This window comes from Marmota flaviventris, chromosome 1 (assembly GCF_047511675.1).
Source record: "Marmota flaviventris isolate mMarFla1 chromosome 1, mMarFla1.hap1, whole genome shotgun sequence".
NCBI lineage: Eukaryota > Metazoa > Chordata > Mammalia > Rodentia > Sciuridae > Marmota > Marmota flaviventris.
In genome coordinates, this window is record NC_092498.1 from 144,393,112 (window position 1) to 144,666,593 (window position 273,482).

A 273,482-nucleotide genomic window follows, 5' to 3' on the forward strand; every position below is an offset into this window, starting at 1 on the left:
CAGCCCCTAGAGGTGGGCAGTGCTGCGACCTGAGCAGATTCTGCTCTAAGAGCTGAAAGATCAGACCAGGGCTTCTGGAAATAGAACCCTCTTCTGCAACCAGGGATTCAGCACAGGGTGACCCACCCCTATCCAGGCTCAGGGAGACCGGGGGCAGCTGCTGCTCTCTGCTAGCCGTCCCTATCTTGCGACCTACCTGGCCTGCCATTGCGCAGTGGCTAAGGCCTGGCTGTGCATTGGAGAAGAGGGAGGGAGGACTTGTCAGAAAGAGTCAGAAAGAGCTACGGGGCGCAGGCTGAGCGTGGACCCAGCTGGGCTGGGGAGGCACACCGATCTGGGTCCTTGAATTTTTTGTGAGGTCTCCATGGAGTGTGAACTCAGGTGCCTAGTCTGGAGCAGAAGGGGCTCCCGGGTAGAGAATGCGATCGCCGTAGAGGGTATGAGTGGGGGTGTGAGACTTCTCCCCACACCCCCAAATCTGTACGGGGTGCACAATGAGAAAAGTCACTCGCAGCATTATCCAGATGCTGGACTCAGAAAGCAGCCCCGGCAGAGAGGAGCTGAGGGAGACAAAAAGAGAAGGAGAAAATAGAGGGAAAGGGGAGGGAGAAAGCGGCAAGGGAGACAGAACAGGCGCCGGGCCTGAGAGCGAGCCAGAGCCTGGAACAGAGAGGTGAGCGCTGGAGCCTCGCTCGCTCGGTGAGACAAAGACGGAGAAGGCAGCAGGCGGCCGCCGCACTTCCCAGGAGCTGGGGCCTCTCCCGTCTTCTCTGGGTTCTTTTTTTTTTTTTTTTTTTTTTTCCATCTATGCCCTGCCAGAGCTCAAGGACCATTCATGCCCCAGGCGGGCAGAGCCAGGTGCTACCAGAAACTGCAGTTTCCTTTGAGGCTCTCAGAGCCTCTCTCAGCTGGGCCTAGGAGGCCAAGTGAGAGCAACTCTTCCTGAGCCAGAAGCCTCACTACTGTTCTATGTGCCTGTCCCCAGCCAGACAGAGGGTCAGGGGACAGTACTGGCAAGCAGAAGCAGCCCATTTGGACTCCTCTTCCAGAGGCCCAGCTGGTGGGTCAATGACTCACCAGAGACCAGCACCCAAGGATTCTCTGTCACCAGTGAGACCTTCTCCTCTAGAGACTGTGGGGGGACAACGCTTGACCTGACTAGGAACTAGGGAGAGAGTAAGCATCTTTGTGCTCCAACACAAAAATCTCACTCCTCCCAATCCCTGAAAGGTAAACACTACTAGGAGCACACACAAATACAAACACCCTCCCCGACCTAGAGGAGTCACATAAACAAAAATTTGCTGTCTGAACACACAGGCAGGCACTTGCAGTGACGGCACCCAGATCTACAAAATTCTGCACTCCAAATGCCCAAGCCAGACCTCAGTCACACACAGGGAGGGTCTCAAACCTGCAGAGTCTCATCTACACACACACACACACACACACACACACACACACACAGATTTTTTAGAGTTTACTTTCACATCAGTGTTAACACGCACACATAGAAATAATCTTCCACAAACACACTGACATATACAAACATCCTCACATTCATGCTGCCTCACGTAAGCACACACACACAAACACCAAAACGCACACACTCACACACAAATATTAGGAGGACCATACGCAGTTATAAACATGCATTTTTGCACACACACAGAAAAACACATACCAAAATGCACTCCCAAAATGAACAGACTATAAACAGATGAAAATATTGCAATCTCCAAACAGCAAATATACACTAACAAGCTCAGGGAGTCCACCCAAACAAACATTCGATGCCAAGTCTTGGCACAACAGTCTTCTGGGCCCAAGCCCTACCCATCAGCCCTCTTGTGAACACGGCCCTCCCACCAACCCACTCTGAGCAGCCCAGGAGCAGAACAAATATCTGAGAGACACAGTCCCATCCTCCCCAGCTTGGAGGCTCCTGAGGGTGGCCAGGATGGCCTTCAAGAGGGGGGAAAAAAAAGCCCTGGTCTCTTCTCATCCCTCTCAAGCCCACACACTCCCCCCTCCAAGACCTTCGGGGACACATATACGCACACAAACAAACATATTGCCCACAAACTCAGAGTCTTGTGGAGCTAGGAAAGCCTGGGGCTGCTCCTCCCGGGCCCTGTGAAGGGCCCAACTTCACACACAGCCGCCGGCTGGTGGGATGAGTGAGAACAGTGCCCAAGTAATCCCCAGCCTCTCTGCTCCGGTGGGGCCACCCACTCACCTTGGCGCCTGGACCTACTGATCTGGAATCTGGAAGGTGTGGCCGGGAAAGGAGATATGTGGTGAGGGTCACCTCTGAGTCTCTGAGTCGCCTGAGTGGAGACCCATCCAGGGTGGACCTCACCGCCCCCCTCTACAACTCTCTGAGCTGAGTGACCGCTGCGCTCAGGCCTGAAACTCTGGCGTAGGGGATCAGGCGACACACACACACATACACCGCCCCAACTTGGGTCTGGGCAGAGGCCTGGGCCCTGTGGCCAGGCTGGGAAAGCTACCCAAGCCGCGTGGCCTCCACTCTTTCCATGAGAAAGGCCCGGCTGGGCCCCAGCTTAGTGTATGACAAAAGAATCTAGAGTCCAGAGAACCGCGTTGTCGCAGCTCCAGGGCTCAGACCCCGGGGGCACCGGAGTGCAGAAGTCCAATGGGGGTGGGGCTGGGCAGGGGAAGGGGAGGCGGACTAGAGCGCGCTCCCGGCCTCTGGCAACTTCTGCAAGTTCCAGGGATGGCAAAACGGGAAGGGAGGCCCCTCCCTGACTAGGCCTTGAAACCCCGGTCCCCAAATATTGGCGAGGAGAGAGGAAGAAAAAGTCCGTGTTCGTGTCGCGCGCCCCGCACCCCTCCCCCAGCCCCAAACTGGAAGGTAAATACTTACTTAGCCTCCGAACCAGGTAGAAGCTAATACTCAACAATACGGATGCCTTGTTTTTTTTGCTCTGTCCGGACCGCAACGCTGTAGCCAATTTAGATATGCTATAAATTTAAGAGGTTGCCATGGCCACGGCGCGCCCATTGGCCGCTGGGCCCCCTACGTGCCGCGCCACGTCACCAAATCTGAATAAGGATGCGCGAATTAGGCGGCGGCCAGACAAAGATGAGGATCGGGACCGCTTGAAAGTGGGGGAAAGTGCCGGCGCCTTCGCCACCGGGGAAAGCCGCCCGGCAGTGCCGAGGCTAGCAGCCACCGGAGACACCTGGGGGAGCCCGGAACAGGCGCCGGGGCGCGCGCAACTGGGACATGAGGTTGTGAACGCCGCCCCCCACCAACCCACTCTGGGCAGCCCAGAGCCAGGCCAGAGATCGTCCAAGGACTTGACTGGCTGAGTCTAGGTCCGGACCGGACTCGCCGGGCGGCGGCGGCGGCGACAAGAGGCGGAGAACAGCCGCGGGGCCCGGAGGCCCAAGGGCCAGCGGCCCCTAGGGACGGCGAGGCGGCCGGAGCCGCCAGGGCGCGGGGCTATGATGGTGCACTGTGCCGGTTGCGAGCGGCCCATCCTCGACCGCTTTCTGCTGAACGTGCTGGACCGCGCGTGGCACATCAAATGTGTTCAGTGCTGCGAGTGCAAAACCAACCTCTCGGAGAAGTGCTTCTCGCGCGAGGGCAAGCTCTACTGCAAAAATGACTTCTTCAGGTAAGAGCCCGCCCTGCCCGCGCTCCACCAGGGCGCAGGGGAAGGGGGACCAGGTTGCCCATCCCAGCCTCCCGGGCTCACGAGCGTAGCGAGGAGCAAAGGCCCTCTGCTCACTGTCCTCGGTCCCGGAAAGGGCCGAGCCCAGGCGGAGGAAGAAGGACGCGGCCAGCTGCCCGGCCTGCCCTGCCCCTCCAGGGGGGTCGGTGCAGAGGGCAGGGGAGGAAGCCCCTGAGAAACTTGCTCTCCATCCGTCCCTTCCCCTGCCCAACGCTGCAAGCCCAGGACACACGCGTCAAACCCCATTCGAGGGAGAACGGTTCTCCCCAGAGTTAGGGGCCTCTGGAGGCTTCTCCCTTCAGCAGAATGCACAAGACAGGGTGCCCTCCTGGACACAGAGAAACTTCCCGGCTCCACGGGAAGGTCGGGAAGGTCGGCCCTGGCTACGGGCAGAAGGAATTTGTCCTTCCATTCCCCCAACCCCTTAAACATTGCCTCCCATGTTGAACAGCACCAACGAAATGGAGGATGGGAGCCGGGATCTTGGAAGTCTAGCCCGGGCTGTGGCACCTACCTCCCGATCTGTTTGGGGCCCACAGACCAGGACGGCTCACTTCTCTGGGCCTCAGTTTCCCCAGTTGGGAAAGCTGAGGGGCAGCCTAGAATCCTGCAGGGCTGGGTTTTGGGCAGCTTAGCCTGCCTGCTTCTATTGGGCACCAGAGCCAGCTTTGTGAGTGCAAATTCCAGGCGCTGAGGGAAGGGGGGGGGGGTGTGATTAGCACCACAGAGAAAGGCAGCCTGCCGGCCCCAGCACCCGGCACCAGGGAATTTGAATAGGAGAAAATGTCAGCCGCGCCTTTACACGTGTAAACTCCCCGGCCCCGAGGCCCGCGCTGCTAATGTGGCGGTGCTTGCAAAGCGCCTAATGATTTTTGATAAGGTGCATATGGCCAATTACGCTGCCGGATAAGGCCAAAAGTGACTTATGGCTTCTAATGCCCTCACTACATCAATGTCACCCAAATTCACCCTGTTTAGAGACATGGGTGTGAGTGGATGTGGGGTCCCCAGAGTCCTGAGCCCTCCCCCCACACACACCCTGCACCTCACCCCTCCCATTGAGAGCTTACACTACCCGTCCTGGGGGAGGCCTCTTTCTCCCAGAGTGCAAAGCCAGGGAGAAAAGGAATTAGCTCTGGAAGTAGGGAAAGAGGGAATCCAGGTCCTGGCCTGCAGCATTCTGGATGGCTTTCTGGTCACATTCTCCTGCTCCCTGCCAGGGCCAGAGGTGGGGGTGGGGCTGAAACTCAGTCCCTACTCCGCTTAGGCCCTGCTGTCCACAGCTCCCGGCTAGATCCGGCTGATTCCATGGTTCAAAAAGGAAAGGCTCCCAGTTTGTGCTGGGAATTAGCAGAAGGTTCCCTCCTTCTTGCTCAAGTCCAGCCCTGGAAAGGGGCTCCCCACCCCCACTGCTAGGGCCAGCTGGCCAGGCAGATTGGCCCTACCTGGGCCTCAGAAGACTAGAAAGGATCCAGGAGGCAAAGCAAAGATGTGATCTCAACCCAGCCTGCCAGGCTTTGAACCCCGCCAGACCTCGAGAGCATGGACTCCCGGGGCAACCCAAACAGATCCGGCTGGGATGTGGGGGACAAGAAGGCATCTTGGGATGCTCTGAGCTGTGACTTGGTTTCAGGCTGCACCCACTGCTCCTTGCTTCACAGCCCAGTAGAGTCTGAATCAACCCCCTAGAGACAGGACAGTCCCCATCCCCAAAACAGCCCAGACCATTTGTCCCACTTCTCCTGCTCTAGACAGGGAGGACGGAATTAGGGTTCTGTTGCACAGATGTGGAAATAGAGGCCTTTGGAAAGCCGTGGCAATGGGAAGGAATCAGGGGGACTGGACACTAGGCCCACCTGAATGTGACGGACACCTTGTGTCCCACAGGCGTTTCGGCACAAAGTGTGCAGGATGCGCACAGGGCATCTCCCCCAGCGACCTGGTGCGCAAAGCCCGGAGCAAAGTCTTCCACCTCAACTGCTTCACCTGCATGGTGTGCAACAAGCAGCTGTCCACGGGTGAAGAGCTCTACGTCATCGACGAGAACAAGTTTGTGTGCAAAGATGACTACCTGAGCTCCTCCAGCCTCAAGGAGGGCAGCCTCAACTCGGGTATGGAGGCCTCTGCCTTTCCCTGGCCGGTGGCCCTAGCACACTCCCGGGTCTGGCGCACTCTGCCTCCCCCGGTTCCTGGGTCTGTACTGGGCTCAGAGCTCATCATCCTAACTCACCCGCTGAGCCGTTCTAGGGTCGGGAGAGGGTTATTAAAGACCGGGGAAGACAGGATATTCGGAGCCTGTCCTGCAGGGAAGCTGGGTGCACCCTCCTCCAATTCAGGAGCCTTTTCCAAGTTCTCCTCCCTCAAATTTGAAACTGCACAATTCACTCTCTGTCATTTGGGATCCTGGCAATTTCTAGATGCATTGGGAGGACATTCTCTGGGATTTGGAGGAAGGGCGGAAAGGAAAGGAGGTGGAAGGGGGGCTGCACACTGCTCTGTCCCCTCTCCAAGAAGGTGGGTTTTCTAGAGAGCGTGCCCTCTGTACCCGGACCCCAGCTGAGATGGGCTGAGATTGAGAAGGGCGGTTTCAAAGGCCCAGCCCCGCCTGGAGAGAGTGGGCGGGCGCCGGGTCCCGGGGGGAGGGGCTGTCGCAGGTTCGGGAAGGAACCCCGGGCCGGCCGGCGGTAGCCTGGTCCGGATGGAACCGGCCGCTGACCACCGCTGTCCCCCTTCCCATCCGTCCGCCCGCAGTGTCATCCTGTACGGACCGCAGTTTGTCCCCGGACCTCCAGGACCCCCTGCAGGACGACCCCAAGGAGACGGACAACTCGACCTCGTCGGACAAAGAGACGGCCAACAACGAGAATGAGGAGCAGAACTCGGGCACCAAGCGGCGCGGCCCGCGCACCACCATCAAAGCCAAACAGCTGGAGACGCTCAAGGCCGCCTTCGCCGCCACGCCCAAGCCCACACGCCACATCCGCGAGCAGCTGGCTCAGGAGACTGGCCTCAACATGCGTGTCATCCAGGTGCGGCCGGGGTCGGGTCACTCCTCTCCATCGGTACTGGGGCGCGGGGCCGGGAGTCTCTTCGAAAGAAGCCTCCACCCAGCCTCCTCGTCTAAGAAACGTGCAGGGTTCTGATCTAGGGACAGACAGTGCACCCGAGGTCGGGGACAGCTGGGCACCGCGCGAGGTGGGGAACTTGGAGCCAAAAGAGTCAGTCCCGCCCCGCTGTCCTCCTGAAGATGTCACAGTGGACCTGGCCACTTTGCCTCTCTGAATTCCGCTCCCCACCCTGTTCAGCGAAGGTTTTAAGCCTCTTTGGGGTCCAGGACCCCCCTCCTTCCCTCCCACCCTCCTATCTTCCCAGCGAAGAAAAGCTATGCCCGGCCCCAACCGATGCGCTGGCAGACAGACAAACGGCCAGAGCCCGGCTGGCTCCGGAGCCGAGGCGAGAGCTTGCCGGGCGGGAGGCCTTTATAAAGCCGTCAGGCCGCGGGCGAGCGGAGGACCGGGAAGCCCAAGTCTTTATGAGTCGCCCCACGGGTCCGCGAAATCCTTCACCCTTGGCTGGTTCGCCGAGGCCCTTCTCCACCCCTACCGGCCTAATCCGACCGGGCCCCCGCCTCAAGGGAGTCGTGGCGCGCAAAAGGCGCTGGGCTCCAGCAGGGGCAGCCCGGGCAAGGGGAGGAGCGAGGGCACCCCTGACCCCGAGCTCACAGCCCCAAATTCCTTCCTAGGTGTGGTTTCAGAACCGACGGTCCAAAGAACGCCGGATGAAACAGCTGAGCGCGCTGGGCGCCCGGAGACACGCCTTCTTCCGGAGTCCACGGCGCATGCGTCCGCTGGGGGGCCGCTTGGACGAGTCCGAGATGTTGGGGTCCACCCCGTACACCTACTATGGAGGTAAGGGGCGCGCGGGGAAGTACGGCTCCACCCCCAGCCGCACTGTTGGGCACCTGGGTACACCCCTGGCTCCCTCTCATTGACACACGATCAAGGACACCCCTGGACAGACAGACAGCAACTCGGGCACCCTTATCCACAGATACCTCCTGGACAAAAGCAGGCACAGTGATATACAGATAACCACACGGGAGAGCATGACACTTGTCCTCACCTACCACCCCAGGACACGTGGGCCCGCGCGCTTGCTTTCATTCAGAGACTGCCGGGATGTGGTAGTAGAGGGAGGGTTACACAGAACCCCCGCACAACAGGTACACTCAACTCCCCACACACTGTCACCGAGACACACCCAGAAAGAGACCCAGAGACCCCCACCTTCCCTGGGCCTCAGTATAATGCGGTCAGTGGCAAATCCACAAGAACCTGCGCCCCGGGAACATACAGCCCTCCGGCTGCCCTTGCCCAGGTGCCTGGTGTACTTGGCAGAAGCTGGAACCCTGCTTGAGATAGTGCTCAGAGTCCCTCCGGCCTCCTCCTCCCTGGGCCGCGTCCTCCCGGCTTGCAGTGCAGTAGTTCCTGTTTTGCTGCGGGAGGGGCCCGTGGCCCGTGAGTCTGGCCCTGTTAGCCCACAAGCCAGCAGTTGCTCTGGGCCCTCGTTCCAGTCCCAGACAGGCAGGGATTCATCTGGATTGGGGGCCGCTTGATGTCCACTTTCCCATCTTTAGGTCTGGAGAGATTGAGACCCCAATTGCCGAGGGAAAAATTCCAAAATTCAGCATTACCAGTCTCAGCCTGGGGTGGGCGCCCCACTTGGTCTCGCCCTTTCTTCTCCTCCCCTCCTCCTCTCCCCCACCTCCTTCCCCTCACAAGGGCTTGCTGACCCATCCCAACTGCCCACTCCCACCTCATCTCCCGCACACTGAGTCCTTTGCTCAGGGGACTAGCAGCGCTGTTGGGGGGTGGGGGGTAGAGAAAACTCCTTCTTCTCCTTATTCATGAGCCTCAGCTCGCGGAGCTAGGGGAGCGCCTAATCTGAGAGCCTGCACACCTCTGCAGGACTCCGCTGCGGGCCTGCTCTGGGATAGTAACCCAGTTTGAGAAAGGCAACTGCCCTTTAAAAACTAGATCCAGGGACAAAGCAGGGAAGGGAGGGAAGGCAGGAGCCAGGCCTCCAGGAGGGAGGTAAGAGAACCCGGTGACCGGCCTCCGGGGCACGTATTAGGGAGCCCCCGCTGCCCAGCCCTGGACAGTCCAGATTGTGGGTGTGTTCTCCGGGGTCTCCACTCACCCACTCGTTGCACCTGCACAAAACCTCGGGCGGGAGCGGGGAGGTGCGGGGGGCGGTACTGACCCGGAATTTTTCCCCGCCTGAGTAATTAACCAAAGTTTACCGGAGAACCGGGGCGCCCCGCACCAATCCCGCCGCCTCCTCTCCCTGCGCGCCTGCTGGGGGTGGGGGGCAGGACACCGGGGCCCCTCTTATCCCGGAATGAAGCGGGGGACCGGACTCCCCAGCCCCCAGCGAGGCAGCCCCGCCTAATCCGCGCTGGGAGATCCCGGCGGTGGCGGCCGGCAGCGGGCGAGAAAGGGGCCGGGCGGCGGGGCCGGCGGCTCCCCGTGGGAGCGCGGACAAAGCCCCAGCTGCGGCTTTTGTGCCCTTTTCAGACGGCGTTTGTTCCAATTACCTCCGGCCCGGCCGCCATATGGGCGGAGGCGGCGCGCACCGCGCGGGGGCCGCGGCCTTCGCTGGTTTGCCGGCTCGCCGCGGGCCGCGGTCGTCCCCATCTCCGTCCGTTTAGGGCCCAAATTCGCTTTTCTGAACCTTTTCCTTCACTTTCCGGGGAGAATGGAATTTGTAGTTAAAAAAAAAAAAAAAAGTAACCGGCGAGGGTTTTAGCCATAGCCTAAGCTGTCTCCAGGGCGCGCCTCCAGACACCACCCCCCATTTTGGACAGATTTCAGGGTTTGGAGAAGAAAGGGGGCGGAGGGCGGTGGTGAGGGGGGAGGGCGTCTGAAACTTGGCCTGTGACCGAGACTCCAGGACTGAGTAGGAGGAGTGGGTTTGCAGAAGAGACCCTGGCTTATGGAGTAGCTGGTTTTCCCACCGTACAAAGCGGGTTGTTGACACTAGAGCAGGCTACAAAGTGCTCCTTTCAAAAGGGTGCCATACCCTAATACTTGAGGGGCCCAAGTGGGGAGGGAAGCATGCTGTCCCCAAAGACCTGGAGGAGAGGCTGTGGAAGGAGGCCCAAGGGTTGATGCAGAAACAATTTGTTGTTGGAGGATGACCTGTGGCCTGGAGTCCTGGAACCCCTGGATGTGTCAGGGAAATACGCATCTGTCAGTTTTTTTCTTGCGAGAGAGCAGGTAGATCTCATTAGCTTCTGCAAAGGATTAAACCTTCACCAATGATTCAGAACCTGGTGCCCTGGCCTGTGCACCCAGAATGAAACTGGAGAACCAAGCCACCACCCCAGGTGCCTTCCAATGTTCTCCTTATTTGCCGAGTGGCCAGGGCTCAGTTTCTCTGTTCCAGGCTAGCAAAGCGGTTCAAACAGAGCCTACATTCTCCCGCCTCCACCAGGAGGGTTGCGGGGGCTGTGGTTGGCAAGGCAAAAGACCCGACCAGGTCGGTGGGGCTCAGGGGCGGAAGAGAAGGGGCTCGGGTGGCCTGCCCACTCTGTGTCCAGGTTAGCTCTGGGAGCTCAACTGGACAGCCCCTCTGTGGCCCCGCTGCCCGAGTTTCGCTCATTTATTACCACCCGGCTCCTTCCCCTGCCTCAGCGTCTCCAGCGGTTTCTTGGGCTCATCTCGCTGGCCCACTGTCTCACGATCTCTGGGCGCATCTGCCTCTTCATCTTGCGTCTTGCTCCTAAGCCTTTCGCCGGCCACCCTCGGTTTTCTGTCCTATCTCTAGCCAGGACTCTTACTCGACCTCCGATCCCTATCCGGCCCTTGCTTTTCTGTCCCGATCCTCGGCATCTCTGGGTCTCCAAGTCTGGTGACTCCCCGCTGCTGTGCCTCTTGCGCTTTCCACTAGCCTCGGCCTTCCCCCATGCCTCTGCCCGTGCCCCTCCCGGACTCTAAGACTCTGGAGTCCTTCGCTGTCTCTGCGTCTCTAACCACTGCTGTCCCCCTCCGCCTCTGGGACTTGAAGATTTGCCTCATTCCGGGTCTGTCTCCTGGGTCGCTCTGCCTCTCTTGCCGCTGTCCCTCGCAATCTCGAGTATTTCTCATTATCTTTCTCCCCAGCCTTACCCGAGGGTCTGCTGCGTCCTCCCCAATCTCCAGGGGCCCGAACCTCATTCTCCCTCAGTCTCTGCAGACCGCCTTGGGTCTCTGACCTCGAGTTATTGTCGCGCTGTCCCCCACTAACGCCCCCTCTCGCGTCTGTAAGGTCTTTTGCGCCGGTGACCACGTCGATGCGTCCCAGGCAGGCTTTGGTCTCAGGGGGCCTCCTCCCGGGATCCCGCGGGCCCCTCCGGGACGTGGCGGTGTCTCATTGCTGCCTCTCCCCTCCCGCTTCCCTCCCGCAGACTACCAAGGCGACTACTACGCGCCGGGAAGCAACTATGACTTCTTCGCGCACGGCCCGCCGTCGCAGGCGCAGTCCCCGGCCGACTCGAGCTTCCTGGCTGCCTCGGGGCCCGGATCGACGCCGCTGGGCGCGCTGGAGCCGCCGCTCGCCGGCCCGCACGCCGCCGACAACCCCAGGTTCACCGACATGATCTCGCACCCGGACACGCCGAGCCCCGAGCCGGGGCTGCCGGGCGCGCTGCACCCCATGCCCGGCGAGGTGTTCAGCGGCGGGCCCAGCCCGCCCTTCCCCATGAGCGGCACCAGCGGCTACAGCGGACCCCTGTCGCACCCCAACCCCGAGCTCAACGAGGCCGCCGTGTGGTAAGGCCGCGGCCGGGCCGCCCCTGCGCACGGCCCCCAGGGGCGCAGCCCGGACGCAGCCTCCGAAACCAAAACGCCCGACGCGGACGCGGCCCGGATCTCCCTCAGGGGTTCTCTCTCGGGTCCGCACCCAACTGGAAGCTGCTCCTCGGCTGGGCGCCGAGGGGGGCCGACCCCCATCTGCACCCCGGGGGCTCTCCAGCTTCAGCCAGCCGCCCGCCAGCGCTCTCCGGGCAGCCGTGAGCAATTTCTTGGGACCAAAGTCAATATTCCGGAGGGTCAAGAGATTCCAAGCACGCTCTGGATCGCGGCCCCCACCCTCCCACCAGCTCTTTGGACGGAGAGGGGGTGAGGCCAGGGGCGGAGACGGTGGGTTTTTTTCCCCCTCCCTCTCTCTCTGCAATCCGAGTGGCATTTTGTAATCTCATTTCTCGCTCTGCTTTCTCCATCTTTAAATTTTTTTTTTTGATAAGAAAAAGGAGAGATTGAAAGGGAGAGAAAGAGAGAGAGAGAGATGAGGAAAGCGTCAGGCAGAGAGAGAAGATGGAGAGGGCGAGCGAGAGAGGCACACACTCCATCAGGGGGACCCGGGGAGACAGAGCCACCTGCAGGCTGGCGCCCCCTGGTGGCCAATACGAAGGCTCAAGGTCAGCTCTTCCAGGATGTGGGGCTGTGGGGATGTGGCCAGAGGGGCCAGCTCTCTGCCCTTCCTTCCTTTGACATTAATTTTGAGCCTGGGGGTCCAGGTTGGACTCGAACACCGCCCACTTCTGCCCCTGGGCGAGGCACCAAGTTGCTGGGCTCTGGCCCGCAGACCACCCTCCCTGCCCCAGGGCCTGGAGTTGGGCCGTCAGGATGTACAATATTATACTTTTTTGGAAGTCGAACGCTTCTAGTTTCCTTATTTTGTATAAAGAAGAAACAAATAAAGTATGTTTTTGTGTTTACTGTTTATTTATTGTACTCTAGTTCTCTGGGGGCTGGACATTTTTATATTTTTAAGAGGGAGGGTGGGCAGAGTGGGGAGGGGAGGCAGAAAGAGGTTTACCTAAAAAAACAAAAAAAACAAAAACAAAAAAAAAATCAACGTTTTTTAAGAAAGATTAATAAAAAAAATTTCTTTTTTTCCCTCCGCGCTGTGTGGCTTTCTTTTGTCTCTGATTTCTCCTTCCTTTGGTTGTGCTTACCTTGACGGAGTGAATGAGACCATTGTTCTCTCCTGCCTGGAACAGACTCAGTGGGTACAAAGGCCTCTCCTCATCAAAGGGGCAGTTGTGGGGTGCCCACTGGGTTGGTGAAAGCGGTGGCCAGTTTTTGATGGTTGCTACAGCCAGGCCAGGTCTCCCCATCCTGAAGTAAGGCCCAGCGTGACCACAAGCCGGCTCAAGCACACAGTGGGCCTGTGTGTGCATCCGCAGAAGACCTGATGTGTGAATGCATGTGTGATGGGTGTTTTTCCGACACGTGAACAGGACTCCAGCTTCACTCCTGTGCATGTTCCCTTACTTTGGCCAAAACCAAAACAAAACAGAAAGATGGAGGAGGGAAGAAAAGGGAGCCGGCCCCAGGAGCCCGCGCTTTATCTGCAAGGCTGCCTTAGTACCCAAGGGCCCCCTGGGGAACAGTGCTGGGGCGCTCCCCAGTCCCGGGTACATTTTATGTCCTTGGGGAAAGCAGGGCAGAAAGAGGGCTGTGGGAGATTTAGGGGGCCCGAGGCCACTACCCCCAAACAAGCCCCTCCAACCCTCTTTGCTCACTTTCCTGACTTGCGAAAGTGGGGTTTGGAGGGACAGCTGCTTACACCCCCTTTCCACTCAGGCACTAGAGGGTTAGGAAAATAGGTGAACTAGATAAAAATAGGTGCCTAGCGTCCCTCGTCACCCTCACTTGGGGTGCTGCTTGCTCACTGCGGAAATTGTTGAAATTTCAGACGCACAAAAAGAAGAAAATGGCGTCGTCCAGCGTGTGGAGCCCTGTGGTCCTGGGGTGGGTGCGTTTCCTCCCTGGCTTTTTAATTTTTTCCCCCTCATTTTGAAACTAGAAATGGTGCCCTGAGGGCGCCCTGGGGTCACTTGCTCTGGCTCATCCAGCAACATCTTCCAGGTTCATGAACTGATCATAATCAGAGTTATATCATCCCCTGTGATTGCTTAAAATCCCTTGAATGGGTGAGCTGCGTGTGCGTGTGTGTTGTGTGTGTGCACGCGCGTGTGCGTGTGTGTTTAGATAATTCTGTAGTGGAGACGCTTGGGTTAGCTTCCGGTGCCCACCACTTCCTCCCTGTTGGAATGAGTACTGCGGTGGCTGGCTGTTTGGACTTGTATCAGGGAAGGTATTATTTGTCCCACCAGGATGCTCGAAGAGGTCAAGGGACTTGCCCACGGTCACACAGCTGGGGAGTAACAGAGCAGAGATTCAATCCCAGCACTGGGGTGGGCTTCTCTTCCTCGGCGGTGCCCCAGGGAAATGGACTCTAGAGGCCAGAGGAAAATTTGCAAGGTGGACCCCGACCCTGCTGGGTTCCTGGTGACTCCTGCGCACGTATGGATTTTGCAGAGGGGCTGTGTCACCAGAGACAGGGAAAGCTGGGAAAAAGAGGACCTGCCCCCACCCCTGCTCCTCCAGGAACAGGCTGTGACAGAGTGACAGAGGCAGGGAGGGGGGGAGGGAGGGGGAGGGGGAGGAAGATGGAGGAGGGCTAGGCAGAGAGGGGGAGAGGGAGAGGGAGGGAGGGAGGATGCCTGCTCCAGGAGGAACACCCCTCAGGGGTGCCACCGCTACTGCCCAGGCCCCACGGTGTCCTGTCACCCAGCCACCTGCCTGAAGGAGATACCTGTGCCCAGAGGCGTCAGCGAGCTCATCAATGTGGCAGCAGACTCCGCTACCCCCTTTAGGTGCCCACACACACACACACACACACACCAGAGACACGTGTGGGCACGCGCAAGCTCATGCGCCCATGCAAACATGTGTGTACAATAGAAACCACCTGCAGACGGCATTACCGGGCACATGGACACCGCCCCCCCCAAGCCTCTGCATATGCAGACACACGTGGATACAGGCAAGTGCGTGGCAGGCACCCACAGTGACATATGTGTGCTCAGAACAGTGTGTGAACACACACCCGCCGGCCTGTATACACGTGTGCACACCCCTCCCCCACAACCCCCATGGACACAAAAACCCCATGCCCCCATCCCTACCCAGGTGGGCCCACGTCACACAGCACATTCCTGCCATTCAGGTGCCTGTGACTTTAGTGTGCGGGGAGCAGAATCAGGAGATCCCTAGATAACCTGGGGGTCCCCATCAAGGTCTCTGGGGAGGGCTCTAGAATCCAGATTCAGCACCCACCGCCGTCTTCTTAGTATGACGGGAGGGGGTGTTTGATAAAATGGCGTATACGCCAAGGCCCACCCCACCAAGGCGGCTTTGCCTAGATGGAGCTTCCCCCGACCAGCCCTACAGGATTCTGCTTGCCTGGACCCCTTGACGAGAGTTCCCCTTAAACCTCATGACCCTCTTCTGAATGAGTGTTGTTATCCCCACTTCACAGAAGAAGAGCCTGAGGTCCAAGGGGTAAAGTGAGCTGTGGATGGGGCCGGACCGGGTTTTGAATCAAGGCTTTTCTGCTTTGAGAATCTGTGCTGCCCCTGGGTGCGGGACAGAGCCCTGCACAGATGTCTAATGACACAAACCGGCGGATGGGAAGATGGCTGGGCGAGTGAGTGAATGAATGAGCGAATGAGGGAAGGCGGTGACCAGGGAGGGGGGTCTTCTAGAGAGGACCCGGCCAATGCTGGTTCTTCCTCTAGCACCTCCACTGGGTTTGTTAAAAAGCCCCCTCCACGTTTGAACAGCAGCTGGCTCGAAGGGCAAAGGGCGTAGGCAGATTGCCAAGGTCAGAGACCCGAGGACCTGGCCTCTCCAGGCTGCCCTTGTTCTCCCCCTGCCCCGGATGTCCTTGTCCCTCTCCTTCTCTATTAATGTATCCGTTCATCTTCTATCTCCCCATCGCCTGGATCTATTATCATTTAAAAATAAAAGGCTTCCAAGAAGGTGGGGAAAAAAACCACTGTAAGGTGTGGAGGTGGGACGTCCCCCCAGCTCTGGAAAAAGGGGCTGTCACCTGTCCCCACCACCCCTAATTCAGGCCAACACCAGTTCAACCCCACCTCTCCCAACCCCCTCACTGCCGTCCCTGTCCCTCTTCTGCTGCCCCCAAATAAATGCCCCGCGGAGCACGAGGGCCGGCCCCCCGTGCTCAGGACTAATATTTAAAATGCAGAATGGCTGCGGAGGGCCCTGCTCCCAAGTCCTGTAGTGCAGTAAAAAGATATAAACAGAATAAATTACCTCTCCCGCTCAGATCCCGAGAATGCCCATCTCCTGACTGGAATTTTAAGTCCTGCCTCCCTGGTCGCGCGGCACGCGGCTGATTTATGGAAACCCCAGCGCTTCTCTGCATATTTCTCTGTTCAGCCGAGTGACCAAGTTTACCCTTCCTCTGCCATTAGCGTTATTAACACCTGGGCAACCGATCATTGCAAATGCGCCATTTCGATGATGAACAGAGACCTCTCCAGCCGCTCCTCCAGGGCCACGCCACCCCTGGGCTCTGCCTGCTGGTTTCGATGCCAGGGCTCAGGACCATCCCCACCTGCCCGCAACCACCTCCCGTCACCTGCTGATGGGTTCCCGGGGACTCTAGGAGGACACCCCTCACCCTAGCAGGTGGCGTGGCTTTCTGGCAAATTACAGAAGCCACGACACAGCCCCTGTATGTGGTTTCTAACTCTTCAGAGAATGTTCTAGAAGGGGACAATCAGTGTCCCCTCCTCATTAATCAAAGAAAGAAGCAGAGGCTCAGAGAGGGCAAGAGAGCCGCCTAAAGCCCCACAGAGAGCTCACAGTGGACGTGGGAGCAGAATTCAAATCTGCTAGCCCCTTGCAACCCAAAGTTCCATCTCAGGAATGCCAACAGCAGCAGCAGTACCTGGAAGTGGTGGCCCCCAGGTATCTGTGGACACATTGATTTCCTGAAGCATCGGCTTAGACATCACCTCCAGACCCTCAGTGGTCCATTTTCACTGGGGCCGAATCTGAGGGTAAAAATTCTCTTTGCTTAGAAAGAACTGAGGGAGACCCTAATGCTGGTCAAACTGACCAAGTGAAGATGAAGTAGCTGGCCCTCCTGGACACCTCTGTCCATGTGTCCTCATCTCAACCCACACTGTACCTGTGACACGTTATCAGGCTGCTCACAGCCTGAGCCCAGGGGCTGTGTGACCTGAGGTTGGTACTCAACCTCTCTGAGCCTCTGCTTTGCCACCTATAAAAAGGATATAACAATATCTAACCTCAAGCCTCATGGTTAGGAGGAAAGACGGCCACATATATCAAAATCCCAACAGTCCCTGGTATGAGGAAAGTCACTGAGTTAATAACATGAATGAAAAAATAATAACATAGTTACACTAATTTCCATGGATTGATGCTGCCGTTCTTCTTGGCAATTCTATTTTCGTCTTTGAAGAAGTGCTTGGAGCTTTTTTTTTAAAAAACAAAGAATAACGTCACAGATTCCACAGACAAAAAAACTACCATCTTCCAGAACCTTCTTCAAGAGTCTCTCTGCTGTCTGGTGGGAAACGGGGGGTAGCACAGCGAAGGTCAAGATCTGGGGGGGGACTATTTTAATAATCTGTTTGAAAAGGAATGTGCCACTAACAGACGACCAGAGGAACAGGATGTGGCACATAGGACGGCATGGAGGGACCCCCAAGTTGTGCTAAGTGGCAGAAGCCAGTCACCAGGAAGCCACACACGGGAGGATTCTGTTCATAGGGAATGTCCAGGATGGTGGAGTCCCAGGCGCAGAGAGCTGACCAGCGGTTGCCAGGGGCGGGGGACCGGGTGGCAGTTCAGTAGGTGCCGGTGTCCTTGTGCAGAACCGAGAATGTTCTAGAACTGGAAGAGGAAGAAGTGGCTGCACAGAACTCTGAACGTGCTGAATGTTCCTGACTTGTGGTGAGGTTTGTGACCATTCAAAACACCAGGGAGGGCGGGATGCCCTGATATTATCTCCAGGGACCTGAAGACCCCCCCCTCCTCACGGTGGGGACCACCTTCCAGGCTGGCAAGGTCGTCAGGCTACAGCGGGCAGCAGCAGGTCCAGCTGGAGCAGGTGTGGGCCTCCCACGCGGTTTGGGGTCCTTGACATCAGAACGGGTGTCCTCGGTGCAGGGCAGGCAACCCTGGGGCCGGGAGTTGCAGAGACGCCAGGTGCACCCTCCCCAGAGCCCATCTGGGTGTTAGGCAGCCGCACCTGTTTCCCAGCCACTGTGGAGCTGGAGACAATGTAGCGATGTTGTCCCCTTATCCTCGGGTGTCTCCACTGTTGCCTGGTTCTAGGAGGTGACCCTGTTTGTCCACTTACACTGCTAATGAGGTCTTCTTTCCAACAGCCTCGGAGGCTTCTAGAAAACTATGAACCAGAGAACGAGAGTGAAGGTGACCCATCCATATGGCAAAACCCAGGATGGCGGATGGGTTAGGGGAGGATGTTTCAGGAACGTCTACTCAGAAAGAACTGTCCCCTAACTGGCCCATTCCAGGTGACCAGAGACCTCTCCGTGGTAACCACACAGCCTCATGGGTTTTCAGTTTGAGACTGGCTTTGCCATGGTATTACTGTGTGACCGCGACTGGGTCCCTCACCCTCTCTGGGCCACAGACTTCTCATGTGGAAAATGGGGGGTGGGAGGGGGGGTGGACTGGAAACCCTGGAGCCCTCTACCTGGCTTCCTGAACCTTCTGTTCATTTGATTGTTCATTCAGCTCTTCAGCAAATATTTGTGGAAGGTCTCCCATGAACTGGCTGCTCCTCTGGGTTCAGTCACAGATGTGAACAGATCTGGTCCTGGTTCTCCCAGGGCTGAGATTCCGCTCAGAGAGACGACAGTCACCAAGGGAGAAAATCAACAAAAACTGCAAATAGAGATAGGAAGAGAGGGGGTGGGGTGGAGAGTAACCGGGAGCCAGGAGGGGTGCTCGGCCCAACCAGCCTACAGGAAGGCAAGTGGGTAATGGCCCTGGGTACAGAACTGAAGCGAGCACACCCCAAACTCAGAAATCCAGATAAATAGCATTTAAAACTAATACCTCAAGGCATCAAAATGAATGTAAAATAACCCATTGCAAACAAAAGGGCCACCTTTTTAAGTTATTTATTTTTAATTGATACATAATAGTTGTGTCTATTCATGGGAACTGATGTGATGGTTTATAGCTATATTGCAAACAAGATTACATCAAACTAATTTTTCTTTTCTTTGCACTGGGGATTAAACCTGGGGATACTTTACCCCTGAGCCACATCCCCAGCCCTTTTTATTTTTCATTTCGAGACAGGGGTCTCTCTAAGTTGCTGAGGCTGGCCTCCAATGCCATCCTCCTGCCTCAGCCTCCCAAGTTACTAGGATTACAAGTGTGCCCCCATCTTACTAGACTCTAAAAGCCACGTTTTAGATACACAGGCTCTGATAGACCTGGGATAGGGGTGAGGGGACAGGTTAGCCATGCAAGTGCCTGGTGAGCTCCTGTCTTTACCTAAAGTTTTCTATTTCATTCATCATGAATCGTTTACATCCATTTTAGTTTTTAAAGCGTTTCCTTTTTATAGTGGAGGTTTGGGGCACCTCTTCCTTTCTGCTCCAGGACAGGGGTTGCTCTCGCCTCATCCTAGACCCTGCCTTGCCCTGAGCAGCAGGCTGCAGGAGAAGGGTCCTGCCTAGGAGGTGACCTGGGGGTCCAGGGTTGAGAGAGGTGCCACAGACTCTGCTGAGATCTAGGGAAGGAGCAGGCAGGACCCAGGGTGCAGCCCAGACCCCGGGTCAGGGGAATGAACAGACTCGGTGGGCTTTAGGAAGAGAACAGGGCTGGCACGGCTGGGCGTCTGGAAGGAGAGAGGGAGACGGAGACCTCCAAGGTCAGCAAGGGCAGGATGAAGGTCAGGGGAAGCTCTTTATCCTCCGTTTAAGTGGGGGAAGAGGTCCGTGGATCTGCCTCTTACTGGTTGTCTGGCCGCTGGGTAGCAAACAGACGGGGCTGCATCAAGACACAGTGGCCTCCTGTCATCCAGGAAAGAGACGTGCCTGGCTGGTGTCCTTTGTCCCAAGGAGGATGCTTTTATTCCTCATTTTGCAGAAGAAGAAACTAAGGTTCAGAGAGGTTAATTCACTTACCCAGGGTTCTATCCAGTAAGGAGAGGTGGGACTTGAACCTGGGTCTTTCAACACCCAGCCAAGCCCATCTTCTGCCCACCGCACCATCTCAGAAGAAGGGGCCAACATGTCATCTCGGGCGAGCCTCAGTTTCCCCATCTGTAACATGGGAAAGGGCCGAAGAGGCCAAGAAATGCACCAGGCGCAGGCTCAGCACCCGACCACTTCAACCTCCAAGGAAGAGAAAAGGACCCTGCCCAGCGGCCTCCCTCCCTGCCGGGTCCCCTCTGAAAGGAGAAACTTTGGTATTTGTTCTTGAAACATTTATTTTATTCTTCAGATCTTTTTGGTAGGGGAAGGATTGGGGAAGGTAATCAGTTTTCGGACTTAAGATAAAAAATCGCAGGAAAGGGTCGACTTGACTCTTGATAATTAATGGGGCGGCTTGTAATAGGATTCTCCTGCCTGTGGCGCTCCCAGGAAACACCTTTTTACATAAGATATTGCCCACGCCGGAGTGGCAGCGGGGTGATTTATGGGGTTTCTTGCTCCAGAAAACCTCTCCTGGGGTTGCCCTGCTGGTGGAATTTATCAGGGAGTTTGGAAGCGGAGCGAGAAACCTGCCCGTGACATTTTTGGTGGAGTTTAAAAAGCACAAACACTGGAACAGGGAGAGGCCGATGGGACACAGGGTGGGGAGAGGGTCCACCTAGACCCTCAGAGTCTAGATGGGAATTCCCAGCGTGATTTGCAAAGGCGGGTGAGAGGAGGGGCCTGGAGACGGAGGGCACAGGACAAGATGCCAATGCAGGCACAGCCAGCACCCTCGGCAGCTGGGGATTCTCTGCACCCTCCTGGTGAGGGGGCTATGATTCAGAGAAGGGACACCAAGCATGTCCACTGCAGAGGTCAGGCTTGCACGGGACAGGAGATAGAGACCAAGGCTGGGGACAGGACCCAGGGAGGCAGCCACAATGGGGCCACATATGAGACTCTCCCTCATGCCCAGAGGAAAAAACAAAGTTTTCTTTCTGTCTACCCCCCACCTCCGTATACCCTTTACCTCTCTGTCCACCTTTTCTTTGTTTACTGAATTTTTTATTTTCTTGTGGTGGTGGTGGGGATCAAGCCCAGGGTTTCACACATGCTAAGCAAGTGCCACACCCTGAGGTACACCACCAGGCCCCTGTCCATCTTCTCCTACTCTCCCCTGCAGCCACACTGGCCTGCTCACACAACTCTACCTCAGGGCCTTTGCACATCCTGCTCCCTCTGCTCTTCCCCTGCCTCCCCCACAGGGCTTGCTCCTTCATTGCCTTCAGACCTTGACTCAGATTGCACCTTTTCAAAGAGGGCTTCTTTGACCTCCCACCACCACCAGCTCAACTAACTGTGATAGACAAAAGACTTAGGAACCAAATTAACCAAATACTCTGTCAAGACTGGATCCTGCCTCCACAAACCAACAAGACTTTTCTTTTAGACCATCTGGGGGAAATGGAAGAGAGACCCCGTGTTAGACAGTGTCAAGGAATGGCTGGTGATGGGAGGACGCAGTATTGTGCTTACATTTAAATTTAAGTTTTTTTCTTTATCTGTTAAAAACTCATCTTGGCCTACTGTATAAGCAGAACTGCGTGATACTTAGGATGACTTTAACACAAGAAAACTGTCCCCACCTCGTCCCTGTCATTCTCTCCCTCCTCACCCTGCCTCGTCTTTCCTTGAAGCAGCTCTCAGTAGGTGACAGGTTACATTTCTAACTGGGGGCCTGTCCTTGTCCATATCTCTGCACTGGAACGTAAGCTCCATGAGGGTGGGGCTTTGGCTGCATCCCTGGACTTAGAAACCCCTGGTAAAGGACCCTCAGGCAGGGGTCAATGTTGCTTGGAGGCCCCGGGCACTTTTCCCCAGCATAGATGGCCGCCACCCTTCCAGTCCCCACACACGAACCAGGAACACAATGTAGAGAAACCAGGTGTGTGGGTCTGGGATGGATTCCCCAAAACTCCCAGCGTGGGACACGAGGTGCCCAGCCTGACCCTAGAGCTGCAGGACACTGAGGTCCCCAATGAGTCCTCATGAGAACAAAGCACCCTGCCAGGGCAGTGGGGAGAGCCTGCGTCCCTGCCCTCGATGTCCCAGCATGGACAGCTGTGCCTCTCTGGACCTCACCACCCCCATCCCTCTCTGCAGACAGCCCTGCCGGCCTCCAGGAGGCTTAGAGAGAAGACGTTAAGAAGGGTGCTGCCTCCCAGCCCCTCCAACGAGGGAACTGCCTCCCTGAAGGGCTTGTGCTCCAGCGGTGGAGGGGGCTCCAGGCTCCCCCAGACCTGCCCACCCCTTGCATTAGTCGCTTCCAAGAGACCCTTGCCCACCATGACTTTAAAATCCTGCAATCTTTACCATCCCTGGCCTCCGCCGGCCAGCAACATCCCAGGGAGCTTTGCCTCGCTCTACAGTAAAAGCAGCGGGAATTCCCAGGTCCCTTGGAGCAGGAAGAAAAGTGGATTCAAAGCGAGGGTTGCCCTCATTTTGTTGAAAGCGAAGCCCAGATAAGACTCGAGCCAGGCCGGCAGCCCAAAGCGGGTCAAGTCAACTGGAGACACGTGGCCACCGCGCACCCTACTCCCCAAGCCCAGGCGACACGGAGAGCAGGATTTACTGACTTGCCAAATCGGAGGGTCCAGGGATGCTCCGCTTCCCCGCCAAAACCCCGGGAGCCATTCTGATTGGACAACTCGGAGGCTGGGTCCACCCTGGAGCCAATCGCTGTGGTCCGGGGAGATGCAATGCTCGGATTGGCTCAGGCGGGAGTCACGTGCTCCTCCCCTGGATTCCGGGAAGTGGCAGGAGCTTTCCCGCTCCCACAGGCACAACCCTCGACCCGCTTCACTGAGGACCTAGAGGCGGGAGCTCTGGCTGGTGACGGGATTATAAATGTCAAGTGCAAAATTGCAACGCACCAAGCAGGCTCCTGATGGACAGGGGCGTACGAGTGCGCTCAGGTGCGTGCAAACACGCGTGCAGGGTCACAGGTGTGCACACAACAGAAGACTTGGGACCCAGGAAGTGCCACCATCAGAATGCTCGTGTCCCCCCTAAATTTATGTCGAAACCCTGACCCCACAGCAATGGTATTAAGAGCGGGTGATTAGGTCATGGGGACAGAACTCTAATGGGGGGATTCCTGCCTGAAGAAAGAGGCGCCCAGGGACCACGCTTGCCCCTCTGCCGTGTGAGGTTGCAGTGCGAAGACGTTTGAGGCGTCATCACCTTGACCTTGAACTTTGCGGCCTCCAGAACTGTGATCAATACATTTCTATTATTTTATAAACCCCCACCAGTCACGCTGCCAGGTCTGCAGGATTTCATCCTAGTGGCTGGAGGGGACTCAGACACAAAGCCACCCTGAGCCGCCCCTTCCCCTTAGGACGGTCAGGCCATTATCCACAAGGCAGCAGCATTGGCCGGACCCTGGACGGGGCTCTTGCCCAGGCTGGGGAGGGACGGGCGGCAGCAGCTGAGCCTGCACCACCCAGTTCTGGGGTCAGAACACTACCTTTGCCTGCGTCTCCCTGTCACCTGGCTTGAAGGCAGGACTGAAGGACCAGATGGAGATGAGGCCCTTGGAGTCCGAGGTGTTGGGACCAACCAGGTGGAGGACAGAGGGGCCTCCACTGCAAGGCGCTGCAGTGGGCGTGGGAGGCTGGGTGTATCTCACATGTGCACACCTGGTGACCTGGTCTGCAGTGTTCCCGGTGCAGCCCTGGACAAACACAGAGACACCCTGTCCCAGTTACCTCCTTGGAGGCCCTAGAAGGCAGAGGCAGAGAGATAAGAGTCTCCACCTGCACGGCCAGCCTTGCTGCAGCCAATCGTAATGCCTCCTGTCCCTTCTCTGAGCCCTGGCCCTTCCTCCCTTCCTCCACATGCCTTGGGTGTCAACCAGGAGGGGCCACACTGGCCCACTGATGTGTGTTATCTGGACGGGGTCAACAGCGCCTTCGGCTTCTTATCTGCAGCTCCAGAGACCAGGAGAGGGGCAAGCAGCAGCTGAGGCCTGTCCCAGGGGGACAGCCACAGACATGAGGCAGGCGGGGCCCCCTGGGAGACAGAGCACCTGGGACACAGTGGCAGCAAAGGAAAGGAGGTGGCAGAGCAGTAGGGATTACATACTCTTCACATATCAGGGTTGCCATACAGCTGTGTGACCCAGGCTAAGTGGCTCAACTGCTCTGTGCCTCAGTTTCCTCATTTACAAAATAGGGATAATGATACTACCCCACCACGAGGATCATTATGAGATAAGAGGAAAGGAGTCCACATGTGAATAAATCCTAATTCCTCCCCACCCGGGTTGTGGGAGGAGGGAGGCTTAGGGGACAGGAACAGTAGGCATTTATTGAAAGACTGCCTGTAGCCAACCGTAGTGACAGCCCTCCACAGCCTGCTTTACGGAAAGCACACTGAGGCACTCAGGGGCCACCTTTGTGTCGCCGTGCAGGTCAGCAGGAGCAGAGTCGGTGCAGGTCCAGCTGCATCCAGCTCCAGAGCTCATAAGGTCTTCTCTGTCCTGGGGAATCCACAAAGTGAATTTTGACCCAGGAAATAGGGCCTGGTTCTGGGGTCTCTGGGGGGCGGCATCCCTGGCAACCACAGGTTAAAGAGAGAATGAGACAGGGAGCCCCACCGGTCACCGCAGGCTCAGACCCTGCTCCTGAGCAAGGAGGGGCTTCCTGGTGGAGGAAGTATCCTGGCATAAAGAGGGAGGTCAGCAGCGGTGAGAGGGCCTCCTACATCACTGAGGGGAAGCCTGAGGCCCAGAGAGGGAGGGCACTTGTCCAAGGTCACACAGCCCACAGGAGGCAGGAGAGGGGGCTGCGGGAGGGGTGGGAGGCGGGCTCTCGGTAGGTCTGGTGGTCCAGACCTCTGAGTTGTCTCCTAGCAGGGCTGCGAGGGCTTAGAAAAGGCTCCTTGGTGCCAAGACCCTGTGGCCCATCTCTGGGGCCTAGGCACTCCCAGCCAGTGAGGGGCCCACAGAGGGAGGGCCCAGGAGAACCCCAAGGGTGCCGGCCTCCTGCCCTGGGCCAGCTGGCCCCGAAGGAGACCCTTTGCTGCCCCCTTGTGGCCACAAGGAAGTGGACTTTCCATCCTGCTTCCTAAGAGGCACCTTGAGGGGCCCTGGGCTCCTGCTCCCCGGGGGTCACCTGTGTCCAGACCACCTGGGTTCCTACCCCTTCCCAAAAACCCCGCCTCCACCACCTCCCGCACGGTGAGCCCCCAGCCACATGGAGTGACGTTGGACATTGCAGAGTTTGAACCTGGCTGGGTCCCGTCCCTGCTGTGTCCTTGGGTGACCTCTGTCCACTTCCCTGCTCCATTTTCCCATCTGTAAAGCAGGGGCAGGAATCATGGCTTCTACTTCATAGCACCTCAGAGGAGATGAAGGAAGACGGTGGGTAGAAAGTTCTAGAAGAGTCCCTGGCACGTGATTCACTCAATAGACACTGTCCTCTCCCTCAGATCTGATGAGTGACAATGTCCCTGTCCTTCCTGACCCGGGCCCCCTGAGCCGGCCCTGTAGGTGAGAGGAGCCCTCATAGGACCTGGGCTGGCTGGCTTCCTGTAGCATAGCTGGGTGTGGGCAGTCACCTGTCACAGGACAGGATTAGGATTGTCACCGTGCCTCCTTGAGCTAGCGGAAGGAGAAAGACGGGATCCACGGGAGACGGCAAACTTGGCCCAGAGGGCTTTATTGGCCGTGGCTGCCAGGAGCCCCAGGAGCAGTTCTGGAGGGCTTTCTGGAGGAGGAGGAGGAGGAGCAGGGCATCTTGAATGTCCAGGCAGCCCCCATAGTCATCCCCTAGAGCAGAGGCCCTGAGCCAGCCACACGTGTCCACAGCCTTTGCGGGCGGGTCTTGGGGACCCTCAGCTTTGGCCCAGCTTGGCTTTCAGAGCCTGCAGCTCTCCACTGTTGATGCCGTTGCCCCCACAAACGATGACCACGACAGAGGCCAGGGGGCCCAGGCGGCCCTCAGCCTGCAGCCTCCCCAGGAGGCCCGAGTAGATGAAAGCCAGGGCTGCACCGCAGGCGGGTTCCACCAGCAAGCGCTCGTCATCTGCGGGGCGGGAGCAGAGGGAGCCGGGCTCAGCTGGCCCCCGGCTCCATGGGCCACCCGGCCACCTCCTCACAATCTGTCACTGGCCTGACCCTCTCTCAGGAGTCACCCCACCATTTCTCTCTCCAGCCATCCACTTCTCCATTCATCACTAGCCTGTCTGTCCATCCGTCACGGTGGCCATCCATCAACGTATTCATCCATCCGTCTCCTTTCCATCATTCGGTTGTCTGTCTGTCCATCCATCAACATGTCTATTCATCATTGTGCCCGTCCATCCGTCCATCCATCCATCCGTCCGACTCCACATCACGCATCAGTCTCGCCCATGGCTGCCCCGCCCACTCTCCATCCCTGCCCCGCCCACTCTCCATCCCTGCCCCGCCCACTCTCCATCCCTGCCCCGCCCACTCTCCATGCCCCCCTCCCTCCCATCCCTTCAGCCAGCAGATCCCCGCGGGGCCCACTGCTGGAGCCTGTGCTGGAAGGACCCCAGGGGACACCACCCAGCCCCGCCCTCGTGAAGCTGGCCGTCTGGTGGCGACAGATGGGAACCAGCCGGGATGCACCGAGGGGCTGGTGCACTGTGGCGGAGACCTGGGGGCTTCCTAGAGGAGGTGCCACGGTGACTCAGTCACTAGCCCTCTGTCCTGGGAAACGGATAGCGGGCAGGGCCAGGGATGGATGCAGAGGCAGGGACGCCCTCCTCCACCCGCCCCACCTGCTCCAGGGCCCCAAGCACAACTGCCCACGCCCTGCCTGGGTCGGGCGCTGAGAGCACCTCAGCCAGTGCACTGGGGACTTGCTGGGTCCTGGGCCAGCGGGGCCGTGCCACTCACCCAGGAACCGCTGCACAGCGCTCACGGCCTCCGCATCGTCCACCACCTCAGACAGGACCCTGCACTCCCGCGTGCACTCCAGGGCCCGCGCCGCCACCGTCTTGGCGCCCAAGCTCTTGGCCACGCTGCAGGAGGCAGGCAGGTCAGGGAGGGCAGGGAGCTGGGGGAGCTGGTCCCCACGGGCCCACACCCTGCGAAGACTATGCCCCCTGTCCAGAGCCCCCCGGGGCACCAGACTCCTGGACCCTGAGAATGACCAGTGTGGCAGCAGTCACCCTGACCCTTCCACCCGGGGACGCCTGGGCACAAGAAGTTCACTGTCTGTAACTGTGGGGCACACAGACAGGAGGCAAAGCCCCAGGGAGCACGTCCCCCTTTGGGGGCAGGACCGCCGGCCACTTGGTTGTCCAGGGCAGCTTGGTGTCTTCATTTCCTAACTGCCTTGCATCTGGCTCAACCTGCTCTTCAATGGAGCTGACCAAGGAGGACTTCTCTATTAGTGGGTGAGGCTTGGGGGACCCCACCCTTCCTCTGCTGCTCAGCGCTTCCCAATCAGACCCTCAGTACCGTGCCTGGGGGACAAGGAGACCCCTTTCGGGCCTTGTCCACCCTGCTGGCTGGGGCAGGAGGTGCTGGGCACAGCAGCCCGGCCCCCTCCAGCGCCCTGCAGGGGCTCACCTGGTGATGTCCGGCAGCGTGACCAGCTTGCCTGCCTCCACGGCGGCGTTGAAGCTGTGCGCCCCTCGGGTCTCCATGGCGATGATGGGCACGTGCTGCCAGCCCACCTCCACCAGGCCAGCCACCACCCCTGCCAGGAGTCCCCCGCCGCCCACTGCCAGGACCACGGCACCTGGCGGGGTCCCCAGGGTGGCCTTCAGCTCCCGCACCAGGCTGGCGTTGCCTTCCCTGGAGAGAGGAGGGGGGGGGACACCACAGGTTCCTGGATAGGGGTGGGCTGGGCTCCCTGCCCCCACATATGCACAAATCCCTCTCCGTCCCCTTCCCACAGCCAGCAGGCAGGAGAGTCCCTGTGGGGGCCCATCGTCCCCTGCATTCCTTCCTTCAGTCACCCCCACCACCACCTCCCAGGCACTTTCCTGGACATGACCCCAATGAGTCCCCCAACAATTTTGGTAAGAGGCAAAATGTTAGTGCACATGGTTGAGGGGACGGGCCTGTCAGTTGGACTCAGCTGACTGAAGTTGTGGGGCTAGTACTGGCTGTGTGATCTTGGGCAAGTTGCCTAACCCCTCTGTGCCTCCGTGGTCTGGCCTGTGAAATGGTTTTAACAACAGTGCACCCAAGGGCTTTGGGGAGGAGACACAGGAGGGCACAGGGAAGGCCCTTAGCCTGGGGTGGGCCCCAAAGCCCTTGCTCCGTCTGTCAGGGGGACTTAGCGTCACCATTTCCGTCTTACAGATCTGGATCCTGGGGCGCAGGGAGGTGGGTTGCTATGTAGTCACAGGGTCTCCGAGCAGCAGAGGCAGGGCCTGGACCCCCTCTGTCCACTGTGGAAGCGTCCTTCCCCCCGGGCCTTGCTTTCCCTTCTGTCCAGGGCAGGACCTGACTTGGTGAGGGTCTCCCGTGCTGGGCCTCCTCTTACCATATCAGAGGGTGGTCAAACGGGGGGACGTTCACCCAGCCGTCCCTCTTGGCCAACTCCTGTGCCCTCAGATTGGCATCATCCCAGATCTGAGGAGAAGCAGAGGGGACCCTCAGAAGCCCCAGGCGCCGGCTCCGCAGAGACCAGAGCAGGTGCCGAGGCTCCCAGATGCCCAGATCCAGGGCCTCACCTCTGTCCCCTTTCTCCGCAGGGAGGACTCATATTTCTCCTTCAAGACCCAACTGAGGGGACCCTTCTGGGGGGGCTTTCCGGGTCCCCCTCCCCAAGTCTGAGGCGCACCCTGCTGGGCTGCGGCCCGTGTCCAGGACCCCACTGCTCCTGCGTCACAGGTGCGTGCCTGTGGCCGAGCCCACCAGGCCTCTTGACGCTGGTATCCACTGGGACTTGCTCTGGTCAGTGGCCAGTGGCAGGACGCACAGCGTGGGCTCTGAGCAAAGGTCTGAAGGGACGTCACGTGTTCCATCTGAGACCCTCTGGCCATGGCCGTGAGGAGAGGGTGCTGCCTCTGCCGGACGACCTGCCTCTGCCCCGTGGTGCAGCAGGGGACGCCGCCTCCGCGAGCCCAGGGAGGGCAGTGGAGCCTCTGCCCAGCGTGGGCTTGGGCTTGGGCCACACGGCCCCTTCCAGCAGCAGCTGCTGCCTCCCCTGGGGCCTGGGCTTCATGGCACCACCAACCTGGCTGTCTCCCGCTGGACACCTGCATCTCCCAACACACGCCAGTGCCCGAGCAGAGCCCACAGGGTCCTGCCCGCACCCAGGACCCCTGATACGGCAGGCCCAGGCAGGCACAGGCACAGGGGACATAGGATGGCCGGGAGGGGCGGGTACAGGATGGGCGGGTGGATGAGTGGGCGGGTGGGTGATGGATTGATGGATGGGTGGATGAGTCCATGAGTAGGTGGGAGGCCCCAGAGGGAGAGAGGGAGGTGAGAAGCTACTTAGTGGAAGGATGGCTGGATTGATGGGGTCACGCAGAGGAGGTGTTTGGGGACAAGGAGAGGCGAGTGGGGTCCTGGCCCTCAGTGCACAATACCCCCCTCTCTCCCTCCTCAGCTCAGCCGTCCTGAGAGACGACCTAGGAGGTGACTCCCCCAGGGGCAGGAGGGGTGGGGACGTCCCCGTGGCTGCTGTCCTTCCTGGGTCCTCACCTTTCCAGCCAGCTGCACCTCGGCCCCCTGTCCCCGCAGCCTCGTCACCACCTGCAGGGAAGTGGTCTCGGGGAGCACGATGGTGGCCGGGATGCCAAGCTTCCGAGCAGAGTAAGCGGCAGCGATGCCCGCGTTGCCCCCTGGGGTCAGAGAAGGGGTGACATGTGCAGAGCGGCCTGGGCCTGTTGACACCCCCAGCTCTCCCTCCACCCCCTTGGGAGTCACACTTATGCCCCCCACTGACTCGTCCCCTGGCTGCAGAGGTGGACACCTGATCTAAACTGAGCCAATCGGAGAACTTGACCTCTCGACCCACGACTGGCTTAGGGATGAGTAGTGACCCAGGCTGGGCCACAAAGAGGAATTCTAAGGCTGCGGAGAAGTTTTTCTCTTCATTCGAGTCAGGAGATAGCCGGACAGCAGGTCCCTCCGGCAGACATCTTGCTGTCGTGAGGCCTGGGTAAGATGGAGGTAGAGGAGAGAAAGAAATAGGAAAGGAAGGACCGCAGAAGAGACGGCCTGGATCCAGCTGAGCCTGAAAGCCACACAGCCTGAGGATTTTCAGTTCTTGGAACCTGCAGCTTAAACTTCGTTCTACCACCCTGAGTCCCCGATTCTGAGAAGAAGCCCAGGAGAGGACATAAGAGATGGCTGCCTGAGATTTGACCCTGATAAGGAGGCCAAGCCCTGGACATCTACAGCCACCCCAGACAGGTTCTCCTCCCCAGCCCTGCCTGGAGGACCCCCACAAAGCAGAAAGGGGTGGGGTCACCTGAGGAACACACCAGGTGTTTGCACCCGCTCTTGGCCATCTGGGGAGAGAAGGAATGGCGTCAGGGGCTAGCCCAGGCAGGCGGCCTTGAGGCCAGTGCAGGGCAGCTGGACGCGCCCCCTCCGCCCACACACCCTCACCTGCTGGCAGAAGTGCCCGATGCCCCGGATCTTGAAGGAGCCGGCCGGCTGCATGTTGTCACACTTGAGGAGGACCTTCACGCCCGCCTCCCGGGACAGCGCCCAGCTCTCCAGCAGAGGAGTGGTCGTGTGGAAGTGGCCAGTTGGGGCGCCCTCCATCCCAGCCACCAGGGGGACGGCCCTGCAGGGGCACACGGTCCTCAGGGCTCCAGGCAAGAGGCGGGGAGGCTGAGGCCCTGGGCCTGGGCACCCTGAGCCCCGCCGGCTGCAGAGCTGGGAGACCCCAGGCAAGCGCCTGCCCCTCTCTGGGCCTCAGCCTCCCCTCTGCCCAGGAGGCCTGATCGGGCAGGATGTGACCCCTCATGACAAATGAGTTCATCCAAGTTCCCTTGGGACACTGAGCACCTACAACTCGTCGGGCAGAGGTCAGACCTCACTGTCCAGGTGGGCAGTCGGAATCACAGGAGTCCACACAGGAAGGAGCGACCCCTGGGGGTCCAGTCGCATCCAGAACTGGGTTGCGATCCCTTGTGGCCATCACATGGCCTCAGTGAGCGAGGACACAAGGCCTGCACCCTCATCCCTGTCCCTCCTGCTTCCTGGATTCTTATTTTCTCCATTATTGTTATGACCATTATTCCCCCGATTATCACATCCGTAAACATGTCAGCATGTGTCCCTAAAAGCACTTTTTAAAAAAGTACATGGTTTCACCACTGTATACATTTGTCCAAACTTATTGAACTCCATACTTAGAGTGAGATGATTTGATTTTATGTAAATTATGTCCAATGGTGCTACTTTTAAAAAGCAAGATGGTGTAGCTCACGCCTGCTATCCCACCTACTTGGGAGGCTGAGGCAGGAGGATGGAAAGTTTGAGGCCAGCCTTGGCAACTTAGGGAGACCCTGTCTCAAAATAAAACAAAAAGGGCTGGGGGTGTGGCTCAGGGATAGAGCGTCCCTGGGTTCAATCCCCAGGGCGGCAAAAATTTTAAGAATTAAAAAGAAACAAAGGAAATTCTAAGCATCTCATTATATGTGACCGCTGCTTGGCTTCATGGCTGGTCGAGGGATTTAAAGGTTTAATTTCTAAATTTTTCTTTGTCACCTGCTCTGGCGGGGCTGGGGTGAAGCGGGAGTGGGGGGGGTGGCTGAGACTGGATCAGCCTCCTCCCCAGGGGCCGGACTCCACCTAGAGGGCGAGGCCTTGAACTCTGTTCTGACCCATAGGTCGTCACAGGGGGGCTTCGGGAGGGATGACAGAGGGGACCACGGGGAGAGCATTTCTGCAGAGGGACAAGGTCCGGAGCAGGTGGGCGGATGGGCAGGGAAGGAACAGGCCCCAGGCGCACCCTGCTCCACGGTGGCCACCAGGGGGCGCGCCACACCCTACACAGCCCGACTTGGGGTCCGCGTTTAGTCTCCAAAGGCCGCAGAGCAGAGAGGACCAGGTTTCCTGGCACTTCATCTGACCCTGTGCCCTTGGCACCTCCTTACCCTCCCCACCCCCGCCCCACAAGGCAGGGCGAAGTCCGAGCCTCTCCACATCCTCACCCCAATTCTGGAGCCCAAAAGCCTGGGGTTTAGGATCAAAGTTAGAAACCAGCTCTGAGTTCCTTGGCTGTGTGACCCAGGCAAGTGTCTTGAGCTCTCTGTGCCTGTTTCCCCTTCCGTCAAATGGAGATAAATACAGTCCCCAATTCTCAGCCTGTGGTGTGCGTGAATAAGGATAACAGCTACCAGTGGTCAGGTGGCAGACAGTGGCCGGGTTCTCTGGGGTATTAGCACACTGGGGCCTTTTAACAATGCCAGCACACTCACCCTTACTCTATCCTGTCTCTAAAGCACCCACAAGGTGCAGGCCTTGACCCAGGAACTGGGGACAGCACAGTGAAGCAGGCAGGCGTCCACTTCAGAGCTGACTGAGCGTCTGATGAGGAGAACAGCATGCAACAAATAACAGCACAGACAAACAAAATGATCAGAAATGGTGGAAACTGCCGCGTGCGGAAACACAGGTAGGTAGTTGTGAATAAAGATCAAGGGGACCTGTTTTGGGTGTGCAGGCCAGGAAAGACCTGCAGGAGGTGGGACGTGACACTAAGACCTGGAAAGCGAGAGCCAACTGGCCATACCACAGGCGAGAGGAGCTGTGTGTCCCAGGGCGGTGGCAGGATTGAGCCAGGCCGTGTGCTGACGGCGCAGACTTTGGCCCGACAGCCGCGAGGACTTGCTGGGAGCCGGGCACTCTGCCAGGCACCCTATGTCTCCTCTTATCTGACGCTCAGACAGCACCGAGGCCATTTACTAGCCCATGAGGCCCAAAGGGGTCACCTCCAAGGTCACACAGCTGTGAAGGTCATCCAGCTAGGAAGTGTGGGCTGCGTCCGCTGCTTGTCCCCTGCTTGTTAGCGTGGCCACGATGAAGGGTGTGGGCATCTGATACATAACTGCCACCTTCTTCAGGCGTCAAGTGCCCCCAGCTCGGTCCCCACGCGTCTCCAGCCCCCTTCGTTATAGCAACCATCCCCCCAGAGACAGCAGGCATCAGTTAAAGGCCGGCAGCCTTATCAAGGCCAGGTTGGTCCCTTAGGGCTAGGCGGACTGAGGCCTTGGCCCAGGGACATGCAGTGCTTGCCAGAGTGGCAGCCACCAGGACTCAGGTGGCAGCCTGGGCCTGCTCCCCGTGGGACAGGCAGTGGGGACTCGGGGCTGGGGCCCAGAACCCAGCCATGCAGGGCCTGGCTGTCCCTTCTCACGGGCCTCATGGTCTCCCGTGAGCTGGGGTAAGGGGCCCTCGCTTTCCATGCCTTGACCCTGAGCGCTACCTGGGTGGCCCTCCACAGTGGAATCCCTGCGGAGCCTGGGGCCGGTCCCTGGCGGGGTGCCCAGCCCTGCCCTCTGGCCAGCAGGACCTTCTGCAGACCCAGGGTCCCCTGCAGGGCACCCTGAGCGGACGCACGTCCCCAGGGAGGGCTCAGACCTTGCTGCTCCCTCTGCCCGTCCACCCAGCTGACCTTGGCCCCCGACCAGGAACCCCCAACTCACACGCTACCCCGGGGCCCCAGCAACACTGCTGCTCCCGGCTCCTCACCTACCTGAGCTGTCCCCAAGCTGGGCCCTGGCTGCTGCCAGCCAGCCCCTGCCAGCCTCTGCCAGCCTCCCTGGCCCTGGCCCCGCCTCCTGTGTTAAAGGGGCAGCTCCCACCCAAGGCTGCCTGGGACGGAGGCAGAAAGCAGGGGAGGTTGAGGCTCACAGCCGCCCCAGCCTCCCCGTGTGCATTTCCCCTGTCCGATGGAGGAGCAAAGGGAGGCTCAGAGAGGGACACTCACTTGGCCGTGGATGCCCAGCTAGCGAGGGGCAGAGATGCTAGACCCCCTCCCGTGAGAGACTTCTCCCAATCTCCCTCCGAGCCCTGGGCTCATCCCAGGCCAAACCCCTTCCCTTGAAACGTGAAAGCAGGGACAAGGAGGTAACCGTCATCTGTCACATGAGAGGGGCTCGGAGACTTCACACCCAACTCTGGGGCCCAGTTACTGCTCAAATGAGCGGCTGACCACTGATCCATTCACTCAATAAATATTTATTGGACACCTACTATGTGCCAATCCCTGGGACCTTTAGCCTCAAACAAGATAAGGTGTCCCCTGTCGTCACAGCACCTTTGGGTGCCACAAAAGAGGAATTGTCATCTCTGCTAGGGATGGGGACAGCTGGGAAGTGAGTGGAGCTGCGGAGCCCAGAGCAGGGGACCTGCCTGGAGGAGAAGGCAGGGGCTGAGCAGCAAGTGGCCTGGGGACAATGGACGGGGCAGGAGCCACAGGGATGTCTGAGCCAGTGACAGGGCACCTCAACCTTGCCCAGGGGCACTGGGGAGTCACGGAGGGCGTTAGGCCTGTAGGTGACTGGGTCTGATTGACGTCTCCATTGCCACCTCCCTGGTGAACCCGAGCCACGCACACACGCCTGGGCCTCAGTTTCCCTGTTTGTAAAGTCAAGATCCCAGGAGGACCCAGTGTTGTGTGTCCCCCCTGGACCATGTGTGACCTCCCGGGGTTGAGGATCAGCTCCTGGACACGTGGCGTCAAGTGGCGCTGTCTAGAGGTAGCCGCCCGCCATGAGGACTCTGGCGAGTTTCTCCCCAGCCTCACACTGAGCACGCCCCACCCTTGCCAGGTGCCCTGTCCTTGCCAGGTGGTCGAACCAGGGAGAGAGAGGGACACCTGATACGTGACAGTCACACCCCAGGAGGTCAGAGGGCAGAGGTTTACCAGAGGGCAGCAGGGGCGAGGGATCTGGGAGGGCCTCCGAGGAGGTCGGCTCCAGCACATGGCTAGGGCTTAGATAGGAAGCACAGCTACACTTATTTCATGCCTACTGTATACCAGCCCTTTTATACTGACTAGCAGAAATAGCTTTTAAATAGTTGGAGATTTTTAAATAGTTGGGGGTTTACTTCTGTGTGCATTAGGAGACATATACACTGTGTGTGTGTGTGTGTGTATGTGTGTGTGTGTGTAATATCAAACCCATAATTTTGTGGATATTAATGCTTAGGGAGAAGTGAGGTGTTAAAATGTTTAAATGCAATCTCTTTAAAGTATTAAGCGTAGAAGAATATCCAGTGTGGCGGTGTGCCGAGGCGTTAGATCGAAGACCCCAGAGCCAGGCCATGGTACAAGCATAGCTCTGCTGTTTCCTGGCTGTGTGACCTCAGGCAAGTCACCTGACCTCTCTGTGCCTTGATTTCCCAGCTGTAAGATGGGGATAGAAATAATCCTTTCCTATGAGAGCTGATGGGAGGGTCAATGAGCAAATGTCTGTGAAGCCTTAAGAGAAGTGGCCGGTGCTCGGGGTTGGGTGTTCTTGCTGCTCTTTGCTGTCATTATGACCCCTAGGAAAGAGGTGACGTGACAATATGGCACAGATTGCAAAGGGGGGGAATGCCCGAGGTCTGGGAGTGTGGCATCCTTCTGTCACAGAACACTTATGACTACCTGGGGAAGTGGGGACCCCAGGGAACCCTGCATGGAGGAAACAGGCTCAGAGACCCAGGCACTTTCCCAAGGTCACACAGCAGCAGAGCCAGGGCTCAGACCCAGGGGCCGGGGCCAAGCTCTGGCTGCAGTGAGGAAAGGCTGGTGGGGTGGGCAGGGCCACTGGCCATGTTCGCCACCAGTCCCGTCCCTGACACCTCGGCCTGCCACCCAGCCACCCTGGCCTGTCCCCTGGCTACTTATTAAGCTTCATTTCGCCATCCTCTCCCGCAGCTGGCGTTCCCGGGGGGGTCACTGCGTGGAGAGAGGACGGAGTCTGGACATCGCGATCGTCACCACCAGGGTCGCACTTTTCGCGGGTACCCTGCCTCACGCACCTTCTGAGTTTCACCAAATGACGAAGGAGCAGGCTGTGGGGCGGGGGGCAGGTGACAGCAAGTGACCCACCTCTCGGCCCCCGTGCATCATGGTGCCCTCCAAGGGCGGCGTCTCCAGCCCTGTTAGAGGAGGCGGTCGCCCCAGCCAGGGGACTCGGCTGGCTGCACTCACAGGCCATGGCTGAGTGGCCCTGTCCTCTGTAGGACAGCCACCCTGACCCAGCCCGTCCTGACCGCTCCCCACGCTGACCCGACATCCAAGGGCCCCTGTTGGCCCTGCCCGGGTTAGAACAGTTTGAGACCCTGGTGAGGAGGTCTATCTTTCTCTCTCTCTCTCTCTCTCTCTCTCTCTCTCTCTCTCTCTCTCTCTCCCTCTCTCTCTCTATCTCCCTCCCTCCCTCCCTCCCTCTAATAAAAGTGAAGCAAAGGGGCAGAGGGTGGCGAGTGAATCTGAGGGTGGTTATTAGGTCATGGAGTTCTGAGCAGTTGCAAGGGGACGTGAAGCTGTGGCGTGGGGTTGCAGGAAGCCGTCGTCCAGATCTAGTTAGATCTCAGTCTGTGCCTCCAAGGAGACGGTGGTGATGTGTAATGGCGGGGGGGGGGGGGGAGAAGGGAAAAGAAGTAGGGGCAGCCGGGACGGTGGCCCGCGCCTGTCAACCCAGCAGTTCTGGAGGCTGAGGCAGGAGGATCCTGAGTTCAAAGCCAGCCTCAGCAGCAGCGAGACCCTAAACAACAACTCAGTGAGACCCTGACTCTAAATAGAATACAAAATAGGGCTGGAGTGTGGCTCAGGGGTCGAGTGCCCCTGAGTTCAGTCCCTGGTGCCCCCAAAGGAAAAAAGAGAGAGAGGAAGAGGCAGCTTGTGGCCGCCGTTTCAGATTCTGGGAGAAGCACAAGGAGCTAAGGCGGAGGCCAAGCCCCGCGGGACACCTTGAGTTTGCCTCCCGCCTGCTGCGGAATGGTTGCCCCCGGGTACCAGGAGCACAGCTGGGACTGACCCTGGGCCACCTGGGGTGGGAGCAGACCACCATGGACCCAGCAGCACCCCCACTGCTGCCCTGGTCCCCTGAACACCCCTGACACCCTAAAAGAAGGGAATCCCCCCATGACACAGATGAAGTATCAGCTTGAAATGACACGAAGCCAGGTCAGGGAGGCCCAGGGAGGTGTGGGATGGCGCAGGTGGTCCGTCCGCGTGGCTGAGACTGGACTCTGCTGAGAAGTCTTGGGCTTTCTTTTTCCTTTTTTGGGGGGGTACCAGGGACTGAACTCAGGGGCACTCACCCACTGAGCCCCACCCCCAGCCCTATTTTGCATTTTATTTAGAGACAGGATCTCACTGAGTTGCTTAGGGCCTCACAGTTGCTGAGGCTGGCTTGGAACTCAGGATCCTCCTGCCTCAGCCTCCTAAGCTGCTGGGATGACAGGATGACAGGCAGGAGCCACCAGCCACCGCACCTAGGGTTGTCAATGAGCTTTGGACAAAAGCCCAGAGAGGGCAGCTGACTGGCTGCCCCTCCCACGTGTCCACCATGCATGACAAGAACCCCAGCGGGAGGCTCCGCCTGGCTGCAGGTGCCTGACCTTGGCCGTGGTGGCAGTTTTAGACACAAGGTCCCACCGAGAAGCTGTTTGTCACATTTGGAGATGACGCAAAGCTGAAAGGCCACAGGCAGCACCATCTAATAGGACAAAAAAGGTCCCATTAGGACCCAGTTCGAAAGCTGGACTGTGGCCACAGGTGCACGGCGTCCAAAACAGGGAGACCAGGCTGGGTCGGATCCATTTCACAAAGAAAAAAAAATGTCATTTAACTTCTCCAGGGGGTTTGGGGGAGTTGCAGTTAGATAAGGAACAACAGCTTTTTAGACAGAAGGCCTTCTTCCCACAGGGCCCTAAGCAACGGAGCGAGATCCTGCCTCGAAGTTCAAAATGTCAAAGGGCGGGGGAGGCGGCCCAGTGGTCCAGCGCCCCTGGTTCAGTCCCCAGAGTAAGAAAGAGAGGGAGGCCAGGGGAGGAGCCGGCGGGAGGTGGGAAAGCCGGTCCGTGGAGGCCGCGTGGGGATTGGAAGTGCTCAGGCTTAGGGCTGGGCCTGTCCTCTAAAAGAGGGGTGGGGAGTCCCTCTTGGAGCAGGTTCCCCGGGCTCACAGGGGTCAGGTGGGGTCGTTCGGAAGCCCTCCAGGGCCCAGGCTGCACAGCCCGGGACCTCTCGGCATCCCCCTTTGTCCTTCTTGAACTTCTCGGATGTTTTCCTTTGTTTCATTTGACAGTGAACCGAGCCAAGTTTCCTGGGCACCTACTGTGTGCCAAGCCTGTCCTGGGTGCAGGGAATTCAGCACAGGAGGGATTCACAGGCCAGCGGGTGTGGGGGCGGCAAGTTGTGCAGACAAGGGTAGGCGGGGTGGTTTTAGATAGGGGCCAGGGAGTCCCCTCTGTGAAGGTGACAGGCAAGTCGACACTCGGGTGTGGAGGGGAGCCAGGTGGACCTGTGGGAAGAAGATCCGAGGTCCAGGCCCAAGATCCCAGGGCTTGGGCAGGCGCGAGCGGTAGAGGTTGGCTGGATTCTGGGTGCCGGGAGCTCAGGCTGCAGTGGATACCCGTACCGTGAGGGACGGAGGCAGCGAGTGGTTGGAGGCCCGAGAAGGGAGCAGAGGCTGAGGGGAGCAGGCAGGAGGCGGCACAGCCCGTTCTGGGCTGCTGTGGCCCCACTGGGGAGAGACCGGGCCACCTGGCTGCAGAGCGCCCCAGAGCTCCAGCCCAGGCACAGCAGGGAGCAGGCAGGAAGGACAGCTGAGCACCAAGGGGGACCCCAAAGTCCGGGACAGTGGGGAGGGCAAGGAAAAGGGTGGAGACGGGCACAGCTGCTGGCCTCAGGGCCCTGGCTCAGGCCCAGCCTCTAACCTTGCAATGCCTAGCCGCGTCTTTGTCCCCATCTCAAGGGTGGGAAAGGAAGCCAGGGCCGTGAGGTGACCACCCCGAAGTCACACAGCTGGGTGGCAGTGCCAGCCCAGGGGAATGGACTCAGGACTCTGAGACCTGAGCTAATCAAAGACACCAGAGCTACCTGCCAACCAGGGAGGCCAGGGGACAGCGCCCACCCCCAGCTGTGAAAACACCCGTCACATCCCCACCTAGCTCCCAAGGACACTCTGACCTGACTGTCCTCAGGGACAGGGGACACTTCCCAGAAAGGTGTGATGTAACAGCAGCCGACGTGGGGACGTGGCACGTGGGGACGTGGGAGACGCTTGCCCAAGGTTCCCCGGCCAGCTCCTGCCTCCCCCGGGGCAGAGCAAGTCCTCGGTTTGTCCATCTTAACAGGGAGAGGCCGGCCTCGAGGAGACCCAGGTGGGAAAAGAGGGCTTCTGTGCTCTGTCCGTCACCCAGAGCCAGGGACACAAGTGTCCTTTGAACACCAGAAACTAAAAATGGCCATTGCTTTTTTTTGGGTGCCGGGGATTGAACTCAGGGGTGCTCCACCACTGAGCCACGTCCCCAGCCCTATTTTGTGTTTTATTTAGAGACAGGATCTCACTGAGCTGCTTAGGGCCTCACTAAGTTGCCCAGGCTGGCTTTGAACTTGTGATCCTCCTGGCGCAGCCTCCCAAGGTGCTGCGATCAGAGGTGTGCACCACCGTGCCCAGCTGACCATTGCTTCCTGAGTACACAGTCTGCACCAGGCACTATCCTGACGGTTTTACATCAATTAAGTTATTAAAGCTTTATAACAAATCTGATCATAGATATGGAGGCACAGAGAAGTGCTTGCATATTACACAGGTCACACAGCAAGTTGATTTGAACTTGGAAAATGTTTGCACGGATAAATAAAATGTGGTGATGTCCTTATGATGAAATATTATGTGTTCTAAAAGGAAAGGGTACGGCGTCATGCTGCCACATGGAGGAACCTGGGAGACACTATTAAGTGACAGAAGCCAGGCACAGGGGAAGGAGAATGATCCAAGAGCAGGCAGCACCTTGGAGACAGGTGGATTGACGGTTACCAGGGCGCAGGGGAGAGAGGAGGAGCAACGTCTGCTGCGGGCACAGGGTTTCTTCAGGTTTTAAAGTCACGACCCTGTGCGTGAGTGAATTGTCCGGCATGTGAATTGTTTTCCCAGTCGAGTTGTTCTTTCCAGACATGAAGGGCCGGCCAGGCGCCAGGACTGGCCGGGCGCCTTCTCTCTGTCCCCTTGGGTTCTTATTCGTCTGTTCCAACGATGACACGACACGTCTTGGTTGAAATAAGTGGGTCAGACACGCAGATCTCAGGACAGAGTTGTCCCCTAGTCCCTGCCGCCTGCAGCCCCAGCTCCCTTCCCAGCATCCGTGAGACAGAGATGAAGGAGGGAAGGTGACAAAGGGGACGTCTCCCTTCAGTCCTGTCACCTGGGCCACGGGATTACCTCATATGGAGATGCCCTTTAAACCTAAATCTGGGGCTTCCGAATGTGACCAGCCTGGCCATGTGCCCTCTGTCCCCTACCCCCACTGGCCTTGAGTCCACAAAGGACTCAGAGTCCCCGAATTCATACTCCCAAGCTGCCACTTGCCACCTGCTGGCCTTTGGCAGGCGTCCCAGCCTCTGAGCCGGTCTCCTCGCCTTCCATGTGGGGCCCAAGACGCCCACCCCCTGCTCCCCTGGGGTGGGCGACCCCACATGGCACACTCATGGTGTGGGATCGGCCCAGCTCTGGCTGCGTGGGTGCCGGCTGTATACAATCAGACACACGAGAGCGGCTGTCTGCAGGGTGCCCACAGCACTCCAGCTCTGCCACCTCGTGTCCCCAGCCCACACCCCTGTGGACATCCTGCTAGGGAGGGGGCTTGGAAATGTTGTGCAAAATCAGGGAGGGCCAGAAAAACGGGACAGCCTGTCCCACAGAGGGGCATGGCCGTTCGAGCTGAGTGTGCCCTGGTCGCCCTCTGGCTCATCGACATTCTACTCCCGGCCGGCCGACAAGAGAGCTTTGTTGAGAGGCCCAGGGAAAGAACCAGCCAGACTGTGTGTGTGAGTTTGCGCGCGCCTGTGGACAGACGGACCTCTGCTCACAGCCAGGGGCAGACCCAAGGACTGGTTTAGGGCAGGGAGTTTTCAAATGCAACATGCTCCAGTTGCTTGATGGTGGTGGTGATGGTGGAGGTGTTGATTATGATGTTGGTGATGGTGATGGTGAAGGTGGTGGTGGTGTTGGTAATGATGGTGATGGTGGTGGTGGTGATGATGGTGATGGTTGTGGTGATGATGATAGTGATGGTGGTGTTGGTAGTGATGGTGGTGGTGGTGGTGGCAATAATGATGGTGGTGAGGTTGATGGTGATGGTAGTGGTGGTGATGGTGGTGGTGGTGGTGGTGATGGTTGTTTATAGCGGTAGTGGTGGTGGTGGTGGTGGTGGTGATAGTGATATTGGTGTTGGTGTTGATGGTGGTGATGATGATGGTGGTGGTGATGGTGGTGATGATGATGATGGTGATGGTGGTGGTGATGGTGGTGATGATGATGGTGGTGGTGGTGGTGGTGGTGATGATGATGGTGGTGGTGATGATGGTGATGATAGTGATGTTGGTGGTTGTGTTGATGGTGGTGGTAGTGACGGTTGTGATGTTGGTGATGGTGGTGGTGATGTTGGTGATAGTGATGATAGTGGTGGTGGTGATGATGATAGTGATATTAGTGTTGGTGGTGATGGTGGTGATGATGATGATGGTGATGGTGGTGATGATGATGGTGGTGGTGGTGATGGTGGTGGTGGTGTTAGTGATGTTGGTGATGGTGGTGGTAATGATGATGATGGTGGTGGTGATGATGGTGATGATAGTGATGTTGGTGGTTGTGTTGATGGTTGTGGTGGTGGTGATGGTGGTGGTGACTAACTTACTGTACACTCATTCAGTTCCTGGCCCCTTATGTAATACCTTCTCCCATCTTCTGAGACCAAGAGGGAGGTGCCATTGTCACCCACTGTACAAGTGAGCACACCATCGTGGCAGGGGGCGAAAGCGGCTTGCCCAGGGCTACACAGCTGTGCACAACAGGCCAGGCTGGAACTCCGGCCCCTGAGTCTTGGCCACCTGCTCCTGTGTGCCAAAAGACTCTTGAAGGGGGACCGGGGACAGCAATGAAGACCTGTGCTTGGATCACAAGTTTGGGGGTCAGGCTGCCTGGGTCCCCTTGCCAACTCCTGCCTCTTCCGAGCTCTGTGACTGGGGCAAGTGACCACCTCTGAAACCCCCGTCTCCTGGCTGTGAGGTGGTGGTAATAACAGTCCCCACCTCCTCTGTGGCTGGACACTTATTATTGTGGCTATTGTTTCTCTGTCACCTACCGTAGGCCAAGCACACACCAGGGACTTTAAATTTATTTAATGGTCCCTGGGAAAAGGTGTTGTCCTGTTTGCAAGTGAAGACACCGGTGGGGGGAAGGCAGGAGGACCCTGTAGACGGGAGCATAGCAGCTCCCCACCTCCGGGAACCCCAGCTTCTGAGGGGGGCGGGGTGGGGGCGGGGCCGGTCCTGCGAGCCCATTGGCTGCCCGAGGCATAAAGCAGGAGCCAGGGAGGATTCAGGCCAGTCCAGCTGCCTCCCTGGGTCCCTGAGACCATCAACACCATCTCCCTCTCACTCCCTCCCTCTGTCCAGACGTCCAGCTCATTACTATGCCTGGTAAGTGACCCTATCCTCAGTCATACCCCAGGACCAGCCAGGGTTTGCCAGTGGACAAGGGGTGACAGGGCCAGTGATGTGCTGTGGAGCCAGCGGCTGGGTGCACGGCCCGCTCTGAGCCTCAGTGTTCCAACCTGTCAGTTGGGGGTGATAGTAGGAGCTTGCTGCAGATGGAATGAGAGAGCACTTAATAATAACAGGTGACATTTACTGAGCACCTGCCACGGCCCAGTGAGAGGGCGAGGGTGGGGGTGGGGGTGACAACCCAAGGCGGGTGCACAGAGGCAGGGGTGGCTTTCCTGTGCCAGGCCCCCCACCTGGCTCCACATCTGTGGGAAGAATTGTGACCTGCAGGACAGGGTCCTCCAGATGCCCCCGGGGTCCCTGGGGTGGGCTCCTGCATGGCAGCCAGGGCATGGTGAGCTGTGCAGGCCTCCTCTGCCCGTGGGTCAGAACCAGCGTCCACTGTCGGGGTCAGGCCCTGCTCTCTGATTGCATTCAGGAGATGTAAGCGGGGAGGCCTCAGGGGCCCATCAGCCCAGACAGCTTGGGGCTCCCACATGTGAGGGCACTAAGGCTGGTGCCACGGCCAGGACCCCCCACGGGGATGTCTGAGCCAGTCTTGGGGAGGGGGCTTCCTGAGCCAGGAGCGCCCAGGCGAGGGACGGGAAATTGGGGCACGGGCTAGCCGCCCCCGGTGCCAGGCTTCTTGGGGGTGCGGGGACCCCAGATAGGCCCCTGAGCCGGCCACCTGTGATCTCCTCTGCCCCAGCCCAGGTTGGGGGGCATGAGTCTCCCTGTGGCTTTCAGTAAGAGAGAGGGACGGATGGAAAGGCCACGGGGGTGTGCGTGGGCTGGATTCTTGGCCATCTCCACTGTAACCACCCGGAGCCGGCACAGGAGGGGTGGCCTGAGCCACACCAGGGTCCTGGGGAGACCCTGAGCTCGGGAAGCCTGCCCCAGACCTACCCTGCCTCCCTGCTGTGACCTAGGACATGCTGGTGTGGCCGCTGTGTCACCAACTACCCAGAAACGGCTGCAGCTGGCAGCGGTGCTGTGGGCTCAACAGGGCTCAAGGGGGCGGTGCGTACCTGGGGTCTCTCAGGGCGCAGGGGGATGACGGCTGAGCCAGAGTCACTGCAAAGCTCCCCTACCCCACGTCTCACAGTGGACACCACCGCCAGCTGGGACCTCCCAGCCCTGGGTGGACCCCCAGGGGCCTCTACCCAGGGAGGGAGCCCACAGGGGTCCAGCCAGCTGTTCTGACCTCGGCTTGGGACAGTGATGACAGCAGCCACCCTGCAGACTCCAGAGGTGGCTGTGTCCCTCCCTTCCCAGCTCCACATTGGACATTTGGAATTGTCCCTGGCAAGAGTAGGGACATCACAGAGGTGGCCCGCGTCACCATCAGGGCTTTCAGTCCCTTGATTGCTAAACATTTGCTGACACGCCACAGCTTGGACATCACATAGTGTCCCTGCCCCCAAGTCACAGGAGCCCAGGGCTCGGGAGGAAGCTTGGCCTGCCTGTAAAGGTGTGGCTTCATGAGAGGTGTGTCCAGGTGGGAAGGACTGTGGTGGCCGTCTTGGAAAACCTGACCTGAGCCTGGCCACCTCCCAGGATTGGGAAAAGCCCCAAATGACATCACGGTGCCCGGCTCGTGCTGACCATTGGAGAGTGATGACTAAGGACAACAGTGGAGCTGGGCTGGGCTCGGTGGCCGGCGGTCGCCCCGCATGCCGAGGCCCTGGCTCCATCCCCAGCACGACAGAAATGTCTGTATTTGTGGCAGGACCCAGCCAGCACAGAGGCGCAGGGGCTGAGCGGCCTCCCGAGAATCCCCCTGCCCAGCAGTTTCTTGGTAGTGTCCTGAGGTCCCGCGGGGGAGGCAGCTGGACTGTGCCTGTGGGGACCTGGGCACTCTCGCCTGTACTATACCGCCCACTTTGTCCTTCTTCCCGGGGAATGAGGGGCGGGGCCACCGGCCTCAGGGTGCCCACAGCCAGCATGGTGCCCACTCTCCTGACCCTCCGGGCTTCCGATCTTTGTCCCAGCGATGGCGTCTGGAGAGCCCCTGCACGTGAAGACACCCATCCGGGACAGCATGGCCCTGTCCAAAGTGGCCGGCACCAGCGTCTATCTCAAGATGGACAGTGCCCAACCCTCTGGCTCCTTCAAGATCCGGGGCATCGGGCACCTCTGCAAGACGGTACAGGATGGGTCAGGTGCCATCGGGGCAGGTGGCAGCCCCCTTCCTGGACAGGGCAGGCCAGGGCTGGGTGGACCAAGAGGAGATGCAGGCTATGGGGCGGCTCCCCACACGCACTGCACGTCCATGTTAGGACGTCCCCCAACTAACGGGTGACTGTGCACGAGGGTCCCTATGGAGCCATCCCTGAGCCAGGCTCTGGAAGGAAGATGCAGAGAGACTAGAGCAGAACAAACCCCGGAGGAGGGGGAGGGGGAGGGGAGAGGAGCAGGAGGGAGAGGAGGGGAGGAGGAGGAGGAGGAGAGAGAGAAGGGGAAGGAGGAGGGAGAGAAGGGAAGAAAGAGGGAGAGGAGGGGAGGAGGAGGGAGAGGAGGAGGAGGAGGGAGAGGAGGAGGAGGAGGGAGAGGAGGAGGGAGAGGAAGGGAGCAGGAGGAGGGAGAGGAGGAGGAGGAGGAGGAGGGAGAGAGGGGAAAGGAGGAGGGAGAGGAGGGGGAAGAGGAGGGAGAGGAGATATTCCAGGGGGAGGGAGAAGCCCAGGCGAAAACGAGGAGGCGGGCCAAGCCTGCTGGGGCACACCTGTCATCCCTGAAACTTGGGAGGTTGAGGCAGGAGGATTGAAAGTTTGAGGCCAGCCTCAGCAATTTAGTGAGACCCTTGCTCAAAATTAAAAGGGCTGGGATGGTAGATCCAGGGCAGAGCTCCCCTGGATTCAATCCCCAGTACATAAAAAAGAAAGACCCGGAGGTGGACCTGACCCTTCCCCTCTTCTCCCCACAGTGGGCTGAGCAAGGCTGTGAGCATTTTGTGTGCTCCTCTGGTAAGTGACCAGCCTCCCCCTCCAGTCCTCCGCTGTGTGTGCTGAGGCCAGGTGCTTCGCCTCTCTGGGCCCTGGGTATCCCAGCTATGATGGGTGGAAAACCTTTGCACTAGCCGGGTTTGGAATTCCAGGAGGAGACCAGAGGGGTGTGGGGAGGCCTGAGCTGTAGGTGGAGGTCCAGTAGTCCTGGCCCTCGGGCACTAACCTCCAGCCCACCCCTCCTGGCAGCGGGCAATGCAGGCATGGCGGCCGCGTATGCGGCCAGGAAGCTGGGCATCCCGGCCACCATCGTCGTGCCCAGCACCACACCGGCTCTCACTGTGGAGCGGCTCAAGGGGGAAGGCGCCATGGTGGAGGTGGTGGGCGAGGTGAGTGCCCACCCTCAGGCTGTTGGGGCACAGGCGGCCGACCAGGCCCATCGCCTTGACTGTCCCCACCCCCAACCTCGCAGACGCTGGGCGAGGCCTTCGAGATGGCCAAGGCACTGGCCAAGAACAACCCCGGCTGGGTCTACGTCCCCCCCTTCGATGACCCCCTCATCTGGTGAGTGCAGTTTGGGGTCACTTGGCACACGGGCGGCCACTCCCGGGTACCACTGGGCTGCGATGCTCGTCACCACGCGAGATGCCGGTTCTCGTGGCTGCGCCCGTGACCTGTCCACGGGAGAGCACAGTGGGAGGAAGCACAGGGAAAGGGGTCCTCCAGTCAGGTGGCCCTCGGGGACTCGGGAGCTGTGTGGAGCTGCCCCGCAGCCCTGGCCACTGGCCTCTCAGCCCTGCCCATTGCCATGTTCGTAGCTGGCACTGGTGGCCAGAGCAAGGCCCCAAGTAGACACAGAGCCTGGCGGCTGGCATCAGGGTGGCACCTAGAGCAGGGGACCAGCTGCCCAGCCCCAGGGCACGTGCTGACCCGCCTGCCAGGGTGCCTCGGGCCCTGCCGGGTGCCTGCAGGAAGCCCAGCGCTGACCTGTCACCGGTGCCATTCCCCAGGGAAGGCCACACCTCCCTCATCAGAGAGCTGAAGGAAAGCCTGGGCACCAAGCCGGGCGCCATCGCGCTGTCCGTGGGCGGCGGGGGCCTGCTGTGCGGAGTGGTCCAGGGGCTGCAGGAGGTGGGCTGGGGGGACGTGCCCGTCATCGCCATGGAGACCATCGGTGCCCACAGCTTCCATGCTGCCACCACCGCGGGCAAGCTGGTCTCCCTGCCCAGGATCACCAGGTGAGAGCCCGAACGTGCCCCCTGGGGGAGCCTCCCTCAGGGTGGCCGGGAGCTGGCTCCTGGGGCCACCCACTGCACAGCGAGGAGCCCGAGGCTTTGGTCACTCGCCCGGGGTCACAGACAGTGAGTGGCTTAAACAACATGGAACTTGATTTCTCTCTCTATGAAAGTCTAGAGGTGGCAAATCCAGAAGCCATTCCAGAAAGTCAGGGACCAGTGTTCCTTGGGCATCTCGCTCTACTGTCTGTGGCATGTGGCCTTATGGTCCAAAATGGTGGCTTGCATGCCAACTATCACGTCCACGCTCCATCAGGCAGGAAGAAGGAAGCAGGGAGAGAAGGTTAGGCGCTCACCTTTAAAGACACAAAGTGCAGCTGTTCCTTGATTTATAACTGCTCCAGGGTGACATCCTGATAAACCGTCATTTGTTGAAAATATTTCAAGTCAAAAGTGAGTCGCATACATCCAACCTGACACCCCACTTAGCAGCACAGTGCCGTAGAGTGGGTGGCCCCTTGCCATCAGCTGACCAGAGCTGTGTGCCACTGCCCGGCACCACAAGAAAGGATGGCGCCTCAAATCCAGGCTCTGGGGAGAGGTCCAAACCAAGATTTCAAGGACAGTTCCCACCGAGTGCGTCACTTCCCCGGTCACACCCCATGGCAAGTCGGGGACATGTGCTTCCGATGACCTGTCACGAGCCAGAACTTAGTCAGGTGGCCGCGCCTGGCTGCAGAGGACGGGGAGATGTCCTTGTGTCAGGCATCCACGGGGCAGCTAGAAGAGAGGGCAGCGCAGGCTTAGCGCGCACGGGGGAGCCTGAGCCCCGGAGGGACCTTTGGGTTTCCCAGCCGGCCTCCCTGGAGGCTGCGGGGCTGGTCTCTGCCGCAGCCAGGTTGGCGCAGAAGCCACTGCTGAGCGCCTACTGTAAACACAGGCTGCCTTAGGGCCACGGGGGCGCCCTCGAGATGCTCCTGGGAGATGAGCTGGGGATAGGACCAGTGGCCACCCAGGGAGGCTGGGAGAGTGTCCACACAGCCTCCAGCAAGGTCCCAGAGTCACATGGACCCTGCTCAGAGCCCCAGCGCTGCCAGTCCCTGGGCATGTGGACCTTGGGCAGGCGGCGGCAGGTTCTGCCTCAACTTCCCGTCTGTTAAGTCAAACCAACAAATAACAGCAGAATTCCATGACGCTGGGGAAGTGCTTGGCCTGATGCTGCAGTGGGCAGGGCCACCTGAGGTCAGGGTCCGAGCAGCCCTGGAAGACGTCCTAGAGGAGGCATCCTTCATCCTGAGCCTTGAAGGACAGGGCAGGAGGGGGCGGCAGGGGCGCGCGAGGATCAGTGAGGACTGACCGGGTGGACCAGAGCGGGGGTCCCGTGCCGTGGGGGTGGCAGGGTGCTTTTGCTCGAGTGTCCAACACAGATGTACACTACTGACCCCGATCCAAATCATCTGTAGGCAGCAGACCCCGCCGTCTGGGGTCCCTGCCACCTGCTGTGGCTCCGCTCACAGCCACCCTGTCTCCCCCGCCCGTCCCTGCCTCCCTCCTGTCTGCTGACCCCGGCTCCGGCCAGCGTTGCCAAGGCTCTGGGTGTGAACACGGTGAGCGCGCAGGCCCTGAAGCTGTTTCGGGAGCACCCCATCTTCTCTGAAGTGGTCTCGGACCAGGAGGCTGTGGCCGCCATCGAGAAGTTTGTGGGTATGTGCCACTGTCCTCAGCGCACCATGGGGTCCCGTTCACCCCAGTCCCCTGCATTCCTGCCTCCCATCCTCACCTAGAATGCCCCACTCGTGGAAGGTGACCACTTGTGACACCCTCGCCCAGACCATGCCTCAGACCCTCTTTAACAGGGGCTTTGGCGATGGTGATCACTAGTCAATGTCAACCTAGGGCAAAACCCAGGCTCCTGTTGAGGGTGACAGTGGAGGCGCGGCCCAGAACCTTCCGGGGCTCAGAGCCGACTGGCTCGCTGCCCCCAAGTCCCCTCAGCGGCCTGCCGCTCCCCTGGGCCCACCATCCCTCACTGTCCCTGGCAGATGACGAGAAGATCCTGGTGGAACCGGCCTGTGGGGCGGCCCTGGCCGCCGTCTACAGCCACGTGGTCAAGAAACTGCAGGGGGAGGGGAAGCTGCGCGCCCCGCTGCCCAACCTGGTGGTCATCGTCTGTGGGGGCAGCAACATCAGCCTGGCCCAGCTGTGGTCCCTCAAGGAACAGCTGGGCATGAAGAATGGCCTACCAAAGTGAGGGCACCCGCCGTGCCCCTGGCGGGGCCACCCTGGGGCCGGAGTCCCCAAGTCCCACGTGCAGTGCCCTGGGCCTGGCCGTGAGCCTGGACCTGCATCACTGGCTGCTGGGCCAAGGACCAGGTGGGCAGCAGCAGGTGCAGCCATGGACTGAACCTCGCATCTGTGTGGCTGCTCTGCAGTTGTCCCTGGCTACACCTGCTAGGATGACTGCCTACAAGTGACACCAGGACCCCGGGGGGGAGGAGCTGAGTGCCACTGGGGGCCTGGACTGCAGGCCTATCTCCTTGGCTGCCTGGGGAGGCGACGGGGCTAGTCCAGCCCGAGGCCCTCCGCCACCCTCCCGGAGGCCAGCTACTCCTTTTTCTAACGAGCACTTTTTCACTGGAAAAGACAACTATGTATTTATGACACAGCAACTGTGAGGCTTTCTGTCCCCTGCGGTCTCGCCCCTGCCTCTGCGCCCTGCTGGGTTGTCCCCAGGTGAGGGACCTGGTGAGGGAGCCCGGCTGACCACGGGCCACCTGTGCTGGGGGCAGAACCAGCCTGGAGCAGGGCGCAGAGGCCGGCCTCACCCTGAGTCCAGTCCTCCCCGGGAGTCAGAGCCTCTGGGAGCCCAGTGGTGTGGCCCCACACCCGGGGGTGTCATCTGACACTGGACACAGGTTTCGGGGACAGGGAAGACCTGGGCAGACTTGAAACCAGTGTGTAGACCCTCCAGAAACATGGACCCTGCTCCCCACAAAGGCACACATGGAACAGGAGAGCGTCCCTGGGCTGAGCCCCCTCCATGACCCCGACCCCCTCAGCCAGGGCGGGGCCACAGGGTTGGCTTTTGTGACCCCACATTGTACCCGGGCGCAGGAACACACACCTATGACCCCAGCGACTGGGGAGGCTGAGGCGAGAGGACCCCAAGTTCAAGGCCAGCTACTTAAAGGGCTGGGGAAGCAGCCGGGGGTAGAACACCCAGCACTGGGCAGGAGACCCACGATGTGGACGGCCACACACAGGCACCGGGAGGCCAGTGAGAAGGCGGATCAGCCTTACTGCGCTTTATTCTCCCCGAGCGGCTGTCTCCATCCCGGGGGCGAGCTTCGCGGAGCGGGGAGCCTTGTGGACCTTCTCCTTTAAGGTGCCGGGGCCTCCCACGGTGCTGAGGGTCAGCAGAGGTTGGTAATGTGAAGTGCGAGGCCCCGTGCAGGGACCCTGGTCACAGTCCGGGGGAGTGTCACTGCCTGCTTTACAGACGAGGTGGCCGGGGCTCAGAGGGGAGTCTACAGCCAGCATAGTGGGCCCAGGGGTGAAACTCTGGGGCTGCACGCTATCCCTGTCCGTCCCCGGGCGGGGAGCACAGGAGTCTTGTCACAGGCGGGCCACACGAGGTCAGATGGGAGAGCTGTCCACACTGGTCTGTGCCCCACAGCAGGGCTCAGGAAGGACCCGCACACAGCAGGTGCTTCTAAGGCCCCTGGGACAGCTGGACACGTGGACAGATGGCTAGAGGTGCAAGGTGGAGGCCTTCAGGGGGGACAGGGCATGGGACAGAAGGAGTCCCCAAGGTGGCACGGATGGACAGAGAAGGAAGCAGATGCAGAGAAACAGAGGGGGACAAAGGTGGCACCACCCACTGTGGAGGTGACAACAAGTCCTTTCTGATGGCTGCACAGGAGGGAGGGACAGAGGGATGGCCGTGAGGAAGGACGAGGGCAGGTGGGCTGGCACGTGAGTGACTGGACAGACAGATGGAGGATGAGCAGGCTGCACGGTGGACGCTGCAGGGCCCAGGCCAGGGAGGGAGGTGCTGCCTGCGACCCAAGCGGCACAGCAGCCACAGCCTCTCTAGTTTAATGGCGGCACAGCCTGCAGTCCACCTCCCCTGGCCCTGGAGGGGTGGACACCAGGCAGGAACATGGGGCCACACTCCCACCTGTCCGGGGACAGAGGGCACTCGAGACCCTCCAACCGCCAGTGGCCAGAAACTTTGGTTTTGTTTCAAGTTTCTGTCTTTGAGGAAGCTGTCCAGGGAGCAGGCGAGAGGTGGGGGGCAGGGGCAGCGACACCAGCCAGAGATGTGCCTAGACCCCAGGGCTGCCCCTCACCAGCCCCAGGCCGCTCAGGAGGCAGGAGGCTGGAGGCTGGGCTGGAACAGGCTTCCCAGCCCAGTAGAAGTCCAGGGCCCCAGCCCAGGACTCTCCCTCAGCTTCAGGTGGACAGAGCACGAGGACAGTCCCCGAGGTGGCAGAAACAGAAGCGGGAGGAAGGGAGGGAGATGGCACAGGGGCTGCCACCCACTTTGTGGGGACCCTGAGTCTTTCTAAGTCCCTCGGGTCTGTGCCCAGCCCTCGGAAGAGACCCCAGGACAGGAGTGACCCAGACAGCCCCAGCCCAGCTTGGGGGCAGCGGGGCAGAGTGGCAGGGATGTGGCAGGTCGGGGGCAGCGGGTGCCTATGGGCCAGCAGGGCAGGGGCAGCAGGCGACGGGCTCAGCCCCAGGAGACCTTCAGGGGTGGGAACTTCCAGAGGTCGGGGTGGCCCATGTGCAGCTTGTCACTGAAGGGCGAGGTGCTCCACTGGAAGGGCGGCACCTGGTCCCACGTGGGCCCGCTGGCCGCCAGCAGGCCCAGCGCCTTCACCAGGGACATGTTGGTCACCTGGGGGCAGAGCACGTGGCTGAGCCTGGGCGCTGGGCAGCCCCAGCCCCAGCCCCAGCCCAACCCTAACCTTGAGCCTAAATGGGCCGTCACCTCGACCGCAGCCAAGCCTGACCCCACCCACAGCTGCCCCCCGGCCTCCGCCCCTCCCCAGGCCCGTCCAGCCCCAGGGCCGCACACCTTCACGTCGATGCCCCCGTGCAAGCGCTGGTGCAGGGCCTGGAACGGGTAGGAGCCGTTGGCGGGGTTGAGGTCGGAGCGGGCAGAGATGGCGTTCTCCCCGTTGGGCCGGGGGCTGCAGGCCTCACACAGCGAGAGGGGGTCGTGCAGGAAGTTGTTGTACCTGGGGGATAGGTTGCCGCGAGGCATGGTCTTAAGCCCGCTCCTGCCACTGCCGGCCCCTGGGCTCCCGGTGCCTCGCGCACACCCAGGTCTCCGCGCAGGCCCCCCCCCTCCCCCCCGCCGGAGTCAGGCCTGCCTGGTCTCGTCCCTGGGACTCAGGTGCCTGAGCCACCTGTCTGCATCAGTCCGGGCCCTCTGAGGGCTTGGCAGCCCCAGGGACAGGGTGCCCTGAGGCGGGCGGTCGGGAGGTCTGCCTGCACCTCCCAGTGCCATGCCTGTCCCAGCACAGGTCACGGCCCAGGGCCCAGGCATCTGCAGGCAGCCACAGGCCCAGGTCGGGGCCACCAACTGCTGCTGGCAAGCACTGTGACCACTGGCGCAGCCGGGCTGTCCCGAGGTGTGACCCCGGGAGGCTCCCCTGACCTGCCCCTGGCCCACCTCATCAGCCGGATCATGGAGTCCATGTCCCTCACCAGGGACTGGTTCCGCTGGAAGATCTGGGCGCGGGGGTTCTTGTCGTAGGAAAACCAGTTCCCGTACTGGGCCACCAGCGCCTGCAGCCCGCTGGCATTGAACACTGTCTCGAAGGCCCTGCGGGACAAAGAGAGTCACCATGACTCCAGTGACCGCGCGAGGCAGGGTCACGGGCCAGGAGGAGGCAGGCGGTCACTCCAGAGCAGTCACGACGACCCAGGAGCCGGGACCCAGAGGGGACGGCTCTGCTCTGGGTGGCTGGCAGGGTGGCCGGGCTGGGGTGCCACAGTCATGGCTGGGACCCTGGCCCCACCACCCAGCTCTGCAGCCTGCGAGGGCGGGCGCCGTCCCGGAGCCTTGGGTTCTGCACCCCTGAAACCAGAGATGATGGCCCCCAGGCCCAGGGTCACCAGGACCAAACGAAGCAGTGAGTGCTGGGAGTGGCAGCTGCCACCCAGCTTGGGCACACCCCTGGGTTGGGCCACCCCGCGCCACCCTTTGGTGGGTGCCACACAGGGAGCCGGGCGCTGCTCACACGCTGCTGACCAGGTCACTTAACTACACCATGAAGCCCTCAGGACCTGCCTGGTTCCTGCTGTGGCGCTAACACCACTAGGGAGGGCCTGGCCCTGGCGCCTGGGGAGCGGACAAGCGGAGGAGAACGGGCGGGGCACCTACGGGATGTTGTAGCTGGCCCAGTAGGTCATGTCGTAGAGTTCCGAGGTCTTGTCGGCCACCACCACCAGGCCCCTGGGCAGGACAGAGCGGAGGTCGTCAGGAGGGGTCCCAGAGCAGGCCTGGCTCAGGGCCCCGGTCCCCCTCCTGCCGGGGCCAACCTGGCTGCACCAGCCGCCCCTCCCGTCTCGGGGACCCCAGCCTTCCCACCAGGCTTGCCACCAGGGCCTCCACCCAGGCGGGGCCTCCACCCAGAGGTACTCACGGGAGCTGCTCCAGGACTGTGAGCACCCTGCCCCCTGGGCTGGTCTGTCCGGGGACAAAGGCCTTGTAGTCCACGATCATCCACTGGTTGTTGTACCTGGAAGGCCCAGCAGGGGACTGAGCGGCCTGGGACACCGACCCAGCCCCTGCCCAGCCCCCCGGGGCCACTGGCCCTCACCCTGGCACTGCAGTGAGGCAGGTACCCACAGGCGCTCAGGCCCCTGCTGCTGGCCTGCTGGGAACGGCCCTCAGCTACCCGTCAGGACAAAGGCCAGTTCCTCTGCCGCGTCTGCACTCCCGGCCACCCACGTGCCCCCTTTCCAGAGCCCTTCCTGCCCTGCCCCCAGGGCCCCTCCCTGAGCCAGGAGCCCGTGGGGGCCGTGTCCTGCCCTTCCTAAGCCTCGGCCTCCCCGGCCTCCCGGTGCAGAACAGGAGAGGCCTCTGGCATCTGCCAGCCCCTAGGTCCCTGGGGTCTGTGGCGGGAGGGCTGTGTCCAGGGTGGGGCCACGGCCCAGAGCCACTCACGTGCCACTGTTGAACCTCTTGAAGACGTCTGTCCAGATGGCTCCGTCCAGGGCCAGGCGGTTGGCCACCAGGTTGCGGATCCACTCCAGCACGCAGCCCTCGGGCTGCACATACTTCCACAGGGCTGCGTTCCTGTTGCCGATGGTGGTCTCCAGCGCCACCTGGGGGGCACAGGGGCCGCCTCAGGGGCAGGGCTGCAGGGACCCTGGCCCTGGGCAATAGCAGTCCCTGGTCTACTGATGCGCAGGACGGGGCCTGAGCCTGGGCAGGGCCTGGGCAGTCCCACAGCTCTGCCCCAGCCAGATCCCAGCCCTGCCGCATGCCCCCGCTCCTCACTGCTTCTCCCTACCTGCGCTGGGGAGTCAGGCTGAGGAGCCGGCCCAGCCCGGGAAGCCCAAAGTGCTGCTCCTGCGGACCCCTCACCAAGTGCTCAGCTCTCCCTGAGACAGTGCCCCATTCCCAGGCCAGCCTCAGGGAAGGCTGATGGCCTGAGGCCATGAACCTGGACCCAGGCCCAGAGCCCGGGGGCCGTGCAACAGAGAATCCTCGGCCTGTCCCAGCCCGTCCTGGAGCCAAGGGCAGACGCCCACCCGGCCTCCAGCTGCCTCCTGCCCCTCTCCAGGGACCCTGCTCCGTCCTCTGTTTGTTCTGTAAACAATGCCTTCTTCTTGGTGGTTAAAAATAAAACTCATGTCACTATGAAATCCCAGAGACTCAGGAGGCCGAGGTGGGAGGACCCCACGCTTGAGGTCAGCCTCAGCAAATCTGGAACCATCTCAGGAAATAAATAAGTAAAAAGGGCTGGGGATGTGGCTCAGGTGGAGCACCCCAGGTGCCACTGCCAGGACCAGGACAAAGAAACAGACCACCGCCCTCCAGGCCCTTCCCACACTCAGAGCAGGCCTGGAGGAGGCCAGGAGTCCCCGCCTGCCCTCCCAGGACTGGCACCTGGGCCCCGAGGGTGCCTCAGAAAGCTCTCTCCTGGCCGGTTGCCCTGGCAATCCAGGCACGAGCCTTGGCGAGAGGTGCCAGGGACAGATTTCTAAACAGGGCTGGGCGCCAGCCAGGGAGACAGCACAAACAGCTCACCAACAACAACAGCTATTCAGAAACCCGCCGGGCTGCGGGGGCTTCGCCCACAGAGAGCAAGACGAGGGACAAGGACAGTGGGGGTGAACCTCCGCCGGAAAAGCAAACCAGGTCGCCAAGGTCAAGGGCATCTCCAGGGTCCCCAGGACCAGAGGCTCCCAAGGACCTGGGCCCCAGGACCAGTGGCTCATGAGGACTGAGCCCCCACACAGTCCAGCCCAGTGAAGGCTTTGGGGACCCACATTTAACAAGCCTTGATGAGGGGCCAGCCAGCAGCACGGGAGGAGGAGCCAGGGCCTAGGGTGTAGGTAGGGCTGCAGCCACCCCACCCTCCATCTCCGCTCTCACTGGGGCCCAGCCACAGGGTGCAGCTCAGTCACCGGTCACCACATCCAAGCGAACACCTCCTGTCCCAGCTCAGCAGTGAGACACAGTGAGACACATCCCCAGGGAGGGGACACAGGTGACTGGTGGGACTCACCAGCTGGCTGCCCAGGATGTAGAAGTCGTCACAGGAGAAGATGGTGCCGGGGTAGGATGAGAAGACCATCTGATTCCCAGGAACCAGGAGGGCGTCCTCTGGGGAGAGAGCGGCCGGCGCTGGTCAGGCAGGCCCTGCAGGGACGTGGGTCTCAAGGGGAGCAAGCCGCTCCCACCCAGTCACTTCTGTCCTTTAGCAAATGAGGAGACTGATATAGAATGCACACGTGGGCTAGGCAGGAGCTCACGGTGGAGGCTCGCCTAGCGCAGGAGGCCTGGGCTCCACCCCAACACCATAAGAAACTAGTAAGAGCAAGCAGGAAAAGCCACCACTGACAAACATGTTTATCCCTTTCTCTCTGTGTGCACTTTGTTTACTGGCATCTCGCTTTTTAATTATAAGAGGGTGGCCATTAAGAGGGCCAGACCCAGAAAGGAGATGCTGAGTTTCCCTGGGACAAGTCACTCAGCCTCTCTGAGCCTCAGTTTCCTTCTCTGCAAAATGGGAATACCCCCCCACTGCAGCCCCACCCAGGGGGCCGTAAGGGTTCAAGTCACAAGCTCAGGGTCCCCATAAGTCAACTGTTAGAAGCAGTAAAGGGGTCGACAGGTGGCAACGACCCAGTATCCACCAGCTGGTGGGTGGGGGAGCCACGGGCCACCCACACCATGGAGTACTACTCAGCTACAAAGAGGACCAGAGCACCAACACCCGCCACAATGTGGAGACCATAACACTGTGGGAAAGAAGCCAGCCCCAGGAAGGTCACACATGGCGACCGGCTGCCTGGTGGGCACAGGGTCTCCTGCCAGAGGCAAGGAAAATGTTTTGGAACCAGATAGAAAGGACAGTGCACTTGAAGATGGTTGGGTTTACATTATGATTTTTGCCTCAATAAAAAAATTTCAATAAAAAATAAAACTACAACAAGAAGTTTTAAATAAACTGGTTAAGGGCTTAAATAAAGTTCTAGAACACACAAACTAACCTACTAAGAAAGGAGTCAGAACAGTGGCCGCCTGGGGAGGGCAGCGAGGGACAATCTTGGGGACCTGGGGAGCGTCCTGGGCAGTGGAGGGGTCCTGTATGGCTGCAGGAGGCCGCATGGCCACAGGCGTCTGTACAAACCCAGCCACGCTCCCACTCCCGGTGCACAGCTACAGTGTGCATCAATGAAGTCAGGCCAGAAGCCCAGCCTGGGGGTCACTATCTCCAGTCAGAAGGCAAGCTTGGTGAGAACAGTGACCCCCCTGGGGCCATGCCGTGGCAGAGACGCCCTTGCGGCTGGCGGTGGAGCTGGTCTGCTGAGTCTGACCCCGTAAACCACATTTTAGGCCCCGCTGCTCGGACCAGGGCTTGCCCACCCCCGCTTCTCGGCTCTGCCCCGCTGGTCCACTCCTGGCGGGCCCAGCTACAGGAGGAGGCGCACAGGCTGTGGGTGGCTCACGGGACTACCGGTGGCAGTGTCGGGTCAGCAGACACTTCAGGGCAGTGAAACAGGTCTGTACAATGGCCCAGGGGTAGGCACGTATCCCCAGGCACGTGTCAAGCCCATAAAACTGCCCAATGCCCCGATGAGAACCAATGTATGGATCCCTATCCATTGCTGCGACAAACAGCACAGGTGTGCGGCCAATCGTGAGGTTGGGGGGATGCGGAGCTCCCTAGGGTGTCCATTCCCGATGCACCCCAGCCTCAGGCTTCTCTTAAACACGCGTCTATTAATTTTAGAACAGATACATACACAAAACACACCCCCACGAGTCCAGCCCTATCCAAACCACACTGTGACCCACCGCAGCCTTGGCCCAGGCGGGGGACAGGAGCCCCAGCCCTCACCTGGGACCGCTGAGCTCACCTCTTGCTCACAGAATAAAGTGAAGCACAACAGAAAATCAAAGCACCTTGTTTTCAAATCTAGGAAAGCAAAATAAAACATAACCACGTGTTCTCAGAAGTGAGGGGTACTGAAGCGAGGTGTTCTATGGAGTTTTCTGACATTCTATGACTTTAAAGAAATTATTTAAAATGGGGCTAGCAGGGCACAGTGGTGCCCGCCTGTCATCCCAGATCTCAGGAGGCTGAGGCAAGAGGATCACAAGTTTAAGGCCAGCCTCAGCACCTTAGCCAGACTCTGTCTCAAATAAAAAATAAAAAGGCTGTGGGCGCAGCTCAGTGGGGAACCCCTGCTTAGTATGAACAGGGCCCTGGCTCAACCTCCAGCACCGAAAAATCAAATAAAAAAAACCCCAAGATGCGCTCTTGGAACTGCACTGGTGACCCTGTGTGTATGGCAGGGGCTGCCTAAGCCCCCTTCCCGCGCCCCGCCCCTCCCGCGCCCCGCCCCTCCCGCGCCCCGCCCCTCCCGCGCCCCGCCCCTCCCGCGCCCCGCCCCTCCCGCGCCCCGCCCCTCCCGCGCCCCGCCCCTCCCGCGCCCACCTACCCTGGGGGCCCTCCCGGAACTGGAACGTGTACTTCTTGATGATGCGTAGCATGTGCTGGTAGGAGTTCCAGGTGTTGTGGGCCACCAGGAGGTCACGCTGGCCGGGCAGCAGCTTGATGAGGGCGGAGCAGGACCCTGAGCCAAGGACGGCCCTGGTCCTGGTCTTGTTCAGGGCGGGCTCTAGATCTTCCAGGTCCCCAGAGATCTGCAACAGGCTGAGGAGGGATGGGGCGGGAGGTGAGCAGCCTGCTGCGCCCGTCACTGGCCAGCCAAGGCTCTGGAGGTCAGCTGGCCAGTCGGAGGCTGTGAAACGAGAAAGGCCGAGCTGGCGATGGACCTGCCATCTGTGAGGCGTGCCCTTCCCCACCCTGCGCACCTGGGGGCACTTACAGGAACCCCAGGGGCTTGATGGTGAACTTCCCAGTTGGGAAGGACACGCGGCCTTCATAGCTGTCTTCCAGGCCCTTCAGCTGCAGCAGGGTCAGCCGCACCTGGGGGGCGAGGATGGGTGCCGGGAGGTGAGGCCCGCACCCCTGCAGTGGGGCCAGTCTGGGCTGCAGCCAGAGCAGGAGAGGCCAGCCCTGCCCCTCCCTGCCAGGCCCTCTCCTGCCTTCCATGAACTGTTGACGTCCACACCTGGTGCACCCCACATCACCCCTGCTTAAAAGCCCAACTCAAAAGCCACCTCTTGCAGGAAGCCTCCCAGCCCCCATCCCACGGCCACTGTCCCTGCTCCAAGCTTAGAGTTGCTGCCTCGGGAAACCTGGCCCCCGCGGCCAAGGCTCCTCCCTGCGGCAGCTCTGCCTCGGCACCCTGTGACCACAAGCACCCTGTGACCATGGGCCTCACGGGGCCTGGCATGTGTGAGCACTCCCCAGGCCCTCAGCAAGCACAGGCAAGATGGATGGACGGTGGACAGACAGACGAATGAGGGGAGGATGGATGGATGGACGAGGGCTGGATGGCTGGAGGAGGGAGCAGATGGGTGATGGACAGGTGGACAGATGAGAGGTGAGCGGATGGGTGACAGATGCACAGAGAGGTGGTGAAGTGGTGGGAAGGTGAACAGATGGATGGACAGACTGACAGAGGGTCGGGAGCGATGGGCTGGGGTGGGTGGGTGGGCACAGGAGCCATCCTAGCAGTCCAGCAGGTGGGTGGACACTGAGAAGCTGAGAGAAGGACATGGTGCAAACGAGGCCCACAGTCTGTGGCAACAGTCCTGACGGCCACGTTACAGAGGGCTGCCCCCTGGCGGCTTTATAGGGAAGCCACCGTGTACTGACTGCACTGAGGATGTAGTCAGCAGCCAGCAGGGCGGGTGCCCCCTGGCCTTGCCCTCTCCATGAGCTGCCTGCCCAGCAGCTCCCGGGAAGGAGAAGGTCCCTGTGCCCAGCCTGCCTGGGTGCTCAGCCTCCCCGCCTGCCTCCTCCTGCTGCTGTCACCGTCCCCAACACTATCACCCTGTCCAGAGCCTCCCCGTGTGAAGGAGAACAGGGTGCTGGCCATGAACCAGGTCTTTTCTTCTTTGACGGGAGAAAAGCAGGCTGGGCTGGACAGGGGGCCAGGACAGACAGCAGGCGCGCCATCAAGGGAACGACGGAAGGACAGGCAGGTAGAGTGGGACAGATGGGGGGACGGGGGCCAGGTAGGGGGTACTCAAAGGCTGGGCAGGCAGCTGGGCTGGCCCCGGAACGCAGAGCCCGGCAGGCCCACCTGGTGCCAGTACCCGGAGTCCTGGTCCCACTGCATCTCCCGCTGCATCCACTCGAGGTTGGCCTCCAGGAAGTGCTTGAGCTTCTCGCAGTAGCCGACCTCGTACTCGAAGGGGCCGCAGTAGTTGACCACGGTGTTCATCCAGTGCATGTAGATGAGCTGCGGGGAGCGGGCGCTGAGGGGCCGCAGGCTCCAGCCTAGGGGCCCGTCCTCCCATGGCCTGCCCTCCGGGCCCTTCCTCCAGGGGCTTCGGCGGGCAGAGCCTAGAGCACCTGGGGACCCAGCCATCTGCCTCCTGTTCTGAGCAGCTCCTCTCTGTCCCCAGCACCGAGGCCACAGCAAGGGACAATGCAGCCCCCTCTTGGCGGATGCTGTGGCGAGCCTCAGGAAGGCCTGGGCTCCCCTGTTGGTGGGGACCCTGAACCTGGCGCTGCCTGTCACCCCAGCTGATGCAGCACTGAGCCCTGGACAGTGAACGACCTGCCGGCATACTACAGGAGCTCCGCGAGCCAGCCAAGACCAGTCCAGCCAGCCACAGTGACCAGTCCATCCCGCCAACCCCATGGCCGAGGTCTGCCAGCCTTGTGGCTCTTGGGTGGCTGGGTGCCCACAGCCATGCTCACAAGCCCGCTCCAACCTCAGGGCTCCGTGGCCGCCATCTCTGCTGCTGTGGTCTGGAAGCTGGAGGTCCCCAAGGCTTGACCCCCAGGGGCTGCTGGGGGTAGAGCCTGCAGGAGGCGGGGCCTAGCGAGAGGCTTAGGTTACTGGGGGCATGTCCTTAAAGGGGACCCCGCGGCCAGGGCTTTCCTCTTCCTTGTCCGCATCCAGCTCCCAGGTGGGCAACCTGTGCCCACTGCACCTGCCACAGCTCCCAGGCCCCTTCCATGGCCCTCAGACCCCTGCTGGGCCAGACACACTGGGCCTGCCCAGTGGTGGTCGGATGTTCTGGCCCCGTGAGCCAGCACATAAACCTTTCTCACCTCTTGCCCACCTAGGTGCGCTCCACCTCGGAGCCCCCCCCTCAGTCCCCCGCCACCTGTTAGCTTCATAGTTACCAACTTTAGTATGATTTATTTACTTACTTATTCATTTATTTATGATACCGAGGATGGAACCCAGGGGTACCATGAGCGACGTCGCCAGTCCTTTTTATTTTTTAAAAAAAATATTTTATTTTTATAAATATTTTAGGTGGACACGTGTCTTTATTTTACTTTATGTGGTACTGAGGGTTGAACCCAGGGCCTCACACTCTACCTCTGAGCCCCAGCCCCTATTATCATTATTTTTGAGAGAGGGCCTAAGCTGCTGAGGCTGGCCCAGAACTCGCAACCCTCCTGCCTCAGCCTCCCAAGGCTCGGGAACAACCTGGCCCAGGTGTTCTGCTGCAGTGATGTGCAGCCCGCACGCCTACCTCCCGGCGGAGGCACAGGCAGCCCAGGTAGGGAGGAGGCGCAGGGCTGGTGGCCCAGGGACCTGGCCTGTCGCCGTCCCACTGGAACACACCCTGACCCATGTCCTGCTCACCCTGCACGGCCTGGCCAGCACCCCGCCCCTCCCTGTGTCCTTCTGAGCTGTCCTGTGCACGGCAAGCCAACCAACTGTAGGTTTCTAAACAGTGAGTGTCATGGTGTGGGCAGTGTCTCCACAAAGCAAGGGGGACGGAGCATGGCAGCGGGCACTCGGAGCCGCGGGCTGAGCTCGGGTGGCATGGGCCGCTCCTGAGCGTCGGTCGGGTGTTCACTGTCTGATCGGGCTGTGGAAACTGGCGCTATGTCACGTATTTCTCTGTAGGCGTCAAGGAATACATGGTGACTCAGCCCCAGGTGACACTGGCTGGGCAGGGCCAGGGCAGCTGGGACCCAGGCCCAGCGTGGCCTTACCTCCTCGGACACGGAGGCCTCCACCACACCGGCCGCGTAGGCCTGCAGGCTGTCATTGTAGCTGCCACTTGTGCCCAGCTCCAGGAAGGCCCACCTGGGGAGGGAAGGTGGGGACACTGGTTGGTGGCAGGGACCCTGCAAAGCTGCCCGCAGCCAGATGCGGCCATGTCCAGCTCTGATTCTAACAGGACGGACAAACAGCTCCTGGCCAACAACAGCCCATCAACTTCCCCGGTGCCTGGCAAGGGTCTCGCCCCGTGGCACTTGTACATGACAACCCCACAGTCCTCAAGACGGGCCACGTGGCCCAGCCACAGGGAGGAAAGTAAAACACAGTTGCACGGGGCTGCGGCAGACACCCTGCAGCAGACACCCTGCGGCCTGGAGCCAGGGATCCCTGGACCTGGGCTCCATCACGCCGCATGGCTTGCTCTAGCAAATGGGACATGCTCGGCAGTGACAGGGTTAGCCTTCAGGAGGATCCCGTGTTTCCACCTGCCCTTTGCTGCCTCTGTCCCTGCCACTGTGGCACATGCCCCAGCCAGCCAGCTCGTTCCAGAAATATGAAACACAAGCAGACTGCACCTATAGCATGAAGCGGTGGCCCCAGCCGCCCTCAGACCTGTGGGGGTCAGGGGCTGTTGGCCTAAGCCCTGGGCCTGGGGGCTAGTTTGTTACACAGACTGGTGCCCAGCGCTAGCTGGTACACAGGGTACCAAAGGCGGAGGCAGGATGGGTCCAGGCAGGCTGGGTCCTGCTCCTCTGTCCCACTCCAGGTCACCTGAGGGCTTCGGGAGGAAGCAGGTTCCAGCTAGGAAGACGGGGACAGGGCCCGAGCCCCAGGCACCACCCATGGTAGGTCACTCCCTCGCTGTGGTGAACACTCCTGCAGGCCCACGACCCGGGGTTTCCTTTCCCTCTGTTTTGTTGTACTGGGGACTGAACCCAAGAACCTGAGCAGCTAGGCCAGCGCCCCACCCCCGAGCCACACCTCCAGCCCCCATTACCTCATCTAAAATGAATCCTAGCATAGCCATGTCACCTCTGTAACTAGGGGAACCTCTCTTTCTCTATTTACTTATTTATTGCAGTACTGGGGACTGAGGCATTCTGCCACCAAGCTACAGCCTCAGCCCTTTCTTAAAATTCAGAGACAGCTCAGTCAATTACCCAAGCAGGCCTTGAACTTGGGATCCTCCTGCCTCAGCCTCCCAAGTCCCTGGGATCATAGGTCTGGCCGCGGTGCTGGGCTAGGGGTGCACAGGGTTAAAGGTCCTAAAGAAACTTGAGGAGCCCACAAGACAAGGAGAGCAGAGGACTGGGAGCAGCCGGAGCAGGCGCAGCCCAGACCCGCGAGGCCCTGGGCTCCACCCAAGCACCACAGAACAGAGCGCGAGGGTTCACACAGGACTGTCTCGGGGGAAGTTGACTGAAAGGCCACCAGACAGCTCCAGGACAGAAATGGATAGGAAAACACTCAAAATACCCACGCCCCACACCTTCAGGCAAAGATGAGTGACATTCAGTCCTGGCTCCAAGAAGCTCATGGTGGGGACATGAGAACAGTTAAAATCCCCACAGGAGAACTATCACAATCAGGAAAGAAAGACAATGCTGTCCGGGTGCCCTGAGGAGGGGCACTGCCACGTGGAAAGTTTTTAAAAAAAAAAAAAAAAAGCCTAAGCTCTGAATGTTCCAGAGCAAAAAAAAAGAGCCGAAGTCTCTTGCCTGAGGTCACACAGCAAGTAAGTAGCAGAGTAGAGACAGATTCTAGAGCTGTGCTCCGAGCCTCTACCTCGGCCGGGCAACCGAATCCTGGAAGGGGGCATTGTTTGTCAGCTGGTTGGTTTGGGAAGGGGTTTGGCTGGGCTGCTCAGGCTGGCCTCCATCTCTTGGGCTCATGTGATTCTCCTGCCTCAGCCTCCTGAGTTTCTGGGATGAAGGGCCCACACCACAGGCTCAGCTCAGAGGGGACACCGTTCTCACCAGAGGAAGCCAAGAGCCATGACCCTCAAGGCTGGTGGCTCACATACAATGATGGATAATGACCGAGAGACTCGAGGGACAGGAATGAAGGTTTTACCTTTCAAGGAGGGTGAAAGACAAGATCTTGGGCTCCTGTCCCCAGCTCCTCTGGGTCCCCAGCAGCCCTCCCCCAGCCTCTGGGACAAAGATCCACCTCCCTAAGCCCTGGTTTCCTCCTCCATGAAATGGTCAGTGACTCCCACTTCAGAGGACGGTGTGGCACATGACAGGAAGGGACACTTGCTCACTCAGTGTGTCTCATGGAGAGTGTGTGAGGGCCGGGGAGGCGAGGGCTGGGTGAGCGAGGAAGATCAGGTGCCCAGTGGCAGACCTGCCTCATGAGCCGGGAGGCTGCAGGCGAGGGGCGTCAGAGCGAGTCACAGAAAACCCCAAAGCCACTCGAGGCGAGCACCGTGGGCAACCTGGGGCCAGGGACGGCCTCCGCTGACCATGGCCAGAAGCTGCCGCTTCGAGGCAGACTCGGGGCCATAGCACCGCCACCCTGGAGGCGGAAGGGCCCAGGAATTCCGCCTGTGACCGGGTCCTCGCACAGCCCTGCCAGTGGGGACCAGGGAGGGTGGGCCCTGCACACAGTGCTTCTGCCCAAGCTGAGGAGAGCCAGCCGCCGACAAGTCCCTCACCAGGGCCTGGCCCAGCCCAGCCCAGCCGTCCACCACGCGGCTGGTTTCCAGGACCCTGCAGCCACTGCCACGTGAGGAGGGAGGACAGTGTCAGATAACATTAGAGAGAGGGAGGGACCAGGGCCACAGGACACGTGTCCACACCCCTGTGCGCAAACGCGGGCGCGGGTGTGTCGGGGTCGGCGTCTGCAGTGAAGATTCTGGAAGAGGTTCTTCTAGAGAGGACGGAGGCCCCCGTTTCCCGTGCCCTGTGCCACCCTTCAAAACCGCGAGTATTTTTACTCCCAGGGAAAAAAGTTCAACCAGGGCGAGGAAGGTGGCTGGGGCAGAGCACCCGCCCAGCACATGCAGGGTCCCGGATCTGCCCCGGACTGCAAAAAAACAGAAAAAATATCTAAAAAAAAATATGTACTTTCATAATAATCCCAAAAACATTTAAAAAGAAGGGCAGCATGGGTTCCTTCAAGCTGGGCAGGAGGATGAGACCCCGTCTCCTGGGTCCCATGGGCCACAGCAGGGCATCTGTCACCGCCCTTCGAGGGAGCGACGCTCTCACTTCCTCCTGCCTCTGCTGCAAGGTGACCACTGGTTCCAACTGCGTGGGAGCCACATGTCCTGACTGAGCCTCAGAAAACCAAATTGGTGGCATTTGTGCAGCAACCCTTGTCCTTCCAGAAAACCACGGTGGGAAAGGTGCCCATCTGTGGCTGAGGAGCCCCTGGGCTGGCTGGGGCCCCACGCCCACTCCAGCCCCTTCTCCCAGGACCCCACAAGGCCAGCACTGCCTCACCCCCGAGACAAAGCCACAGACATGGTCGCCACGGACAGTGCCCCCACGGGGACTTGAAATGGACCCTGACGCTGACTCTGAGTCTCTGCTTCCTGCCACCCTGCTCGGCCTTTCCAGCCTCAGCTTCCCCATCTGTGACATGGGACAATGGCGACGGCCTCTGGAATTCCTGGTGGCGCTGGGCCCGTTGACAACTTTCAGAAAGATGACCCGGCCACTGGCCAGGAGAACGTCTGAACGCTCCAGTAACTGCACGAACTTCCAAAAACCACCCTCCTTCCAGAGAGCGCATCCTTCCTGCTCGCTTTCTTCTCAAACTGCTGATCTTCTTGGATAAACAGAGGCAGAAGCCAACACGGATCATGTCTGCCTGGTGGTTAGTGTCCTTTGATGACCGGATTCACACGTTGACAGCCCTGATGGCATTCCTTAACCGTTTCTCCTTCTGGAAGATCTACGGGCCATACTGACTCTATCTCAGGAGCAGCTGATGTCTCTAAAACAACTCCAGGCTCCAACCAAGGCACCCTCTAGACGCTCGGTCGGAAACATCAGCGCTCAACACTCTTCGCCCTGGGGGATCCAGTGAGGGGAGGGACATATCAGGCTGGCCGGGCAGAGTGCTGGCCAGGCACAGCGGTGCGTACCTGCAATCCCAGCCACTCCGGAGGCTGAGGCAGGAGGATCACACAGTCCAGAGCAGTTCCAGGGCAACGGTCTCAAGATGAAATAAGAAGGGCTGGGGAGGCACTCAGTGGCCGAGAGCCCCTGTGTTCAATCCCCAGTACACAGAAGAAAAGCCATGGGACGAGCAGGGGTCCCAAAGGCCTCCCATGGCCACCTGATGTGCTCCAGCACGCGGGATGCCTCTGGTGGAGTCATCGCTCCCTCATTACTCGCGATGGCACAGGCTGGCCTATCATGACTTTCCAAAGACACGGCTTGTCCACACTCCTGGCTGGCTTTTCTCGCTGGCTGGGGTCGTGGAATGTTGGCTGGTTTGTTAGTTTCTTAGCACGTTCAGCTCAAGGTGATTTACTCCAAGCAGCCTTGAGGATAAGGCACTGGCTGGGGGGGAACAGATCAGGGAGGAAGGACAGCGAAGGCGGAGGGTGCCACTGTCCAGACCCACACCAGAGCCAGCTGCGGCAGACTGCCACCAGCGCAGCATCTCCGACCTCCAAGCATCGAATCTTAAATGGTTCTAGGCTGCGTGATGGGCACAGGTGCAAAGTCAGGCACAAATACAACCGAAAAGGAGGGGGATTTACCCTGAAACCCCAGGATCCTGGGAGACGAAATCCCCAGAAAGGGAGGTTCATGCCTGGCCGGGGGACATCTCTCTCCAAAACAGTGAAATCAGAGATTCTGCGGGCTGGGAGCAGGACGCCCCAGAGGTGTTTCTTTCATCCTGCCTCTGAGTCTCCAGAGGCTGTCTCTGAGGACCTCAGTTTCATGCCTGTACGATGTCCCCTACACTGCAGTCCCCACTGCTGGCGAACTCGTGATGGAAGGGGCCCCCTGAGGCCGAAGCCTCCTGCTGGGCCGTCCTTCCATGTCTCCTTCCTGGCTGGTATCCAGGCAGAGGTCTGGCATGCCCTCTTGGCTCTACCAAGCAGGCCAATAATGTGTGAGTCATCAGAGAATGGGTCACCAGATCCCAGAGTCACAGTGGCCCCCGTGGCTAGTCACAGAGCTCTAGTTCCCTCCATAGACGTCAACTCCATCTGTGTCTCCTCTCCCGGGAGCCCTGCCAGCTCAGCCCCAGCAACTCCTGTGTCTGCAGAACCTTCCAAGGGCCACCAGCACAGAGTGTCCTCAGCATCCTGTCTCCCCAACACCTGAAGGGACTGCGGATGCCAGGACACTGGGCGGGTGGGAGAGGGCCATGCCTGCTGTAGGGGACAGCATTGTCTGAGCCCTGGGCTGTGGCCAGGCAGGACATACAAAGGGTTCCCTGCGACTCCCCAGAGAACCTGGATCCAGGACCTGGGCCAGCTGACAAGGCTCTGAGGTCCCCATTCCCACCAACTCTTCCAGCATCGTCTGTCCCACTTAGAGAGGGGCCTGCTCACCTCTCTACTGCCCCTAAGGCCAGGCACCAGAAGGAGGGAATACAAACAAGCCCCTGTGCAGGCCTGAGAGGGGTATCACACAACTCCCCAACCAGGGATGGCTTCAGAATCTGGGCCACAGATGGTGACATGGGAGCCCAGACAGGCAGAGGAGCCAGGGGAGAGACCTCAGAGTGACAGCCTGCATCCCAGCAACCAGGAGAACCGTCATGACTTCAAGCACAGCCCTTGGCTCCAGAGTATCTGGCCAAGGACCTCCCGGGACCAGGACACAGCAGGGGGAGGGGCAGAGCCCTAGTGGAGGTCCTATCTGCATCTATGTCACCGGAGGAAACTTCTGCTTTCCCAGTGGCATGGAACCAGGCTCCACCCCGCTGTCCTGGTTCTGGAAGGGAGGCAGGGGGCCGGCACCCATGGAGCAAGCCACAGGTAAGCAAGTGTGAGCTAGACAGACCCCTGGAAGCTGTTGCCAAGTTCAAGCCTGGGGACACGGTGCTGGCCTCTGTGGTGGGAACTGAAGTCTGGAGAAGAGAGCTAATCCCTGTGACTCCAGTGGGGACAGGTGTTACTGTATTACCCACCAGCCATGACTTGCTCCAGATGCAGACACTGTGGCCTCTGGGGGACAAAAGTATTGTCACCTCTGGCTGGAGGCAAGTGACTGGCCCCGTGAGGTGAGGGGTGTTGCACCAGCCCCTCCCAACCGGGGAGCTGGTCCGGAGGGCGATGCTGCAGCCTTAGAGGGAAGAAGTGACTCCCAGGAAGACAGCGGCGCTGTCCCCGCAGGCGGACGGCCCCAGGGACAGGCAGGCCTGGCGCCCGGGGCTGGCCCTGCGCGGGGGCGGGCCAACCCTTACCCGGTCTCGTGGATGGCGTCGGTGAGGTTGGCCCAGGCCACGGCCTCGGGGTGGCGACCGTCCACCAGGCGCAGCTGGCCCGACGCGGCGTCCAGAAGCACCGAGCGGCTGCGGGAGGCGGGTGGTGCCGGTCTGTGGCGCTTCCAGCGGTCCCCCGGGGCCGGGATCGCGCCCGCCAGGCCGCTCAGGAACAGCCCGACCAGCAAAGCCAGCACCAGGGCCAGCGCCAGGGCCCGCGTCAGCGCCCGGGCCAGGCGGCCGCCGGGGGACCCGTACATCGGGGCCACCATGACCGCGCGGAGCCCCGCGCCGCAGCCTGGATCACGTGACTGCGCTCCGCGGGGCGGGGCCTGGCCCTCGGTTTCCGGGGAGGGCGGATCCTAGGGGTTAGGGGCGGGGCCTGGGTTAGGGGCGGGGCCTGGGACAGGGGCTGGGGCTTGGGGTTAGGGGCGGGGCCTTGTTGGGGCGAGGCCTGTGGTAAGGGGGCGGAGCAACCCTCAGCCCCCGCCCTCCCTACGCCTCCTTCCCTGTGAAAATGCGGCGTTGCACACTTCCGCCTCAGCGCTTTACTTTGCAAATTTTCAAACCTCAAGAAAAGTTGCAAGGATAAGAAATAGTCTTATACCCGCCACCACTTGCTGGTATCTGGTCACATCGGATTAACCTCTCTATATAGTTTCCCTGAACTATTTGAGACTTCATTGAAGACACAGTGACCTATCAACCCTGCAGGCTGCAACATGCTTTTCCTAATAGCAAAGACATTGTCTTACATAATGACAATACCATTACAGTCGGTCCTCCAGGGAGTCAACCCAAGGATGGAAGATATGAAAAAAAAAAGGGGGGGGGGGGTGGCGCACTCCTGTCATCCCAGCCACTCAGGAGGCTGAGGCAGAAGGATTGCAAGTTCGAGGCCAGCCTCAACAACTTAAAAAAAACCCTGCCTCAAAATTAAAAATAAAAAGGGCTAGGGGTGCAGCTCAGTGGTAAGAGAGCCCCTGGGTTCAATCCCCAGTACCCCCCCTCCAAAAAAAATTGTACTACAGATTACACATGTATAGAATTTTTTCTCTTGCTATTATTCTCCAAACAATACAATATAGCTATTTATATAGAATTTATATTGTATTAGGTACTATAAATTATATAGAGATAATTTAATATATGAGAAGATATATATTATATGTTAAAAAACAAATAGATTATAAACAAATTTGGGGCCATTTTGTATAAGGGATTTGAGCATTTACAGATTTCTGTATGGAAGAAGGGTGTCCTGGAACCAATCTACCTCTGATACTGAGGTACAACTGTAAACACTCAGGAAAATTACCATGTATTTAACACTATTATCTAATGTGGGATCTTTACTCCAATTTATCCATCTGTCCCCAAAATGCCATTTTTTCCCCTTTTTAAATCCAGGATCACACAATGCACAAGAATAAATCCTAATTGATCAGAATCTCAATGTAGAAAATGAAACCATACAGTTAGTTACTCTACAATTTATGTCTGGAAAAAGCTAACTATAAGCCAGGTGCCATGGCACATGTCTGTAATCCCAGTGACTCTGGAAGTTTGGGTAGGAGGATCACAAGTTTGAGGCCAGCCTCAGCAACTTAGTGAGATCCTGTCTCAAAAATAATAACGGTGTGTGGGGGGTGGGATGGAGGCTGTGGTAAGAGTACCCCTGGGGTCAATATCCAGTACCACATTCAAAAAAAAGCGCTAACTGTGACTCCAAAACCAAATGCAATAAAAGATTGATGCATTTGATTACATAATATTTTTAACTTTTGCATATTAAAAAAAAAAAACTTCATAAGCAAAGTTGAAAGAGAACTGGGAAAAAAAGGAAGACATTTTAGAGCATGTATCATGAAAAAGGGCTTGCATCCCTAATATACGAAGAAATCTGAATTTTCATGGGGAAAACTGGGACTCCAGCAGACAAAGTGATTTGTTGAAGTCACACAACGGGAAACCGAACAGCGATTCGAACTCAGTTCGCAAGCAGCGTGGAAGCTGCCCGTTGTGGCCACCAGGGGGCGCACTCTACTGAGTTCCCGACACTCTTAGTCACTCAACATAAGTGCGCCGCCTCCCTCAGAAAGGTCCTATGTAGCAGCTGAACCCTGCAGACCGCCCCACTCCAAAGCTCATTCCCTGAGAGTACTGAGCCAAGACGATGTCATCATTGTGTGCTCAGTTTTCTCATCTCTAAAGAGGGGCCCAAAACAGGACCTAACTCACAGGACACAGGGAGAATTAAGAGCTTGCACAGTGACGCCCAGTGAATGTTCCTCATCAGTGGTGGTGCCTTTAAGAACACTGTATTTGTCTAAGGTCATTGCGCCCAAAATGTGGATGACATTTCTCCTTGGTGTGTTCACACGCCACTGTAGACTAAAGTCACCATCTGGGAGGAAGGGCTTTGGCATTTTTCAATTTCCAGATGGTGTGCGGCAGTGGTCAGGCGCAGCGAGCTAAGAATTCCTGCAGGCTTAGGGCTTTTTGAGGGGGTTTGGTCCGGGTTTGGGCTTGTTCTGTTCTGTTTTGCAGGACTGGGGCTGGAACCCAGGAGCGCGCTGCCACGGGGCTGTATCCTTGACCCTTTGGAATTTTTACTTTGAGACTAGGTCCTGCCAAATTGCTGTCACTGACTTCAAACTTTCGATCCTTCTGCCTCAACCCCACCCCCACCCCCACCCCAGTAGCTGGGATCACAGAAAAAGCCCCAGGAGTGAAGCAGCCCAGGACAAAGGGCACTTAAGGTGAACATCGGCCAATGGTCAAGTCACTTTCTAGAAGGATTATTCTAACCCAGATGCCTCCTAGCAATGCCAGTAAAGAAACTCTCACAACTGGTGCAGTCTGCTGGAAAGGTCCGGAGCATCCGCCCTGGGGAGGTGTAAGTAGGTGTCCGGTGACTATTCGCCAGGAGCTGCCAGGATTGGTGCAAACTTGCCTCGGTTGAAGGTGAGGCTCAGGAACCCTTAAGGAGCCTTCAGCGTCTCTGGGACAGAGGCTAAAACTGAAAGTTCTGACTGTAGCCCCGTGCAGAGGCCCACACGTGTAATCCGAGCCACTCGGGAGGCTGAGGCAGGAGGATCACAAGTTGGAGGCCATCCTGGGCAACTTAGCAAGACCCAGTCTCAAAATAAAATCTACAAAGGGTTAAGGATACAACCCAGTGGTAGAGAACTTGCCTAGCATGTGCGAGACCCTGGGTTCAATTCCCAGAACTACGAAAATAAAAAGTCTTATTTTCTTTCCTCTTTAAGTTCCCCTTCCTGCTTCTGCTTCTGCCATCCCCAGGTTCCTACGTGATTTCTGGGGCAGGCGCCCACACCCTGGGCCTCTGAAGCAAGCATGCTGAGCGTGGAGAGGCCCTGGCCTTACCTCTGAGGGAAGGAGGACGCCCGGCCTGGAGAGTGAGTGGAGACTCAAGTGCCATCTCTCAGACTGGAGTGCAATCCCATGTAGGCCACTTCCCAAAGCGTGCCCTGTGGACAGGCGGCTGCATCTCCCTGAGGTCAGTTTCCCTTCTCAGTAAAATGAGGTCATTGTTGCCTCCCCCTGAAGGATTGCGATGGCATGGGTGTGCACAGAATAAATGCTACTCTGCAAACAGTGTATTTTGATTGATGTGGCCTTTGTTCAGAGGACAAGGACAGGCTCGGTCCAGAAGTGATGTTGTAGGAAGCAGTCCACCCAATGGGATTCGAGGGTCCCTTCCCCACCTGCCAGCAAATACAGCTCCCCTCTGTGGCTCTTCTCCTTGCCTAAGCATTCACTATTGGTGACTTCCTTGGACTGAGGCAGGTGACAATCTCTGTTTTCCAAATGTGGTCACACCTCGTCTCACATTCTCTTCCTACCATGTGACTTTGTCCGACCTTGCACGGAGAGGTAGGGTCCATTTCCTCTCCTTGAATCTGGGTGGGCATGACTGTAGTGCAAGTGACATGATGGGAGCATGTCACTTCCACAACTGAGTCATAAAATCCATCAGAGCTTCTTTGTTGTTCTCTGAAACCTTTGTGCCGTCCCCTGTCGGCCAGTCTGCGCCCCCCACCCCATCAGGCCACCAGGGACTAAGAGTCCCAGAAATCAAATCAGCTCCCACAGAGGGATCCTGCGGAAAAGCACGGGACTAAATGAAGGAGGACACATCCCCAGGCAGCCCCCGGCCATCTGCCCCAGCCCCAGCCACGGTGACCACACACACAGGAGGCATCTGAGCCAGAACCACTAAGCTGAGCCCTTCGCAAGTTCAGGAGCCTCAGGGACACAGATAACAAAATGTTGTCATGTCAGGTCCCTGTCTCTGGGGGTGGTATGTTACGCAGCCCGAGGTGACTTATACAAGCATAGAACCCTTGTCTCCAAGGAAAGGAAATCAGCATTGTCCTCGGGGACGCCAGTCAGTCCGATTCTTTAATTCTCAGTGGTACATTAATGAGAACGAGAACAAGCTTCCATTTATTGGACTCTTTCACCCACCAGGCACTGCGGTGTGGGCTTTGCTCTGCGTATAGAATTTCAAAGAGCCCTCCCCACAGCCCAGTGAGCGAGGGCCCCAAAGTCCTGCTTTGTTCTCCGCTTCCAGATGAGGAAACCCAGGCTCAGAGAGAGGACATGACTTGTTCCCAGTCAAGTGGCTGGCAAACGGCAAAGCTGGGGTCTGAAGCTGGGTCCGAGTGACTTCTCAGGCGGCTCCTACCAGGTACCACTGGCCCTTCCCTGCCTGGAAAAGAGGCCCTGACTGTCCACCGTGCGCGGTGAACCAGGGGCTATCTTTCAGGCCTCGTCTGTCTCCTTGCCATGTCCCCAGGTTCCTCTCCTCCCTGGACCTCTCCAGGGATCTCTCAAGAGACACTCATGCTCCCCCTTGCAGGCCCCCAATCCAGTCCAATCCTGGGAGACAGAGAGGTTGTGACCTGCCTAACCAGTTGACCTACCATGGTGACATTGAGGCCTTCCCCTGGCTGGGCGCCTGAATCCCAGGGTCAGAGCCCCTTAGGGGAGGAGGACTTTGGCTTCAAACTCAGCAATTCTGGAGCTACTTCCCCAGGCAGCAGGTGGCAGAGGGGGAGGGGGCCAGCTGACCCCAGAACAAGTTCAGCACTTGATACAGGCATCCATGTGCTTGCTGGCTGCCCAGACATGGGGACAGGTTGGGCCTGGGCCCCGCTATGAGGATGGGGCACACAGGCACCTAATGGCCACACTGTAGTAATAATGAGATAAGAGTGACAACAGTGTCTTCCATTGAGGGAAGACCCCAGGGGGTAGGCACCACTGTCCTCCCCATTTTACAGGGAAGGAAACTGAGCTCAGAGAGTCTGAGTAGTTCTGGAAGGTCACACGGAAGCCTAATGCTCTGTGATTCCAAACTCATGCTTGGGACCTCGTCACCCGCCGGGATGGGAATTAGAGGCGGGCGGGCACTAGAGGTAGGGAGCCCCACGGAGAGTGCGGATGGAGAAGAAAGCACAGGCCAGGGGGAAGCCTTGAAAAAGGGATGCTAGCAAGGGAAATAGGAGCTTGGTCAGGAACCTCACCTCGAGGCAGATGTTTTTGAGTTGGGCCTGAGTAAGATGGGCTGGGCCAGGTGTGGTGGCTGAACACACCCTTGGAATTCCAGTGACTCAGAAAGTGGAGGCTGGAGGATGGGAAGGTAGGAGGCCGGCTTCAGCAGCTTAGTGAGCCCTGTCTCAAAAGTAAATAATAATAACAATAATGGAAAAGTTTGTCAGGGGGAGGAGGATGGGGGTGGCATGGGGCAGCGGCTTGGAGGAGCCCAGATGTGTGGCTGTGTGTAAGGTCTGGGAGTGTTCAGGGAATGGCTAGCCTCTGGCCCAGGGTACAAAGGGGTGGGGGTTAAGAGGTCAGAGAGATGGGATGACAGCAGGAGCGGCCCTGCCCCCAACTGCCTCAGGTCCGGTGCCAGCCCCTGCAGAGCATAAACGGGATGCCAGCAGAGGGAAACAGGAGCTTCATCAGGAACCTCAAATCGGGGGCGGATGTTTGCAGATAGGTGTGGCCTTCCCCACTCGGGATCGTCCCTAGTTCTTCCCATCGCCTTTCATTACCAGGATCCCGCCCTGGGAAGGGAGTCTCCCCGTTCACCCTCTAACTGCTCCCTCTCTGGCCTCCTGCTGCCTCCTGCTTCTGCTTTCGTGGTGAAAGCAGAACCAAAGGCTGGGGACAGAAGGGAAAGTGGACAGCAGGATTTCAAACTCGCTCTTGCCCCGCCCCACCTCCCGCAGTCTGTACCTTTAAGGGCGTGGGCGGGGCAAGATGGAAGGGCGGGGCGAGCCGGAGGGGCGGGGCGAACTGGGGGCGGGGCGAGCTGCCCGGCTGACTCCGGGCGGGGCGCCCTGGCCAGCCGCGCGGGGCGGAAGGTCGGGCGCGCCCCCGAGGGACCGGGAGGCCGCGAGGCCCGACGCGGGGAGGCGCGGAGTGTGCAGATCCCAGGCCCGGCCCGAGGTAAGCGGCGCCGCCCGCCCGCTGCCAGCGGACCCGGCACCCCAACTTCGACTCCTCAGCGCCCGCCCCGAGTGGAACTGGGCAGCAGAGTCCCGAGGGCTCGCGCCCAAAAAGCGCAGCCCCCTCTCGTGTCCCCGTCCCTTCGCACCAGCACTGGACCCGGGGACCCGCCACGGGAGGGGCCCCATCAGTGCTGATTTGGGAAGTGAAAGGAAGTCGGCGGCCAGTAGAGACCTGCTGGTCCTCGTGCGCTGGGACACCAGGGGCATTGACCGCACGCTCCGCGGGCCAGCATGTGTGTCCATTTTACAGATGAGCCATTGGAGGCTCCGAGAGAAGTGACCTCCCCGAGGCTGCACGGACAGTCCGCGGCAGACACCCAACTGCCAGGCGGGTGTTTTTCCGTCCAGGTCGCTGCCAGGTGGAGAGGCTCCAACTCGCTTTGGAGTCCAGGAGGACAGCGCATCTGGTCAGCAGGTGAGGGAGCTCCGTGCCACAGGCGACCCCTGCGCCCTCAGGTCCCCTTCTCTTCCTCTGGGCCTCCTTCTCCTCCTCCACCTCCTCCTCTTCCTCCTCCTCCCTCCACACTGAGCCACCAAGACATTGAGAAACATCTGTTCAAAGAATCACCAAGAAAAAGAGAAAAAGAAAAGATCGACATCGACCTTGTTTTTCCTGATGGCAAAAATAAACAGACTCACCCTGGCCATGTGGACCAAGTTCTCCCAGTTGAATTGCTTTGAAGGAAAAATGAAGCCCTTATCCACAGTTGTTAAGGGACAGGCAGATGCCAGCACCCAGCCCCCTGCCACTGCCAGGAGGCCGGTGGCTTTGAGCAATTGACTTCCCTCTGGGCCTCATTTCCTCACCAGAGGAGCAGATGACTTTGTGGCCGACCACCTTGCCTTGTGACCTTGGGTGGGCTGCAGAATTCCTCTGAGTCCCAACCTCTTAAAGCAGCAAGGGTGATGGCAACTGGATGAGGGAGAGGTGGCCCAGAGTGGGGACAGGACTGACTTCACCTCATCATGTCTCAGTTTGCTCTTTTGTGAAATGGGAATGAGAACAGGGTTTTGACTGAGTGCGGTATTCTGGTAAAGGGCTTAGCACTCTTGTTTTTGGTCCTGGGGATTGAAATCAGGGACACTTTATCCCTGAGCTGCATCCCAGCTCTTTTTCTTTTAATTTTAATGTTAATATTTTTTTTAGTTGTAGTTGGACACAGCACCTTTATTTTATTTATTTATTTTGGTGTGGTGCTGAAGATCGAACCCAGGGCCTCACACATGCGAAGCAAGCGCTCTGCCGCTGAGCCACGACCCCAGCCCCTTCTTTTTCATTTTAAGACAGGGTCTCACTAAGTATTTATTGATTTATAATAATATTTATTATTGCTGGGTAAGGCTCTGTCTGCAATCCTCCTGCCTCGGCCTCCCCAGTCGCTGGAGTAGTAGTTGTGTGCCACGCACCCTGTGCTCTTGGCTCTTTATAAAACAGAATGACAGATTGCTTAGCAGGCTGTGGGACCGATGGATGGCCTCTCAGACTGGCAGCCACAGGCCAAGGACATCCAAGAAGATGTTTGCCTTGATTCTGAGGAATTTCTGGGTCCCCACCACTGTTACCTACCCCCGAGGCCCCGGAGGCATGTGTCCCTGGAACACCCTTCCAGCCCTGGTGTTCCCATCTCAGCCCTGATATTCCGGGGCCAGGTGTCTGTGTGTCGGGTGATGGGGGCAGTTTTGGTGGAGGCTCCCTGGGGGCTGAGGAAGGCCACAGTGTGACCTGCACGCCACATGGCCAGGGCCCTGACTCTGCTCACCGAGCTCCATCTGCACTGTGGTTGGGTAGGGGGAGGAGGGAGGGCAGCACCTTAGCTGGTCTGAAGCCCCTCTTGCTGTGTCCTGGGATCTTCCGTAACACTGTCCCCTCTCTCACTCCGCCCCCTAGGCTGCTGGAGCACCTGCCATTGGAGCTGACTTCCTACAGACAGGGAAGTGGAGCGAGGCTCAGGTGCTGTGGGGTCAATGGCCAGCAGATGGCTGGGTCTCCCGGGGCGCTGAGACGGCTCTGTGTGCTCCTGATGGCGGAGACAGTGTCTGGGGCCTGGGGCCCATCAACAGGGACCCACATCAGCCCCCCATTTCCAGCCCTGGCTGTGAACCAGACCCCCATGGCAGATGTGAGTATCCAGGCAGGAAGCTGGGGTCGGGCAGGGGTGCGTTCATTCCATTAACAAACATTTATTATTGCTGGGCGCGGTGGCACATGCCTGTAACCCCAGCAGTGGGGGAGGCTGAGGCAGGAGGATCACAAGCTCAAAGCCAGCCTCAGCAAAGGCTGGGGAGATGTGTATAAATGAGCATCCACTATGTGCTGGGCACTGAATGGAGTCCTGGATATAACAAAGAAGAAAGACAGACATCCTGGCCTCCCTGTGCTGATGGTCTCCTAGGCAGGGACAGACAGGAGTAAGCTGGTGGCTTTCCGATGGTAACGTGCTGTTTTCAGCAAAGAGTAGATAAAGTGGTGCGGGGAGGGGTGTGAGGTTTCCAGCGACTTCAGGTTGGGTCACAGAATGTTTCTGTGAGGAAGTGACCTTTGAGCTGAGCCCTGAATGGAGAGGGAACATTTGGAGGGAGAGCGCTGGGGCAAGAGGACCAGCAGGTGCAAAGGCCCTGAGGTGGGAGTGAGCTTGGTGTGTTCCTGGAGCAGCTTGGAGGCCAGGATGGGCTCAGGGTGAGTCAGGGAAGACCGTCAAGAGGACCAGGAGGGAGTAGCGGCCAGTTATGAAAGGCCCTGTGGGTGGAGGCTGGGGGTGACTACTTTAAGGCAGTTGGTAGCCCCTGGAGGGTTTTAAACAGGGGGAGGTCAGAATCCAGTTTATTTGTTCAAGGGACCTCTGGTTGCTGTGGATAGAACGGGTTGAGAGGGGAGACGTTGGTGGGAGAGAGAGATGCGGGGGCGCTCTGGTCATCCAGGGGCACAGGGCAGGTGTGAGGGACAGGGACCAAGTGGAGGGACAGAAAGCAGGGCATCCTGCTGGGTCAGGTGGGCACAGTGGTGAGAGAGGTGGCGAGTAGTTCCAGGCTTCCGGCCGGATCAACCGAGGGCCTGGGGGTCCGTGGACTCAGACAGGGAGCCCCCGGAGGAGCCATAAGGGTCCTGGGGTTGGAGGCAAGAGAGCCCCTCCAGCGCCTACTGGGCCCAGCGATGCCTCCAGGGGCCCCATGTCGCCCCAGCCTGAGGTCGCCCCAGCCTGAGGTCGCCCCAGCCTGAGGTCTGCGGGAGGAGGGGCCACAGCAGATCCCAAGTAGGAATGAAGGCGGGGGCTGCTCACAGGGTCACAGGGTCTCCTCCACAGGGGTCAGGCGTCTCCTCCAGCAGGGGTCACTGTCGGCGCCCACACTTGGAGCCAGGGGACAGTTATGCCCCGTTCACAGACGGAGAGGTGGCTTGTGGTTGTGAAATCGCTGCCTCTTGGGGCAGGGAAACAGTGATCCCTGTGCAGACGTGGGCTGTCCCAGGGTCCCATGGAGCCACAGGAGGGGTTGGGGCCCAGGAAGGAGGGAGTGACCCACGGTTTACAGGAGCCCCACTGGCGGCCATGGGGGCTGGGCGGTGGGGACAGAGGCGGGGAGCAGGGACACCCTGGCACAGGAGCACTGGTGAGGTGTGGCAGTGGCCCTGGGACCGAGCCTGACTGGGGACTTGGGGGAGCAATAGGAACAGGATGTCCAGAGCCACCCGGGGCCTTAGTGCAGGCTGGCTGAGTGTGGCCTCAGCACCTGGGGACAGGTCTGTTGTGGGCCACCAGGGTCTCTGGGGAAGGGAGCACAGCTGCAATGAGGGTGTCGGTGGCCAGATGCTGGACACTTGGGCTGACCCTGGAGGTCCGAGGGGCCAGGACAGAAGATCAGTCTCCCCCTGGAGAAAGGGGGCGCAGCTGATGTCACTGAGTACCAACTGTGGGCCAGGAGAGTCTCTGGACATGGGTTTCAGGGGCCAGGAACATGACCTGGGGCAAACCCAGACCGCTGCTGGCTTTTGAACAAAAGAGAGCTCTCTCCATGACGCGGGGAATTACGTGATGTGCATACGAGGGTCCTAATTACATTTTCTTTGAGGGGGTACCCGGGATGGAACCCAGGGGCGCTCCACCACTGAGCCCCATCCCCAGCCCTGTTTGGTATTTTATTTAGAGACAGGGTCTCACTGAGTGGCTTAGGGCCTCACTTTTTGCTGAGGCTGGCTTTGAACTGGCGATCCTCCTGCCTCAGCCTCCCGAGCTGCTGGGATCACAGGTGTGCACCACCGCGCCTGGACTTAATTACGTTTCTGTTGGAACGCGGCCACACACGTCATTCACGTGAGCCCACGACTCTGTGCCAGCCCCCCTGTCCTGACTGCATTTGCCGGAGGAGGTGCCTTGACAGCTGGGGACATTCGGGAAAGACCCCTTATGAAATCCCAGGTGCTAACGAACTAAACAGAAAAGTCTTGAAGTGTCCCCTCAACCACCCGGTTGCTTAATTCTTTGGCTCTTGGTGGAGCCAGGGTAGATTCTGGCCACCTGTGTCCCCACATTAGATCTTCAAGCAAAGGCAGAAGAGCATGTAAGGAAACATATGTGGCCCCTGTATAGAAACCAAAGCCCAGAGACGTCGAGGGGCTTCCCGAAGGTTACACAGCAAGCTGGGTATCACCCAGGCCTCCCCGTCTGTCCTGCTGACCCTGTCGTCCACATGGCCCTGTTCGTTCAGGGTTGGGAGCTGAGGGCCCTGGGGACAAATCACACCTGTGGACTTCTCTGCTGGGTGGCTTCTGCTCTTTTCTTTTTGGCAGGATTTTGTTTTACAACTTGAAGGTCTTGGGCCTGGCATGTGCCGTTCACTGGCCAGAACTCCAAGCAGTCTTCTGGTTTTAGATCACGGGCCCGGTCCCTGCCTTGTCCACCCTCACCCCTAGACGTGGTATCCCGTGGGGTCTCCTGAGGCAGAGACTCAGGAGGTCAGAGGAGGCTGGGAAGTCACCAGCCTGACCCAGAGCGCCACCAACTGAACACAGAGAGAGCTGGGTACGGTAGCGTGGACCCATTATCCCAGAGACTCAGGAGGCTGAGGCAGGAGGATCCCAAGTTGGAGGTCAGCCTTGGTGATTTAGCAAAACCCTATCTCAAAATAAAAAAATAAAATAAAATAAAAAGGGCTGGGAATGTAGCTCAGGGTAAAGCCGCCCTGGGTTCATCCCCAGGACCAGGAGGGGAAGAGAAAGGTACAAATCCAAAGCGTGGGGCTGAGGGTGAGGCTCACCGTGGGGGACCCGCTCAGCCTGAGGCCCCAGGTTCAAGTCGCAGCACATCCCCCACCAAAGACTCAGATGATAATGTTGCCCCTGATATTTACTGAGCACCTACTGGGTGCTGGTCTGGCCATGATTGGGTCACCTCTATTTTCCTTATCAGGGGGTTATTGTCCCCATGATTCAGAGGAGGGAACCGAGGTTCATTTCTTTGCTCAAGGAAGGACTGAATCCTGTCTAGAAGGACTCAAGTCAGAATTCCACCCCTGGGCCCGTCCTGAGGGGCTCAGTGTTCGCAGCTCAGGGCAGGGCGATCACTGCTGCTGGTGGGGACGTGGCTCAATGGAACAGGAGGTGACCCTGGCAGCACCTGCTTCACTGGGACCCCCACCCTGGGTCCTCCCTCTCTGGGCTGGGTGGGACCCTCTCCTGCCAGAAGCCCCTTGGGTGATCTCATTCCCTGGGAAGTCCCTGGGCCCCAGCAGAGCCGGGGCCTGGGTTAGGACAGGGGTGAAGCCCGTCCCCCCACTGGGCAGGAGGGCTGGCTTTGTGTCGGAGTGCGAGCTGCGGCCGTGGACCACTCACCCCGGCCTTTCTCCCTGTGCTGGGGGCGGACGGCCTCACCCCCGTTTTCTTGCTGGGAACAGTGGTTGGCCACCCAGAGATGCCCAGGCCAAGGTTGTGACCGTCACACCCCCACTCCAGCCTCCGGAGCAGACTTTTTCCGTAAAGGACCAGAGGAGAAATATTTCTGGTTTTGTGGCCACATGACCTCGGCAGCCGCCCTCTGGGGGCAGCATGTGAATGAGGGATGTGGTGGTGCCCAGGCAACGCCGAGGGACGTGGACATTTGGACTTTGTTTAATTTCACGTGTCATGAGGAAAAAAAAAAAAAAAGAAACACTTTGTTTTTTCTTTTCTTTCCGAGCACTGGGGATTGAACCTGGGGCGCTCTACCCATGAGCCACATCCTCACCACGTTTATTTTTTGAGACAGGGTCTTGCTAAGTTGCTGAGGCTGGCCTCGAACTTGCCATCCTCCTGCCTCAGCCTCCCAGGTCGCGGGATGGTGGCGTGCGTCCCCGCACCAGGCAGCTTGTCTAGTTCAGGCAGTAGCCGCGCTGACAGGGGCGGATGTCGTGGACAAACCTTTGGGACAAGTGGGAGGAGGAGCACGTGTAGGCTCCTAGGCGTATGGTGACATTTCTAAGGTCATCACCATGACACGGGAGCTCCTGCAGGTCAGTAGGAAGGGCCAGCGGCACAGCTCAGCGGTGAGCACCTGCAGGAGTGTGCATGAGACCCCGGGTCCCTCGCCAGCCCCAACTGAGCCCCAGCGCCCTGGGGGAAAAGAAGAAATACATGTGGCCATCGGCTCATGAAGGGAGTGCTGGGCTTCCCAGCCGCCGGGGGCTTGTAGTGACAGTCCTGTGACCGTGGTGGGGCCAGACTTCCCGTGGCCAGGGCAGGGGCAGGTGGAGGTCTGCTGGTTCCCCTTTCTAGTGGGAGAGCTTGGGGAGGGGACTTTGGCAAGCTCTGTTTCAGTGACCGTCCCTCTGTCACACACCATCAGGGCCCTGCTTGTGTTTCGGTGGGCTCCCTTGGCCTCCAGAGGTCGGTGTCCTGCAGGATCGCTGGGCACGCTGGGCACGAGTGAGCTGGTGCGTGAACTCCCGCTCCCTGGCCCTGGCCCGAGCTCCTGCAGCCCGGGGCTGGTTCCACCCCACTTCCCCCACGTCCTCCATTCCTTCCTGAAACACCAGGCCTGAGTGTGCTCCTAGAGGGCGCCCAAGTGGGACAAGCTGTGACTCAGCACTGTCACTTCTAGAATTCTCTCCCTCAAAATATCCGCATGTGTGCCTGGAGAGTCATATGCTAGGAAGTTGGTGGTCGCTGATGTTGGAAAATGAATCACACCATGTGCCCGGCTGTAAGGAAACGGTGGCCTTGCTTGTCTGTCGTCCATTGAGTGAAAACTGCCGCAGTTACTAAGGGCAGCAGTGAGCCGAGGACGCTGGTGGTTAAAGCCAGCAGCTCAGAGCTGGCGCAGTGGGGCACACTGTCATCCCAGTGACTCAGGAGGCTGGGGCAGGAGGATTGAAAGTTGGAGGCCAGCCTCAGCAACTTCGTGAGATTCTGTCTCAATGAAAAAGGGATGGGGGATGTGGCCCAGCGGTAGGGTGCTCGCCCAGCGTGTGAAAGGCCCTGGGTTCAACTCCCAGCTCTGGGGAAAATAGCGAAAACAGCTCCGGCTGCAATCCGCTCTGCCCCCGAGTGGACCTGGGACATGGCCTCAGTCTCCCCGTCTACATAATGGGCATCAGTATTCCTACCTTCTTCATAGGATTGTTGTGCAGATTAATTTAAATATGTTTTATTCGATTTGTGCTGTTTTCTCGCAGTGCTGGGGACTGACCCTGAGGGTGCTCTACCCTGAGCCCCAGCCCCAGCCACTTTTCATTTTGACACAGGGTCCCACTAAGTGGCCCAGGCTGGCCTTGAACTTGCCATCCTCCCGCCTCAGCTTCCCGAGGAGCTGGGTGAAAGACACTGTGCCTCCATGTTGAGATCACCAGTCTGTTGTGTCTTTTTGTATGTGAATATGGACATATCTGTTCCTTGGTGAAAGCAAGTTACAGAAATGAGGCTTAGAATGAACTCATCCCGCAGACAGGCTTGTAGGTCAGGTGTGCACACAGACGTCACAGAACCGGCAGGTGTGTGTCAGGATGTGCTCCAGACTGATCACGCGGGGGCCACTGGGGACAGGGGAGAGATTCTGGAGGACGGGATGAGAAGAGGGGTTCCGGGATCTTGCACAGGCCTTGGTTCAACCCTGACACTGCAGAACAACAGCAAGAAACATTTTAAAACCGTCTCGTTTTGTTTCCTTTTGAAACAAACATGTTTGCCTGAATTATTTGCCTTAATTTCAGACACGAGTTCATCTTTCAAAATAAAAGTGTGCCGTTGGCTCTTGGAGGACCTGGGGGTCCTGGGGACAGGCCGGAGGAAGGTCACATCCTCCAGCTCAGAGGGCCCTGGTCCAGCGATCCTCTCCATCTCTGTCCCTGGTGTCCCCTGCCCCCTGCAGTGTCGCGATGTGTGTGGCCTGAATGCTTCTGACCGCTGCGACTTCGTCAGGGCCACCCCCGACTGCCGCAGTGGTGGGGGCTACCTGGACTACCTGGAGGGCATCTTCTGCCACTTCCCCCCCAGCCTGCTCCCTCTGGCTGTCACCCTCTACGTGAGTCTGGGCTGTTGGTGGGGGGACGGTGGCTCAGGAGGGCCTGGGCTCCACTGTCCCTCCCCCTCAGGTGTTCTGGCTGCTCTACCTGTTTCTGATTCTGGGAGTCACCGCAGCCAAGTTGTGAGTCTGACCCTGGGCCCGCCTGCAACTGAGTGGGGAAGTGACCTTCAGGGATGGCCCCTGAATCCTGGGGGCAGGGGATGGGGACCCAGGGCAGGGGGCAGGGGGCAGGGGGCAGGAGGACATGGGCAGGAGCAGGGGACAGGGGATGGGGTGGGGGGCAGAGGGTGGGGACGGGGTAGAGGGTTGGGACCTGGGGGACAGGGGCAGGGACCCTGGAGTGGGGCAGGGCCGGACAGGGCAGGGGGCAGGGGCCCTGGGGCAGGGCCGGGCCTGGTGGCCAGGTGGCCAGGTGGCGATGTGCCCTGTCTGCTCCCCAGTTTCTGCCCCAACCTGTGGGCCATCTCCAGCGTCCTCAAGCTGTCCCACAACGTGGCAGTATCCTTGACTGCTGGGCCTCCCCTGGAGGGCGGGAAGGTGGGGAGGAGGCCTGGGGTGGCTCGCGGCAGAGAGGCCCTGGTGGACCCTTGACCCGTTCCCATGGTGTCACCTTCCTGGCCTTTGGGAATGGTGCCCCAGACATCTTCAGCGCCCTGGTGGCTTTCTCGGACCCGCGCACGGCTGGCCTGGCCATCGGCGCTCTGTTCGGTGAGTATGGCCCTGGGCGGGGGGCTGGCAGCGGGGCGTCCCTGGCTGAGCCTGGCCACTGTCCTCCAGGCGCAGGTGTGCTGGTGACCACCGTGGTGGCCGGAGGCATCGCCATCCTGCACCCCTTCCTGGCCGCCTCCAGGCCCTTCCTCAGGGACATCGCCTTCTACATGGCCGCCGTGTTCCTGACCTTCACCGCGCTCTACCTCGGCAGGGTCACGCTGGCGTGGGCCCTGGGTGAGCAGGCTCAGGGGACAGGAGCCATCCCTGGGGTGGCCAGGAGCTCAGAGACGCGAGAGGTGGCCGGTGGGGTGGAGGGTCGACTTGATTCCAGGGACGGAGCCAACAGGGACTAAATGGCCCCAGTGACCAAAGGGGCAGGAGGGGCCGTCCAGAGCATCCACGGTCCCCACTCCTGACCAGGGGCACAGCCACACCCCGGCAGCCACACTCCCTCCCGACGGCTCCAGGAGGGCACGTCAGGGGACCAGCAGGGACCTGCAGCCCGGGAGCTGGCACCAGGCGCTCTGTGGCCGAAGGCAGGGCCGGGGCTGGACAGGGGGTCACAGGCCCTCGAGATGTGGCCCCGGCAGGAAGGGAGCAGGGCCGACTCGCAGGCTCTGACCTGTGGCCACCTGGGCGGGACCCGGTGCCCCAGCCTGGGGTGGTGAGGCCCACAGGATGGAGGACGGGCTCCATCTGGAGCTGCCAGCCCTGGCTGGTGGCCCCTGTGGCCAGAACGACACTTGCTGATGTCCCCCTGCGCGCAGGTTACCTGGGCTTTTACGTGTTCTATGTGGTCACCGTGATTCTGTGCACCTGGATCTACCGATGGCAGCGGAGAAAGTCCCTGGTCTACTCCATGCCGGGGACACCAGGTAAGTCCCCAGGAGAGGACCAGGGGGACCGGGAGCGCCAGGCCCCTGAGGGCTATCTCATGTCCCTTGAGGCCCATCTCCTCGTGGTCACACCCCTGTCCCTCCGCCAGGCCCCTCCCTGCGCTGGCTCAGCCCCTGGCCTCGCCCGCTGGCCCCCGTTCCCTGGCTTCCCGCCATGCCGTGGCCAGTGTCACTGCCACATGCCCCGAGGCCCCGCGCTGCCCTTGGAGCCTTCTTTACTTTTGATTTTTAGACAGGGTCTCGCTAAGTTGCCCAGGCTGGTCTTGAACTTGGGAGTCCCCAAGGCGCTGGGATGGCGGGCGGCGCCACCTCGCCCCACCCCCCTTTTACTAGGAAGGAGGCAGCCTGGGGGGGTCAAGCCCCCGAGGCCAAGGAACTGGAGGAGCACAGACAGGAAGGACCCTCAAACCCAGACCCCCAAGGCTGCTCCCTTACCTCAGTGCCAGAAGGGACAGCTGGGGACCCACAGCCGTCTGCTGTCGGCCCTCGTGTGGCTGGTGGACGGTAGCTCCAGAGGGCAGGACGCTCCTGGCGCCGAGCAGGTGCTGGTAACTCCTCCTACAGGAAGTCTGCCGAGATTTTCCCTCCCTCTCCTCTCTGCCAACTGAGCTGTCAGAGCTTGTCCTGTCACGTGTCACCCCCGTGCTTTCCTACAGCCCTGTGGGCTGGGTGCCAGGGGATCTAGGCCTGGAGAGGGAGAATTAGGGCTGCAGCTCAAGGGGACCAGTTTCCTTCCAGGCCTGGAAGAGTCCAGAGCCTCCTAAGGAAAGTTCCGACTAGTTGGGACCATACAGGGTTCCAAACTCCGCACAGTACAGTACTGAAGTCAGTAAGTGGGACCCAGGTCGTCTTCGGATGTCCTTAGTAGGTCAACGCTAGTTCCGCGCACTCGCACTTTGTGAGCTGGGCGTCCTGGCTGGGGACGGTTTCCTGAGCCTGCCCGAGACGGCGGAGGCCGAGTGGAGCTCAGTGATAGGGCATCCCCTGGCACACGAGGCCCTGGCTCGGTCCCCAGCATCAAGAAGAAACAAATACAGGGGCCTGACTCATGCTCCCCTAAAATGGCCCTGGCCTGCCGGGTGTGGTGACTTACGCCTGTCATCCCAGCGGCTCGGGAGGCTGAGGCAGGAGGCTCTCGAGTTCAAACCAAGCCTTAGCAAAAGTGAGGCGCTAAGCAACTCAGTGAGACCCTGTCTCTAAATAAAATACAGAATAGGGCTGGGGACGTGGCCCAGTGGTTGAGTGCCCCTGAGCTCAATCCCCGGTACTAACAACGTCAAAAAAGGCCCTGTCCTGGAGTGTCCCCCAAAGTGGTGCCCGTGGTCTGGGCTCTCAGCTCAGCCCCTGTGGACACCTCCTGCAGAGACGCAGTCTGATTCCGAGGAGGATCCTGTGTCTTCCAACACCAACAGCTACGACTACGGTGAGTCCCGCGCCCTGGGCCCACCGGGTGGGGGCGCCAGGGCCGAGGAGGGGCCCTCTAAGCGACCACACCCACGCTGCCTCCACACACAGGTGACGAGTTCCGGCCACTGTTCAACCAGGAGGAGAGCACGGCCCGCATCCTGGTCCACGCCCTGAACCCCCTGGACCTCAGGGCATGGAGAAGCAAGTCGGTGTCCTGGAGGGCCCTCAAGGTGCTCAAGGTGCGGCCCACTGAGCCCTGGCCAGTGCCTGACCTGGGCACTGCCCTCCATGAAGGACAGAGAGAGGGAGGAAGGGACCTTCCCGGTGAGGGGGCCAGGGCTAGGGCGAGGGAGGGGTCAAGGCCTGTTCACCCGCTGCTTCTGAGGCTTGGTTTCCCCGAGGTCTAGCTCCGAGCTGGGTCCCCAGGACATGTCCACCACTGCCACCTTCCTCATCTGGCCTCAGCCCCTGTGGGCTCCTGGAGGTAACCAAGAAACCTCCAGCATGGACATGTTTTAGGCCTCCTCAGTCCTGGGGGCAAATGGTGAGCTGTTTGCTTCCCACGGTGGCTCTGGGTGCGTCGTGGCCATGGGCCAATCACGATCCTCCGAGCCTCAGTTTCCCCCCGTGCAGTGGGGATGGTCCAGTGCCTTCCCCCTGGTGAGGCTGTAACAGCAAGTTGTTCCCACTGCAATGCTCAGTAACAAACGAGCCCAAGACTCTCATTCACTTACAGTGACAAGGGTGACTATTGCCGAAGGTCTGGTGGTGCAGGGCGGCCCAGGGTCTCGTTCTGGGCCCAGTGGGCACCTACCGCGTGTTCTTTCCTTACTGGGAGAGGGCACAACACACGGTGCAGGAAAGGCCCTGCTCCAGCCACACTTGCCAACAGTGCATGTGTGAGGGCCGAGCGCAGGGCCTGGGGTAGGGCGGGCACCCCATGCTGGTGACCGACTAGACATGGCGAGAAACAGGGTGCTGTCCACCTCTCTGGGTGGCTGTCTACAGGTTCCTTAGCCTCTGGGGCCTGCTTCTGAATTATTTATAGTCCCTGTCAGGGTCCCATGGTAGGGTGAATAATGACCCCTGAGGACACCCCGGTCCTGATCCCCAGAGCCCGTGGATGTGCTGCCCGACGGGAGAGAGGGCTTTGGGGGTGTGGTCTGTGGTCTCGAGATGGGGAGCTTATCTGATATTCTGGGGGGTCCTGTGTAATCACAGGGTCCTTGTCAGGAGAGAGGGAGGCAGAAGGGTCACATCAGAGGAGGAGTCAGGAAGGTTGGGATGGCATGAGGCCAGGAGCCCAGGGAGGCAAGGGGTCCCTGGGAGCTGCAAAAGGGGACGGACAGTCCCCTGGAGCTTCCAGGAGGAACACGGTCTTGCTGACCCCTGGGCCTTGGGCCCTCTGCCTCAGAACGTGCGAGAATGCACTTGGCCGTCTTCACTTGCTCAGTGCTCAGTGATGGGAACTGTATGTGCCCAGCCCACGCTGTCCCGAGGGTGCTTCTGTGCTGGGTCCTGTTCAGGGGCTGCCGAGCTTGGTGTGTGGCCGGCCAGGACTCGGCCTCCCCACCCACACCCTCCCCCCTTGCCCGCTTGGCAGCTGCCCGTGGAGTTCCTGCTGCTCCTCACCGTGCCCGTCGTGGACCCAGACAAGGACGACCGGAACTGGAAGCGGCCCCTCAACTGCCTGCACCTGGTGGTCAGCCCCCTGGTCCTGGTCCTGACCCTGCAGTCGGGGGCCTGTGAGTGTCCCACCCCTGGGCTTCCCCGCGTCTTCTCCCCGGCCACAGCAGGCAGGCCCTGGGGCAGCAGAGTCCAGACCTGGAGCTGCCTCTGTGTGCCCAGGCCTTAGGGACCCCAGCTGGATGCTTATCCAGGGACCTTCAGCTGGCCCAGGCCTGCCGGCTGCAGACGGTGACACTGTGGTCACGTCCACCCTGGCTTGGTGTCCCCTACGTTAGAAGGGGGGGAGAAGGGGGAGCCCAGGTCCAGAGCCCCCAGCCTGTGTGAGGCCCAGGCACTGTCCCCAGCCCGTAAAAATGTCCAGCTAATCAGAAAACAAAACCTGTGGAGATTTCACACCAAACTTTAGATGTGGCCTTCTCAAGCTCTGGGCCATGGAGGCCAGGCTGGCCAGAGCCAAGAAGGGACACCCCAGGGACACCTGCCGTCCAGACCAGCTGCCCAGTGCCCTCCTCGCCTCGGGGTGGGGGCGCCTGGCTGGCTCAGCACTGTCCTTTGCTGATGTCATCTGCTGGTCCCCAGTGCATCAGCATCCCCCTGGCCCAGAATAGCCTCCTCATGTCTGTCCCCTCCAGTGGAGGGGACACGGGTCTCATCAGACATCTTCCAACTCTTGCCGTTCAGATTTCTTCCTGTTGTCTAACTTTAGTGCCTCATGGTACTCTTTCCCCTCCATTGTCCAGGCTCCTCAGGAGGCTGGGAGGAGAGGACACAGCATGACCCTGGGGCTCTCTGTCCATCGCTGCCTCCATCCCCGTGCGCTGGGCGCCCTGCCTGGCCTGGGAGCTTGCTTTCCCAGCCCTGTGGTTGGTCTGGTCTCGCAGGGCCGGGGGCTGAGCCAGGCCTGGGGCAGCTGGGCAAGGCTCTGCCCCAGCAGGTCCCCAGCCCCTCCCTGGCTCCCTGAAGAGGGGGTCCAGAACCCTCCCCGCTCAGCCCAGCTTCTTGGCCGCCTCTCAGTCTGCTCCACTGGACTCCATGTCCCCGAGTCAGCTCTTGAGTCAGACAGAATCACTGGACAGGAAGCCCATCACCTGCACCAGCAGGATTGGTCTCATTTCCAGAAAATCCATGGTCCTGCGGAAACAGACGCAGTGGACCTAAGGCCCCTCCTCCCATCCTCCTGGGCCCGGCTCCGAGCTGCACGCACATGGGGATTGGCAGGTGATGGAAACGTCCCCGAGACAGGAGAGGATGGAGCAGGGACCCCTTGGGGTGCCATTCTGGGGCGTTCAGTGTCTTGCCCACACATCCCTGATCATCTGGTGGTGGCAGGTCCAGCCTGGCCCAGGCCCATTCCAAAGTGCTGTCCTTCACACACTGTGGTCACTCCCCTAGAGTCCTCAATGGCTCCCCAGTGCCTCTTAGAGGGATCCCGTCTCTGGCTCTCTGGAGGCCTCTGGGACTGGAAGGCAGCACCTCCCGGCCTCTCTGGGCCCTTCCCTCCCCAGCTCTTCCCTCTTCCTGGGCCTCGACCCGGCCCTGCTGCTCGCTGGGCTCCAGGGAGCTCTCCCTGGTCCCTGCCTGCGGCCACCCTCCAACATTCCTCCGGCACAGGCTCGGCAAGTGCTGGACAAAGGTCTCACCCAGGTGGCACGTGCCAGAGCCAGCACTAGCAGACACTGAACGCTGTCGGTCACCTGTCGGTCCCCTCTCGGTCACCTGTCCCGTACTGTGTTCAGGACTTTGTGAACTTAGCCCCCCTCAGTTCTTACGCCCACCAGATGTGAGAGACCAAGAGCCAGACCACAGAGAGGACCAGGTCTTAAGTGCGTGTCTGGGCGTTTGGACCTTTGGCTTTCTTTGAAGCCGGTACCACCTCCTGGTGGCGAAGGAAATGGGGCACGCAGGACTCGGGGGTGTCCCCCTGCGGAAGGCCCCCTTAGTGTCGGGTGCGAGGCTCTAGAACCTTCCCCTTGCTGATAGGAGAGGGCCGTGTGGGGCTGCCCGGGGGTCCGCTGCCCGCCCAGGAGCCACCTTGGAGCTCAGCCAGGCACTGGGCCGTTCGTGATGGCTGCGCGGAGGTGGGGGCGGGCACCGTGGGCACAGAGGGCACAAGCCTGGCCGGGGTTTTGCGTGACCCATGGAAGGCAGGGACCGGGCAGGCAGGGCTGGCCGGGGGAGTATCTACCGTCATCCCTGGGGCTGGGACTCCTGCCAGATCTCGGGGTCCCCCGTCACTCTGGGAGCCCCAGGAGCAGTGTGGGCAGGTCCTGCTGGGGCTGCAGCGCTGGTCTCTTCCGCAGATGGCGTCTACGAGATTGGCGGGCTCTTCCCCGTGTGGGCAGTGGTGGTGATCGCGGGCACCGCGGTGGCTTCCGTAACCTTCTTTGCCACCTCCAACGAGGTGCCCCCCAGGCTCCACTGGGTAAGACTGGGGCCCCAGCTGGGCGAGGGGCCCTAAGTGTCTGGGGCATGGGCCGGTGGTCACTTTCTCCTGTGACGGGGACCTGAGGGCTCCTGTCCGAGTCGGGTTATTTGGGGGATCCTCTGCTTTATGGAGGTGCAATTCCCAGGCCGCACAGTTCCCGCCCACCCCGCGGCAGTGTTGGTGTGTCCAATGGGGTGGGGTGGCCATCGTCCCCGTCCATCCAGGACGTCTTCACCCCAGGGAGAACTCAGCCCCACAGAGTCAGCACCATCCCCTCCCGGCCTCTGGCACCTGCGGCCCCACTCTGGATGCTGTGACGTGTGGATCTCACCCTGCAGCACGTGGCCTCGTGTGCTGGCTCTGTGCTGTCCTGGGCAGCTGGGGGGCTGCCTTCCCCCCATGGTCAGCGCCTGTGTGAAGGGCTCTGTGTGGAAACCCACTCTCCTGTCCTCTGTGCACAGCCCTGGGGTGCCGTTGCTGGGGCAATGGCAGCTGTGTCTGCTTCCTGAGGACCCACCAGTCTGTTCCCAGAGCTGGTGAGGAAGCATGCTCCCGGTGGTGACACCGGGGATGGGGGTCTGTGTGGCAGCTCTTCCATTCCCTGCAGTCTCGCAGGCCAGGGACTTTCAGGCAGTGCATGCGGACTTCTTCAAAAACCCCCTCAAAGTTCTCAGGCCGGGGACATAGCCCAGCAGCACGGCCCTTGCCTGGCTCGTGGGAGCCCGGCTCCGTCCCCAGCACCAGAAAGAAATCATTTAAAGGTTTTCATATGTTATATTTATTGACAAAATATGGTTTGCTTTGGGTTCTTTTTAGCAACTGGGGCTTGGACCCAGGGCCTCCTGCTTGCTGGGCCAGGTCCCATCCCCGGCCCTTTCCAAACTTTTGTTTTGAGATGGGGCCTCGCTAAGTGGCCCAAGTTGGCTTCGAGCTTCCGTCCTCCTGCCTCAGCCTCCCGAGCAGCTGGGGTCCCGGCGCCCACACCTGCTGCTGGCCGAGGACCGTGCTGTGTGACTGCACTTACACAAGTGTCAGGACAGCAGATCCGTGGAGATGGGCGCCGAGCCGTGTGGTGGGGGTTGGGCGGGGTTGGCGGGAGGGGGCTGTTGGGGGTGATGCGTGGCATTTGATGACAGCTATGAGGAACCCTTTCCCCAAAAAAATGACTGCGCTGACCCTTGCCGAACACCTCCCTGCGCGGGCCCCGGTCACGATCTCAGCTCCCTCTCTGCCTCTCGTCTCATCCCACGGATGCGAAGTGGAGGCCGTGTCCCGGTCACTGGCCGGGTCCCAGCAGGGTGCGTCTCGTCCACAGCTCTTGGCCTTCCTGGGCTTCCTGACCAGCGCCCTGTGGATCAACGCGGCTGCCACGGAGGTGGTGCACATCCTGCGCTCCCTGGGCGTGGTCTTCCGGCTGAGCAACACAGTCCTGGGGCTCACGCTGCTGGCCTGGGGCAACAGCATTGGAGGTGACTCCCCGGGCTGGGTTCTGGGCGAGCAGAGTCCCGTCCTCAGCCCCAGCCAGAGGTGCATGTGGGCAGCGGTCTGTCTTCAGCATGTGCACTGGGTGACATGGCCTGAACTGTCCCTGAGCCAGGAAACTACAGAGTCTCTGCCTCTTCCCCAATCTCTGACACCTGGGCACTGGGTAGCTTCTTAGAGTTCAGGCAAGATGCAATGCCCACTGCAGCCAACCATGCTTAATACAGCTACAGCAGCCAGGTACAGTTGGCCAGGTTACGCACTGCATCCGGTCATCCAGACAAGGGAGGGGGGACCTAAAATCTAGGCCTCCCTCCACTTGGCTCTCGGGGCAGCTTTTCCTGATCCACAGAGGCGCTGTGTGGCCGTCCCCTCCCGCAGCAGGTGGGACTCGGGTGAAATGTGGGTAGCAGCAGGTCATCCTGTAGCCAAGTCAGTCCTGCTGGGAGGGCGTGGGAAAAGTGGGAGACTCCTGTCCCCGGACACCGTGGCCGCGGTGTCTGGTGGTGAGGAGCTGGGAGCCACCTGCCACTCAAGGCCCCGCTTCCGCAGACGCCTTCTCAGACCTCACGCTGGCCCGCCAGGGCTACCCGCGGATGGCGTTCTCCGCCTGCTTCGGGGGCATCATCTTCAGTATCCTTCCGGGCTGTGCTGGGCGGGGTCCCAGGGCGCCGGGTCCTTGGGCTGCGGGGAGTCAGTGTTCCCCGGGCAGCGGTCTCCCCTGGCCCTTGGCCTCTGCGGTGGAGGGACAGGTGGGGACAGAGTGTGACGGGCAGCGAGCTCTGGTGAGACTGTGCCGAGCAGGCAGGGCCAGGTCTGCCCTGGGGCCGCTGTTCCCGGGCCCTGGTCCGCCTGGGCAGAGGGCAGCCGGGTGGCCCCGGGAAGAGGGCCTTTCTCCTGGCCACCTTTCTTTGGTGGCTGCTGGGGTCCAACCCAGGCCTGTGCACGAGGCCAGCCTCACCGCTGGCTGCCCCCAGCCCTAAGGGCTTTGAACCCGCCGTCCTGGAGATGGCCTTGACCCACGCCACGCACTATCCTGGGTTCCCGGGGACTGTGGGTGGCGGCTCCCTCTGCGGGGCTCACGGTGCCGAGCCCTCCTGACCCCTCGTTCGGTCATGAGGCCTGAGTGCGCAACGCGCTCAGCACACCCTCTTCCAGGCACTAACCCTGGAGCCCGGCTCTTCCGTGGGGCCCCTGGACGTGGGCAGTAGGCACAGATGACAAAGCCAGGCTCCTTCTGGCCCTGGCACCCCAAGTCCCAGCAGGAGGGCGGGAGGGTCGTGGCCGCTGCCCCGTGGAGCTTCCTGAACTGGCTGCAGACATCCTGGTGGGCGTGGGGCTGGGCTGCCTGCTGCAGATAGCCTGGGGCCACGTCCCCGAGGTGAAGGTGAGCGGGGGGACTCGGGGGCTTGGGGGGCTCGGGGGGCAGAGCGTCCCTGGGTTCAAAAACAAATGAAGAAGAAGAAAAAAGGAAAGAGAGGGAGGGAGGGGGAGGGAGAGAGGACCTGGGCGAGGACAGAGGAGCACCCCACAGGGCCAAGAGACCCTTCCCACCTCAGCGACTCTCATTTCCTGGGGTCGGGTCCCAGGAACTCTGAAGTGAGAATATCTGCTGAGTTGAAACAAGCGCATTCCTTTTGCGTCGCCAAAGCAGCTAGGAGTCAGAGTGGGACTCAGGCGGTGCCCACCTACTGGCCCGCTGGGTCCAGGCCGTCCTGAAGTCTCTTGGCTGTGTGACTTTGAGTGAGGTGGGACATCTCTGTGCCTCAGCTTCCTACCTGTAAAATGGGGTAGATGGCCCCTCCAGGCCTCCTGAGTGGGGACAGGGCCAAGCTGATTGCGGGTCCCAGGGCTGCCCGCGGGGCGCTGGGAGGAGAAGAAGGCAGGCACCCACGGGTTCGGGAAGGTCAGAGATGCACAGTGGGTGGCAGGTTCTCAGGGGCCCTGTGGCCTCCTGACCCCTGGGGGGTGTCTGGGAATGTGCGGGGTGCTGGGCCCTGAACCAGGGACCTCTCCCCCCATGCTGAGCCAAGCTCTCGCCCTGGGCTGCACCCAGCCTGCGCTGCGTCTTCACCCAGCTGCCCATGCGGGTGATGTCAAGAGACTGTCCTGACAGGCGGGAGACAGGGCCAGGCTGGAACAGGAAGGACTGGGTGACGCAGGTGGCTCCTGTGGCCAGATAGTCGAGTTCTAGAGAAGAAGGTAGCCAGGGTCTGGGCAGTGCTTTCTCCTTGCAGATGAAGCCTGAGGCCAGCAGAACCTGACGGCCGCCTGCCCAGGCTGCCCGGGCTGCCAGAGAAGGAGGGGCGTGGGTGGCCGAAGCCGGTTTAAGCCCTTGCAGGGGAAGCACTGGGGGGCCAGGGGCTGTTGGCTGGTGGCTGGTGGAGACCAAGTCGCTCCCCGGTCTCTGGGAGCCAGGGGTCCTGAACAGACCCTCTGCTGCTGACTTGCAATTCGTGGCCCTGCGTGCTGGCCAGGCCGGCTAGCAAACAGCTGCGTGGGCTTGGGAAGTTGGCTTCTCGGAGAGGCGACACTGCTGCACACGGTCAACCCCGTGGGCTCCAGAGCTCCCTTCTCATCATGGATTCTAAGGCCATTCCGAATAGAGGCACTAGGCCCCCGGCCTGTTCCTTCTCTTCTGTGTATGTGTGTGTGCCGCGCGCGCACGGCCATTAGGTTGCGAGAGATAAGGGACACCAGGTTGGGCAGATGTCCTTGGGACTGTCAGGGGGAAAACACAAGTTGCTCTTTTAAAAAAAGATTTTTGATTTTTATTATTTATCTTGCGGATTGAACCCAGGGCCTGGCACATTCTAGGCAAGCACTCTAATTTTTTGAGATGTGGTCGGTCTCGCTAAGTTGCCCAGGCTGGCCTTGAACTTGCAGCCCTCCAACCTCAGCCTCCCGAACAGGTCACAGGTCACTGCGCCTGGCCGGCTTATTTATTTTGAGCTGGAATCTTGCTGAGTTGCCCAAGCTGCTCGTGAACTCCTGGGCTCTGTCCCAAGTCTTAGCTTCCTCGACTATAAAACGGAGGTGATCATAACACCTACCAGAAGGGACCACGGTGGCACCGAAGCAGCCAGTGCTCCCAAGGCCCCCCACACAGAGACCCTGGGTGGAGCCTGAGCAGCCACCGTTCCTTCAAAATGCTCACTTTCAATGTCATCACAAAGGCTCAGCGTAGAACAGCTGACAGGGTTGTAGGGCCAGGCCCACTGACATTCTGCTACGGTTGCTTTATTATCTGTCCATCCATCTGTCCGTCCACCCGTCCCATTTCTTATGAGAAGCTCCCAGGCAGGTGGGACTGGAGGTTGCTTCTTCTGGGGTCATGGCTGGGTCCCCGGGTGGGGTCCGCCCCCATAGGTGGCCCAGGCGCTGTCTTGTTCTCCACAGCTGCAGCCCGAGGGCCTGCTGGTGTGGGTGCTGGCCGGCGCCCTGGGCCTCAGCCTGGCCTTCTCCCTGCTGGCGGTGCCCCTGCAGTGCTTCCGGCTCCGCAGGACCTACGGCGTCTGCCTGCTGCTCTTCTACCTGGGCTTCCTGGCCGTGGCCTTGCTCACCGAGTTCGGAGTGATTCACTTGAACAGGACATGACCAAGGCCACCTGTGGTGTGTTGGTGGCACCGAGGGGGCTCCTGCAGCCTTCTGCTGGAGACTGGAGTGGGCAGCTCCGCAGGTGGCTCTTGCTGCCGGGGCACATCAGCTGAGCCCTCCGGCCTGGACCCCAGCCCCGTTGCTGGCCTCTGGGGAGTGGCCTGGCTGTGGCCTGACTCCAGCGGAAGCCAGACCTCCTGAGTGACCCAGAGTCCTCAGAGGGAAGGGCTGGGCCTGGGGCAAAGGAATCGGCCTGGCTGCGGCCCTGGCAACCTGCCCTCCCTCTCGCTGGCCTTCGGGCCTCCTGCTCCCTCAGGTGACTCGGGTGAGGGCCCAGGTAAGCCCCCGGGTGTCGGACCCACAGGGACGGCCCGCGGAGCTCTCCAGTTGCCAGGTTCCCAAAGCCACAAGAACCAGGCGGATCACCATATCTGCTCAACCAGGACTGCGCAGCCCTTGGGCCGTGGCCCTGGACTCTAGAACTCGGGGCTCCCCCACTGCATACCAGGAGTTTGCCCACGGGCCTGCACCCACCTCAGGGAGCGCCAGGGCCTCTGGCCTTCTCAGGAAGCAACTGCTGCCCACTGCCCTATGCCCTTGGTCAAGAGGGACTCGCCACCTTTTTCCCAAATAAAAAAAAAAAGAAAAGAAAACAGGATTAAATATTTGAAGTATTTTCTGAGCAGCCACAGACTTGGCCATCCTTCTGCAGCCGGGACCAGGTGGTGACTGGCTGGTGGCAGGCCCCTTGGCAAGGCTGGGGCTTGGGGCCTGGGACGGCCACCGTGGGACCTCTGCCCTCTCCCCGACACAAACCACAAGCCACGAGGCAGCAGCCATATGTACAAAGCAGAGGCTTTTATTAATGCGCCAGGAATCCAGGGACACGGCGGGTCCCCAGGTAACAAGTCACCTGTACAAGACCCCGGCGCCGCCCTGCCGTCATACAAAATGATTGTCTGCGAGGTGGAGTAAGGCTGGGTGGGGAGAAGCAGGGGGCAGGAGGCGTCCTCCCCAAAGTGCCACCGCCTCACCAGGAAGGGTGCACAGGGCCACGCTACCCCTGCCAGGCTGTGACCTGGAGGGTAGCAAAGGCCACCTGGTCTCCTTCAGCTGTAACAGGTGAGGGAGGCATCTGAGCTAGAGGAGGTCCCAAGACACTCAGGGATCACATCTGGGGTGACAGCTGTCCCCTGCTTGGTGGGAGGGCTTGAGGGTCAGCTAGACAGGACCACAGGGAACCCTGTGGAGACAGCTGTCCCCAGTCCCCCCCTCCTGTCGGCACACCTTGCCCACCTGGTTCTGACTGAAGCCAGGGGCTCTGCCAGGCCAGGGCTGGGAATGGACCGGGCACCCCTGGAACAGGGCCGGCCTCCTGTTGGGGGCTCAGCCCCCGGGTAGAGGAAGGGACTAGAAGGGCCCTGGGTGCTCAGGTCAGGAACCCCTGTCCTCCTCTAGCAACTGCCCCCTCCCTGCTTCCAAAATGCCCGTTTGAATACACAAGGTAAAAGGCACCCGGTTGTGCAAATGAAGTCCCTTCTCTGGAGAGAAGGGTGTGGCCTGGGGCTCCACGTTGAGCTCCCGCATGGCCAGTGGCCCTCCAAAGACCAAGAGGCAACGTCAGCCTCCTGACAATCCCGGGATCGCGGCTTAAGGACTCAGTTTCCCCAAGGGCTTTAAGAGCGGACCCCCCCCCCCCAGGCCTGCAGAGGCTGCTGCAGGCCGCGGGGCCATGGGGATCAGGCTCCCTGGGATCAGGCTCCAGGGCCCTCTGTCCACCCCTTGCCCCCGGCCACAGGAAGCGTGGAGGTGGCTGGAGCCAGGTTGGCCCAGGACGCCAGGCTGGTGCCTGCTCCTGGCCGTCTATCCTCCCCTGTGTCTGCTGGCACCTGCCTGGACAGCTGGGCCAAAGCCCCCTCTGACCCCACTCTGCCACCACCACCAACACTGCCTTGCTCGGACACCCCGGGACGCCCATGGCTGAGTGTTTGCCTGGACTCCTGGCCAACCAAGGTCAGGCCAAGCCCACTCTGGCCTCAGCGCCCAAGGTGCGGTGGGGGCTGTGCTGGGGCTGCCACTGCTTGTCCCCATGATTGTCCCTGAGTGGCCTGCTCCAATCCAGCAGTGAGGATACACACACGTGTGAAGGGCCACTGCTGTCCCCGGCACAAGCTGCCACCCCAGTGGATCACAAGGAGAGGGAATGAGCTGAGAGGTCCCTCAGGAACCGGCCAGACCCTGGGCATCTCACCTGCCCCTCTTCCTGGTGGCCTGGATTCTGCACAAAGTCACTGTAGAAGGACATCCAGCGACAAGGTCTGGACCGCAGGGTGGGAGGGGCTCGGGGCAGCTCAGGGGGCAGGATCCCAGGCCAGCTAGTGCGTCTGCAGCGCCCATCTGGCTCCTGAGAGCTGCCCGTAGGCGTGACCTTGGTCCTCCTCACTCTCCCACAGGTCACAGGCGTGGCCCACAGGAGCATCTATGACACCATCTTTGACACTGCCAGGGGCACTTGGGTTCCTTCCTTCCTTAGTGGTTTTGTCCCTAGAGCCAGACACAGGTGCTGTGACAGGGCCACGGGGTCAGTGGGGACACTGGTGGGTGGGAGCCTGCCTGTGAGCCCAGCAGGGACATGGGGCGGGGGGGGCTGGCCTTGCGAGAGTGGCCTGGTTATCAGGCCAGGCTCAGGGGGTTCCGTAAAGGGGCTTCTGGAGCCCTCCACAGCGGCCGAACGCACTGGCCAAGGCCTCAACCGGCCACCCTGGGGTTCAGGAAGACGGGCCGGGCGTCAGCGGGTCCTCGGCTCTCCTCTCTGCAGGTGTGTGCGTCCATGTGAGGCGTCCATGTATGTGATGCGCGTCCCCACGTCATCTTGGTGCATGGTGGGAAGGTGATACTACGTGTTATTGCATAGAAGAGACGGTGTCCCCGCTGGGGCTAGGTGACGGTCTGGGAGCGCGGGCGGCCACCGGGGGGCTGCGGGGCAGTGGGGATGGTGACGCTGCCCAGATGCTTCTCCTGCTCCCGAGCGTGCTCCTCGTACCACTCCTAGGGAGAGACGGCGTGCTGAGGGCCACCCTCCCCGCCCGCCCTGCGCTGCCCCCGCCCCAGCTGGGGGATGGGGCAGATGTGCCTGCCCACCCCCTGGGCTGGACCCCTGCCCCACCCATGGGAGTCCTGGGGTACCACCCTCCCCCAGAGGTGGCAATGAGGTGGGTGCACAGAGGTGGGCACCCTGCTGGTGATGGAGGCCCACCAGTAACAGTGCCCACCCACGACAGGCATTCATGAAGGGATCCCCGGGGCCACCCCTGAGCTTGGCACAGTGGGTCCCCACCCGAGGAAGCCCAGGCTCCGAAGCTGTGTGGAGCTGGGGTCTAACCACCAGATGCTGCTGCCCCCCGAGAGGGCAGTGAACAGTTCGGAGGGGTCCACTTGCCCCCCCCCAGGCCTGTGTGGAGCAGTAGACTTCCAGGAACTGGGTATGTGGATGACGGCGTTAAAGATTGTCACCCCACATTTTTAAAAGAACCCGAACCACAGACTGGTGGGTGGGAGCCTGCCTGTGCGCCCAGCAGGGACATAGGGGGGGTGCTGGCCTTGTGAGGGTGGCCTGGTTATCAGGCCAGGCTCGGGGGGTTCCATAGAGGGGCTTCTGGAGCCCTCCACAGCGGCCGAACGCACTGGCCAAGGCCCTCAACTGGCCACCCTGGGGTACAGGAAGTACCCAGGTACCCAGGTCACCCCAGGTTCGTGCCTCTGCCGTGGCCTCAGCAGAAGGGGACAGAACTACAGACAGACAGAAGGGCAGCCTTCTCCCAGAGGGGATCCCACGTGCTCCTGAGCACTCGTCCCCACTGCTCTGTCCCCTGTCACAGGTGGGAATGGAACCCAGAGCTGGGCCCGACACTGTTTCCATGTCTCTGACCCTAAGCTCACTGGGCACTGCCCCTCCGCCCAGGAAGGCCAACTAGACTAAAGGGCATCGGTGTCAGGGCCCACGTGGCGCTTGGGTACTTAGCACAGTCACCAACATGGAAAGGTGGGAGACAGTGGGAAGGAAAGAACTGTAACTTATCTTTTCTCTTAAAAACAAAACAAAACAAAAACAATCGGCCAAACCCCGCAGCAGGCCATGCGCAGGGGGTCACTCCCACTAGGTGACGCTCGGCTGCAGGTGAAGGAAGGCGGCCCCTTCTCTGGGCAGCACATCCTCGTCCAAGTGGCCATGTCCCCAGCCCTCCCTGTCCCTCCTGCTGTGCATAGTTGAGGCTGCAGCTCCCGCTCAGAGTGACAGGTGCTGGAGACTCATCAGGGCAGTGGCACCCAGAACAGGCCAGACGGGTGTGGAGGCTGGGCCAGCCGTCCGTCCCGACACCTCAGGCACTGGCGGCCCCTCCAGGATGCCGCTGGGCAGGGTGGCCGTGGGCCCTACCTGGATCTCCTCCTGGTACATCTTCAGGCTCAGGTCGCTTTTGGTCCTCGATCTCCGTCCCAGGAACGTCAGGGAGTTTTGCTGGAGAAGGGCGAAGGCTGCTGGATGTGGTTGCAGGGCCCCCATGCCAAGGCATGGCCTCCTGCCACCCAAGAGTGCCACCGACACTTGCGGGGAGGGGAGCAGCCATGCTAACCCCACCCCTCACCTGGTACTTCTCCATCTGCGAGAGGGTCTCGAGCAGCCGGGTGACGTCGGAGGCGGCCCCGGGAGCCCCCCGGTAGAGCTCCAGCATGGCCACCAGCTCCTCTTTGGAGATCTCTTTCTCCAGGGTGATGCCACTGTCAACTGCAGAGAGGGGTGGCATGGAGCCTGCAGCTCTGCAGCCACCTCCCTGGGGCCCCCTGCGGGGTCCCATGTCACCCCCTCCAGCTGGCATCTGGGACCCCCTCCCTTCTGCTCTGGGTGTCAGCCTCCTGCAGACAGAGGCCTCGGGAGGGCCAGATTGTTCCCAGAGAGAGAGGGGACACGTGGGGACCGGTGCACAGGCAGCTCTGGTGGAGAAGCTGGAAATAAGGGGTCAGTATGAAGAAAGCTGGGCATCTGGGGGCACCACCTTCCCAAGGCCGGCGCCGGGGGAGCCCCGCTGGCCTCTGCCCAGTCGACTGCGTCCACAGCGCCTCAACCACAGTGGCACAAACTCGATGTTCAGAAACGTGGCGGAACTAACAGAGGAAACGGTTCCTACCACCTCCCCCGGCCAGGCCGAGACTGGGCTGTCCACTGTCCCTCTGGTTCCAGGCTCTGGGGGCCAGGCAGAGGGACGAGGGGTGTGGCTGCCACACCAGGCCCTGCTCTGTCCAACCTTAAAATGTGACATGCACGTCTTTAGTTTAAAATGAGGTTGTGAGCACTGTTCTGCTATCAGATGGTGGAAAATCAATACAAGGAGGAGACCTAGGCAGGAGGGTCCCGAGGGACGGACAACCATGGTCAGCCTGCCAAGGCTCAGACAGACAGACAGACAGGCAGAGGGGCAGCAGTGCCCGAGACGCGCCCCAACAGACCTTCCGAGCCCTGGTTCTGGCGGCTGTAGTTCATTCGGAAGACGAAGGCTTCCAGGATGAAGGCCACAATGATGGTCATCACCACCTGGCCAGGAGGGAGGGGGTGGGTCAGCGGCTGTGAGCACCCTGGGAGCCCAGTTAGGTGCTGTGGCCCAGGCGCGGGCAGGGCCTACCATGGTCACGATGTAGAAGGTCATGAAGTACAGGCGGCTCCAGTGGGAGGTCTGCGAGGTGATCCCTTCCTGTAGAGCAAGCGGGGAGTGGGTAGGGCGACTCCAGGCTGTCCCTGGCCCTACCCAGGACCAGGCCTCCCCACTCCACAGACCCGTCCTCATTTGCTTTTGCTTGTGGAGGACAGAGGAGAGGGTCCTCGCTCCCCTGGGTCTTAAACTTCCTTCCCACCATGGAAGCCTGGGGTGCGACCCGGGAAGGCCGGTGGCCCTGGGGTCTCTATCAGAAGAAGGGTGGGCTTGGGGAGCTCAGAGAGGGGGACGTGTGCCCAGCGCTTCCCTTCAGAGACAGCATCTCCCCACATGGCCCAGATCCCGCCTTGGCTTTCTGAACTGGGACCTCAGGCCACACGGCCCCTCGATACCCACGTGGGGAGACAGCCAGGCTCGGGCGGCATGGGGCTCGGGAGGGGGAGGCCGATGCCAGCCTGTGCCACGGCCCCCGCTGAGCCTGGCCAGCCTGACACGGGCCTCCAGGCCCTGCGTGGTGAGGGGCCCCGAGGACGGGGGAGCCCCGGCGCCGAGCCCTTACCATGATGATGTACCAGTTGTTGACAACCGTGAGCTCGAACAAGGTCACTGCAGAGGGAGGGGAAGGGGCATCTGATCAGAGCCCTCCTTCCAGACAGCTCAAGGCCACTCCCTCCCCTGGACACAGGCACCAAAGCCACAGAGTGGACACAGGCAAGCCTCCCTGGGCACCTGCTCCGTGGGGAGTCCTGCCATCTTGGCCTTTCCCCAAAGGGCACCCCCTTTGCCTCGACAGCCCGTGACAGCCCAGGGCTGGGGCAGGTCTTCCTGGGTGCAGACCTGCGCTGTCAGGAGGGGCCCCCTTCCCCACCCGGCAGGACCTCGTCCCTCCACCCCTGCCCCCATGGGGGGGACAGGACGGAGCTGGGGTAGGCCTCAGCCGGGGCAGCGTAGGACCCTGTCACAGCATTAATGTGGCTGGGTCCCTCTGCGGCTGGCACTGTGGCCTGCGCTCTAGCGCCAGCCTGCACCCTCCCAGCTGAGGCGTGAAGTCCTTTCCCCCAAACTGGGGAAGTTTCAGGCAAAGGAATAAAATCTGGTGGCCGAGGAGCCCTCGGCCTGGCCTGGACTCCAGCCCTCCAGCGGGGCCAGAAGGGACTCCACAGAATGGTGGCCAGTGGTTCAGGAGGGACAGCCGTGCCACCTCTGGGGCCTGCGGTGACAAAGGAGCCGCGCCTGGCTCACCGAAGCTGTTCAGGATATTGTCAAAGTTGTTGAGGTAGTAGTAGCCCTCCTCCACCACGGTGCTGTTGCCCTCTGTGCGGTTCAGCCAGCGGTAGGCGTCCGCCACCGTGCTGCTGCTGGGAAGCGGGAGCAGGCGGGTCAGGACACGCTGTCATTTCCGGACCAGCTTGTGTAGACGAGGCCCGGCCTGGCTCTGCTGTTGGCCGGGACTGGGTTTCCTCCCAGCCCTCTCTGGCCCCTGACCCTGCTGGCTCTGCCCCCAGCTGCCTTCACCAGGCCTCTCACAGCTCCAAGGCCACCTCTGCATGTGCCCAGCCAGAGGGTGGCTCCAAGGCGGCACCTTGCTCCGGGCTCCCAGAGCTTCACCCCTGTGAGGAGGCCGACTTCCCGTTCCCCACTCGTCCTTCGTGGCCCTTCTGTTAAGTTCCACGTGGACACTCTGGAAAGTCAGCTTGGGCCACGGGGGCTTTTCAGAAGGCAGGGACCTGAGCCTCTGGCCAGTGGTGCCACCTGGCCACACAGCTGGGTCATGCCCTTGAAAAAGCTCCTCTGCTGTAAGGCCTGCGCCTGGCCAGCACAGTCTCCGGCCACAAGCTCAGCTCAACAATGTCCACGTTACTTTATTAGCGCTTAGAGAGGCCACACTGACCCACCTAAAAGAGGACACTGAACTGAAAGGTGACGGCAGCGCCTGCGGCCCTGTGAGCTGGCTCAGAAGGAGCAGGGCAGGGCGGTCACCGGTCTCCCTCCCACTCCATCTTGAGCCTCGCAGTCTTCCTGCCATGTGTCCATCTGTCCCATCCTAACAGGCTGCCCCTAGGTCCCTGGCCACTCCTGGAAGGAAGTGACTCGAGCCACTGTGGTCTGGGGAAGGGCAGCTGCAGGCAGCACAGCTCCTGAGCCCTGCTGGGGCCCGGGGGACTTGCTCCGATCCCCTCACCCGAGTTGACCCCGTCCAGAGCCCCCCTGCGGCGCCGGGCTCCCTGAGCACCGAGAGCCACACAGAACCACCCCAGGCCTGCAGGTGCCGTGGCTTGACAGGGACCTGGAGGCCGGGCCAGTGCAGTCCCAGCTGAGGCCGAGGCGCAGGCGGCAGGCCTGGGGGGTGCAGCGGCTGACTCACTTGCAGCAGTTGGGGTACAGCAGGCCGCAGAAGAACTCCATGCCCACGATGGCAAAGGCGTAGTAGAAGGTGAGCAGGGTGAGGCCGAGGCTGGGGGCGCAAAAGCACAGGTGACGGGGGGCCAGGCGGGGCCGGCTCCTGCGGTGCCTGGCCTCCTGGGACCCTGAGCTGACTGCAGGAGAGGCATGCCCCTAGCCAGGCTAGCGACTGGACCGACTGGACCGACTGGACCGTGCCTGCAGGGGAGGGGCCTGCGGCTCCCGCATGGGGTAGGATGGCTCAGTGCAGGACTCTAGGGACAGGCGCCCCTTGGCCAGAGACTCGCCCTTACCTGTGAAGGCAGGTCACAGGTGCCCTTACCTGTGGACGCAGACACGGGGGTAAGTGAGTTGGCAGCTCCCCGCCCCCCTACTAGATACTCAAGACAGGTCAGTAGAGGAGAGCGGTGCCGGGGACCTGTGTGGTCAGATCGGCCTCCTTCGAGACCCTCGACCCTCGAGTTCCAGTCTTTCCTGGGCCTCCTTGCCCCACTACCACCCAACTCCCGGCCCCCACGGGGCACGAGCCTCCTGGTGCCTGGACCTGCGGGCCAGGAGGAAGGGCAGTACCTGGCCATCCGGGGCAGCAGCTCAAACATGGTGTCCAGCACGTTGCGGTATCGCGTCTTCAGCTTAAACAACCTGGGCAACGGCAGAGCTCCGTCAGGCATAGAGGCAGGACGCGCCCAGGTGGGGGTGCAGGGCCTCATGACGCATGCAGCTGAACGGGGCCCCAGAGTGGACGGGACGCTGCCCCTGGGGTGGAGCAGTGCCACGTCTCCTAGGGCATCACGGGGGAGGAGGCAGCAGCCACCATCCACCAGTTTACAAATGAAGCAGGTGGCCTGTGGGCAAAGCCCTGCTGTGGAGGAGGGGACAGACACCAGGCCCACAGAGGGGCTCATCAACAGAGGGTGGCAGCCTGAGAGGAGGGACATGCAGGCCCAGCCTTGGACACCGCAGCAGCAGGCTCTGCCTCCATGGTAGGCCCCGGCCGCCTGCCTCCCTCCCTCCAGGAAGGACGTGGGGCTGCAGGTGGGCAGGCGGGGAGGAGTCCCCACTTCTGAGGGGCCCAGAGAGGCAGATGCTGTGGGTGGAGGGGACCCCATGGGGAAGACAAGTCCCCTCCCAGAGGCGGGCCAGGGAAGCATCCGGCGCCCTGCGTGTCCCTGCTGAGCCAGTCTGACTGACGACTCTGGGCATGTGGTATGGGTGGTGGCCGAGCTCCCATGAGCCAGGATCTGGGGCGCTCACATGGCCAGGAACACGGGCAGCGTCCCGTCCACTCTGGGGTCCCATCTAGCTGCATGCGTCATGTGCCCCAGGGGAAGGCAGTGGCCCTGCTCAGGCTGTGTCTGTAGGGCTGTGACATCTGCAGACTCCAGCCCCAGGTCTCGGGCTCATTCTGGGTCCCTCCACTTCCCCAGAGTTCACCCTCCCTCTGTCCCCAGCCCCTGTCACCTTAGCAGCTGGAGGGGACGCAGGACCACTATGAAATAGAAGGGTTCCATGTTGAGGGCCAGAGCTAGCAGTCCCAGGAGGGCGAAGGCCGTGACAGAGAAGTCGAACCTGGTCCAGGAGAGAAGCAGGGGCTGCCAGTGGCCCGGGGACCGGGGACCCTCCTCCATCCACTCTCAGTCTCTAAAAGCCGGGCCCAGCAGGGCGAAGGCAGGCCACAAGGGGCCACGTCCAGCCAGGCCCAGGGAGCACCCTCCTGCTGTCTTATGGTCACTGAGGTCCAGCGGGCCAGGCCTGTCAGTGCAGGTCCAGGGATCAGGCCTCACACGAGCTCTGGGGGACAAACACCTGGGGGCTCTGCAGTGGTCTAATGACACAGAGCAGCAGGCACGGCCTCTGCTGTGCCCAGGACCTCTGTCACACTGGGGCCTGTCCATCCCAAGAGACCTTGTGAGGGAGAGAAGGGGACTCCGGCGAGACCCCCACCAGAGTGGGACACTGGCCCTTCCCTCAGACACACATACACACAATCTCCTGGACTTTCTGGTACTTTCTCTGAGTGCTGGGGATGGAACCTGGTGATTCCTTCCTGCTAGGGGAGCGCCCAACCGCTGAGCTGGTCCCCGCCTTTCTCCTTCCCCTGGGAGTGGTCTTCCAGGTGGCCCACGGGTGGCCCACGCTGGTCTTGAGCCTCTGGGCTCGACCTCCCTCCCGCCTCGACCTCCCAAGCTCTGAGGCTGCAGTGCCCCCGCTACCCTCCCGTCCTGGATTCCTCTGGTAGACTGGCTTGACTCTACCTAAAACACCACACGTCACAGGTGAGTGGCCTTCAGTGGGAGGGGAGGGACGCCTGAGCTCAAGGAGGGCAGGGTGGGGCCCTCGCTGTGGGCACTTGGTTTCAGGAAAGGAGGACAAGACTCCAGAGGGGCCTACGGGACCTCAGGGCCACTTCCTGGAGGGGGGCTGGTGACGAGGGGCTTCTGACAGGAGCCGGGCCCTGGGCGGCCCTGGGCTGTGCAGAGCTGCTCCAGGGAGACAGGCCTACTGCCCTCAGCCTTCCCCCCGGGTCCCAGGGGGGACAGGATGGCAAGGGGACTCGATGGCAGGGAGAGGACACGATGGCAGGGCACAAGGGAGGACATGATGGCAGGTCACGGGGAGGGGACACAATGGCGGGGCACAGGGGGGACAGGACACAATGGAGGGGCACAGCGGGGACAGGATGGCAGGGCCCAAGTAGGGGACAGGATGGTGGGGCGCAGGAAGGACAGGATGGTGGGGTGCAGGGAGGGGACACGATGGGGGGGTGCAGGGAGGGGACAGGATGGCGGGGCACAGCGGAGACTCCGGGCTGGCAAGAGTGGCCCACTCACAGGTTCCAGCCTGAGGACAGGTACTCCACGGGGCCCAGGCCAGCGACTTTCAGGAATAGCTCCACCCCGTAGACTGTGGACAAGGCAGCGGTCAGCATCCCGCGCCCCCCCCCCCCCCGCCCACTCGGCTCAGGCGTGTCCTTGGGGATCCTAAGGCCACAGGGCCTGGCCCAGATGGGGGCTGATGGGGCTGCCCCGTCCTCTTTGGGGATGGCCCAGAACCCAGGCATTTGCTGACACGCTCCCTGGGCACCTCCCATGCCAGGCGAGGTGTGGGCACCAGTGGGTGACGCTGGGCCACGCCTGCTGGCCGGGCCTGGGGTCTGGGCAGTGAAGGGGACAGCATGGTGTCAGGGAAGTCCCTGATGGGACAAGGAGGCCAGGCAGAGAGAGGGGCGAGGAGCTCACACAGAAGGAGCCTGGGCACAGGCCGAGGAAGGTGTGGGTGTGGACAGGTCGCGAGTCTCCACGCGTGTGAGCAAGGACAGCGAGAGTGGCAAGGGGCAGGCTTGCCAGGCCTGGTGAGCTGGAGGCCACTGTGCTGGGGGTGGTCAAACCTGGGCCCTGGACCTGCCCCGAGGGCGAGGAGAGACCCGGAGGAGGGACAGGGCTAGGCTTCCGCCCCCCTCCCCGAGGGTCCCTGTTTGGGGAAGCCAAGGTCCCTGGCCACAAGGCTCCGGGAACTTACTGGTGAGAAAGACCAGGTAACTCCAGGGTACGCGCTTGGAGAAGAAGTTCCCGCCTGAAAGACAGAGGAGCCCGCTCAGGGTGAGCGGCCAGCAGGGAGGGGGCACCCCAGCCTCAACTCACCTTTCAGCATAAATGTCTCCACGAGGATCCACATCCCGTTGACTGCTACCACCAAGTCTGAAATAGGCCACAAGGGGACAGAAAGGACAGGGGGCTTGGGACCCTGCAGTGGCAGCTGCGTCCCTGGTTGACTCCTGGAGAGCTCTGGGTCCAACAGAGAACAGGGCCACCCCACCCACTGAGGGGGAGCTCCCTCCTGCTCAGGGATCTCACTGTGGAGCCCAGTCAGTAGGGCTCCACTCGGGGACAGCCAGGAGTGCCACAAAGCCCCCTCTACGTCACCGCCAGGACACCAGGAGACGTCTGGACTATGCCCCGTTGGTGTGAATGCAGGGCACATGCAGGGGGCTGAGGATGGAAAACCGTCCCCTGGGGCGTCTGTGAAGGACTCCGTGAGCTACTTGGCAGAGGTGCAGAGCACCGAGCCCCTCACCCAGCAGGCCCTCGGCCAGGGATCCCCCAAAAAGGCACTCGCCAAAACCCAAAAGGAAGAATACAGCCAGCGGCTCCCGGCAGTGCCACTTAAATGGTCACGCAGGCGCTGGATGAAAGATCACTGCTGGGCATAAGGCAGCCTGCGACTGGGGTGAGGAGGGAGCCGGTGGGGCCTCTAGGACAGGTTCACTGAGAAAGAAAGTGTCCAGTGTGCCGCTGTCGGCTTCAGACGGGGAGAGACACCTTACAGGGTTTAAAAATCAGGAAGAAAAACCATAATGAAAGTCACCCACGGGGGAGATGACAGGGAAAGTCTCAACTTCCTGAGTGTGTGTGTTTTGCAGATCTGACTCGGAACCATATAAATAGTCTACATAATCAGAAGCAATCCCCCAAAATCAAAAACAAGATGAAACAAAGGAAGACAAACGCGTATCCACCCAGAGGAGGCACCAGTGAGCCAAACAGTGGCCGAGTAGCCCAGAGGGATGCGGCTAGTCCCCACACCCCTGGGACTGTGCTGGGACTGATTGACTATGCCAGTGGTGTCGGGCACCTGTGCGTCAAGACCGGGGGTCCGGTCGTGTCAGATTGCTGGAGTGAGGCGGGCACCCCGCAGTCCTGAACACTGAGTATCAGGATGAACACGCAACAGTCGTTATTTACTGTTCTGTTTATTTACCTATTCATTTTGGTACTAGGGATTGAGCCCAGGGGCACTTAAACCACTGAGCCACATCCCCAGCCCTTTTTTAAACTTTATTTATATAGAGACAGGGTCTCATTGAGTTGCTCAGGGCCTTGCTAAGTTGCTGAGCCTGGCTTTGAACTTGAGATCCTCCTGCCTCAGCCTCCCAAGCCACTGGGATTACAGGTGTGCACCACCATGCTCCACACAGTTATCTTTTAAAAGGTAATATGCTGGGCTGGGGCTGGGGCTCAGTGGTAGAGGTCTTGCCTCACACGTGCAAAGCCCTGGGTTCGATCCTCAGCACCACAGAAAAATAAATAAATAAATGAATAAATAAAAAAGTATTGTATCCACCTACAACTAAAAAATAAATATATTTTTAAAAAGGTATAAATGCTAGCCACTTCCATGGAAAAGCCTAGTAACCGTCACCAATCCCAAGCCAGGAGCACCCCCAGCACGTCTGACTGTGGTCTCTAAACACGACTTCCTGCTAAAGGGACCGAAGCTCCTTGCAAAGACTGAATCTGCTTGAGCCTGTAGTCTGGTTCTGTCCAAGAGAATCTTCCGTGGTGATGGAGATATTCTTATCTGTACAGTTTGGTCACTGTTTGAGGCTACTGAGCACTTGAAATGCTAGGGGTAACTGAGTTTTTATTTTAAATTAGCTTAGAAGTTACTAGCAGAGTCTTGGTATCCAAATGACAGGAAATACGCACCAGGGGAGCATGCAAAACCAAGAGAAAGGACTAACAGCCCCATTTCCTCAACTGAACACTGCAAGAGGGAGAAAAGAAGAACAGGGCTTGGTGGCACATGGCTGTCATCCCAAAGGCTCGGGAGGCTGAGGCAGGAGGATCTCGAGTTCAAAGCCAGCCTCAGCAAAAGTGAGGCACTAAGCAACTCAGTGAGACCCTGTCTCTAAATAAAATACAAAATAAGGCTGAGTGCAATCCCTGGTACCCCCCCGCCCCAACAAAGAGGGAGAAAGGGATGGGATTCTGCAGATTCAAACAGCCTGAGGAGAAACAGCAACCTGTTCTGGAACGTGTCTGAACACATCCTGATCTAATCGGATGAGGAGCTGGAGTGAGGGTCCAGACCACCAGGAAGGCCTGGCCTGCGGTGACATCTGCCGTCCCGGGTGCTGGCACACAGAAGCGCCGGCATGGTCTTCCTCCCTCCATTATTGACTGACTGACTTAGCGCCAGGGAGGGAACCTGGGGCCTCACACACGCTGTCCACTGAGCTACACCTGCTGACCAGGCTGGGCATCTTCTACAGTCAGACGCACAACTGTTTCCCCTCTACCGTGCAGGACAGCAAAGGCTCAGGAGGGAAGGGCCCGGAGCAGGGACAGGCCACACTTACACATGAAATACTGGAAGGCCTTGGACTTCACCAGGATGTTGATTCCTGTTTGGAGAGGAAACATTCAAATGAAATCCTCACCTGAAGGACACCGTCTCCAGCCACACACTTCATGGACAGGTCAACCAGGACATGGATGCCAGGGGCTGCAGAAGGAGGGCCTGCCTGAGGGAGCCTGTGCTTCTGCTTGGACCCCAAGGGGACGCACCTGGAGCCCACAGAGCACAGCCAAGCTGTGTCCACTGTGGGACTTCCGCTGCTGCTCCTCAGCCCAGCCTACCTGTCCACCCACCCATTCAGCTAACGGTCATCCATGGGGCAGAGAAAACCCGTGCCCAGCGAGGGCCCGGCTGTGGGAAGCATCCCGGCTGTGGGAAGCATCCCGGTGTGCACGCGGCAGCTCAGCCTTATTCCTAAGAGCCCAGACCTAGGCTTAGGCTGTGACACAAGAAAGTCCTTGTGGGCCAACCACACACCTATGCAGAACTACCAAGATTCAAAGTCCTCTATTGTTGTAAACACACCAAAAAATATCAGAAAGGCCCAGGTCAGAGAGCCGAGTGGCCATCTTGGGGTGGATAAATTTCACTTTCTTCCAATGAGCTGACTTTCTAGATTTTCTTCAATGAATACTATTGCTTTGGTCTAAGTGAGGAAGCATCCAGAAGGTCCCGCTGCTGTTGTGCCACGCACACTGGGCTCTTGCTCTGCACCAGGCCACCTCCACGAATGTCTGCCTGTGGCCTCCGAGACCCCCGCCTGCCCCAGCTGTGGGTCACCCTCAGGTGGACCTCACCTTTGAAGATGAGGAATGCGGTCCTGGGAAGCTCATCGAACCAGTGCTCTCGGTTTCTCTTGACCTGCGGGGCAGTGGGCGCAGGAGTCAGGCCAGGGCGTGGCCCCTCCTCCCTGCCAGCGCAGCTGACCCAGAACAGCTGAGTGACAGCAGCACGGGCAGCCATGGGGCACCTGGAGTGCATGGGGCTCCTGCCCGACTTTCCCCTGGTCCTGGACTATCTCCAGGGGGGACTTGCTCCCACAGGTGAGCCAGGCACCTGGGAAGCTGGGCTAACTCACCTGACGTCACAGAAACTGAATGCGCTTAACCACAACCCTGCGTCACCACACGGGGGCTGACGTGGGGGCCGGGCCCTGCTCTGCAAGGTGCCAGGGCTGCACCTCTGAGGCCTCCGTCCCCGCTCCCACTGGGCGCCCACCTGCCCGCCCCTCGCCCTCTCCCGGGTACTCGCCTTCCACTTGAGGGCAGCGACTTCATAGATGTCATAGAAGTCCTTCAGGCTATCAGAGCAAAAGGAGGAGGCACACGCTAGCACCACCCCGAGCCCCAGCTCCCGCACTCACAGGGAGCAAGGGACAGCTCGTGAGTCCCAGCATGTCCTCTGATCTCCTGTCCCAGGGGACTTGGGTCACCCAATCAACCAGCCATGCTGACTGATCCCCATGGTCCACACTGAAGCTGACAGTCTCCACGCCCGAGAGCAGCCACAGAACACCGCGATTTCGAGATGGACGCTTAGCGTCCTCCAGCAGAGGCCCCAGGGGAAAGGCTGGACTGAGCACACCCCAGTAGGAGGCTGCTTCGGAGCCTCAGCAACAGCCCGGAGACCCTTCTGCCCACCGAGTCCTTGGCTCAGTTCTCTGCACTGTGCCGGGCGCATGTGTGTGCGCATGTCCACCCCCTCCACCCACTGGACGACCCCTGCCCTGGGCTCCAGTGCCACCGGCTGGGCCAGGGCAGACGTTCCTTTTTCATCCAGCCTGCTTGGCAGTTGGACCTCTGTGACTCACAGAGGGATCCCGACACATACCACCCACCCGTAGAAGCTCAGGGACAAACGGAAATCTAATGAGCCTCTGCCACCTGCTCCCACTGCTCTGGCGCCCCAGCTCCTGGGGTGAACACCATGTCTGGCTGCGCTGCCCCCACTGGCACCGGCTCTCACCTGAGCAGAGGTGAGTCGCTCTGATTCAGGGCCTTGAAAGTCAGAAAGCGCTCCCGGGCGCTCATCCGGGGCTTGTAGAAGCGCATTAGGCCTTCGAACTGCCTGTAGGAGATGCCCGCGGGCCTCTGGGGGGCGGAGGACAGGAGGTGGATCGGGGATCCAGCCCAGACTGTTCCCCACCCAGGGCAGCCAGGCTAGACGCCAGCACACGTCCCAGGCCCTGCTCCTTCTCCCTGGCAGGACTCTGGTCTGCGAAGTCTCTGGCCCCACAGGCTCAGGGGCTGCTCCGGGCAGGGGCAAAGCAAGGCCCACCCCTGCCCGCGCCCCTACCCGCTGGCTGACGAGGAGACGGTAGGCGTGCTGGATGGCGGTCCTCCTGTGCAGCAGCAGAGACTTGAACTTGCGCTTCTCGATGTCACTGAAGGTGTCGAACACCACGGCCAGGAGCTGCGGGGGAGGCAGAGCCTGACTGTGCGCCCTGCAGGGCCGGACCGGCAGGAAGGCGTCACCAGTCAGCCGAGGGGACTGGAGACCCCTGCATGCACCCCAGGATACAGGACTCTGGTGGCTCTCCACAGGAGCCATTCACTGCCACCTGTCCCTGGCTGGGCCAGGGACAAGCGAGGGGACAAGGAAGCAGCAAGAGGGGCAGGAAGAGACATCATGGCGGTGTTCTTCCTCCTGCTCCCAGTACTTGTGCGTCAGGGCTTCATGGGTGGCACAGAAATAAGGGGAGGAGGAGGCCGTGCTCCACGAAGCAGCCTCAGGGATGCCTGGTACCCTCAGCTCAAGGACACCAGCTGCATTACTAGAGGGCAGGGGGCGGGAGGGGGAATGTGACAGAATCCCTTTCTGGAACACCCCATCTTTCACAGGCGTTTTGAGGGTGCTCTCCTGCCCTTCCAACCTTCACATCGGCCCCCCATTTACTCTGTGCAGGTCACAATGAACGACTCTTCCCTAGCTGGGCCACGCAGCCAATATTTCAGGCTATGAAGGCCAGGTGGCTGGCCGCCACTCCCAGCTGGCCACACCAGTTGTTCTGTGAAACCAGCCACAGAAATGAGCCAGCCGGTGGGCGTGGCCATGTGACAATGGAACTTTACGACCTGGCGTGGGCCAAGTCGCTAACCCTTGCCCCAGACTGTTGCGCCCACGACATTATATAATTTTTGGTTTTCACCCACGGTCCCTGCCCCGACTGCCTCCCAAAGCCAGCCACAGGAGGGAGAGGTCCTCCTCCCCGAGGTGGTCACAGGAAGCCAAGCTCCCGTCCAACAGACCACGGCCCCTCGCCTTTCCACAGGCAGCTGTCCTGTGGCCTGGAGGAGAGGCCGCCCCAGAGAGGCCGAGTCGGGCGGCAGGGCAGGAGACAGTGAGGGCGTGGAGGCTCCGACAGCCTCCCTGGGCCTCCACCCTGCGTGGCTGCACTTATGTCCCTGAGTTCTGGAGTACCTCCAGGTGGACGGGGTCAGTGCAGTCAGGTTACAGGCCACCAGGTGGCCTCAGATGGCTTACTGGTGGAGAGAAGGCTCCTCCCTGGAGAGGTCCCAGGAGCCTCCGTGACTGTGGTGTGAGTGAGGGGACAAGCCCTTGTTTTTCCCAACAGACAGTTCTAAATAAGTCACAGGGTAGGGCTCACGCAAGGGGGTGGGAGATCACTGTCTTTCTTTTAAAATTGGTCATAAAAAGAAAGTATCTTCTTTTTTTTGAAACTAGAAATGTCTAGATTTCACAAGTCTGCCCAGAGAAAGCGTCTTCCATGTCCATCTGAGCCGGACTCCGTGACAGTGTAAAGTGCTTTCTGGAAATTGACCAATAAGCCTAACAGGCTGGGGGCAGCTCACTGGGGAATAGCACTGGCCAGCACCCGGTCCCAGGCTCACCTTCAGGGACAAAAAGCCTCCTGCCAGCTCTGGCGCTGATGCGTGGTCTCACCCAGCGCTGGCAGGGATCTGGAGGACAGCCTTGTGGCCAGCCTCTCTCAGCAGGCACCCCCAGAGCCCTCAAGTGCTCAGGGTGCACGTCTCCTGAGTGGAGGGTGCTCCAGCCAGATCCTGGGGTTCCTGATGAGCGGGGCACAGGCACACAGTGCTCCTGGCCTGTGGGCACAGGGTGAGGGTGGCTGGGCAGGGCCCCAGGGTCGGCCCACAGGGCCACGCTGGGCTGTGGCTGGGGCTCACTCCTCTATTGGTCTCACACTTGCAGTTTCTGCATCTGTCGCAGTCACAACAGCCCCTGGCGGGGGGTGGGGGGGTGGGGGTGAGGTGCTCCACCCTCAGGTCTGAAGTACCCTGCAGCCTGGCTGGGCAGGGTGGACGCCAGTCTCCAGGGTCACTCTGCCTGTGCTTCAAGAATGACAAGATCCCTGAGCAGCCCTGGCCTGAAAGCCGGCACCGTCGGCAGCAGCACTGACCCCAAGAGGATGCCACCAACAGGGGGACCTGACACAGTCCCCAAACATCACACCTGCCAGGAGCCTGGGCCCCACCCGTGGCCCGCCCAGCCTCTTACCAGGTTCATGATGAAGTACAGCTCGATGGACAGGTACACGATGAAGAAGGCGCAGGACCAGGGACTCCGGGCGTAGGCAGGCATCATCACATCTGGGAAACTGACGCGCACAGGGTCAGTCGCGGGGCCTCCAGGGACATGGCTGGCGCAGGACAGTTCCCTGCGCAGCCCACGCTGGGCCCCGAGGCTGAGCCCCGAGTGGAGCATGGCGGCCGAGGTGTGCAGTGCCCTTGGCTGGGCCCACGGAGGATGGAGGGGAGGGCGCCTGGACTCACTTGGCCGTGGTCAGGAGGACGAACAGGCTGACGATGCTGTCCTCCAGCGTGTGGAAGTACTGCGGGAGGTGCAGGGACACATGAGGGCACACTATGGCCAGGCCACCTGCAGCGCCTGCCCTGCTCACCTGCTCCCCTCCCCTTGAGGAGCCCCTGGGAGGGCCGAGCATGGAGGCACCCTCTGGCAGGGGCAGGCCACCAACTTCGGGGGACATGTCTGGGCAAGGAGCCTGGTCCCTGCACTGCTCTGCCAGTGTCCTGGCATTCCAGGCCTGGTCTTGGATGCCCTCCTCAAGGGACAGGAGGGACTGCCTCGGCCCTGAGGTGACCAAGAGCTCAGGTCTGTGGCTCTCAGGGGCCAGGAGCCAGGCAGAGTGTCCCTTCCCAACCTGCCTCACGCTCACTCCAGCCCCCTTGAGGGACAGCCACAGGAAGAGACCGCGGCCTCGGCTGCTTACCGGGTCAGCAGGGTTGGAGGAGAACAAGTAGAAACCTGGAGGGTGGCAGAGGAAGACCAGAGGTGTGAGAGCGGGAGTCCCAGGGCCAGGAAACTGAATGTCACACACGTGGCGGCCGCTCTAGGCCCCAGGCGTGGAGGGGGCTATGGGCCCAAGAGGTCATGCTGTTTGAAGGAGCTGGTGCACCGTGCTCTGGGGGCCCACTGCCCCCGGAAATGTGCCCAGGATGGACGGCCTTTCTTTAGAATGGCTGCGGACCTGTATTTTGCGGAGTCTGGGTCTAAAGAGCCGCCCCAGCTCTGCAGACCAACAAAGCCCATCTGGAGGCTGGATCTGGAGCCCTGGTCTGGAGGACAGAGTGGCCAAGCCAAGTCCCAAAGGGGTCCGGCTGCTCCCCTGAGCCAGGATCCTGGGGAGGGGCACCCTTCCTGTCCCAGGATGAGCTGTCCCAAGTCCTTGGAATCCTGAGTGAGAAAAGGGGGACTCTCCACCCTCAGATGCAATCTGTCCCCCGAGAAGCACAATGTGATTCACCCAGGGCAGGTGGGAGGAGTGGGAGGACACGGTTCAGGACTGGGTGGTCATGAGGGCTCCTTGGTTCTGGGGCTGTCACCACCCAGGGGTCTCTGGAGACATGCCTCTGTGGCATGCTAGAACCCACCATGAGCCTGGGCCAGGATGCCAGGTCACACTGCCTGTCTAAAGAGCCCAGACTTCTTCCAGGTGACAAAGGCCAGCCCCGGGGGGCCTCCTGTGAGGCTGGATCCTGAGCCAAAGGCGCAGGCACATGCTGCAAGGGAACCAGGGCACCTGCGCTGGGCAGCACCAAACCACGCGCTGCAGCGGGTCTGAATGTGGCCAGTGTCCACAGCAGCAGACCAGGGGCACGCCCACTGTACTCAGGGCAGCGTCGAGGAGCTACGTCTGCACGTATCAAAAGGCATAAGCCCAAAGGGCACAAGAGAGCAACCTGCCACCCGGGCTGCAGTGCCCACCTGGGGTTCTCAGCCACGTGGGAGGCCCAGGCAGGAGGGTAAGAGGTACGATTGACCAGCCTGGGCAACTCAGTGAAACCTTGTCTCAAAATAAAAAAGCGGGCTGGGGACACAGTGCAGTTGGTAGAGGGCTTCTCTCACATGCACAGGCCCTGGGTTCAATTCTCACCACAGCAAAAAAAAAAAAAAAAAAGGCCTGAGGATGCAACTCAGTGGTAGAGAGCTTAGGGTTCAACCCCCAATGTTGCAAAAAAAAAAAAAAAAAGAATCCAAGAGGCCCCAGAGACCCCCTCGAGTGAGATGCAAGAGGACGGAGCCAGCTACTGACTGGGAACCACCCTCACCAGACGCTGGGTCTGGGGCAGCCTCCAGGACCGTGGGCAGTACCTTTCCATTTCCAAGCCACCCAGCCCACGGTCCTTGACGACAGCAGCCTGAAGGGACCAGACACTGCCCACTGCGAACGTCTTCCTGAAGGGCACAGGGCGCTCACCGAGGATGGCGAAGATGATCATGAAGAAGAGCAGCAGGAGCAGGATGTCCATGAAGGGGGGCAGGGACTGGAAGATCTGCCGCAGGTTGCTGGGGAGAGAGGGGCGGCTGGGCTGGGGGCTGGCCCGGGGCGGCGGGCAGGAACAGGGCAGGTGTGGCAGACACAGCACCCGTCCCCGTGGCCCAGGCGAAGAGGGCCTGCAAGTGCGGGAAGGGCAGCAGGCCAAGCACAGGGCCTCGGGCACCAAGGTCAGCTCCCAGAGATACCCCAGGGCCCGCCCCAGGGACGTGATTCCCACCCTGCCATGGGCACAGAGGAGGCCCTGCTGGCCACTGTCACCACAGGTCCCCCACGAGACAGTCTTGGATGGGTCTCCAGAGACATGTGACTCTGGGTGTGGGCTGGCATCAGTGTGGTCCTGGAGCCCAGGGAGGCGCCAGGAGGGCCTGCCCGATCCACCACGATGCTTCACATGGCCGCCTGCTGGGACAGGTGCTGCTGTGCCCAGCAGGTGACAAGCAAGTGGCACGCTCTGTGGGGAGCTGGCCCCAGAGGGCAGCAGGCAGGACGGACAGGGCCCTGGACGTGGAGTCAGGGAAGCTCAACCCACAGGACCCGCCTGCCCGTGCCAGGCCAGCAGGGGCTCCGGGCCCCCGGCTCCACAGGCCAGAGGTCAAGGCCGCCCGCAGCAGGGCCCATCCACACAGCCTGCCCCGGGCCTTACCGCCGAACGCCGCCGCAGTACCGGCAGTCCACCAGGAAAATGCAGCGCAGGGCCCGGGTCACCCGCACATGGGACGTCTGCCGCACCAGCACCACGATGGCCTCCGCGAACTGCACCACCAGGACGCAGGTCTGGACGGCAGGCCCAGGGCGTCCGTCAGGCCACAGCCGGCCCCCACCCCAGCGCACCCAGCAGACGTGTGGCCCCAGGGGAAGCATTCCAGGGACTGCTCCCCACCACAGCCCACCGTCACCTGCCCTCAGCATCCACCAGCCTCCCCCACGTCCACTCCCACCAGGAGGCCCTGGAGGTCTGGGCCCAGCCTGACCTCAGCTCCCTGGGGACATTCTCCTAGACGGGCGTGCACACTCCTCACACTGCCGAGCGCTACCCCGACTCGCCCTACTGAGGCCTCCTCTGCCACACAAGAGGTGCACAACGCTGGGGCAGTCAGTGTGGGGCCAGCAGGCTGAGTGGACCCCTCCCTTCCACCTGGATGCATGTGCACTGTGCAGGGCACACACCTACAGTGACCCAGAGTGTGCCAACATGGAGCTCCAAGACTATACTGGTACCCCCAGGACACCTGGGGACATGCCGAGGCTGGCAGGACCCTGGGTGACATCTGTGGGGGATTTTAAATCAGTCCAAAGATACAGGTTTGAAGCACCCAGGGGAGAAACAGGTGCCACACGACCGGCAGACAGACACATCACCTTGACCATGGTCCGCTTGTGCCGGACGAAGGTGTGGAGGCCCAGCCACCGCGATTTCATGCAGAGCTCGAACACCACCACCATCAGCGCAAACAGCTCCAGGGTGGCGTGGACCTGCAACCAGGCATGGGGCGTGGCAGGCCACCACCCAGGGTCACCTGTCTTGGCCCCACACCCAGGCCTGCCAGGGCCCCTTCCTAACACACACAGCCCTGGACGCGGAGCGCCCCAGAACATCTCCACACATGGACTGTGCACCTGGCGAGAGGCCAGGGCCTAGGGCACGAGGAGAGGAGCAGAGGGGTGACAAGACTCCCATCTAGTTCCAGGAAGGACGCCATGAGATTTACAAAAGACCCAGAGAAGAACATTAAAGCAGCATGGAATAGGAACTTAAAAACCAAGGGGACAATCCAAGAGTCTGAGAGACCAGGCTCTGAGCACAAGTGGCCCCTCAGTCTTGTTCCCCAGTTGGCACCAGGACAAGAACGCAGGGAAGGCCCTAAATGAGCCTCGTCTGCTCAGGGTGCCGTGTCCTCCAGGGGACAAGGTTCCCCTGAGGAGCGGTGGGGACGGGTAGCTGGGAAAGGTCACAAGGGCCTGGGGCCCAGGCTGCTCAGCGAGGGTGTCCTTTCCTGTTCCTGCTTGAGCAAGGGACATGGCACTCCCACACACCACCAGGCCCCGTGCTGACCATGGGCTCTGCTGGGCAAGGTCATCTGTGGGACTGGACCGTCCTCCTGCCACCGGTGGCCCCAGCTAACTGCCTTCTCGTCGAGGTTGGAGACAGTGTGCAGGCAGTGGGGTGACCGAGGGGTGGGTACTGGTCCTGAGGGACACCAGTGGGACCCCTCCCTGACAGACTCCCGGGGAGGCTGCTGACCCCACTCACCCAGTGAGACTGTGGGGTCCTCAGGGCTTCAGTGGCCGGGCTTGTTTCAGGTCTGTTGCAGCCCCTGCCCTTCTAGAATGTTCCCTCCTGCTGTCTGCCCCAGAAAGCCCCACTCGCCGGCCCCAGGCACTCACGTAAATGCCGAGCCGGAGTGCAGGGACGGCGGGCGCCTCGCACAGGGACAGCAGCAGCAGCAGCAGGGCGGTCAGCAGCTCCATCAGGTAGAAGAGGTGGTTGTGTACGAAGAGGTAGGCCCCCAGCGCCCTGGCGTCCTTGGGGTGGGTGAAGAACTTGTCGTTGTTCTCGCCTTCCTGAAAGGACGGGTGTGTGGGCGCGCCAGCCAGGGTGACTCCGGGTGACCCAGAGGTGCGGTGGCAGGGAGAGGGGCAGGCCCAGGCGAGGACTGGGAAGAACTCGGGCGCAGCTGGCCCCGCCTCACCCCCTGGACAGGCCAGAGAGACAGCAACTGCTCAAGACCCAGGGACGGTGCGGTCCTGGAGTGGGCGCCGAAAGCCCACGTGAGAAGCAGGACAGTCAGAGGAGGAGTCCCGGGTCAGGAGAGCCTTGACCAGCCAGCGCGCTAATCGCCTGATAGGGATGGACTCGGGGTGACGGGGGCAGGGGGTGTGGCTGAGGAGGGGGGTTCTGGGGGTGTCCTGGGTTCACGATCTGTCCAATGTCCAGTCTCTGCCCCCTCTGCTTCCTGGAGCCACGTTCCCAGCTGCTCCCCTGGGCCACGCTCTTCTCCCACGAGGTTCTGCCTCCCCTCAGGCCACCTGTGGACTGAGCCCTCTGAAACCGGGAGCCCCAAATACACTTTTTCTCCTCTAAAGTTGTTTTTGTTGGGTCTTTTGGTCACAGCAGCAAAGATGGAAATTATCTCAGAGTTCATAGGAAAATGAGCCAACACCGTGCCTTTAGGACCCTTCAAAGCACAGGGAGAGCTGCCCGGCGGGGGACCCACCGACTCTTATTAACTCAGGCTGCCCGCATCCTAATCCCATTTTTTGGACAGATGATAATTGCACTTATTTATGGGGCATGATGATGTTTGGATATAGGATCTGTTATGGAGTGACAGAATCAACTAATCAATACTCACCCCTATTCACCTTTTTTTTTTCTTTTTTTTTTTTTTTTTTTTTTTTTTGTAGTGGGAACATTTAAAATCTACTCTCTAGGGGCTGGGCTGGGGCTGAGCAATAGAGCGCTTGCCTTGAGGCCCATCCTTAGCACCACATAAAAATACCTAAATAGATATTGTGTCCACCTACAGCTAACAAAAGTAATTCAAAAATTTTTTTAAATCAACCCTCTCAGCAATTCTGAAACAGACACACTACATCATTAACCACGGTCACCACGCTGGACAAGGGTCTCAGGGACTCAGTCCTCCTGTCTGACGGAAGCTTTACTACCTCACCTGCTCTTCCTGCCCTGGTGACCCCGTTCAGCCTCCACCTCTGCAACCTCAGTGTGAGGCGGGCAGCGCCGCCTTCCTGTGGCGGCTCACTCCACGTCACATCTCGCTCTCCAGGTCCATCCACGCTGTCACAAATGACAGGAGCTGGTCCCCTTTCAAGGCGCACAGTCTATTCTGAGTCTACCACAGGTTTCTTTTGTCCCTTCACCTCTCACGACTCCTGGCCCCGCACCCTTGGCCACTATGAGTGGCTGCAAGGACCACGGGCGCGCACGTCTCTCTGACACACCGACATCAGCCCCTCTCGGAAGGGCCCAGAGGTGGGACCGCAGGGCATAGCAGGTCTGCTTGGCTTCCTGAGCACCTCCAGGTTTTTTCACATCCCGCACGTGAGGGTCCCTCCTCGGCCTCCTCACCAGCACACACCCCAAGGCCACTGCTGGCCCTCCTTGTTACCATCAGCCTTTGGGGGCTTCCTTATGGTCCCTGGAGTTGGTGGACACAGTGTGAGTGGGGGGCGTCTGGCCTCAAGGGTCCATCCCCCACCTGGACAGCCAACCTCAGTGGCTTCGCAGGCACTTCCCCAGCCGCTGGGCTGCGGGCACTGGCTCTGTCTTCTCGAGTGGCGGAGGCTAGTGCCTGCCTCTGACCCACAGCAACCTCTGGAGACATTTCTGGTTGTCAGTGTGAAGGTTGAAAATGCTCCCGGCAGCTGCAGGGTCCATCCCAGTGACCACCCTCGCCATCCTCACGGAGGCTCCTCCTGGGAAGGCCTGGGCTGCGGCTTGCAGGGGACCCGGAGCAGGTCACTTCCTGAAGCTGACCCGCTGCTGCCCTCCTGAGCAACTGCAGACCAGCGGGGGGGCCACAAAGGGCCCACACCTCCAAGCCAGAGGCGGCAGGCTGGTGCAGCCTGTGGTCTGTGCAGGGCCCCAGGGACAGGGACAATAGGCACAGTGGCCAGGAAGCTTCTCGGCTGAATTACTTTAGAAAATGTGACTCTTGCGCAACTTCTCCCAACAAGTGGCCCGGAAGTCAGAGGAAGGCACTGCCGCAGGGGCTCCGACTTGAACTCCAGAACCTGGAGGCGCCGGACAGGAGACGGGGACACCGTCTCACCAAAGAAGCCCGAGGAAACCCTTCCCGGGGCACTGGGTTCCGATCTGAGCCTAAAGGACAACACGGGGCTCGTCTCCTGCCTGCTGTGCGCGAGCCACTCGAGGACACGTCAGGAAGGCCAGTGGGACGGCCTCTCCGCTCCCTGGGGCTCAAGTCCACACAGACGTGAGCGCTGGACATGTGGTTCCCGAGGGTGAGGCACTGGGGAGGAACGTGGGAGAGGAGGAGAGGGGACCATAGGCACCAGCCAGGGCCACCAACCCTCACACACCAGCAGCTCGGTGCAGGGGCCCCGCTGCAGCTCAGCCATGGGCCAAAAGAGGAAGCCACCTGACGCCAGCCGACACTCCACAAGTGGTCACCATGCTGCCCACGGGGACCCAGGCTGCCCAAGCTTTTGTTCTCTAAAACTGATGCATGTTTTGGTAAAAATAACTCAAATAACACACAGACGTAGAAGGTGGTAAGACGCCCATCAGGGCTGGGGCTATGGCTCAGCGGTAGAGCGCTCGCCTTGCACGCAAGAGGCCCTGGGTTCGTTCCTCAGCACCACATAAAAATAAATAAGTGAAATAAAGGTGTTGTGTCCAACTACAACTAAAAAGTAAATATTAAAAAAAAAAATAGAATCCCATCAGCTAGAGGTCACCAGCCCTGTCCTAGGTGAACACTTTCCAGATGTGTGGCTCTGCACATGCGTGCACACTCACAAGCACACTCTCATACACATACACTCACATACACACATATACTCACACATGCACACTTGAGCACACACGCATACATACACACATGCACGCACACACACACATGCACACTCACACGTACACACTCATGCACACACACATACACACACGCCACAATAGGTACATAAAACTTTCCATAAAAATGATCGCGACACATCTGATGCTCCATCACCTCTATTTCCACAAGTACCGTGGCCAATTTCAAGTGGATACAATGTGGCCAGAAGGACAGACGTGCTGGGGACAGCTCTGCCCCGGGGCTGTGTGCAGGCTGACCAAGGACAGCCCAGGCTCCACCGCTGAACCATGCCCCAGCCCCAGATGGACAGTTTAAACCCACCCTGGGGACTTGCTAGCAGGGGCCTGGGCATCGCTTGGCCTCTCTGAACCTCCACTGTAAAGCGGGAGGTGATGATGCCAGCCTGGGCACCTGGTGTGAGGACAAGCAGGTGCCCCACAAAGTCTCCAAATCCATCACCAGCACTCTCCCCTGCTTAGGGAGAGAAGGAATTACCAGATTCCCGAGTCCCTGGCTCTGACCTCAGGGAAGGGACACTAACAGGCGGGCCCAGCTCCCTACAGCGTCCCTGCACTGTTTCTATGGCCTCTACTTGAATCAAACATCTGCAGAGGAACCAAGGCACCTGCGCAGCTCTGTGTGAAAACACAGACACAGACAGACAGCTGGACAACACCGAGTGGACACCTGGACTGAATGACATCTTTTTTTTTTTTTTTTTTTACATGACAATACAAATCCTTGCAGGGGAGAACTGCTTCAGAGAAAAGAGATGAGGAAAATCATCATTCAAATGAATTTAAGAAAAATCCTATTCTTCACCCAAATCCTCACTGAATGGACACCAGAGACCAGAATCCGACTGTGACAAGATCAGGCACAGAGGCCGAGAGGCTGGGCTGGTGGTGGAGGGCAGGTCTCCAGGGAACAGACTCTTGCTGGCTGAGGAGGCCCCAGGAAACGCGACCCCTCCCACCCAGTCGCCTGTCCCCCAGTCTCTGCAGTAAGAGCGCGGGGTCACTATGAAGAATCAGGGAGCGTGACAAGGGAACAAACCCAGGCCTTCACAACAGCTGAGTGAAAGAGGCTGACTCCCCTGATGTCATCTAAAGTCACTGGGATGACATTTACATGAGGTCATAATACAAGAGAAAAGCGTGTGCTGCGCACTATTAACAAAATGCAGACTATGGCTCGGGGTGTGCTCGGGGTGCAGCGCCTGCCCAGGGTGCACAAGGCCCTGGGCGCCTCCCTGACAAAGGACACCAGCAGATCACACAGCCACAGACAGCACGTGACTTGTTTTGGATATGGAGTCCTGCTCTGTTGCCCAGACTGGCCTTGAATAGCTGGGCTCCAGCAGGCCCTCCCCTGGCCTCCTGAGGAGGGGGCCTACCAGAGTGACCCTCCAGGCCTGGCTCTGCCTGGCGGTGGCTTGGTTGGTTTTCTTAGGGGCACTGGGGTGGAGTCAGGCTCCTTACCACTGAGAGTCACCCTAGCCCTTCTCATGTTTGATCTGAAACAGGCTCTCACTCAGCGCTGGGCTGGCCTTGACCTTCAGCCCTCCTGCCTCCTGAGCGGCTGGATTCCAGGTGGATGCCCCTCGCCTGGGTGTGCGTACTTAATACAGAAGGAAACCACGGGGACAGGACTGGCCGAGTGCCCGTTCCTTCATTTCCTCCTTGTCCCTTGGTTTGTGATGACGAGCATGTATTACTTTTACAGAAAAGCATTACTGTCTTATTTTTTTCCAAAAAAATGAACAAACAAAAACCGTGCTACGTGGTGGAGGTGAGAGCAGCCGCAGGCTGGATGGGAAAGGATGAAGGTCCTCAGTCCCCCGTGGCCGGCAGACCTGCCCCAGGACGAAGGCTATAAAGCAGGGGCGCCCGGCAAGTCAAGAGGGCAGCATGGGGACTCTGCTCCCCAGGGGCCGGCCAGGAGACACTCACCTGGAGGTAGATGGCTGCCTCTTGATAGTTCATCTCCCAGTTGTGGCTGGAGGGGCTGGAGGGGGGGCTCTCTCCGCCAGAGACCAGACTGGGGGCCCGGGAGTCGTGGGCGGCATGGCTGCCCCCATCTGCATGGGGAGAGGAGAGACATTAGAGAGCAGGCTGCAGGCAGAAGGGCCAGCAGTCACCGCCCGCTCACACACACCTGTCACCTGCAAGGCAGCGCTCACCCTGTGTGCTAAGGACAGCAAGAATCGGCGAGGGCTGGCCACCGCTCAGTCTCTCTAAAGTGAGGAGACAAGGACACAGGGGGTGCAGTGCGTGGGGAGGAAGCCCACCTCTGCTTATCCTCACAGAGAGGAGCCCCGAAGGAAGAAGGAGAACTCTGAGGTGGGTGGTCTGGGGTGGCGAGGGGGACCTGGGGCGGTGAGGGGGCCCGGGGAGGGAAGGAATGGCAGGGCCCAGCCTCGAGGGTCCTCTTTCTGTAGACTTTTGTTGAGATCCTGTTTCTGCAAACATCTAAAGGCCTGGATGTGCCCCTGAGGCAGGGTCAGCCGCTGCCTGTCCTTGCTGACATGGGCGCCCTCCTTCTCCAGCGCCTGCTGGCCGCTCTGGGGAATGCCCCCTCCCTGCCCTGTGTCCACACTGCCTGGCTCTGGCTGAGCCACCCTGGCTCCCAGGCAGGTGACCTGGGCTAGGCAATAAGAGCCCCCATCCTGCTTGGCACAGAGTGGTGCAGGTATCGGTGCTGACCCCCGCCCAGCCAGCCAGGGCTGTGCTTGGAACTCCTCCCACACCAATTCAGGGGGGCTCTTTCCCTCCTCGGCTGCCAAGAGACGGACATCAACAGAGAATAGCAATAGCTGGAGATAAGGTGGCTGCACCCTGGGGATCCTTAACTTCCAAAACCCGAGGCGATAGGATCTGAGTGTGTTTGAGCTGGATTTGTCTCAAGAATGTGGAGTCTCCACTGAACTCATGGGAAACCAGGGCCCCAGGAAATGGCTCTTGGCCTGTGAATTTATTGGGGAGAAGTGAATCGAGGGTGAAGATTCACACCCTGGATGATACATCTGTGATACACCTGTAGGAAGATAAGGAATCGAGGGTTTGGCTGTTGCCATGGGCACAGTTGGCAGGAAGCCAGCAGGTAAGGTGACAGCCAGCAGGAAACAGCAGGAAGACAGCACTCACGGGGCTGCTGGTCATAAACAAAGGGTACTTCTGATCGGGAACTGCCAGGAGGGGGCGGCCTGTCGGGCCATCTGCAAAGCCCTGTCCCTCCCTGAGTTTGCAGGCAGGAGCCAGCGTGTGGGCAGGGTGTGCCAACCCAGGATGCAGCCCAGGAGTCAGGGAGGGCGCTCCGGCGTGGCGTCCCCTCTCCTAGCAACCTGTCTCAACCGTGTCTTATCAAAGTACCGGCCCTGTCCACAGAGTTTGAGAAACATAACTATAGACCGTCCCTGCCCAGATTCTGGTGTATCTTCTGCCATCCGACACAGTGACTGTCACATCTGGAAGGACCCCGAGGACCGCTTCACTGAGGCACACTTCTCAATGGGGACACTGAGCGTTGAGAAGGGTGCGATGCATGTGGTGCAGTGCGGTGCAGTGGGGCCAACGACCACAAAGCCAGGTCTCCCGGCTGCCCATCTAGAACTTTCCTCAGCACCATCATTCATCACTCACTCCTCCCAGAGGGACAGGAGGATGGCTCTACACACCAGCTGTCCCCCACGGGCCATCGTGGACTGACAGCATGCAGCTGTGGGACCGGTTTAGTAACTGTGACCCCAAACAAAAGTGACAGGTGGTGCAGAGACTGTCCCTCGCCCTGGCCAGAGCTTCCAGACACACCCCACGGGCCACAGGTGACTTGTGGACAGGCAGAGGGCTGTGCGGGTGCTGGGAGCGTGTCTTCCCTGGCCAGCAGTGGGACAGCCACGTCAGCAGAGCCTGGGGCAGCAGGGGCCTCAGGAAGCCGGAGGGTCGTCCCTCCCAGGGTGCCGCAGGACAGGCCGGGCTGGGCGTGCCTGGACCACAAGCTCTCTGAGAACATGCATCGCGAATATGTATCAAATTTTAACGTCTAAATAAGTATAAGAGTTTAGGGCAACCGAACAACAACCATAAAAACCTCTCCTCGGTGGCTGTGTGCTCTGTCTGTGGGGGCCTGAGCCTCCTCTCTGGGCCAGAGCAAGCCTCTCCTGCTGCCTCCACCCCAGAGCAGCCTCTGGTGGCTGGACTCTGGATCTACTGTAACAGCATCCTCAAAACCCCAGGCTGATGGTACCTCTCCTTTGCCCTGGCAGGTCTCCCTGGGAGACGGCTACAACCCTGGGTTACGGGGCCTGCGGAAGGCCCCCAACACCCCTGTGGTCACCTTGTCCCCGCCTCCCTCCCGCTGGATGACTCCCTGTCACTCTGGAACATGCCTGGAACTTTCCTCCTACTGGTCCTTGCACCTCTGGTCCCCTCTTCCCTGCCTGGCCCCACCCCCACACCGGCCTCTCGCACTGCCTGGTGCTTCCTTGGGTGGCTGCATTCCCACCTCCTCACCTGGGGGCCTGTTTCCCTGCCTGGAACGTCAGCTGGGGACAGGGACGTCTGTCTTGTTCACTGTGGCGCCTGGAGGCCCAGCACAGTGTGGGGCAGGAGGCACAAGGGGTGAACCAGGAGACCCTGCCCTAGAAACCCCACATGCTGCCACATGGCGACTGAGGCAGGGAACAAGAAGCAAGCACTGGCCCAGGGGCCTGGGGAGGATGGACCACCCAGGGACCCAGAGAGCAGGGGCAGCGCCGAGGGGGCGGACCAGGGGGGACAGGATCTCTTTGAATTTGTAAATATCATTCTTCTGAAAACTGGCTGCGGAAAGATGATTTTCCACATGGTAATTCAGGGCGGAGGCTTAAAGAGAGAAGCAAAGGGAAACTGGGAAACTGGCTGCAGAGCTGGGGAGGGGGCTGGGGAGGGAGCTGGGGAGAGAGCCAGGAGGGCAGGGCTCCCTCCAGGACTTTGTTCCTGCTTCCAGCCACAGGCCTCCTTGCACTGCCCCAAAACAGAGCCAGCAAGCTCTCCAGCCCCCCGGGAAGGCGAAGCTGGTGGCTTGTTTGTGACTCTCACACGTGGGGCTGACAGGCCTGGGCCACGTGGCTGAGGGGCTTTTCAAGGAAGCCCCAGGTGATGTGGAAAAGGCTTCTTCACCCGGTGCCTGTGGCTGGCTGGCGGCACATTTAGGGATTACAGAGAGGGCTCAGCGCAGGCAGGGTCCGCCCCCCCCCCATTCCTTCTACACAACAGCCAGGTCCAAAAGCACTTCCTAGGCTGCGGAGGCAGAGCCGCCACCCGCGGGGCTCCATTCCCTGCTCTGCTTCCCAGGCTAAGAAGTGCCGAAAGGAGATGGAAACTCCCCAACTGCCCGGGGTCTCAGCAGCTTCCCAGGGGGAAGGGCAGCTGAGGTTGGGGCAGGAGCCGAGGGTGGTGCAGAAGCCGCAGAGGGGGGAGGCCAGGGGAGCGCTAGGTGGGTGGGTCCCCACATGGGCCTGGGCATTTAGGTGGGGCACTGTTGTAGGAGTGAGTCCTGCTCCTGGGACTGATCAGGGCCAGGCCTCCGGGTCCTCAGAGAAGCACTCCCCATGGCTCTGATGGGTTACTACCAGGCGAGAGGACCAGAGGACAATCTGTCTGATGGCACAGAAGGCCCAGTCAGTCGCTCCAGGTCCTCTGCCTGTGCTGTGCAGACCCTGGTTGCCTTGCAACCCTGCCCTGGCATCCTTCTGCCCACCGAGCCCAGAGCCTGCTCTGCATTTCCTGGAGAAACACAGGCTCCAAGGTCGCCACACAAATGTCGGGGGTTCACACCACACCACCCTACTAGCTCCACCCTGTGGGCTGGGACAAGCCTCTCTGGTGGGGACTAGTGGAGGCCAGGTCAGAGTCGACCCCGTAGGACCTCTCTGACCTAGTCCTTAACAGGACAGTGCTTCCAGGTGACCTGCGAGGCGAGGAGCAGAGCATACCGTAAGGGCCCAGCCGGAGGAACAGGCCCGACCTCACCACAGGGTGGGCGGGCTGCTGGGCCTCCACAGCCTCGGTCAGGAGCAGGGCAGGAAGCCCCTGCCTCTGCATTTCCGCCTGGTCTAGAAGGTGGCTGGGCTGGAAACTCAGAAGGAAGGACAGAGGATGCCCATGGCCAGAGGGAGAAGCGGCCTCTAGGCCCTCGCAGCAGGGAGCGTCTCCACGGGAGGCTTCGGAAGGCCCAGGATACCACTGGAACATTCCTGGCAACCAGGAAGAGCACGGTGCCTGGGGGAGCCCCACAGAGGGGAACAGCGCGCTCTGTACTCGCTGTGCCCAGGCAAGCGCTCTACGAAACCCAGGCTGGCAGACTGGCATGCCCCTCAGGCCAAACCACGGCCACTGAAGATCCAGGAGGCCCCTGCCCCTGATCCTCCCTCCTCGAGCTTGGCAGTCAGCCCAAGGAAGTGAGCCTGCGGCCATAGCATGGAGCTACGACACCCCCCCACACACACCGACCCAGAACACAGGCAGCTGCACGCAGAGCAGGCGGCCAGGGTGACCTGCCTGCACAGATGGCCTCGCCCCTCCACTGATGTAACAGGCCCAGGCTCTCAGCAAACAGCTGGCTGCCCTGTGTGGAGCCTCCAAAAGGGCCCTGTAGAGAATCCAGGGTTTCCGCTAGCTGGAGCCCAGCACGCGGCAGCGCCCTGGAGCCACTGGATAAACAGAAACAGCTTCCATATGCCGCCAGGAGTGCGCCAGGCAGGGGGCGGGGCAGGCCCGTGCCACCCCCACCAGCAGGTGCTGGGTCAGCTCCGCTGGGTAAACCCCGGGCCTTGGTCTTAGGCCTGGGGACAGAGGTCGCTTTGAATAAACCCACAAGGGTCACTTGGCAGAGCGCGAGCTTTCTCGGGTAGAGTGACACTGGGGCTCCAACCCATTCCTGTCTCCACCTTCCTCCATCGCACTTTTTAAAATGCTCGCAGCATCACACACTCATACCCCCACCCTCGCGCCCCTTCCTCCACTAACCCTCCCCACCCCCCCACCCCTCTCTCTCTCTCTGTCTCTCGGAGAGGGCATTGGTGGTGTTGCTGGGGATGGAACCCAGGGCCTGGTGCACACCAGGCGCTGCTCCCCCTGAGCTCCGCCCGCAGCCCGTCACACATTCTTGAACACCCCCCCACACACACACATACATCCTCTTCAGACAGGTGAAGCCCTAGATGCCTCAGGTCCCCTGATCATGATGTCCCTCCCCAGAGCCGCCCTTCTCCCAGCCGCCCCCCCCCCCCGCCTCCCCTGGAGCTGGGGCAGGAGAAGCCCAAGCACAGAGGTGAAGCCCACAGAGCTCTGGCCTGCAGAGACCTGCGCCCAGCAGACAGCGAGCGCCTGGCCACCCTGGGCAGTGGCTACGGGCCCCACTCTGGGAAGGCACTGGAGGAGAGGAAAGGAATCCCGGTGCTGCTGAGCTTCACAGGCACAGGTGCCACAGTGCTTCTGTGCGGCCAGCACTTCAGGCCCCAGATGGAAACAGAGTGGGGGTTCCAGGCGGGAGAGAGAGGCCACTCCCCTCCTCCTCTCTGTAACCGGCAGCAAGATGGTAGAGAGCACAGCCACGCTACCCTGCAAGCCAGCAGAGGATCAGCGGGCAGGAGACCCCAGCAAACTCCCTGACCTCCAGCAAGGCGAGGACTGGCACAGAGCCCTCCCGGCTGAATGGCTGGCACGGGCCCAAAGCCTGTCCTGCCAAGGCTCTGCAGAGGCGGAGAGGAGGCCTGGCAGAAGGGCTCTGGCCACCCTCACTGTGCTCACCTGACAGGCGCTTCAGTGGTCAAGTCCAAAGGAACCATCCCTGGGGCCAGTCCTGGAGGGCCGTGGCAGGACAGGGCCAGAGGTGGAGAGCAGGCGGCTACACAGAGGAGGAGGGTAGGCAGGCACAGGCCAGAGACCACAGGCTCCTGGGAGCCCGGAGCAGGGACACATGAAGGCAGCAGGGCTGGGAGGCCAGGGAATGGACGTCACCCCGGGAAGCTGCAGCCTGTGGCGCTGCCCCCACACTGCCACAGGGCTGCAGACACAACCTCGGGAGACCCTGCTCGTCTCCTTTTGGTTCTGGGGACTGAACCCAGGGGCGTTCTACCACTGAGTCATGTCCCCAGTCCTGTTTTTTTTCTATTTTGAGCAGAATCTCTAATATGCTGAGGCTGGCCTCCAACATGCAATCTTCAGCCTCTAGCTGGATCACAGGCGTACACACCTCTGTCTAGAAAGGCTAACTCCTACAGCCAAACACGTGGCTTGATTTAAGGAGGTATTTATTCAGCACCTACTGTGTACCAGCATTGTACTGAGAGCTGGATTAGAAAATATAAACCTATGACCATTTGTCCCCTTGAAGCTCCGAATATGGAGGTGACAGAAGGAAGGAGAGTCAGGCACACTGAAGTCGTTCATCAGTTACAAGGGTCTAAAGGCTGCACTCACTCTGGACAGCAGGCAGTGTCGGGAGGCCTTCGGGGTGGTCAGTGTGGGGAGAGGGCGCGTTCCAGAACAGGGCAGTCAGGCATGAGGCACAGAGGGGCACGTGACAGGGCACGTCTGGGGAGCTGCAGAGGCTCAGCGACCCAGAGCCCAGGGCCTGGGGCAGGCAGATGCAGTGGGAAGTGACGGTGGAAGGACAGGAAGACCCGCACTCAGGGCTGGCCAGGCACCTGATGCAGCTGCAAGGTTCTAGTCACCAGCACCCCTGAGCATTGCAGCACCCCTGAGCCAGACACGTCGCAGCCCCAGCTTGCTGAGCAGCACCTCAGGCCCCGAAGACTAAGTGACCTGCCCCAGGTCACAGAAGAAGAAGCCGCAGGGCTGGGGTTTGAGCCCAGGCAGCCTGAGCTCCCACCTTCTCTGCTCCTTCAAGGCAGCTGGGAGGCAGCTGGGCCGTCCGCCAGGTCATGAAGGCAAACTCGAGCCACTGGGTTCTCATGGCGGACACCCTGTGCAGGCAACCCGTCTGCAAAAAGCCAAAGGAGCTGGTCTTGGTCAACTCCTTAGCCATCTACGAACACCATGCTGGGCAAAGCCACGCACCTGCAGGGCACGCTATGCTCCCAGGGACCCGAGGGTCACTTTCTTTTCTTCTTTTTTTTTTTCTTTTTGGAAATAGAGATGGAACCTGGGGACACTTTATCACTGAGCCACATCCCCAGCATTTTTCATTCTTTGAGACAGGGTCTCACTTAGGGCCTTGCTAAGTTGCCTAGGCTGGCTTTGGCCCTCCGGCCTCAGCCTCCCAAGCCGTTGGGATGACAGGTGTGCGCCACCGCACCCGGCTCTCAGGATCATCTTCTTGTCTACTCTTCCAGTTACCCTTCCCGGGGTGGAGAACCATGTGTTGTCTTGCCGATGTCCACTGGAAATTCTTGGTGAGGGAGGACATGAGGGCTCCTTTGGTCCTCGAGCGTCAACCTGGCCCTGCACGGCCTGCTCCCCAGCCGCAGGTATTCCAGGACACGGAGGGCTCCCTGCCCCCATATGTTCGAGGTGCGTGCAGAATACTCGGGATTTCAACAAATGCTGGTGTGGCCCAGGCTACACACACACACACACACACACACACACAGCACGCTCGCCTGGCGGCCTCCCAGTGAGGAGCCAACACCTGTGCAAACATCTGTCCTGCCTTCACTTGGAAGCATCAGAAATGCTAATTGAGAACTGAGCATGGGGATGGGGAGGAAGCCTCCTCTCCCCTCGCCCTGGTGCTCTATGGCCCCTGCGAGAGGGCAGCAGACATGGCGCAGCTCAGAGCACAGTCGGCCAGACTCACCCTGCACCAGGGCGGCCAGTGTGCCCACTGATAGGCCCGTGAGCCGGGGCTAGAGCTGGGGCCACACAGTCCATTCCCAGGGGGCTGGCTGGACCCAGTAGGTGGGTATGAAGCTGCTGTAGGTGGCTCTGGGCACAGGACAAGGGGACACCACAGGGAAGTGAACACAGGAAGGAAGCCCGTGTCTTGGGACTTGGTAGCTTGGGCACCTCATGTCTCCAGGGAGATGAAAGCCTGGGACAGGCGGTGGCCAGGCACTGAGCCAGTCTTCCCTTCCTTTACCTCAGTTTCCCTGTCTGTCAAGTGGGGAGCGCAGTCCACAGAGCATCGTCAAGAAACAACAGCAGAGACCAAGAGGACAATGGCAGGAGGTGAGCAAGGCGCAGAGGCACATGCCTGTGATCCCGGCGGCTCAGGGGCTCGCAAGTTCAAGGCCGGCCTCAACAAGTTAGCGAGACCCTGTCTCAAAATGCAAATAAGAAGGGCTGAGGGAGCGGCTCAGCGGTAGAGCAGCCCTGGGGTTCAGTCCCCAGTACCAACAGGGAAAGGACAGCAGGCGGAGGCAGGGTTCTGGTGCCGTGCAGCCCATATGGCCAGGACCTGCCTACTGTCCCCCGGCTACTACTACGAAACCCTCAAGGAGATGCAGGAAACCAGGAAGTGAGGAATTAACAAAAGGCAGGAAGGGCTCCAGTTCCCAGTGGAGAGGGTCCTCTGATCACCACTCAGGGGCTCAGAAGAGGGCAGCGTACATGCTCTGCTGATGGCAGACTCCGGGGGGGCCTCGGTGGCGTTCAGTTTCCGGCATGGAGCTGGTACCGGGCCTGACACGCCACTTCCCACTTACCTTTGTGTCCACCTGGCTGCAAATACTCTTGCCCCCATTTCACAGAGGAAGAAACTGACACCCAGGAGAAACAAGCTCAGCAGCTCACTCGATGCTGCTCAGCTACCAAGTCACGACCGTGCAGAAGGCCACCAAGGAACTGTCAAAGTGCTGCTGAGTGGGGACAGAGCCACTCTCCAACACACACAGGTTCCCATAGCTAGGATTCCCCAAGCTGCCCCGCAGGCCTCTAGGCCCCCCAACCCTCTGCCTGGCCCCCAGGAGGAACGGCTGGTGCAGAGCAGGACCACGCCCACCAGCAGCCCCGAGGCTGGAAGACGTGGGCTGATAAACTCTGAGCCCGGGGGACACTTCTAGACTGGCCGCAGGACAACCGTGACTGTCAACAGGCAGGCCAGCAAGAAGAGGGGACCCTCAAGAGCCACGGAGAGAAGACACCACGCCTGTGGACGACCACCCACAAGTAAAGCCATCGCATCCCGCAGCTTGGGCGGCTTCCAAGCCACTACCACACAGACGCGTCACCCGGGCTGAGCTCCAGCAAGAGCCGAGGGAGAAGAACAACGGGAGGAAACGGAACCACCACGTGCCCAAAGGAGGCTGCGGGCAGCTGGGGGACAGTGTGGTGCGGGGCGCTCAGTGTGAGGGAGGGTGGGGTCGGCACCCGTGGACATGGCATCCAGACATGAGGGCGCCCGGCCTGGGAGCAGAGACCTGCGCTCCATCCAGCAGGCGGCTCCGGGGGAAGCTCGGCCCGCCCTGGCTATTTCCGAGCTGGTCACATGTCACTGAGCCTCTCCAGCACCCCAGATGGTTCCAAGGGCTAAGCTGTGACAGAGTCACCCAAGACACTGGATGTTTTTGGAATCTGGTGACTCACTCCCAAATAGGTCACTCCATGCCTGTTTATCAAGGGCCCAGGGTTTGTGTACCCAAGACCTGCTGCTGCCTTTGTAAAACCTGGACTCCCAGCAAGAGGCCCAGCTGTGTCACAAATCAGCACCGAAGCAGCAGCCGGCAGCTGAGGGCACCTTCCCGTCCCATCCCACCAGCCCTCACCGTGGGCGTCAAGTAGACGGCAGAAAGAAACCCACAAGCCGGCAGAGCTTCCTCTGAAGGGAATGGGATTCACAAATGCCAACGTGACGCTGGGTGACTCGAGGGGCACTGCCCACACCACACAAGGCTCTCCCTAGCTCGGCCGCACAGCCCCCATCACTCACCGGGATCCACCATCTGTATAAGTCCACACGGCACACCTGACCGGCACCCAGTCCTTCCCCGGGGACGGAGCTGGGAGCGAGCGGCCTGGGCATGGGGGGCAGGAGGCTGAGGGACATAGCCACTGCGCACAGTGGGCAGGAGAGGCCTGGAAGAAAGGGCTCAGTCTGCAGCTAAAAAATGCCCGCAGCAATACACCTGAGGCCAGAGACACCGCAGGCCCTGCAGTGGAATTGGTTTACTCAGGAAGATAACGGATGATGCGCTTATTAGAGACCTAGCGCCAGCCCCAGGCTTGAAGACTTTGGAGTGAGAGAACAGAGGCCGGGGAGGCCGCAGGACCAGAGCACAGGTCTCCAAGGACTCTGCCTCACTCCACTCAAGAGCCTCGGCACGCCTGGCAAGTGCCACCTGAAGGCCCAGCAACTCGGGAGGCTGAGGCAGGAGGATCCAAGTTCCAGGCCATGCTGGGTGACTTGTCAAGACCCTGCCTCAAAATGAAATAACAAAGGGCTGGGGGTGTGGCTGGGTGGCACAGCGCTTCCAAGCATGCACGAAGCCTGTTTCAATCCCCAGGACAACACCCCAAAACAAGCGTCGAGCCAAAGAGGTGATGCATTTATGGCTCCTCAGCTACTCAGCACTGAGCACGGAGCTGGGGGCGCTCAACCACTGAGACACATGCCCAGGCCCTTTTTTTTCTCTTTTGAGACAGGGTCTTGCTTAGTTGCTCAGGGCCTGAATTGCTGAGGCTGGCCTTGAGCCTGCGAGCCTCCTGCTTCAGCCTCCCTCCTCGCTGGGATTACAGGTGTGTGCTATGGAGTCCGGGTGGAGAGATGCTCCCAAGGACCAGGCCCCACAACAGAGGAGGCAGGGCTCTGACCGGGAGCAACAGAGTCCTTCGTGGCCGGCATCTGCCTGGCCCTGGGTCCCACCAACACTTGCTGAGGACGAGCCACGCTGCCCGCCCTCCGACCTCCCCACTCCCACTGCACACCTGCAAGACAGGGAGGGACACCTCTACTCTGCAGGGACTGTAGGACAAGCCACTTAGACACCACTGCACCTGCTCCTGACAGCTGTCCCCAGCCCCCACTGCTCTGCCAACGGGGGACAAGGATGGCTCCAGGGAAGATGTCACTTAATGTAGAGTGAAGGCCACTGGTCTGCACCTCCTGGATTCGCTCTGGGGCCCAGGAGCAGGGAGACGCCGGCACAGCTCCCCAGGGAGTCTGTGCAGCATCCTCCATGCAGCCAGGGCTGGAAAGCCCCCGAGAAGCTCACCTCCTCGGAGTTCACCAGGCAAAACTGAGCCTTCTGTGGGAAAACGAAATTCCTAGATCATGCAGACCTTAAACATAAAGGCTGGGGGCAGTGGTCCATGCCCGTAATCTCAGTGACCCAGGAGGCCAAGGCAAGAGGATCGCAAGTTTGAGGCCAGCCTCAGCAATTTAAGGCCATCTCAAAAAAAAAAAAAGACTGGGGATGTAGCCCAGGGTAAAGTGCCTGTGAGTTCAACCCCAGCACCAAAAAACAAACAGAAGACACTGCTGCTGGATCAGTGCCGGGCTCTGGGGCCCGCAGCCAACAGGCACGGAGAGACCCAGAACGCACGTTAGGATCTGGATCCACATACAGGAGGAAGGGAGACGTCCCGAGGACAGGTTCTCCATCCAGGGGAGAGGAGGGAGCCTAAGGGCCCGGCTGTGGGCTGCGCAGATGGAGAGCTGCCTGGTCAAGCCCAGGTCAGGACGGATTGTTTGGGTCCCGTTGCTGCACGAGACAAAGCGGGCACTTATCAGCCGGAAGCAGTGAGAAGCGTTTGTTCAGCCAGGAGAGCTGCCGGGGCTGCGCTGAGGGCAGCGCCTGATGGGGTGGGGAGGGCAGAGCAGAGGTGGGACAGGGCCAGGCACAGCCCACGCCCACCCCGGCCCACCTGGCTCTCACGGGGTTCCTCCTGCCCAAGGCTGCCAGGTCTGTGCCCCAAGAGGCACCGCGGGCCCCACGCCAGGCCCCTGCGAGGGTTCTCTTCAGTTCGGCATCATCCAGCCATTTCCTGAGTCCCTCTAAGAGGCAGGAGCAGCCGGGGGCTTCGAGACCTGCACATCCACCCAGAGCGGGGAGGCACTGTGAGGCTGGTCAGGGAGCCAATCAGAAGAGGCCAAACCTGCACCCCGCCTCTGCGGCACAGCCTCCACTCCCCACCTCCAACCTCCAGAAAGAAAAGCTGCCCCTGCTCAGGGCTGACCCACCCAAGGCCTCTGGAGGGTTACCATGGAAACAGCATCCAAAGTTGGCCAGTGGCAAGAGGCTCTGCCATCTCATCACCTTCTGACCCCACACAGTGGCTCTGCACCCACTTGACCAGGCCAGCTCTGCCACAACACCCTAGGCATCCAGCTGGCTCCCACTGACCTGTGGCCTGACTGGCTGACGCCTACCACGCACAGGGCCGCACGGCGTAGGAGGCAGCGCCGAGCTCGATATGGAGCACGCTATCCTTGTAGCCTCAGGACAGTTACAAGAGGCGGTATTGGTGCTGGTGTCACTTCACGGATGAGGAGACCAAAGCTTGGAGAGGTCCCGACCGGCCCAGGCTCTGGTGACGAACAGCAGTGCTGGATTCAAACCCGGCGTCTGACCCCAGGGGGCCCTCACCATCACCAGACCCAATCCCCACCAGCCACTGTCCACAGCCCTGGCTCCACCTTCCTACAGCACCCTGGGCACACGCCAGCTGCCACTCCCCCAGGGCCCGGCTCCCTGGCTCCCCCACGGCACTGTGCCAGCAGAGTTCACCTGGGGATGGCATGCAAACTCAAATGCACGGCGGCACCAGGCAGGGGAGGTGGCGTGGAGGCCGGGCTGTGTAGGAGGCAGGGGAGGCTGCTCGTGGCTTGGCAGCCTGTTCCCTCTTAGAGCATCGTTTGGGCCAAACAAAGCAGGCACAACCGTGTCCTGGGGCCACCACCAGGCCACCCAGTCTGGCCGCTCATTTCCAATCACCCTGAGGCAGCCTGCCCCTCTCCAGCAGGACACCCCCACATCCCAGCAGGGTCCGGTGGGACAAGGAGAGCCCCCGCCCTCCATGTCCAGCTCCCGGCCCTGCTCCCCCTCTCTGTGGGACAGTCTTTCACTTCCTGTTCATCAGCCCTTTGCTATTTTATTTAAGAACTGCAAAACCTTATTTTAAAAATATGCCTTCCTTACAAACTTAAGACCCGAGGACGCTCCTTTCCTCCACCACCAGACCAGTTCCTAAATGTGGACCCCAAAGAAAGTCCCTAGTGTAAGAACCACAATATTTAAACAGGTGAAAGACGACACCCACAGGCATCCAGGCCCATCACCACCCCTTTCAAGACAGCCCACTCATCCTCTGGGGGGGCTTTCCTGCAGCTCCCGACTCCCAAACAGGCAGACGCCGCCTCCTCCCCGCATCCCGTGTCCCCGCCCACACTCCTCCTGAATCCTCCTGCAAGCCCAGCTGTCCCTGCAGGGAGGCTGGGGCAGGAGGACAGAGGGTCTGAGGCCACCCCGGGCAGCTCAGGGAGACCCTGTCTCAGAGTAAAACGGGCTGGAGATGCAGCTGATGGCTGAGTGGCCCTGGTTCCATCCACAGGACGGGGAAAAAACACAAGAAAGCCAAGCCAGCCCCAGATGTGCTGCCACTCACTCGCTCCAAGTCCTTCCTCATCCCTCCACGTACCTCCATATGGTGGTAGTTCATGAACACAAAGGCAAAGTGAAGGAGCCCCTGGGAGACAGGCCGCTGCCCTGCCTGGCCCACCTGACACCCTGACCTGCCCGGCCCCCGGCCCAGGGCTCTCCCTAGGCCCAGCGCTCAGGGGCAGACCTCTGGGTCCAAGGAAGGCCACTGCTTTCTTTAATTTGAGATGGTTTGTCCTGAGCAGAAGACAAAGGCTGAGCTGGCTCTAGGAGGGGGTGGGGGCAGCCAACTGGGCTTCACTGACTCCGGATCAGCTGCTGGGGTCCACAGACCAGAGCCAGGTCAACGCCAGCGCTGACTGCTCTTAAAACACGTGGAGAGTGTCTGCAACACTAGCCGAGCCCAGCGGTAGCTGCCCTCCCAGGGCACAGTCCCAGGGACCCAGGGGAGTACAAGTCACTTCCTCTGGATGGTGAGTGGGCTAGGGGGGAGGAGCACTCCTGTAATGAGCCAAGCACCCCCATCGAGGAGCCAGCGAAGCAGAGGGGTCCCTGTGTAAACGTGACACAAGCCCCAAACCCGTCATCCAGACAGCCGGGGACATTTCTCTGGCAAGTGTGACGCAGGGTCATGTGCCACTGGGAAGCAACCGCCCCACTGTCCGTGTGGCCCTCTGATCTGCCCAGCCAATGCCCACTCCCCCTCCTCCGCCTTTCTCTTCTGGCTCTAATCCTGGCTCCTGCCAGTTTCCATTCCCAGCCCGAATCTTCTGGTTCCAACTTCTCCAATGGGACACATACGCCACTGTCATATGGGACGCCCTGGGGAAGGGCCATGCCAGGCTCGAGCTGGGGACAGGTCTTCCCTCGTCCGGGGGCCCCACACCCGTCACATAAGGCGGTGGGTTTGCTATCCAGGCATGGACGCCATGGACCAGTGCCAGGTATACAAGCTTGATTTCTAAAAGAGAAAAAGTAGAAACCAACTTCCCAAGAGAAACCCTGGACGCCCGGCTCCTTGGAACAGCTCCCCTTCAAGCGGGCTGCGGCTGGGTCTTGCCTGCATCAGGAGACGTGGGTTCAGGTGGGAGCCGGGGAGGTTCCAGCTGCCAGGAGCCTCAGTGTCCTCTTCTGCAAGATGCCCTGAGGGCACCGACCTCAGAGAAGCACTTGGAAGACGCCGAGATGCAGAGAGCACCAGCAAAGTGCTCACCCAGTGCCAGCCCAGAGCAGGGGCTCGCCAGCCACCGTCACGGTGACCGCTGAGCACCCAATAGGGCAGGAAGGGCCCGCGTCAGGAGATGCTCCGACAGGGCTGCAAGGGGCCCCGGTGGGCATGGAGAGCAGCTCCTGGGCTCCCTGGGAGGGGCCATCAGGGACCCCGCTGCTCCCACTCTGGGCTACTGTGCTGTAATCTGAAGCAGCCCCACAAGGACCCTGCAACTGCAGCCATCGAGGCCCTGCTGAGACCCTCTAAGCCCTGTGTCCCCTTCCTGACTCGGACGCTGGCTGCTGACGGTTCTGGCTCGTGAAACGCTTTCAGAGCACATGAACTCAGACCTCCCCAGGGCCATCGTAAGGCGGCTACCTCCACGGCTACCACCTCCACGGCGGCCTGCTGTGCTCAGAGGGCAGATATGGCATTTAGTGACCGAAGGGCGGGGGGCCCAACACAACAGACAAGACTCCCGGGAAGAGACCGAGAGCCATGGAAGTGAAAGACTCAAGTCCCTGCTACAGGGCGCGGCTCTGCACTGGGGGCTTGGTGCTGCCCAGCATTCTGCCCTGGCAGACCCTAAAATACCAGGGAGGGACTCCAGCAGGGCCACAGGCCCCCTCCAAGAAGGCAGAGGACACCTAACTGCTGCCTCAGCCTCTGTAGGATGGCAGCCACCTCGGGGTAATAAGTAAGGCAGAAAGGACTTGCGCTCTGGCCTGGGTGGGCAGCCCTGCTCACGGTTGGCCTTCCAAAGCAGCAGCGCTGTCTCTGACCACGATCCTAAGGTCACTGACTGGCCCAGTGCTTACCCCGCGATCACATGTGAGGCTCCCAACCCCAGCCCCAGCAGCCTGCCTGGCAGAGGCCACCCTGACCCACACCACAGAGCCTGTCTCAGAACCCACTCTCTCAACCGCGCGCTCAACGGTGTCACAGTGAAAAGTCCCTTGGGCACTCTGCACCCCTGGACAAGCACGAAGGTGACGCCCAGTCTGAGGGACAGCCAAGGCCAAACTTCTGGAACCCGCCCCGGCTCACGACCCTTGGGAGCCGCCCACAGCTTCCTCCCAGCTCCCCTCGGCCACATCTGCAGGGGTCAATAGCTCTGGACAGCCTTGGCCGACCTCAGGCCCACAGGCTCTGGCTCCGGAACTCGGGAGAGGAGCCGGTGTCACACACAGGCTCCGGCCGGGTACAGCGACCCAGGAATAACTCCCCAAGGTACAGCGGGTGTCAGGTGAGGCAGGGGGAGGCAGGGGAGCTCCCTGCTCTCTCACCTTGGCCTCACCCCTAAATGGCTTGTCACCCAGAAACCAGGAACAACCCAGTACCACCAGCCCGGCCACCGCCCTTCCCCATCCAGAAAGGGCATGGGATAGGTACAGGACACCTCAGGCAGCAGCTGGGTTCAGAGGGCACAGGAGGGAAAAGCTGGGTGTGACCAGCATCTCCCCAGGGACCCCCACCCCACGCTGCCCGGCCCACCAGCTCAGTGGAGGCTGCTGCTCATGCGCACAGACCGCGCCACCGCGGAATGCCCTACCAAAGGCCAGCACCAGGGACGGCTTCAAGGTGACTCCCGACTTCCAGGCTCCTCTGCTCCTACCTGCCCCTGTGTCAACCTGCCTGTTCGGCCTGTGAGTCACTCATCAGCATCTCGGCAGCCACTTGTGGACCGGCAAGCCGAGGGTCAAATCTCACCCACCACACAGGAGAAAACGCCACCTTCTGGCTTCCTACAGGGACAAGGCGGCCAGCCCGACTCTCCTGGGGACCTGCATCTGACAGAGGTGAGCAGTGTCACGGGCTCAACTGTGTCCCCTCAAAATTCACAGGCTGAAGCCCAGAGCTCTAGCACCTCAGAATGAGGCTGCATCTGGAGGCTGAGCCTCAGAGGGTAAGAAGGTACGACGAGGTCACACGGGTGGCTCTAACCCTAGAGGACAGAGTCCTTATCAGAAGACAGACCCATGGACTGAGCTGAGGACGCAGCAGAACACAAGGAGAAACCAACCCTGCCGCCACCTTGATCTTGGGCCTCGGCCTCCAGGCGGCAGCCCCCTCGTCCCTGGTGCTTTGAGGCCACCTGGGCAAACTGACACAGAAGCAGGCAGAGAAGGGCACCCAGCTGCAGGTCAGGACAAGAGCCCAGGCTCCACCAAGGCTCACACCATGGGAAGCTGGGTTGGTTCTTGGTGACCTATGCCATGGTGCTGCCAACTCCAGTGACCGCCTCTGTCCTTAGTCCCCCAAGGGTTTGTGGTCATGGACTGGCTAGGCTAGGGGTCTCCTGGAGACTGCTGGGAAAAATAGGAATCGGCCACCGGTTAGGAGAAGACAGAGAAGACGCCGGAGTGGCGCCGCCCATCTGGCCTTCCGACAGCCGCCACGCCCACCAACTCTAGACCCGGGCAAGCCGGACCTCTGCAGGCACTGAGCTGCGAGATCTGGAAATGCGGGGCCCAGTAGGTGACCAGATGGTTTAACAAGTAATCGCCACACGGTGGGAAGACGGACAACTCATCGAGACAGCGAAGCAGGAATGAGCAGCCAGTGACCAGCTCCGGCAGGAAGGGGAGAGGCTCAGGGGAGGCTTCAAAGAGAAGGCGTCGCAGGGCCTCCAGGGCAGAACTGGAGTCCACGTCCAGGCGGCTCCCCAGCGAGGCGCAGAGGGTTGAGACAGCAGTGTGACATTGTGGGACAGGACAGGAATCGGAAGCGGCCAGGCAAGAGGACAGTGGAATACACAAGGATGTGCAGGCCAGCAGGACAGCCGGGCTGTGTCCTGAGGGTGGGAAGGTCCCCAGGAGCTCCCAGAGGAAACTCGGCTGCAGATGGGGCGTCCAGACAGCAGGCCTGAGGGAGCGGGTCTGTGCCAACTCCCAAGCCGGACCCAACTTGGCCCTCGCCAAGGCCAAGCGGGCCTCCGGGTGAGTCCCTGTCCCGGGGCAGCCCTGCTATGCTCCCCAGTCAGGCCTGGGGGTCAGACCCACTGGTTCTCCCGTTAGCACTTGAAGAGACAGCGGCACTAAAACCCTGCAGAGACACCAGGGCCTGGAGGCAGCAACCTCTCTGTTCTCGAGAAACAAACCAAAATGAGCCACCAACTTCAGCAAGGGAGAACGGCCTCGCTGGGGCCTCACTGTCTCCCTGGCCTACTTCCTGCCCATCAGGCTCTGTCCCCAGTTCAAAGTCTGATCTCGACAGGAGCTGGGTTGATCTTCCCACTTTTATCCCACAGGACAGCCGGACACCCCACCTGAGTTCCAAGGCTTTATGGGGATTTATAAGATGCAGCAGGGCTTCCACTTAGAATCCGAGCCGGGCCATTGGCAAGTCCCACCTTCCAGCCCACTCTCTGGAGCATGTGAGGGCCTCCCTGGCCTGGTCTGTGCCTGGACCAGTGACCCCACCTCCTCAAGGCCACTTCTCTACACACACAGAGGATGACAAGAACCACCTTCAGATCATCTGATGAGATAATATTTACAAATGCTAAGAGCCCAGCTTGTACTATGCCCTGGGTTTGATCCCCAGGAGGAAAAAAAATCTTAAAAATTAAATAAAAAGCTAAGGAGGGGCTGAGGGTGTGGCTCAGTGGTAGAGCGCTTGCCTTGCACACATGAAGCACTGAGTTCAATCCTCAGCACCACATAAAAATAAATAAAAATATTGTACCAGCTACAACTAAAAAAATATTTTAAAAAAGCCAAGGAGTTGCACTCACGTTTATTAAAACCTTATGAAGAAAAAAAAAGAAAAAGAAGAGGAAGGAGGGGGAGGAGGAGGAGGAGGAGCAGCAGAAGCAGGAGGAGGAGGGGGAGGGGGAAGAGGGGGAGGGGAGGAGGAGGAAGAGGAGCAGGAGCAGGAGGAGGAGGAGCAGGAGGAGGAGGAGCAGGAGGAACAGGAGGAGGAGGAAATGTGGGGAGACGGCAAAGAAACCCAAGGCAAATTGTCCTAAGTTCAAATCTCTGCTCAACCACTTGCCAGCTCTGTGGCCTTGGCAAAGTTACTCCACCTCTCTGAGCCTTGGTTTCTAACCCAGTGAAACAGGGAGCATTCTGTACCTTGCAAGGGGATCTTAGAAAGAAAACAGCTGGAGCCAGAAATTGGAGCCACTGCTTTCTTGGCCTGGTGGCGCTAAAGGGAGATGTGGCGTGTGTGCTAACCCTCCTTCAGAGGCCAGCCCCGCCACCCCAGATGGGGTGAGCATGCTGCAGTAAAGACAGGCCTGTTGGTGGGGCACACCCATGCCCCCAGTGACAATGCTCTCCTTCACGTCCCGGAGTGGTGGCTGAGCTCTCTCACCCAGCTGTGTCTCCTCTGGACAAAGGAGATGGGAGAGCCAGGCTCGGGCCGCCTGGTTGCAAGTGGGAACAAGGGCAGACGGTGTCCGTTGGCTCAGGAGCCCTGACGCCTTAGGAGCCTGCTGGAAAGGCCAGTTATTCTAAGCATCTGAGCTGCAGCCTGCGCAGAGACAGCAGGCGCCTTCGGGAGCAGGACCAGAATGCATCTGAAGGCCTCTCGCTCTGCCAGAGACTCACTTAAAATTTTAAAAATTTAAAGCTCACCACCTCTCTGGGGTTCGCACTGTGCTAGGCTTTGGTTCCGAGGAGGACAGAGTAAAACCCCAAACCCTCAAATCAATGGACAGCGATCGATGCACCCCCTCCACCCTGCCCGGGCTTCGCAGGGACTGAGCGGGAGCCGAGAGAAGCAGTCAGCGCTGCTCCTCCTGCCAATGGTTCCAGATTGGGACAGACGGAGGCTGATGTCGAAATCTGTTTCTTTTTTTAACAAGGAATGGGACAGGGAAGCTGGCCAAGGAGCAGGTTGGCCCAAGGTCCCTGCCAAGCACCCATGGACAAAAAGCCAAGGCACTGCAGGTGTTGGGAGGGGGTGGCCAAGGCCCACTGGGCTCCGGGAGGCACACAGACCCCTGCCTGGGCTCCACAATGGTGGGGCTGTGGCACCAGAAGCCTCAAGTGCGGGGCCAGGTGAAGGGCACTTGCCTCTTCTAGCAGACCAAGGCCCACGTCATCTGTCACCCTGAAATCGAAAAGCCCTGGTCCCCGCCGTTCAGTCCACCGTCTTACTTTTGCTGGGCAGCTCCTCTTGACCCAGGCCGTTGGAGGGAGCCAGAGGGGCACTGCCACCCTCGTCCAAGGTCAGGATGAGGGGCACGTCATCATCTAAGCTCACGGCCATGGTCTCCTCCCCGAGGTCCTCAGGAGGCAATGGCCAGGGCTTCACACAGCTGCTCTTTCACAGCCACTGAGCCAGAGGTGCTTCTCAGAACCTCCTCCATGAGGGGCATCTTCTAGAGTCTGGAGAATAAAAAAGAAAGACAATTATTAAAACGTAGCCAGAGAGGACGAATGTGTTCTGGATTTGGTATTGGTGATGGCGGCACGAACCCATGACTGCCCTCGAAACCACTGAATTATGGAGGCTGTGGTAAACGCGCAGTGCGTGAACTATTATCTCGATTTAAAAATAGTCACAAAAGTGTCATCGCTTTATGACACGGGGAAGGGCAGCCACAGAATGAAAAGTGCAGTTAGGGGAATGACATCTGGAGAGTGAGATAGGGCTGACCGGTTCCACCTCCACCCCTCTTCACACTTAGCTGGGTGTGACTGTTGTAAAGATTTTGAAGACAAAAAAAAAAAGCATTAAAATAATTAGTACTTAATACTCAGTGAGTATATCCTCTGTACAAGTAAAAGTCAACTGAAGCCTCATAATCACCCTAGGGATAGGTACAATTACTATGACAGTTGCAGAAGGGGACACTTCAGGCACAGAGAGGTTAAATAACTTTCCTAAGAACACACAGCTAGAACGCCAAGCTTTGAACCGTGCAGCATGACCCCAATCCCATATTCCCAGGAGGCTACAACTCCTCCAAGTCCCCAAGCTCTTGTAGTTAGGCAGCACCTAACTTCAATACTAATGAAGAGTTAGCATGACAGGTCATCACTTTTTTTTTCTTTTTAACTAACAACTTCAAGATTGGTTTTACTAAGCAGCCTCTGAGACACACACACTCTCAAGATTACTCTGGACCATTGTGGTAAGCAACATACTCCCTTCTCATACAGACACTGTTCTCCTAAGATTTAGATGCTTGAGGAGGAAAGAAAAGAGGAAAGTAATTTTTTTTTTAAATGATGTCCATATCACTCAGCAGAAGTACTCATCCCTAACTCCCAATTTAAAACACTCAGATCTAGCCTGTTAGAGTTTCTATTTATACCTCCCCATTTCCGCCTAGGAGGGCCAAAAGAAATGCCGAGAGTCAGCAGATCCATCTAAAGACCTTTGAACTTGAAAATCGAGTAGCAAGATCTTTCCTCGACTGTGACCTCTGAGCTCAATCAACATTGCCTCCAGATGGACCCCCTGAATGGCAACTGGGCAATTTTCTTTAATGAATCACCGAATACCTCTGAGCAGATCTCTGTGCATCACAGGGGAACAGCACATCTTTTTTAAAACAAGGAGGCAGAAGTAGATGGCTAAGCCTGTAGCTCTCCGCCCTGCAGACTTCCTGTGACAGGATTTTTTTTTTTAAAGTTTCCCCAGATCTGGGGATTGTTTGCTTTTAGATCTCACTAGAGGGAAGCAGAAGAGGAAATCTCAAATGAGACCCTACCTAATATTAGGCTGTCTTAAGAATGATGCTTCATTTTGGTTTTGGTTCAACATTTTTTTTTCTTTTTTCCTTTTTGGTGCTAGGCCTCAAATATGCTAAGCACATGTTCTACCACTGAGCTGTATCCTCAGTCTCTGTTTTAACTTTATATCATGGATATTCTCAAACAAAAGTAGAAAGAATATATTAAAGAACTTCCTTGTAGACATTTCTCAGCTTTGATAATTATCTCTCTGTTATTACTTTGAAGACAGGAGACTATTAACCCTCTCAACTCATCAAGGAGAGGTTTCTAAACTTTGTCACAACAAAGTATCATCACAGCGAGTAGTGTTTGTGTTTTAGCTGTTTAACACACGCATGCATTGCCCTAGCTCAGTGGCTCTCAACTGGGGTGATGTGGCCCAGGGAACACTAACAAGTTCTGGAGACATTTTGATTGTCATAAATTGGGAGTGATTGTTAGTAAGCAGAGGCCAGGGGTACCACTGAGCAGCCTATAATGCATAGCTGAGACCCCACACACCCACAAAAAGGATCATGAGGCTCAAAATGTGGACAGTACTGCTGCGACAAATTCTAACACCCCTCTTTACAGATTTGGAAACTGGGTCTTAGATTGGTCAACTTGCCCAACTCCCTAAACAGCAAGGAAAGTTGTGGCACCCAGATTTCAATTCAGGCAGTCTGAATTCAGGGACTCTCCCTGCTTAAACCTTACCTTTTCCTCCCAGAACCGGTTCCCCAATTTGAATTCTAACCCATCATTTTACAGAGAGAAAAATGAGGCCCAGAGAGGGGAAGGGAATTGTCCAAGGTCACACAGTGGACCCGCAGAGCTGGAACTCGGGACTCCGAGGTCCTAGTCCACTGCTCCTTCCACAGGCTCCGACTCTCTCTCTACAGAGGACCCGAAAGGTCACCCCCGGAGAAAGGGGACACTGAGTTGGCCAACACCGGCCGTCCGCTGGGGCAGCCTGCCCCAGGCACGAGTCTCCCGCGGGGTCACCAGGGGACTGCGGGGAGATGAGCGGGCTGAGGAAGGAAGAGGCAGGAGCGCCAGCTCCCGGTGCTCCAGGCTCCCATCAGGGTCCCCACGCGAGGGTCGCCCCAGGAAGCGGGAGGCAAAAGGGGTGCAAAGTGCCAGCCCAGGATGGAAGGGAGAAGCACCGCGGCGACTTCCCCGAGGTCGCCATGAACCCCCCTGTCCCCACCCACACCCGCTGCCCTGCCGCGACCCCTCACTCCGGCAACCTTTGACCCCCAACCCCTGCCCTCTCCCTCGGGCCAAGCCCCCGCACCCTTGGATTCTTACACGCGCCGCCCCAGGAACCCGGACCGCACACCGGCGTCTGCACCGCGCAGCCCAGCCCGCCGGCGCCGCCACCAAAGCCCAGAGTCCAGAGCTGTTGCAGCCGCCACCGCCACCGCCACTTGAGCTGCTGCCACCACAGCAGCTGCGCCAGCTCTCCGATCCGCCGCCTACCGGCCCCTCAAGCCCGCCGGCCCGCCCCGTTTCCCTTCCGCCGTAGCCTATTGGCCACCCGGGCTGCCAGATGAGCTCTGATTGGTCAAGCCTCGCGTCCTTCCGCAGTTCTCGCCCACTGCTGGCGCCGGACTCGCCGCCCGCCTCTCTGGGAGGAGGCGGAACAAAGAAGCTCCGCCTCCCTCCCCCTCCCCTACTCTCCGCGTTACTCGCTCGGCCCGAACCCGAGGGAGTCCCAGGTCTTTCAATTGGTGGAACGTCAGAGAGACGACGATCCTGATTGGTCAGAACCCAGGAGGTGGAGCTGACAGAGAGAAACCGGGAATTGAATGGTGAAACGGAAAGTCTGTCAGACACCGAGTCCCGCCTTCTGAGATTGGCGGGTAACCTAGCAACGCAGGGACCACGGAGACAACAGTGCGTGGAGAAACCTGGAGCCCTCGGAGAAGGTGAGTAACCGGGCGGGGAAGCGTCCGCCGGGAAAAGGGTGGAGTGAGCTCTCGTCCAGCCTCCTTTGGCCCCCATAGAAATCGGCAGCCCCATCCCAGCTTCAGTATCTTTCTCCCAGCCCCTGCCCCAGTCTGGACCTCCCTCTCGGTGCCTGCGAGGACCACAGGGCATCTTCTGGGACCTGCCCCTACTCTGCCCCTTCCACCTGTCCCTTGCAAGGCCCTCGTCCCCAGACCCGAATACCAGTCGATAGGAGGCGCATCACACTGAACTTACTTCAAGTCAAACGTAGATGGAGGACTTAAGGGGGTACTTTTTAAGTCTGGCATCATCCCACCTAAGGACGACACGTCCCCGAATGAGCATGCAAGGAAGGCATCTCGTTTGAGAGAGTGCTTAAATCAGAGTATTTTGGGGGCTGGAGGTATATATAACTCAGTCAGCGGCAGAGTGCTTGCCTAGCATGTAGGAGGCCCTGGGTTCAATCCCCAGTACCACACATCCCCTTAAAAAAAAAAAAAAGTATTTTGATTATACAATTTATGTCTTTTGTATTTTGCAATCCTCCTGCCTCAGCCTCTCCAGCTCATACATTCTTAAGACAAAGAGTTGCTTGTAAGGATTAAATGAGATAAGGCTATAAAGAAGTTGGCATGGGCAACATAGTAAGTGCTCAGCAAATAGTGGCAACCGGTTTTTTCCCCTAAAATACATCTGGACTTAACTCTCCCGGCTTAAAAAAGATCTGAGGAAATTCTCCTGGTCCCTACCTTAAATATTCAGGTATCTACTGAGTGCCTACTATGGGTGCTGGGGGTAGAGCAATCAATTTAAAAAGCTCCATTTTTCCCTTCATGGAGCACAGTCTAATATGGGAGATAGTCAATAATGAAACAGTGTAGTATGAATGGAGAGTAAAGAAGTGGAAAAATTCCCTCCTCAAAATGCAACTATATAGTCCATTCATGGGTGGATGGTTAAACACACTGTGGTATATCCACATAGTGGAATATTATTCAGCCATGAGACAGAATAAAATTCAGAAATATGCTACAACATGGGTGAAACATGAAGATATGCTATGTGAAAGGAAGTCAGACACGAAATGACAAATTTTATATGATTTCACTGATATAGAGTGTATATAATATATATACACACACACATAGAGACAGAAAGTGGAACAGTGAGGAGTGGACAGTGGTGGTGTTTGCACATAAATATGAATGCAACAATCTTAATGCCCCTGAACTGTACCCTTACAGATTGTTAAAAGGGTAAACTTTGCTATGTTTATTTTACCTGAATTAAAAAAAAAAAAAAAAACTATGAAGCTGAATAAAACTTCCCACTGCGCCTTCAGCACTCTGAAGACTGACCAAGGGCCTAGGACACGCTGGCGTGTTCATGAACCCCACTGAAACTGAGCTGGTGGTACTTACCTAGGCCTTCTCTGAACGCCCCCACCCCAAGCTCTGGCATGAGAGTTCCATGAGGGCTGGCGGCCCGTGACAACCAGCAGCGTCCCTGTCACTGCCTCCTGGGTCTCCCTTGATGTAGAGCCTGACTGGCTAAAGTGGCACTCTGTATCAAAGAGGGCCAGTGGCTCCCACGGTCCAAGGTTTAGTCCTAGCTGGGCAAATGCTGGGCAGCAGACTTGGAGTTTGGGAACTGAGACGGCCATGGGCCTTAATAAGGCCAGCCACATACACAGCCCTGGCCAGCGGAGCCTGTGTAGACTCGCAGACGAGAGGCCAGTGGGCCCAGAAGGAGCTAAAGTTCAGGGTGGACTTGAAGATTGCATCTGCAGCTGAGAATGGAAGACTTACAGATTCAAAGTATTTAAGCACAAACTCTTACCAGTTTGGGGCTGAATTTTAAACTATAAGATACAGGACCACAGAAGAAGTCAAGTTTAAAAAGGAAGGAAAACGCCAGGCGCGGTGGCACACACCTGTGATCCCAGCGGCTCAGGAGGCTGAGGCAGGAGGATCACCAGTTCAAAGCCAGCCGCAGCAACAGCGAGGCGCTAAGCAACTCAGTGAGACCCTGTCTCTAAATAAAATACAAAATAGGGCTGAGGGTGTGGTTCAGTGGTTGAGTGCCTCTGGGCTCCATCCCCAGTACCCAAAAAAAGGAAGGAAAAAATTAAGCGGAGTTGCACATTTAGAGGACACTGACTTGACAGATTTAGTGCAGGGAGTGACTGAGCCAACTCGCAAGCAAAACAAGAGCAACTGTCAACAGGGGAAAAAATTAGAATCACAGTTGCTACAATTATTGTCTGAAATTTCCAGCGTTCAACAAATAGTTGTGAGATGAGCAAAGAAAGAAGAAATGCAAGCATACTCCAGAGCAAGGGAGGACAGAAACTATCTGTCTCCAGATGTCTGATTTATAGACAAAGACTTCAAAGCAGCTATTTTAAATACATTCAAAAGAAACCAGGCTTAAATTAAAAGAAGGCATGGAAACAAGGACTCATCAAATAGAAAATACCAGCATATTTTTCTCATGTTATCTCTTCACTAAAAAAATATAAGATTGTACAAAGCAGTATTTATAGCATGATGCTGTTAGATGTATAAAAAACGATATGATATTTGTGACAATAACTGGACAAAACTGGACTGGGGATGTGGCTCAGGAACAGAGCCCTTGCCTGGTGTGCATGAGGTTCCATCCCCGACACCGGAAAGAGTTTTAAAAACAAAAATAAAGAAAGAGGAAGAAGAATCACTGCACCAACATTCTTTATATTACCAAAGTTAAGCTATTATTATTCTAAAATAGACTGATAAATTAAGATGCACATTATAATCCCTAGATCAACCCCTAAAACTAAAAAAATAGCCAGGTGCATACCTATAATCCCAGCTGCTCAGGAGGCTAAGGCAGGAGCGTCCCAAGTTCAAGCTGACCAGGGCAATGTAGCAAGACCCCTACCTCCAAACTGTGAAAAGGCTGTAGATGGAGCTCAGTGGTAGAAATTAAGGGGGTCCAGTCCCCCAGTACTGGGAAAGCAGAAACAGGAAAACCTCAAAAAATATCTTTAAAAAGACAGGAATTTTAAAAATGCACTAAATACTTATTTAATATAATAAAAGGCAACTTAGCAGGGAAACAAGACTATATATATGAGAGGTATAAAAAAACAATAGAATGAGGTGGAGAGCCAGCAGATATGAATAACTGCATGTAAATAGATAAATGGAAATGATAAAAACTTTAATCTAAAGGTGGGGATGGACAGGCATACCTTAGATTTGAAAGATACACATAGTTTGAAAGCAAACCACTCAAGGTGCCGCAGCTACGATACTATCAAACAAAACTAAGACAAGAGATATTATCAAAGCTGGGGTTGTGGCTCGGTGGTTGAGCACTTGCCTAGCATGTGTGAGGCACTGGGTTTGATTCTCGGCACTGCATAAAAATAAATAAAATAGAGTCCATTGACAGCTAAGAAAATATTTTTTTTTAAAAGAGAGAGATTATTAACCCAGTGAAGAACACTTAATATTGACAGGAGGGTCAATACACCATGAAACTGCAGCTAGGCTGACCTAGAAAATTAGAGAGTATACAAATTACCCAAATTAGGATGACAGAAATTTGGACTGGAGCTGAAGCTCACTGGTAGAATGTGTGTCTAGCATGTGTGAGGCCCTGGGTTCCATCCCCAGTACCAAAAGAGAGAAAAGAAAAAAAGAAAAGGTTTACAGAAATAAGAGGTTTTATTTTATTTTAATTTTGCACATGCTTGGCGAACACTGAGCTGCATCCCCAGCCCTTTTTATTTGCTTTTGAGACATGGTCTCACTAAGTTGCCCAGTCTGGCCTCTAACTTGTGATCCTCCTGCCTCAGCGTCCAGAGTCACTGGGATTATAGCCACACGTCACCATGCCCGGTGTCTTACAGAAATTAAAATTATAAAAGAATAGTATGGACAACTTTATACCCAAAAATAAGACAAATGAAGTAAACGAATTATTTAAAATGACTCAAGAAGAAAGAGAAAATTTGAATAGACTTATAACAAGAAATTGAGTTAGAAATTTGAAATCTTCCTTCAAATTAAAGCCCAGGACTAGGGGTCTTCACTTTGAATTCCATCAAATACATAAAGACGAAATCATACTAATCCTACCCAAACTCTTTTAGAAAAGAGAGGCAGAGGAAATACTTCCCTTTGTCCTGCCCAAGCTGGTTTTCCCAAGGCCGAGGCAAGGAAGAGATATTATGGGCAAAGGAGCTATGCAGCCAGGGGTCAGCAGACCAGGGGCCACGGACCAAGTCTGGCTTGTCACCTCTTTTGTAAATAATGTTTTATTGGAACATGACAACCAACTTATTTACCTATTATTTGTGCCTGCCTTTGCCCAAGCAGTAGAAGAGGCTACAGTAGGCACAAAGCCAAAAACATTTCCTACTTGACCCTCTATAGAAAGAAAAAAAATTACCAAGCCCCGTTACATGCCAGTGTCCCTCAAGAAAATACATGCAAAATATTAGCAAATCAAATCCAGCAACACATAAAAAGGATCATACACCATGACCAAGTGAGCTTGTTCCAGAAACGCAAGATCAAACCCCTGAAGAGCAGTTAATCAGCATGTTAATAGAATCAGCGAGGAGCAGAGAAGCTGGAGCTCTCTCTCCAGTACTGCTGGTAAGGACATCAAAAGGCACAACCCATCCGAATTTTAGTCTGGCACTTTCTTTAAAAGTTAAACGTAAACCAGGCAAGGTGGTGCACACCTGTCATCCCAGCAGTTCAGGAGGCTGAGGCAGGAGGATCGCGAGTTCAAAGCCAGCCTCACCAACTTAGTGAGGCCCTAAGCAACCCATGCCAGAGAAATGGGCCTCATCCTGTGCTCTGTCCTCACCTTCTTCCTCTGCTTACCTTCAGAATCACTGCCTTGTCCCTGTTGAGGCCACCTTCGCTTTTCCCGCGGCCCATGGTGACAGCCTTCTCAGCCCGGTCCCCCTGCTGTCTTGCACCTACCAACCTTTCTACCACACCTAGGCCCAGGCGGCGTATCTGACCAGGCCACTCACTTGGGGCCTAAAACTCTTTGGGTCTCTTAGCCTCTTCCTCTGGAGCAGGAAGGGAAGCAGCCATGCTGACTCCTCTAACTCAGCTGAACCAGACGCCTACTCCCTGTCCACCTGGATGGGGGTCAAGAGGAAGTAAGAAGCAGAACCGGTGTAACCACCAGGCCAGGCCGGAAGGCCAAGCAGTGACAGTGCGGTGCCATCGGGAGGTGGAGAGGACGCTTTTCCAGGTCACTGTTCTGTCATGCCCCGCCTGAATGTGTCCAAGGCAAGACTCAAACCCAGCATTCCCTCTGCCAGACGCACCCTCTGTCTGGAGCCCAAACAGTCTTGGGCTGAAGGCAGCCTTAATCGAGGTTGTGGAGGCAGAGCCTCCCTGCCTCCAGGCTGACTGGCCACCCCAGAGCACCCAGCCAGGACTCTGGTTCAGCCAGGCATTCCTGCAGGGACACATTCCAGGCAGATGTCATCCGGGTAAATGCCAGGCTTTCAGCTTGGGGTTTATCCTCTGTCCCAGCAAGAACTTAATTAAAGGGCTGAGTCTGCCCCGCTTGCTCAATTGCTAAATTCCCACGCATGTCCCTCTGTGCCCAGGAGAAGGGCTCAGGGCAGTGAGGCCAAGGCACCACTGGTCTTTGCCTCACTGAGGGGTAATGACCCCTCACGGTGAAGAGGGCCTGAGGCTTTATGTCGTGAGGGGGCAAAATTGCAACATATGCAGTCGAGGGGAGAAATAAAGAATGTCCATGCACTTCTGCCCCTTTCAGTGCTTTATTCACTCAAATTACTCCATACAGTTTCACTCTATAGGTTCTTAATCAAGAAAACGACAATCCTTAAGGCTGGGCACTGCAATAGACATAATCAATCCACAGCAAACAATTCTAGATGAATTCTAAGCCCTGCAAAACACACTTAATCACCATAGGCTAATGACAGACATTTCCTCCCCGTGCTAAGTTCAAAAGTCTCAAGCCTTAGGCTTTATGTCCAGCAGGTGCACACTCACTCAGACCACAGTGACCAGGTCTGGACCCAAGGCAGGCTTTTCCTGGCATGGATTGGATGACCGGTTGAGGAGGGGGTCGTAGGGAGAATTTGCTGCTCTCACCAAGGTCCAGATGAGGTGGTAGAGTTTGAGAGCGGTGAGGATCACACAGAGGCTCAAGAAACAATGACAAGTGATGGGATGTCGGGTCCTCATCAGGCTCTCCAGCTCGAGTGAGGCCTTGATTTGGCTGGCTGAATCCCTGTTCATGTGCTCTAATGTTTATACTAAATTTGGGGGGTTTTTGACCCCCCTTTCAATTCTTATCAGCTACCACCAGATTTCTCAGTGACATCATTTACCCTGGGGTCAGAAACATCTGGTCTGGTGGTCTCCACCCTGATCTTTCCCTCTGATCAGGCCAGGACAGCCTGCCAGGGGCTTCACTCTGTTTATCAGGGTGACGGGAAGTGACTTGTTTGAGGTCATACTGGAGGGCTCTGTGGGTGTGCCTGGGGAGATTGCAGGTTTCAAATTGGAGTTTTTAAAATGGAGTTGCTTAGGCCCAGGCCTAAGGCCATCCTCACACTTTACCCGGCTTCCCGTCTCGTCCCTCTTCCCTCCTCTACCCAGCCCCCTTTTGATGTGCCTAGGACAGGTGGTGCCTCCCATTCTCCGAGAGATAAGGAACTTCCCAGGGTTGTTCCAAGAGCCTCTAGCACATAGGGTAGCACCCCGCTCTCCTAACACCCAGCAGGTAAGCCCGGCCCTCCTTCTAGAGGATGGTGACTTTAGATGGACAGAGAGCAGCCCTGGGCTACATGGGCTAAACCTGGGCAGAGGCTGGCCTCTGGGTGGGGCCGGGAGTGGGCTAAGGGAGACCATGGTTTCTAGACCAGCGTTCTCAACTAGGGCAGCGTCCGCCCCCTCTGCTCCCACCTGGGACATTTCATTTGGCAATATCTGGAGACATTTTGTCTCTAGCTGGTCAGAACCAGATAATGCTGTTGGCATCAAATGGGTGGAGGTCGAAGATGCCAGCAAACTCGCTGACGTCAGAGGAAAGCCCCAGAGCCACAGCTGTCAGCCCCATCCCCAGTAGTGCAGAGCCAGGAGCCCGCTCCCAGCTGAGGCTGTCGTGGAAGGGAAACGTCACACGTGCACGCGCACACGCACACTCACCCTTTCCCTTCAGGCCCCAGTTAATGGAACAGAAATTACAAAATGAAGAAAATCAACAACATTTGAAATACAGAAATATAGAGCATGGAGAAAAGTTTGACCTTAGCTTTCAGATTCTAGCAGCTGGTGACATCCAATGGCCAGTCAAATGCCCTCACCATGGGGACTCGCAAACATTTTTTTTAAATCCACAAACCAGACAAAGAAACGTGTTTCCCTTCCCAACCTAGCACGTTTATTACCAGAGTGTCAGGCTGAGGTGTCACTCAGTGGTAGAGTGTGCTGGCCACGGTGTGGCCCTGGGTTCGAGCCCCAGCACACACACGATGAGACGAGACCCACTGCACTCACTTCACGAGGCACAGCTGACATTTTCTACGTCGTTGACTTGAATGCTGGTTCCAACTGGTGAACTGATCTCACTGCCCCCTCAGGAGTTGCAACCCTAAGACTGTATTTTTTAGAGCAGTTTTAGGGTCACCATGAAATTCAGAGATTTCCCAAGTCCCCACCCTCAGCATCGGCCAGTGGGGAGCACCTGTGACATGTGGCCCACCTACACTGACACCACTGTCACCCAGGCCTGGGGTTTGGGTTAGGGCTCATTTGCAGTGTCATACAGTGCGTGGGTTTGCACACAGGTACAGTGACTTGTGCCCTCCATCACAGCACGTTTACATAGTATTCACTACCCTAAAACTCCCCGGCTCTGTCTGTTCACCTCTTTCTCCCCGACACCCTGGCCTCCACTGGTCTGGTACCAGGGATTGAACCCAGGGGCACTTGACCCCTGAGCCCCATCCCCAGCCCTATCTTGTATTTTATTTAGAGACAGGGTCTCACTGAGGTGCTTAGGGCCTTGCTTTTTTGCCAAGGCTGACTTTGGACTTTCTATCCTCCTGCCTCAGCCTCCTGGGCCTCTGGGATTACAGGTGTGCACCCAGGTCCACTGGTGTTTTTACTGGCTCCTAGCTGCTCCTTTTCCAGAATGTCGTATGTTGGAGTCATCCAGCATGGGGCCTTTCTAGATTGGCTTCTCTTCCCTAATATATGCACGCAATATTCCTCCTAAGTCCTTTGGTGGCTTGCTGGCTCCTGTCTTTTTAGTGCTGAAATAACATCCCCTTGTCTGGAGATGCCACAGCTTGTTCGTCCACTCCCCTCCTGAAGGACATCTTGGTTGTTTTCAAGTTCTGGAAGTTACAAAGAGAGCTGCTGTAAACATCTGTGGCAGGGGCTGGGGATGTGGCTCAAGCGGTAGCGCGCTCGCCTGGCATGCGTGCGGCCCGGGTTCGATCCTCAGCACCACATACAAACAAAGATGTGTCTGCCGAAAGCTAAAAAATAAATATTAAAAAAAAAACCAATCTCTCTCTCTCTCTCTCTCTCTCTCTCTCTCTCTCTCCCTCTCTCTCTTTAACAAAAAAAAATCTGTGGCAGTGGGGAGCGGTGGATAAGCAAGCAGAAGTTTCAACTAGGGGTAAATAACAAGTAGGGCAATTGCTGGATTGAATGCGAACAGCAAGCTGAGTTTTGTAAAAAATGACATCAAACAACCTTGCAAAGTGGCTGCCTGCTCTGCACATCCTCCAGGGAGGGTGGCATTCCTGCCCCTGTTCTCCCAGACCTGGTGCCCTGCAGTGTCCTGGCTTTGCATCTGTGTGTGTGTTGAACCCGGGCCTTGCAGGCGCTAGGCAAGGCAAGCTCCCCACCACTGAGCCACACCCCAGCCCTGGGGCCATTCTTCTAGGTGTATAGTGGCTATTTTTTCTTCAAGTGGAGAAAGTTTATTTTAGAAATCTCTAAACTTGGGGCTGGGGCTGGGGCTCAGTGGTAGGGTGCCTGCCGGGCACGTGTGGGACACTGGGTTCGATCCTCAGCACCACGTAAAAACAAATAAAGATATTGTGTCCAACTACAACTAAAAAAATATTAAAAGAAAAAAAAAGAAATCTCTAAACTCACTACTAGGAATTTCTTTCTGAAATAACCAAAATTATGTCGTCTATAGGTCTAGTTAACCAGAAATGAACATTTGTAAAGGCCACTATAACCAAAAGAGGGGTTAACCGCCCTGATTGGAAGGTGGAGGAGATGGGGTCCTGGCCAGTGGCTGGAGGGAGCCCGGCCCTCCTCCACCTCCAACAAAAACGCAGCAGGAATGTAGAAATCAGCCAAATTAAAACTAGAAATAGTACAAAGGAGCCACCGAGGTTCCGTTTAGGCTCTTTGTAAACCTTCCTGCTCCAGAACATTATTTTGAGGAAAAGTACATCTTCTATTTTAAGAAGGCCTCAGGGCTGATACTGGATGTTATCCTGTAAAGTAGCAATAAAGTCACACAGGATTCCCTGTCACACAGTCCTGTCAAGGGGGCTCCTCCCTGTCCCCACTTACAGCAGAGGGAGCCAGAGCCTGGCCAGGTGGGGCATCTTTCCCAAGCCACAGCTGGAAAGTGGGAGCCTTGGGACTGAACCCCAAACTAGTCTTCTCCAGGGGGCTCCTGTTTTTCTCTTCTACTGCCGAGGTGAAGAAGAAGCCGGAAGCTCAGCCGAACGTGCCCAGGCCTTCGCTGTGGCCAGGGGCGTGAAGCTCCGACGTTACAACCAAACTGCTCTGGAGGCCCTGGAGCCAGGGCCATCGGCCACCCCGACAGAGGAGCCCCATCTCCAGTGCTCTAGCACTCAGTGTCCCCCGCCACCCGGGCACCTTTGGCCAACCACTGCCGTCCATAAAACCTGGGCCCTCAAAAGGGACAAGAGAGGTACTGTAATGGCTCAAAAGTGGCAGTAGAAAAACATATCCTCCTAAACTATGAAAAAGAAAAAAACAATTAGATTTAGATCTTTTTTTATTTTAGAATTCTCAGCCCTGAGCATGGGGATAAGAGACAACCCATAGTCGAACCTTGGCTCACAGCTTTCACTGCTAAAATGTGACTGTTTCCTGGCTCTAACTGGGGACATAACAGGTTCTGTGAAGTAACAGTCCCCTGTGGTGCTTGCATCTCCCTGCAAAGAAGCAGGCCTGTTGGTAAATGTGGACTTGCCGTCTCTTCGTTCATTCAACAGCCATGTTTATTGAGCATCTACTTGGCAGGAGTTGCTTGGGATTGTGGTTTTCCTTGCTGCCCTCCCTGTACGGCCCCTGGCTTTCCCCGGCCTGGGCTGGGAAAGCTCGGGTAGAGCACAAACAGCTCTCTAAGGCCAGTGTGTTGGCAGGCTGTGGGGGCTTCCTGACGCCAACAGGAAACCCTGCATCCTCAAGGCGAGCTTCTACCCAGCCACTAGCAGGTAGATTTGGAGGTAAGTGTCCAGGAGTCCCGTTCCTGAGTCATAAGCAGAGTCCTGAGTCGTGAGTCATCAGCAGAACATGGGGAGTAAGACAGGCAGGTAGTGGGAACTGTTCTGCTCAGGAAAGCCCAGAGCTGTCAAGAGTCCACGGAACCAGCGGTGCACGTCGGGAATCCATGACCCAGCTTGGTTCAGCCTGCCATGGTGCAGAAATCACAAAGTTTTCATTAAGGTAGAAAATAAGAGCAAAGACCATGAGCTTCATCTCGTGAGAACTGCTGTCTCTGCCACCGTACCCCAGCCATGGGCCACCCTAGGTCACCCTCCTAGCACTCTCACTTGGAAGCTGAACGTGGCCTTTGTACTGTCCAGTCACAGGAAGGAAGAGGGAACAGGGCCAGGAAGCTGCAGCCAAAACCCAGTGAGGAAACCTTTCAGTTGCCCAGGAGCGCACATGCTGGGAATTCTCAATGGGAAGTGCCACTAAGGGAGGGTTTCTTTACTTGGTTCTATTAGTTCAAGTTTCTCCCTTTCTTTGGTATTGGAAATTTGAACCCAGGAGTGGTTAACCACTGAGCCACACCCCCAGCCCTTTTTTATATTTTTTTTAGAGACAGGTCTCTCTGAGATGCTTAGGGCCTCCCTTCATTACTGAGGCTGGCTTTGAACTCAAGACTCTCCTGTCTCAGTCTCCCCATGCTGCTGGGATTATAGGCATGTAATATCTGTCACCATGCCCAGCTTTATTTGGTATTTTGAGGCATGTTCTTGATAAATTGCTGAGAGTGTTACAAAGTTGCTGAGGCTGAGCCAGGAGTGGTATCATTCACCTGTAATCCCAGCAACTCGGGGAGGCTGAGGCAAGAGGATTGCAAGTTCAAAGCCAGCCTCAGCAACGGCAAGGCACTAAGCAACTCAGTGAGACCCTGTCTCTAAATACAATACAAAATAGAGCTGGAGATGTGGCTCAGTGGTCGAGTGCCCGTGAGTTCAATCCCAAAAACCAAACCAAACAAACAAAAAAAATAACAAAGTTGCCGAGACTGGCCTTGAACTTGTAATTCTCCTGCCTCAGCCTTCTGAGTCACAGAGATTATAGGTGTGAACCACTGCCACCTGGCTTCAGGTCTTGTGTGTGTGTGTGTGTGTGTGTGTGTGTATGCGCGTGCACATGCATGCGTGCATGTGTGCTGGGGGTTGAACTCAGAGTCTCATAAATTCTGAGCATCTCCTCTATCCCTGAGCTACACCCTCAGCCCTAGGTTTCTTTCTTTTTGGGGAGGTGGGGGTAGGTACTGGGGATTTAACCCAGGGGCACTTAACCACTGAGACACATCCCCAGCCCTTTCTATTTTTTATTTTTTTACTTACAGTTAGGGCCTCACTAAGTTGCTTTGGGCCTTGCTAAGTTGCTGAGGCTGGCCTCCAACATGCTTTCCTCCTGCCTCAGCCTCCCAAACCACTGGAATTACAGACCTGCACCACCACACCTGGCAAAAGTGACATGTTTTCCAGTTACTATGGAGATATAAAGTTTCCTTTTTAATAAAAAGAACTTAGGAATGAAATAATTCTTTAAAAAATTGAGTTGATCATAGTGTGGCTCTGTGTGTGAATCTGGCAGAAGCCACAGCAGTGGCCTCTCAGGGAGAGAAACTCAGGTGACACTGAATGGGAACGAGCCTTCCTGGTCCCCAGCGGCCCACAGGGGGAGCAGGTGTGAGGCGCATCTCGGTCAGTTCACAAGAACTTCCAAGTGTTCTCTCGGGATTTAAACTTTTTTCTCTTTTGTTGTGGTGGTAAAATATGTAACATGAAATCTGCCATTTTAAGCACTTGAAGTATTCGATTCAGTGGAATCAATTACATACACATGGGGCTGGGGATGTGGCTCAGTGGTAGACGGCTTGCCTACGTGTGTGAGGAGGCACTGGGTTCAATCCTCAACACCACATCTAAACAAATAAATGAATAAAGGTCCATCAATAACTAATAATTTTTTTTAAAAAATTACATACACACGCTGTGCGACCATCAGAACCTATTTCCAAATTCTTTCATCGCCCCCAGGAATCTGCGCCCCATAAATGCTAACCCCCCTCTTGCCCTGCAGCACCTCCCACACCCTGGCTCGATTCCCTTCCTGATGGTCACACCGTGGGATCAGGCCCTGGTGTCCCTGTGCCCAGGCAGGTCTCTGCCTCGGGGGCTCAAGCTGTCCTCCTGCGCCTGCCTCCTGAGTGGCTGGGACTGTAAGGGCCAGCGATCTCCAGCTTTTCTGACATATATACTTTTTTATTTTATATAAATATAATTATTATAGTTTGTAATACGTTATATTATTCCATATTTTCATTTTATTATATTTTATCTTAATATAATCATAATATATTTTGTATTATAAAATGATACAATGATTATATATGTACATATGATATTTGTCAATTTTACTTGTGGCGCGGAGGCCAGAGCAGGGCCAGAGCATGCTGGCCACCACCCTCGCTCTGAACAGGTGACTTGACTTAGCATATTTTCAAGGTCGCCCATGTCGTAGCCTCGCCACTGGGTGTGAATATAGGACACTTCCTTTATCCCGTCATTTGGTGACGGACCCTTGGGTGGTTGTTCTAGTCAGCTTTTTTGCCGCTGTGACTAAAGACCCACCAGAACAGTTGTGGAGGAGGGAAGTTGGAGGGCTCCGCTCCTCGGGGCTTGAAGTGAGGCAGGACGTCAGGCAGAAGAGTGTGGCAGAGGGCAGCAGCTCCCGTGGTGACCGGGAAGCAGAGAGACCCCCGCTCTCTGGATACAAAATATGCACCCATAGCCGCGCCCCCAAGGCCCTCCTCCTCCAGCCTCAGCCCAGGCCCCCAGTTACCTCCCAGTGAATCCCAGGTGGGTTAATTTACTGAGTAAGTGAAGCTACAACCCAATCATTTCTTCTCCAAACCTCTCGCACTGTCTCACTTTGAGCTTTTGGGGGACGCCCCACGTACAAACATAACAGTGTCTCCCTCTTTGGCTTGTAACTATCGCTGCCTCCCCACGCACAGGTGCCCCTGCCTCCTCTCCAGCGCTTTTGGTGGACACCTAGGAGTGGACTTGCTCTGTCATATGGTGATTCCAGCTGTAAGTTTTTGAGGAACCACCGAAGTTTTTTTGCACAGTGACTCTCACTTTCCAGTCTCACTGGTTGTAAATGAGGTTCCAACTGCAGGACATCCTCATCCACACTTGCTATTTTCCACTTAAAAAAAAAACTGCAGCCTAATCCTAGTAGCTCAGGAGACTGAGGCAGCAAGATCATGAGTTCAGAGCCAGCCTCAGCAATTTAGCAAGGCCCTAAGTAACTTATGGAGACCCTGTCTCAAATACAAAAAGGGGCTAGGGATGTGGCTCTGTAGTTTAGTGCCCCTGGGTTCAACCCCCAGTAAATAAATAAATAAAATAGGAAAACTGCAGCCATCCTGGGGAGTAGGAAGAGGTATCTGGTAGTTTGGGTTTGCATTTGTCTGGTGACTGATGGTGCTGGGTATCTTCATGGGCTTATTGCCCAGTCGTATATTTTCTTGGGAGGAATGTCTGCCATGTGTTGTTTTGTTTGTTTTTACAGTGTGTGGGGGGGGCAGACCCAGGCCGCCCTGAGCCCAGGCTGCCCTTTCTCCATGTTTTAATCAGGTTGTTTTCGTTGTTGGGCTTTTGGGTTCTTTTCTAGACTCTGGCTGTGGAAGCCTCATCAGGTGTGTGATTTGCAAGTCTTTTCTGCTGTTAGAGGTCATTGCTTTACTTTCTAGATAACATCACTTAATGCACAAGGACTTTAGAGTTTGGGATTCCAGTTCATCTATTTTTTCTTATGTGTCTCTCACTCTGTTGATGTCATATCTAGGAATCCAAAGCCAAGTCCAAGTCGTGAAGATTGACTCCCCTGTTTTCTACTGGGAGTTTTATAGTGTTTCAATACTACTTCTTTCTTTTTTAAAGAAATTTTTTAGTTATACATGGACACAATATGTTTATTTTGTTTATTAAGGCTGAGGATCGACAGCCTTAATACTGTTTCTAAACACATTCTGCCATCCTCCCACCCAGTATCAAGACCACCCCTCCCCCATTGCCATCACTTCCCTATCTCCTCCCTACTGACTCTGGAAGTCTGGCCCCTTCCCACAAAGTTCCTGCAGTCCCACGACTGGCGACCAGCAGCCCATCACAGGAGCAGGAATGTCCCTGCCTCCCTCTACTGAGGCCATCCTGGGTTATGTTTTGTTGGTGGTACTAGGGGTTGAACCCACAGTGCTCTACCCCTGAGCCATGTCCCCAGCTCTTTTTAAGACAGGATCTCGATAGGTTGCCCAGGCTGGCCTCCAAGTTGCAATCCTCCTGCCTGAGCCTCCTGAGTCGCTGGGATTACAGAGGTGTGCCGCTGCTCCCAGCTGAGGTTGTTCACACACACACACACACGCATGTATAAAATATACCTCAACCAGGAAACCTACACACACATATGCATTATTGTTAATTATGTACATATACATACATTTATATATGCATGTGTATATGTACTTACAATAACAACAAATAAGAATAGATATGATTATGAATATATATATTCATATTTCAGGTATTTTCAAATATTTTTTAGTTGTCAATAGATTTTTTACTTTATTTATTTGTATGTGGTGCTGAAGATTGAACCCAGGGCCTCACACAAACCAGGCAAGTGCTCTACCACTGGGCCACCACCCCAGCCCCTACAGTTTTATTTATTTATTTATTTTTAAAAGAATATTTGACTTATTCATGAATCTTATTGAATATTTTTTTCCCTGTGGTGCCAGAGTTGAACCCAGGGCTCCTGCCCTCTGGGCAGGCACTCTCGGGGCAGGCACGCGCCCACTGAGCCCCAGCCCTGCCCTGGAGTTCTTAAATAGCTCCGATGCTCGGGAACTGAATCTTAAGCACGGCTGTTCTCGAGGTCTCTACTTGACAGGATTCACTGAAACTGGCCCAGAAATCTCATTCTACTCTGTCCACCATAGAAGTCAACATTGAAGTCAAAACACTGCTGGGCACAGGGTGCACGCCTGCAATCCCAGTGACCAGGGAGCTGAGGCAGGAGGATCGTGAGTTCGAGGCCAGCCGGAGCAACTTTGTGAGCGGCTGTGTCTATAAAACTAACTAGACTGCACGAAATACGGGCTGCGGGATGCAGGTGCCTGAGCCAGCCGGCCTGGGCTGAAATCCTGCTCGGTGGCTTACCAGCTGGAGTCCTCATGTCTCTCTGCTCCCCGTCCTCCTGGGTAAACTGGAGGTCACAGCGGCACCCACCTCTAGATTGGGGGGATTATGGGAATCCACTCACAAGGCCCGGCACGGTGGTGTACACCTGTAATCCCAGCCACTTGGGAGGCTGAGGCAGGAGGATCTCAAGTTCAAAGCCAGCCTCAACAATTTAGCGAGGTGCTAAGCACCTCAGCGAGACCCTGTCTCTAAATAAAATACAAAATAGGGCTAGGGATGTGGCTCAGTGGTCAAGTGCCCCTGAGTTCAATCCCTGGTAAAAAAAAAAAAAAAGAACAGCGTGGAAAGTTCTGGAGAGTTAGCTGACACTACTGTGGAATTCCTTAACCTGAGACCCACCCGACTCCAGTCCTGTTGGTTCACCACCTCTGACTCTCTGGGTGCCACCGCTGGACTTGGAGGGTGCTGGTGGGTGTGGGGCCTTCTTCCCCTTTTTCTCTCCAAGGGAAAAAAAAAATAGATCACTTAGCTCAAGTCTTTTTTATTTTTTTCCCAAATGCTCTGAGAGCGAAAGTAATAAAATATCCAAGAGGCCCATTTAAATGAAGCCGAGGTATAATTTGCATGATAAAGATATATTTCCATTTATAAAGTTCATCAGCAGAATTAATGACAAATAAAGGGAAGATCCAATTAACGTTCCCCCGTCCATTAACCATCCTGCCTCACTCAGGGCAGGAAGCTTAAAAGGGGAGGCTGAAGTTGGAAATGATTTAAATATTAAGGCTGGTGGCATTAAAAGGGACATGAGATGATCACATTAGAATTCAAGGAAAAGAGATTCTGCAGCGATTTTGTCAGGGAGTCAGACACGATTCCCCCCAAGTCCTAGCTCCACCGGGTCTTTCTTGTCCACCCAAATGAGCTGTCAAGAGCTGACGGGCGCCGTCATAATCCAAGAAAACAAGTTTGCCCTTTAAAGCAGGGGAGGTAATTTGGCTGAAAGCAAATTGGAAACATTTCCTAGAATGTCTCACGTTTCCAGCCTCCGTCTTTTGATGTATGCCTCAGAGCTCTGGGGGACAGAGGGGAGAAGAGTGCTCCGTTCACATGCATTCTGCAGCCTTGGGGTGAAGGTCCGCATCCTCTGAGAACCCCAGGGCTGCCCCCAAAACTTTATCTTCAGGAAAGATCTCAGAGGAACTGAGGACATTGACTGGAGAGCAGGAAGTGGGTGGGAATCAAGGGGGTGCAGACAATGTGACATTCTTCACCTCCCTCCGCAGCTCCCGAAGAACCACCTGCTGACTCGGGTCCACGCTGCTAGTCAGGGAGCCAGACATACAGCACCTTGCTGGCCTCTTTCTTCCTTGTTCTTAGTCACCACATGTGTTTTCTTTCTTTCTTTTCTGGGGTACTGGGTATTGAACTCAGGGATGCTTAACCACAGAGCCACATCCCCATCCCTATTTTGGATTTTATTTAGAGTCAGCGTCTCACTGAGTTTCTTAGAACCTCACTAAGTTGCTGAGGCTGGCTTTGAACTCGCAATCCTCTTGCCTCAGCCTCCTGAGCTGCTGGGATGACAGGGACACGCCCCTGCACCCGGCTCCAGTGTTTTTCTGATTCCTTCCTCTTTCTTTACTCTTTGGTTTGGTGAATTGAAGATGATCTTCTGTGGCTTCAGACACCACTTCTCCTTCGCCTTTGCAGCTCCAGCCCTAGGGCCTTCTGATCCTGTGTGGTCAGTGCTGGGAGTTGAATCCAGGGCCTTGCAGAGTTGTTGCTGGTATTTTTTCAGCTAGGAGTCTTTGATCACAAGTAACAGAAACTGGCCCTGGCTAAGCAAAATGCTGAAGGAAAGGCTGAACCAGGCCTCAGAATGGACACTGGTCAGGAGGTTCTGGGGTCTTGGCAGCAGGAGCTTCAGAAACAACCTGAAGCATCAGCTCCCAGGGTTTCAGGACTCATGCTCCTAGGAGAGCCGGCTCTTTGATTGACAGCCCCACCAAGACTGCTGTGAGCTTCCTGTCACTCTGACAAGATGCTCAACAACTTCAGAAGAGGAAGGGTTTATTGGGCTTGTGTTTCTGGACTTCAGTCCAGGGCTTGTGGGCTCTGTGTGCTTGGACCTGTGGCAGAACAGGACCTCATGGTGGAAGCACTTGATGAGGAGATTGCTTGCCTCACAGTGGCCAGGAAGCAAGAGATCAGGTGCAGTGCCCATGCCTGCCATCCTAGTGACCCAGAGGGCCTAAGCAGGAGGATCACAAGTTCAAGGCCAGCCTGGGCAACTTAGTGAGGCCCTCAGGAACTTAGTGAGACCCTGTCTCAAAATAAAACATAAAAAGGGCTGGGGGTGTGGCTCCGTGGTTAAGCACCCTGGCTCAATCCCTGCACCAAAGGAAGAGCGGGAGCAGGTCCAGTCTCCCCCTCTAGGGAGACCTAGCCCCCCAGGGACCTATCTTCCTCACACCAGGCCCCACCTCCTAGGCCTCCACTCCTCCCAAGAGCACCCCAGGCTAGGGACCAAGCCAATGGCGCCTGGGCCTTGGAGACGTTTCTGCAAATCACAGCAACTGCCCACAGCACGGGAGAGTGCCTTCCCCCAGAGAGAAACCGGGTGCCGTCACTGACATCTGGGTCAGGGAAGGCCCAGACACCACCGCCCACCCTCTGCTCCAGTTAGGCAGCCAGGACCCCGCGGTGACACAGCCTGCGTCGTCCTCCCCTCCAGAGTCCTCCACGGGTCCTGCCGTTCTCTCCCCGTCACCCAAATTCAAAACTCTTCCCCACTCTTCAAGTTCTAGTGACTTTTAAAAACATCTCTCACATCCATAGGCAGAGTAGGAAAGTGGAGGGCACAGGGTGACCCCGAGTGGACATCTCTTCCCGAGGTGAGGGCCAGGGTCTTCCGTGCTGGGTAAATGGTCGAGGTCAAGATGGAGGAAGCCCTACTTCATTGGAGCTTACTTCTTAGAATAGAGAGGAGACAGTGCACAGGTCCACCTTGGGACCCAGGTGGCGACCCTCAGCCTGGAGAGAGAGTCTGTGGGCAGAGGGGAACGGGCGAGGAGAGAAGCTGGCGGGGAGCGGGGGGGTCCATCTTGGTCCTGGTACATTGGGAGGCCCGCTGACCCTGAGCCATCGCCCCTGGGTGGGTGCATCTGAACCACCGAGTCCCTGACCTGGGACTTATACCAGTCACTTACTGAGCCCTCACGCCTGGGCCTTGTGCAGGAAGGGTCCCGCCATCCTGGGAGACTCTGAGCCCACCTGGGGCTGTTCCAGGGCCAAGCCACTGAGCCTGTGCAATGGGGGACACAGGTCAGAACTGCTCGTTGCCACCCTGGGTTTTTCTGAAATGGCCTTTTGAATAAGCCGTTTTATTTTGTAATAATCGTCGATTTACAGAAGCATTGCCGAGCCTGCAGGCCATGCCTGGCTCCGGGAAGCCGACGTCCTATCCAGTCAGTCCACGGTGTCACTAAGGGAACAAGGCTGCCAACTCCACCATGGGGCTTGATTCCTCTGGTTGTCCCACTGTTGTCCCTTCTCTGTTCCAGGATCCAATCCAAGATCTCATGTTGCATTTTGAATGAAACCATTTTTTAGGTTGTATTTGGAGTTACCCTTCAGTGCTCGCCGGCCCCGGCCAGCCATCTTTTAAAACCACCCCTCGAAATCCTTGGAAATGTGCTGTTCCTAGTCCTGCGTGCCCTGCGCTCTGTGGTTTGTCCTGTGCCCGTCCTGCTCAGGGTCTTCACAGGGGACGCCTGCAGGCCGTGTGCCTGGCTCCCGTGTCCATGGGCTTCCCTCTGGTGTTGGTCCAGGAACGATCTGGTGTCTGAGCAGAGCGGGAGGAGGCAGGAAGGGGCTGCTTCCCATCCCTCCACCTCAGGCTGCAGGGCCTACGAGCCCCGCTCTCCTCCTCTGGGAGCTGATGGCTGTGGCTTGAGCTTCCCATGGTGACCCAGGTCCCCAGCTCACTCCCTCCCATTAGCAGTAGCTGGGTGGCTTCGTCTTCCTGGGGTGGCCTTGCCACTCTGTGCCACCCACGTAAATCCTTGATTAAAATCCTCACAGCAGGGTCTCTTTTCCCGATGGTGGCACTTGGCCCTGTGACTCACCTCTGCCTGGGCCCTGCACTCTGGTGGCCCAAATACCACCACAAGGTTCTGTGGGAAAGTGCCCCCTCCCCATGAGCCCCTGGGCCCCAGGGCTCAGCGTGGCACTGAACACGGCCTCCTTCCTTGCAGGACTGCAGGACACAGTAGAAGCACAAAAGCCCCTTGGCCCCCCAAAGCCTCCATCTCCTGGGGCCCACGAAGCCGGGGAGGACTGCCAGCGAGATGGCCTTGGACACCCTCGCTGTGATCCCTCTCCACCAAGGGCCCTCCTTCAGCAAGATGCCCCTGAGGACGGAGGCGTGGCAGAAGCCAGGCAACCTGGTGAAGCCTCCGGTCCCCTGCAAGTCCAAGCTCACCACCATCGAGGCCAAGAGGATCATGTCCGTCCTGGATGAGGCCATCTACAAGGTGGAGCTGGTGACCCTGCTGTCCTACGCCATCACCCACCCGGAGGCCCTGGAGGGGATGCCCGGTGAGGGCGTGGCGGTGGCAGTGAGGGAGCACGAGGACCTCTGCCAGGTGCTGCTGGGGACCATCAGCGACCTGCAGGAGAAGGAGCTGCAGCTGCAGGCGGCGGACGACGACGAGGCGCAGGAGGAGGCGTGGTTCCAGGACTGCCTGGCGGCCGCGGCGCAACTCAAGGCCAGCCTGCAGCCTCAGATGCAGAAGGTCCGCGACTCCAGCAGGGACATCCTGCGCCTGCTGCTGACCGACCCCTCGGCGGCCAGGCTGCTGTGGCTGCAGGCGCTGGGCAGGAGCCCCGAGGCGCAGCGCTTCATCGAGGGCCTGGAGGAGCTGCGGGGCTTCCTGTTCGAGAGGCTCCTCACCAGCCCCATGGAGGCAAGGGACAGAGCCCAGTTCATCCAGGACATCACCAGGCGCCACCGAAGGAACCAAGAGGTCATCGGCGCTCTGGAGACGGAGCTGACCGCGAGGATGAAGAACAGGGACTCCGAGGTAAGGTGCCGAGGCTCTGGCGGGCCGGGTCCCCACTCCTCTCCTCTCCTCCCCTAGGGGCGGGTCACAGGGCCCCCGGGAGCACAGGGGTGGGCGGGGGGCAAAGCCTCGTGAATATCAGGCTGGGAAGTTCTCCAGGAAGGGCAGTACAGGGTGCTAAAGGATGGAACGCGGGCGAGGCCAGGGGGGCCAGGGACCCAGAACTGGAGACCTGCAGGACAGGCGGGAGCAGACCCAGCCCGTGGCGCAGAAGAGTCAGTCGTGGGGAGCAGGGAAGCAGGGTTTGTGGCCGCCCAGCCCATGCTGCCACCGTTCCATGTGACTCTGCCTGAGAGCAGCTCTGTGCAGTGTGTGCCCATCAAACTTTTCTCACAAACACAGGTAGCCTCCTGGGTTTGGAACCCCAGGCCTCAGTTTGCTGAGCCCTGATCCAGGTGGGGACAGTGTGTGCCTAGATCCTGAGGTGGCAATATGCCTGCAGTGCTCAGAAACCCAGGGAGCCGGTGAGCAGGGAGGGGACCCAGAGGGGCCTGGAGAGAGGTCAGAGAGTGGCCCACCCCAGGGATCCTGCTACAGGCCAGGGCGGGGCAGGTGGAAGCCCTGGGAAGGTCAAGAAGGGACCTCACCCACAGAGAACCACCTTCCTCAGACCAGACCACCCACACCTTGGGCTTTACATACAGTTTTCTTTCCAGGGCTTTCTATCTAGATCACCTATGAGGTGACTGCGTTTTTAGCTGTAGCCAGGGCCCTCCTCTGCCCCAGCCAGCCAGAGTGGCCTGTGCCTTGGCCACGCCCGGCACAAAGAGAGGCCAGAACAGGTCCTCTGTCTCTGGGGCACAGTCTCAGTCAGATGCTCTGCACCACAGCGTCTCCGGGAGGCAGCTGGGAGGTGACGACTCCTCCACTCCTGTCCACCATGACCAGGGGGCGAGAGAGCCAAGGCCCAAGGCAGCCGCCCCTGCCCCGCAGTCCTCACTGGGTCTGTCCCTTAAGACACCCCTTGGAGGTGTCGGAGGAGCCATATGATTACTGATTTGGAGCTAGCCCCCCACGAGGAAGCAGGGGCCCTTCTCCTGTGTCTGGCACTGAGCCTGCATGATAGGGGGTAGATATTTGGGGGTGGGAAGGGTAAGGCCCAGAGGTCCTCAGTTGGGGCAGGTAAGATGGGAGAGGCCACCATCTAGGGACAGGGCGAGGGCCACAGCCAGCTTTGTGGGTCCCGTCCAGGTGGTAGAGCCAGCATGGGATTTTCTAGCTCTGGTCAAATGCCATTTTTCCAGATGGGCACATGTCACTATGTCATTGAGTATCAGTGGAAAATGAGACAGTGTCAGTCAAGCATGTCATGGGGATTCTCAAGCAAAGTGCTGAGTGCCGGTCATGCTGCTCGACCTGAAACCCACACCTCGATCACGAAGCCTTGTCCCGGGACAGGCTCCCCATGTCGCCCCGCCCTGGTGTGCGCCCAGGGAGTCAGTCCTGAGCCTGCGGCTGCTGCCCCAACCCCAGGCTGCCAGCACGGGCAGGCACAGCCCTACGGTGGCCAGAGGGGACCCAGGGTGTTGAAAAGGTGCTGCAGCTGTGCACAAGAGCACTGGCCTCCCTTGCCATCAAATGTCCCTGTCCCTACCCCTCATGGGTCCAGAGCAGGACTCAGCGAGGAGGGTGGCAGGTGGCATGCCGGGCCCCAAGGGAAGGGCAGGGGTGGCGCCCGTCCTGAGCCTGCTGGTGACGGCGTGGGTGTGACTGCCACCCTCCTTCTGTGCAGGTGGAGAAGGAGAACTTTGTGATCCAAGAACTGAAAAACCACCTGCACCAGGTGCTCAAGTTCTCCGAGAGCAGCCTCCTGCGCACCAAGCAGGAGGCCGAGAAGCAGCAGAAGGCCGACTCCCGGGCGTCGCAGGCCAGGCTGGCCAAGCTCCAGCAGGAGATCCTGACCCTTCGCTCACAGTACCACAACCTGGTCATGGAGAACCGGGAGGCCGAGCAGGCGCTGAGGAAGGTGCCCGCGGGCGGGGGACACAGGGGATGCAGAGGGACCTCTTTTCTGCTTCCAGGAGCCACTGATCCTGGGCACCATGGTTCCTGCCACTCAGCACCTTGTCCTCAAGGTAGCACGCGGTAGCACGTGTCATTGCCTCAGTCCTTTTTCTGGCTGAATAACATTCTGTCATATGCCGTGAGCTGATCCTGTAAAAGCACCTAGATCCACCCAGTGGCTTCCCCTCTCCCTTATTTGAGAATCCAAAGCTTCACGGTCACCCCTTCAGTGACAACTTGGGTGTCGTCAGGGACCACTCCCATCCTGGCCACTCCGTTCTAGCCACACAGGCTCAGTGTGTCTTAAACAACTCAAGCCTGTTCCCACCTCAGGGCCTTGGCACCTGCTGCTCCCCCTGCCTAGAGTGTCCTCGGAGCCACTCCTGACAGACCACCCACTAGCTCTGTCCCTTGAGGCAAGCGAGTGAGCAGGTCTGAGCCTCGGTTTCCTCATCTGTGAAATGGAGGACGAGGCTGCCGTAGCGGCACAGCAGGCGAGGCGGGAGAACACTGCCACACAGGGGCCCGCGTGCAGTGCTCAGGGCTGTCTGGGTCGGCACTATCCCATCAAACCATGACTGTGGGCTTTTGTGGGGGTTTTTTTCTAGAAAAAATATAAAGTGGAGACAGAAATCGAGAACTGGATCCAGAAGTATGACTCGGAGATGAGTGAAAAGCAGGTATTTGTCACTAAGTCTCTTTCTGGTGGCTTCCCAAGCCAGATCCTTGAGGAATAGGAGGAATGGAGGAAAGGTCCCAGGATGGTCCCCGGAGCAGCCCCGCACGTCGTCTCAAGGGCTCCTCCAGGCTGGGCAGAGAGGCCAAAGTGGGCAAGGAAAGGCCCCAGGCTGCGTAGCCAAGGGAAGCGCCTGCACCGAGGGCTGGCGGTCCCGGTGCCCCCTGGCGGCCACATCCTGTACTCCACCGCGAGAGCCCACAGACGTGTCTCCACCACAGTCACTCAGCCGGCTTCCACTGAGATGAACCAGGTGCTGGGTTCAGCAGTGAGGAAAGTCCCCACTGTCACCCGAAGGTCCCAATTTAGTGTCACTTATCAGCTGAGTGACCTAAAGCAAGGGACTTTACTTTTCTGAGCTTGTGCCTGCATCTGATCTAGAGGCAGTGGAGGGGCTTCAGTCCCCAGAGCAGGGTCTGCAGGAAGGGCTGGGGACCCATAGCCTACAGATTTGGGAATCCCCAAGCGCCCACCCACTTCTGAGGTAGGGAGGCCTGGGGAGATAACATCAGCCCATGTGGCTCAAGGCCAGCTCTGCTGTCAGAAGAACCAGGGGGCATTGTCCTTCTATCTGACTGAGTGCCCCTGGGAGGGGCGCCTTGGGGCTACAGCTCATTTCTCTAGTCCCTGTGAGGGTCCTGTGGCCGGGGTGTCGCTCAGTGGTACGGCACCTGCCCAGCATGGCTCCCTCCCCAGCCTCGAAAAGCCAACCAACCAAAAATGGCCCAATAAGGGTCGTGGGTTCCTTGTGACAGGGACCTTGCCCACCTAGCCTTGTCCTGTTACTGGAAGGAAACAGGAAGGGGGAGGGGAAGCGGAGGGCATCTGTCACAGCAGGAGGGGCCTGCCGCCTCTGACCCCCAGGAGGAGTACGAGGACCTGGACCTCATCCACAAGGAGGAGAAGCTGCAGCTGGAGGAGCTGAAGCTGAGGCACGCGGTGCTGGTGGAGGAGTTCTCCCAGATCCTGGCCGAGAGGGAGGTCAACGCCAAGAAGAGGATGGAGGCCGAGCGCGAGATGCTGCGCATGGTCAGGGCCGCCACGCTCATCCAGGCCGTGTGGAAGGGCTACCTGGTCCGCTCCATGCTCAGGTCCAAGAGGAAGAAGAGGGTCAAGGGCAAGGGCAAGGGCAAAGGCCTAAGCCAGATCAAGGGCAAAGGCCTGGGCCAGGTCAAGGGCAAGGGCCAGGGCCTGGGCAAGGAGAAGAGCAAGAGCAAGGGCAAGGAGAAGGGCAAGAGCAAGGGCAAGGGCAAGGGCAAAAAGTGAGCCCGCCCAGGCTTCGCCTGCCCCCAGGCCTCACCTCCTCCCCAGACCAGGCCAGAGGCACCAGAGTGCAGAGACCGCCATCCGGGGGGCTTTGTTTGTTTTAAATTAAAAAACATTTTTTTAAAACCACATTCAAAGGAGCATCCTACAAATGAGGCTGTCTTTATTTGGCTGTGGGCTGGGTGCTGCCTATGGGTACCCACGGGTGCCCACAGGTGCCCAGCTCTGTGTGCAGCTAGGTGTCCATCCACAGGCAACCATTCCCTCCTTCAGCCCCAGTGGGAAATGAGACCATGGACTGCAGCCCCCTGTCCCAGGCTGGAAGCTGCCAAGGCTGTGACAGACACATCACCCACCTGGGCAGAGCAGGGTGTGGGTCACAGCAATCTGCAGGGGACAGACCAGGACCAGGCAGGGCATTGGGCTGCCCTGGCCCTGCCCTAGGATGGTCGGCTTGCCCTCCGGCCCGTGTAAGCTCATGATCCAGATGGTGCACACCTGCAGCCTCCTGGCCCCCAAGAAGTTGAATGCGCTGGGAGCTATCACCTAGCAACCTCGCTGCTTTTTTTCTAGAAAAATCTCTTCAACTCTCAGGTTTGCAGCTCCCCACCCCAGACGGTGGAGACTGCAGGTGGCCCAGTCCCGAGGCTCCCAATGGCCTCCCACACACTGTGCCGTAGTGCTGGCCACCAATCATCCCGATGGACTATGGCTAGCTTTTGGTGTAGATGACAGGAAAAACAGGCATTTCCAGCCCTTGCCTGTTAAAATGGGAAGGGGGAAGCCATTGAGAGGTGGATGTTTCAAGAAAAAACAGAAGCAATCCTCTGAAAGTCCCAGGAAGTTCACAGGGCCCAAGTTTAAAAGCATGTTTGTACCGATGTCTACTTCCCTTGTGGCCCTCTGACCCCTGCAGGCATTCACATCGTGCCCTCGTCCTGAGGGCCTGAGCCCCCAAACTTCAGGAGCCAGGAGCCCCTGGCATCTGCGACATGTCCCCACACTGGCTGTCAGGTTTTCCTTTATTTAAATCAAGTCAGGCCTAACAACGGCCTATACCTAAGAAGGGAAGAAGCAAGTGACACTCGTGGCCTTGATGAGTGACTGACACATTTCATACATGGAAATAAACACATGAATGTTTAAATGAAAAATGTCCACCCACAAGGCCCTCAGATGCCCTCATGTTCCCCCACTGAAACGCAGCCCAGGAAAACACCTCTGTGGCCACCGGACCCCAGAGAAGGCTGCGTCCTCAGTAGCAGGCTGGTCCTGAGGGAGGAGGGACCCTCCATTGGCAATCTGCACTTGGCCAGCTGGAAGTTGGGGGGCCTGGGTTGGCACTGCTTCAAGTGGCTAGGACCGGGCCAGAGAGTCAATTCCAGGGTGGCCGTCCATCCACATCAGGGGAGAAGGCAGGAAGGACAGATCGTCAGGGTGAAGGGATGCACAGGAGAGGCTGGTCTCCCAGGGGACCCTCACGGGGTGCCAGCCAGGCAAACCGGATGTGAGAAGCTCACTTCCAAGGGGGCTTTGGTTTCTGGGTGGCCCCACCTTGGCGCGGGGTGGCAGGCACTGAGGCACTGACTGAGCGAGCCCTAGGAGTCACCAGGGGACTCCGGAAGGTGACCCCCGAAGTAGAGGGCCTGGGGGCCTGGGGTCCCTCTCCATGGGCTGCGCAGCCAGCGCTGGGGGTGTTCAGGTGGGTGAGAGACTGGGAGCGCCCCCGCCCCCGGGGGTGAGGGGCTCCGCGGCCACCGGAGGGCAGCTCGCGGGCGTCTGCAGCCACCCTGGGCCCCATCTTGGAGGGACCAGCTGGATGGATGGCTCGCAGCGGGGTCTCCCTGGGGCGCGGCGAGTGGCCGCCCCTGGGGGTGGCTGGCGGAGTCCAGAGGAGGGCGCGGAGCTTGGCGGCATCCCCCTTCGCCATCCCAGAGGCCTCCGGGCCGGCGGGTCGGGAGCCAAACAGCGACTCATCGCAGTAGGATGGGGAGCGACGAACAAGCCTGGAGGGAAGAGCAGGCAGTGAGCTGCGACCAGTCCCCCAGCGCCGTGGCAGACCCCGGGGTCCCCGCGGCCCAGCTCAGCACGTGCAGGGAGGCCACTGTCCCCTTCTGTTCGCTGCCCCTGGGAAGCATCCAGACTCCTGCATCCCGACCCTCCGGCCAATTTGCATTTCCCATCCTCTCAGCTCTGATTGGTCCAAGAGCAGGCACATGACCCAAGTCGAGCCAATGAAAACCTGCCTTTGGATTTTTGAGGAAACAAGCAGAGAGACCACTCCTGCCAGCCGGCCTCAGCCTTGCTAGGTCCAAGCAGCTCGTGCCAGGGCACTCCTTTCTGGGGACAGAAGACACGCAGGAGAGGCAGGACTCAGAGCCCTCATGACAGCGTGAACCCCTGTTATACGGGCCCCAAGTGCCTTTTTTTCTGCTGAAGCTAGTTTGGATAAGTTTTCTGTCATTCGCCCCGGAGAGTTCCAATTACAGTTGTCCCATGCAGGGGGACTGGTTTCAGGAAGCCTCCTGAAGACCAAAATCTGTGGATGCTGGAGTCACTTGTGTAAAATGACACAGACCTTGCATATGACCTACACATGTCCTCCCAGATAGTTCAAAATCACCCCCAGATTACTGACAACAATTACTTATGAGACCTCATCAAGGTGACGATGACGTAAATGGTTGTTGTACTATATTGTTTAAGGAATCATGGGGGGGAAAAGTCTGTACATTATTCAACACAGATGCAATTATTTTCCCCAAATAGTTCTGATCCACAGATGTGGAAACCAAGAATGCAGAGGGCCAACAGGGATTCAACCAGTTCTTTTGTTTTTAAATACTATTAGTTGTAGATAGACACAATATCTTTATTTTATTTTATTTTGGGGGGATTGGGAATTGAACTCAGGGGGACTCGACCACTGAGCCACATCCCCAGCCCTATTTGTATTTTGAGAGACAGGATCTCACCGAGTTGCTTAGGTGAGGCTGGCTTTGAACTTGTGATCCTCCTGCCTCAGCCTCCTGAACTGAGATTGCAGGTGTGGGCCACTGCATCTGGCCTTATTTTTTTATTTTTATGTGGTGCTGAGGATTGAACCCAGTGCCTCACGCGTGCTAGGCAAGCGCTCTACCACTGAGCCCCAGCCCCTAGTTTTTATCCTTTGCCTTCCTCCCATGAGGTTTTCTTCTTTGCCCCAGGGGTCTTGTTGGTCCTCTGCAGTCCTATTGTCTCTGGTTGTATTTGACATCGAGCTGGCCAGTGCCTGGCTGACAGAGGATGTGTTACAAAGCCAGCTGGGCCATTCCACCAGAGCTTTTTGCAGTGTGGGATACTCACCGAGGACTTCTCTTCTGCGGGCCCAGGGCTCAGCACGTCACATGCATTATTGTTTAATTTCTCACAAAGTGCAAACCAAGATATCAAGATTAATCTCATTTTGTAGATAAGGAAACCGAGGCACAGGTATCCTTTGGATCTGGACTGTCCCCCAAAGGCTGGTGTTGAAGGCTTGGTACCCAGGGCAGCAATGTTCAGAGGTGGGGCCTCTGGAAGTGACTGGATCATGAGGACTCTGACCTCATCTGTGGATAAATCCACTGGTGGGTTCATCATTTGAATGGCAGCAGTGGGAGGTAGTGGAAACTGGAGGAGGTGGAGCCTGGTCACTGGGGCTGTGCCCTGGAAGGGCATATTGTGTCCTCAGCTCCTCCCTCCCCCATCTCTACTTGCTGACCACCGTGAGCTGAGCAGCTCTGGGCCACTATGACCTTCCACCTCGAAGCTTTGCCTTGCGACAGGCCCAGAAACAACGCAGCCAGTCAACTGTGGTCTCAAGGCCTCTGAAACCCTGGACCAAAACAACCTTCCTTCAGTTTCCTCAGGTAGTTTGTGATCGCAACAAAAAACTAACGCAGCAGGGTAAGGCCCCATAAGAACACGGCAGAGACGAGACTCAAACCATGCCTGGCTCAAGGATCCAAGCTACTGATTGCTAAATCACACCTACGTGCTTTCCAAGTCTCTATTCTTAATCAGATTCCTTTGGCAATAATTTATATCTATTAGGTGCCAGGCCCATGGTGTTTAGGCAGAACTGAGAGCACTCAAGCCTCTGAGAAGGCTACTTTTGCTTCTGGGTTTAGCTGCTCAAACCACATCTGTCTGTTGCCTGCATCTGTATAACACCAGGGTTCTGGCTTAATGATGTCCCTATCTTCTACACACTCCTTAACTTGTCACATCCAGAAAATTCCATGAGCATGGGGTCCAGTGTCACCTCCATTGTCATGGACAGCATGCTTCTGTTGATACTGCCTCCAGGCACATCAGCATTCCAGCGACTTTTTGGGTGTCAGTGACATTCCACTGACACTTGGGTGTCAGTGTTGTTAATCTCAACACGACCCTGCCTCGAGGTCTAGAACTATCACTCTCAGCCTGCCATGATGCCTGGATCCTGCTCTGATCTTTGTTGATTTTAGTCTCTTCACAGGTAACATTTCCACTCTCATTTCTCTATCTGACACATGCCCTCCACCGCCTTAGAACACCCTAAAATTGAATTGCCCAGTGGTTTAGTCAGCTTTTTCACTGCTATGACTAAAAGATCTGACCAGAACAGTTTTAGGAGAGGAAAAGTTTATTTGGGAGCTCATAGTTTCAGAGGTCTTAGTCCACAGACAGCCGGCTCCAGGTGCAAGAGTGCAATGGAATGGCCCGGCTGGCTTCTAGATGATCAAGAAGCAGAGACAGAGAGACTCTCCTGCCCAGTTACAAAATTTATGCCCCAAGGCCACACCCCCAGGGACCCACCTCCTCCAGCCACACCCTAGTCAGTTACCAGTTAAACCCCATCAGGAGACTAATCCACCGATTGGATTAAGGCTCTTATAACCCAATCATCCCTCCTCTAAACCTTCTAGCATGGTCTCAGAGTGAGCTTTTGGGGAACACCTCCCAAACCATAACAGCCAGTTGTTATGAGCCAAATTGTGAGACTGTAATGACGGGCCCCTGATAGAATAGGACTGGTGTCCTTAAGAGCCCCTAAGAGTGCATACCTGCCCAGGCTGCGAGGAGACAGTGACATGGCCCTCAGTGAGCCAGGGAGAGAGGCCTCAGGAGAAATGAGACCTCCAGCACTTGACGGGGACCTCTAGCTTGCAGGGTTGTGACCAAACACATTGGTGTGGTTTAAGCCACCAGCTTGTGCTATTTTGCTCTGTCGCCTGGGTAACGTACTAGTTTTCTGTGTCCTTGTCCAAAACACAATTACAAATTACAGGACACAGTCCTGTGGTTCACAACTAGAACCTCCCGCCAGGCTACATGAATTTGAAATAATCCAAATAATCTAATTATAATTAACTAATAACTGTTAGCAACAGCTTCTATTTTTCTGACTTGTTCATAAAGGGTAGCAAGACCCATTTCAAAATGACTTGCTGAAATTCTGAAACAGAATTTTTTTATCCTTTCACATATCAATCGCTTTAATACTCTACAACTTTCTCTATGATCTTGGGAAAGTCATCTGACTTCTCTGGGCCTCAGGTGTACATCTACGTCATCTGAAGTTGGGAGTCCCAACTTCACAGTCATTAATATGACCATTTACTGAGAGCTTCCTCAGGGTTAGGTTATAGCACCAAGCACCATGCACCCCTCCATTCCATCCTCTCCACAATACTACCTGGTAGAAAAAATGCAGCTCAGAGAAGTTAAGGTGTTAGCCCAAGGTCACACAGCAGGCAAACAGCAAGGCTGTAACAGGAACCCAGGTGACTACACAGAGCACAGGAGTGCATCTCCCACCCTGGTTACCTGTACTTGTTCTTCTTTTTTGGCGTAAGGGTCGGTGTGCTGCTCCTAGAGGGGGTGGTCTCACAACTCCCCTTGGACAGTGAGGCCTGTGATGGTGATGCCCTGGTGACCGGTCCTCTGATGCTGTCACTCTTCTGCACCCAGGGTGGGTCAAAATCTGGTGGGGGGGGCCTGGGGCTCACAGGGCTGCCAAACAGAGTCTCATCCACGTAGGACGCCTTGGCCTTGACCCGGTAGCCACCCCGGCAGCGGTGCTGAAGGTGGAGGGTCTGCATCCCACTGATGGCCAGCTCCACGGGGGTCTTCATGCTGCCTGGGGTCCTGGGTGACAGCAGGTTCCCTCTGCCCGCCAGGCCCTGCCTCTAGGGCTCTCTGTGAAAGGGGTCAGGTGGCAGCCCTGAGCCAATAGCAGTGGAGGAAGACTGGCAGTCCCTGAAGTCCCCATCCTCCTCCCAAGGGCAAAGGGTCTAGTTCTCCCAGGATGAGTCCTTCTCAAAGGGGAGCAACCAACCCAGGGGCATTCTAGAAATTTGTTCCCCTTCATGATGGGAAAAGGGTACTCTTGGCAAATATTCAATGAGTAAATAATATGTGCTTCACAAATATTTGTAGAATGACTAGGGGTATAAAGGCAGGCCCCAACTAGAAAAAAAAATTAGGGTGGGAGGGGAGACAGGGGGTCAGGAGAGTCAGGTGATCCCAGGCCTACCTCGTGCAAAGAGCTTTACAAGCATTGTCTCATTTAATCCTCTCAACAGCCCCCGGAAGTAGCTTTGATCATATCCATTTTACAGATCACAAATCAGAGGCTTCAAAAGGTGAAGTCACACATGGCGGTCCTGCCTAAGAAGCTGAAACAGGGGAAGCATGAATCGAACGTGATGGGCAGTCCGAGCCTGTGTGCTTAACCGGGGTTCGCACCCTCCTCACATGCGGTGATGCCCAAGTCCGAGCCCAGGGTCTCTGCATTCTTGGGTTACTTTCCTACCTGCGAGACTCGACTTGCGGACGTCGGGGACACCTTCAGGTTCCCCCTCCCCGCGCCTCCTTCGCGCCGGGTCTGGACCCCTCCGCGGCGGGGCGGGGCTGCTCGGGCAGCCGCAGCGCGCACTGCATCCAAGTTCCTAATCTGCAGCCTGGAATGCCAGGGGCTCGGAACCCGGGGTAGCTCAGGCCGCACCGACACGGGGCGCCGCGGAGTCACTAGGGCCCCTAGCGACGCGTGCTCCGCTCGCGCATCCCGCAAACAGCAACCAGCGAGCAGCTGGACAGACGCGGCGCGGACCATAGGCGCTTGCGGGGAGTGTCCAGTTCCGGCCGCCCTGGAGTCGCCCAAAGCCACACGAAGGGCCGCGCGCGCAGCCGGGGACGTGGGCACAGGCCTCCTGGGCGGCCCGAGCGCCTACGCGCCGCAGAGGGCGCGCGGCCCCGGCACCGCCCCCCTCCCGCCCCGCGCAGTTGGTACGTCCCGCAGGCTCCGCCCCCTTCCGGGTTCGGAGCGCCGGGCCCGCATGGCGGCCGGCAAGCGCGGGGCGGCTGGACCTCGGTCGCCAGCTGCCATGGCCCAGTGGAGGAAGAAGAAGGGGCTCCGAAAGCGCCGGGGCGCGGCCTCCCAGGCCCGCGACAGCGACTCGGAGGACGGCGAGTTTGAGATTCGGGCGGAAGATGACGCCCGGGCGGGGAAGGTAGGAGCTTGCGGCTGGCGCTCGTGGGGCGGCTCCAGGCAGCGGCCCACGGCCGCAGTCGCCCCGGGAGGCGTGGGGAGGGGATCTGTCGCGCCAGGACGGGGCTCAGGGCCGCCCGCCGGGGCACACGGGCGGCAGTCGGGCTCAGTCGCAACTCGCGGCCGCAGCCCCGCTCCTTTGGCGCCCGGGCCTTCGGGCCTTGCTGCCGGCCGTGGGTCGCGCGCTCCTCATTGGCTATCTCGGCTCAGGGGGCGGATCCCCATTCCCAGCCGTCCAATGAAAAGTGAGGGTGCGGAAGGTCTGACAAAGTTTGGGACGGTCTTGGGAAATTGAATTAAGGGGATGCCAGACCCGAGTAGCTTGAGACAGTGACGCCTCCAGGCCTCTGGGAAACTAAAAACAAGCTCATCTCGTGTTTGTTGACCATTTATTATGTCTCAGGCCCCGAGCTGAGAGCTATACGAGCCTCACCCCCGCCTATGGCTAACTATTGGAATCCCCATTTTCCCTAGGAGGAAACTGAGGCCTCCAAAGGTTAAAAAACTTGACTAGGATCACACAGCTGGAGTGAGCGCAGCCCGCACTCAAACTCGGGGTGATCTGGCTCTAAGGCCTGTGGCATTCCACTACCGAGTGCCAAATGAATGCAAATGAGTGTGGACACCAAGCTGCCAGAAGAGCTGCAGCCCGTTGCTCTCCACAGTCCGGTGCCCAGCTGTGCCTGGCACGGAGTAGGCCCCGAGTATGGTGATGAATAAATGGGCATTTATATGAAGTGAAAAGACTGCACCCCGCGTAGGGCTGGGATAAGACCTCATTCCATTTTCCCAGCCCGGCCAGCGCCTGGCACTAAGTAGGTGCTCCAGTGGGTGCCAAGAAATTACTAGAGGCAGTGAGGATGCAGGCAGCATAGGTGGTGAGTGAGGAGGAGGAGTCAGACTGTGTTGTGGCACCAGGGGTTTTGCTGTGGCCCAGCCCTGCACCACTTGTGGGATGCAGGAGAAGTTGCTTAACCTCTCTGTGCCCCTACTGTGTGGAAGGCAGGTGATGATATATGCTCCAAAAATTATTGAAAAGATAACTACACCGTGTCCATACATGCCACTCATGCAGTCAGTGTAGCAGGCGCTTGTGGTTCCGGATATCTTGCTCACCTTTTCATGACAAACTATCCCTGTTAAGGGCCATGTGACAAATCTTAGGCTTTTTGGGACTGTATGAGGTCCTGGTTTTCTTTGACCTTTTTTTTTTTTTAATGCAATCCTTTAAGATGTGAAAAACATTCTTAGCTCACAGTCTGTACAAGACAGGAACAGAGTTGGAATTGGGCCCCAGGCAGGGTGTCTGCAGAGCACACTGGGCACCCATGCTGTGTCCTGGCTCAGCTGAGAAATTGATGGAGCTGGAGAGACAGGCCGTGGGCAGCCCCCCCTGCCTCTGGGGTCTGACTGCTTGGAGTGATTGTGCCTGGTCTGTTCTCTTCTCCCAGCTGGGGCCTGGCAGGCCCCTGCCCACCTTTCCCACCTCAGAGTGCACCTCAGATGTGGAACCAGACACCCGGGAGATGGTGCGAGCCCAGAACAAGAAGAAGAAGAAGTCTGGAGGCTTCCAGTCCATGGGTGGGTGCGACCCCGGAGCATCCAGGGCTTCGGGGAGCAGCAGCAGCAGGTTTCTGCCCTCTGCACTGAGCTGCAGGGTCTGCTCTTGGCCCAGCACTGTGCCAGGGGTTAGGTGGACTAGCACAGCAGACCTGGAGACCAAGGCCTTCAGGGTCTTCTGGGGACAACAGGCCTGAAGCAAGGAGAAAGCATGCAGAACAAGCCCCAGAAACAGTGACACGGTGCAGGCACAGCTAGACAGCAGAGGGTTTGCTGTGTGACAGCATGGCATGGCAGGGGGGCAGAGGTGGGGAAGGTGGCGGAGCACCTGTAGCAGAAACAAAGCTGAACCCTTCTATACCTGAAAACCTTCAGCTGCTGGGGCAAGGATGTGACATCAAGATCAATATGTTCATAATCCAGCCAGGTGCAGTGGCACACACCTATAAGTCCCAGTTCAGGAGACCGAGGAGGCAGGAGGATCACAGACTCAAAGCCAGCCTCAGCGACTTAGCGAGACCCTGTCTCAGAGTAAGGGATAAAAAGGGTGAGGGCTGGGGCTGGGGCTCAGTGGTAGAGCGCTTGCCTGGCACGCTTGAGACACTGAGTTCGATCCCCAGCACCACATTAAAAAAAAAAAAAAAACCCTCAATAAATAAACAAAATAAAGATATAAAAAAGGGGGTGGCTTAACAAGGCTCTAGCAACTCAGCAAGGCCCTCTTTCTAAATAAAATACAAAAAAGGCCGGGGTGTGGCTCAGTGGTTGAGTGTCCCTGGGTTCAATCCCTGGTATGGGAAAAAAATCATAACCATATATATATGTAATATTATATATAAAAAACCTTAAGAAAGGACAACTTTCCAAGTGTGACCTGAATCATGTAATTTGATTTCTTTTGGTTAGATACATGTATGCCAGAAAGCGCTAAAATAAATGCTCTGTCAGGAATAAATTCGCAAGCTATGGGACAAAGGGTCATCAGCCCTAGTGTACAAAGAACTTGTGAATCAGTAAGAAAGCATCCTGAGGGAGAAGTGGGCGAAGAGAATGGATGGTCAGTTCACAAAGGCAGTCCACACCGCTGAGCTCAACAACAATGTGCTAAATGTCATCAGTGACCAAAGGAGAGCCAAACAGGGTCTCGTGTGCCTTTCTGAATCCCAAAGATGAAAGACTGGACCCAAGCTGCTGGAACTGTGCTCTCGAATCTCAAGGGCGCCAGCTCCCCCAGCCAACACCCTACTGGGCTCCAAACCTCCTCTCCAGCACTTGAGCTTCACTTCTCAACACCCGCGCTGCGCCTGTCCTGGGCCCTTGTCCCTTAGCATCTTTTTTTTTTTTTAATTAGAATTTTGAATGAAAAATACAATACAGCGAGTGTCACGTATCTGTCACCTAGCTTCAACTGACTTCAACACTTACCTCCTCACCAGCTTGGTGATTCTGAAGCAAACCCCACATCCTCTCAAGGTGTCGTGATCACGTCACACAGGCGCCTTTGGAGACCCTTGTCAGCTCTTGGCATTATGAGTGGGCTCACACCGGCATCCTCATGAGCTGTGTCCACTGCGGTTGGCAGGACCCCCCACATACACACTGAGGATTGAACCTGGTACCTGGGGGACTTCACCACTGAGCCACATCCCCAGCCCTTTTTTATTTTTTGAGTTAGGGTCTTGCTGGGTTGCTAAGGCTATTCTCAAACTTGCGATTCTCCTGCCTCAGTCTCCCCAGCACCTGGGATTACAGGTGTGCATCCCCCACAATGGCCAGACTTGCCTGTTAAGTCTCATTTACTCTTTAAGATTCTGCCTTACTGACGTCTTTTCCTGGGTATTTGTCTCTCCATGAAGCAGTCATCTGTCCTGTAGGTTGTTCTGTGCCCTCCCGGGCCGCTCCAGCCCTGACTGTCCCCGTCTCCTGCAGGCCTGAGCTACCCCGTGTTCAAAGGCATCATGAAGAAGGGCTACAAGGTGCCGACGCCCATCCAGAGGAAGGTAAGGGCTGGGAGGGGACACGCCGATTTGCCCTCCTCTCTGGCCTTGTGATGGCCACCCCTTGTCCCAGGTGTCACAAATCTTGCCCCCTGTTCTCAAGCTCACCCATTTCACAGATGGAGGTCGTTGGGCCAGCAGAGTAGAGGCTTGGCCCTGGGTCATGCCCCCTAGGACTGCCAGGCCGCCCACAGGACCCGACATCACCGGGGTCATGGGCTTGTCCTCAGCTGTTAGCTCCTGGGAGACTTTCCTTGGGTCCTGAGGAGGCGGCCTAGGAGGAGGTGGAACCTAGCTCACCCTGAAGAAGGCTGCCCCTGGTCCCAGGAGGCAGGACGGGTGTCTGCAGGAATGCCATCAGGGCTGCGACAGGCCCTGCCCATCGCTGAGAGCCCCTCCTGAGCCCACTCCCCACTGGATTGGGTGGGAACTGACCACCCCGCCACTCGCCTGTGTCTGCAGACCATCCCAGTGATCCTGGACGGCAAGGACGTGGTGGCCATGGCCCGGACCGGCAGCGGCAAGACGGCCTGCTTCCTGCTCCCCATGTTCGAGCGGCTCAAGACCCGCAGCGCCCAGACCGGGGCCCGTGCCCTCATCCTCTCGCCCACCCGGGAGCTGGCCCTGCAGACCATGAAGTTCACTAAGGAGGTGCGTTGGGGTGAGGTGTGCAGCTGGGGCTGACCTGGGTCCCCGGGGGCTGTGAGCGGGGCGGGTCCTCTGGTGTCACCCTCTCAAGCGATTTCTTTCCTTTCCCTCTCCACAGCTGGGCAAGTTCACTGGCCTCAAGACTGCCCTGATCCTGGGAGGGGACAAGTAAGGACCCTCTCACCCCATGCCCTGGTCCCCCTGCACCACAGTCACCAGCGTGCCCACATGCCCCTGTGCACCAGGATGTTGGATTGACCAAGCCCCTGCTGCTCAGCCTAATGGCAGCTTGTCTCCATGTTCAGACCAACTCACACGCGCAGGCGAACGGAGGGTGCTGGAAGGGTGGCCCACGGCACGCAGCTCAGGCGGGTCCTGAGGTTCCCGAGCAGCGGCTCCTGGCTCCCAGGGTCAACCAGGCCTGGGTGGTGTGGGTGCCATGCTGAGGGTCGATTCAAAGTAGCATGTGAAAAATGAAGGCCTGACCCAGGCGAGTGCGAGAGGTACGCCTGTCATCCCAGCAGCTGGGAAGGCTGAGGCTGGAGGATCGCGAGTTCAGAGTGAAACCCTGTAATACCAAATAGGGCTGGGGACATGGGCAGTGATTGGGTGTCCCCAAGTTTAATCTCTGGTACCCAAAGGAAAAATGGAGGCCTGGGAGCAGCGGCTCACTGCCAGGTGTGTCATTCTTTGGGTGCTGCCTCCCCCAGGGAGAAGGTGCCCCACCTGTTCACAGACGGCCGGCTGCGGAGGTGAAGGGCCCAGGGCCTCGAGGAGATTCTGCAGTAGAGCTGGGCTCGGTCCATCCTCCCGCCTCTGTGCAGTGTCTCCTCCAGGCAGCCCCTGCGTTCTGCCCTCTGGAAGCCGCTATTATGGTCGCTCTCAAGTCTGAGTTTCCCTTCAGTGAAATTTAATTTAATTTTGTTTTGGTACCAGAGATTGGACGCAGGGGTTCTTAACCATTGAGCTACATTCCAGCCTTCTTCGTTCTGTGTTTAGAGACAGGGCCTCCTCTCTAAGTTTCTGAGGCTGGCTTTGAACTCGAGATCCTTCCCCCTCAGCCCCCTGAGCTGCAGGGATTACGGCGAGTCCACGGCACCACATAGGGTTTTCTCTCTCTTGTCTGTGACTGTGGGAAGGCCCAGCCTTCCTAAGCTGTGCCTGTCCCAGGATCCTGGCTCCTTTAGGTGCCCCATGAATACTGTAGAGGAGGACTAACTTGAGATTCATGCCCCAGGGGCAGGCACGGTCGGGCACCTGGGTTCTGGTTGAAGTGGCAGTGCCTGGGTTAGCTGCTGGGCAGCACCGTGGGTTAGAAGCAGCCCCGGACTGTCTCGAGTCGCGGTGGGGAAAAGGCGGATTCTGAAGGCGAGCCTGTATTTTCGGGAGCTGTTTGTACATCCTAGCTGGTACCTTTGGTCTGGGCCGTGCCTTTGCCCAGCGTCTCAGTGGTAGCCTTTCCCCAGTTGCAAGTCTAGGATCTGTGTCCCTGGAAAAGGGTGTGGGGACTCGCTGGGCGTTTGGTTACGGGAAAGGGCAGAGACTCTTCTGTCAACCGGACTCTCTTCTCCCCAGAATGGAAGACCAATTCGCAGCCCTGCACGAAAATCCTGACATGTGAGTTGGTAGACCCGGGCTGATGCCAGTGGCTGGTGGATGGCAGGGGACTGTGGTGGTGCCGTGACTGGGGTGACCTTGCCTGTGCACCCCTTCCAGAATCATCGCCACCCCCGGGCGGTTGGTGCACGTGGCTGTGGAGATGAGCCTGAAGCTGCAGAGCGTGGAGTATGTGGTTTTCGATGAAGCCGACAGGTGAGGCTGCGGCTGCCCCCAGCTAGGAAGGAGAGGGTGCAGGGCTGGCCGGCCAGGGGGAGGGCTCTGTCCAGAGAGACCTGCGTGGCCACGGTCTCCAGACATGGGCTGCAGATCACAGGACGTGCCGGAGCTCATCTGGGGCACCTTGGACCAATATTTTTTAGTTTTACATTTTAAGAATATTGAAAAGAATAATTAAGGTCTAGCACGTGTTTTCAAAGAGATCAAAAATAGCAAAAGAGTCGAGAGCACGGACTTGAGCCAGAAAGGGGGAACCCAACCCCACTGTTTCTTCAGCTTTGCGAACTTGGTCAAATCATGGGTGACCCTGGGCCGAGGCTGCCTCAGGAGGGAAGAACAGCACACCCAGGGTGCCCTGGGGAGGAAAGGTGGAGATTTATGGGTACCGACCCCTGCGCGGGGCTCAGGACACTGGCAACAGGGTGAGAATTTCAAGGTCATTGTCACTTAGGCTGAAGTTGTGCCTTAAGGAAAGGGCAAGTTGAGTTAAACATGAGAGTTGGATGCCAGCATAGGTGGGGAGGCTGTGGCCGTGAGGGTGGCCATGAGGGTGGCGGGTTGGCTGGGAGCTCCAGGTGGACCCCCCAGCGCCCTGCGCCCTCCCCCCTCCAGGCTCTTTGAAATGGGGTTTGCGGAGCAGCTGCAGGAGATCATCGGCCGCCTCCCCGGGGGCCATCAGACGGTGCTGTTCTCTGCCACGCTGCCTAAGCTGCTGGTGGAGTTTGCCCGGGCAGGTGAGTGGCAGGGTGACTCAGGGCGAGGTTGTTTGTCCCGGCCCTCGGTGACCCCGTCTCCCTTGTGCCCCCCGCAGGCCTCACGGAGCCCGTGCTCATCCGGCTGGACGTGGACGCCAAGCTGAACGAGCAGCTCAAGGTGAGGCCACAGCGGGCCCCTTGCTCAGGCCCGTGGCTGGGGGGGAGGGACCTTGCAGGCCTGTGGCCAGCCAAGAGCCCACCAGCTCCCTCTCCCCGCAGACCTCCTTCCTCCTGGTGCGCGAGGATACCAAGGCCGCGGTGCTGCTGCACCTGCTGCGCAACGTGGTGCGGCCCCAGGACCAGACGGTAGTGTTCGTGGCCACCAAGCACCACGCCGAGTACCTCACTGAGGTGAGTGGGCCTGGTGTGCCCTGGGGTGGGGAAGGGAGCAGCGCCATCTTCCTCCTGAGCCTGGACCTGCTCTTCTCAATGTGGCCACCAGAGGGCGCAGGGCCGGCGCTGCAGGGAGAGCAGGGCTCTCCCTTCCCTGAGCAGATCCTGGGCACACAGAAAGTCTATGTGGTCGCTCCGGGTCCTGGCGGCCTGGGCACAGCTGTTCACAGCCCCTGGCCCGGCTCCATCCATCTGCTTTCCCCTCCGTCAAAGCTGCTGTGAGCCATCTCCCGGCCATCCCGTCACTCTGTAGCCGGGTATCAGCCTGCAGTGCGTAGGGCACAGTTCACACCCATGGGGGTGCGGAGTGCCCTGGGAGTACAGGCAGTTCCGTGGCTTGTGTCAAACATGGGTACCAGCGTGACCCTGTTGATGGAGTCCCAGTCGCCCAGGAGGCCGCGGGCCCTGCCCAGCCCCTCACTGCCTCCCGCCCCTCAGCACATCTGGCCCTGTTGTCCCAGGACGCGGCTCCTGATCCCCTCGCTCAGCCTCCCCTGTGCAGCTGGGGTCATCCGTGCGTGAGGCCAACAGCAGTTCTTAGAGAACAGTGACGGTCACCTGCCTGCTGGATTCCGGGCTCTTCTGCACATAGTGCCGTGGGCTCAGTCCTCAGAACAGGGCCTCTGTGAGCAATGCGGCTTTCCCCTCAGCCCAGGGCAGGGAGGCCCAGAGAGGGTCAGCCCAGGCTGTCCCGGTCAGTGCTGGCTGCCTCCAGAGGGAGCACTCTGCACCCGCCACCTGGGCAGGGGCCGGCCAGAAGTGATACTGGTGAGGGTTCCAAGTTGGGGTCACTGAGCAGAGCCAGGCTTCAAGCCGGGGGTGCCAGGCTGTGGGCCGGTGGGGCTGGCCTCTGCACATGGCGCCCTGCCCGGCCCCCGGCCCAGAGCCTCCTTCACCTCCCTCACCTCTCTCCTGCCCTCCTCCGAGCAGCTGCTGACGGCCCAGCGGGTCAGCTGCGCCCACATCTACAGCGCCCTGGACCAGACGGCCCGCAAGATCAACCTGGCCAGGTTCACACACGGCAAGTGCTCTGCCCTCATCGTGACCGACCTGGCAGCCCGGGGCCTGGACATCCCGCTGCTGGACAACGTCATCAACTACAGCTTCCCCGCCAAGGGCAAGCTCTTCCTGCACCGCGTGGGTGAGCAGCGAGGCACCAGGCCTGCTGGGAGCCGGGGCGTGGGGATGCAGCCGGGCAGGTCCTGCTGGGCAGCGCGGCTCTGCTTCTGCAGAGGCCACTCGCCCTATCCTGGGCTGTGTCTTTCTCTTGCTGTGGCACTTGACAGCATGGCCTTTCAGTCTCCTCGAGGTCCCCTCCCTGAGACTCCATGTCCTTGGCTACCCCAGGGGCCGTCTCTACCCGTCTGTCCTACACAGGTCCTTCCCGCTCTGTTGGGCCGGGATCCGGGCTGCCTCCTCTCGGCCCTGCCTGGCACCTGCTCTGTTAACCTTTCCCCAGGGCTTTGCTCTACCCCGGCCCCGCCTTACCTCTTTGTCACAAAAGTCATGGCGTGTCCGTGTGCTTGGGTCACCGTTACAGAGCACCAGCTGTCCCCTGGGATGGAGGGCCCACCCTTCTTGCACGGCCTTGTTTTAAGTAGTTAGAGCAGCAGTGCCACTGTGTCCCGTGGAGGCCACATTTGGGGCACTGGCCATAGGGACTTCAGCATGGCTGGGGACACAGTCCAGTCCCCACTCACGGTGGGAAGCTGACGGGCGCCATGTCCCTTGTGTGCTGCTTGGCCTGTGTGGGTGATGGTGCCTTCACAGGTGGGGAGACGGAGGCCAGGGGGGTGACTAGCTGGCCAGGTGGCAGCCGGGTGGCAAAGTGGGCATGGAACCCTGTAGTCCTTTCAGAGACCCCCCATCACTGTTCCTATTGCTCTCTGGTGACAAAGCTGTCACCGTATCCTTTCCTCCGTCCGCACAGAATATTTGTAACACACTTCACCCTTTTAGCCACTGCGAGTGCCCAGCCCAGTGGCTGTCATGCTTGAACTACCATCTCCTCCTCAGGCCGTGTGGCCCGCGCTGGCCGAAGTGGCACAGCCTACTCCCTGGTGGCCCCAGACGAGGTTCCCTACCTGCTGGACCTGCACCTGTTCCTGGGCCGCTCCCTGGCCCTGGCACCACCCCACCAGGAGCCTTCAGGTGAGGGGAGGCCGGGGCAGCACGGAGGGTCCGTGGTCCATGGTGCATGTAGGTGGGCGCCCTGTGCTGGCCTTGGGAGGCGGCAGGCTGGATCTGACCCCAGGAGAGGACCGCCCCCGCCCCCCAGTGCTGGCAGAGCCACGGTCAGTGCGTCAGTAATGGCGGCCGCTCTGCTGGGACTTCATGTACACACACAGCAGCCGCCTCGCCCGTGCTGGCTCCTGTTCTGGCGCACTCAAGTCTGCTGTGGCAGCTGTTCTAACAGTGACTGCTCGAGGCCTGCGGGGGCGCACAGGGCCAGGGCAGGTGGGCCAGCAGCTTGCCCCTCAGTGCACCCTGTGGGTTGGCAGGTGCTGCGGGCACCGACGGCGTGCTGGGCAGGGTGCCGCAGAGTGTGGTGGACGACGAGGACTGCGGCCTGAGGAGCACCCTGGAGGCGTCCCTGGAGCTACGGAGCCTGGGCCGCGTGGCCGACAACGCCCAGCAGCAGTACGTGCGCTCGCGGCCAGCACCGTCGCCCGAGTCCATCAAGAGGGCCAAGGAGCTGGACGTGGCAGGGCTGGGCCTGCACCCCCTCTTCAGTGAGTCCCGCCCCGGAGGAGGGGGGCAGGTGGCAGCCCAGCCCAGCCCTGCAGCCCGGTCCTCACGCCCTCTCCCTGCTAGGCGCGCGCTTCGAGGAGGGGGAGCTGCAGCGGCTGAGGCTGGTGGACGGCATCAGGAGCTACCGCACACGCTCGGTGAGTGAAGGGGGCAGGGCACACAGGTCCTGCCAGGACCGGGATCACAGGGTGCTGCTGGCCCCTGGGGGACCCTGCGGCAGGGTCCATCTGCGCTTGGGGTTTCCCAGCCCTCAGCCCTGGCTCGTCGGCTCCCAGAGACGCCCTCAGTCCGGACCCTGCTGGGCCACTGCAGGCCCTGTGGGGCAGCTGCGTCCCCCACCTCCAGAGGTGACTGAGGCTCACAGTGGGAGTGATGGGCCCTCGGCCTGCTCGGGCCTGGATGCTCGCCTTCCCCAGCCCGCCTCCCTTCCTCCCCCTTGCTCTCCCTGGACACCCACCTTGTGTACCTGGAGTGGGGTGCACAAAAGCAGGGAAGGTCGCAGGCAGCCTACCAGCCAGCAGCACACAGAGCTGCAGAGTGCCCGTGGGGCGCACCGACTTGGGGTCTAGATGGACTGGGGTTGACAGCCAAGCTCTGGCTTTCCCTAGCTGTGTGACCTGGGGCAAGTTACTCACCTGCTCTGGGCCTCCTCTCTCACTGTGAAATGCAGTTAACCAGGGTGCCTATCTAGCCCCCGGGAGGGATGTGGGCAGGGGGCCCATAGGCAACCAACTTGGTGTCCCCTGCACAGACCATCTTTGAGATCAATGCCTCCAGCCGGGACCTGAGTAGCCAGGTGATGCGTGCCAAGCGGCAAAAGGACCGCAAAGCCATCGCCAGCTTCCAGCAGGGACGAAAGGAGCGACAGGAGCGTCAGAAAGGTCTGGCTGTCCCCTCCCAGCGCTGCCCTGCACCTCAGGAGCAGCCCGAGAAGGAAGAGGAGGTCGAGGGAGAGGATGTGGAGGTACCGGCGCGACCTGGGGCCCTGGAGCTGGGGCTGGGGGAGGGGTGGTTACGTCCCAGCAGCCCACAGAGCTGTCCTTGGGGCTTTGGGCCCTCCGTGGGGAGGCACCCATCTCTGTCCTCTAAAGCCCGGGGCCCAGGCTCAGCGTCTGCAGAGCACAATCACTCGGGGGTCCGGGGTCAGACATGTCAGACCCAGCAGCGAGGCCTTGGGCCTCCCCGCCCGAGGGAGGACAGACCAGAGGGAGGGCGCCACTGCCCGGTTGGAGGAGTGGGAGGGCCCAGGGCTTGTGGTGAGCAGCCACCGCGCCTGCCCTAGCCCTGAGGCGCTGTGTGTGGGTCATCGTCCGTTCCAGGCTGAGGCTCAGGCAGGTTGGAAGGGGCAGAGGAGGGATGTGGGCAGCAGCCAGGTGGCAGGAGCAGCATCAGATAGTGACCTCTGAAAGGCAGCTGGAGGATCATGACAGGTCCTGAAGTGTCCCACTTGCCTGGCGGAAGGCCCCTGGATGGTGACAGCACCTGTCTCTCTCTCTGGTCCCGTTGGTGGAGGATTTGGTAGGCATGGGCATAGCTGAAGGCCCCAGTGAGTACTTGTGTGGAACAAGCCCTGGCGCAGAGACGCTAGGGCTTCGCCTCGGTCACACAGTTTGGGGGCCAAGCTGGGACTAGAATGAGAGTCTCAGAGTTGGCACCCTGCCTCCTCATCCATCCTGCCTCTGATGGCCAAGGCAGGGGTTATGCTGTGCGTGCAGATGGGGAAATGGGTCCCACGGGAGACCTGTTCACCAGCTAATGAATGGGAACGCCATGCTGGGCACGGTGGCCCACGACTGTAGGCCCAGCAGCTTGGGAGGCTGAGGCAGGAGGATCAATTCAAAGCCAGCCTCAGCGACTTGGTGAGGTTCCCAGCGACTTAAGGAGACCCTGTCTCAAAAAAAAAATAAAAAGGGCTGGGGATGTGGCTCGGTGGTGAAGCACCTCTGCATTCAATCCCCAGTACCCCAAAAATGGGAAAGCCAGATTTGTAAAGCCCCTGGAAGCTCTGGACCCCAAGCTCTGGCTGGGCAGTGGATGTGGAGAGCTGTAGTGGCTCCCCAGGAGCCACAGTTGTGACGCGGGGCCTCCTGCCTACAGCATGTCTTCTCAGAGGTCGTGGGCCAGAAGCGGCAGAGGCCAGTACCTCACGGAGGAGCCAAGAGACGGAGGGCGGAGGCCCAGCAGCAAGACCAGGAGTTCTACGTCCCCTACCGGCCCAAGGACTTTGACAGCGAGCGGGGGTGAGTGATCAGCTGGGTCTTGGGTGGGCACCGGGACCCTCTGGGCCATGTCATCCCCCCTTACCTTGCACACCCTCCCTTCAGGCTGAGTGTCGGTGGGATTGGGGGAGCCTTCGAGCAGCAGGTGGCTGGTGCCGTCCTGGACCTGATGGGGGACGAAGCGCAGAACCTGACCAGAGGCCAGCAGCAGCTCAAGTGGTGAGTGCAAGTGGGCGTGCCCACTGGGGGGGGGCTGTCTGCTGCAGCCCCCCTGTCTGTGCCCCATGAGGTCAGGATGGTGCCCCTTCCTTGCCTGCCTGCCGGTGATCTGGTCGCACACTGCAGGGTTCTTCTTGCCAGCTCTCCTGATAGGCTTATGACCAGTTTTGCTCATGAGGTCTCTCAGTGCCACTCTACCTGGGTCACAAGCCAGGACTTGTCGGTGGGGATTGGAACCTTCCAGGAGGACCCCAATCCCCACTTCAGTGCCGATGCCAGTCCTCTGACCCCCTAACCCCCTTTGAGACCTGGGCTGCCAGGGAAAGGTGAGGTGAGGTGGGCAGAGCACCTGCTAGGCTCTGGGCGTGGCAGCACTGCTTTCCTTTGATGGCCCAGGGCCCATGCAGGGACCCGGTGAGGGAAAAGGCCCCACAGGGAACCTGGGCGTCCCAGGCCATCTCCCTCATGGCAGCCCCACTAATTCCTCTACCAGGGACCGGAAGAAGAAGCGGTTTGTGGGACAGTCAGGACAGGAGGACAAAAAGAAGATCAAGACCGAGAGCGGCCGCTACATCAGCAGCTCCTACAAGCGGGACCTGTATCCAGAGGGGCGGGGTGGGCTGCTTCCTTGGGGGCCTCCTGTGCCAGGGGCCTGTACCTGCTGGGGCAGGGCCAGGGGCGGGGCGGGGCGGGTTGCTTCCTTGGGGGCCTCCTGTGCCAGGGGCCTATACTTGCTGGGGGCGGGGCCAAGGGTGGGGAAGGGCCAGGGTAGGGGCTGCTTCCTGGAGGCCTCCTGTGCCAAGGACGTGTACCTGCTGGGGGCGGGGCCACATGGTTTTGCCGCCCCAGCTCCTATAAGCGGGACTTGTGTCCGCTGTAGTGGGCAGTAGGGTACCACGTGAAGTTTCCTTAACATGCCTTCCCAGCTACCAGAAGTGGAAACAGAAACAGAAAATTGATGATTGTGACTCAGAGGAGGAAGGGACATTTGACGGGCGAGGTCCAGCCCGAAGAGGTGGGAAGCGAGGGCGTGGCCAAGGTGAGTAGCAGGGCGGGGAAGGTGAGCACCCTGGTGGACAGAACAGGTATGGTCACGTTAGGGAAAAGCAGGCACAGAGAGGAGCCCCAGGTGGGCACTGCCAAGGCCTGGGAGCTCCCACTCACCAACAAGACCCTGCCCCCAGGCTGGCTGATTGTGGGGCTCATAACCACTGCCCCTGTGAAGTCCTTCAGTGGACTTGACCTGGGCTCCCCCAGTCACTAGCACCCGCTGACAGGCACTGGAAGAGCTGTGCTGCTTGGTGCCTGTCCCTGATCCGCCCACCTCAGGGGGTGGCGCTGGGATGGCCATGGCACAACCATCTTGCCTGCACCAGCCTCAGCTGCTGGCGGTTGGACCTGGGGGAGCGAGTGCGGGGAGATTGTCTTGGACGCTGGCAGGACTGGGGTTCTCTCTGGCAACACTGTAGAGTTCTTTTTGCAAGAGCTGACGGTCAGGAGGCCGCTTTGGTCCAGGGAGGAGGTGATGGCGGGAGGTTGGGAGATGTCCCTGGAAGTGAGGGCTGGCTAGTATACCCCTGGGCCACCTGGGCCTTGGTTGATTTGATCCACCTTAGATGGGATCAGAAGCCACTCGGTTTGCCAGAGTCTTTAGTGACCACAGACTCTGGCATGGACCGGCATGGAGCAGTCCCTGGGGCAGACCCCTGTGTGCAAGGCCCTGGGGCAGCCTTAGGAGTAGCGAGGCCACTGCCTGCCCTCCGACCCCACTCAGTCCTCTTCATGCTCTGAAGGGATTCATCTGCAGCAGCTGGACCCTTCTAACCCTGCCCCCAAACACTGCGGGTTAGCCTACTGTTAGGGAGGTACAGGCTGTGTCCTAGACATGTCACACATGACCTGTGGGTCTAGGAGACAGTGCCTACTTTATAAGCAGGGAAACGAGGGTGAGGACAGGGACTGAACACAGGCTGCCCGGCTGCCTGCCACCCTCCACCTGGATCCACCCCTGGGGAGAGGGGAACTTGGCACCATGTCCCAGGCTCCCTTGGGTGGACTTAGCCTCTACTTATCTCCGCAACCCAGTGGGGCTGGCCGCTGCCTGCGCTCTGTGCCTGGGGCTGCCAGGGCCTGCCTGTCTCCTGGCCGGGTCACAGGCCCACTCCTCTGGTGTCCTCCTGCCAGTGCTGTCTCCTCTGTCCCCTCCTCCCTCTCTCCGGCTGCCTTTGACTCTCCTCTTTCCCTCTCCCTTCTCTCCTGGTTAAGTACCCACTGCATACCAGCCACTGGGGGCCACAGCATTGAGCAGGGCAAGGACAGGGGCAGGGAGGAGCCGCTCAGCCCCCGATTCATGTCCTGGCAGGTGCATCCCAGTCCCGCGCCCCGGGTGCCTCCATAGGCCACGTGCGCTCCGAGCTCAAGACCAAGCAGCAGATCCTGAAGCAGAGACGCCGGGCCCAGAAGATGCGCTTCTTGCAGCGCGGGGGCCTCAAGCAGCTCTCCGCTCGCAACCGCCGCCGGGTCCGGGAGCTGCAACAGGGCGCCTTTGGCCGGGGTGCCCCCTCCAGGAAGGGCAAGATGAGGAAGAGGATGTAAGGACCAGGACTCAGCCCGTAGCCTGGCCCCAATGTGGACACGAGCAGTCATTTCCCATGCGCTACTGGGGGGCTGCCTGCAGGAGCTTGTGCCCTGTGGGAAGGAAGTGCCTCTGGCCACAGGGGCAGCCCCTGCCTCTACCAAGGGACACTGGAGTCAGGCCTTGGAGCCTGTGTAGGAGTTCGCCAGCAAAGTCAGGCAGGCAGGACCCAAGGTGGCAACTGAGTCACTGCTGCTGCTGCTGTGAGTTCTGGGTTCAGAGGTCATGGTCACATGGTCCCAGCCCCGAGTGCCTCAGGCTCAGTGATGGTTTTCAACATGATAAACCTTTATTGAGTACCTCTGCGCGACCTGAGTGTAGAGTCTTCTTGGGGAGACAAGGGGGAGACACAGGTCGTGCAGCTAATGTGGCAGTTGAGAGTGTTTGTGTACGCCCCATGTGATGCCACCTGGGTCCCCTGAGGTTGCTCTATTGGCTCAGAGGGGAGTCAGCTGCCTGTGTGGGCTCAGGATAGTCAAACTGGGGCCACAGGGCCAGCTGCTGCCCTCTGGCTATGAGAGGTCAGAGCCATCCTGATTCTGTCCTGCTCAGAGCTCCTGTCACCCTGTTCAGGTTCTGAGAGTCAGGAGCCTCCAGCGGCTGCCCCTCAAGATGGCCCGTCCCTGGCAGAGTACAGAGCTGCAGGCCTCTGGGTAGGGGGTACCCCGCACGTTGCCCGAAGCCCCTTGCTGGTCCACCTTGATCATACCAGACACGCATCTAGACACTGCGGCCTGGGCAGGCACAGCTCCATCTTCCTCCTGGGAAAACAGGTCAGGTGGCCCGGAGCCTGTACTCCTAGGGAGTGTGGGGCCTCCTCCCAGGGCTGGGTCCCTCAGCTCCTGCTCACCTGGGTCAGGGCTGGGAGGTGGCGGCCACAGGCTCAGGCAGGCGATGTCTGGCCAGCATGGCAGAGAGGTCCAGGATGAAGAGCTTCACCTGGGGGACCGAGTGCAGCCACGGCACATCCCAGCCTTTAGTGGATGGCCAGCCTCCCCCCTCCCACATCATCTGGGAGGCTGCGAGGCAGGGAGGCCCCCGTATGGGGCAGCAGCAAAGCCACCTGGTTCCCAGGGCTGTTCAGGGCAACTCCTCGCCAGACAGTCCACGTTCCCAGCTGTTGGTGTTCACTCCTCATGTCACCCTTTTTTAAAACCCGTTATGTCCCAGTGTCCTATGTATAGGACTGAAACCGAGCAACAAAGTTACCATAGAGGTGTTATTTATCACTCAGTTTATGTTTCCATGTGTGTCCGTGTCCCAGATGTGGGGTTCGTTGGGTGGGGCATACTCATTGGTTTGTGATCTGTTCATCTCCATAGGTGGGTGACCCTTCTTTATTGTAATTAATATGAACATAATACTAAGAATCCATAGATCCACTGTCATAGGTGTTGGTGGCCAGCTCACCACCCACCATCCCTGGGCTGCCCTCAGGTTTCTCACCTAATTGAGCATCTGAGAAGGGAACCCTCCAGCAAAGATGGAAAAAGCATAATGAAGTTGCCAGGTGTGGTGGTGCACACCTGTAACCCAGCAACTCTGGAGGCTGAGGCAGGAGGATGGGAAGTTTGAGATCTGGACAACTTATTGAGGCCCTATCTCGAATTTTGAAAAGGCCTAGCAATGTAGCTTGGTGGCAGAGCACTCATCTAGTCTGTGCAAGGCCCTGTGTTCAGTGCCCAGTACTGCAAAAAGAAGAGGCCTTGTAGGCCATGTTGTGTGTCCTACGGCCTTTTCAACCTTGAGAAGCCAGGTGTGCTCCGTCCACAGGGACGTTTAGTGGCGCCACTGGGCGGAAAGGATGTATGGTGCCTGATCTGTGCTCAGGCTCCCTAAAGAGGCCGAGACCCCTCATGCCAGGAGCAGACTGTCAGAGTGTACACTTTCTCAGAGCTGTCACTGAGACTGGGCACAAACCTGGGGTGTCCAGCAGGCACCTGACACTCGGCACAAGATGCCCTGAGACCCAGGGGTATGGGTCTGTCTTCTGCACAGCAGGTCAAGGTCACCGTCAGAGCCGAGATGAAAGGCAGGGTGCTTGGGTGCTGATGGAGCCTACATCTGGGGCTAGCGCCAAGCTTAGCCAGAGAAGGTGTTGTGGTGGGAAGGTTTTGAGGTGACGAGTGTTTCTGAAGAAGGACATGACATCACGGGGGAAGCCTCACCTGCTCCAGCTGCCCCTCAGTGTCTTCAATGTCCAGGGCTGGTGGCTGCCTCAGGTGCTGGCACACTGTCTGGAACAGGTTGAGCGCTGACATCCTCTCGCGGCCCAGGAGCAGGGTCTTCTCGGCTGCCGTGTTCTGGATCTGAATCCACTTAGATTCCTGGAGACCATACACCCGCCGGGCTCCTGGTTAAGGCGGGAACGGGTCCTCCAAGGGCTGGGGCTTCCCCCATCCACCTGCACCAGACAGGTGCACCCTCGGAAGGGAGCTCGGCATGTCACGTGCCCCGCGGGCCAGCCCCTGGGGCCCCGTAGCGCACTCTCACGTCTGACACCCCCCAGTTAGCGCAGCCCGCCCCTCCGGAGTGCACGGTGGCGCCTGGCGCCTCCCGGCAGGCCGCACCCACTGCAGCGCGCGCTCCCGCGCGGACTCCAGTCGCTCTCGCAGCTCTGCTCGCCGCTGCGCCTGCGCGAGGAGCTCGTCCTGCTCGCTGTCCCGCAGCCGCTGGAGCTGCGCCCGCGTCGCCTCGAGCTCCGCCAGCCGCTCTCGCTCCGTGAGCCTCAGGGCCACCTGCGTGTCTGCCAGGGTGTCGAAACGAGCCACCAGCTCTGGGACCTCCTGGAACTGGGACCGGAGAGGGATTCCCTTGGCCCTACCCTCCGCGCCTGGGCCGCCAACGCTCCAGCGGCGCCTCGATTTGCTCAACTGTGAAAGGGGGGTGTCGCACCTCGCTGGCCCCAGGGTGTCAGACGTGAGCCCCACTCCACCTTCCGACCGCCACCATCAAGCCTCACTGCCTGGTTAACATTCGTTCCTGGGTTCATTCAATTAGTGATACCTGTTGATTATCCGGATTCTCCCCCACCTGCCACACACATTTGCCTAATTGTGTGACATCGGCTGAGTTGACTTTCTGTAAAATGGGGTTGACACTAACAGAACCCACTTTACTGACTGTGGGGATGATTCAGGAACAAAGCGTGCTGCCGGTATACAGTGAGTACTCAGTAAGTGATGGTTCCTGCATACAGTCAGCGCTCCATTAGTGCTCCGTCCATGCCAGGGGACTCTGTCGCTGCACGGTGGAGCTGGGCCCCGGGCTGCGCTCCCCAGCTCACCTCGGGCAGCTTTTCCAGCGTTCGCTCCAGCAGGCGCGCGCACGGCTCCAGCCTCTGCAGCCGGCGTTGCAGCCGCGCGCGCTCCCGCCGCAGCTCCTGGAGCTGAGCCCGCAGCCGCAGCACCTCCGCCCCCTGGCGGTCGGCGCGGTGTCGCTCCTCCGCCGCCCGTTGCAGCGCACGGCCGCGCCGGATCTCGGCGTCCTGGGGAGCGGGACCCGCGACCCATGCGACTCGGGAACTTGCGGAGCTGGAGCTCGCCGCCGTCTCCTCCTCGCCCAGATACGCACGCTGAGCCACCCGCCCGCGGGCCAAGTTCGGCCCAATCTCAGATTTGGGTCCCTCGCCCCTCCCCCTCCTCTCAGGCTGTCCCTTTTGCATTACTAAACCCATCCTTTTACTTGTGTGGACCCCTGGCCCCTGTTGGGTTGTACGGTGTGGGTCCCTGTGACTTCCCCCAGCCGTCGCCACCTACCTGCAGGAACTTGTCAAAGCGGACAAAGGACCCCTTGAGCTGCTGCTCTTTCTGTGCCAGCTCTGCCCAGCGCTGTTCCAGGGCTGTCATCGCGGTGTGGAACTCCTGGGGGTGAGGAGCGGAGTGGCTCTGAGTTTGGGGATTCAAGTCATCCGATGCTTTCAGTTCACACTTAACCCCTCGGATCCACTGTCCCTGCTCGGATCTGGCCACCGCTCCCCCGCTCCAGGAAGAAGCCCAAACACCCTCCTGTATCCTGAAAGCCTGTGTCCCTACCCTGCCTGGTCTCAGCCTCTCCTCCTGAAACTGTCATCCAGCCACTTGGTCATCTGTGCTTTTTCCTTGCCTCCCTGTCTTTGCATAGGATGGTCCCTTTTGCCTGTTTCTTTCCCCACCTCCCGAACCCATCTCCCCTTGCTGAATAAGCCCGCTTGCCCCTCTGCGAGTCCCAAGACCTTCCTCCAGGAAGTCCTCCTTGACTTCCTCTGGGCTCCGACGGCCTTGGCCCAGTGCTCCCCCTCCCAACGATCCCCATCTGGTCACTTGTCTCTTTTCCTCTCTAGACTGTAAGCCTCCTGAGGGCAGGGACTGTGATAGCACTCCAGATCCCAGCCCAATGCCCAGCACGCAGTAGGTGCTCAGTGCACCCACAACCGCTCTCACTTGATTCTCCTCTTGACAGAAGAGGAAGGCAAGGCTCAGGATGGGGACGTGCCTGGTCCGAACAGTCTCCCAGAGGAAGCTCACCTCCCTCTGGGCCTGCAGACCCCGGTCTGCAGCTGCCAGCTCTTTCCTCTTCTCCAGGAGGCACAGTACGGGTGGGAAGTGGTCCACACTCTCCTCCAGTGTCTTCCTAGAGGGGCTCGAGAAGGAGGTGGAGGTCAAGGAGGCAAAAATCAGGGCTCCTCAATTCCACCCTCGAGCCCAGATGTCCCCGCCAGCCACCACTGGCTACTGAATTCTTCACTCATTGGGCGGGTTGACCTGAGCGCCCACTGTGTGTCAGGACTGCTCTTGGTGCTGGGGCCACTGCAAAGAAGACAAAAAAGAAAGTCCCTGCCCCCCCCCCCCAGGAGCTGGAATTCTCCTGGGGCACAGAAGATCAAGCTAATCAATTATAGTACTGGTAGGGCATGGCAGACCCCAAGATGACGATGTAAGCAGACTAGGGGAACTTCGACAGGGAGTCAGGAAATCCCTCTGCGGAGGGGACAGTGAAACGGGGGGGGGGGTCCCAGAGGAGGGAGCAGGCCCTGTGGAAGTCTCCAGGGGACAGAGTCCAAGACAGCCATGCCAAGACCCTCAGGGAAGGGATGGTGGGAGGCGGTGAGGCCAGAGAGAAGAGCCAGGAGGTGGGAGGCGGGGATTGAGAGGTGCCCAGGGCAGGTTGCAGCGGGTCACGGTGAGGGAGGACTTTGGCTGGACCCTGAGTGGGATGGGAGCCAGGAGGGGCTTTGAGCAGAGAAGAATCTCCTGTGGCTGTTGTGAAAAGAAAAAAGAAAAAGAAGAAACTTGGTGCAGAGCTGCAGGAGCCCAGTGACCAGCTCCGGAGATTCTGCAGAGAATGCAGTGGGTCAGGGAGGGCTGGGGAGGGCAGGAGGGCACTAGCTGAGAGCAGGGCAGATGGAGGGCCTAGGGGGTGACCTCAGTGGGTGAGGAATGGTGTTTGAGGGAAGGCTGTGGGGCCAGCAGGTGGGGTGGGGGACCAGCTCCCTCCTGGGCGGAGCTCCAGGGTGACCCTGTTAGACCCAGTCAGGAAACTGGCCAAAAGTAGCAGGGTCCAGGTGACCTGCTCTCCCAGAGGGGCTAGACTAAGGTTTCATTTGGCAAGGGTTGCCCACTGTGATCTGGGACCCCCCCACCGACCCATTTTGCAGATGCTAGGACTGAGGTTGGGACACTCGGTGGCACTGGCCAACTCAATGCAGGCACTCCTCCCCAAAACGCAGTTTCCCGGTGGGGGAGCAGCTCAGGGGTCACCTCCCTTCCTCCCCACCTTGGGGCAAAGGATTTAATGCCTGAGCCCTCGCGGAAGTCGCGGTTCCTCTGAGAACCTCAGCTTCTTCTTTCTCACTGTGAACTGTCCAGAGGAACGGGGACCCAGGGGCTGGGGGAGCAGGCGTGGGCCACCCGCCCACCGCTGCCTTCCTCCCTGTCTGCGTCACACTCACTGGGACAGCTTCTCCTGCAAGACCAGCCGGAAATAGTCCTCCCAGGGCACTGCCATCGTCCCCGCGCTCGCTCGCCTCGCTGCCTTTGAACCTGCTGGAGTCTAGCAGGAGCCTACGAGGCCCTGGGAACGCGGCCGCGCGCTCAGGACTCCCAGGAGGCAGTGGCCGAACGGGCCCTGGTTGCCTGGGCAACCAACGACACAACATTCCATTGCCAGGCTGCGGCCAGGGGAACCCGCCCTGGGAGAGGGAGGAAGGGAGGGGCGGAGGCGGGAGGCGCTCCCCCCACCCAGCTCCTCCACCTCGGGTGCAGTGGGGAGGGGGGTCCTCCACCAAGTTGTTGCCAAGGGAGGCCGGCGTGGGGGCGCACGCCTGTCATCCCAGTGTCTTGGGAGGCTGAGGCAGGAGGATCGCGAGTTCAAAGCTAGCCTAAGTAATTTAGTGAGGCCCTGAGCAATTTAATGAGACCCTGTCTGTAGATAATAATTAAAAAGAGCTTGGGATCTGTAGTAAAGTTCCCCGCAATCAATTCCCAGTACTGAAAATGAATCAATAAATGAATAAAATATAAAACGGGCTGGGGACGCCGGCTCAGTGGTAGAGTGCCCCTGGGTTCAATCCCCAGTACTGAAATAAAAACAATTTGCCACACTGGCCAAACCTCTTCCCGGCTGGGTGGGCCTGGGCCTCACTAATGTGCCTGTGTGTCCATTCAACCATCCAAAAGAATGTTAGGGTTTAAAAAATAAATAAAAATGGCTGGGATGTAACTCAACATCCTGGGTTCAAACCCTAGTATAGCAAAACAGACCTAATAACAATAATTATTATTATTATTTTATTTTTGAGCATTTTGCATTGATTTGCACATATTTTCTTTCTGCATGATCTGATGTCAAGCTATAATAAGATACATGATCTCATTTTTTCTCTCATTTTTTTGTACTGGGATTGAACCAGGGGCACTTTACCACTTAGCCATATCCCAACCCATTTCACAGTCTTGCTAAGTTGCTGAGGGTCTCACAAAGGTACTGAGATAGGCCTCAAGTTTGCGATCCTCCTGCCCCAGCCTCCCAAGTCTCTGGGATTACAGATGTGCACCACTGTACCTGGCTCATTTTTTTTTTTCTTAAATAAAAATTGGAGGTATGATGTACATGTAATAAAATTCACTTTTTCTACATATGGTTCTTCGGGTTGAGGCAAATGCATAAAATTGTGTAACCACCATCCCAATCAAGATAGGAAACATGTCCATCGTCCCTAGAAATCCTGTGCCTGTTTGTAACCTACCCAGCTTTTGGCAACCACAAGGCTTGTTCCCTGTCCTTGACAGTTTCTTCTTTCTCGAAATATCATAGGTGGGCTTACACACGGGGTAGTCCCTTGTGTCTGTCTTCCTTCAATTAGCAATATTCATTTGGTATTTGTCAAGCAGAGACACAAATCGTAAGTCCATGATTTTTCATTGCTGAGTAGTATTTATTCTACAGTTTCTTGATTCTTTCCTCAGATGGAGGACAGCTGTGTTGTTTATGGTTCTAGGCAAAAGCAAATACACCCTGCATTGATGTACAGGTTTTGTGTGAACATAAATTGTCATTTCCCTTGTGTGAGTACGTAAGAGTAGAATTATTGTTGACTTGTCTGTTGAGTGTATTTTTAACGGTATCAAAAACTGCATGTAATCCCAGCAGCTCAGGAGGCTGAGGCAGGAAGGTTGCCAGCCTCAGCAACTTAGTGAGGCCCTCAGCAACTTAACGAGACCCTATCTCATAATAAAAAATAGAAAGGACTGCGGATGTGGCTCAGTGGCTAGATGCCCCTGGGTTCAATTCCTGTTACAAATAATAATAATAATAATAACAACAACAACAACCAAAGAAACTGCAAATGGTTTATCAGAGTGGGTCTACCATTTTTTTTTTCCTGTTTTCTCTTTTGCAGTGCTGGGGATTGAGCCAGGGCCTTGGCTTGGGTGGTATGTATCTATAGTCCCAGCTTCTTGGGAGGCTGGCACAGGAGGCTCCCCTCAGGGTGGGTGTGGTTTGAGGCCAGCCTTGGCAACATTGCCAGACCAAGAAAGGAAAGAAGGAAGGAAGGAAGGAAGGAGGGAAGGAAGGAAGGAGGGATAGACCCAGCCAGGGCTTAGCTCTTGTAGACACTGGCTCCTCCCCTGAGCTAGGCCCAGGCCCTATATGGGAGGAGCTTAATTGGCCTTATGTTCATTTCTAGGGTTTGGCAACACATTATTCCACAAAAAATAGAATAAATATATTGATGATTGAAGCAGAGGAGGGCGTTACAGAAATGGAGGGGCTTGAAGAAAGGGCAAAGAGAAATACAAAGCACCCTGGCCATTCAAAACTCCTTTCCTTCCAAGGCAGGGAGACAGGCTCAGAAGACCCCCTGAGCCAACGTTAGGTTATTTCAGGTGACTTCTTTTGTGTAGGGATTAAAGCAGCAAAACTTCATTACAGTGTCCGTGGACACTGGCCTGTTTGGGAAATTTAACTTGTTATCTCTCTAATCCTAATTTCTGGGAAGGTCAGATAAACCGCTTAATTTCATGACTCCATTTTGATTTTTAGTTTGGTCTGTGCAGGAGCTGAGTTCCATGCCATGGCCTTCAGTCGTTTGTGTTTAACAGTTTTTATGTCCCTCCTGCACCCCTGGCAACCACGCATTTGTATAGTTTTGTCCCCTCAAGAATGATATAGTCTGGTTGATGGTGCACACCTGTCATCCCCGCCGCTCGGGAGGCTGAGGCAGGAGGATCACAAGTTCAAAGCCAGCCTCAGCAAAAGAGAGGCCCTAAGCAACTCAGTGAGACCCTGTCTCTAAATAAAATACAAAATAGGGCTGGGATGTGGCTCAGGGGTCGAGTGCCCCTGAGTTCAATCCCCCGTACTAAAAAAATAAATAATAAAAAAGATAAAACGATCTGAGATGAAGTTGAGTAGTGAAGCTCCCCTGGGTTCAAATCTCAGTCCAAAAGGAAAAAAAAAAGTGTTATATAAATAGAATCATACAGTATATATGGGGTTTTTTTGGTTTTTGATTTTTTCTTTTTTTCAGTGCTGGGGATAGGACCAGGCTCACCCTCTCCAGGCCAGCGCCACCCGGAGCTCAGCCCAGCCTGCCCACATCTCACCCTGTTCCAGTTGGGTTATTTTTCTGTGCTGAGTTTTGAGATTCTCTCTGTGAGAATTCTTTATATGTTCTAGACGCCTATCAAGTTATTCTGAGTAGTTCTTGGTGGAACATTTTCTCCCCCTCTGTATTGTCTTTCCATTCTTCTCTGTAATATACCACATTTTAAACTTCTTTTGTTGTTCTTGTTCTTTTTAGTTATACATGACAGTAGCGAACATTTGAAAATTCTTCATTTTTATTTATTTATTTATTTATTTTGTGACTGGGGATTGAACCAAGGCATAGTCCACCACTGAGTTATACCCCAACCCTTTAAAAAAATTTTTTTTTGTTTCTTTGTTTCTATTTTTATTATTTATTTATTATTTGTACTGAAGTTGAACCCAGGGGTGCTTTACCATTGAGCAAGATCTCCAGCCCTTTCTACGCAGTGAGAACGTGCAAAGCCCTGTCTTCTGGCTATTTTGAGATATACAAAGCACGTTCCTCCCACCGAGCTCTAACTTTGCAGACTTGTCGGCCTCGCTCTGACTCATCCCCACCCCAGGTCCCCTCCCAACCTCTGGTGGCCACCATCCCTTTCTCTGCTTCTGTGAGGTCCACACTGTCAGCCTCCCTCTGTGGGTGAGGACAAGGGGTCATCTGCCTCTCTGAGCCTGGCTTATTTCACCCAACACAGTGTCCTCCGGGCTTGTCCCCGTTGGCAATAACAGGATTTCTCTTTTTATGGCGAAATAATGTTCCACTGTATCTTTGACCCTTCGATTGCTGCCGAGGTTGGTTCCCTCTCGGCTCTGGCTGCCATACGCGGATCTTCAGTGCACTGACTCCTCTCCAGCCAAGACCCACTCAGGGGCAGATGCTGGAGGGCTGGGATTCTATTTTCAGCGTCTTGAGGACCCTCCTGGCTGTTTTCGGTTAGGCTAATTTACATCCCCACCACTGGCTAGGAGCTTCCCCTTTCTTGGAATCTTTGCCAACGTGTGTTCAAACTGGGGCGAGGCGATGTCTCGCTGTGGTTTTCCTTTGCATTTCCCTCTCACATGGTCTTTTTGCAAAGCAACATTTTTAATTTCGACGAGGTCCCGTGTTCTGCCCTCTCCTGGTACCTAGGGTGTGTTTGGTGCAGTTGGTATTGAGGCCACTTGGGTGTGGAACTCCCTCCCCCCTCAACCACAAGACTGCAGACATGAGACATGTGGGGGCCCTTCTTGGGTCTTTCCCTCCCCAGCCCCTTTTCTTTCCTTCCCGCCTCAGGGGACGCTGTCATTGAAGGCTGGTGTGTAGCCTGTCTAATTTCTATGCTCTTAGACAACTTTTGCAATTTTTTATTGAGCACCTACTATCTACGCCAGGCAGTATAGGTGGATGCAGAGTTTACAGCAGCAAACAAGATAATACCTGTCCTTGTGGGGCTTACAGACCAGTGGGGAGGTCAGAGGAATCAAACAACCCAGCAATGTGTCATTACACTGTGAAGAGAGGGGCAGGGAAGCTCAGACCTGAAGGGTCAGGAGGGCAGGAGGAGTGGTCCAGATGGAAGGGACAGCATTTGCAAAGGCCCTGGGGCAGGAGGGTGTAGCTGTGCTCCTACAAGAGAACAAAGGTCTGTAGGTTGGTGTGCGGCACAAAGGGGTAGGTCAGGGATGGAGAGGGCCAAGAAGGGGCCAGATCTGTGCTACAAGTGACCACGGAGGAAGCACCAGGGCCCAGTGTAGTTAAGGACTCCCCTGAGGACTCACGGCTAAGAAGCGTGGGAGCTGATGTTAGTGTGCTGCCCTGGAGTGGCTCATGGCTTAGCATGGAGGAGGGAGTCCCCAGGCTGGAGAGGGGCCCTCAGCTCTAGGGGACGAACCACACCACCCCCAGGCCTCAGCGGCCTCTCTGTTAAACAGGAACTGCTTCTAAGTCCTCTGCCATGCTGTGGGGCTGGTTCCAGGCTCCTGCCAGCTCAGCCTCCTGCCGTCCCTGTCCCCACCTCCTGGGGGATGGGTTTGGCTGGGCTGCTGAGTGACAGTAGGACACCGTTTCCAGCTGGCCTGGCCCTTGGCCACAAACCCCCAGCTCTGGAAATATCCACTGCCCCACCCCCAGTTCAGGCTGGGTGGCTTCCCCTTCCTCTTCTCCATTCCGAGGCTGGGCAGAGGGGCCTTCCGGGAGGGAGCCGGTGCACCGGGAGACAGACACCTTGTTTTCAGGGAGGAGGGGAAGCAGCAGCCCTCCCTCCTGGCAGCTGGCACAGGCGGGTTCTGGAATCCCTGCCCGCTCCTCCCACGTCTCCTCGGGCCTGGAGTCCCGCCCGGCCACCACAGGCAGGCTTGGCGTTTGCCCCAGCCTCGGCCTCAAAAGGAGCCTCACTTCCCAGGAGGGGAGGCTGAGGTCTAGAGGATTGAGAGTGGCGACATGCAGGGTACGAGGAAGCCACCCTCATCAACACCGAGAGCAGAGAGGACAGAAAAGTAATAGACCGCGAGAGGGACAGACAGACCCGCAGACAGACGGAAAGAGGCTGGCCCCAACCCCCCGGGGAGCCGAGTTCTGCTTCACCCAGCGAGTGTGGCGAGTCCTCTGTGCCAAGAGGCGTGGGAGGTGCGACATGAATCAGACGTTGTCCCTGACATTTAGGAGATAAGATGAGGATGTAGATACCACGGAACCAGAGAACAAGGACCGGGCTGGGAGCTGGGCCAGCCGGGCACGCGGGCAGGGGTGGCGCTGTCTGCCCGCCCCCTCCCGGGGCTTCCTGTGGGCCGCGCACGGGCTGCCCAGGAAGGATGGCGGCTCTTCAGAAACTGGAGCAAGCATGAAGCTGGAGTTTCTCTCTGCTGCGGGGCTCGCCCTGAACTCCTGGGCTCAAGCGATCCTCCTGCCTCAGCCTCCCGAGCCCCTAGGATGACAGGCATGCGCCACTGCACCCAGCTTAATATCTATTACTTTTGTCCATTTCCTGCACTCTTCTGAGAGCCCCAGGAAAGCAGAGTGGAACTGTCCCCTCGCTCTATCCTCATGGTCCAGGACACAGCAGACGCTCAATACGAATCTGTTGAAGAGTCAGTGACAATGACACACACACACACACACACACACACATAGACTATTTTATGGCATTAAGATCATGCTTATTTAAGTTGAATGCGATGTTTTTCCCCTCACCATCTTAAAAAATATTTTCTTGCCATTAAATATTCTTTGAGAATATCCTTTTTAATAGTCATGTAATATTCCACTGCATTGATGCTACACTGATATCTGTGCTTGATTGATTGATTGATTGATTTTGTGGTTCTGGGAACTGAACCCAGGACCTCAAGCATGGTCAGCAAGTATCTATCACTGAGATGCACTCCCAGCACGTTTTTAAATTCTGGGAGGACAGGATCTTTCTCAGTTGACTAGGCTGGACTTGAATTTGGCATCCTCCTGCCTCAGCCTCCTGAGCAGCTGGGATTACAGGTGTGTGCCACTGCGCCCAGCAGATAGATATCTGTGTTTTATGTCCTTTCACCTCTTTTCAGTTGTACTGGGAGGACTTATGTACTTATATCAAAAAAGGAAGATGAGAGGAGGTGGTGGGACTCGGGTGTGTGTGTGTGTGAAAGACTAAGGGGGTTGAATTCAGGAGTTTTCCAGAGGCCCGTGAGGCTGGGGAGTCCCATGTCCAGTGGTGTGTGGGTAAACCGACTCTCAAAAAAAGTTTGCCAATTTCCATGGTGTAAATTTTCCTATCGTGGCCAATTTTAAGTTCCCAAGGTGGTTTTACTGACCGTGGGGCTGGAAAGTCACGTGCACCTGAGATCTTACCAGCAGGTGGGAACAGGCCTGCTCAGCACTGCCCGCGCCCAGGCTGACCCCCCTCAGCACGAGGAGCCCTCCCTGCTCCATCCGTGAGCTCTGGTGGGCCCTGGCTCACCTGTTAGACGTGGGAGGACATGGCCAGGCCTGGGCAGTGAGGCCCCCCCGGGCGGCCAGCACCTGATCCTGGGATCTCTCTATCAGATTTTTCAGCAGGGAAAAAATCTCCAGATTCCTCCAACTCTGCAGTCTGGAACAGCACTGATCCCTGAAAACTGGCGTCACTCATCCCAGGAATTTGGGGCCAGGTCTGGGGCTGCACCCCAGCCAAGTCATCGGCACCCAGGTGGCCTCAAAACCAAGCCACCAGGTGGGGCTCGGGATCAGGCACAGGTGTGGAATCAGGATGTCCCCCCATGGCCTTGACACTGGTGAGCATTTGCTGTATACTAGTGGTGCTGAGCATCTGACACTCTACTCCAGGCTCACATACATTCTGAGGTGGTACTTATATGAGTCCCAATTTACAGATGAGGAAACCGAGACACTAAGAGGGAGCACACTTACCTACAGATATCCAGGTCAGCATGACCTAAACCCTCCGCTCTTGGACTTGGAGGCCAGCACTGCACCCCCTTAAGATCTGCTGTCTGCAGCCCACAGGTGCCGACTACATAGAGAGCAGGCAAGAAGACGCTGTAGGTTTGCCTTTAAGGAGTTTGGTGGGGAGGAGCTTGACTGTTTCTTGAGCACCTACTATGTGCCAGGAAGGACACCAGGCACCTAACCTTCTCTCCTGACTAACTCTCATAATAACCCATGAGAACAACAGGCCTCCCATCCATCTTTCCCAGCTGGTGGCCCCAGCAGGTCATACCACCTCTGGGGACCACTCTTTCCCTTTGGCCCCTTGACAGGTGCTGTCCTAGGAGAACTCCAAGCCTCTGCCAGTCACCCGTCACAGCCTCTCGGAACAACAGGAAGTGGCCAGGCCATGCGGAACATTCAGGGAGCGTGGCCACTGCCCCAGGTGCACTGAGGGGTCAGACACCAGATGTGGAGCTGGCTCCCTGGGGGGGCCTGGCTGCCTGTAGCTCTGGTGATTCTCCCTGGGGGCCTGGTGGGGTGATGGGGAATGGACTCCCTGCTCAGCTCAGGAAGATGGGCCCCTCGGGCTCCCCCAGGACTCCCGGGGTGCAGGATGGCCTTTCCCTGGTCCCAGGAGGAAAGGGGTCAGCCCGACGCTCCCACCCAGGAGGGGGAGGGGTGGCGCAGGACCCTGTCTAGAAGCTGTGGCCACATAGCACGTACTGGGTTCCTCCTGGATTGGACACTTACTTTGGGGGCAATCTGGGGTGATTGCTGAAGACCATGTGGGGGAGGAGTTTGACCACTCCTCTGGGGCTACCAGGGTTCTGGGTCCTACCCTGAATCCAGCCTCGAATCCTCCTGAGGGTCTGTTAATGCCGCAAGCCCCTGGGCTGCTTCTGCTTGGTCCATTTCCCGGGCGCGGCCACTGAGGCCCAGTCTCTGGGGCAGGAGGACTCACGAGGCATAACCAGCTGGGGAGAGAAGTCCAGGGCTCCGAATCCTTCCCAGCCTGGCTGGGGTGTGTGGGGGGAGCTCAGGAAGCAGACCTTTAGGTGGCTCCTGTGACCGGGCAGGGCACTCCCTGTCCTGCCGGTTTGGGTGTTGACTGTGCTCCGTGCTGCAGGGCCCTCCCGTTGGTGCCCAGCCCTGAGTGGACCAGGCTCCGTGCCAGCCTAAGAGGTCTTGAGCAAGCACACAATGAGCTGTCAGGAAAAAATAAATCTAAGTGTCTACCCCAAGACAGGCCCTTCTGCTCACATTATCTCATTAAAAACTTGTCACATGTACAAACCTGGAGCCATGGTAGCAGACAGAAAGGGAAGAAAATCTCTGCTTGTGTTGGAAGAGCCTCCTGGAAGCCTTCCCAGGAGACGTGGCATTTAGTTGGACCTTGAGGGACAATGATAATATCAAACACTCACTGAAAACTTACAAGGTGTCTATCACTGTTCTCAGACCTTGGGCACATTATCTCATTTAATTCAAAGCCTGGGGAGTGAGATACCATGTAGTCCCCACTGAAAAGATGAGGGAAAACCAAGCCAAGGCACAGAGGGGTAACTGGCTTTCCCAAGGCCATGCAGCCGCCAACTGGCAGAGCCAGGATTCGAACCCAGGAAGGCAAACCAGTCACTGACTGTTTTGATGTCTGCCAAGCCATTTAACTTCTCTGAACCTCAGTTTCTTTATTCACAAAATGGGGGCAACACTAAGCAGTGCGTAGAGCACCGAGTTCTTAGGAGGGCTGAGCCGAGATAATACGGGACACTGCCTGGCACGCGGTCAGCGTTCCAGCGACCTACTGGCTCTTATCACCGTGGTGGCAGCGGTGATTTCCGAGCTCCCCTCCCCCTCCGGCCGTGGCGTCCTCCCCCGCAGTGCCAGCCCGTGACGTCTGAGAGCCGTGTCACACTCAGGGCTCATTGCAAACTAAGAGGAGACGGAGGGGGACGTTCGGGGTCCCTGGCTGGACTCTGGACGGACCCCCAGGGAAGGTGCCACTCTCTCTAGCGACGCCTCCCGCCGACCGCGGATGCCGCTCCTGGGCGAGCCCGGGAGGTTGCACCGGGAGGCGGTGCCTGGAGGGCGGGAGAGAAGGGACCGCACTGGATCGGGGACCAGCAGGTGACGACTGTGTCTCCGGAGCCCGAGGCCAACTTCACCGGAGCCATGGCCACGCCCATCACGGCCGCGGCCCCGCCCCACCTGCCGAGCCCGCCCGGGCGCACCCGGGTCGCCGCAGCCGGTGAGCTCCCGCGCGCCACCGGGGTGCCGGCAGGGGGCGCGCGAGCCGGGCCGAGGGCGGGCGGGGGACCCCGCGGGAGGCGGGATTGGGGGGAAGGACCTGGGCCTCCGGCCGCCCCTTGCCCGCCCAGTCGGTCCTCGCCGATCCCCAGGCGCCCGGCAAGAGCCGAGGGTCCCCGCCCGCGCGCCCCGCCTGTCCGGAGCGCGGCGACTACCTGTGGAGTCCGGGCGGACGCCCCCTCCCCGGGCAACCATTGCTCCTCCTTCGGAAACCTCCCGTCCAGCTACGCGGGTCTCGGACAAGTGGCGCCGGGACCCGGGGCAGGGCTGCCAGCTTGCAGCTGGTGACATGTAGGCGCCCCTGGTCCAGCCTCGGAACCTGGGCGCCCTTCTGCCCGCAAAGTTTGGGGCCAGGCGCAATGGCCAAGAGCAGCTCCCTGAATATCCGCGTGGTGGAGGGCCGGGCGCTGCCCGCCAAGGACGTGTGAGTACCCCGGGTGCCTGGGGGCGAGGGGCGCCAGGCGCGGGTGGGCTGGACTCGCCCGTCCCCGTGCGGGGAGCTTAGGCGGGAGGACGGGGGGTCTCGGCTGGGAGCCGGTATGGGGGCAAGTCCGCCTTCGCGAGGCCGGGCGAGAGGCCCCTTGCCCACCGCTGCCCTGGGAGGGGCACCCAGGATTGGCACCTGTCCCGCCCCGGCCCGGGATGGGGGCCTTTGTCCCTGGGACGTGCTGCGGGGATGGCCCCGGGGAATTCTATCCAAGCCAGGAGGGAGCTGCAGGGTGTCTTCCTCAGTCCAGGCAGGGGCCGTTGGAGCCTCTTCTCCAGGCCTGGGGGGTGGGGAGAGGGGGGTGGGGAGGTGGCCATGACGGGGCCTCAGGGAGGAGCCCCAGAGGGTGGGGATCAAAAGGGCCCCAACAATCTGTGTGTGTCACCTTCAGGTTGCAAAGCATCCCATGTGGCCCTCAGGGCTCAGAGCCCTGAGCACCCAGTGTTGCCACAGCCCAGTGGCCTTCCCTGGATGTTCAGCCACTTAAAGAGTCAACTGCCCCTCCAGCCTCTCCCCTGCCCTTGTGATGGGGCTGGGGACCCTTGGGGTCCCCTCAGCCTCAGCCCCTGCTGTGGTTCCCCAGGCTGAGTCAGCAGTTGCTGAATCAGCAGAACGAGGTGGGGGAGGGGCCATCCTGCTGGTCCTGAGGGTGGCAGCTGCAAGACAGGGGTGGAATCCTTGGGAGGGCATTTGCCGGGTGACCTTGAACCTGCTTCTCTCTGGGCCTGGGTCTCCCTCCCCTGGGGCTGAGGGAGCTCTGGATGGAGTCTCCATCTGGATCCCAGGTACAGCTGTGAGCTTGGGGGACCTGGAGGGTGTACCTGTGGCAGGATGGGAGCAGGGACACGGGCTCGGAGCCTCTGCCCATGCCAAGGTTGTGGCTCAGTCCTGCCCTAATCCCCCGAGCTGTGGACCCCAGCCAGGAGTACCCTGCCTCTGACTTCGGGAGCCTGCTGCCTCCCCGCCTCACACTAGAGCAACCCGGCCACCCCCTTTCCCATCACCACCCCAGACAGACTGCAATGAGAGCAAATGCGCAAGTGTTTCCTATGTCACCCTCTTTCTGGGACGTCCTCAGAGTTCCTGAGAAGTAGAGATTATGGACCTGGTGGGGCAGAGGCCAGGGGTGCGCCTGCCCATTGCTGGAGAGTTGAAGGGCCCCGGTCAGAAAGTGGCTGCCCATTTTGCTGAGGTCTGGCTCCTCTGTCAGTCCTGGGAGGAGGTGGCCAGTGTTGTCCCTGGGCCAGCACGCTGGCCTCAGCTTCTGCCAGCCAGGATGTTGGCCTCGGCTCCTGGTTCTCTAGGGAAGGATTTGAGGCACATCTCATTCCTGCCTCTCCCGGCCACCCCTGCTCCCTCGATTTTCCTGGTCTAGGTGAGCTCTGAGGTGGGTGATGACCCACAGCAAGGACAAGGGGGCCTCTTTCTGCCCAGCTGGGGATCCAGCCACCCTGCTTTTTGGGGTGGCTGTGCCGCAGGGGCTCCTGGTGGCCAGTGCCCTCTCAGTCCGGGCATGTGGAGTGGTCATGATTCATGCAGCCTGTCAGTCATGGGGGCTCCTATGGCCAGGCCCTAGGCTCTGCACTTCTGCTTTACTAATGGGGAGACTGAGGACCCCAGTCACCTGCCTGAGGCGGCACAGCTCAGCTTTGAATGCTGGCCAACGCAGTGCGCAGAACAGACTGGGCAGGGCTGCTTTGCCGCGCCTGAGCTGGGGCCGTGGGAGAGGCCAAGAGTCTGGGGAGATCAGGGTCTGGACGAGGCCCGCCCCTACCCGATAGGGGCCTGATAAGGCCACTGTGCGTCAGAGCCCGGGGTTGACGTGTGGAACTTGGCTCCCACGAGGGACCTGGGGTCAGGCCGGGTCAATGGGGAGGGCTGGTGGGTCCCAGCAGGGGTGACCCATGTGTGCGCTGGGGAAGCTGAGGGTGGGTTCTGCCCAAGGGAGGCTCAGGGACAAAGAGCCCCACACAGGCCATGGAGGCACAGGTGTCACTCAGCCACAGGGTCCAGAGGGTGGGGGAGCGGAGGCTGGGGTCACCCAGTCCTGCAGGTGGGATGGAGCTGGAGGGGGAAGGAGTCCTGGGCACCCTGGGAAGGAAGTTCCGAGGTGGAGCCTGGAAAGGGGACCAGACGGTCCTGCCTCAGCGACCTCAGCAGCCGCGCGCCTGGCCTGCAGGACCTGGTGGTCAGGGCTGCCCTCTGAGGAGGTGCCTTTGGAGGAGGTTAGAATGGGGACAGCCTAGGGTTCCCTGTAGCTGCTGTCGCGAGGAAGGCCAGAGCTGACCAGCTGCAGGAGGCCACACAGACGTCCCCTGGGGTCCCCAGCCTGTGCCTGTAGGTTCATCCTGCTGAGGATGGGGATTCTGCTCTCCAGGGAAACACCCCCAAAATGAAGATCTGGGGGACTGTGCTTGTCCCAGCAGGTGGCATGGGGGCCCCATCAGGGAGGGCTCGGGGACTGGCCCATGATCCCTCTGTCCGTCGGTCCCTTCAACCCCCAAGAGGCTTGTGTTCAGCCATGTCCAGTTTCTAGAACAGCAAAACAGAGGCCCAGAGAGGGGATGGGACCTGCCAGGCTTATACCACGGGTGGTGGCAGGGTGCAGCCAAGAGTCCGAGACCCTCAGTGCAAGCTCTTGGCCACTGCTCTGAGCTTCCTGGCTGTTAGAGTGGACTTTCTGGCTTCAGTGTTCCACTTCTGCAGTGGAAGCCCAGAGCCCATGCGTGTGGTGGGCCAGGCATGCTATGGGTCTTGCCTCTGATCGACATGCTGTGTGACCCTGGGCAAGTCTCCTCCCCTCTCTGGGCCTTGGCTCGCCCTACCTGAATAATGAAGGTGGATGGGAACTCCCACCCATGGGTATCCTTTCCCATCTCTTCCACAGCTCTGGAAGCAGCGACCCCTACTGCCTCGTGAAAGTGGATGACGAGGTGGTGGCTAGGTGAGGAGGGGCCCAGGGAGCTGGGGGGGGGATGCCTTCCAGTCCTGGAATCCAGGAATGGGAACCCACATTTTAAAGAGGAGCTGGGAGGTCACTGTTACCCCACAGGCGATGTGTGGGCTGAAGGTGGCCACTCTCTGCCATGGCCAAGGCTGCCAGCTGCTGTCCCCATCCAGCCCCACTGGCCACTGATGCCCTTCCCTGAGACCTGCGATGCTCCTGCTGCGTCCCTGGGGCTGACTCAGCTGCTGCCAGTCTGTGCCTCCCACAGTGGCCTCCCTGGGGGCGGGCACCACACGCTTGGCTGGACTGGCTGTTCCGGGCCTGCTGGTGCTGCGGGCACTTGTGCGCGTGTGTGTGTGAGCGCGTGTGCATCCGGCTATGCCTGCCCCGCATGGCCTGCTTGTGAGTGTGGGTGTGGGTGTCGCAGAGCGGGTGTGAGTGCGTGTGACCACGTGTGGCTGTCCTTGTGGGTGTGCAGGCCCACAGGGCTGTGTGTGCCCGTGTGTGGCGTATGACATGGATATACACAGGTGTGCACACGTGAGCACCAGGGCCCGCCTACTTGGTCACACAGGAGTGAACCCGCGAGGGTGAGCTGTCGTGTTCAGTGCACGGGTCTTTGAAGGGGGCGTGGCGCCGGCTGCGCGGGGCTCCCACCCGCAGCCCAGGGACAGCGCTCAGCCCCCGCGGGCCTGAGGTGGGCGGGAGGCCTCGGTTCCTATGGAGACGGCAGGATTCAGGATGCTTCTGGCGCCAGTTCTGGTCCAGATGGGCCGGGAGTGGGGGTGGGGAGGCCACCTTGGGGGTCAGCTGCAGCACCCTGGCTGACCTGCGTCGTTCTCCCTGTGCCCAGGCGCCCCCTGGCCCTGTCCCGTGATGCTGCCCCAGACCCACAGATTGATTTTTCATGTGACCCTGGGCTGCTGAGTCCCCCTTTTTTGGATTGTGAGGAGCCACCTGGGTCACGGGGTGGGGAGCTTGAGGGGACCTGGGTGGGAAGACGCTGAGGTGGAAGGTGGGGCCGTTTGGGAGGACGGTGCCCAGGGCTGGGCATGGGGGTGGGGCGGTACGTGTGTGCACTTGCGCATGCGCTCTCCTTTGGGCCAGCAAGACGAGAAGGGAGCGCCAGGGAGGAAGCCCCCGATTTGCACCCGTGACTCTGGGTGCATCTTCAGTGGGCTGAGCCGATTCTTTCTTCCCTGTTGGGTCAGAGGAAGTGCGTCTGCAGGCTGCCAGGGCCCGATGCTGCGAGCCCGTGCCCCTTGCCTGCTTGTCTTGGTCCCTAGCCCCCTGTGGTCACCCTGGCTTGCTGCATGCTGTGAAACCCCGGGTGCTTTGCCCCTTCTGATTTCACGGTGGCCCTTGACGCTCCCTCGTTTTCCACCCAACACTTTCCTGAAACGTTCGTTCCTGCCTTGGGGCCTTTGCACATGCTGTCCTGCCACCTAGACCACCTGTCCTCATCATCTTGCTCCTTTTTGCCTGACTAACTCCTGCAGGAAGACTTCCCCCTCCCCCACCCCTCTCTCCCACACCTTACCCGCCTGGACACGTGGAGCGCCCCCCAATCACCAGGCTACTCCTTCAATCTGGGTGGAGGCCATGGAGTGAAGGAGCAAATGGAATTGGGTGGGTGTGAGTGTGTGTGTGGGGGGGTGTGTGTGTGTGAGTGAGCTGTGTATAGCTGTGGTTTGTGAGTGTCTCTGGGTCTTTGTGTGTCTCTATGTTCTGACGTGTCTATTTGGGTGACTATATTTATGAATGTGTTTCTAGAAATTTCTGAGCATGCATATGTGTATCCATACGCATGTGTCTCTGGCTTCCTTGGTGTATCTGGGAGTGTCTGCGTGTCCGTGTGTATCCCTGTGCATGTGTGTGTGCACATGTACTCATGCACATGTGTGTCCCTGGGTGGGTGCTTGTGGGTTCCTGTTGCTGTGACAAAATTACTGAGGAAAACCACTTAAAGGAGCAAAGGTGTATTTTGGCTCCAGGTTACAGGGTCTCAGTCCATGGTGGGGCCTCCCTAGCTTTGGGCCTGAGGCGGAGCATGGGGGCAGAGGGTGCGGCGGAGTCAAGCTGCCCGCCTCCCAGCTGCCCCTCAGTGGGTGAATCCAGGGGCAAGGGTGAGCCCCCGATCCAGGACAACAGCCTTTGGGGGACAGTCCACACCGGGCATGATAGCGTGCATCCGGGTCTCAGGGTGCCCAGCCTCCCCTCCTGCCTCTTGCAGAACAGCCACCATCTGGAGGAGCCTGAGCCCTTTCTGGGGCGAGGAGTACACGGTTCATCTGCCCCTGGATTTCCACCACCTGGCCCTGTATGTGCTGGACGAGGACACCGTTGGGTGCGTGGGGGCAGGCGGGGTGCCCAGGAGGTGAGGCATGAGGTCACCGCCCAGCCCTTGAGGGCTGCCGCTGCTCCATGACTCCCCTCTGCCTTCCCGCAGGCACGACGATGTCATCGGCAAGATCTCCCTGAGCAAGGAGGCCATCACGGCTGACCCCCGAGGTGAGCAGGGGCACCCTTGGTGGAAAATGATGTCCGCTGTGGTTTCTGTCTTCACCTTCAAATTCAGTCCATGCATTGAGCAGTTCACCCCTGGACGTGGTTGAGCATCTCACTTCATCAAATGTGCGAGATTTTCCTCCTTCCCAGGGACTCCGGCTTCTTCCAGGATGGTCAGCGTCTCGAGGGCCCCTCTAGAATCTTCTCCTCTTTCTCCCTCCCTGTCCCTCTCTGTCTCTGTTATGTGCTGGGATGGAACCCAGGCCTCCCACGTGCTGAGCCACACCCCAGCCCTAGAGATTTTCTAAACAGCACAAGAAATACGGACTGGGGGCTGTGAGCCACGCCTGTAAGCCAGCCACTTGGGAGGCTGAGGCGGGAGGATCCCAAGTTCTGATCTAGACAGGAAGATGAAGCGCCTCTCCCCAGAACAGGGCAAGGAGAGAGAGTGGCCCGGGAGTGTCCCCCAGTGGGAGCTGGACAGGCACGTGGAGGTGGCGGTGGGCGGGGTGATGAAGGTGGGCGTGGCCAAGCGAGGTTTCCCAGAGCATAGGGAGGAGGCGGCTCTGGAAGCCACTAGGGTCCAGGGGCCCCTGGGGACTCCTGCAGAGTCAGCTCTCGGCAGAGCCGGGTGGGGTCCACGGAGACAGCTGTGGATGCAGGCTGGAGTCTGGGTTTTTTTCCGGAAGCAATAGGGAGCCGTTGATGGTTCTTGAGCAAGACAGGGGAGAGATGGGAGCTAGCTTATCAGAAGGAGGAGTGACAGCAGGGCCTGAGTGTGTCTTCAGGAGGTCCCTGTGGTTGCCTTGGGGTTACTGCTACCCGAAGGGACAAGGGTAGACCTGGGAGAGGAGTTAGGGGTCTGTGGCAATGATCAAGTGACAGGAAGCCGATGACATCCTGGATTGGGGGTGGGGACGTGGAGATAGATGCTAGATGGGGGACTTCTGCGTCCAGCAACACAGGGAACTTCAGACGTGCCCTCCTGCCACATCACGGGAGATCCCCAGTCACTGAGCATCCCCAGGATCTTGTTGGATTTGCTGTCTAGAAGGAACCTCCCTGAGTGTCTCCCCTCCTTCAGCCACAAGCTGAACCTACAGGGGGGGGAGGAGCAAGCCAGGGGACGAGGAAGGGTCTCCCTGGGAGCAGACGTCAGCATCCGTGTTGGCAGAGTCCAAGGTGTGGGCTGGGGGCACGAGGCAGTCACCCAGAACAAGGACAGCCCCTGAGACCGAGCCCCTCACAGGCTCCCAGGGTGTGCAGGGAGTGCCCCTCTCCAGGGCTCCACACCCCCGAGGTGTCCCACAGGGGAAGGTCACACAGACAAGATTGCACCGTGGATGATCACCAAGCGCCATGGGTTCCAGGGTCACGAAGGCTTCAGATTGTGTTGTTATGTCTTTGGTACCAGGGATTGAACCCAGGGGCACTCAACCACTGAGCCCCATCCCCAGCCCTATTTTATACTTTATTTAGAGACAGGGTCTCACTGAGTTGCTTAGTGCCTCACCATTGCTGAGGCTGGCTTTGAATTTGCGATCCTCCTGCCTCAGCCTCCCCAGCTGCTGGGATGACAGGCGTGCGCCATCACGCCTGGCTAAAAAGTCAAATATTTAAAGAAATAAAATGGGTAGCCACAAGAAAGACCGACATGAACAACAAAATGTTAAAGCAATAATTTAAAGAAAAATAAGCAGGTCTGGTTGAGAATGTGTGCCTAGCATGCGTACGGCCCGGGTCTGATCCCCAATAGCACAATGAATGAATGAATGAAAATGTGAATAAACAGGTGGATTTTAAAATGTAACCAAATGAGCTGGGTGCGGTGGTGCACGCCTGTCATCCCAGCAGCTGGGGAGGCTGAGGCAGGAGGATCGTGAGTTCAAAGCCAGCCTCAGCAACTTAGCGAAGCAACTCAGTGAGACCTGTCTATACATAAAATCCAAAATAGGGCTGGGGATGGGGCTCAGTGTCGAGTGCCCCTGAGTTCAATCCCTGGTACCCCTCCCCATCCCCCCAGAAAAAAGTAACTGAACAAAATTTTTCTAGAAAATTACAACTATTGAAGTCCAATACTAGGTTTTTAGTTCACCTTGGTTTTAATTCTAACCTAAACCGAGTTAAACGTCAGCTCATGCGGAGCTGCAGGGAGAGCCCAGTGAACCAGAGTCCAGAAGAATCATCCAGAATCCATTTCAGGGAACAAGGAGAAGAAAGATGCACAAGAGCAGGCAGGGGCCTGGAGGAGGACGGGGAAGGTCTAATATCCAATCAACTGCAGCTCCAAACGGGGGGAGAGGGAGTGAGCTGGACAGAACAAAGAGCCCAGGGTTTCCCAGAGCTGGAGGAGGGATCCGGGTCCCTGACAAGGCTCCAGCTCTGCCCTTTCCTAGCTGTGGGGTCTGGGTCTCTACCTGGCCTCCCTCTCGCCATCTGAGCAGGGACTCACGGCGTCCGCAGGAGGAGGCTGCCTGGGCCCAAGCTCCACATGAGCTGCAGGCTCTGGGGTTTAAGCTAAGCCGGCGCCTGGTGCCTGTGGGGGCTCACTCAGCATTAGCGCCTGTGCCCTCCAGGGATCGACAGCTGGATCAACCTGAGCCCCGTGCACCCGGACGCGGAGGTGCAAGGTGAGGTCTGCCTGGCGGTGCAGGTGCAGGAGGATGCCCGCGGCCGGTGTCTCCGCTGCCACGTGCTTCAAGCCAGGTATGGCCCTGATGGAGGTGGCATGGGGCAGGGGGCGGGAGTTCTGAAAATGAGCAGGAACCCCTGGGTGTCCCCTGTGCCTGGCCTCCCTCCTCTCACCTGGTGCTCTTCTGAGCTCCCAGCTGGGATGCTGTGTGGACAACGGCCCAAGCTCAACAGATTGCAAATGGAATTACAATTTTGTTGGGCGCTCAGTGATTGGCAATAAGAGGCTAGACTCTCCTCAGGATGGCCAGGCAGACGTTCATCCAATTATAACCGACTCAGTTCAGACTGGCTTAATCAGAAGCGCTATTTTAATGGCTCATGGAACGGGCATGTAGCTTCTGGTCTGGCTGGATCCAGGTGCTCACAGGGCGGCATCAGGGATCTGTACATGTCTTTGGCTCCACTGTCCTCTGTGGTAGCTTCTGTCTTAGGCAGCCTTTCCCAAGAGGGTCCTCGCGGTCCCAGGCTGGCATCCTACCAACGAGCTGCTCCAATTGACAGAGAAGTTCTATTTCTCACCATTTCCAAGTAGTGTCGGCTGGGTGTGGGACCCAGGCCTACTTTGGAAACCGTGGCCCTGTCTGCTTGGTGAGGCCTGAGTCACAAGCCCACTCCAGGGATGGAAATGAGAGTGCGGGGTGGGTGGTCCTGGCCCAGAAAAGTCAGTGGGAAGACAGACAGGGCCAGGGGACCCACACCTTCCTTCTCCCACTTGTCACTGTAATTCCCTCCTCCCTCACTCCCCACCCTCACTCTTAGGCCGCTGCTCATCCAGAGGGGGGAGGATCTCCATTTCTAGCTTGCTGTGTGACCATGAATCCCTTCACTGCCCTCTCTGGGCCTCTGCCTCCACCTCCAGGTCTCTGCCCCAGCATGGTCCCAGCTGGGGCTCCCGGAGTCAGGATGAAGGAGCCTCAAGGAGGCAGGGCAGGCTAAGGAGGCTCCGGCTGCTTTCTGCCCGTGGCCCCCTCCCCAGCTGCAAGACTGTGCAGGAGCCTAGTGAGAGCAGGAGAGGGACGGTGGCTGTTGCTTAGCAACTGTGTCGGCTCCTAGGAAACCAAAGGCTTGGGATGCGGCAGGGCTGGGGAGGGAGCAGCCTGCAGCCCCCAGTGGGGGTGTTCCAGGATTTGGGGGCCTCAAGAGGGAGGGATGGGGATGGTGACTGGGGTGTGGCTTGAGTTGTCATGGCAATGGGAGGTACAGGGTCCCCGTCTCCTGCCTTCTCTTTGTTCCCAGGCCGGGTGTGGGCATGCATGTTTGTTGAGTGAATGAGTGATTGAGGCCCGCCACCCACTGGGCGCTGTGTCCTTGCCCTGTGCCCTGGGCTCGGCCATCTCCCTCTCCTTCACCCCAGGCCGTAGGATTGGTCTGCTGTTTCTGCCGTTTTCCAGATGAGGAAACTGGGGCTCAGAGAGGGGCATTCACTTTCCCTAGTGTCCCCCAGCCAAAGAGTCGTCCTGTAGGGCCTACGGGTGGCCGAGGCCCCTCCCTCCCCACCACACCTCCGTGTGCTGGACCTTTCTGTGCCTCAGTTTCAGCTGGAAGAGGGGGACTCGCTAGTCCCTTCTCCCTGGGCGTGGGAGGTGCGGAAGCTCCTGGGGTCTGCACAGGCCTGGTGGGCCCTGGCTGGGCCCCTGTGCAGAACCGCAGGTTGCCCCGAAACCAATGCCATCGGAACCCGTGACCTTGAGCCCCCTGCCCAAGGTCCAGCTTGGGTCTAGGTCCTCGTGGGTCACGGGTGCCCTCACTTCTCCCCTCGTCTGTCCCCAGGGACCTGGCCCCGCGGGACATCTCTGGCACCTCTGACCCGTTCGCTCGTGTGTTCTGGGGCGGCCAGAGCGCGGAGACGTCGGTGAGCAGGGGCGGGGTGAGCAGGCGGCAGCGCGGGCGGGGCGGGGCCCTGCGCTGGCCCCTCACCACCCGCCCGCACCCCTAGACCATCAAGAAGACGCGCTTCCCACACTGGAACGAGGTGCTGGAGCTGCGGGCGACGCCCGGCGCCCCGTCCCCGCTGCGAGTGGAGCTCTGGGACTGGGACATGGTGGGCAAGAACGACTTCTTGGGCATGGTGAGCACCGCCCCTGCAGCACCCTCCGTGGCTCCCCAGTGCCTCCGGGGAACAGCAGGGTGACTGGGATGGTCCCTGGGGGGCGCATGCTCAAGGCTGACTATAGCAGGAGGCAAGAGTAAGTAAGAGGGAGGTGGATGTCCGCACTGCTTGTCCTGATGTAAAATGGTCCAGCGGTGGAAAACGGTCTGGCAGGTCCTCAAATCGTTGAAGATGGAATTCTCATATGACCCTGTAATTGTTCCCCTGTACACATAAGAGGAATGAAAACCCGTGTTCACACAAACACTTTGACATGAATGTTCATAGCAGCATTGTTGAGAGTGGCCCAGAGTGGAAACAACCAAGTATCCACCAACAGATGAACACAATGTGGTATGCCCATACAGTGGAATATTATTCAGCTACGAAAAAAGATAAAACACTGACCTGTGCACGCTACACCTCATAAGACTTGAAGACAATGAAAGTAGTCAGTCCACTGGAATCCAGACTATAGGATTCCACTGACAGAGAGAGGTGGACACAGGGCCGAGGCATCCGCCAGGGGCTGGGCTGGGGAGTGAGGCTTTCCAGGGAATGGGAAGGAATGTTCTGAGATTCATAGGAGGATCGCACAACTGTGAGAATCCGAGAATCCATGGAGTGCACTTTAAAGGGGTCAGTTGAAGGAGTCTATCTCTAAAAACTTGTCATTTGACACAAGGGAAGGGCGGGGACTTAGGGGTCTCCTGGACTGTCTTGAAGCCTTTTGATGCTGCTGTTTGCATCTCTGAACAGCTGAAGATGACCCAGTCCAGTCTGCTGTCTCTAGCAGCCTGGTGACCCTGGGCAAGTCACACCACCTCTCTGGGCCTTAGTTGCCTCAATTGTAAATTCAGTGTCCCCTGGAGGCCCCAAGTCCCCTGGCAGGAGCTAACGACTTGGGACTGGGAGAGCGGAGGTGACAGGTCCTGCCTCCGCCCTGTGGCTGGGCAGCCTGAGCTCTTCTAGGAGCCCTCTGAGGGGTGTGTCCCCACAGGTGGAGTTCCCGCCCCAGACCCTGCAGCAGAAGCCGCCCAGCGGCTGGTTCCGCCTCCTGCCCTTGTCCAGCGCCGAGGAGGATTCTGGGTAGGTGTGGGTGTGGGGGAGGGGCTGGCTGGCCCCTGGGGCGGGTCCCCGGGCGGTGGGCGGGCCCTCGCTGGCCAGCCCCAGACAGTGCCCCTTATTCATTGTCCTCTGTTGGTGACCACATTTGTTGGATGAGCTGTGTCCAGCGTGTCCACCTCCTCCGTCTCCTGGCCAGGGGGGACAGGGGCGACCTTGATGTGCGCTCAGAGCCGAGGGTCCCAACACACTCGTTCTCGCTGGCCACGGGGTCTCCCGGGTCCTTCCCTGCCTGCACCTGCGGGCCTCAGTTCACACCTGCCCACACCTGTCCCCAGGTGTGCACGCCACCCAGGCTGTGACACCTGCCCAGGCCCCAGTGCCAGGGTCCCCCTGCCCATGCGTACTTGTGTTCTCGTCCCTCAGGGGCAGCCTGGGGGCCCTGCGGCTGAAGGTGCGGCTCTCGGAGGACCGCGTGCTGCCCTCGGGGCGCTACCAGCCGCTCAGGGCGCTGCTCCTGGACGCCGTGAGGGCGCCGGCCGAGGTGGGTGCGCCCCCTGCCCAGGGAACCCCATTTGGGCTCCTGGCTCGGGGGTCCCGGGCCCCAGGTCACCTCTTGGCTTCCTGTCCCTGCCCAGGAGGACACTGCCAGCCCCTTGGCTGTGCTGGAGGAGGTGGCCTCGGGGGACTGCCGTCGGGACCTGGCCACCACTCTGGTGAAGCTGTTCCTGGGCCAGGGCCTGGCCGGGCCCCTGCTGGGCTACCTCACCCGGAGAGAGGTGGCCCGCACCAGTGAGTTGCCGGCCTGTCCTCCAGGGGCAGGGTCTGCGGGGGCCCTGGGGCAGCACAGGGCCTCGGGCTGAGGCTGCGGTTCCTTCCTGCGGGTCCCTTGCTGCGCACCCCCCAGTCAGCCTCCCAGGCCCAGGCCCTGGTCTGGCCACCTGGGAGCTGTGTGACCGCGGGCAGCTCGCTTGACCCCTCTGGGGTTGGTACTGTGAACAGAGTCATGTTCGGGTCTCCCTGATACTTGCGGCCAGGAGGGTCAGGGCCCCAGTCTCAGGCACCTGGGCTCCGCTGGGTGCAGCCACCAGACCCAGTGACGCTCACCTCCCCGCAGCCGACCCCAACACGCTCTTCCGCTCCAACTCTCTGGCTTCCAAGTCCATGGAGCAGTTCATGAAGGTGAGTCTGTGCATCCAGTGGGGACAGGGCTGCTCCCTTGGGGACTCCCTTCCTCCCCTCCCAATGCCACCTGGGCCCCAGAGCTTGGTTGGCCTTGGTGGCACTGGTGGCTGAGCTGGGGTACTGGGGTTGGTGGCTGGTTCTCCTTGGGTGGTGCCCGTGGGCATGCCAGGCCCCCAACCCTCTCCCTGCAGGGCCCCTGTCCCCAGCTCAGGGTCCCCCTCCCCGGCCCTCAGCCGCTCTGTGTGGTGCCCCTGCTCCCAGCTCGTGGGCATGCGCTACCTGCACGAGGTCCTCAAGCCAGTGGTCAGCCGCATCTTCGAGGAGAAGAAGTACGTGGAGCTGGACCCCTGCAAGATGGACCTGGGCCGGGCCAGGTGAGCGGAGCCCAGGGACTGACCCTGGAACCAGCCAAAGCCCCGTGAGGCAGGGAGGGAGCGGGCCCGGATGGAGTCATCCATGCCCCTCTGGGCTCCTCCTCCTTTCTTTCCAGAATCTTCTCCCCTTCTGCAGGGCCAGAGGAGCTGGTTGCTGGGCCCTGGTGGGGACAGCAGAGGGTCTCTCCTTCCCTTTGGGCCCTGGGCATATGTTCCAGCCTCCTCAGAGGCAGGCATGAGGCCCCCTTTTTACAGTTGAGGGAACAGAGGCTCAGAGAGGGAAGGCTGTCTGCCTAAGGTCACACAGCTGGGAAGGTACAAACACTAGGAGCTTGAGCCCAGGCCCTGAGCAGAAAAGCAAAGTCCATCTCTGAAGCTTCAAGCTGCGGGCTCTCCCCAGCTCGCCTGGACACTGGGAGACTCGACGGGCACCTGGGACCTGGGGTGGGGCAGATGCTGGAGCTGGTGGTCCTGAATTCCAGGGCCAGCTCTGCCACCCATTTGCAAGGGGACCTCTCTGAGCCTCAGCTTCTTTATCTGTTCAAAGGGAACAATCGGGCTACCTCATGAATCAGGTCTTCACTGGGGTTAGGTGACACAGTGCCAGAGGCTGAGCCCAGGGCAAGGAGGGGTTGAGAGCCTTCAGCCTGCTCCAGGGTGTTCTGAGTGTGAGGCCGGGCTGGGCAGACCCTCGGCCTCAGAGGAGGAGGGAGACAGATGTGGGAGAGAGGGCCACTACCCTGTCATCTACTCAACAAAATGGCAGTTGGATGCCAGGCTCTGGGCCCAACATGGAGGAAACAGCTGGGAACCGAGGGGACAAAGCCCCATTCTCTGGGGGGCAGGTTATCATCAACCTGAAGGTCACTGGAGGTGGTCAGTGGGGGGGTGGGTGACACTGGGAGGGGCTCATGATACTCCTGGCTAGTGGCAGGGGACATTCAGGCAAAGGCTTGAAGGCAGCGAGGGAAGGAGTCATGTGGAAATTTGGTGGAAAAATGTTCTGGGCAGGGGGATCAGCAAGTGCAAGTGCCCTGTGGTGGGGGCAGGTGTCTCTCCTGTCCCCACTAAAAATGCACTAAACCAGGTTTGTGAAAAGGGGCATGTCTGCTTTGAGGGGGTAACATTTAAGCTGAACATAGAGACAAGAATGTCCCAGGCCAGTATAAAGACCCAGAGGTGGGAGTAAGCTCAGGGAGATCAAGCAACAGCAAGAAGCGCAATCGGCACACGCCTGTGATCCCAGCAGCATGGGAGGCTGAGGCAGGAGGATCGCCAGTTGGAGGCCAGCCTCAGCAACTTAGCGATACCCTGTCTTAAAATAAAAAATAAAAAGGGCTGTGCACAGTGGCTAAGTGCCCCTGGGTTCAATCCCTAGTACCAGTGCGGGGGCGGGGAGGTGTTTCCAGCCAGCAGAACAAGGTCTCTCTGGTCCCCCAGGAGGATCTCCTTCAAGGGTGCACCCTCAGAGGACCAGGTGCGGGAGAGCAGCCTGGGGCTGCTGACTGGCTACCTGGGGGCCATCGTGGACGCCATCGTGGGCTCCGTGGGGTGCTGCCCGCCCGCCATGCGCCGCGCCTTCAAGCAGCTGCGCGTCTGTGTGGCAGAGCGCTTCCCGCAGGCCGAGCACCAGGTGCGCCCGCGCCCGGGCAGGTGGGAGGTGGGGGCGGGGTGCGGTGGCAGCTTGTCGCACAGGGGAGCCGGTGCAGGGGTGGGACCAGGGCTGAGGGTTCAGGCAGAGCCCAGCGAGGGCCGGATCTTGTTTTCAAGGACTCGCGTCTTCACCTTCTGATCCAACCTTCACACCCGCCTCGCACAGCGGATCCCCGTGTTATTCCCATTTCCCAGAGAAGGAAACTGAGGCCCAGGGCGGGAGTCACACAGCGAGGAAGGGCCGGGGCTGGCTCTGATTCTGTGCTCCTGGCCACCGATCGTGGAGTCGGTGCCCAGCAAGCCCTTCCTGTGTTTCAGCTGAGACAGGAGGAGGGGACAGGGGTGCTCTGTAGGAACCGAGGGAGGTTCAGCCTGACTCCCTGCTGGCTAGGGCTCGGCCACCCTGAGACAAAAGGTGGGACACGCGGTTCAGGCAGGTGAGGTGAGCAGAGCAGACGCGGGGCAGTGGGGAGTGGCAGGGACTGTGGCAAACCGCGGCTCCCACGGTGTGTCTCAAGGGTCCACTGGGGAATGGAGGCCAGGATTGCCACATCCTCAGAGTGACGCTCTCCGAAGGCCAACCTCTGGATTCTCTGTGAGGTCTCTCGTTTATAAACGTTGGCACTAAAATCACCACCACAAACAGCCCCCAGACACTTTGCACCAGTCATGACAGATGGGTGGTTGGACTGGCTCAGCACACCTCTGAGGCGGCTGTCACTGGCCACGCCTACAGATGATCTCAGTTGAGACTTTTTTCTTTTTTCTTTCTTTTTTTTGTACTGGAGATGGAATCCAGGGGTGCTTCACCACGGAGCCACGTCCCCGGCCCCCTTTTTTATACTTTCACTGAGAGACAGGGTCTCACTGAGTTGCTTAGGGCCTTGCTGGGTTGCCGAGGCTGGCGTTGAACTCAGATCCTCCTGCCTCAGCCTCCCCGAGTTGCTGGGATCACAGGCGTGTGTCACGTGCCCTGCAAGACTTATGTCCACAGAGCCAAGTGGCAGAAACGCAGGCCTGAGGTTCACTTTGCAGGGAGATCTGCGACTCTCTTGAGTGTTGGAGACGCGGTGGCCCAATTCCCGGCGCCTGGCTTGGCACTTGTGCCCTCTGCCCCCTCTCCTCGACACTTCCTGCTTGAACACGGGAAACTGAGGCCCAGAGAAGTCCAAGCCCCTCCTGGAGGGTCAGGGACCCTAACCTTGTTTGATGCCCAGCAGGAGCGGCCCCTCTCCCCCACCCACTGGGAGTGAGTGCGGGGTCCCCAGGCAGGGACATGCTCCCCGGTGTCCCGCTTTGCTAGAGTCTCACGGCTGTGGCAGGAGCGGCAGGGGGGAGCCTGCCCCGGTGGCCCAGCCCCAGGGAGAAGCAAATCCTTGCCTCCAAGGTGGGTGGGCAGCAGGACCTCGCTCAGGCCCTGGAGGGTCGGGAGGAGGGTGCCAGAGCACCCCGCGAAGGACCGACCAAGAAAGGGGGCGAGAAGGACCTCGGGGACAGCCCAGGGGTCCAGATGGGAGGAGAGAGACCTTCCTTGGGCGCCTCCGGTGCCCAGCTCCTGCAGGTCCCAGGCAAGACCTAGATGTCCCAGGAAGCTGGGCCACGTCCTGAGGGCGTCGTGTGGGGTGTGGCTGCCACCCCTAAATAAGCACGGGCGCATGTTGTCAGCTAGATACAGCCCGCGAGTGTGAGGGGGAGCCGGCTTGGGGAGAGTGAGGTGCAGCCGGGAGGGAGGAGCCAAGCGCCCCGCCGAGGCTGGCGGCAAAGCGCAGTGCTCCCTGCAGCCTGCAGGGGGCAACAGCCAGGGGCAGGTGCGCATGGGAGGGGCTCTGGAGCCTGCTGCCCTGGGTTTGCTGCTGAGCCTCAGTTTCCTCATCTGGAAGGTGGGATAACAGGATCACCCCCCACCAGGTTATTTGAGGACTCAGTGTGGTGGTCTAGGTTTAGCTCTTGGCAGTGAGTGTGTGCCCCCGCCACCTGGTGTCGGATGGCCAGATGGTGCAGAAGAGCACAGTTCCCACCCCCTGGGGTGCAAATCCTGGCTCTGCCATGTTCAGCTGTGTGGCCTTGGGGAAATGACCTTCCTTTTCTGGGCCTCAGTTGCCTCCTCTATAAAGTGAGGATACAATCCCTCGGAGGGTGAGCAGGAAATGCAGGGCTGTCTGGAGAAGATTCTGGGCTGTTGTTACCAGGAGTCGTCTGTTGTTTCCTCCGCTCATCAGCTGTGTGACCTCAAACAAGTCACCTGCCCTCTCTGAGGTTCTGCTTCCTCCTATGTAAATCGGGAATAACGGTGGGCCGTGTCCTTGTCCCAGCAAGGGTGTCTGGCTAAGCCTGGTTCTGCGGTGTTGTGGTGTCACCCCATCTCCTAGCTGGAGGAACAAGGCTCTCCTTGGTGGGCTTGGGCCTCCGACCCTGTCCTTCCCTCTGCTCGCTTCCTGGTCTTCGCTGCCTGGGGTCCCGGGGCTGGGGGCTCCGGCCCCTCTCACCTGCCGCTCTCCCCCAGGACGTGAAGTACCTGGCCGTGAGCGGCTTCCTCTTCCTGCGGTTTTTCGCACCGGCCATCCTCACGCCAAAGCTCTTTGACCTCCGGGACCAGCACGCGGACCCCCAGACCAGCCGCTCGCTGCTGCTGCTGGCCAAGGTGCCGGCAGTGGGGAGCCGTCCTGGGCCCTCTTAGCCAGGGAGCAGCCAGACAGGAACAGCCCCGGAGGCCAGAAACCCCAGGAGACCCCAGAGCACCCCTCACCAGCCGCCCACGGTGCCTCCCAGTTTCCTTTGTTCATAAGGAAATCTCCGCCCTTCGAGGAGGCACAGGGAAGCAGGCTAGCAGTCCTTCACACCTTAGTGTGAATTAGACCATCTTTGGCAAAGCGGCAGGAACCTGAGGCTCTAGTGGGCTCCTGAGTGCAGGATTGTTAGAGTCTGTAAACAACTGGCTGCGGCAGAATAACCGGGGGGTGACGAACAACTTGTGTAGATTGATACAGCAGGAGTAGGAGCCGTTTATTGTAGGACAACAGAGGTATTTATACATTCCACGCAGCTTATCTTAATTAACATAAACTAGATACATCAGTCAACCAATAAGGAATCTCCACACTTAATGGCTCGGTGGAGTAAATTCACAAACCACTCCCTCTGGCATTTTGCCAGGCACCATCCAGACTTGTTTACAGACTCTAACACAGGATCAGGCTGCCCTGGGTGGGTCTAGTCTTGGGAGGGAACAGAATAAAGGGACTGGGCTGTAGATTCCCAAAGGGGGAGGGAGGGAGGAGCAGGTACCGCTTCAGGCCCTGATCTGGGTCCACAGAGGACCCTTGCCTCTCAGTGACCCTGGTGTCCCTGCTCCCCTGCCCCAGGCTGTGCAGAGCATTGGAAACCTGGGCCAGCAGCTGGGCCAGGGCAAGGAGCTGTGGATGGCACCCCTGCACCCCTTCCTGCTGCAGAGCGTCTCCCGCGTGCGGGCCTTCCTGGACCAGCTGGTGGACATGGATGGGGATGAGGGTGAGTTCCCATGGCCCCCACACCTAGCGCATCACCCCACTGAGAGCACTTGGGACCTCTCCCCATCCCCAGGTCCTCAGCATGGAGAGAGCCTGCAGATCTGCTAGTCGCTCAACAAACATTTCCTGGCAGAAATGCTAAGTCCCAGAGATGAGCAGAACTCAGGCCTTGTCCTCTAGGCCATCTCAGCCAACAGAGGAGTGGGGCTTGGTGGGCACACCACGGGCAAATATCTATTAAGTTATATAACAGTCACCTTTGTGGGTGCTTGGGGTACAGCAGCAAAATGAGACCGAAGAAGATGCTGCTCTCATAGAAGTTTTATTCCACTAGAATAAAATGAATTAGCAAATTATGTGGGGGGTGAGGGAGTTGTAAGTGCTGAGGAGAAAAAGAGGTGTGTGGGGGGCCGTGTTGAGAGGTAGCAGCAGGTTGAGCTTTTAGTTTGGGTGCGCAGGAAGGGCATCACTTGGTGATATCAGAATAAACACCTGAAGGAGGACCGAGAGCCGTGGGGATCCTAGGAGGAGTGTTCCAGGCAGGAACAGCACGTGCAAAGGCCCTGAGGTAGGAGGAATGCTGCAGGGAGGGCCAGTGAGAAAGAGTGAGTGAGAGGGTCAGAGGAGCAGGGAGCCGGGTCCTTGGGGCCTCACAGGCACGGGAAGGATTTTTGTCTTTGACTTGGAGAGAAGTGGAGCCCGGGAGAGTCTTAAGCAGAGGAATTGGGGTTGAGTCCATTTTACAATATGGGTCCCAGGTCGCCAGGTAGTTCCAAGTCCCATGGGAGCAACCTGCCGGCCTGGGTCCCTCTCCAGGGGCTGGATCCAAGGGGTGTCTCTGGGCTGGGCTCCCCCTGCTGGCCGCCCGCGCCACTGCCTGCAGGTCCCTGGGTGGGAGAGGGGCCAGGGCGGGCCTTGGTCCTGTCTCGGTGGAGTCCAGAGCCTTGGAGGCCCTGGCAGGCCGGCAGGGCAGGTGGCGCTGGACAGAAAGGGCTCACTGATTCGGCCTTCCTTTCCCATTTCCCAGAGGCTGGTGGCCCAGCGAGGGCCCTGGTCCCGCCCTCGGTGACACTTCGAGAAGGCTACCTGCAGAAGCGCAAGGAGGAGCCGGCTGGCCTGGCCACCCGCTTCGCCTTCAAGAAGCGCTACTTCTGGCTCAGCGGGGAGGAGCTGGCCTGCGCCAAGGGCCCCGAGGGGCAGGTGGGGCTCGGGCTGCGGGGCGCGGCTCCCGGGGGGCCTGCCCCTCCCCCAGCTGCTTTGCACCCAGAGGGAAACTGAGGCCCCGGGGCACCTTGGCACCTCCAAACTCACAGCTGGGGCCAGTTCGGGCACAGGAAGGGACAGGCATGATCCTGATCCTCCACGCGCCAACCAGCGTCCTGCAGGAGTGTCCACTTCATGCACGGACGCGTCCTCCCGAGGTGGAGAGGCCCAGGGCAGGGACAGCGCTTGCCCCCGGGTCTTAGACTCGGGTGTGGCTGGCTGTGGAGGCCGCCATCCGGGCATTGGCTCGTTTGCTCATTCACTCAGCAAACATTCAACTGCCTCCTACCGCCAGGCCCTGTCCCAGGCAATGGCCACAAGGGGCTGGTATTCCCAGCTAACCCGGACCTGGACGCATGCGGACCATGCGTTCCTGCACGCGCACCCACTGTGTGACTCATGCTGGTGGGGACCCAGTTGTCACTTGGATTTTATTCGTGTAGGTTTTTCTAGGCATGGACTCCCAGGGTGCCCGTTCTGGCTCCACCACATGAGTGGTCTCAGAAGGGTTTCTCTCTTCTTGGGCCTCAGTTTCCTCATCTGCAAATTGGGAAGAATTACAAACCTAACCTGAGCCGTTTGTTGGGGTGATTAAATGAGTTGATAAATGGAAAGCGCTCGGGTCACATTCCAAGCGGCTTTGAAGATGACCATGATGATGATGATGGCAACTGAGGCCCAGAGAAGGAAGTCACAGCCAAGGGACAAGGACACGGAGCGCAGCTATAAGGGTCCAACGTGCTCTGCCCTGGGGGCTCCACCGAGGCACACACCTAGAGCTGCCCCCTGGGCCACTCCGCCCCGGCCAGCAGCCCGCCCTGCAGAGACACCCCTCTTCCTTAGGAGCGCAGCTCCATCCCAGTGTCGCACATCCGCGCCGTGGAGCGCGTGGACGAGGGCGCCTTCCAGTTGCCCTACGTGATGCAGGTGGTGACGCAGGACGGCGCGGGGGCGCTGCACACCACCTACCTGCAGTGCAAGGTGAGGCCCTGCCCCGAGGGGGCGGAGGGCGCGCCTTGGCCACGCCCCGCCCCTGACCACGCCCACTCCTTGCAGAACGTGAACGAGCTCAACCAATGGCTGTCGGCCCTGCGCAAAGCCAGCGCCCCCAACCAGGACAAGCTGGCCGCCTGCCACCCTGGTGCCTTCCGCGGTGGGCGCTGGACCTGTTGCCTGCAGGCTGAGCGCCCAGGTGAGGGGCAGGGGAGACTGCGGGTTCTGCCCTTCCCACCTGTCCATTGGCGGGAATCCCACTTCCGTCTGGGAGGGCTGTGCAACCTTAAGCAAGTTACTTAACCTCTCTAGGCCCCAGTCTCAACTGTGAGATGGGGTGGACAGTAGTACCAAGCTCAGGGTTCCTGTGAGGAGTAAGTTAATAGGGCAGACAATTAACTGGAACAGAGTGGCTAGCACGCTGCTAGGCCCGCAGTGCTCCTTAGTGCGAGGTGCTATTTTTAAGTACTCACTCTACGGGCCACCCAGAGCCGCAGACCTGTGCTGGCTCTCCAGGGAGCTGGGGACCGACCTTGGGGTCTGCGGCATGGTCAGCAAACCCTCTACCCCCGAGCTTCGTCTCCACCCCCAGCCAGACAATGTCAGTGCAACTTTACAAGCATCTACACGGGGCTTTGGGGACTCCAGAGAATGCCCCTCCCCTGATCCAGCCCTGGGAAGGGGGTAGGGGGATCCAGGAGGGCTTCCGGGAAGAGGCGGCGCTAGCTGAGGCCTGAGTGGCGTGCAGACAGGGTGGGTGAGAACGGGCAGAGGAACAGCCTGAGCAAAGGCTCCGGGTGAGGCAGGGTGGGGTGTCTGCGCCCTGGGTCCCGGATTGTGGAAGGAGAAAAAGAAGAATAGCGAGGCTTTGGAGTCCAGGGAGCAGGCCTGGGGCTGATGAGAGTGGAGGCAGGGAGGCCAGGGAGGAGGTTCCTGGGGGAGCCCGGGGCTTGACCAGAGCAGATGGGGTGGGACTCCAGAGAGGGGTGCGATTGAGGGGCCCTGGCTTGGAGACGCCGGGCCGGAGAGGGGGGAGGGGGAGGGGGATCGACTGACGCTGCGTGTCCCCTTCAGCTGTGGGTTGCAGTCGCACACACTCAGCCATCACCCTGGGGGACTGGAGCGACCCTCTGGATCCCGATGCTGAGACCCAGATGGTGTATCGGCAGCTGCTTCTGGGGCGGGACCAGCTCCGGTGGGTACCCAGGGCTGCTGCTGCCATCGGCTGGGTGGATGGTCACGGTGGCCGTCCGAGTGATGGGTCGGTGTTGGTGCGGTCACTGTTTCCACGCAAACTGACTCAGCTTGCGGGTCGGGGGGACCCGGTGTCTGCAGGGTCGGGGCGGAGGGATCTTGGGGTCGTTCTACCTGACGCTCTAGAGACACGGCAGGGTCACATAAAATGAATGTGGGTCTTCACTTTCTCTTTATTTAGTGACAGAGGTTCGTCTTGGCTGGTTGTGAGTGGGTTCTGATGGCGGGACACAACTCCTGGGCTCCTTTCCTGGCCTCTGGATAGGGAGCGAGTTACTTAACTTCTCCGCTGTTCAGTTTCTTTATGGGGAAAGTGGGGCGGATAGTGGTGGCTCCCTCTCAGTATTGTCCTAAGGATCAAATGAGCCAAGCCAGGAAAAGCTCTCTGCAGGCCCTGGACACACAGCTTTCAAGTCCTGCCAACAATTATTGTTATGCTGTGTGACCTGAGGCAAGTGACTTCATCTCTCTGTGTCTCCGAGAGATCCGTGTCTGGCACACATGAATGTTTGCTGTGACGATGGTGATCGGAGGTGGGCACCTAGAACTTCTGCGACCAACAGGGAGCAGGACTGGGAATCACAGACGAGCCTTAGGTCTGGATTTAGGATCGTTCTACCTGAGTCTTGTCTTTGTCCCTGTCAACCTCCAGGATGAAATTCCTAGAGGATTCCAGTCTGGACCCAGACCTGGAGGAGGACACGGGCAGGGGTCCTAGTGCCACCCTCGGTAAGGATGAGGCGGGTCCTGTTCTCCCTCACAGACACGTCCCCATGGCTTCCCCAGTGGACCCCTGTGTTCCCCCTCCCCGTTTCCCATCCACTGTCACATCTGGGGACTTAGGGGCACAAAGCAAGTCTGCAGCATGAGAGAGCCATGGGACCAGGCGCTGTGGCCACCCTCAGCCAGCCAGTCCCCTGCGGTCCTCTCGTCTCCCTCCCAGGGACCTGCCCCGAGGTCCTGGCTCGGCAGAGGGCAGCGGCGGCCCGCCTGCTGGAGGTGCTGGAAGACCTGGATCGCGCCCACCAGGAGTTCCAGGGGCAGGGGCAGGGGAAGGTGGCCCCCGGCCCCCCGGCGCCCTGAGACACTCAGGGCCAGTCTGGAAGGAGGAGCAAGGAACCCTGGGGCCTCCTCAGCGCACCCTGGCCCAGGAGCCTCCCCGTGGCTGTCCTGAGCCTCTTCAGCGCTGCTTCCTGGAAACTCTCCGAGACCTTTCTAGGCCTGTGTGCCCTGAGTCCAGACAGGCAGGTCTTTGGCAGGGGTCAGCCTTGTGCAGAATGAATGGAGTCTTCAGGTTGAATGGGACAGGAGAAGGAACTTGACTTTTCTGAGTCTGGAGCCTTCTTCATTGGACTAGCCTCTACCCACACCTAGGAAGCCAGCCTTGCCCCGAGCTGCTGGATACAGCTATACCTGGAATCCCAATGCCCCTGTGGCCTTGTCGCCCCCATGGGCTCAGCTCTTCCTGTTTTCACATCAGCTAATCCCTGTAACCTCACTGTCCTTCTGTATATTGTCCTTGCCTGCAGGCTCCAACCCCAGCTTCCAGAATCAGGTGCCCTCTGGGAGACTGGAGGCTGGGAGCCCGGGTGTGTCAGATTCATAGCCTGAGAGACCGTGGGCCAGCTCTTGCCGTGTATAAAATGTGGAGGGAGTGAGCTTTGCTGTGTGGCTTTTTTTTTTTTAATATTTATTTTTTAGTTTTAGGTGGACACAATATCTTTATGTGGTGCTGAGGATCGAACCCAGTGCCTTGCTCATGCCAGGCAAGTGCACTACCACTTAAGCCACATCCCCAGCCCCTGGTGTGTGGCTTTCAATCTGGTTTCTGTCGAGGTCCCTCGGGGGCAGAGGAGGGCCAAAGCCCACCTCTTGGGCTGTTTGCTAGAAATACAGATTCCGGGGTCTCTCCCAACCACGGATCCAGATCCTGCGGATTTGTGGGGGCAGGAATCAGGGTTTTCTCCAAGTGAGTGGGTGAACCTCGCGTCCGAGAATTACGAGTTCGGGCAGTGGGCAAGTTTCTCTGTTGGGGGTTAGGGTGAGAATTTTGAGAAGGAGCCACAGACGCTGGCAGAGCCGGAAGGGCCTCCAAGGGCGCATTTCTGGTTTTGCGTGGAGTGTGGGACTGAAGCCTACCTGGCCAGGCACCAAGCGCACCAGGAGAGTGCTATTCCGCGGGTGGCCAGCAGGGGTCGCCAGGAGCCACAACCTGCACCGCTGCCACGCCGCGTCCCGGCCTGTGGCTGCGGCTAACCTTTGACGCTTGGCGACCCTGGGGCCTGCCCTGTCTCCCTGAAGACGGAGTCTGGGGCTCCGAAGTCCCGAACGGGCTGATCACAGTGTGTCCTTGCTTCCCCGTATTTTCCCAGAGTCTCCCAGCCCGAGTTCCTCCTCTCACGTCACTGGGTCAGGAAGCAGGTGGGTGCACTACCTTTTGCTCTTGTGAAGTCGCTGTCCCCTCTGCCTCCTTTGGAGCTCGGAGGGTCTGCCTCTGCTCCAGCCACCCACCTGCCTTTCTGCTCCAGGACATGAGGATGATGGGAACCCTGCTCCTTCTCCAGCTGCCCCAGATGGTGGCCCTGAGGTTGCCATCACCCCCAATGTCCCTAAAGTCCCAGCAACAGGGACGCCCCACCCCCACCGCTTGCAGGAAGAGACGGGGCTGGGCGAGGAGGAGAAAGACCATTTATTTCTCCACCCACAGTGGGACGGGTAGGTTTTCAAAAGAGCAGTCGCTGGCGTCCCTTTAAATCTTGGCTGACGTCCTCCGCGGCAGCCAATCAACAGAGGCGGAGCTGGTGAGTTGCCTGGGCAACGGGCCCCTGGTTGGCCGGAGACTCTCAACCACCCCACCGCCCGCTCCCGAGGAGAGGGAAAGTAACTCTTTGCTGTCCGCTGTCCCTCGTCGAGGCGCTGGCCTGATCAAGGCCTCCTTTCGCTCCTCGAGCCAGAAGCTACAGCCTTTGGGTCTCAAAGATGGGCGCCATCTGGCCAGGAGATGGGGCGGGAGGAAAGAAGAGCTTTCATCTGGGACAGACATAAGGCTGGAGATGGGACAGGAGGCGGGGTTCAGGGTCCCAGAAGGAAGAAGAGACAGACAGGAGCACAAAATAAGATGTCCCTTGCCCCGGGTTGCTGTGGCCCAGCCCTCTGTAGGATTGGTCACCTGGGGCCTTCCTCCCCGGGACTCAGTGCGCAGCCCGTGGTGGGCAGAGACGGTGATGATACAGGGTGGGTGAGGCCCAGGGGTGGACTCCCGTGTCCTGGGAGCCCCAGCAGGCCCCTTCATGCCTGCCATGGGTCCTCTGTGCAGACAAGCGGTACAGAAGCCACAGGGACAGACGTGGGACACACACGGGGTATCATGGGATCTTTCTGTCTCTTCTCCCCCAGTTTGGGGGCAAGTGGAGGCACGTGGGTGTGCGTGCATGTGTTCAACAGGACACGTGTGTTGGCGTGAGGGGAGGGTCGCTGTCTTTTTGGTAGGGAGGTCGCTGCGGTTGCCGGTACTCTTTCTGCAGCCTGTTCTGCGAGCTATGGTGGGAGCCCCGTGGCCTGTCCTCTTCCCATCATCCCAGTTGCCACTAGCCAAGTCGGGCTCCACCTGCGGGCTCCTGCCCCAGCCCCGAGCATGGGCCACCAGGGCACACCTGGCTGAGCTAGGCGTGAGCCGCCAGGGCAAAGCAGGAGGGAGGGTGGGCAGGCTGGGCCTCAGGCCTTGGCAGCAGCCTCGGACACCCCCTGCGCGGTGAGCTCGGCCAGCACATTGTCTAGGTAGCTGGCGTCTGGGTAGCCGTGGCCGGTGAGGTTGGAGCCGAACTCTGTCTTGTGATGGATCTCGTTCCACACCACGGTGTCTGACTCGCCCGTGGTGTTGGACGTGCCGATGGTGAAGATGAGCCTCCTCTCCCAGGCGGTGATGAGCAGTCTCAGCACCTGGGAGGCGGGGGCAGGTTGAGGTCACAGGCAGTCCCCACTCCTACCCAGCGGCAGTGCCTCCCACCCCCAGCCCCATCCTGCCTCCCTTCCCCCGGTGTGCTGTAAAGTAAGGGTCTCAAACGGGTGGCTGGTGGCTGTCCTTGGTTTAGACCCCATGCTGTAGTAAATAGCTGCTTTGTGGATTAGTGGCAAACATTCAGAAGCCTGGAGATTCTACACGGAAAATCTCAATGTCTGGCTTCTCTTGAAAAAGAAAGCAAGCTGGGTGCAGTGGATGGTGCACACCTGTAAGTAAGCTCAGCTTCTTGGGAGGCTGAGGCAGGGGGATTGCAAGTTCAAAGCCAGCCTCAGCAATGGCAAGACACTAAGCAGCTCAGTGAGACCCTGTCTCTAAATAAAATACAAAAAAGGTCTGGGGATGTGGCGCAGTGGTCGAGTGCCCCTGAGCTCAACCCCTGGTACTAAGAAAAAAAAAAAAAGAAAGAAAAGAAAAAAGATCAATATATAGTGTGGCGGTGGAGGGCTTGGACTGCTTTGCTGTGTGATGGGCAAATTACTTGCCTTCTCTGAAGCTTCATTTCTTTATCTGTAAAATGGGGTCCAACCTAGACCTCAGCAGGCTGGTAAAGAGGATGAGGTATATGAAGGAGATGGTTGTGGTCAATATCACTGGGGTGCAAGGTTGGGGATATCGGGACTCCAGGCCCAGGCTGACAGTAGCTGGGGCCCCTGCCTGTGTCCAGTCCCTGTGCCCCCGTGGGTACCCACCTTCCGGCCCTTCTCGTTGTTGGGCAGATAGCAGTGGCGCGGGAATCCTCTGGCGGTGAACTTCTTCCCCGGATTGGGGTGCTCAGGGCCCTATGGGGAGGGGCGGCAGGGACTTAAGCCACAGCAGGTGGAGGACTCCGGTGGGGAAGGCGTTGGTTGAGGTGGGGGCCTGAGGGGCCGGTAGCCTCACCTGAATGCCCGTGGGAATGTCGTAGACGATTCGAATGGTCTGGGTGTCGGCAAAGCCGGGCAGCGAATGGGGGATGAGGTGGAACTCCATCTTCCCAGGTGGCTGGGTCCCTGTCTTCTCCCCATAGATGGCTTTGCAGGTGGGGCACTGCAGGCTGCCATCCTGGGTGGGGGCGGGAGGTGTGAGTGCCCAGGCGCCCGCCCCTGCCGGCTCCCCTCCTGCCTGCGCAGCTCACCTTGTTGCCGTTGGAGTACATGGCCACGAGGCACAGCAGGTGGTACATGTGGCCGCAGCGGCCCAGGCGGCCCACGAGCTCCGGCCGCACGCCCTTGTGCCGCAGCACACCCTCGTAGCCCGACGCGGTGACAAGCCGTTCCATGCAGATGGTGCAGTCCTGGGGGCCAGGAAGGGAATGAGCTCTGGGGAGGGGAGGGGCAGGACCTTCGGCCACCATAGGCAGCAGCCATTTGGCAGAGGAAGAGAGGACACCCTCATGTCCCAGAGGAGACGTCTCCCTCGCCCTCCACCCCCTCTAGATGTACTAATGGCTTAACTCTCAAAAACAAAACTTTAAAAACATTTTGGGGGAAATGTGACGTGAAATTTTCATGTCAATCTTCAAAAGATTGACAGATGCGATTCTATTAACCTCAAGCGCTTCTGGTCATCAAGAGACCTCACAGAAACCAAGTGGCAAGAGCCTGCTACGGGAAGGGACCCCTATTACCTAAAACCCAGAGAAATCTGCAGCGGGGTGTGAGGCCCGTCCCCTCCCCAGGGACTCACCTCATCAGGTGGGTTTTTCACCTTCTGCATGTACCTTCGAACCACGTCCTCGGGGTTCTTACCTGCAGGGGACACAAGAGGCGGGGCTTGAGGGCATCCAGAGTCTCATCTCTGCCCGGGGCTTGACTGGGGACGGGGTTAGGGATGGAGGGCTGCCCAGAGGTGCGAGGTTTGCTGGGGGCTAGCTATAATGGGAGTTCCCGAAGGATGGGGTGGTCAGGGACAGGGGAGACAGGGGAGGTGACAAGTCTTAACAAACTAGAGGCCAGGGTTGGCAGGATTGTGGAAGGCGTACTCTTCTTAAGGTGCTTCTTCTTGGTCTTGCGGCACACTCCGGGCACGCCGGGCACGGGCTTGACATCGCTCTTGCTGACCGGCGGCGGGTGCAGGATGGGCTTGGGAGCCCGCGTCAGGCACACTGGCAGCCCCGCCGCACACAGCAGGATCCCTGTCATCCCTGGGGGCGGGGCGAGGCATCAGGGGTAGGGCGTCTCCCTGGCCACGCCCACACTCACGTATGGCCTTCCTCACTAATGGACAGATGCTCCTTCAGGGCCACGCCCCCATCGATTGCCCCGCCCCTGACCCCACCCACTGAGCCCCACCCCTAGTCGGAGCCTAGGGCACCCAATACTAGTGGGCGTTTTCCTGGATCCGCCCACCAGCAGCCAAGGATGCCAACTGCATCCTTCTGGTCCCCTTCTGGCCTGCAACCCACCTGCCAGGGCCGGATGGACCGGTCCGGTACCATTCAAGTTCTTCACCGGGAGCGCGGGGACACTGCGGGAATAAGAAAAGAGGCGGCAGCTGGACACCAGCCCCTTGACCCCATTAGAGGATCTCGTTTGTCTTGGGTTTCTGATCCCTGGGCACACCCTGATCTCTTGGTGCACGACACCATTCCTACCGTGGCATCCTATTTTGGGGTGTGGTGTGGTCAGGACGGCTGCGACTCTAGTGGGTTGCTCCCTTAGGCTTAGCTCAGACTCTGCACCCCACAGTCGGCCTCCTCCGTTCCCCTGGTGACTGTGCCCTAAATCCAACTATCAGTGATTTAGGGCACTAAATAGGCTCTGATGTGGATATATGGAACACTAATACCCATAAAACATCCTGGGAAAGAACTCAGGGATAAAATAAATTAGGAAACACTTGACCCTCTCTCGGAGAGTCTTAAGGAGTCTGAGAGCACCCCGAAGGCGCTGGTGAGTCCGTGTAAGGGTACATGGTCGGCAATAGTCCATCCAGGTCTTTCAAAGACATCTGATGATGAACATTCCTTCCACAAAATTCACCAACATCAGTGCTTGGGACTAAGGCAGCCCCTGGGAAAAAGTACCAGAGATGCTTCCGTTTCTCCTGAGCCCCTGCTCAGCCGTGAGCCCGGGCACATCATTCCGCCTCTCCCAATCTGCTTCCCCATCTGCAGCAGGGGTTGATGAGGTACCTCCTTTTTTGTTTGCTGTGAGAATTCAATGAAATTCCCCAAGTCCAGAGCCGAGCACAATTCCTAGCACCCAGTAAAGACTTCAAAGCATTATCAGCATCCTCACCATCACCTGCATCCTCACCGTCACCCACATCCTCACTGTCACCTGCATCCTCACTGTCACCCACATCCTGTCACCTGCATCGTTACCAACACCTCTGGCCAAGGGATTTTTCTGCTGAGCCTCCTCCCCTAAGTCACCGTGTGACTCCTCTCCATCTGAGAGAGGGAGCCATAGTAGGAAGGGCTGCTCTGTCAGCTTGGAGCAAGTCTCTTAAACTCTGTAAAGTGGAGGCTCACACGGGGGGCTGCTGGGGGGACTGGGCACCCGCCTGCCCGAATCTTCATGGCTTTAGCTCCGGCTGATGCAGGCGAACGGTGTCCGGCTCTGCTGGGCTTGGAGCCCAGGCTGGACATGTTGGGAAGAGCAGCAGCGTCTGAGGGCTGGGGATTCTCCTTGGGGTGGGGGTGGGGTCAAGAAGGGAGGGGACAGGGACAGCTGAAGCAGGAGCAGCAGCCTCTTGGCTGGCCTGCAGAGGTAGGAGCCTGGCCAATGCTGCCTGGTCACTTGTCCCCAGTAGGCACAGTTGGCTTGGGTTGTTGGCTGGGGTGCCTCTTCAAGCAAATGGTGCCCTTGGCAGGCTTGGGACCAATGTGGTGGGTCCAGAAACAGGCACACACACACATCCGCAGAGACACTGTGCCTACATATGCCTGGGAACACACACGCACACACACACACACACACACACACACGGAGGCACACACAAAACCTCCCAAGGAACACACTACACACATGCTTGGAGACACACAAACACTGTCCCAGGGAACTTGTGACAAATTAACGTGCACACATACCAGGGACCCACTTCCCTGCACACAGATAAACACAGATGCTTAGGGAAGACACTGAGCGGCAGGAAGCTGGGGCATGCTCACACACTGCCCCTCGTACACACAGAGGCCCATACATGCAGACACGCTAACCACTGGGGGGACGCAGTTGGACAAGAGAAGCCAGCTCATGCCTGCTGGGACAGCCCCTGCCACGGCCACCTCCCTGGGACACATGAAGGACAGGTCCTGGGTCTCCTGGGACCTGTGGGGAGCAGATGGCAAATTGGGTGGACGGGCACTCGGCCCTGGCACAAGTACCAGCACCTGCAGCCCTCAGGTACTTGCTGTCCACCCATGGAGACGACGGACCCACTCACAGCACACAAGGGACACGCACACACGCTCTCTCCTGCCACACAGGTGCTCACACTCTGATCCACACCCCCACGCTGGCACACAGACGCCCAGCACAGAAGGCCCCCCCCCACACACATAGTTCTCAGCTTGTGGCCACTCGGCCACCCAGGTGGGCTGTAGTTCACCCCAGACCCCTTCAGGGCCTGAAAAAGACATCAGGGTCCAGCCATGGAGGAGGTCCTGGGGTGATGTTGTCACTGCACACATCCCCTGAGGATGGCGGGGTGGGAGGACAGGCCCTGGGTGTCCCGGGACCTGTCAGTGCAGGTGGGCGAGGCGCGGTGCCCTGGTTTCCCATCTGTAAGGGGCTGGGTCTTGAGGGTCCACACGAGCAGAGCTCGTGGCCGGAACAGGGGCAAGGGGAGGGCACTCTTCTTCTGGCATCTCTGGGGCTCAAAGCTGGTGGGGCTGAGGATCCATCTGCCCTTCTCAGGTTGTCACAATCTCCCAGGACCTTCTAGGACTTCCTGCATGCTTTATAGGACAGCAGACAGGCATGTCCCCAGTGCTCCTCATCCAGACTCTGCCCTTCAAATACCTCTAGGCCGGGATCTGCCCACCCTTCTTCCTTGCTTTCAGTCTCATGAGAAGAGAACATCCCTCCAACCCAGGACCATCAATCAAATGGTGGACAGAGAACTCTTTAGCATGCATACCACCACCTGGGCGCCCCCCATGGCAGACATCACCAATCCACCCCAGCACTCCCTTGAGCTGAGCAGATCCCGCCACAGCCATGCAGTAGCTGCTCTCAATCAGAGAGGCCCATGGCTGCCGGGGTCTATGGTGCAGGCAAAGTCTGGCCCCACTGATGACCTGGCCTTGCTGAGCCTTTGGCCTGGGAGCTAGGCAGAGGGTGCCCCAAGAAAGTTTTAGACCTTGGAGCCCCAAAATATCTGAAAGCCCAGAATACCCTGGTTTACGAAAGCCAGTCTGGCCCCAGGAGAGGCTGTGAGCGCGTGTGACGGCGGGGCATTTTTATTTTTTTAAATGTACCCACTGCTGAACGAGGGGGACAGTCCCAAGGTGGCCCCCAGCCGTCTCAATCTGCAGGCCGCCTGCGAGAACCCTGGGTAGCCGGGTTCCCATGACGCCCAGCGTGGGAGCCGCCCAGGGCCCCCTTTTGATGTGGGACGTGCGTTTCCTCCCGGCAGTGAGAACATCCTCCGGTCTGGACACCGCTTGCCGCCGCGGGCCTCCAGAGGGGGACCACCGTCACCCCTGCCCTGCCTCCGGGGGGCCCAGCCATCAGGTCTGAGGAATCCTGCGGCCCTTTTGAAATCTGCTCTGGCCAGAAGCCAGATGTGGCTCATCCAGGGCAGGGATGCAGCTGCGGCCGCCCTTCTCAGTCCTGTATCAGACCCGGGTGCTCCTGGCTCTGGGTCCCCGTGGCTCCCGCAGGGCTCAAAACCTCTCCCCATCACCTGACCCTGTCTCCTCTTCCAACCCCGTTTCCTGTGCGTGCACCTGGCACTGCTTCCCTCCTGCCACCCTGGTGTCCCTGTGTCCCTCACTATGACACGCACATTCCCACCCCAGGGCCTTTGCATGTGCTGGCTCCATGCCCAGGACACTCTTTCTCAGATATCCCCAGGGAATTGCTTGACCCAGGTCTCTGCTCAAAGGTCACCAAATTGGAGTGACGTCCCTGTCTTTGTCCTTACCTTACTTACTTTTGTTTTCATGGCATAACAGTTGCTGAGCATGTCCAGGCCCTGTGCCATCTGGCCTGTCCCTGCCTGTGACCCATCTCCTACCTCTCCACCCTCCACTCCAGACACCTCAGCTGCTCCTCCAGCAGGAGCACAGTCCCTTTACCAGGAATCGTACTGTGTCCTCCGTGGGAAGGAAGGCTTCCCCCCCACCCCAGCTCCCAGTGGCTGACTCCTGTCGGCTGAATGACACCTGCTGGGGCCCAGCTGTCTTGACCACCTGACTTCCCACCAGCAGATAAGCACCTAGTAGATGTTCAATGCACGCTCCTTGCAGGAGTGGATTCTGTGGGGCTCTTCCGAGCAGGTGACTCACGAGCACGTGCTTTGCTCGGGACACAGCCTCCTTAGACATCCTCTGCACAGGTTTGAAGTGACTCACAGAGTCCCAGAGAGCAATCCCCTGCAGCTTCCCGGCTCCAGGAGGTTCATTGCTGGCATTCATCAAGGTGTCACTAAGGGGCATCTGGCAGGGCAGGCCAACACCTTGCTCTAGGAAATGCTGCCCGGGCAGGGCTTCTGTGGCTAGGGTTTTGGGAGTGGCTACCTGAAGCAATTTCTCTTATCATGGATTAGAGGCTGAGGAAAAAAGAAAAAAAAAAGGGTCCCAGGGTTAGTCTGGGAGGCAGGGATGGGCTGCATCTCTTCTCCCCGCCAAGAAAGAGCAGATGCTGCCCGCTGTGGCTGGGAGGCAGTGCTCGGTAGGACGGGAGGATGCAGGGAGACCTGCTTAGGCTGTTCCTCACACAGTTCCCTGCCCGTGTCCATCCAGGTACTTCCACCACACGGTTTCCACTGCCCGCCTACACTATCCATCCCTGATTTCCCTCTGCCCTTTGGAGACACCTCAGAGGCCACCATCTGCACAGGCCTCTTCTGACCTGACCACAGTGGATTCATATCTATTTCTTCTTTTCACCCAGAAGGACGGTGTTTGTTTTTCTGAGGAGGAAAGCATTTTCTCTCTGTGTGGCTCCACACTTATCTCTTCTACCAGATTGTGAGCTGCTAGAAATGTCTGACCCACGACCCACCCTGTGACCCCAGGATTGACACACTATAAAATGCACTCTGGGTAAGTGCCAGAAGTGGGGGGAGCCAGTTAGGAGCCTGGTCTCCTGGGGGAAGGGGCTGGTGTCCTCAGAAACAGCGATTCCAATTTTAATTTCAAATGTGACTCCACTCCCAGAGACAAGGTGAGAGCAGAGACACCAAATCAACCTCGTACACACTACTGCCACCCACCCGGCGCCCATGGCAGGCATCACCAATCAATCCCAGCACTCCTAACCCATAGGCTGAGATGCAGTTTCACACTCCTCCCGAGGTCACTGCCACTGGGACAGCTGTGTTCCCGAAACCTATTTGTGAGGATTGCAGAGATGGGAGGTGACTTCACCTAGGTCCCCCAGCTGGCGAGTGGAGCAGCGGGCACCAGGTCCTGGGGTTTCTGGGTCAGAGTGCAGGATGACCACACCAGGTTGGTCTGGGACCATCTGGGATCCATCCAGACTCCAGAAGCCTCTGAGCCCCAGAGCTGGGCTGAAGCCTGGGGACCTGGACTGTGGGGTGGCTCAGCCCAGGGACGCTGGATTGGGGGCTGTGCCAGTGGGTACATGGCCAGGGGACCACGTGGTCCCTCCCTGCGGGTCAGCTGGGGTTCCATCTCTCGCGGCACCTGGCCCCTGCCCCTCCCCCACCCCATCCCCAAGACTCCTCACACTCTCTGATGGCCGTGTCCAGCCCCTGCTGGCCTCAGGTCCCTGGCATACACCAGGCAGCTCCCTGGGGAGCCCTGGGCCCTGGCAGCAGTGGGTGGAGGGGCAGGAGAGCATGTCCATCTGCCTCTCTGTCAATGGACCCCTCCCTCCTGCGCACCTCCTGGAGAGGGATCTGACCCTGACTGGCATCTGGGGATCCGACTTCTCCAGAGGCCTGGGGGCTTGGGGGTTACCCTCTTTCACCGCTGGTCTCAGGGCCCCCCAGCGCTTGGCCAGGTGGGGAGGGAGGGAGGCTGCCGTTCCCACGGCCTGAGTGGCCACGTGGTGCAGCGAGGTGCAGGGAGTGCGGTCTGGCCTCCCAGGGAGCAGGGCAGGAAGTGCCTCAGGTGGGGGCTGGGTGGTGGGAGGCAGAGTCCCAGCCCCAGCACCAGCTGGGCCAGAAAAGGGGCAGGGGGAGGCCAGAGGCCGCAGGGACCAGGCCAGGCCAGGACTGAGTCGGTGGTACCTTCTGGTCTATGAAGACCTTTGAGCCTATTATAGGTAATTCCTGGGAAAGAACTGCAGCAGCAAGTAAAATCACGGCAAGAAATTTAAACCAAAAAGCCCAAAAAGAGGAAACCACCAAAACAACTCCCAAGCCCATCTCCCCACCGTCTGCTGCGTCAGCCAATGGCAGGAGGTCCTCAGCATCCAGAGAGAGATGTGAAAACTTAAAGGGTCCCTCCTTGGCCCCTGTTGGGTTGGCAGTGTTGCACAAGGTTAATACGGAGGGGAGGGAATGGGTGCAGACTTGAGGAGGCAGGTGCTTTGACATGAAGCAAAAACTGAAGACCAGAGAGGGTGATGGTTTCGGGTAGGTCACACAGCAAGATTGGGCTGAAGCTGGGCCCACACTTGGCCTTTGCAGGTCCGCCCCTTCCCTTGGACTCCCTGATACCCTCTGGACCATGGCTCAAAATGGCATGGGGACATGGGTGGGCACTTCAATACCCTGGCTAACTTGGGTTTTCAAATCGGGGTCTTAAGTGCTTGACCTTGAGCAAGTGTCTTAGCCTCCCTGTCCTCATTTGGAAACAGAGATAACAGGACCGGTCGTGGGGGGTTTCGCCACAGCTGAGAGGTGATGCGTGTAGAGACTGAAGTCGCGCCTGGGACACAGCGATGCTCAATAAATAGAAACAGGCCGCAGCTGTCCCTCTCCCCACCTCCCACGTGGGATGGAAACTCTGAGTCTGGTTCCCCTGCCCCACAGCTGTGTTCCAAAGTGCTGGACGCTGACCTGTCAGGAGACAGGACGGATCTTCCCCACCCCTGCATGTCCCCCAGGCCCAGATGGCCAGCTGGCTCCTGCCCCAGTACAGAGCACGTGGGAAAAATCTCCAGCCAGGTGGACACTCTGCCCCCACTGGCTGTGTGACTCTGGGCAGGTTCCCCACCTCCAGGTGGGGCCTGTCTGGAGAGTCCTGTGCCCCCTGCACGCTGGTTAGGGGAATGGTGGGAAAGCATCTGCCTGTCATTAGCTCTGCCAACTGCGACTGTTGAGAGGTGGTGGCTGTAGCTCTGTTTGTCAGATGGGGAAACAGAGGCCAGAGAGGCAAAGTCACTTGCCCAAGGTCACCCAACCAGAAGGGTGGGGAGAAGGGAGATGGAGGAGCTGAGGGGTGGAGGCCGAAGAGAGACAGACAGAGCCAGAGAGAGCAAGCCCTGGACGGCCAAGGGCCAGAGGAGACGCTCAGAGGGTGGCCAAGGGCCGGAGGGCCTGGCCCCAGAATTCTCACCCAGGACCTCAGAATGGGGCCCGCTGAGTTGGAGCAAGTCCTCAGGGTGGGTCCTAATCCAGCAGGACTGGTGTCCCTTTAAGGGGAGGAAACTCAGCACACAGTAGGACCTTGTGAAGCCTCAGGAGGAACCAGCCCCGCCCGCACCTCCATCTCAGAATTCCAGTGGCCAGAACAAGAGGACACATGTCTGGTGTCCAAGCCATTCAGCCGGGGGCACTGTGTCCCCACAGCCTTGGCCAGCTAACACGGACACAGGCGGAGGGAGGGGGAGGACAGGGGCTGAGGGGGGGCCAGGGTGCGGAGGGAGACACCCCCAGCTCCAGTCCCTTTTCACCAGGGGCTGCGCTGGCCTCGGTTGCCCTGGCAACAGGAGGCTCAGTGTGGAGGAGGCGGGGCCTGCGCAGCGGGGTGGGTCTGCCTGTCTGCCCTCCGCCCTGGAGGCCCTTGGCCGGCCTGTGTGCCCAGGGTCTGGGGTGAGGCTGGGCAGCGTCTGCATTATGGGGGAGGGAGGAGGGAGGCCCGGGCAGTGCCCCCGCCTTTCAGGCCAATGTCTGAGCTCAGGGAAGGTCAGAAGTAGCTTCCAGGGGGACGAAGAGGGGCTGGGAAGGAGAGACCTCCAGCAGGTCCCAGGAGGACTCCAGGGAGAAGCCTTCCTTCCCACCGCCCTCTTGAGCTCAAGAGCACTCTATGGCTCCCACTGCAAGGGGCACCGACCACGGGCTCCCTGGAGACCCCAGGACCAGCTCTGTTACCCTATCTGGAAAGAACCTCAGCGCCCGCTGCCCCAAGGGAGCCTCCAGAACCTTCTGGATTCATTCCTACCCACCCCTCGGCACTCGTCCTGCCCAGGATGCCCTTCCCCCTCTGGCTGGTGCCCCACACTGCAGCCTGCATCCACCTCACTCCTCCTGCCCTGAGCATCCAGGCCTTCAAGTCCCCTTGAGATGCATGTGCCTGGAACAGCCCTGCTTCACATCTGCGCCCTCCTCAGAGGTCCTCCCTGACCACTGCTCCCTGTTCCTATACTGTCCTGTCCCCCAGTTCTGCCCTCTCTCCAGAGGTCAGGTCCAAAGACTCCTTTATGGCCCTATGTCCACCTCCCTGGCCATCTGCATGCTCCACGAAGACATGCACTGCATTGTCTTCTGCAGCTCCGTGGATGAGGGATAGTCCCCATTTGGAGAATTAATACTGGGTGAGAAAAGCTGAGTAATTCCCAGCCTGCCCTAGAACAATGGCTCTCAAAACATTCACCAGTGATAGCTGGGCACGGTGGCACAGGCTTGTAGTCCCAGCGACTTGGAAGGCTGAGGGAGGATCCCAAGTTCAAGGCCAGCCTCAGCAACTTAATGAGACTCAGCCTCTAAATTTAAAAAAAAAATTTTAAAAGGACTGGGGTGTGGCTCAGTGATAAAGTGTCCCTAGGGTCTGTCCCTAATACAAAGGAGGAGGAGGAGGAGGGAGGGAAGTGGGAGGAGGAAGAGGAGAAGAAGAAGAAGAAGAAAACACATTTCATCAAAGGCAAATTAATTTTGTCTGGCAAGGTCTTAAGTGTGTGCAGAAATGATGCGAATTTTAAGTTGTTGGAAATATGCTATGTGCCACTTTGTCCTATCCTACCCAATCTTGTCCTTTCTATTTATTACAAGGAGATTCTGGTGGTGATCCTGAAGGTCGTGCACTCAGGTCATTACTGCCAGTCTCCTGGGCTGTCCAAGGTGGTACAGATAGAGTTGGCCTTTCTGCCACCTCCCCTGGAGGACCACAGCCCACACCCACCTGTTCCTTCCTCTCTGGCCCAGGCTGAGGACTCTCAGTAGGAGGGTCAGGCGGGGCCCTCTGCTCAGATCCGGCCTGAGCCCCAGGGTGAGCAGCCAGCAGGAGCTCCCTGGCTCCCCAGTCCTGGGGCTTGGAGCACCTTAGCCCAGGGATTTCCAGACTCAGTAACGACGGGGTTCTTTCCCCCGTGAACTTCTGTTGGCAAAGCCAGATTGGACAAGGGAATTCCAGCAGTGGCGCTGCTCTGGCTAATGCGAGGGCAGAGGGCCCGGCTGCTGCTTGCTGGTCTTCCCTGCAGCCCCTCCCAGCCCCTGCGGCTATTCCAAGTCATCCCAGGGTCCCTGGAGCCCAGTTTGAAGACCAGCAAGTTAACCCAAAGTGATGGTGATACTTCTGGTGCAGATTACAGGGAAATATTATGGGCAAGCGGCCAAAGCTTGATTCAGCCGGGGAAGAGCCTCAGGGACTCAGATGGGCCCCAAGGCCCCAAACTCACTAAGTCAGCAGAGTGCATAGAGGAATCCTAAGATCTAGGCGCCAATCTCTGCTCTCCCCGATTGACCCTCAGAAGTCACCACACCTCAGTCTCCCTGTCTGTACCATGGGAACGCTGAGTTGTTCCGCGGAATAAATGGGGACGCAGAGGAACTAGCTACGGAGGAGCACAGAGGCGGCAACCCGCAGTGCTTGCCTGGGGGGTGAACGGCATCATCTTGGGGAATATTTTGTGATTCAGGGACCTCACCTGTGCCCCGGGGATGGCAAGGATACTCACCTCACAGGTCCTTGTGCAGGAGACACATCCTGGGCAACGCTTTACGGCCTCAGGTAAAGCTCTACACAGGGTGAATTCTTAAGGGTGCTACATTAATGGCCATTTGCATTGTTACTGCAATCTTGGCTCCGGGCTCTAGTGGGCGGCTGAGCTTTCTCCTGGCCTGCAGTGACACAGCCCCCTCCCCCAGGGCCCCGTCTTACCCGGGTGGGATGGAGGCGCGCGCGCTCACGCTGGTGGTGCGCTGGGGCCCTGGCCGGTTGAGGTTGTTCTGCCCGGGGGTGGGCGCGCCGCTGGGGGCGCTCGGGCTCCTCGGGGGCACCCCGGGGGGCGGCGTGGGTTCCGCGGGGCCGGTGGCGGGAGCGGCCCAGAGCGCGGCGCCCGCGAAGGTGGCGCTGGGGCGCACGGCGAGCGTGCCAGGTGGCCCTCCGGGCGGTGGTGGCGGGGGCGCGGGGGGCGCGGAGGGCGCGGAGGGCGCCTTGCGGCGCTGCGAGGCCAGGATGGCGTTGGAGGCGGCGCGCGTGCTGTTGACCAGCAGGCACTGCTGGCAGGAGCAGGGCTGGCCCGAGCTGGCACCCACGGGCCACGACTGCGACTTGGGGATGGAGCCCACGGTGAGCGGGTAGGCCAGGTCCAGGCGGCGGCGCAGGCGACGGCGGCGGCGCGTCTGGCGGTTCATCTGCGACATGCTGTTGAAGTAGATGAGGTAGCAGAAGCCGAGCGACGAGAGGTCGAGCCACGGGTGCTGCTTCTCGTAGGCGTTCTGGATGGTGATACAGATGTCCATGTCGTAGGCCGTCCACGCGCCGCCGTCGTTCTCCCACTCCCACACGATGCCCTTGCCTGGCGCTGATGACGGGTCGTAGAAGTTTCGCCGCACAGGTCGCATGGTGCCTGTGATGGGGGAGGGGGCGTCAGCGCAGGGCAAGGCCCGCAGGTGGGTGGAGACTGCCAGCCCTGGTAGGGGTCAGGTCAGGTCAGAGGGCTGGGGGACAGCAAAGGTGGAGGGGCAGGGGGACTCAGCACAGGTCCCCAGGGGGGAGTAACCAAGAGGAGGGAGTCAGCACACGCAGGGAGGGGAGGGAGGTCAGCACGGGCAGGGGACCAGGGCTCAGTACAGACTGGGGGGTCCGTCTAGGCTGGGGAGAGGGAGGCGGAAGGTCCTGCCCATGCCTCGCCTGGCGGGTGGGATGTGAAGCCGAGGACGGGGTGGGAAAGTGAGCCAAGGCTCGGCCCAGGACAGCTGGGGAAGGAAGTCAGCACGGCCTGGGGGGCCCAGGACAGTGAGCGCCCCAGCCACAAAAGGCGCAGAGGTCCTGGGGGAGGAGGGCAGAGGAGGTGGGGCTGCTCAGACCAGGCAGGACCCCACCAGCAGGGAGCCAGGCCAGGCGTGGAGTGGCATGCAGTTCTTGCCATGAGCTCACTCATTCACTCCGGGCTGGGTCATCTGCTCATCTTAGCTGGTGGATCCCAGCCCTCCTCCATTTATTCATTCCATAATTCTTTCCTTCATTCACTCACATAGCCACGCCTCCGTCCACACAGCCACGCCTCCATTCACATAGCCACGCCTCTGCTCACACAACCACGCCTCCTCTCACATAGCCACACCTCTGTTCACGTAGCCACGCCTCCATCCACATAGCCACATAAACACGCCTCGGTCCACATAGCCATGCCTCTGTCCACGTAGCCACGCCTCCACCCACAGAGCCACGCCTCCGTCCACGCACTCATGCGCTCCTTCCTTCATTCCGCAATCATTCCGCTAGTTGGTCCACACCTGCGGCCACCATTACGCTTCCCAGTCACACCTGCGCCTATTCTGCAGCCTTAGTTCACACCTTCATCCCTGCACCAGTCACGCCTGCGGTCCCCACCTCCTATGCGCCCCACATGCTTCCTTCTCTCCTGCGCTGTTCCACTTTCTCTGTCTGATACACTTTCCATTTTACCCACTTATCTTGGGTTCTGTCTCCCTCTGCTAGAATGTGACCGCCCCAAGGACAGGGGCTGCCCGTCTGTGGACATCCATGTCCCCAGCACTGCTCTCAGGAGATGCGGCTGAAGGAGCGGGTGAATCCGTTCGTGGGCGCACGGGTCCGTTTGGGTTGGGCTGCTCTTTTCCGCTTCAAAACCTGTACCCACACGGGCCTTCTCCATTCTCTCCTCCACTTATTAATTTTTTTCATTCATCTCTTTGTCTAGTTGTCCCTTCCTTCAACAAACATTTGCTGACTTGCTGCTCTTTAGAGGGCTCTGCTGAGCGCTCCTACGAAGCCCACGTAAGAGCCGCCGGATACCCGGCCAGGTGGGTACTAACGGGTGCCCCATTTTGTAAACTAGGGCACTGAGACTTCACTTCCAGCCAGCTGTTCCTCGTTTGCCGGAGCTCTGGGTACTGCCCGAGAGCAAGGCTCCATGGGACACTCTAGGTTAACCAGCGCTCACCCGAGGTCCCGGCTGCGGGACTTGGCAGAGCCTCTTTTGCTGGGTTCCTTTGGCATCTGCAGAAGGAATGCCTGGCCCCGAAGCCTCCCCAGGCCTCAGGGGCCCCATCATGAAAGTGGGGGTGATATTAATCCATGACACATCCCTGCGCGCTCACAGAGGGCTGCTGGAAGGTCCCGTGTAGGGGTAACCCCAGGGCTGGAGGCAGAGAGCCTCATTTCAAGTCCCGACTTCCTGACCTTCCAACTCTGATCTCCACCTGCTGGGGGCCTGCCCTGACTGAAATCTTTGGGCTGCTCATTCTTGGACCCACAAACCTTGGACTCCTTCTGGATTTCTGCATCCACCTCCTATGTTCCACGTGTCCACAGCCCAGTCACCTCGCCTTCAAACACATCCCTCCACACCTGACCACCCCCCCACCTCACCCACCCCACCTGTGCCAAGCCATGCACCTCACGGCTTGGACTTTTGCAGGAGACTCATAACTAGTTTGAGCGACTGCCCTTGCCCACTGCCATCTGTCCCCACATGGCAGCCCCGAGATCTGGCTCAGCCTGTCACATCAGCCTCGGCTTTGCTTACAATCCCCAGCGCTTTGGGCTCCCTGCGAATAAAAGCCAAAGTCTCTGCTGTGACCTACAAAACCCCGTGCCGTCTGGCTCCACCGTCCTCTCTGACTTATTACCTCCTGTCCCCTCTCACTGCACTCCAGCCACCCTGGCCTGCTTGCTGTCCCCAAATGTCTCAAGCACTGTCCCTCCTCAGGGCCCTTGCTTCGGTTGTCTCCTGTCTGAATGTGACCTAGCCACGTCCCGGCGTTCTCAGGGCTCTTTTCTCCTTTGGGTCTCCATTGAGACGTCACCTCCCTGGGAAGACCTCTCCAGGCCCCCTAATAAGTGGGCTGCCCTGGGACAGCTGCCTGTCACCTTGCTTTCTCTCTCTCCCTGGCTCTTCACCACGGCCTGACATGACACGTAACCTGGGGCTCCTTCACTGTGTCCCCTCCAGCTGTCAGCTCCCAAGGTGGGGGTCTCAGCTGCTCTGCTCACCTCTGCACCCCCAGCGCCTGGGGCCCGAGAGCTGGGGAGACCGAGGCATGGAGCTGTGGATACAGAGAGGTGGGCGGAGGTCGTGGGGAGAGTGGCCCCAGGGAATGAGGTCCCTGGGCCCCTGCCATGTTCCAGACAATCTCAGGAAGACTCGGCCTCCGGGCCACCCCCACCTGCTGGCTGACTTATCATTTTAATTGAGTGTGCGAAGATCGATTTCTCCCCTGGCGAGGCTCCCCCGGGGCGGGACCAGGAGAGAGCCAGCTAGCGAGCAACCCCAGGTCCTTTCTCCACCTGCTCTGGTGCCCTAGTCCCCCTCTTCCAAGGCCTCAGTTTCCCCGTCTGCAACAGGAGGGCATGCGACAGGCTTCCATGTCCTGTGAGCCTCAAGGATAAAGGTGCTGGGTCCCTGGGAAGCACAACCTGTTGAGGGGACAGGAAGAGATGGGGACCACGCTATCAAGCCCCGAGCTGTGAGGGAGGGTGGAGGCTGTGGGGAGGGGGAGAAGCAGCTCAGAAGCCTCAGAGGTGCAAACCCGGGCTCCACACAGAGCAGCGTCCTTATCTGTAAAGTGGAGGTGTTCACTTCCCCCAAAGAATTCCTGGGAGACAAGAAGAAAGTACTTAGCAGAGCACTGGGCCACATGTGATCACATGACGGTCATCACACACAGCCCCCCACCTGTTCATCACCAGGGTCCTCTGCGGGCCCACCCCCTCTAGCAAGCCTTCCAGGGTCTCCTGCCATTGTTGGTAAAGCAGCTTTTGTCTTAATCTCCTTCATTGTTATGGCTTCTGGAAAGAAAAGGGTCAGGTCAGATTTAGGACCCAGACATAAAGCCAGAGGAGGAGCTTGGGGTCCTGGTGGTGAGGGAGCGGGGAGTGGACCTGCAGCTGGGGAGACCAGGGGCCCAAAGCTGGGTGCGGCCCCTCTGCAGCCAGGCCCCGCAGGCTGCTCTGGCCGCCAGCCCAGGCCTCCCTCTCTCCGGGCTCGTCCACCAGCCATCGATTGCCTGCCTGTTTACTGGTAGTTATTAAGGGCTGTGTCCCTGGGGCCCTTTTGAAACCAGATTGGAACCTGGAGAGCCGAGTAATTAGGGCGGCTGATGCCCTCCCCACCGGGCCTCACCCCGCTGGGCCTCGGCTGCTGCCTGCCCCTCGTCCAGCTCTCCTGCCCTTGGCCGGCTGAGGACCAGAGGACCAGGCTGGGGGGAGCTGGCTCCCTGGTGACCTGCCGGGACTTGGATCTTGAGATTTCCAAGGGAGCAGAGCTGGAAACCCAAAGGCTCCTCTGCAGTGGCCTTGGCCTAGATTTGCGGACAGAACAACGGTCTGAGACGAGGCTGGAGAGGAGGACGAGCACGGCCTTGGGCTGCTGGCCTGGAGGCTCGACTGGTCCTTCCAGTCATTCTGTGGGTGTCCTTGAGTGGCCCCCAGCACCTTCCAGCCTCCAGGACACCGGATCCACAAGGAGCCACATCCGCATGGGACGGCGGTGTCCAGCGCCCCCTTTGCAAGCCCCGTCTCCCTGAGCCGACTGCCTTTGAAGTCACTCCCTCCTTCCCTCCTTGGGTTTGAAGAATGTTTGGTTGAAGAATTCCACCCTCTTTCCAGCTGAAGCCGGGGAGGGGCGAGGGCTTTGGTCAAGTGTCAGTGGGAGGACTTGGGGCTGGCCCCCGGGGACGGGGGTGTGGGCGGCAGACAGGGAGGGAGTGTGGATCAGAGATCAGAGACGGAAGAGTTTGAGGATGAAGAGAAAGGAAAACAGGAAACCCAGAGGCCCAGACTGAGGGGCTGAGGGGCAGCAAGAGGCGGAGGCCAAGAGGGCAGAGGTAGGAAGGCAACAGCAAGGATGCAAGAGCGGCCTCGCTGAGCCCCTACTATGTGCCATCTCACCCCGCCTGGATCATTCCCATTTTACAGCTGAGGAAACTGAGGTCCAGAGGGGGGAGGTCTTGGGAGGGTGAGGGCCAAGGGCTGGGAACAGTGATCCACCATGAAGGGGAGGCCGGGCTGCACTGGTTTCTGAGGGGTTCAGCTGAGCCTGGTGCTAGCCCAGGCAGGGGCCCCCTCCCTCAGCTGGCCTGCAGTGGTCAGTGGGGCGAGGTTCCTGCCCTGGCTACTCCGTCTCCATCTGACCCCCCCCCCACCTCGAGGAGGGGATGCGGGTCTCAGCCCCCGCCTCTTGGTCTTAAGAGGAAGCCAGTGGGTCCATGGGGGGGGAGGCCCTGAGCCCCCACCGCCTGCCCCTCGGCCTCCCCACCGTTCCTCCCCGGCCGGGCCAGCCTCGGCCACAGGGTCCCCCCCTCTGGGGGTGGCTTCCCAGAGGGAAGTGATCTCAGCCAGGGGCACTCAGACCCTGGGGGGAAGCGGGCCAAGGGAGGTGGTCATGGGACATCCTGTCAGGTGACGGGGCCCGTGGCTGGGGGCGTGCCCGAGGTCCCCACATGCCAGGCCCTACGCTGGCCAGGAGCTCCCCAGGGGCCTGTAGCCAGGGCACTTGGGGGGGGGGGTTTAGGGACATATCCAGGGCCACTTGCAGGTGGCTGGTCTGACCAGAGCCCAGAGCTCGGTGGCCTCTGACCTCCTGGGTGTGCTCATGTGCCCATGCTCTGGAGGGGGACACTGAGGTGTGGCAGCATGGCTGTCTCCAGCCCCAGAGGGATGGTGATGGCCTTGGGGACGGTGGCCTCTCCCTCTGCCCTGGCTGGTGATCTGGGGGTGCCAAGGCCTCTCCCAACAGCACCCCTGCCATGGCGAGCCGTGCTCTCCCTCCGTGGTGACGGCTGTGAGGCCTGTGGGTCCCGCTCCTCCTGTGCCCGCTGCCCGCGATCAATAATCCCGCGGTGGCCTTCAGTTCCGTGACGGTCCCCCAGGGCTCGTCACATTAAGCCGCGGCCCATTAGCGGCTTCTGCTTGGGATGCTCCCCAGCTCCACAGGGGCTGCCAGCCAGGCCGGGTGGTGGAGAGGGGGTGGTGGAGGCGATGGCGTCCCAGCCCACCTGGGGGACACCGAGGGGACGCCCGCTCTCAGAGCGACCTCTCCTAGGAGGCTGGGCATGCCCGAGGGCCAGGGTGGGGGCTTCCTGGCACCCAGATCCCCACATACTGGATTCTGATGTCCTGGCACAGTGGCGACAGGCCAGAGTGGGACAGAGATGGGGAGGGGACGGAAGGGACAGACTGTTCTCTCCTGCCCCAGTCCTCCAATCTGCTCCTTCCTGCCCTTGTGATGGCCATGATCATTAATACTGAGGAGCCCTCACAGAGGGCGACCTCGTGCCAGGCACAGCTCCCAGTGCCTCCTGTATGACCAAGGGGCCGGTCTCACTTTTAATGTTGTTTTGTATAAAAGCTGAGTGAAACACAGAGAGGGAAACTGACTTGCCCAGAGTCACACAGCCACCGTGCTACTGCGCCAGGAGTGGGCTCAGCCGGGGGCTGGACTTCTCTTTACTTCCACCCTCTGGCCTAAGCCACTGTGACCGCTCAGACCACTGCAGTCGCCCAGCTCGCGCCCCTTCACCCTGTGATGCAGTCCAACATGGCGGCCAGAGGGCTCTTCCACAAACCCAAGTCTGACCGTGGAACTCCTTAGCTCAACACCCATCAGTGGCTCCCAAGTGTCCTTGTGACCAGCTCAGCTCCCTAGCTCAGCCCTCGAGGTCCCCTGCACGCTGTCTGCACGGGCTGGCACTGTAACCACACCTGGACCCCAGCTGTTCCCTCAGGGCACCGTGTGGCCGTGCCTCTGGGTGTCTGCGCCTGCTGTTCCCTCTGGGTAGAATGCTCTTCCACCCCCGCCCCCATTTCCCACTCCATCTTCCTGGCTCAGCACAAGCACTCTGTCCTCTCCTCGGCCATCCTTAGGGGGCATCGCTCCCCTGCTCCTCGGGGCTCCCACTGAACCTGGCCCCTGCAGCAGCCCAAGAAGGCGCGAGGCTTGGGAGGGTGAGGGGTCTGTCTTCCCTCAGGTCCTGTGGCCACTCCAAGGCCGGTGGCCTCAGCCTGGGGGAGTGACATGGACGAATGTCCAAAATATTCAGAGCCGTGACCACAAGATGGGCCTCCTTGGCAACAGGCATGGGAACACAGTCTCCATCACCTCATTCAAACCTCCAAGTCGTTATTGAGCACCTACTGCATACCTGGCGCAGGAGAAGCAGAGAGTTAGAAACCTCCCCCTCCCCCTCCCCACCCACCCCGCTGCCCGCAGCCCAGGCGGGGAAGGGGCCGGGAACGGGGGCCCAGAGGGAGAAACCTGGCCTAGGCCACCAAGGGCCACCAGGGGCCTAACGCCTCGGCATGAGTGAACCTTGACCCCAAGAACAGAGGCAGCGGGGGCGGGGCAGCGCTCCCCCCAGCCCTGGGCCAGGACTTTGGGTCGACCCTGGGTCCCCGGTGCCCCTGTGGGCGGGGGACTCGGCAGTGGCTCAGGAAGAGGCCACACGGCTGGGGCTGGGCCGGGACTATCCCGGCTGCCTCTCTTGATGGCCTGGTCCTTGGTTCTGCACTCAGGGTGCTGGGCTCTGGGTCCCGCTGCCAGGCTCCCCTGCACCCCGACACCGTCTGCCACGGCAGCCTGGGCAGAGGGAGGTGGCAGCCTGGAGTAGCTCCAGAGGGACCGTGGAGGAGCCCAGAGAGGGACAGGCCCTTGGCCAGGATGACAGAGCAAGGGCACAGCCATGGGGACCTGCAGGAGACAGTCCCCTGCCTCTCCGCTCCTGGGGCCCCGGGGTCGGAAACGGCTCCATAGCCCAGGGACTCCCTTGGTGCCTGGCTTCCTGCATCGCCCTGTCACCCACCAGCACAGCGGTGCCCACCTGTCTCTTGTGGTATTCCTAGTGTCTGGGGCCGGGGCTGGCACACAGTAGGTGCTCACTGAACTCCTGTTGGGTGAACGCTGACCGCAAGGCCACAGGATGGGGTGTGGTTGGGTCCATATTCCAGGTAATGGAGGCTCTGGGAGGGAACGTGGGTCACCGCCCATCACAGGCACCCCCTGCCCACCCCCGCCCCATCCCCAGCCAGTGGCCAGCAAGAGGACTCAGAGTCTGACCCTCCTCGCCAGCAAGACCCCCTCGGGCACCCCGTCCCAGGGTTTGGCCCCCATCCCACTCCAGCCTATCCCTGCCTCAGCCCCTTCTCTACTCTCCTCCTGTCCCCTCCCTCATCTCTTGGTCAGACTCCACAGCTCCCTGGGAAAGAAGAGGCTGGGGAGCGAGGCTGGGGGAAGAGGCTCCCCAGCCTCTTGGGGATGAGGGATGAGGCTGGGGGGAGAGGCTGGAGGCTGGGGCTGGGGAAGAGGCTGGGGTGTGGCTGGGGGGCAAGGCTGGGGACAGGTGAAGGAGGAGAAGATGGGCGTTGAGAGGAGCCAGAAAGGGCGGTGACCCAGAATCCGCCCCACTCACAGCCTGGCAGGTCCCCGTGGCGCTGTCCAAGGTACCGGGCACAGGGGGAGCTGGCGAGGGGCTGTCCCCTGAGCTGTGGCCCTGGGTGTGCATCTGGGACCCACCGTGGGGCCTGCCCAGCAGGCCGCGGTACCCGCCTGCCCTCCTGCGTCATTGTGCGAGACGGGGGGAGCCTGTTAGCCCCCCTCCACCTGTGCCAGGCCCGTGATCCAGCAGGCTGGTCCTGCAGTGTGGCGCTGGGTCCCCAGGGCCTGGCCGCTAAAGGGCAGCAGCTGGCAGCCTCGCCGGCCAGGTCTCGTGGGTCCCAGGAGGCCCTCTGACCCAGGCTTCTGCTCTCCGCAGGCTGCGCTGGTGCTGTTCCGTCCCCTGGGAGCTCCTCTCTCGTTCTACCCACTGAAGCCCTCACCCTGGCACCCAGGGGTCCTCCTACAGGAAGGCCGCTCAGCTCCACCAGACCTCTCCAGTGAGGAGAGGGGAGTGTTGTGCGCGCTTCCCACACTCTCTCATTTAATCCTCACTACAACCCTCTTGGGTAGGGGCTGTTCTTATCCCCATTTTACACAGGAGGAAACTGATGCTCAGAGAGGTTAAGTGCCTTGCCCACAGTCACACAGCCAGCAAGGGGCCAGGTTGGAAATCGAGTCTTTATCTGCTGGCCTCACAGGACAGAAGGTTCAAACGCTCTTCCTGTCTCTATTTGTCTTTATCCCCATTAAACTCTGAAATTGACTTAATGTTCCTGGACTCTGAAGATCCTGGCCCAAGACCCTGCCCAGGGTACTGAGCAGGCACCAGTGACTTTTAACTGGACGTGACGATGAACTTGTATCAACAGAGGCTCCCAGAACTGGACGAGCCTGACATGGGGGGAAGTAGGCATTGTGATCGGGTGGCGGGAGGTGCCCACCTATTAGCTGGATCCACGGCCACCGGGAGCCGGACTCTCCCTGATCCCCCCACCGCCAGTCCTGGTTCCTCCCAAATTGCCTGCAGAGGGTCCCCAGGGGTCTCGTACCTGGGAGCTGGGCCCGGGGGCCCCAGGGTAGCTCTGGCTGTGCCTGCCTTGGTTCAGACCCTGACAGCCCCGGAGAACTCCGAAGGCATGAGTGGAAGGGGCTCTTTCAACCTTGGCATCAATGGCACCTGCCTTCTGTCCTGGGGGATTGTCTGGGAAGCCAGGGCTCTGGCGTGGGATCGGCAAGCTGTGTAACCCTGGGCAGGTCACTCACCCTCTCTGGGTCTCAGTCGTCTCCTTTGGAGTCTAAGTTCTCAGGTACTTTCCCTGAGAGCACCCTACTCTCTCCTGTAGCCCTACTTGGTCTCCAAAGTGAAGTGTCCTCAGACAGGACCTTCCCTGCTGGGCAGAGGGGGGCACAGGGCTGAGGGGGACATAGGCTACAGGCACCAGGGCTGAGGGGGGCACAGCCTACGGGGCAGGGACATGGCTGAGATATGCTGAGACCAGCCCCCACCTGCCACTCCTGTCTGACAGTCCCGAGCGCCAGGCGCTCCAGGTTTGGGGCTTCCTGCACAGGATATGGACAGTCCCCCTACTGGCTGCCCCTGGCCTCGCTTTCCCTTCTGAAGAATGGGCGGGAGGCCTCTCAGAGGTCAGTCAGATGGTGCCTCCGCCTTTCCCTGGCCACAGGAGGTGGGAGCCGTCTGAGAGCCTGGGGAAGAGGCTGAGTCACCCCTCTGTCTCACCCTGTGGGGGAAATTCAGGGTCTGGCTCAGGCCCTGCGAGGCCACGCCTCCATGGCGGGATGCCACGCCCCCTGGGGAAGCCCACACCCCCGGGGCAGAAAGCCCCGCCCCACGCCTTCCCCCCTGCTGGGGGCGGGGCCTCACCAGGGCCTAAGGCACCAAGCTCTGTCCGCAGGGCCAACCCCTCCGGTGGCCTGCCCCTCTGTGGCCATCTTGGTGTGTCCACAGACAAAGGAAGACAGCTCTGGGGACAACTGAGCAAGCGTCTCAGCAGGAGTGTCCCCAGCATGGACCCCTCGTGCAAGCCAGGGAGTCTGTCCCTGCCTGCCTCTGGCTGTGCCCTCCAGCCCTTGGCCTGGGTCACCTCAGTTAGCCCGCCCCATCAGCTGGGCCCCGTCACAGCTCTGTCCCCATGGGGGGCTCTGCTTCCAGGGCTCCAGGCCTGGGGACCTCGAAGCGGAGCAGGAAAACAGCAGCCCCCAACGGCCAGGCTGTCCCCTGGAGCCCAGCCTGATGCCCGGGTGTCCTTCCACTGTCTGAGAAGGGTCAGGGACAGGGCGTTTGTGTAAGCGGCAGACCACTCGCCTGGGCTGTGCACACATCCGCACACCCGGGGGAACTCTGCACACGCCACCAGGCTCATCTGTGCCACGGGGTGTCCCTGGACACCAGTGCTGTCTTACCCTGTGGGCACCTTATGAAAATATTAGAGGTCAGGGGTCACCGACTGCAGCCTGGGGGTCAACCCACCGGCTGGCTGCTTCTGTATACAGCTCAGGTTCTGAGAATGGTTTTTAGGTTTTTAAACAGTTGAAGATTAATTCATGAGCTGGGAAGACAGGAAATTCAGATTTCAGTGTCCACAACTAGTTTATTAGGACACGGCCACCGTCTCTCATTTGCATATCATCCTGTGACTGCTTTCAAGGTTGGGTAGTCACAGGAGACTGTTGGTCCCACAGGCCAAAAGACTTACCATCTGCCCGACCAGAAAAGCCTACCAGCTTCGCACTAGGGTCTCAGAAACACCAGGCCCTGCTCATATCTCTGCCCCCGCAAACGGAAAGTTTAGCTTCAATGAGCTTAGGGAGAATTTCATAAATAGCAAATCTAGACGCAAGCCTTGTGCATTTCAGCACATACACACAAGTTTTGGGTTTTATGGTTTTATGTTGGTGTTTGTGTGATACAAACTTTTCAAGGCTTAGAATCTCTTCCTCATCTCTCTCACATGTAGTGTGGACACAGGGTAGGTCCACACCATGGGGCATTAGTTGATGTTCATGGGATCAAATAGACTTGGTGCTCTCTGGCAATCCAACCCCCTTGCTAGTGGTGGGGTACTCTTGCCCATTTCGTAGATGTGGAAACTGAGACCCAGAGAGGTGAGGACACCAGGCTAATGCTGCAAAGCTGGTCAGAACAGAGGGAAACCTGATGCTCGGGGTACTGCCGGCTGGTCCGGCTCACCCTTGCACCGTGAACAGTGAGGTCAAGAGGTCCCTTCTTGACGTGGCTCTGCTCCTGGGTGAAGTGGGACAAAAATCCACAGCAAGTCTGCTGCGGGGAGGCAGCTTGCCGGTCCCTCCAGCAGATTTCCGGGAATCCTAGGTCCCCCACCAGCCCCAGCGGGTTCCGGGCCAGCCTCCCTCCCTGGGGGGTCTTGGCAGGCACCCAGGAGCCTGCAGAGAGATGAGTGGTGTTTTTCCCTTTTCCTGCAAACAGGGGCAGGTGTGGGGTGTGCAGCCCGGGGGGGCTGGGGGTGCAGGAAGTGAATGGGGCTGGGCTCCTGGGGCAAGGGGGGTGCTGTAGAGAGTGGGGGCCTGCTGAAGGAGGGAGCTGGGGAGTCTTGGGACCCAGGAACCCAGGCCGGGGTGCTGCCGAGAGAAGTGGAGGGCTTGGCCACAGGAGGCTCTGTCTCTGCTTCTGAGGACCCCAGCCCCCCCGCCCCCACTCAGGCCTGGAGGATCCCTCACCTGCACTGGCTGAGCGCCTGCCCAGGGCCCAACGACCAAGAAAGCCGCTCCCTCTGCTCAGGATAAAGGGAATAGGGTTTGGGAAGCCCAGCACTTCCCACTCCTCCATCAGGGCCTGGGTGCTCCCCTGGAAGAACTGGCACGAGGACTGGAGGGTGACTTCTCCTACGCCCCCTGTCACAGGGTCCGGGTCTGAGTGTCTGCTCCTTGCTCAGGCCTCATCTTGCACTCCAAACACAACTGACCTGAATGTATTCTGCTCCTGCTCACCCCAGGACCTTTGCATTGACTGTTCCCTCTGCCTGGAACACTGACACCTTCTTCTGACGTGGCTTCCTCAGACTGTCCTTCCCAGAGCACCCCTGGACGGGTTCATCCCATGCGGTCAGACCTGCGGCTGACTATCTGAATGGTCATGTGTTTGCCTGCTCCTTGGCTACCTGGGGACCTTCCTGGTAGGTTTCCCAGCCTTGCTAAGGACCTGCCTGGCTTCCTGCTGTGGCCCAGGGTCAGCACAGAGCCTGACACCTGGACAAAGGACCACAGGATAGAATGCGAGAATGATTGGCGCGACCTGGGACTGCCGCTGGAGTTATGGAGACAGAGACCCTGAGATGCCACCTCAGTAAGCCATTGCTGAGGCTCCCCCGGGCCCCTGGGCTCGGGGAGCATGCTGTAGTGTCCTGCAGGGATCTGAGCAGTGCAGCCCAGCAGGACCTTCTGCAGGACTTTCTGCAGGGACGGAGTCTGCACTGTACCCTACACCAGGGCTCCTGAGCACCCAGAGGGTGCTGAGTGGGACAGGACTGAATTCTGAGTTTTCCATCACCCCGGCCACAGCCCAGGAGGCAGCCGCACGTGGTGAGTGGATAGCGTAGGGGCAGCCTGGCTCTGGAGAGGAGGAGAGCATCCTATTGTCCCCAAGGTTGTTACACACGGTTCTGTCACTCAGGGATTCACAGGCGCTTCCCCAACCCCCACCAGCCACTCCTCGGGCAGAGCTCGCCAGGGATTCTCTGGCAGCCTCCGAGAGGCAGGATCTCGCCACTGCTCTCCGCCCGCCCGGCTCGCTGGAGACCCCTGGTAGCGACTCCAAGAGCTCCCACCACAGTGACAAATCCGGGGAACAAGAGAGCGGGACCATCTTTGTCACCATCCTCACCGGTCACATCACCACCGAGCAGCATGCCGTCACACCACTCCTGATACGATCACCAACACGCTGGGCACTGCCACCCATGCCACAGGGCCACCGAGGCCGCCACCAACACCGTGCCCTCCATCCTCAGCACCCGGCAGCAGTGCTCAGAGCTCTGCACCAGGACAACCACCAGCGTCACCACTGCCAGCTGATCCCACCATCAGATCCACCACCTCCGTCATTGTGTGACAACCCCCTGCCACCACGAGGGCACCTCTGGTACTCGCTGCTCCCTCGTCACCCCCACACCACAGGCTCCCTTGTCCCCCAGCAATGACCACGGCCGTTACCATGCCTCAGCACCATCCACACTTGCAGCCAGCGTGCCAGGCCAGCCAGGGGCCCTGGCTCGGGGCCTGCTGCCAGGCTGCACAGCCAGTCTGAGTTTGAATCACTCAGCTTCTGGGACCCTCGGTTTCCTCATCTGTGAAATGGGACTAGTAACTAGAATAACAGGGCTGCAGGAGGTGGGAGAAGGGACACCCAGCGAGGCCAGGTGTGCCCAGTCCTTCTTCCTCAATGACAGGGCGCTAAAGCTCCCCCAGGGTCTGTGCTCAGATCGCTCCATGTTTCTTTGTTCCTCACTCAGCTGTGAGAGAGGGTTCTGTCCATTTTGCAGATGAGGAAAGAGAGGCTGTGACAGGAGACGCAACCTGCCCGAGTCCCCCAGCTTCTTCTGGGTTGCTGCCTGGCCTTTTCCCGGGGGATCAGCAGGTTTGGGGGTCCCAGGCCCCCTCTCAGGGCCGCACGGTGGGATTGCAGCATTGGGGATGGAGGGGGCTGCTCACCTGTGTCCTGGCGGAACTGGTGCATGGACTGCAGGTCGATGATGTAGGGCACCAGCTGGGCGTCCACCTGGCCCAGGACCACGGAGCCGCGGGCGTCCTCCTTGAGCACGTTCTCGATGTGGTGGCACACGGTGGCCGTGTAGGGCCGCCAGCGGCTGTGCTCGTTCAGCCACTCCCACACCACCACCCGGGCCACGTTCTGCGGCGGGAAGCCCAGCCCGCTCCCGGGCACCATCACGCCCTGGCCTGGCCTTGACATGGCCGCTGCTGCCTCTGGGGCCAGGTCCCCACACGGGCGGCCCAAGTCCTCCTGGGCCCGGGAGCTGGAGGGGAACTTCGTCTCCCGAGGGGCGGCAGGATGTGGGCCCCTCTCCACGGCCCGGAGGCCTCAGTCAAGGGGACGTGGGGCGCCACGTAGGCTCCGAGGACCCCTTCCCGGCTGGCAGTCCCGGCCCGGGGACCCAGGCAGGGTCCTTCTCTGCGGGGAGGGTCCCCCGCGCCGGCGATCGAGGGAGGGAGGGAGGGAGGGAGGCAGCCGCCTCTGCTCCAGGTCCAGCCTCCTCCCTGCGGGCCTCGCTCCTCTTCCTCCCGCCACGCAGGGCCTGTCTGTCGCCCAGAGCCCGGGCCCAGGCTGCTGCTCCCCGCGGCGCTCCGCCAGCCTCTGCGCCCCGACTGCGTCCCAGGCGCGGCGCCCGGCTTCGGCGGGGCGGCTCTCCCGGCCTCGGGCCCGCCCCTCCCGACGGTCCTGTGGAAGGGGGCGTCCGTGTCCCCCAAGTCCCCTCTCCGCGTCGTCCGGGAAGGCCTCGGTGGTCGCAGGACGCACAGGGCAGGGATGCGGCGCGGACCCGCGGCCGATGCGCGCGGCTGGCGACTCCCGAGCTGGGCAGGGGACCCGGGCCGAGGGGGCGGGGGCCCGCGGCACGCCCCACCCCACTGGCGCTCGCGACCTGCGGGACACAGAGGGGAAGGGCCCTTTAAGAGGCGAGCGCGGCCCCCTCCCCCTTCCCGGGAGCATCGGGCGCCGGAGAACAATGGGGAGGCGCCGGGGGCGGCGGGGGCTCCGGGGTCGGGGTCGCGCCGCCCGGTGCCCCGGGGACAGGCCCCAAGGGGGAGGCCGGGGCGCGGGGTCCCGGATCCGCTGCCCGCAGAGCCTCCTGCGATGCCGGCGTCGCCCCGCACCAGGGCCCGCGCCCGGCGGGGACGCGAGGGGCGCAGGATGCGGGGTGCGCGGCGGCGGGCGCGGCCCAGGGCCCCTCGGGGACCGCGGCACCGCGGGGGCCAAGTCGCGAGCTGGAGGTCACGGCCGCCGCCCCGGAGCAGCCCCGTCCCCGCCCGGCCCGGCCCGCGCGGACCCCGCAGGCGCCGGGGGTGGGTCCCCTGCGCCCCGCGTCGCCCCGCGTCGCCCCGCGTCGCCCCGCGCTCACCGCCTCTCCTCCGCCTGGCTCGGCTCCGCTCGCGCCCAGCGCCGCCGCCTCCCGGGCTCCCCCGCGGTCCCGCCTCCGCGCCGGTCCCTCCCCAGCCCTCGCCGCTGCGCGGACACACTGCCCCGCCGACCGACCGACGGACGCAGGAGCCGCTGCGGCTGCCGGACGCCGGGATCCCGCGGGTGGGAGGCGACGGCGACCGCGGTCGAGCTCGGGAGGAAGGGGGAGGGGGCGGGGGAGGAGGAAGGGGAGGAGACAGCGCGGCCCGAGCGCCGCCGGCGCCGCACGCGAGTCGCGGGGCGCCCCGCATCTCAGCTAGGCCCGCGGGGACCCCGCGAGGCCGCCTGCTCCCAGGCAGACGAGACAGGGAGCGGGGTGGGGAGGGGTCGCCTGCTTAACCTCTTTGTCATCTTTGCATTGCAGCCACCTAGTCCAGGGCCTAACACACAATAGGTGCTCAATAAATGCTTGAATGAACCAATAAGACACAATCTAAAGAAAGCTCTGGGGTCCCCTCGGTGTCTTCTCTCACTACTGTGGAGGGGGGGAAGGGGCTGGCAAGGGCCCTATGAGAGCCAAATGGAACCATGGCGTCTGAAGTGCATGGACAGGAAGACTGAGGCTCAGAGAGAGGAGGACACAGGCCCAGGATCACACAGCACTTAGCGCAGTGCCCACATGGACACCCTGCCCGGATTCTGCTGCAGCACCCAGGAAGCCAGCCCAGAGCCCTCTTCCCCAGAGCACCCACCTGCTCCAGGTGAGAGGGATGTTACAGCATCCTGCCTCTCAGCTAGGGGAGGGGATGTGGCCAGGAATGGGGGCATCTTGGAGGAAGGCAAGGGCAGGCCCTCTACCATCTCTTTGAAAGCTACCTGCCAACCATAGGTGGTCAATAAATGCTGGGTGACTGGATGGAAGGGGAGGCTGGTGGTGGCAGCAGCTCTAGTGTTAACGGATGGTCAGGCCCTCCCTCCCGGCAGGCGGGATGCAGCTGGGGACACACATCAGCTGGGAGCAGGACGGACCACCCGGAGCCTGTGGGTGTTTAGATTGGGAAGGATGAAGGATGCGTCCGGGAACTCGGTCCTGGGAGGCAGATGGGGGTCAGTGGCCTGCTTGGGAGCCTGCCCGGAGCAGCTTGCGCTTCTCTGCCTCCCCAGGGCAGATGGAGATAAACTAGGCAAGGTCAGAGGCGGGCTGCTCAGGGGCGAGTTCCCAGAACCCAGCTGGCCGGCTGGAGGCCACTCCTGTGCATATGGTCTTTCCACCGTGGGTCCAACCTCTGCTGCAGACTGGATGGAGTCCCGGCCAGAGGGCAAGTACAGGTCTGCAGGGACAACCCCCCCCACAGGATTGTGGGGCTCTGGGACATTAGCCTTGGGCCCACCAGTGGCTTTCTGGGGGTCCTTAAAGACCTCTCCCCTGCTTACAGACTGTGTGTCTGCACTTTTCTGGGAGCGAGTGTCTGGCTTTGAGCAGATACTTCTCAAAGGAGGCAGGTCCTCAGAGGTTCAGGGCTGGTGGCCAACAACCTTAGGTTATAGAAGGGGCTCCGGGGGCCCCAAGGCGGAAAAGGGATTCACTCAAGGTCTTAGCAGCAACTTGAAAAGGAAACCTCAAGTCTCTGGGGTTTTCCTGTCTCATGCGATGTAGGTCTGCCCAGCTGTCTCCTCCTGCAGGAAGCTTTCCCTGAATTTACCCCATCTTCCTCTGCTCCTATGTTCACACCTTGACCTGACACCTGATGTCATAAACAGCCACTGCAGGGAAATCTGTCCCTGCTGGAGAGACCTCTCGGGGCCAGGACAGTGCTGCCGTGGCTGGTGCTCACTGAGTTATAGGTGTGGTTTATTGAGTGTCTATTACATGCCAGGTACCTATACTCTGCACCATTCTCTTGCAAGGTGTGTGGGGGGGTCTCGTCCTCATTATACATGTGGAAAACAAAAAAACTGAAGTTCAGAGAGGTTAGGTGACTTGCCTGAGTTCCCACAGAGACTGAGTGTAGAGCTGCGGTTCTCAATTCCCGTCTGCTTTGCACCTCGCAGAACACCCAGCTGTCTGTTGGGTGACTAAGAAACAGCATCCAGCTGAGGATCTGGTTCAGTGTGGCCCTTAGTGGCTCCTCTTGATGGGGCTGTGGAATATCTGGAAGTGCAAGGTCTCGCTCTCGGGGCACCTAAGAGAAGGGCATTCCAAGGGGGGGATGGATTGTGGCCAGAGTCCACGGCCCGCTAGGAAGAGGGCTCAGAAACCATTGGAATGGCGAATGGGACAGGAGCAATGCACCATGAACCCTCTCTCTCTCTCTCTCTCCAGCCCCACCCTCCCTCCTGTGTCCCTGTCATGCCTCCCGGGGTCCCCGTGCCAGCTGTGAGGGTCCAGGTCAGGTGGGAGCAGAGGGTCGGGTCCTGCATTCTGAGCTGCGCCGCTGGGGCGGGTGCCTGTGCACCTGTTGAACCTGCCTGGGAGGCCGCGATGGCTCTGCCGGCTCTGTGGTCAGTGAGGTGTCCACCTCACCTCGTGACCCTGCTTCTTCCTCCCCACGGGCGACGTGCAGTGACCTCACGGCTAAGAAACCCTGGCAGTGGCCTCTGGTGGGCTGAGCAGAGCCAGAGCCGGGACACTGAAAGGCTCAGTGTCCAGCAGAGGATGGCCGAGAGGTGGGCTCCTCCTTTGTTGTCTTTCTCCACCCTCCATCCTGTCCCCCAGGTCTCTGGCTGTCTGTTCACCCATGAGCACCTACTGCATACCCAGTCCTGGTCTAGGTCCGGCAGGGCTTGGGAGGGGACTCAGAACAAGGGTCATGTGCAGTTGGGATGCAGGCCCTGGGGGACCCCGTCCCCTGCCCCTCCTCCTGTGGGGTCAGTGAGTGGACACTTTGCTGAGTTCCTGTCACCTGCCACCTTCTGGGGCCGAGGAGGTGCTGTGGCTTCTCCTTAGCACTTGAGAAAAACTTACAGAGGAAAACAGGAAACAGAGAGAAAGGCTTTTGGGGCCTTTGGAAGTCGGAGTGTCCTGCTGGAGAGGGGCTGGCCAGGCTGCAGGACGCCCTGGGGCAGGTCCGCACTGGCACTCGGCGGAGAACTGGCGGTGGGACTCAGGAACTCCAAAGGGTGACAGCGCAGCTGGCCGCGGTGCGCAAGGAGGCGCTGCTCTGGTGGCCAGGGATCCCCGCTGCGGTCCCTGGGAGCAGGACGTCCCTGGCACCAAGGACCTGTGCCAGGAACACAGGACTGCGGGGCCCTGTCCCAAGAGGAACCTCAGCCCTGCTCCGTGGGGCCTCAGCGGGTCTGGGTGAGATGAACGTCCTGCCTGAGGGTGCGAGCCTCACCCCGGAGGCACAGGAGGCTCTTGTGGGAGGCCGACCCAGGTCTGACCCCCCCCCTCAGACAGGTAGTAAGAAGGTTCCTGAGTCATAACACATAGACTCTATCACCACCGATGTAGGTCTGTGGGAAATCAAAGCCCCCAGACGTCACCCGTGGGGTGTGACTTGGCACAACCCCGTTGGAAAACAGTCGGCCTTTTCTTCCCTAGTTAGGCAGATCCGTCACCTGTGAGCCAGCAGTTGGAGAAATCCTAGAGCCACTGCCACTGAGTCACAGGGAAGAATGTGCATAGCCGCTCTGCACACAGCAGCCCAAACTGGGAGACAACCAAGGGCTCATCTATGGAGAGGAAACGAAGGAACCATGTTTGAATTCCCACCATGAAATATTATGCGGTGCTCAAAATCAAGGCACGGTAGCCACACACCGAGATACGGGTGGGTCTCTGAGATAGAATACTCAATAAAAAACGTCCTGCTAGGTAAACAGGATTCCCTTTCTATAGTGTCAAGGGCACACAGGGATGTGACATTAACTGTATGAAAAGAAAACAAGGGTAGAATAAATCCAGGACTCAGGATGAGGATCACGTTGGGCGGGTGGGAATGGGATCCTGGGGGTTGGGGGCATGCGGTCCTTAGATATGAGTTCGGTCTCTAGCTTTTGTTTGGGTGGTGGCTTTACAGGTGTTTATGACATCATATGAATAGATTTACTAATTAAAAGCTGATGAGAGTGAATTATGGACCAGGGATTAGGGTTAATCCATCCTTTCATGAACCAGGGTTCAAGAAGCAAGCAGGTGGTGAGGAGACAGGAGCATGCTGAGGTGAGATGGGGTTACAATTTTAATCAGCTCATCAGGGAAGGTACCACTTAAGTGATGACTGAGCCCAAGCTTGAAAGAGGGGAGTAGAGAGCCATGGGAGATCAAGAAAGAGCCTGACAGGTGGAGGGGGCAGCAGGTGCAAAGGCCCTGGGGTGGGAGAGTGCTTGGCATCTCTAGGAATGGAAGGGAGGCCTGTGGGTTGGGGTGGGGGAATGTGGACATGTGTCCCAGAGATGGCTGCAGGGGAGGGAAATCAGGAAGCAGCCTTAGGAAGGGAAGGTACCTGGATTCTGTGTGACACTTTTCCCTGAGATGGTCTGACCAGGTTTCTACTACCTGTAACCCAGCGAGTCCTGTCCAGCGGACTCCCTGACCCTGCGGCCAGAAGATGGTACACTGGGTTTCCTCCCGAGAGGTTTCTTAAGAGAAAGCCAGCACAGATTGAAGAGTGGATGCTGGTGTCACCAGGAGGAGGGGACACTCAGGGCGTCCTCATGGGGAGGGGGGCTCTAGGCACCAGGGACTCCACGAAGCTCTTCCAATTCTCCAACAGCCCCCACGGGCCTCATCCAGATGTTACAGGTGAGGAAACCGAGGCCCAGGGAGGTGGAGAGGGCACAGTGAGCAGCAGGGTCCCTGGCGCAGGGTCTGTCTGGAGCTTGGCACCCGCGGCGGCTGACCTATTTCCGGGGCTGTGATCCAGCATCTTAGTGGAACCCATTTACTCCCCTGGGGGGTGGGGCGGGTGAGTCCTTGAGGCCTGCCCCTTCTCCCCCAGCCTGTGGGCAGTCGGGGGCAAGGCGCAGGGCACGGATCCTGGACTCACCGGGTCTCCGTCTCAGAGGGAAGGAGCCAGAGGAGGAATGCAGCTTCCTGGGGCCGCGGCTGAGGTTCTGTGCAGCTCGGGCTTGCAGAACCGGCCCACGTGGGCGGGGGTGCCCCACAGAGGGGAGAGGAACCCTGTTATGTTCCCCCAGGTCCCTGCCCCTGGCTTCCCCTGTAGCCTTGGGGCAGGTCCAGTTGGGCTGTGAAACGGGAGCAGGTGCAGAGCGCCCCCTGGTGGTCCATCCCCTTGTATTCCTCGTATAGGGGTTTCCAGGTAATTTATTTTTATGGGCTTCAATTTTTTAAAATTGTGGTCAAAGTGCACAACATTTACCATCTTTTTTTTTTTTTGTGGTACTGGGATGGAGCCCAGGAGGGTTCTACCACTGAGCCACATCCCCTTTTTCTTTTTGTTTTTAGACAGGGTCTCCCTAAGTTGCCCAGGCTGGCCTCAACCTTTTAATCCTCCTGTCTCAGCCTCCCGAATCGCTGGGATGACAGGTGTGTGCCACCACACTTTGCAATATCTGCCATCTTAGTCAGCTCTGAGTTTGCAGGTTAGTAGTGTTAGGTAGATTCCCAGTGTTGTGTTACCCATCTCCAGAGTGTTAATCTGGAAACACTGGCACCGTGCCCACTAACCAACCCCTCTCGTCCTTCTCTCCTCCCAGCTTTGGGAGACCACTGTTCTTTCTGTCTTTATGAACTTAACTACTCTAGTATCACTATAAGTGGAGTCATGCCGGGTTTGTCCTGTGTGACTGGCTTATGTCCCTGACCTGGAGATCTTCAAGGTTCGTGCATGTTGAAGCCATGTCAAAAATCTCCTTCCTTTTTGAAGGCTGACTAGTACTCCACTGCATGCATACCAGTTATTTACCCATTAATCCATGGGCGGTCACCTGAATTGCTCCCACGGTGGGCTATTGTCAAGGGTGTTGTTAGAAGAAGCGTGTGCAAATCTCTCCTTGACACGCTGCTTTTGATTCTACCCAGGAGTGGGGTTGATTACTGGATCGATTCCTATTCGGAAGCCCTAACCCTCTGCTGACTGTACTGGGCCTTCAGGACCCAGCTCAGGTTAAATGAGGTCACAGGGATGCCCTGCTGATCTGGGAGCCTGGTGGCTCACCAGCGCCATCTGCAGGCACAGAGAGGCCCTCACCAGAGCCCAGCCGCCAGCCCTGTGGGGACTGAGGGCTACGGTGTGCCCAGCGAGAGGCTGAGGGTGTCATATGCTTGTTACCATCGAAACCTCACATCAACCCAAGGGTTAGTGACATCCACATCTCACAGATGGGGACACTGTTGAAGGGACAAGGAACCAGCTCCCGTCACTAGGGAGCAGGTGCTAGGTGCACAGGGCTCCCACATGGGTCTGTCTGTCTGCAGGAAGTCCCACTGGCCTTGGTGACAGTGGTGACGACGGTCATTGGGTGCTCACAGAGCCCTGGCGCTGTGGCAGGACTGTCCCCAGCTCTTTGCACACGTCCCACCTGAGTTCCTCTCCACAAGCAGCCTCTGAGGTGCGTGCACTTTACGGACAGGAAACCAGGGCAGGGAAGACCGAGGGTCGGATGCCACGGAACGGCCCAGCCAGGGCTCAGCCGGGGGCCCTGTGCTGCTGCAGATGTGCTCTGAGCAAGTCCCACCCAGGACCTCCAACTCCCTCAGAGTAACAGTGAGGGCCCAGCATTTGCGTCCCAGGTGGCTTGGTCATCACGGCGTCTCTGCGGAGGGGGTATTTAGCGGAGCAGAGCCCATGATTGACGGAGGGTTGTGGAACCCCGGGGCCAGCCCTCCAGCCCCGTCCTCCCCAGGACAGCCCAGCCCGGCGTCCACACTAGACGGACCCAGACTGAAGCCTGGTTCCTGTCTTTGGTTGTTTCAGTTTGTCTTTTCAATTAGCATCGGGCTCCCAGAGAGGTTGTAAGGGGACGGTAAATTCTTACACGTCCTCATTCAGCTTCTTCAAACGTCAAGTGTGCTTCATTCTCTGTCTCTCTGGCTCCACACCCGCGTGCACACACACCTACACCACGTGCATTTTTTCTTTTTCCTGTAATACTCAAGAATAAGTCACACAGGCGACATCCAGTTACTTCTGCACACATTTTTCTAATACAGGGGACTCTTTTGCTTAAGCACAGCACCATGACCATGGCGAGAAGGAGGCCAGGTGTTCTCTTAATCTACAGCCCTTACCCAGAGTCTGCCCACTGTCCCGATAATGTTTGCTGGTTCACATCTAAAAATACCTTCACGACACCATCAAGATGGGCCTTTGGCCAAACACTCGGACTCTGCTACCAAACTGACACCCGGAATCAGCCGTCCCAGCCGCCAGGGTTCTGCATTCTCATCCTGGATATATCAGTCTTCGAGTTGCCACCTCAAGGTTACATTATGGCTGCTGAAGATCCGGAAATCACGATCTCAGAAAACAGCATCCAGACAGAGCAAGAGGAGAGAGAAAAGATTTGAAACATTTTTTTTTTTTTTGGCCCATTTCTCTCCTAATGGAAAGACAATCTTCCCAGAATCTCTCAGCAGAATCCTCTTGATGTTGATGTTTAATTGGAAAGAACTGGATCAATTACTCACTCACCCCAGGAGCGCTCATTGGCAGGAGGGCGCTGGACACCGGGATTGGCTTCAACAAGTCTAGACTCACCCTCTGGGGCTGGGTGGCGCATTCTGGAGCAGGGACCTCGGGACGAAGGCCTGCCTGGAGCTCTGTACCTGGGTGGCTTGCCCGGTGCCCCTGGCCAGGCCATCTGAGAGGCTTCACCTGGCCAGCTAGATGAGGCGATCCAGCCGCACTGGAGGCCACGGTCATCTCCAGCTGCCGTCCACTCCTATCCCGTGGCCTCCCAGCCTGGGCTCTGGCCAAGCGGCTGACACCTGGCCAGCCACCTGCGGCCTGTGAGAAGCTGAGTGTGCAGAGGAGACCGCGGAGGACTCGCCGGGAGATTCCCGCAGCCGAGTGGGGGAGGGGGAGTCCAGGAGGTGGCGCCAAGGGCGGGAACACCCAGGGAGGTGGCCAGGGGGTGTTACAGGTCTCACGACGACGTGTGGGATCCTTCCCAAGTCCCCTCACCTTTATGACCTGGTTTAAGTGTCCCCAGAGGTAAAGGGGACAGAGAACACCGTCTTCACCTTCTAGACCAGGCGATGCAGGTCTTGTCCAAGGCCACTCTGTTAGTGCCCACCTGCCACTGTACCCGGTGACCACCCACTGAACTGCTTAAGCAAGACAGACCCTGCCCCGCACGGTGCTGGAGGTCAGAAGCCTCAGGTCAGGGTCTGTGCAGGGCCGGGTCCTTCTGGAAGCCCCAGGGAGCTCCCACTTCTGTCTCAGTTCCCAGGGACCCCACTCCCTGGCTCAGGGCACCTTCCTCTGATCCTGAAGCCATCAACGTAGGCAGCAGGTCACAGGCCCCTTCCTCCATCTGACCTCCTGCCTCCTCTTACAGAGACCCTTGCGATGACATTGCAGCCCCCTGGGTAACCCAGGTGACCCTCTCGGGTTCCATCTGCAAGCCCCTCTGCAGGCCAGGCCACAGATGTGCAGGCTGGGGATCAGCCCGGTGCCCAGAGATGCTGCTCCCACACATCTGAGGATGAGGATTAGAGGATTTTGTGAGTGTCTGCTGGAGCCGACCCCCCATAGGCCCTGTGGACGGTAGGTAGCTCGCTTTAAAAACCAAGACCAAGAGCCCAGTGCTCCCCGTCAACCATCTTCCACCATCTTCCTCCAGGCCCGTCCCTGTCCCTCAGCCCTGGGCTCCGTGTCCAAGGCCCCTGCTTGACAGACGGCTGATGGAACAGGGGATTCTCTCCCGGGAACGCCAGGGCTGGAACTGAGCTGGTGGGGACAGCATGGATGGTCAGCGCTCCTGGGGACAGACGCAGCCCCCGGAGCCAGGGAGGGGCGGGACTGGGTGATGCATGGGGAACTCAGGGAGCCCAGCAGACCTCGAG

At 59.0% G+C, this 273,482-nt stretch overlaps 12 protein-coding genes and 1 long non-coding RNA gene across 20 annotated transcripts; 7 read left to right on the forward strand and 6 right to left on the reverse strand.

Annotated features, from left to right (window-relative positions):
• Positions 1–3,474: 3,474 nt before the first annotated feature.
• Positions 3,475–11,519, forward strand: Lhx5 (LIM homeobox 5). Its single transcript, XM_027923425.2, has 5 exons — positions 3,475–3,647; positions 5,592–5,815; positions 6,456–6,733; positions 7,447–7,612; positions 11,152–11,519. The coding sequence occupies exons 1-5, from the start codon at positions 3,475–3,477 to the stop codon at positions 11,517–11,519; spliced, it is 1,209 nt and encodes a 402-aa protein (XP_027779226.1).
• Positions 11,520–25,555: 14,036 nt separating this feature from the next.
• Sdsl (serine dehydratase like) lies at positions 25,556–33,534 on the reverse strand. Its single transcript, XM_027923234.2, has 9 exons — positions 33,489–33,534; positions 32,212–32,320; positions 30,389–30,569; positions 30,249–30,288; positions 29,477–29,616; positions 28,308–28,396; positions 27,383–27,610; positions 26,705–26,829; positions 25,556–25,865 (listed from the first exon to the last, which is right to left on the reverse strand). The coding sequence occupies exons 3-9, from the start codon at positions 30,545–30,547 to the stop codon at positions 25,675–25,677; spliced, it is 972 nt and encodes a 323-aa protein (XP_027779035.1). The 5' UTR covers positions 30,548–30,569; positions 32,212–32,320; positions 33,489–33,534; the 3' UTR covers positions 25,556–25,674.
• A 10,953-nt stretch (positions 33,535–44,487) lies between these two features.
• On the forward strand, positions 44,488–48,922 carry Sds (serine dehydratase). Its single transcript, XM_027923377.2, has 7 exons — positions 44,488–44,640; positions 45,418–45,457; positions 45,686–45,825; positions 45,909–46,000; positions 46,447–46,674; positions 48,251–48,375; positions 48,714–48,922. Exons 1-7 carry the CDS (start codon positions 44,488–44,490, stop codon positions 48,920–48,922), a joined length of 987 nt encoding a protein of 328 aa, XP_027779178.1.
• A 1,027-nt stretch (positions 48,923–49,949) lies between these two features.
• Plbd2 (phospholipase B domain containing 2) lies at positions 49,950–68,185 on the reverse strand. Its single transcript, XM_027923251.2, has 12 exons — positions 67,855–68,185; positions 61,467–61,560; positions 59,584–59,742; positions 58,258–58,358; positions 57,868–58,082; positions 55,425–55,522; positions 53,855–54,015; positions 53,331–53,426; positions 53,069–53,140; positions 52,355–52,507; positions 51,755–51,917; positions 49,950–51,574 (listed from the first exon to the last, which is right to left on the reverse strand). Exons 1-12 carry the CDS (start codon positions 68,142–68,144, stop codon positions 51,407–51,409), a joined length of 1,770 nt encoding a protein of 589 aa, XP_027779052.2. The 5' UTR covers positions 68,145–68,185; the 3' UTR covers positions 49,950–51,406.
• Positions 68,186–71,114: 2,929 nt separating this feature from the next.
• On the forward strand, positions 71,115–73,997 carry LOC114081886 (uncharacterized). The gene is made up of 3 exons (XR_003580863.3): positions 71,115–71,395; positions 72,473–72,589; positions 73,805–73,997. It is a non-coding gene; the product is annotated as an uncharacterized lncRNA (long non-coding RNA).
• A 248-nt stretch (positions 73,998–74,245) lies between these two features.
• Slc8b1 (solute carrier family 8 member B1) lies at positions 74,246–95,210 on the forward strand. The gene is given in 18 exon segments (XM_027923404.3): positions 74,246–74,355; positions 74,668–74,832; positions 76,306–76,404; positions 76,407–76,537; positions 82,751–82,903; positions 82,974–83,026; positions 83,347–83,404; positions 83,509–83,614; positions 83,684–83,851; positions 84,385–84,492; positions 85,877–85,936; positions 86,029–86,159; positions 87,524–87,665; positions 89,910–90,031; positions 91,350–91,503; positions 92,069–92,149; positions 92,836–92,903; positions 94,916–95,210. Coding segments are annotated over 16 exon segments (1,755 nt in total). The 5' UTR covers positions 74,246–74,355; positions 74,668–74,832; positions 76,306–76,382; the 3' UTR covers positions 95,114–95,210.
• Positions 95,211–95,956: 746 nt separating this feature from the next.
• Tpcn1 (two pore segment channel 1) lies at positions 95,957–146,588 on the reverse strand. Of its 4 annotated transcripts, none has more exons than XM_027923403.2 (28): positions 146,429–146,588; positions 143,552–143,782; positions 123,651–123,778; positions 118,526–118,702; positions 117,500–117,613; positions 116,784–116,914; positions 116,060–116,148; positions 114,572–114,606; positions 114,114–114,172; positions 113,839–113,938; positions 111,655–111,771; positions 111,325–111,449; positions 110,611–110,659; positions 110,157–110,220; positions 109,361–109,405; positions 106,863–106,919; positions 106,741–106,794; positions 106,053–106,125; positions 104,683–104,790; positions 103,792–103,863; positions 103,184–103,273; positions 102,061–102,173; positions 101,378–101,424; positions 100,789–100,857; positions 100,616–100,700; positions 99,757–99,896; positions 99,549–99,629; positions 95,957–98,161 (listed from the first exon to the last, which is right to left on the reverse strand). In XM_027923403.2, exons 2-28 carry the CDS (start codon positions 143,661–143,663, stop codon positions 98,051–98,053), a joined length of 2,445 nt encoding a protein of 814 aa, XP_027779204.2. In that variant the 5' UTR covers positions 143,664–143,782; positions 146,429–146,588; the 3' UTR covers positions 95,957–98,050. The 4 variants fall into 4 exon arrangements, with proteins under 4 accessions (XP_027779204.2, XP_027779201.2, XP_027779202.2 ...); XM_027923400.2 differs by having other exon boundaries at positions 102,061–102,176; XM_027923401.2 differs by having other exon boundaries at positions 102,061–102,176; positions 146,415–146,588.
• A 375-nt stretch (positions 146,589–146,963) lies between these two features.
• On the forward strand, positions 146,964–172,075 carry Iqcd (IQ motif containing D). Its single transcript, XM_027923405.2, has 5 exons — positions 146,964–147,048; positions 167,072–167,899; positions 169,671–169,904; positions 170,551–170,622; positions 171,543–172,075. The coding sequence occupies exons 2-5, from the start codon at positions 167,165–167,167 to the stop codon at positions 171,942–171,944; spliced, it is 1,443 nt and encodes a 480-aa protein (XP_027779206.2). The 5' UTR covers positions 146,964–147,048; positions 167,072–167,164; the 3' UTR covers positions 171,945–172,075.
• An 873-nt stretch (positions 172,076–172,948) lies between these two features.
• On the reverse strand, positions 172,949–179,194 carry Rita1 (RBPJ interacting and tubulin associated 1). Its single transcript, XM_027923406.2, has 4 exons — positions 178,765–179,194; positions 178,486–178,627; positions 177,777–178,148; positions 172,949–173,950 (listed from the first exon to the last, which is right to left on the reverse strand). The coding sequence occupies exons 3-4, from the start codon at positions 178,082–178,084 to the stop codon at positions 173,461–173,463; spliced, it is 798 nt and encodes a 265-aa protein (XP_027779207.2). The 5' UTR covers positions 178,085–178,148; positions 178,486–178,627; positions 178,765–179,194; the 3' UTR covers positions 172,949–173,460.
• Positions 179,195–179,273: 79 nt separating this feature from the next.
• Positions 179,274–194,817, forward strand: Ddx54 (DEAD-box helicase 54). The gene is made up of 20 exons (XM_027923247.3): positions 179,274–179,461; positions 180,951–181,080; positions 182,989–183,059; positions 183,519–183,707; positions 183,823–183,872; positions 185,280–185,321; positions 185,421–185,516; positions 186,153–186,274; positions 186,352–186,413; positions 186,515–186,646; positions 187,619–187,829; positions 188,705–188,839; positions 189,190–189,420; positions 189,503–189,576; positions 190,191–190,403; positions 191,537–191,679; positions 191,764–191,877; positions 192,371–192,475; positions 192,804–192,916; positions 194,240–194,817. The coding sequence occupies exons 1-20, from the start codon at positions 179,288–179,290 to the stop codon at positions 194,470–194,472; spliced, it is 2,640 nt and encodes an 879-aa protein (XP_027779048.2). The 5' UTR covers positions 179,274–179,287; the 3' UTR covers positions 194,473–194,817.
• A 550-nt stretch (positions 194,818–195,367) lies between these two features.
• On the reverse strand, positions 195,368–200,497 carry Cfap73 (cilia and flagella associated protein 73). The gene is made up of 7 exons (XM_034637047.2): positions 200,442–200,497; positions 199,018–199,123; positions 198,271–198,375; positions 197,799–197,999; positions 197,083–197,304; positions 196,681–196,839; positions 195,368–195,451 (listed from the first exon to the last, which is right to left on the reverse strand). Exons 1-7 carry the CDS (start codon positions 200,495–200,497, stop codon positions 195,368–195,370), a joined length of 933 nt encoding a protein of 310 aa, XP_034492938.2.
• A 10,119-nt stretch (positions 200,498–210,616) lies between these two features.
• Rasal1 (RAS protein activator like 1) lies at positions 210,617–233,963 on the forward strand. Of its 5 annotated transcripts, none has more exons than XM_027923350.2 (21): positions 210,617–210,711; positions 213,662–213,718; positions 215,955–216,068; positions 216,171–216,232; positions 218,806–218,935; positions 220,694–220,775; positions 220,860–220,991; positions 222,013–222,101; positions 222,504–222,621; positions 222,716–222,869; positions 223,195–223,259; positions 223,524–223,636; positions 225,077–225,269; positions 227,793–227,930; positions 228,652–228,796; positions 229,823–229,995; positions 230,902–231,039; positions 231,115–231,250; positions 232,126–232,246; positions 232,958–233,010; positions 233,249–233,963. In XM_027923350.2, the coding sequence occupies exons 1-21, from the start codon at positions 210,647–210,649 to the stop codon at positions 233,386–233,388; spliced, it is 2,418 nt and encodes an 805-aa protein (XP_027779151.2). In that variant the 5' UTR covers positions 210,617–210,646; the 3' UTR covers positions 233,389–233,963. The 5 variants fall into 5 exon arrangements, with proteins under 5 accessions (XP_027779151.2, XP_027779150.2, XP_071465221.1 ...); XM_027923349.2 differs by having other exon boundaries at positions 210,647–210,711; positions 230,986–231,039; XM_071609120.1 differs by lacking the exons at positions 216,171–216,232; positions 218,806–218,935 and having other exon boundaries at positions 210,647–210,711.
• A 1,013-nt stretch (positions 233,964–234,976) lies between these two features.
• On the reverse strand, positions 234,977–263,790 carry Dtx1 (deltex E3 ubiquitin ligase 1). The gene is made up of 9 exons (XM_027923397.2): positions 263,086–263,790; positions 248,706–249,396; positions 238,710–238,771; positions 238,287–238,448; positions 237,992–238,053; positions 237,441–237,599; positions 237,206–237,367; positions 237,016–237,105; positions 234,977–236,244 (listed from the first exon to the last, which is right to left on the reverse strand). The coding sequence occupies exons 1-9, from the start codon at positions 263,342–263,344 to the stop codon at positions 236,020–236,022; spliced, it is 1,872 nt and encodes a 623-aa protein (XP_027779198.1). The 5' UTR covers positions 263,345–263,790; the 3' UTR covers positions 234,977–236,019.
• Positions 263,791–273,482: the final 9,692 nt, after the last annotated feature.

What these genes read in the sequence shown, in the direction of transcription:
- Lhx5 (XM_027923425.2), top strand. Translation starts at nt 3,475, where the DNA reads ATGATGGTGCACTGTGCCGGTTGCGAGCGGCCCATCCTCGACCGCTTT. An exon ending in TCAACATGCGTGTCATCCAG is followed by an intron (nt 6,734 to 7,446) that starts GTGCGGCCGGGG and finishes ATTCCTTCCTAG; the next exon opens with GTGTGGTTTCAGAACCGACG. An exon ending in CCCGTACACCTACTATGGAG is followed by an intron (nt 7,613 to 11,151) that starts GTAAGGGGCGCG and finishes TCCCTCCCGCAG; the next exon opens with ACTACCAAGGCGACTACTAC.
- Ddx54 (XM_027923247.3), top strand. Translation starts at nt 179,288, where the DNA reads ATGGCGGCCGGCAAGCGCGGGGCGGCTGGACCTCGGTCGCCAGCTGCC. An exon ending in GGGCCTGCACCCCCTCTTCA is followed by an intron (nt 189,421 to 189,502) that starts GTGAGTCCCGCC and finishes TCTCCCTGCTAG; the next exon opens with GCGCGCGCTTCGAGGAGGGG. An exon ending in GGAGCTACCGCACACGCTCG is followed by an intron (nt 189,577 to 190,190) that starts GTGAGTGAAGGG and finishes TCCCCTGCACAG; the next exon opens with ACCATCTTTGAGATCAATGC.
- Tpcn1 (XM_027923400.2), bottom strand. Translation starts at nt 143,663, where the DNA reads ATGGCCGTGAGCTTAGATGATGACGTGCCCCTCATCCTGACCTTGGAC. An exon ending in TCGCTGCCCTCAAGTGGAAG is followed by an intron (nt 110,221 to 110,610) that starts GCGAGTACCCGG and finishes ACTGCCCCGCAG; the next exon opens with GTCAAGAGAAACCGAGAGCA. An exon ending in CGCAGATGGAGAAGTACCAG is followed by an intron (nt 99,630 to 99,756) that starts GTGAGGGGTGGG and finishes GCCCTTCTCCAG; the next exon opens with CAAAACTCCCTGACGTTCCT.
- Rasal1 (XM_027923350.2), top strand. Translation starts at nt 210,647, where the DNA reads ATGGCCAAGAGCAGCTCCCTGAATATCCGCGTGGTGGAGGGCCGGGCG. An exon ending in GCGCTGCCCGCCAAGGACGT is followed by an intron (nt 210,712 to 213,661) that starts GTGAGTACCCCG and finishes TCTCTTCCACAG; the next exon opens with CTCTGGAAGCAGCGACCCCT. An exon ending in ATGGACCTGGGCCGGGCCAG is followed by an intron (nt 223,637 to 225,076) that starts GTGAGCGGAGCC and finishes CTGGTCCCCCAG; the next exon opens with GAGGATCTCCTTCAAGGGTG.
- Plbd2 (XM_027923251.2), bottom strand. Translation starts at nt 68,144, where the DNA reads ATGGTGGCCCCGATGTACGGGTCCCCCGGCGGCCGCCTGGCCCGGGCG. An exon ending in ATCAAGCCCCTGGGGTTCCT is followed by an intron (nt 58,083 to 58,257) that starts GTAAGTGCCCCC and finishes ATCCCTCCTCAG; the next exon opens with CCTGTTGCAGATCTCTGGGG. An exon ending in TGGGCCAGCTACAACATCCC is followed by an intron (nt 52,508 to 53,068) that starts GTAGGTGCCCCG and finishes TTTGTCCCGCAG; the next exon opens with GGCCTTCGAGACAGTGTTCA.
- Sdsl (XM_027923234.2), bottom strand. Translation starts at nt 30,547, where the DNA reads ATGGAGGGCGCCCCAACTGGCCACTTCCACACGACCACTCCTCTGCTG. An exon ending in TCGGGCACTTCTGCCAGCAG is followed by an intron (nt 30,289 to 30,388) that starts GTGAGGGTGTGT and finishes TTCTCTCCCCAG; the next exon opens with ATGGCCAAGAGCGGGTGCAA. An exon ending in ACGCTGCCGGACATCACCAG is followed by an intron (nt 26,830 to 27,382) that starts GTGAGCCCCTGC and finishes TGCCTCCTGCAG; the next exon opens with CGTGGCCAAGAGCTTGGGCG.
- Sds (XM_027923377.2), top strand. Translation starts at nt 44,488, where the DNA reads ATGGCGTCTGGAGAGCCCCTGCACGTGAAGACACCCATCCGGGACAGC. An exon ending in TGGTGGAGGTGGTGGGCGAG is followed by an intron (nt 45,826 to 45,908) that starts GTGAGTGCCCAC and finishes CCAACCTCGCAG; the next exon opens with ACGCTGGGCGAGGCCTTCGA. An exon ending in TCCCTGCCCAGGATCACCAG is followed by an intron (nt 46,675 to 48,250) that starts GTGAGAGCCCGA and finishes GGCTCCGGCCAG; the next exon opens with CGTTGCCAAGGCTCTGGGTG.
- Rita1 (XM_027923406.2), bottom strand. Translation starts at nt 178,084, where the DNA reads ATGAAGACCCCCGTGGAGCTGGCCATCAGTGGGATGCAGACCCTCCAC. An exon ending in AAAAAGAAGAACAAGTACAG is followed by an intron (nt 173,951 to 177,776) that starts GTAACCAGGGTG and finishes TCTTCCCTCCAG; the next exon opens with GCTTGTTCGTCGCTCCCCAT.
- Dtx1 (XM_027923397.2), bottom strand. Translation starts at nt 263,344, where the DNA reads ATGTCAAGGCCAGGCCAGGGCGTGATGGTGCCCGGGAGCGGGCTGGGC. An exon ending in TGAAAAACCCACCTGATGAG is followed by an intron (nt 237,600 to 237,991) that starts GTGAGTCCCTGG and finishes CCTGGCCCCCAG; the next exon opens with GACTGCACCATCTGCATGGA. An exon ending in ACATTCCCACGGGCATTCAG is followed by an intron (nt 237,106 to 237,205) that starts GTGAGGCTACCG and finishes CCCTCCCCATAG; the next exon opens with GGCCCTGAGCACCCCAATCC.
- Iqcd (XM_027923405.2), top strand. Translation starts at nt 167,165, where the DNA reads ATGGCCTTGGACACCCTCGCTGTGATCCCTCTCCACCAAGGGCCCTCC. An exon ending in TGAAGAACAGGGACTCCGAG is followed by an intron (nt 167,900 to 169,670) that starts GTAAGGTGCCGA and finishes CCTTCTGTGCAG; the next exon opens with GTGGAGAAGGAGAACTTTGT. An exon ending in CCGAGCAGGCGCTGAGGAAG is followed by an intron (nt 169,905 to 170,550) that starts GTGCCCGCGGGC and finishes GTTTTTTTCTAG; the next exon opens with AAAAAATATAAAGTGGAGAC.
- Cfap73 (XM_034637047.2), bottom strand. Translation starts at nt 200,497, where the DNA reads ATGGCAGTGCCCTGGGAGGACTATTTCCGGCTGGTCTTGCAGGAGAAG. An exon ending in TTGCAGGAGAAGCTGTCCCA is followed by an intron (nt 199,124 to 200,441) that starts GTGAGTGTGACG and finishes GAGCCCCTCTAG; the next exon opens with GAAGACACTGGAGGAGAGTG. An exon ending in GTCTGCAGGCCCAGAGGGAG is followed by an intron (nt 198,376 to 199,017) that starts GTGAGCTTCCTC and finishes CCTCACCCCCAG; the next exon opens with GAGTTCCACACCGCGATGAC.